At 43.6% G+C, this 281,327-nt stretch overlaps 23 protein-coding genes and 1 long non-coding RNA gene across 33 annotated transcripts in view; 12 read left to right on the top strand and 12 right to left on the bottom strand.

Moving 5' to 3' along the window:
* LOC128885270 (troponin T, skeletal muscle) overlaps positions 1-23,156 on the bottom strand; it is a 78,630-nt gene extending 55,474 nt beyond the window's left edge. The window contains exon 1 of the mRNA XM_054139243.1: positions 23,153-23,156. The gene's annotated coding sequence lies outside the window, so the exon portion shown is untranslated. The remainder of the gene's footprint in view (positions 1-23,152) is intronic.
* On the top strand, positions 1,289-4,929 carry LOC128885276 (NADH-cytochrome b5 reductase 3). 2 transcript variants are annotated; one of them, XM_054139249.1, is made up of 4 exons: positions 1,289-1,582; positions 3,318-3,650; positions 3,727-3,915; positions 4,025-4,929. In XM_054139249.1, exons 1-4 carry the CDS (start codon positions 1,538-1,540, stop codon positions 4,406-4,408), a joined length of 951 nt encoding a protein of 316 aa, XP_053995224.1. In that variant the 5' UTR covers positions 1,289-1,537; the 3' UTR covers positions 4,409-4,929. The 2 variants fall into 2 exon arrangements, with proteins under 2 accessions (XP_053995224.1, XP_053995226.1); XM_054139251.1 differs by lacking the exon at positions 1,289-1,582 and adding an exon at positions 2,405-2,862.
* On the bottom strand, positions 4,865-7,732 carry LOC128885268 (T-complex protein 1 subunit beta). Its single transcript, XM_054139233.1, has 7 exons — positions 7,606-7,732; positions 6,868-7,177; positions 6,300-6,733; positions 6,145-6,222; positions 5,839-6,063; positions 5,398-5,779; positions 4,865-5,320 (listed from the first exon to the last, which is right to left on the bottom strand). Exons 1-7 carry the CDS (start codon positions 7,606-7,608, stop codon positions 5,148-5,150), a joined length of 1,605 nt encoding a protein of 534 aa, XP_053995208.1. The 5' UTR covers positions 7,609-7,732; the 3' UTR covers positions 4,865-5,147.
* Positions 11,166-17,639, top strand: LOC128885260 (protein inscuteable homolog). Its single transcript, XM_054139220.1, has 5 exons — positions 11,166-12,272; positions 12,665-13,027; positions 15,455-15,883; positions 15,991-16,198; positions 16,310-17,639. Exons 1-5 carry the CDS (start codon positions 11,983-11,985, stop codon positions 17,279-17,281), a joined length of 2,262 nt encoding a protein of 753 aa, XP_053995195.1. The 5' UTR covers positions 11,166-11,982; the 3' UTR covers positions 17,282-17,639.
* LOC128885279 (MIT domain-containing protein 1-like) lies at positions 18,033-20,593 on the bottom strand. Of its 2 annotated transcripts, none has more exons than XM_054139256.1 (6): positions 20,453-20,593; positions 19,946-19,978; positions 19,311-19,441; positions 18,729-18,967; positions 18,456-18,655; positions 18,033-18,374 (listed from the first exon to the last, which is right to left on the bottom strand). In XM_054139256.1, exons 3-6 carry the CDS (start codon positions 19,429-19,431, stop codon positions 18,212-18,214), a joined length of 723 nt encoding a protein of 240 aa, XP_053995231.1. In that variant the 5' UTR covers positions 19,432-19,441; positions 19,946-19,978; positions 20,453-20,593; the 3' UTR covers positions 18,033-18,211. The 2 variants fall into 2 exon arrangements, with proteins under 2 accessions (XP_053995231.1, XP_053995230.1); XM_054139255.1 differs by having other exon boundaries at positions 20,391-20,532.
* Positions 20,638-22,700, top strand: LOC128885273 (STAGA complex 65 subunit gamma-like). 2 transcript variants are annotated; one of them, XM_054139246.1, is made up of 9 exons: positions 20,638-20,777; positions 20,874-20,979; positions 21,196-21,382; positions 21,453-21,516; positions 21,579-21,685; positions 21,755-21,971; positions 22,043-22,176; positions 22,286-22,450; positions 22,511-22,700. In XM_054139246.1, the coding sequence occupies exons 3-9, from the start codon at positions 21,204-21,206 to the stop codon at positions 22,608-22,610; spliced, it is 966 nt and encodes a 321-aa protein (XP_053995221.1). In that variant the 5' UTR covers positions 20,638-20,777; positions 20,874-20,979; positions 21,196-21,203; the 3' UTR covers positions 22,611-22,700. The 2 variants fall into 2 exon arrangements, with proteins under 2 accessions (XP_053995221.1, XP_053995220.1); XM_054139245.1 differs by having other exon boundaries at positions 22,043-22,206.
* On the top strand, positions 22,907-26,408 carry LOC128885267 (ADP-ribosylation factor GTPase-activating protein 2). 3 transcript variants are annotated; one of them, XM_054139231.1, is made up of 9 exons: positions 22,907-23,047; positions 23,379-23,570; positions 23,706-23,837; positions 23,927-23,959; positions 24,369-24,674; positions 24,856-25,130; positions 25,344-25,710; positions 25,783-26,048; positions 26,164-26,408. In XM_054139231.1, exons 1-8 carry the CDS (start codon positions 22,940-22,942, stop codon positions 26,038-26,040), a joined length of 1,671 nt encoding a protein of 556 aa, XP_053995206.1. In that variant the 5' UTR covers positions 22,907-22,939; the 3' UTR covers positions 26,041-26,048; positions 26,164-26,408. The 3 variants fall into 3 exon arrangements, with proteins under 3 accessions (XP_053995206.1, XP_053995205.1, XP_053995207.1); XM_054139230.1 differs by lacking the exon at positions 26,164-26,408 and having other exon boundaries at positions 25,783-26,138; XM_054139232.1 differs by lacking the exons at positions 23,927-23,959; positions 26,164-26,408 and having other exon boundaries at positions 25,783-26,138.
* Positions 26,205-28,447, bottom strand: LOC128885275 (probable protein phosphatase 2C T23F11.1). 2 transcript variants are annotated; one of them, XM_054139248.1, is made up of 5 exons: positions 28,215-28,447; positions 27,549-27,751; positions 27,106-27,311; positions 26,820-27,045; positions 26,205-26,733 (listed from the first exon to the last, which is right to left on the bottom strand). In XM_054139248.1, exons 2-5 carry the CDS (start codon positions 27,733-27,735, stop codon positions 26,408-26,410), a joined length of 945 nt encoding a protein of 314 aa, XP_053995223.1. In that variant the 5' UTR covers positions 27,736-27,751; positions 28,215-28,447; the 3' UTR covers positions 26,205-26,407. The 2 variants fall into 2 exon arrangements, with proteins under 2 accessions (XP_053995223.1, XP_053995222.1); XM_054139247.1 differs by lacking the exon at positions 28,215-28,447 and adding an exon at positions 28,067-28,186.
* Positions 28,448-28,479: 32 nt separating this feature from the next.
* On the top strand, positions 28,480-30,229 carry LOC128885272 (zinc finger protein 320-like). Its single transcript, XM_054139244.1, has 5 exons — positions 28,480-28,691; positions 28,802-29,035; positions 29,104-29,207; positions 29,278-29,612; positions 29,702-30,229. The coding sequence occupies exons 2-5, from the start codon at positions 28,823-28,825 to the stop codon at positions 30,154-30,156; spliced, it is 1,107 nt and encodes a 368-aa protein (XP_053995219.1). The 5' UTR covers positions 28,480-28,691; positions 28,802-28,822; the 3' UTR covers positions 30,157-30,229.
* A 148-nt stretch (positions 30,230-30,377) lies between these two features.
* On the bottom strand, positions 30,378-35,562 carry LOC128885258 (dosage compensation regulator). 2 transcript variants are annotated; one of them, XM_054139216.1, is made up of 8 exons: positions 35,351-35,562; positions 34,675-35,170; positions 34,172-34,218; positions 33,715-33,947; positions 31,986-33,627; positions 31,266-31,903; positions 30,948-31,193; positions 30,378-30,775 (listed from the first exon to the last, which is right to left on the bottom strand). In XM_054139216.1, the coding sequence occupies exons 1-8, from the start codon at positions 35,427-35,429 to the stop codon at positions 30,425-30,427; spliced, it is 3,732 nt and encodes a 1,243-aa protein (XP_053995191.1). In that variant the 5' UTR covers positions 35,430-35,562; the 3' UTR covers positions 30,378-30,424. The 2 variants fall into 2 exon arrangements, with proteins under 2 accessions (XP_053995191.1, XP_053995192.1); XM_054139217.1 differs by lacking the exon at positions 35,351-35,562 and having other exon boundaries at positions 34,320-34,818.
* On the top strand, positions 32,292-34,162 carry LOC128885288 (uncharacterized). Its single transcript, XR_008459574.1, has 4 exons — positions 32,292-32,426; positions 32,526-32,614; positions 33,476-33,620; positions 33,835-34,162. It is a non-coding gene; the product is annotated as an uncharacterized LOC128885288 (long non-coding RNA).
* A 199-nt stretch (positions 35,563-35,761) lies between the features above and the next one.
* On the bottom strand, positions 35,762-38,502 carry LOC128885264 (protein regulator of cytokinesis 1-like). Its single transcript, XM_054139226.1, has one exon. The coding sequence runs from the start codon at positions 38,321-38,323 to the stop codon at positions 36,383-36,385; it is 1,941 nt and encodes a 646-aa protein (XP_053995201.1). The 5' UTR covers positions 38,324-38,502; the 3' UTR covers positions 35,762-36,382.
* Positions 38,503-39,045: 543 nt separating this feature from the next.
* LOC128885259 (nonsense-mediated mRNA decay factor SMG5) lies at positions 39,046-43,532 on the top strand. The gene is made up of 6 exons (XM_054139218.1): positions 39,046-39,260; positions 39,978-40,200; positions 40,287-40,451; positions 40,571-42,677; positions 42,761-43,096; positions 43,162-43,532. Exons 1-6 carry the CDS (start codon positions 39,187-39,189, stop codon positions 43,227-43,229), a joined length of 2,973 nt encoding a protein of 990 aa, XP_053995193.1. The 5' UTR covers positions 39,046-39,186; the 3' UTR covers positions 43,230-43,532.
* A 647-nt stretch (positions 43,533-44,179) lies between these two features.
* LOC128885269 (ubiquilin-1) lies at positions 44,180-48,129 on the top strand. Its single transcript, XM_054139234.1, has 7 exons — positions 44,180-44,743; positions 44,858-45,056; positions 45,143-45,431; positions 45,521-46,168; positions 46,241-46,373; positions 46,445-46,577; positions 46,773-48,129. The coding sequence occupies exons 1-7, from the start codon at positions 44,642-44,644 to the stop codon at positions 46,847-46,849; spliced, it is 1,581 nt and encodes a 526-aa protein (XP_053995209.1). The 5' UTR covers positions 44,180-44,641; the 3' UTR covers positions 46,850-48,129.
* A 145-nt stretch (positions 48,130-48,274) lies between these two features.
* Positions 48,275-76,478, top strand: LOC128885266 (uncharacterized). The gene is made up of 5 exons (XM_054139229.1): positions 48,275-49,070; positions 64,043-66,098; positions 74,205-74,290; positions 74,398-74,522; positions 74,955-76,478. The coding sequence occupies exons 2-5, from the start codon at positions 65,143-65,145 to the stop codon at positions 75,489-75,491; spliced, it is 1,704 nt and encodes a 567-aa protein (XP_053995204.1). The 5' UTR covers positions 48,275-49,070; positions 64,043-65,142; the 3' UTR covers positions 75,492-76,478.
* Positions 49,076-51,652, bottom strand: LOC128885571 (uncharacterized). The gene is given in 5 exon segments (XM_054139670.1): positions 49,076-49,099; positions 49,101-49,141; positions 49,553-49,605; positions 51,530-51,624; positions 51,626-51,652. Coding segments are annotated over 5 exon segments (240 nt in total).
* Positions 76,479-77,496: 1,018 nt separating the features above from the next.
* Positions 77,497-79,308, bottom strand: LOC128885284 (adrenodoxin-like protein 2, mitochondrial). 2 transcript variants are annotated; one of them, XM_054139264.1, is made up of 5 exons: positions 79,096-79,308; positions 78,836-78,988; positions 78,539-78,651; positions 78,332-78,464; positions 77,497-78,016 (listed from the first exon to the last, which is right to left on the bottom strand). In XM_054139264.1, the coding sequence occupies exons 2-5, from the start codon at positions 78,982-78,984 to the stop codon at positions 77,926-77,928; spliced, it is 486 nt and encodes a 161-aa protein (XP_053995239.1). In that variant the 5' UTR covers positions 78,985-78,988; positions 79,096-79,308; the 3' UTR covers positions 77,497-77,925. The 2 variants fall into 2 exon arrangements, with proteins under 2 accessions (XP_053995239.1, XP_053995238.1); XM_054139263.1 differs by having other exon boundaries at positions 78,836-79,307.
* A 349-nt stretch (positions 79,309-79,657) lies between these two features.
* LOC128885278 (survival motor neuron protein) lies at positions 79,658-81,146 on the top strand. 2 transcript variants are annotated; one of them, XM_054139253.1, is made up of 5 exons: positions 79,658-79,814; positions 80,002-80,184; positions 80,277-80,391; positions 80,500-80,800; positions 80,876-81,146. In XM_054139253.1, exons 1-5 carry the CDS (start codon positions 79,773-79,775, stop codon positions 81,003-81,005), a joined length of 771 nt encoding a protein of 256 aa, XP_053995228.1. In that variant the 5' UTR covers positions 79,658-79,772; the 3' UTR covers positions 81,006-81,146. The 2 variants fall into 2 exon arrangements, with proteins under 2 accessions (XP_053995228.1, XP_053995229.1); XM_054139254.1 differs by having other exon boundaries at positions 79,680-79,819.
* Positions 81,014-84,741, bottom strand: LOC128885277 (katanin p60 ATPase-containing subunit A-like 2). The gene is made up of 8 exons (XM_054139252.1): positions 84,519-84,741; positions 84,341-84,411; positions 84,021-84,200; positions 83,651-83,921; positions 83,364-83,532; positions 83,181-83,293; positions 82,772-82,968; positions 81,014-81,557 (listed from the first exon to the last, which is right to left on the bottom strand). Exons 1-8 carry the CDS (start codon positions 84,576-84,578, stop codon positions 81,155-81,157), a joined length of 1,464 nt encoding a protein of 487 aa, XP_053995227.1. The 5' UTR covers positions 84,579-84,741; the 3' UTR covers positions 81,014-81,154.
* Positions 84,742-88,948: 4,207 nt separating this feature from the next.
* On the top strand, positions 88,949-103,026 carry LOC128885285 (uncharacterized). Its single transcript, XM_054139265.1, has 4 exons — positions 88,949-89,267; positions 96,349-96,553; positions 96,883-97,031; positions 102,225-103,026. Exons 2-4 carry the CDS (start codon positions 96,469-96,471, stop codon positions 102,390-102,392), a joined length of 402 nt encoding a protein of 133 aa, XP_053995240.1. The 5' UTR covers positions 88,949-89,267; positions 96,349-96,468; the 3' UTR covers positions 102,393-103,026.
* A 7,349-nt stretch (positions 103,027-110,375) lies between these two features.
* Positions 110,376-113,354, bottom strand: LOC128885773 (omega-amidase NIT2). The gene is made up of 6 exons (XM_054140028.1): positions 113,170-113,354; positions 112,912-113,058; positions 111,780-111,964; positions 111,451-111,619; positions 110,750-110,983; positions 110,376-110,565 (listed from the first exon to the last, which is right to left on the bottom strand). Exons 1-6 carry the CDS (start codon positions 113,213-113,215, stop codon positions 110,474-110,476), a joined length of 873 nt encoding a protein of 290 aa, XP_053996003.1. The 5' UTR covers positions 113,216-113,354; the 3' UTR covers positions 110,376-110,473.
* A 24-nt stretch (positions 113,355-113,378) lies between these two features.
* Positions 113,379-115,653, bottom strand: LOC128885772 (G-patch domain and KOW motifs-containing protein). The gene is made up of 5 exons (XM_054140027.1): positions 115,321-115,653; positions 114,779-115,139; positions 114,602-114,705; positions 114,186-114,493; positions 113,379-113,980 (listed from the first exon to the last, which is right to left on the bottom strand). Exons 1-5 carry the CDS (start codon positions 115,461-115,463, stop codon positions 113,475-113,477), a joined length of 1,422 nt encoding a protein of 473 aa, XP_053996002.1. The 5' UTR covers positions 115,464-115,653; the 3' UTR covers positions 113,379-113,474.
* Positions 115,654-115,680: 27 nt separating this feature from the next.
* Positions 115,681-120,880, top strand: LOC128885771 (uncharacterized). Its single transcript, XM_054140025.1, has 2 exons — positions 115,681-116,999; positions 118,776-120,880. The coding sequence occupies exon 2, from the start codon at positions 118,786-118,788 to the stop codon at positions 120,229-120,231; it is 1,446 nt and encodes a 481-aa protein (XP_053996000.1). The 5' UTR covers positions 115,681-116,999; positions 118,776-118,785; the 3' UTR covers positions 120,232-120,880.
* A 54-nt stretch (positions 120,881-120,934) lies between these two features.
* Positions 120,935-264,383, bottom strand: LOC128885570 (uncharacterized). Its single transcript, XM_054139669.1, has 15 exons — positions 264,295-264,383; positions 250,829-251,692; positions 183,068-183,298; positions 158,818-158,872; positions 126,053-126,128; positions 123,785-123,993; positions 123,587-123,636; positions 122,755-122,859; positions 122,454-122,649; positions 122,014-122,363; positions 121,780-121,948; positions 121,644-121,718; positions 121,448-121,576; positions 121,217-121,381; positions 120,935-121,138 (listed from the first exon to the last, which is right to left on the bottom strand). The coding sequence occupies exons 1-15, from the start codon at positions 264,381-264,383 to the stop codon at positions 121,031-121,033; spliced, it is 2,871 nt and encodes a 956-aa protein (XP_053995644.1). The 3' UTR covers positions 120,935-121,030.
* Positions 264,384-281,327: the final 16,944 nt, after the last annotated feature.

The following is a 281,327-nucleotide window of genomic DNA, read 5'->3' as shown; positions in this document are numbered from 1 at the left end:
GAAAGTGTAATATTATACTTTCAGTTGATTATGTCAAGAAAATAACATGCAACAAATTAAGGCATACAATTTATTAAAAAGTTTATTCATTGTCAATTTTATTCGTAAATTAATTAACAGGAAAATCAACATTTTATACAGTTAAGAGTAAAAAGATTAAACAACAAATTAATTCATAATGAAACGAAGGTATTTGTATCAAGAAATAAATTCAACATTTTTTTTTTATTTTATTATTCGCATATAACTTACTTCCCGATGTAAAAGATTAATGCGTCCGCTTTTATAGTGAGAAATCATATTGAAAACTATGTAAATGAGAAGAATATGGTCGTACAACCACATTGGAATGAGAACAATGAACCAATTCCATTGTATCCTCTGATCGAGTCTCAAGTCGAGTAGAATCAGTAAAATTAACAAATTGAACCATGTAAATAATGCACGATGCACAACAGCCATTGAAACATGAAATTAAGTGCGTAAAAAATCACGAGACAAAACGTGATCGCAAAACTATACGATCATGTTGCACATTTGCCGATCTGTTTACATCAACACTTGATATACCTAACCTCTACTACCGACTAACCTGGACTAACCTATAAGATATAACACATTGAAGATGTCGCTACTTGCTGATGAAATAGAAGTTTAGGGTTAGGTTGTAAAACAGTTGTCGATAAATGCCATAAAAATTTTATTTATTTTTCTTCTGTACTCTGTGAGTATAGATGTTAAATAAAAAAAAAAAATATTACGCAAGCGTCATGCATGATGCATTTAAACACAACATAACTGGATGATCAAATATATAGGAGAAACGAGAATATTAGATTGCTGAATTTAATGGGAATTAAATGTGCTATATAATTAGATAAATAACACTTCTTTATTTACGTTATGTTATTATTAATAAAAGGACAATCCATGCTCGTTTTTCTGAATGTATTGGCTGAATTTTTTCTTTGTTTTATACTGAAAGTCAGACTAATTGTCATGAGGGTCCTGTTTACATTCAGCAAATAATACGTTTGCTTCTTTTATACAGAGATTAGCATCACTCCTATCATTCTGATTGAAAACGCATTTACATAGTTATTGTTTTATTTACAATATTTGCATAAAGCTATAATATTCGAATGCTTTGTATTTATCATAATCTTTACATAAGATCTTATATAAGATAATTATCAATCTTACGTAAGACCACTAGTAAAAGTACAACAAAGTACGCTAGCTGTAATCTGTAATCGACCTTCTTGTGGTGTAATTATTTCATCACCCGATAGAAAAAACGCAAAGTCAAACTCATATGTGTTGATAAGTATCAACTCTTACGATCGTCCAGTCAAGCAACAGTTCCAGAGACGGCTGTTTGTTACGATTTTTCTGTGATAGAATTTACATAAAAAGTTTATCTAGTTAATGATTAAGAAATTATGAAAATATTCAAATCCTTGAATAAAAAACTATAACGTAGTGCAACGTTCTTGATATTCGTAAAAATAATAGTGTAAACATTATAATAAATATTATGTCTAAGTCGATGAACAATTCGATGTCGTCGGAAGAATCGCACGTGCGTATACTTATAAAACTACTCATAAAATTTAATAACTGTTACGTATCGAGCTCCATGTACGTATACATAGAATATCTGAAGCCGTATTTCAGTTCTAAATAACTTAAAACTATTCATGAGATATCTGCTTTTTTTATCGTTTAGTCAATGACAAATGCATACCGGGTGCCCTGGAAATTCGTATTATTTTGAAACTTAGAATACGTTTTAATTAAACTGTTTTATGAACGTTTATATAAAAATAGTAATTTTGCAAACATTTACATCAATTTAAAAATCTTTCTTAATGAAAGCATAAAGTCTGTAGTTTATTCAGATCAAAATTAAAGGAACATTAATATACGATAATGGGAAGCAAATTTAATCCTTTCTTTTGGTGAATGATCTCATGACTATTTAAAAGAGGTATGTGATTCAACGAGTATACACTAATCGTTGTAGTCAACGGAAGTGGCATTTTTATTGCTACAATGGAAGTGTTAATTTCGTGCAGTGATAATTATTAATCACTATTGATTAAAATTATTATATATAAATAGTGTATACACAAATATTAAATAAAAATGTACAAAGAAGAGGGGGAATTCACTTCTTTAGATTCAATATCAGTGTTAACAAACGAACGATGTTAAAAAATGTTTGGAGAAATACATTTGCAGCATAAATGTTCGTTTTTGAAAGTTTAATTTTTAGAAATTCATTATTTTGTAAATCTTGTAAAAAATTATCGTGTAAATAGAGGATTAGATTAGAGGATTAGATGTATGCTTATCTACATATAAGTAATACGACTATGCAGTGTACAAATGATTAAGCGAGTGGTAATATGTTTTATAGGTGTACAATGATCCCGGATAAATGTGCAAAGTTCTTTGTGCGATTTCATTGTATTATTTGTGCGTAGGACTCATTTATCCCGTGTATGTAATACCTCCGGTAATATAGCTATAAATACGTCCGAATAGTAGACTGTTCTTAGACCGAGGGAAGCAAGATCTATTTTAAAGGGTAGCGCCCCGTATCTGACCCCATGTAGAAGCCGGTGATATCTCGAGGCGTGAACATAAAAATTTTCTCTACATCAATAACAAGTCGAAGGGATTTCAATAAGTGCGCAGTCTTGGGATTGGTACCCGTTCTTCCTGCAAAATATTTCTTTTTCATTTACCCCCACTGTTTCGCCGTACGGTTACGACCTTAGCCTCGTTCTATCCATTCTTTCGCGAAGGTCCTAACCACGTGCGATTTAAGTTACGATGCCAACCTTACGTTCACTGGTAAGTCCGTTTAAATGGTAAAGAAAATTTTCCAACGACGCTAGATTTCTTAAATTAACCCTTTCGATCTCGAGGGATTGTCGTCTGCTAGGGGTTGATGAATAACCTCCTCGAGAATTCTCATACGCTATGAATTATTATTTTACATCGTATAGAAATTTTATTAAATCTTGCAGGAGTAGTTGTAACAGAGATCGTAGTATTATTTCATAAGCCGACATGTATGCCTCATTTAATTTTACGATTCATGAACCTTTTCTGAATGCTAAATTTGTCAGAAAACTGTCAAGTTTTGGTCCCTTTGTTATCGTTTATTCAACTTTTATTAATAGTCACATTCGATATCATAGGTCAACAGATCAAAAAGATAGTCATAAGACATAAATATTACACATCATTTTATACCAGATTAATTTTGAATGTAAATTAATCAAATTATTAATTTTTTTTCTCAGGTTTTACCAGTGCTGGCTGCTGTGGGAACTGTTGTTGTAATAGGATTAACAATAAAAATTTATAAATCTTGGTGTTGCGATAAGAAAAAGAAATCTCCAGTTTTACTGGCTGACCCAGTTGTTAAATATAGTTTGCCCTTAATTGAAAAAGAAGTAATAAGCCATGATACAAGAAAGTTCACATTTGGTTTACCAACACCAGAACATGTCCTGGGATTACCAGTTGGTCAACATGTACATTTAACAGCTAAGATTGATGGAGAAGTTGTTATACGATCTTACACACCTGTTTCAAGCGACGATGATCACGGTCATGTAGATTTGGTTATTAAAGTAAGTAGACAAAGTAGCATAAAGTAATAAATCTATATCATTGCATGGAAATTAAAATTAAAAATTTGTGTTTAAGGTATATTTCAAAAATGTACATCCAAAGTTCCCTGAGGGAGGAAAATTATCTCAATATTTAGAAAATTTGAATATTGGAGATACCGTTGATTTTAGAGGGCCATCTGGTCGACTAATTTATAAAGGTCAAGGAAAGTTTTCTATAAAAATTTTAAGGAAAGACCCACCTGCAGAATATAATGTTAAAAAGGTATTTATAGCGTTAATCTATGTTTGTAATTGTATTTTACAAACAGTTAATAATCTTCAATTATTTCATTAAAATGCAAAATATAGGTATATTTTTTATGTTAACATAGGTTGTAATGATAGCTGGTGGTACAGGAATTACGCCAATGCTACAATTAATTCGCGCTATGGTAAAGGATGCCAAGGATGAAACTCAATGTTCTTTACTTTTCGCTAACCAAACGGAAAAAGACATACTACTTCGCGACGAAATAGATAATATTGCCAAGACTCATCCTAACAAATTGAAAGTTTGGTATACAATAGACACCAGTGGTGAAAATTGGCCTTACAGTACAGGTCACATAAATGCAGAAATGATAGAGAAGCATATGTTTCCTCCATCACCTGATACAATCGTTCTTATGTGCGGTCCACCGCCGATGATTAATTTCGCTTGTAATCCTAACCTCGATAAACTTGGATACGATCAAAAATTACGATTTGCATATTAAAATAACAATTTCTTGTTGCGCTGAAATTGTAGGATGGATTCATTTTGATAGTATAATCTCTCATTAAATAACAACACGTGAACCTCTTCGTAAAGACAGCATTTTATAATTTTATTTGTATAAATTATGTACTAGACATGCAGCAGCAGTTTGAAACTTCTATATGTGCAGTACCAGTTACATACTAAGTGTAGCACTTATGAAAACATTAGTATTCATTTCGGTTACTAAAATTTGTTAAAAAAATGTTTAACTTGTAATTAACATTCAAGTTAATATAAAAAAAAAGGTAATATTTAGTTGTTCATATGAAAATAATTATTCATTACAGAGTAGAAACAGTAATATTTTATAATTATGTATTTCTTATAAATGCGGTTGTTAATTGTTTTTAATTAAATTTTTTAATTTTTTATAAAATACATCGCCAGTGCAGAGCTTTAGTGAGAAACAGTATACAGGTTAAAAGCATTTATTGATGTTAAACCTATTGTATTGTTATAAAAAAATGATCACAAGTTGTTCCGATTGTTTTACAAATTCCTTCCATACTTCCCTTTCAGTTGATGTAAGATTTGTAGTACAAAATGACAGTATGTATTGATACCAATTAATATTTATATTTATTAACAAAACCGTTGATTCTCGAAGCAAAGTTGTTGATAATCTAATTAATTTGTATTACAAAGAAAGCGGTGCAAACAAAAGTAAAGCAATGAAAGAGCCGTAATGGTCGTAATTAACAACGTCCACGATCCTTCACGCGCTTCCTGGGAGCCGCTCGCAGGATATTATCCACGCGTAAAATCATTTCTGCTGCTTCTGCCGCGCTAACTAAAACTTGCCTCTTTACAACCCAAGACTCTGTTATACGCAATTCTTTCATGCATCCCACTTTTCCTTCCTCCATATCTATTAAAATAACAATCGAAATATTATTTACGATTTAATATTAAAGTACTAATTATATTTATAATTTACGAACGTACCAAGACCCATTGTATTCGCGCCCGAATTGTGCGCAGCTCGTAGTTCACTGATGAGCTGAGCTGAATCGTAACCAGCATTATCAGCAATAACGGTAGGTAATTGCTGCAGAGCTCGAGCAAAAGATTCCATCGCTACTGCTTCTTTCCCAGGAGTAGCTGCCGCTGCACGCATGACAGCACAAGCCATTATCATCTCACTGCAGCCACCACCATAAACAATTTTGGATTCGCGTACTGTAGCTGCCAATACGCAAAGAGCATCATGCAAAGATCTTTCTGCTTCGTCAAGGATTTGTTGCGTGGCTCCTCTGATTACTATTGTGCAAGCTTCTCCTAAAGGAACTCCACAGAATTTCAACAGCTTGTCTTCGCCTATCATTACCTGTAGAAACATTGTTTTGTGAAAACGATACATAATTTTAGTTAAATTTAAAAACATACCGATTTGATGAGATCACATTTGCCAAGTTTTACAGAGCTAGGGTCGTCGAAAGTGCTAACTATGTCTCCACCAGTGACAAGAGCAAGTCTTTCGATACCATCGAAATCGGCATGCTCGATGGCCATAATATTAGCATCAGCAAACAATTGTTCTGGATAATTATAAATTAACTGTCTGTTAATAAAAACGTTACAGCCGTGTTTTATGATCTTTTCAACTTTATCCTGAATAGAATATAATTATTAGATATATGTAGGAAATCAAACATAGAGTTTATAATTCATAATAACAATTTACATAATTACCTTCATCTTCTCTTTTTCAGCTGCTTCTAATTCTGCAATTTTCGCCATTGAATCAACTCGAACTCTAGATCCAAATACCTGCAAATCATTGTATATGTGATTATTGTTGAATGTAAGTATTATTATCGTAAATTCGTCCGGTATAATTTCATTACTTTAATTTTATCTGTATCCATAGGAGTGTTAGCTATGAGTATGCGAGCATCGCGCATTACTTCCGGCTGATTTACACCAGGTTTCTTGTCCAGCAAAAATCCATCATCAAGGAAAGAAGAGTTCAAAGTTCCTCCACGTTTTTTTATCACTTGAATAGCTGACAAATTGCCAGATCCTTTAAGACGTAATACAGCATCCACAGCAAGCTTACTAAAGTGTTCTTTATATTGGGACAAAATTTTTGAGCTCAAAGTTGTACATGCGATATTTAATAGATCCTCCTGGAACTGCTGCTGATCTGCAGAGTTATCGATTGCAGCATTTCTTAAGGCCTCTCGTGCCACTTCAGTTGCTTTCCTCCAACCAGCAATTATAGTTTGCGGATGAATCTTTTGCTCAATTAATTTCTCTGCTTCTCTTAATAATTCAGCAGCTAGAACAGAAAATAATATTTTTAAATGCTTCATTTGATATTAGATGTCAATAATTGGCTATATTGTAGTTGATAAAAATGTGAAATTTATATTAAAAGTATCATAGATATTTGTTGAATTAAAATATACAAACCAAGGACAGTTACAGATGTAGTGCCATCTCCAACTTCATCATCTTGCACGCGAGACATATCTACCAAAATTTTAGCAGCAGGATTGTCCACACCAACACTTTTCAGAATAGTTGCTCCATCATTGGTCACTTGAACCTGTCCCGCGGACCGACCATGAGCCACCAATAACTTATCCATGCCTTTTGGTCCAAGAGTGGACTTGACTAAATCACCAATGGCTATTGCTCCTACAAATAAACTTAGCCTGGCAATTTCTGCCTTTTCTTCTTCCGCTTCATTCTTGAAGATCCTAACAGGATTCAAGGAAACCTACAAATTCATATTTAAATTCCTGTAATTTGGGCTCCTAGCAATCATGGTAAGAATTTGTCGTATATACTAATCGCATTAAAATATTTCATTGATTGCATTTCCTTCTTTGTATTGTTTAATAGCGCAACGTAATGCTGGAAATGCTCGTTCGATGCAGTGATTAATATACAAGAAATTTATACGCTAGCAAATTTATTTAGGTTGCAGAAACATGATTTGATGATATGATTTTGAATGAGTACATTGATATTAAGTTATTAATATAAAAACCATTTAATTGACACACGTGCGCCATTTGTCACACCTTCGTATACGAAACCGGGCAGTGAAATATATACCAATTTCGCATGCTATACTAATTTCTGATGGTACCGCGGCAATATCATTTTACTATAAACACGAGAATATTAAAATCGATTAATTACCATTTTGAATCACTGTTGAAACGATTGATCAATTTATAATGGAATAACTTTACTTCAACTCCACAGGAAAGCACAATTACAAGGAATTATCGTTCTCAAGATGGCGCTTCTACTTGAAACTTCAAGCGTATTCTGTTCTATGTGTTTTCCGTTGTAAACATTTCTGATTGGCTGTTGAGAACGATGCCAACTATACGAGACGAATCAGGGAGATACTGGGGAAAAGAAAGTGCCCACTCATAATCGAGGTACAATGGAAACCACCGAGAATATTCTTTTACGTTGAGTAACTGTAGATGGCGCATGACTTCGACGCACGATTCCGAATTTAATACCTTTTAAGGTTCGTGAAAGATATAACGAGATGAATTGAAATATAAATGTTTCTTTTTAGCAAAATTAGAAGACATATTTTTAAAAACATTGTATAGAATTAGAATGGTATATTAGAAATTTGTTTGATAATACATTCGTCAGTTTTGTCTGATTTTTTGCAAAACATATATGTTAATTTGATTTAACAATTCATTTTTTCTTTAGTCTACAATCCAAACAGTAATTTTTATTCGAAAATTGATATTCATTAGAAATATTTAAAAAATATTCAGATCGTAGTTTCCATAATGTGGCGCATATGTTATATGTATTCAAAGTTGAAAGCAATTTTTTTTAAATTGTACTAGATACAATATTTGTGATTGAGAGTACTACGCGTTAAAATTACATAATACTTCCTCCTGTCTATCTGTACACGGATATCAAGTTACTTGGGCGTTAAATTCACTCGAGAGCGCGTTGCATTATAAAAGTTTGTCAATATCGTTATCGCGACTGGGTGTACAGCGTGTTGCCAGCTGTCTAGCTCGATTATACACACTTTCCATTCGTGATGACATTTTACGAGGCCCACAATTTCATACAACTTGTTATAAAAAATTATCCTTTTGTAATTGCAGAAAAGAAAAAATAACAGGCTAACATTTGGGGAATTACAGTACGAACAATAAATGTTATTCAAACAGTCCATTAAAATGTTAGATCGCTCAACAGCTTTACTTTAAAATTAACAATCGGTTGCTTCTAATTGGAAACGCTAAACGGTACGCTGTGACACGTGACGAAAACTTCCGTCGTAAAGTCTCTTCGGAAATTTAAATTTCACCGAGCAATCTGACCAGACGCGTGCTTGGTCGCACACTTTTAAATAACGGTCTGCACCCAGCTGTCCCCCATTTCGTTTGGATCTGTGCGTACAATAGGGGTCGTACCGACCCCTTGACGCTTTTGTGCGATGTCTAACTGCAGACGTTCTCGCGCGTATGCGTTTCGAGACAATAACACGAGGCACCGGTCGATCCGGAATACCAAGAGTTAGGATTATTGATAATGAGCCAGTGTGCCCACGCGTATCGATTTTATCGATTCATCTGGGTCTCTGAGGGCATCTGCAATCCCTTTGCTTCAACGAGACCACGCTTTGGTTGGTTTGTTGGTTTTCGCAAAGGAAAAAGTTGTTTCAAATCACCTCCCGAACCACCCATTTCAAGGAACTCCAACATTTTTGGGACACCCTGTATATAGGGATAGGGAAAAGTTACAAAGGTCCAAACACTTTATTAAAATAAATTATACAAGCTTACAATTAATTTGTGATTAAGAACTACTGAACTTTGTACGAAGATTGAAATAGTAAAACATGGAAGTATAGGAACACGATCATACGAACTTTTTTCGTTGTTTTCATGTCCCCAATCCACCACCGAAGTGGGTCACATATGATACACTCTGTCTATCACAATTGAAATTGTACAATAGATAACAGCGCAGCTATGGTAGGGCTAGAAATGCCTTACCGCTGAGTCGAATTCTTCTAATCTTTTTTTTCCTTCCTTGGCACCAAAGGTTCATGCATAATAATTTATTTAAATGTAGCGACGAATAAATCAATTACTATGTATGAATCTTTTGTACCAAAGAGCGATATGAGGAAATTGAAAACGTTTCTCGTCCTGGATCTGCTGGTAGACTCATCGGTAAGGCCTTTTATTAGACACATTTAATTGTGAGTGAAATTACTCGAATTCCAGTTTCAACGAAGCTTTGGTTTCAAGACTTTCTATAAAACAATATTATATTATAAAAGTGGGTGCAACTCGAAAACAAAGTTACATAGGGAACATGTTCACATGAACCTTCTTCGTTGCTTTAGTATCCCCCATCCGCCACTAAAGTGGGTTCCACATGTTAGGATCCATCCTTGAATGTACGAACCGTTGATCGAAAGCTTGTGGAAAACAACAACCGATCTGGAATTCTCTTCATCTGCTAGGTCTTTTTGATAGATTGACAACGGAGGTCGTTATAATATTCAGCATGCGAGTGTCATTATACGGGTGCTGCATATGCAAATAGACGATTACAAAAGCGTTTTCTTGCATTCGATAGAGATATATTTGGTGCCAATATTCCTCAAGAAATTAATTAACGAATTAGCATGCTCCTCCTTCCTGTAACTACAAAGATATAGTTACACGTATAATAGGTATGACCTCGGTCGATTTACTGTTAAAGAATCCTAAATTGTATTATGTTTCCAAAGTGACGCAACCTTTTAAAGACTCGTCGTTTTGGTCACAATGGCCGATCGAATTGTATCCACGATAATGGCTGTGAAAGAACGCGGATGAAGTGAATCACTCGCGAGCACACATGCTCGAGACAGTCATCACCGCGAGGAAGCATTTCACGCAGATGTCCAGTGCGGCGCGTGCCCCTGGATCCGGTGGTGGTGGAAATGCCTCTGTAGGCCCCCTTTTCACAAGGGGAGCTCGACCCCCACGCGTGTACATACGCACACACGAGATAGGGAACCGGGAGTCACACCTGGCCCTTAAAAATAGCATTGGCGTGATTTCGTGACGTCTCTCGTCGTGCACGCACTGGATCCCCAACGACCATGTAACGTGATAAATAATTGCATATAATTTACTGGTCACGTGGCACCGAGTAGAGTATTTTAGAGTATTTTGCTTGTTAGTTATTTTAAGTAAAACATTGCATTTATTCGTATCCATTGATGTTATAAACGATTATGTATATCAATAGCTATCATCTCAATAGTATTCTGATGTGATGAATATTAAGTAATTGTTTACAGAGGACATATATTTGTTTTTAATAAAGTATGAATAAACAGAATTGTAAGGGATTCGAAGGAACATCTTTATCTATTAATATTTCAAAAATATTTCTAGGCAGCCGATAATACTCTGTAGAATTTGAAAATTCTCATTTTTGTACTGTTAACGATATGCTTGGTCCAACGATATCAATCCAACTTCCTGCTGACGCCACTGCAAACTGCATCCCTTCTGTGGAGAATGCACCTAGTTACGCTTTGGCGGTTATGGATCACACATGCTGGGGTTGCTTTCTGGAGGTATGCACCCCGTGCGACAAAAGAGAAGGGGAGGAGCTCCTGTTTTCATACGAGTTGGCTTACGAGCACATGGGCGGGGAGGGAGCGCAACTTATGAGAGGAAGTCGGAAACGACCCGATCCGAGTCAGTCGTTCGCGAAGCGCCGATACGTTTGGATCGATCGATCCGAACAACGCATCTCAGTCTATCTATCGCAAACAGATCATCTGCAATCTCGGTGCAACGCAATCGTACACAAAGAATATGCTTTCATAATCGAAGTGACGAAGTGGGGAATCCTTAAGACCGTTGGATCCTTCGAGAATTTAAATTTGAAGATAAAATGGCTCCAGTGTGGATACTTATAAATTTTAATAATGTCGCAACGTTGAAGTGCACTTTAATGAAAATTTAAACTGATAAGGAAGCAACGAACTTGGAAATTCTATTTCAAAGGATTTAAAATTAAAAATTGGAGATAAAGCACCTCGAGCGTGGACATTTATAAATTTTAATAATTAGACTAACAGATCCTTCGAGTGCTTAAACTAAAATAAAATTACCGCAGTGTGTCAAAGTGTATTTCGAGACGAAATCAATCAAGAGAAACAATTAAATTTATATTCTGATATTTCTGTTGGTGTCGATCAAGTAAAAAAGATCCTGAACTTAATTCCATCGAAAGTGTTTTGGGCATCGAGGTGAAAAGCGATTGGATCTCCGTGGGGGTTGCGATGGACACCATAAGGTCCTCCATGCACGCGACCTGCGGGAGGGTCGTTTCGCTCTGCTGAATAGCGAAACCACCCTGGTGTGTCCTCACATTATTCCACGGCTCATCCTCGTCGTTACCGTTCGAAGAGCTCCGAAGGGGACTTTTAAAAACTCGTCCAACGGTGTCTTCGCCTTTAACGACCTCTCGTAAGTCCTAATCGTGACTGTGAAAGTGATCGTAAAAATGAGTGCGTTCAAGAGACACCAGAGCAAAGTGTTCTGGGACCACATGGCTTCCGAGGATTTGGGTACTGTGGATCCTTTCGCTGCTAGGAACGAACTAGCGAAGGACAAGAATTTTCGAAGGGAGTTCGCGATCCTCGAGGAGGAAGCTGAGGAAATATCGTCCAGTATCGATGAGAGTGACACGATCGACGGTGAAAATATCACTGCGATACACATTTGTCATGCGGAGGACGAGAATCGACAGTTTTCCGTGGCGTCGATCTGCGAGGGAAACGTAATGACTCAGACGTAAGTCATTGAAATCGTGACATTCAAATCGAGATGACGAACAGCGTTTGCGACGCGGTGATTTCGCCGAAAGCGTTCAGTCGTCTAGTTATCGAGCTTTTTTGTATCTCAGTGTGATATGTAATGCAGTTCGTCCATCATTTTCGGGAGACATCAATGCTTTCACTTTTACGCAGATTCAGACGGTGGGTTAGGTCTGTCATCAAATTAACAAGGATTATAGTTTATCTTTATTTTTGTTTTCAAACTATCAGACGATATGGTTTCTTGGCACTGATAGAGGCCCTCTCACGTTTCATTGCATACTTCACAAGCTCTCTTATTAACTTTAACGAATAATTATTTCACCTTTGACAAGACAATTTTCTAACAATTTTTGAAAATGCTTGTAGAGCCACGATGGACATAAAAGAAGACGAGGATAAGGAGGAAGACGACAATAACATCGGTTCGGAGAACAACATGGTGAACAGATCTTGCAGCCCAATGAGCCACGACCTCAGGAGTCTCGATTCTGGTTTCTCTGATTCCGAGCGATCGAATTGCTCGGAATTTTACGAGAACGAAACGCCAAGGCGTCATAGAAGACGGAGAAGGTTCAAGGATCGACGTCACGGTGTTCATTCGAGACTTGGTTCTGTCTGGTTGGAAGACGAAACTCTTCCAAATCCCACATTTACGTCGACGCCAAAGGGTTCCAGAATTTTGCCTAAAAATGCCTGTGGTACACAGAGGAGTACAGCAAGAATGCAAAGGTAATTTGAATTACAAAGACTTAATTGAAAGATAACACGATGAAAGAGGGTACGAATGATTCAGATCGTATGTAGTACTGTGGACTGATCTGATGCATGATAATATGTGAATATATTGATCACGTAATTAGATCATGAAATATAATATTAAACCATGTATTCTTGTGGAGCATTTTGGATATAGGAATTTAACTATTTAACGATATTATGACTGCTGTTGAAAAAAAAAAAATATTATTTCTTGACATATATAGTCTAACTCGGGGGATTAAGGTGTCCCGCGCCAAGCGGAAACGCAGTTATTATCTCTGAAACTAAGCCACACCTTGAAACAGTCGATAAGGTGCGACGAATGTATGTTTTAAGAACATGAATCGTCATGATTATGTCCCCCGTGGTGAGCCAAGCGATAGGAATGCAACGCGTAAATGTTTTTCTCCTGACGTTTCGTTAAGTCTGCCCCTATATGACAGTCGAACTTTGCGAGGGTGCATGCGCGCGCGAGTGGTCGTCATTCATCAGGCGCAGTGGAAGTAGCCGCAATTCGTCGTTAGGAATATTAAATTATTAAACGTTCGCGGACACACGTGTCGCGAGGAAGACAGCTCGAATCATAATTAATTTTATTTGACTTCGGTTCCGTATTTTACTTACTGCGCGTTTGCAGTTTGAGAACTGTGCCAGAGGCATGATGTACGATTGATTACGATGATACGTAATCGTTATGTGCATACTGTCAGTTATTAATTATTCAATGTCCACTATCCAAGTTGTTTGATGAATCTTTATTGAAAAATTTTTATTGAAAAGTTTTAATTTAAATTTGTAAAGTATTGATCGTGAGTTTTCGGAGAAAATTTTGCGTAGATAAATAGAATTCAAACAGAGCTCGACTAAACTTTTCAATTATAGAGAAACAGATGGACAAATATCTTTTTTATAGTAAATATAGATGGATACTTAAAAACATAAATCGATCATTTTTGTTAGATTTAAATTTGCAATGACTTGCACAATAGATCTCACAGTAAATATTCAAGGAAGCTGATCCTTGAAGGTTATACAACTCATGAACCTAACGAACGAAGCGCAAAGGAAAATTCCGTAGCATGTCGTCAATTAACATCGATTAATACACGTTCAAGAATCTATGACGCAAATTAAGCTTGATCTATACTAGCAGAGCAGCTGGTGATTTTACAATGATCTTACGAGGCGCTTTAAAAAGAAAAACAAACAATTTACATACCAGAGACATTTGCATATAGTTGGTGCTACAATGACAATTTGTTTGTGTGAAAAAAAATCAGGAGAAATACTTAGTATTTAATCGTTTAGTATTTCCCTCTTTAAGAGGGGTTAGGGATATTTAGAAATTTCAAATAGCATTCAATTTTGGTATTTTCTTGAACTACAACATCCCATGAGTATCTTCAGAAAATTTCAAGTTGATCCGCGAAAAAATGACGGGAGTTGCGACCCTCGAAATGTAAACATGTGTGAAACGCGAAAAACGCTTCCGTCCATCGATACGGATCCGCGATCGATGGCGCGCGATAGATCCTCCCGTCGTGGACATGAAGTGCGTTTTTTTTCCAACGCCCTGTAGAACTCACGCGCGCCAGGTACGTGATTCAATGCAACGTGCCACACGTGGAATACGTAAATGAAAGACAGACGACGAGAGGTTTGAGTCAACCGGCTTGAGGTCCCAAGCAACAGCGAACCTACCAACAATCCAAGCAGCCCGCGTATCGTGTGCAGGTGATCGCGTACAATCGGGCTTAGTCAAAGAAATAAGATGGGATTAGTCATCGTAGCCGTGAGAAAACGATTCCAGTTCCGGAGCTGACCGATTAGTCAGCGTTTGTCGTGTACCGTTCCGCGTCGATTTTCATTGTTACGGAAGGTACTCGTGTGCACCTGGTTATGCGGAGTGAAATTGGACAGTGGTCAGGCCTTAACTATGTCGCGGAGACGGTAGTCGGGACTCCTGTCTCGTTATGGCACGCCTCAGGTACCGTAAATTCCTAAATAGATAGTGGTCCTATCGGAGCTCCTAAGCTAGAGGTATTTTCGTCGAAAGAAAAAGTAGGGAATAACTTTGTAGGATGAAACCAAAACATTTAATATTATTCTATTAGATATTTCCTTATTCAGGAACTTTTTTCATTTTCTATTTACGAAGTATAGGGAGGGAATAAGAATGAGAATGAGAAATGAAATTTTATTTTTTGCTGAAAGGAGCACATCGAAATATAGAGCACCGATGTCGCAAGAAAATTGCTTAATAGAGTGGAGCAATTCGACCGATATTACCGATTTGTCGAACGCATATTTTTGGTGTTCACCAAATATTCGACCTTTGAAAAGAAAAGAAAATAAACTGCGCTTTAAATTAATTATTAAAAAACATTTGTTTCGCAGAACCGAAGACGACCAGGTAGATGCAACAGTAATTTCACCACCTGTTTCGATAGAGGATGAATGCTTGGGCGATTTCTTATACGCTGCTGAACCGCCCGAGGATGAGGCAGAGCCAAGAACCGCGAACTCCTCGATAACGACCAACGTCTCCGAGACAGAGCTGTTCTCCAAGTCTCTGCAGCACTCCAGAACGTACAGACAATCGTCTTCGGTTAGGGCATGGCTCGGTGATCTAGCAATAGACGCTGAGAACGAGTGCACGAATACTCTTCAGAGCAAACCTCTGCCACGAAGGAAGATCCGCGATTTCTTCTCTGAAAAGGACGAAATGAAGGATTTGAAGACACTGTCCTCCTTGGCCACCGCTGCAGCGAATAAACTGCTCATACGAGCGGATCAGTTTGATCGGAATTATCAATACATATTCGAGTAAGTGCTCTCGAATCGTTATTACAGAAATTATTACTTATTAATTATTATAAAATTATTATTTAGACTATTATATTTTTAACTATGTATATTCATTTATATTTTAGTAAAGTGGCGCATCTAGAGGGCGGCAGATCCGAGAAGGACCTTTTACGTGCCATCGAGGATGATGCTTTCTCTGTCCTTTCAGAGCTAGGTGCTCCGCCTCCGCGTAGAATTCAGCAAAGCAGCTTGAAAGGAATTTTGGCGCAGCTCGAAAGCATGAAAAACTACGTCGACGGCGCCGTGAATACTCGTCTGGACTTTTATATTGAAGTATGTGAAACTTCTTTACATTTCAATCTTCAGTTTGCAGCCTGAATCCTACAAATTTTCATTTAATGATAATTTTGAGTTAAATAAATTGACATCAATTTTCCTTTGCAGAAAGTGGTCAGAGGACTGGAAGAATCACCAAAGGATGACACGACGGTAGCCAGAGGTGCTCTGGCAGCTTTGACCGCTCTAGGGTTAGCAGGACCACGAGCAGGAAGCAGTGTCACCAGATGTTCTGGTATCAGAGCGCTCCTTACGTCTCTGATAACCGCAGGAAGAACGTCGAAAGACTTCGTCGCAGCTTCGTTGCGTGCCTTGGCGAGCGTGTGTTGTTCGTCCATAGCGATAGATCAATTCGTCAAAGACGGTGGTCCAGAGATATTAACGGACTTACTGGTCGCGGAAAATTCAACAGAGAAGGAGAAAATGGAAGCAACAGCGTTGGTTGTTCAGATAACAGCGCCGTGGGTCAACGCTTTGGGGCTACCATACTTGGAACCTTTCGTAAAGGATCTAATACCGCCCTTAAATCGTCTAGTCGAGAGTACCACTTGCGGACAGACTTTGTTATTGGTTGCAGCTGCATTCAACCACTTGTCCAAATCCAAAGTATGCGCGTCCGTGATATTGGAGCACGACACCGTGAAGAAGTTGTTGAAAAGCGTGAAGAAGTCGGCTGGCAGGAATGTTTGGCTGATGGAGCAGGTGGCTGCCCTCGTCAGCGAATTGGCACGCATCCCTGAAGCTAGAAAGCACTTGGCAGAGGCTCGTGCCTCCGTTGCGCTGGTCTCTTTCCTCAGAATGAGACCTCCTGGTCTAGAGGAAGCTTATAAACGTTTAGAAATTACAGCCGCGGCAGCGCTCACCAGGCTCTGCGTAGATCCAGAAATTGCAAGGCAGGTTGTCGCAATTGGTGGGGCTGATTGTCTTCCATCGTGTAAAGTCGATGATCTTCTGACGGAAGACGAAGAGCAGATCGAGGCTGGGTTGTTGAGGTATACCAAGTCCTTGAGAAGAGCGTGTAAAAGAGCGGCGAAAGAAATTGACATTGCTAAAGCCAGCGACTATAGCACCTTGAGCTAAGGCCAAAGTGTTTTGAAGTTGTATATATGTGACACATAATATCTTGCACTAGACTTCTTTTTTAAACTATTACAGTTTCTCTTGTGGATTCCCCCAGTACTTTCGCTTAAATGAATAGCCATCTAGCGGTGAACATACCGAACTACCGTCCGGAGTTTGGTCAGCGCCTCTATCGGGAAAACGCTCAAGTTTGTCGTCAAATAGTTCCTATTTGTACAGCTAGATGGTGCTATTAATATCTTTTTACCGACATAAGGTATACATTCATAATATTTACGAATTCAATTTTATTACTTTTATAATAATAAACTTGTAGTTATATCACAGACATTGCAACAATAAAAATTACCTAGGAAAATGTTTTTTTTTTTTTTTTTTTTTTATACAACTGTCGGTAAATACATTACAGTGGCACCATCTAACGTTGAAACCGTAAATTATTCCAAAACAAACGGACGTTTTCGAAAATAGTTCGGCATATTCATCGCTAGACGGCGACACTAATTCCTGCGGGAAATTTGAATGTATTTTTAATTAAATTAAAATTCATTAGCAACATTTGTAGATATTTATCGAAAGCACACGAGTTAATTAGTGCTTAACAACATTTTTAATAATATATAATAATAATGAACAATTCACTTGTACATAAAATATGACGTAATGATAACATGTAAATACATACTGCATACGTAAAAATATTGTATGAACATTTTTAAATCAGGTACGATTACGAAAGAAACAAACAATATTTGGAAAAATATTATATTTTATTGTATGATAGTTTTGTATTTATACGCACAGTGTATAATAAAAGTGTAAATAAAAACTAAATTACTTCATCGTTCAATTCTATACAAATCGTATAATGTCAATGATAAAAACACGTAAAAATATTTTGTTCACTTTTAATATAATATATTTATTTTGCTATATAATATTCTTGTCTAAGTCATTTCTGTGAAATATGTCTACAGTTGTTTCTAAACAAGGTCTCAGTTCAAGGTCACACACACCCAGTACAAATTTTCCATTAGGAGGTTTAAAATAATCTAAACCACGTCCTATTTTAATCATCCAACCATTACTGAGTCTAAAACAAAATTAAAACAGATAAAATGCATTGAAGTTCAATAAATATTATTCAATGTAAAAAAAGTATAGATTCTCTTACGATATTTGTCTATCATGTAGAGTATCAGAAAATGTAAATTCAAATCTAACTAGATGAGACATTAAGCTCTGCTTCAATTCTTCTAATCTTGCTACTTGATGCTGTTTATCATCTTCATCGAGAGTTGTGACTAAGGATATTGTGGATAATGCACGACACTTTTTAACAGCTAATTCGCATAATCTGACAAAGTTTTGACACTAAAAATTAATATTTGTTAGGAATAACAAAGTCAATTTTTTAATACATTATACTGTATGAATAAATTAGTACCTGATGAAATGCTCTTATGTATGGATCTTCAATCTGAATGTAAGTAACTGTTGCATCCAAAAATCTACCAAATACAGAAGCATAACTATTTCCTGTACTACCATTTTCAATCTTAATTATTTCCCTGTATGTTCCAGCTGCTTTTCTTTGATCAATTAAATCCTTCAACTTTTCTGCTCTACTTAAATACTCTGATGTCCGGTTAGCAAAGTGTTTCTGCTTAGTCGGGTTCTTTGTTTCTGCATTGTTTTATTACTAATTCTTCAACTAATTCATAAAATCGTAAAAATGATGTATGTAAAGTAATAGAATAAAGCACAAAAGGATTTAGTATATGTACGCAGTGTTTTAAAATGGGAAGAAACAATTGATATAATGTATGACAATTTAGATGTTAATATGTAAAATTGGTAGTATATCAGCTGAGCTGAATACCACATTGTGGTAAACAACAACAAAAATATGGGAATCTTTGTGATAAATGCATCAAATCTGGAATCTAAGTATAATGTTATGATAAGAAAGGTAATTCACTGATACAACACAGAAAAATATTAGATATGAGGAAAATAAAACATATACCTTTCATGGTATCAATAAGTATTTGAACACCTTCTTGATATAATACCAAGGCCATTGTATACTGTTCTTTCTTGTCCATTTCTACTGCACGTTGTAAAACTGTAGCAGCTGCACTTTCCATTATGTTTTTTCTATACAATGATTTTATATGTTTATCTAACACTGTCCTTACATTTAAGGAATATTTATATTTAAATGTGTCTCATATAAAGTTTTTAGTAAAATGTCTGTATTTTCAGAGTGTTTACAAATTCTATGCTCAGCTGTGATTTTTGTGTTACATAGATGGTGCTACTATTGACCTATTGGGTTACCCCTACAAGATATAGCATGACGCCATTCTTCTAATTTTTGTAAGCATTGGATGATTTAAATAGAAATGAAATTTATTTAAAAAATTTGTTTGTGTTTCACATAGAGAAAATATTATGAAATATATTCCTTAAAAAAAGAACTTCTAAAAAAATCATCATGATACAAAAATATTTTCGAACACATGTGAGACACCTTATATATTTAATTTTCGATTTTGAAGTTTAAATTTTACGTAATATGTACATACTTTATCTAATGTTCAAATGTTAGTTAAAGCTTCGTATCAATCATAATTTACTATTAAGTTTGACAACTTACTTGATATGCTTGATATTCATCGATAATCGTCGTAACTGTCAGAAACAAAATCTGATTTATAATTGTCAAGTGATCGTAGTATCATTGTATAGATACTTGGAATGTTATCAACTATCGAGATGGGAGAAAATGTGTCAATATGACATCACAAAAAGTAAAACGCGGTATCATACGCGCATGCGTTTTGTTTAAATTAAACGATTATACGATTCGCTGACCACGAGAACATTTGGACATGTTATGGTATGATTTTTATTCTTTGCATTTTAAGCGAGTTCGCAATAAAACAATAAAAATTCATTATCAGGGCCGTTATTGTACATGCGTATAAGTACATGAGTCATGTAATGGCGTGATGTGGGAACGTGGGAAAGCGACGAAATATGAACAGGGTAGCATTTGAATTCATTAGTTCAACCAGAATTCTTGATAATTAGGCATAATTACTTTACGAGATATCCATTTTGAGTCAAGAAGAAGTCATAATATTACAGTTTTAGATACTTAACTGAAGCTAGTGTCAGAATATATCACTTTGAACATGCAAGTTCAAGTTTAAGTTCAAGTTTGAGTTCTTTTTTTTAAAGCGTAGTCTGTAGTTCCCAGGTATTACACATATTTATTTGGATATGGATACTAAGTCTTTACTCTGCTTTGTGCGCCATGTTGGTTTCAATTTAGTAGCACTGGAGTGATCTGTCTACAAAACCGTGGACGTAAAACAGTATAATTATGGCGACCAAGATAATATGATTCTAACCTAAAAAATACTTATGTCAAGTCAAAGTGAATCGAACGAGATGTAATATTGACGAAAATTTTTATTCCGTTCACGTAAGATTCATCTACAGAGAACATTATTTTTTTAAATAATCCGTAAATAAGACAAATGTGAGAGCCAATTTAAAACGTACAATTTTCTGATTACAGGTTTTTAACCAAAATGCTTTGACGTTACACGACTGTTGTGCACATGAGATTTGTGTTGGTGTGCGGGCGCGGGATTTTTAATTGCAGAACAATATCTATTTTACTTGTACTGTCATATATGTTGTTCACTTTTAGTATTAATCATTACAATTACTAATTACTTTAATCTTTATTTCTAATTTGTTATAAATTCATGTAATGAAGTATCAAACATAAATGCTTGTTAAAAATCATGTGAAAAAAAAGCGATTGAAAATAAGATTAAATAAATAAAATAATCTAAGTTCATTTTTATATGTACTACACAATTGTGCATTTATAGTTCTTGCCATGAAATCTACTAAAAACATTGGAAGTGGTACCTTGTGGGGAGAATTACCAGCAAGAGAAACTCTCAAGCCGGAAGTTATAACTCCAGATATTATAGAAAATGTCTGGAGGCAAGTTATGGAAGAATTGAATAATGTAGATTGTGATTTTCAAATTGATAGGCAACCTGAATATATACAGTAAGATTATTTATTATTTTAATGTGAAAATAAGTTTTATGTAATCTTGTACAGTATTATTTATTTATAGGCTACCTGTGGGAAATCTTCATGTCTTGAACACTATAAACTTTCATCAACAACTGAGGATGATGGTAGTATTATATAAAATAATTATCAGAATTTTATATTTCCTTGATACTGCATATATTTTTAGGAGGAAGGAATGGTGTTGGGAAATATGACTACAATTGAGGCACAAGACTTACAAGATGTGAAAGAGTCAGAAAACTCATTTCATTTTTTACCTGTACAGAAAGAAAGGTATCAAAACTTATAAATGTACATAACATTTTCTATTTACACAATTATAAATACATTGTATTTCTTTAGAACTGCATTCAAAGATTCTTCTACAGTGCATTATCTCACACCAGAAACAGCACGTTCCATATTGAGACATGCAGTCATTATTCTTTTGGCTCACATTGGATTTGAAAAATCATCGGATATAGCTATAGAAACGCTTGCAGATATCGCGGATCATTTTCTGAGAAGAATGACGCTTTTAATGAAAGTAGCATACGAACAAAGAGATCATGGCTTTCCCGTAAGCTAAAGTCCATTAAAAACTATTTTTTATTACTAACGACTTTATTATTTAATATTTAATTTTCATAGGATATAGTGGAGAGGGTTTTATTGGAAACAGGCGTTGGCGGGGTGGCTGCGCTTCATGACTACTACCAGGAATATGTCTTGAAGTTTGAAGGAAACATGAAAAAGAAGGTTGAAGCCATGATGGAAAAACAGAGGCAACTTAAATTTAATGCTTGTAGTTCTAAGTATTTAATCACACTGAAACAGCTGTGATATTTAAAACAAAGAACATTCCATTTCTGTCAATGCTCCCTCAATTTTTAGAATGGTCTTAGACGAAGCTGCCAATAAACTGCAATTCGAAGAACTTGATGAATTCGGTAATGTCTATCGAGAGGTACCGACTCTTCAATTGCTGGATCCTGAAATGGGTTTCCCTCCTAGTCTTGACGCTGGTTTTCAAATGTTATACAGTCTTGAACAAGACGAGTAAGTTATTTGTGAAAATACTATTTTTAATAAACAGCATTGTAACGTAAGTGGTTGCAGGTTAAACAGCTTGGAGGTAGAAGAAGAAGAAGTGAATGTTAGTGATTCTCCGAGTACTGGACAACGATCAGACACGTCAATAGATAAAAAAAAATGTTGAGATAATCGTACAATTATAATTTTGCTTTCGTGTCTTGTACGGGGAGAAATTATAATAAATTCTTAATATAATTGATGTTTCTTAAGATCATTGCGCGTTATTTTATTGTACCATAATAATTGTGAAATTTGATTTTCTATTATTCTAAAGATTCAATGGTCTACAAATATTGTAAAGTCTCTTTCCATGTTATGAAATTAATCATTAATAATTCAAAGTTGTAAATAATACTAATGTTTATTAGATCACAAGGTAAATTAAACTTTAAATCATAAGCAAGCGACCTCTATGTATGGTTTAAGTTAGTGACCATCGCCACGCGTCCCAGAATGCTTCGCGAGGCCGTTGACAACACGTCAAAAATGGCAGATCCAGTACCGAGTAAAAGTGATATCGAGGAAATTTTCAAAAGATTGCGAGCCATTCCAACAAACAAGGTTTGCTTCTTTATTTAAAACCATGTTCCACGATGTAGAATACCGAAATAATGTCAAAATGTATAAGCTGATAACTGACAGCTATTTCAAAGGCTACGTCATAATTTCGTTTCCAACCTGTAATTTCTTTAAAAACTTTCCTTTCGTCGTTGCACATATCGCGGAAATATTTGTGTCAACTTTCATTTCTGAAATATTCGAGAAAATGATCGAATCTTACGTGAGAGGCAAATTCATAGTTGTTAATTAAATGTCTGAATTGTAATTGAATATGAACTCCGTTTTATTACACACATATTGGACTCACATTTCAACATTTTTTTTTTCTTAGACATGTTTCGATTGCAACGCAAAAAATCCAGCATGGGCCAGCGTGACCTATGGTGTCTTCCTATGTATCGACTGTTCTGCAGTGCATCGAGGACTAGGAGTTCATTTGACATTTGTGCGGTCGACTCAACTTGATACAAACTGGACTTGGTTGCAATTGAGAAACATGCAACTGGGTGGAAATGCAAATGCTGTTAGTTTCTTTGTTTATGTGCAAGAAGTTATTATGAACAATTTAAATATCTGAAAATGCCTGTATAAGGTTGAATTAATATTTTAGTATTTGTTTAATCTAATAGTAATGCAATCTTTCAATGCTGCATTTTAGAGGAAATACTTTGCACGACACAACTGTACGACAACTGATGCGCAACAAAAATATAATTCACGTACTGCCATGCAGTATAAAGAGAAGATGGCACAAGCATCAGCACAAGCAATGCGACGTTATGGAACAAAGGTACAACTTACAATTTCAATATAGATGGGTACCTTAAAGAACACTTTAGTTGATAAAAAGTTTTGTAACTATAAATATGGTAATTATAGGTTATTCTTCCTTCGACAAAAAATAAGAAAATGGTGAGCTGTTAAACTGCTTTCGCAAGGCAATGTTTTGAGATTACTAACGTTTGCTTCATACTTCATTTTTTTATAAAATAGCTTTTTAAAATAATAAGTGGTTACTTTCACACTGTATTTGCTCCTAAAAGTTGTAAAAGATTTGCACAATTTTCTGTACAGAATTGTCGACATATTACCATATATTTTATTTCACACATTATTCAATAATTATGTAAGACTACTTTTATTGTGTAACTAACTCATTTAATATGCGTCTATATCAACCCCTTTGTGTAATTAGATTATATATGGATTATAATTCATAAAAAGAAAACACCCTTGCGCGTGTCGAAAATTATACGCTAAGAGCACAGAGGGGACCAAAATCGCTTTTAAATGGTTTTTTTTAAATGGTGTCTCTTTATAGTTACATTTAGATGAGAATTCAACATCAACATCCGAAGAACAAACCGAAATCGACTTCTTTAAGGAACACGAAAACTTTGAATTACATCATAACGAATCACCGACGCTAAGTGATGGAAATTTAGTTTCGGCTGCTAATCTCGTACCAAACAATGACAATTTAGAAAAAAACAATCAAAAAGTTATATCAGAAGTTGCTTCCAATTCTTTGGGACCTACCGTTAAATTGTCCGATACTACCACGAATTCATTTTCTGAAAGAAAATCCACCATAGGAGTCAGGAAAATTCAGACCAAACGACCTGGTGTAAGTATAAAGATGATTATTTATTAATCATTTATATTCAATACAGTTTAGTTTAGTACAATATTGTGCAAACCATTTTTAAGTTAAGTTGAACTTCGTAATATATACTATAACATAATTTTAAATTACTTGTACAATTTAAACCAAAAGGTTATTATAGATGTGTGTATTTTAATATTAGTTGGGGAAAAAAACTGGAGGTTTGGGTGCACAAAGAGTTACAACAAATTTTGATGAATTGGAAAAAAATGTTGCTGAAGCCAGTAAAGAGTCACAAGAGAAAGTTAACCAGGAAAACGCAAAAGAGGAACAAGAAGAAATCGCTACCCGTCTTGCCTATAGATATGAGCAAAATTTAAGCGAACAAGCCAAAAAAGTAGAAGAGAGAGCAAAAAATTTCGATCCATCCAAAGCAACACAAGCAGAACGCCTTGGTATGGGATTTAATACACGAAGGTAATATATATACTTTTTATATAAATTCATTTATTAAATATATCATTCTTGTTTTTTTTTTTTTTTTTTAATATATATATATATAGTTTTATGTATGCATTTTTAGAGACTGTATTATATTTTCAAGTATTAATATTTTCCCAAAAGAGAATTAATACTGTAGTAAGAACTCAATACAATATATTAAAAGCATGCATAATAAATATTTTACAGTGGTGCAAGCCATTCTGCAGTCGGTGATATGCGGACAATAACGCAGGAAACATCATCAAAGACTATAACTGCATCTGAACCGAGAATTGTTGATGGTGAAAGAGGTCTTTTCATTAGCTTAGACGAATTTTACGAGGCCTTATCAACCCCATATAGTAACAATAGTAATAATAAGTCTCGCAACGAAGAAGTTGTTGTTATAGCAGAGCCAGAACCACCGAAACGAGTAGCCCCGTCAAGCCGTCCAAACAGCACTAAGAACGACAGCAAAACAATAACGGCGGAAGGTGAAGCACAAAAGAAGTTCGGTAGTGCCAAGGCTATTAGTTCAGATCAGTATTTTCAAGACAGCAAAGATGATGATTCTGTGAGTACACATTATTTATAATTTTGTTTGGTTTTTAATTCAAGATAAAATTTCATATTATTTTAATTACAGTGGGAACGTAAAAGCAATTTGCGTCGTTTCGAAGGCTCATCCAGCATTTCGTCAGCTGACTACTTTGGCACAGGAAGTTCTACGCCAACATCTCCCACGTCTTCGTTGTCAATGCGGCTTAGCGGTGGAAGAGCTGGAGTTGTGGATTTAGATGATGTAAAAGAAAGTGTACGTCAAGGTGTGAATAAGGTCGCAGGAAGATTAAGTTCCCTTGCCAATGCGGCTGTTACGTCTCTACAGGACCGTTACGGACTTTGAATGAAAACGTACTGCATTTTATTAAGATTGTTATTAAACTTATATCTGGACACTTCTTGTCCATTGTTCGAAATTGTAAATAAAAGCTTATAATTCGGCTTACTTGTAATTTTCTCTTTACAGTAACGAACAAGCCACATCGACAATATTGACAAATAGAAATGTTTTCGTAGAAATGAATGCTGTTCTTCAGAAACTTACGTTCATAAAGTTTAAAAATGTAAGAGTCCATGATGAAGCTTAAAGATTTTATAACTATTGCACAATGGTGATAGTAATGAACCACGCTAGTTTCAATGTGATGCAAAATGTTACATAAAGAATTTAAAAGATGATCAAGATAAAATAATAATAATAACTTAAATAACTAGGGATTTGTACTACTTGTTTCCTTGCAACGTAGAATTAAATGGGAATACGGTTTTCCATGAAGGAAACAAACAAGGACGACCGTCATATTATCGCAACCTGTACCCATTAGAGTATCTGGTGCAAGGCAATGATTCATAAGCTCTTCACAAATGTCCTCGGGATACATCGTGTCGTGTTCTTGACCTGGGCTACATGTCGATATCCGTGTTCGTACAAAGTTAACTACCTCTGCGCTGGTCATTACGTCCCAAATACCATCACAAGCCAAAATAACAAATTCCCAATCTTCCGTTATTTGATATTGTCGAACTTCGGGGAAAGCTGTAGATATGAAATAATTATTTAAATAAATGTTTCTCATTACTATCCATTTTTGTTCTAAACAGATTATTATGAGGTTAAGTTACCAGTCACGATTTGTTCTTGTGCCGATTTACGATCATTTCGTTTGAACATAAAATCTCCAAGAGCGCGAGATAACGCAAGCGTACCATTAACTCTGTTAAATTCAACCCAACCACCAGCAGCTTTAATTCGTTCACGTTCATCTTTCAATGTCGGTTTATGATCTCGACTGAGGGATACTGCGTTACCATTAATACTTGCCACTGCTCTGCTATCGCCAGCATTTGCCTATGAAATGTTAGATAAAGTATAAAAGTAAAAAGTTATTGTAAGTTACAGAAAACTTACACTATATATAACATTGTCCTTAATAAGGAGTGCTGTTACAGTGGTTCCTGCTTGTTCATCTCTAAGTACTTCATCATTTTGCATTGCTTCATCTAATTCCAAGAAGCCATGTTGTATAGCTTCAACAATATTACCTGCTCTATACTCGCTTCTCTTAGTTATGTATTCATGAAGATGTTTTCCAGCATGTTGTGACATTGCTGCACCTATCAATATTATCTATCACTTCTTTGAACGTGAAGCAATTACAGTTATACTTATTTACTATAACTTCCTATTTATAGTGGCCACAATAAAACCTGAAATTTCCTCTTGAAGTATACATTTTTTGGTTCGTTTCATGTTAATTGGTTTTTATATTAAGTGGTGATTTTTTAATGTATACTTTTAGAAAATTGTATTTCTACTGATAATCAAAAACATTTTTATTGCTACATTCTTACCTCCGTGGCCATCATATACTGCAAAGAATGCAGTACCTGGATCATCGGGTAATGAAAGTATGTGTACATGACAATCTTCCATTTTAGTACGCCAACCCTGCATACACGAACTGCCGACTCTGTAGTTTGAGTCCCTGCAGCATGCCGACTTCTTGGCTGTCACAGGCTCGCTGAGTGTTTGACCCATTATTTTTTTACAGATTCTAACACCATTCATAAAACACTTGTTACTCCCATTAAAATAATATATATTACACTGGTTCTTTATATTGAAAGCGAATCTTAAAGCCTACACAAAATTAAATATTTTCGAAAATAATACGACTAGAGTTAGATCACAGCTGTTAATATGTCAGTGACACACTTAAGTCACGTTTGCTTGATATTTCTTTTTCACTGTATCAGTCGACAGATTCTTAAATTCTACGCTCGTGTACTCGTTCTATACAAATTCTACGCTTATATTAATAAAACGTAAAGAACAAAAATCTAACGTCAAACACCGAAGATGATCTAACCTCTTATAGAATTTCATACGCATCGTATCTTCCACAATTCAAGAAATATCCTTCGAAAATAATATTTCACTCTTATATACATGTACATTATAATCTATCATTAGCTCTTGAACTATTTATGTGATTATAATCTGGCATCCGATCTCACCTTTGTGTGCTGTCAAATGAACGTAGGCAAACCTAACCTTCCTATACACTATTGCTTGTCTAGAATCTGTTGCTGAACGTATGATATGTAATTTTAACGACACTGTAATTTTATTTCATGCCTTTCGTATCTAGCCATAAAGAAACTTGCTGGATATAATATCGGAAAAATTATTCAAAAAAAAGTATAACTTCGTCTGAAACGTATCAACAGCTGATTACACCATGACGCTTCGTCGATCGATTGGGTCCAAAAAAAGTTAGTCGAGTTAGTTTAGTCTCACAACTGATTTTCGACACGTGTTCCGTGAATCAGTAATATACGTAAACTAAATGCTAGTAGTTTCCTAAAAAATACTGTATTTGTATAAATAGAATAGTACAGGATGTTATTTATGTTTAACGATAAAAATATTCATAAAATTAAGTTAAAATAGCCTACATAAATAATCTTCGAAAGTTGTCGTGAAAGGTTAAGGTAAGAGAAATTATAATGACTCCTATTTTACAATTTCTATACAAATCAGGTATTTTAATGAATAGAAAACAAAAATACTTTTTTATATTTCTGTTTTCAAACATGTTTAGGAAAAAATTATTTGAAACATCATGGGGAGAGAGGAAGCATCAGAGTTCAATGAAGTGTTTCATAAATATGGAACACATAGTATGAATAAAAAATCTGATCCTGCATTTGCTCAGGTCGTGAAAGATGAAGGTTCTGGTGAAGAGAAAAGATACAAATGTACTTTCCCTGAATGCAATGCTGCTTTTTCTAAGCCATCCCGATTAGATAGACACATTAGACTTCATACTGGAGAGGTATTACTTATTTTACACATCTTTTTAAACTTGATATCATTCTAATTCTATCTCCTTTCTAATTTCAGAGAAATCACAAATGCAATCATATAGGATGCGATAAAGCCTATACTAATTCTTCTCATTTAAAACGACATATGGAGACTCATGTTATGATAAAGAAATTGTATAAGTGAGTAAAATTTATTTTATAGGGTCTGTATCCATTGTTTAAACTTATATTCTGTTTCCTATGATTTGAGGTGTCCTGAGTGTCCATTAAACATTAGAGGTCATATACATAACTTGAAACGCCATTATAACTCTGTGCATAAGAATGGTAAATTGACATGCAAAGAATGTAACGCAGTTTTTACTAAAAAATATCATCTTGCAACACATATGACAACACACACTGGGGTATTACACAAATGTGATGAATGTAATAAAAGTTTTACAGACTTTAGAAAATTTAAACGACATAAAGAAAATCATAAATCAGAACAGAAATTGTATCCTTGCACTGTATCAGGATGTTCTGAAGTTTTTGGGAAATGGGCACTCCTTTGTGCTCATAGGAGAACACAGCATGTGAATAGTATGTATTTTTTAATGTAATTTCCTCATGATTCATTGTATGTATGATTTTCTTCAATCTTTTAAATAATAATATACTTATTAATTTAGATTATCGGTGCAAGGATTGCGATAAAGTATTCTTACATAAACGTCACTTAAGATATCATTCTCAAGTGCATATGAAAATAAGACTATTAATACCTTGTCCTTATGACAAATGTCCTCGAGCCTATTATTCTAAAGGAGGTTTAGATGCTCATATAAAAATTAAACATTTAGAACAAAAACATGAATGCAATATATGCAAAATAAAGCTGTCAACCAAACAAAAATTATTGGAACACATTCAGAAATTACATGTGTTAAAGAATAAAATAGTAGAAACCAAAAAATTACAACGTAGAAGAAGAAAAGATGCTGGATTACTTAAAAAGAGCGCGGTATCTACATTAGTCGGAGTTAAGTTACCACCAGAACTAGAAAAGCGGGTGTTAACAAGAGGAGCAAAAAAAGTATTATTAGACGAATTTGAAAAAGTGTCAAATTGTAATTTAAATTCGTAATGTATTGTTCTTTTATAATACTACAATTATAAATAAAGTAAATGTGTGTACATACATACATTTTTCAAATATATATATATATATATTACTTCTGGAAACAATTATCAACATTTAGAAAACGATTGCATTATTAACGGAACGCGTGAAAGAAACAAAAAGATATACTGCATTTAAATTTTTGCTTAGAAGATAAGACATCTCATGTAACACATTGATTTCACATTGTAGTTAATTTTCACTATTCCCACCTCGAGGATCAAACACATACTTAAAAACGGCCACGGAAACCTCCCCCTCGACCGCCCCAATATCCCCCGCCTCTTCCGCGTGAATTATGCATTCCATAACCTCTATTCGCACCACCTCTGTATCCGCCGAAATCACTATTTCTTGAGAAACCAGCTCCACCTCTACCATTATCATAGCCTCCACCACGAGGAGCGCCGCGAAAACCACCGCTACCTCGCATCAGTTTCGGAGGACTACCTCCTTCCGAAAGTAAACCACCAACTGTATGTCCTCTTGGTGGCCTTCGAGAATGAAAACCACCACCTGTGATCTGTTCCATTTCGTAACGGCAGGCATTCATTCCGCATAGTGCTTTGATTAAACTTAATACCTACAAGACAGAAAGACATATTTATCGAAGTTTGATGTTATAACGCTCAATATACAGAAGTCATCATACAATGGCTTTCTGCACTTTCGGGCTCAGGAAATCTTAAAAGATCGAGAAGTGCGCAAAACCGAGGAAAGGTATGAAAATTTGATCGACAGTCATAAAATAGTACTTTTTCATCAATAGGGCTTAGTTCTAAAATAGTTTCTGGGTCTTTTGCAGCCTTCACAACAAGACTTTCCAAGGCAGGTCGTAAAGCCACTACTGCTGCTGCGTGATGCGGATTCATCTCTAAATTAATCCAATTGTCTAACCTCACTACATCGTCAATGTATTCGACTTTTCGAGAACCAAATAATAATAGATGTATTGGGGATACCATGGTCATTTGCTTACAAGATATCGCTCTTGTACGAATCTGAGAGGAAGTATAAATATTAGTATTAACGCGTAATTATCAAGAATAACCAACGTATGTAACATATCGTACCTTTTCTCCAAATACGAAAAATGGAAACGGAAAGTTTTGTTCAAAATTACTACAGTTCACTGATGTTTTATGAATTAGAGCTGCTTTCGATTCAGTAGTAAGAACTTTTCTTTTTTCTTTATGATAACAAACATTTGGATAAAGCCCCATACATAACAAAGCAGTAATTGTGTCAAGCCGAACATCCGCGCCTGCTTGATAATTTAACGGTGTAGGACAAAGAGTTTCTTCCGGAAACCCAGCACTTTGTAGAAGCGATGACAATTGATTCTTAGCTTCCCATGTAACCCTTAATGTAGGCAAGCTTAAATTTTTCGAATCACAAAATGCTTGTTCTGCATATTCTCCGCCATCTCTAGCTTCTTCCCATGCTTGGAATGCGTGTAGCATCGCCACGTGATCGCTGTACCTTGCACCAGCAAACCATTTTTGTTGAGCAGTCAACCGTCTAGAGTCGGGTCCCATATTATATACTTCTGGAAATGTGGTACTGTTTGCAGCCATTGTTGAAAGTGCATCACCGACACGAAACATGCAACCGAGAATCATCATTTTGCCTAAACGTGGCTCGATAGGTAAACGAGCCAATATTTTACCAAGTGGCGTTAATTCATCGTTTTCATCTAAACACTTCATTTCTGTAATTAAAGAACATTTGTTAAGATACAAAGTATTTTTAGATATTAAAACAATAGTGGACAATTTAGAAACAAAACGTACCGCGTAATATAACTTCAGCTTCAATTACAGCGTCTATAGGTGGCGATTCAATTGCTTTCGACAAAAACTTTCCAATGCTACCTAATCTTAGTAATTTAATACTCAACGCTAATTCATGCAAAGGTGTCCTAAACATTTCTGGAGTCATATGTTCGTCCATTTTAACATAACGTGCCCTGGAGCACAAATGGAAACAAAATCCTGGCCTGACGCGACCTGCTCGACCTTTTCTTTGCTCCAAATTCGTTTTACTCGCCCAAACAGTGGCGTAATTTGTCATATTATTGTGTGAAGTAAAGAGTTTCATTTTAGCTTTGCAAGAATCTATTACGTAGACTACATCGTTAATCGTAATAGATGTTTCAGCGATATTTGTGGATAAAATGATTTTCGTGATTCCTGGTGGCACAGGATCGAAAACTTTACGCTGATCTTCCCTAGGTAATTGCGAATGCAATGGTATAATTATGTAACTCGATCCTCCATAAACGGGGTGCATTTGTAGATGTCTCATTAATGCAAATATTAAATTCCAACCAGGTAAAAAGATCAGTACGGCACCTGGTATACCTTGATCCTTGATATATTTCAGAAGAGCCTCTATAAGTTCAAAACTGATCTCTTTTTCCGTAAGTTGCGACATTGCATTTTTTGTTTGTATAGAATATTCTCCGCTAACGACCTTATTCAAATTTTCGTCCGCTTCTCCTTCAGTTGGCAGATCATCTGAATCGCGACTTTTGCGTTTTCTAGAATCCATAGGTGGTACAAAATTCGTTAATTGTATACAGTCTTCTAAGAAATATTGCTGCACAGGATATGCCCGACCTGGTATTTCTATTACGGGACAATTGTTGAAATAATTACTGAACAATGATGTATCGATCGTAGCCGACATTAAAATAATTCGCAAATCTGGATACATATGAATCATATCGCGAAGAACTACCATAATGAAATCAGAATTTACATCTCGTTCATGAATTTCATCAACTATAACGTGTGATACACCTCTTAAGCCACCTTCCAATTTCTTCAGAAGCACACCAACGGTGCAGAACATTATACTACCATAGGGTCTCGGCAAATAAGATTCAAATCTTACAGAATAACCAACAGATTGTCCCAAACATTCGCATCTTTCGACAGCAACTCGATCAGCTACAGACACAGCAGATATTCTTCTAGGTTGCGTAATTGCAATACTGCAAAATCCACCTTGACCTGATGCGATATAATCATCCAAAATAAACTGACATACTTGAGTTGTTTTACCACAGCCTGTGTTTCCTCGAATAATTATCACTGGATTTTCGTTTATAGCGTTCATTATTTCGCCTTTCTTTAAGAAGACTGGCAAAGTGGATCTTTCTTTAATACTCTTTTGCAGATTGTCATCTTGCTGCAATCTCTCTCGTTGTTCATGTTGCAAATCATCTGACATTTGCTCTAAAGTTATAGTAGCTAATGGTCCTTCATCTATATTGCAGCCAGTCCATGGATTCCAATTTTGTTGCGGCGGAGACCAACTCACTACACCAGCAGGTTGTGGAACGGATGAAATAAAATCATCCAATACTTGATTTGTTATTAAAGAGACACCAGTGCTAGATTGATCATCTTCTGATTTTATAGGTAATTTCTACAACATAAATATGCTTCGTGAATATAACTATACTAGTTACTGCAATTTCATTACATCATAATATTTAAAAAGTGTCTAATTTACATTTACTGCAACAGGTTTTATGTCTAAACTTGATAAAACATCATGAATCTGAGCTTCCAACTCTGGTGAAATCTTTACTGGATAAGGCTTGATTTGTTCTCCTTCTTTATTTTTCTTTAGAGTACCACTGAATGCCTCGATGACGCCAAGATGATATAATTGCCGAACGAGAGACAAAGCGCAACTTTTTGATGCGGTCTGCTTGTTTGAACCAGTTTCACGACCAGTGACATCTAAAATTTGTTGAAATTAAAATGTTGTGCTTTCAAAACTTTTATATTAGGTTTTCTTATAAGTAATGATGCATATATGAAGTGAATATAATTTATAATATTGTGTAATTGTATGTATCTGAATAACATTCAATGTCCTATTTCCAAATCATCCTGCATATCATTCAAATACATCATTACTTACAGGAAATTTGAATAAATATTTAAATAATTCGACAACATACTTCTCCCAAGTTGTTTCACATAAATTGATAGTTCAGCCATAAAGCTCCTAAGAAAATAAAATTTCTTTTTATTATTAATATATTTTGTATATTTATAATAACTATAACGTATCTAACAAATAATTGTTATAACATAAATTTAACTTACCACTTGAAAATATCCAAGACCACATTGGAGCACATTTTATTAAGTTTATATGATTGACTGCACCAAAACCGTTATTGAATCATTTCAATAAAAGTTGTGGTTAAACATCATCCCCATCTGTGCACAAGAGAAAATAATCTCCCTAATTTTCTCTTGTACCAGCATTGAGCACAATAGTGTACTCCAGAATGGTCTTGTCGAGTTTCAAGTGGTACAAAAATCACTCATGCTATTCCTTCATATTATCTTGACTAAAATTTGTATGACAATCTGGGACTTCAAGTAGTGTCAGGATATTGCAGTGATAAGTCCAATCCAATGCAAAAATAAACAGGTACATCGAAACAATCCATACCTCGTATGATCAGGACCCATTGGGGTATACTTGTAATCAGCATTAATTTTGTTAGATTGCATAAATTGATGAAGCTTTGATTTAGCATTTTCAATAGTCCAATTCCCATGAATTCCAGAATTTACATCAACATCTTCTGCATCTTCAACCTTTTTCTGATCTGCTATTCTGTCCATATATGTATAATTGCCATGACCATGTTCACTGTAAGGTCTATATGCTGGACCTATATCATTTGGACCCATTCCATCTTGGAACACAGATCTTAGTGGTGTAAAACATTCTGAATTGCTAGGTCCTGTATCTCGTGGCTGAACTGTGCCTGCATCTTTTGGAACATCATCAGCATTTACATGTCCTGTACGGACTAAATAATTAATAAAATCTCTTGCTGCATTTCCCTGTGCATCTTTTTTGTTGGTTGAGTTTCCTGCACCGACATAATCGAAGCCAGATACACGAAGTTCACAAAGAAAACGCTGTCTATGTTTTGGACCTATTAAAATTATAACATTTATGAAAACAACTTCAAATACATACCTTATACATACATTTATACGAGTACGTATCAATAAAATATTTGATTTACATAAAAAGTTTTAGAACAAATTAACCACATAAATGGAGGATTTTCACTGTATTATTTTGTGTAGCATAGAAAACAATAATACGATACCTGTGGGTCTCACATCAAATTGTGGTTCTTTTGAAGTTTTTGCGCACCATTGATGAAGAAAAGATTTTATATCACCCATTTTAAAATTCTAATGATACACTTAAAGTATAGCGAATATCATTCGCGTATTTATTGAATAAAACCAGTATAACCTACTAAGAAACCGAATACACAACAACTTTACTGCCTCTATGGCGTCAACTGCGTCAACCGGAAAACGGAGATAACTTTATTCGAATAATATATGAATGGAGACAATAAAGTGATCGATTTGTAACTTCAATTACAATGAACAGTTTTTATGATAATTTCTATCTGTATAACATAAAATAATATCTGAATTTATAATTCAAATTGTACTTTTTATGAAATGTTCACAGATCTAAATATATTTTTATCTAGATAATAATATAGCGTATCTTTGATGAAAATATAATTTGATGGTCATGTTTAATAAATTTTTGGTATGGCTTATACAATAATTACTACAGATTTATGTTGCTTTTAAACATTTTTTTAAAAAAATATGTAAAATATATTACAAAGTGTAAATGAATATATTATGAAAAATATTATCACTTACGAAACTGCATTTAAACGTACGTTTCTAATAATAATATTTTATAGAAAATCTACACTTATGGTATTACAAATTTTGCAAAATTGAAATTTTATTTAAAATTCGATTTTGTAAATGCTATTTCATGTGCGCAATAATTTGTATTATAATTCTTACTTAATACACGCGTATACGATAGATTGTAGTTAAATAATATAGCACGAAAGACGCATTAACAAACTCGCCTTACATATTCAAAGACGTAATAAAAATAAATTAATCTTCCAATTAGATATCTAAAGCATCTTCTATAAATATCTTCTATCACTATCCTAATTAAACAACCGTCAATTTTTTAAAAATTATCGAATTTATACATGTTAAAGTTATTATTTGGTTATGAATTTAATATATTTAAAAACTACCTTTCGCGAATTAAGATATGAATTACTTCCTAGGATTCTTATTATAAATCAAGAGATTGTAGGTAAAGGTGTTGATGTAGTAGCAAGCTTTGACGATTGTACAAGTCTAGGACTACGAGATGATTTAAGTAATTGTGATTCCATTAACGTAGAAGTTGTAGGTGTTGTCTTGGACGATAACTTTTTCCGCATTGATTTCGCGGGGGTTCGTACCGGCGTCTTCATTCTGGATATAGTTTCATTTATTAAAATTTGTTCTGATAATACGGAACTTTGGAGATCTCTTTTATCTTCTAAATATTTTTTGAATAGATTATATGTTGTATCCATATCAACTGAACTTTGCGACATAGAGTTTTCTTTATCTTCCTCACGTTTAGTTATTTCTTTTTTAGATTGTAAGATCTTTCTTGCAGCTCTTCCATTCCTCCTTAATTTAGATCCACTGCCAGGATTTCTATGTTTTGCTGATGTATTTGGAGATTGAGTGTACAATAACTTTCTATTTGATGTACCCAGTGGTTTCCAGCGACAAGTACTCGTCACACCTAGTGCTTTCTTTGATGCATTGGGTGTAAGTCTCTTAGAAGCACTTAAAGTTACTTTTTTCAATGATTTGTCTTTTGCTTCTTTCCTAGTCTTTTTTATTGTTTCTTTTTTTTTGTTCAAATGATTATATGATTCCTTTAATGCTTCCTCTATTGACATTCCATTTATAGTAAATTCTTCCCCATTTATTTCTTCATACTCTTTTATTAAATTCTTAAGTTGCTCTTCCATTTTTGGTAACTGTTTTTGGATTCTCTTACGTTCTTTCTCTTCCCTTAATAACTGACCACCACGATTGTAGAAACGGTCTGGATCATTTGCACGTTGCAACAGTTCTTTCATTTTTGTCCACAAGTTGTCACGTTGTTCTAAGAGTGAAAATATGTGCTTATAGCTCTCATAAAACTTCTGTACTCTTTTTACTTCGAGCTCGTGTAATGTCAATAAATCTTCTGTGTATGTCTGACAATGAAAATATTGGAACTGTTTTCTTTGCTCTTCACTGAATTTACATAAATCCCATAAATTCACCAATTGATCTCTCACTTGTGACACATATTTTACAATATTTTGCTTTCTTTTTTCTTTACATCGTGCTAATTCTTCTTGTAAAGCATTTCTAGTTGCAACACTGTATCCACTGTAACTACTAAGAAATGATTGACAAATATGATCTGGCTCATCAAGGTTTTTCCATATTGCATGTAACTCTTGTGTAAGATCCTCCACATGTTTTTTTACCTTGTCTACCTGATGTTTAAGATCATCTCTAAGTTCCTTCAATTTGATCATATTATTGCTATTGAGAACAAAGTTTTCACCATCTGTGTATATAAAATGTTCAAAATTAGTGGATGGAGATATGCCCAGGTCATTTATCATTTTGATGATTGTTCTGCGCATTTCTTTAAAAACTGATTCTAAACGATTCTTCTCGCCTTCTTGCTTTTCCAGATATAGTTTAAAACTCTCTAGTTCCTCCTCAGATGGTAAATTGTTCTCTAAATTGATCGGTTGAGTACCAAGTACTCTGCAAAGGGATTGTTCCTTTTCACGCAATTCCTTTAAAAGTGCCATGCGCTGATCTTTGCAATATTGCAACTTTTGTAAATCTGAAGATAGCACTTGCTCTAGGTCTTTCAATGAATAATTTTCATATCCAGTAGTTTGAACCACTCTTCCTAATTCCTTACTTATAGCAGAAGTTTGGTCCATTAATTGTGTAACATTGCTTAGTATTGTTTTTTTTCTCAGTTGTGCTTCTGAAACCATTTCTTGCAAGAGGTCATTTATATGAGAAAATACCTGTTCACAATACATGGAACAGGCTTCTTTTGTAAATCCTATCTCTTCCCATATTTGGTATAACAGGAGTAATGTACTTCGTAGATTTATCATAGTTTTTTGCAGTGTTGGTTCCCATATAGACAACTCGTCCATTCTTGTATTTTGTTTGTACGCGTGTTAAAAGAAACTCTCAGAGATTAATAGAATAACTTGAATGAAATTATGATAGACTATTCTTGTGTTTATTACTTATATAAACTTTTACGAATTACAAAATAAATAAATTTGATTCGTGTGACAGGATTAACCTTTCTGAACCATGGGATATGGGAATATGGAATTAACTGCTATTCTTTTGAATTATCATACAGCTGTTAGTGCGCATGTGTACGCATGTGTCGTCTATTATTGTTAGAGTAGTTACGATACCTTAGCCTTGATCGGAAACCTCGATAACAAAACTGGTCGGAACTACTTTCACTACAAACTTGGACATTTTGCTACCGATGGCGCCACCAAACCTCGCTCACAGAGCAGCTTAGTGAGCGGCGAGCTTTCTGGATGCCTCAAAACATTTGACGCCTGTTGCTTAGCAACTAACCCATAACCTACGCAGAGGTTGTATGATAACGATAAGCCTTCCAAAATCAACATCAGCGCCACAAGTAAAACAGCTCGTGAAACGAGGACCCTGCTTCTCACGTATGGATATTTTTTACAATTCTAGTTTTTTAATTTATTAATAGTTTGCTTCGCAGTGGAAAAATGTTATGTTTGGCAAGACTGCTACGATGATTTCCAGATAATTTTATTCGCAGTGCCGTTGAACAAACTGCGTCTATGTGAACGCACCTACTTGTAATTGTGTAAGGTTTGCAGTTCGTGGGAGGTTTTTGGAGTTAGGCAAGGGCGAATGTCGAATTTTCTTACTGTGGGACGGAGGTGCGCGTGTCAGGAGACCGCGGGAAAATGAATAATGACGAAGTGGCCAGGAAGTGAAAAATGATCGAAGCAAAATGAGGAGGACCTATAATACTGCAGCAGACGTCCGAACGTCTGATTGTCTCGAACAAACGAGACGTTTGCACAAGTAATATCGTAACTTCTACAAGCCAGTAATTCTCCTTATTTACGTCATGCGTTATTTTGGGGAACTCCTTTTTTAATGCTACTCGAGTATCACGAAATTCACCTTGCATTAACATAACCTAAATTCGCGCACGATCTCCAATTGGCGCGCTTTTACGTACATCTCTTTTCTTTTGTTTCTTAGGAAATTCTCACAATGAAAAGGTTATGATATCAGTTTGCCACTTGTAAATAGTTTATGCTGGTCCTGTCTAATATCCAAGACAAATTAACTATGGGCATGCAAAAAATTAGTATGCATAAAAATTGAGCTCTTGTATTGCGATAAAAACTCGATAACTTTGTCTACATATATTTAGATTCTTTTTTTATCTTAAGTATTGTTTTTTTTCAACCTGTTTGTAATGTGATAAACATTGATAGATGTTTTATCAATGTCATCGATAAATGAATGCGAATACATATATGTATATTATGGAATTTATGTTATTTCTCTTGTTAAGATATATTCTTTATCTTTGTTTTACACCAAATTATATAATATGCATTATATGAATCATATCGTGATATTTTTTATTATATTAAAAAATATACCTATTCCTAAATATACCTAAATTATATGGTTACCAACATCTAATATTGAAACAATTTTAATAAAGTATAGTAATAGGTTATGCGAGGTCACAGAAGACAATAAAAAATATATTTGATTTCATAGGGGTATAACAGATATTGCCAAACGATTAGATGAACAAAAGAGCCGTGCAATAACAATAACAGATTTGTTTACCCCGTCAGGGGAAACACTGCGTGTGAAGCTTAAAGATTATTGCATAAGGTTAATAATTAAAGATCCTATTGGATATGCACGTAAAACTGAGGAGTTGTTATGGAGGAAAGCGTTTTATGATAATGTTTATGCTGCTAAAAAATTGCGAAAGGTATTAATTTTTTTTATATGCATATTATAACATTTACATTGCTAATCTTTTGGTAAAAATATTAAAATATGCAAATCTTATTGTAGGGTAATACATGGACAGAAACAGAAAAAGCAGTGTTATCTGTTCATTTGGCTGTAGGGGTAGGTTTTTATCATCACCTGATACTGAAATTGCAATTAGAATATGGTTTAGATTTGGTTGGTGCTATTGATTTTGTTCATACACAAAATGACACTGAATTGTTAAGCGTAAGTTTTTCTTAATATTGTTGTTATGCAAATTAGAATATAATCATGCAAATAGTTAATTATAACAAGTACCATGAAACTAATCTAATTCTTAACTTTTTTTTTGTATATTTCAAAAGGTGAAGAATAAGCCAAGTCAATCTAAAGTTTATACAGAAGAAACAAAACTGTGTGTTGTGCGATTTATACATAGAAGCTTGGTATGCCTTGGGGATTTAGCTAGATATAAACTAGAATTAGATCCATTTTGGGATCCGATGATAGCAAAAAGATATTACAAAATGGCTATAGCGATTGATCCGAATATTGGATTACCCCACAATCAATTGGGCACTGTAGTGGGCAATAAAAATTATGGTCTCGATGCAGTGTATCACTACATGAGATGTGTCCTCTGTACTGAACCATTTGAAGGAGCGGAAGGAAATTTAAAGAGAGCAATTGTCACTCATTCTATTTGCATAGATGAAAAGTGTTCCATCCGCATGTGCATATCAAGATTGTTTTCCTTATTACAATTATGGGATTATGATGTACCAAATTCTGATAGAATAAATCAGGAATGTCAGGATCTCTTGAACAGCATTGAAACTTGTCTGAGTGTAGAACAACCCGAACTAAGTGATGCAAATTACAATGAAAGAGAAAGCAGTATCGAAGTGTATCTTCAAAACTGCAAAAACGGAGAAGTAAATTATCTAACGGACGATATGATATTCAAGATTGTTGCTATATGTCTGATGTCTATTTCACAATTAAAAAACAAAGAATCGAGTGAAGTACAAGGTGTCGTCGCTATAACTTTGGCGATATTATCTCAATTAATACAATTTGCAATAACAAGATTGCAAGAGTCTTTTATAGACGAATGCAGTAATAAACCTATGGAAGAGAAGAACGTCGTAATAAAACAATTAAAATCAGATTCAAGTGAAGTTGATAAATCTACGGATAAAAACAATGACAAAGTATCCTCCGAAAAAGGAAATGCGGAAAATAATGGGGATGTTCATAATGGTACGCGGAAAATTCGAGACAAAACTAAAAGTTTGCTTACGAAACTTCGTCGACGAAAACGAAGGAATAGCAGTGATTCAGACGCTACTGACGTCGAATCTTCCAGCGATGATGTAAATTCGGACGTTTCTGAGACAGAGGACGATGTATTAAGCGAAGGTAATGTTTTATCGGATGATGCATTATCGGAAGACGTTACAGATGACGAAGGCACAGGTACTCGAATAAAGAAAGAAGTTACAACTGATACAGAAATCAAGAAAACCAATGGACACGTGAAAACAGAAATAAAAGTCGAAACAATCGATGAAATTAATCAAGAACAAAACGGTGAACAGGTGTTCGTCGATGAAGTGGACAAAAAACTCGACGATAAAGATTCTATGACTAATCCTGGAAGCGCAGTAACAACGAATTTTAACAGTACGTTCGAAGAAAGTAATGACTCATCGGGCAGAGTAACGTACATTGCTCAATTGAAAAAACAAGATTTAAAACCAGACGAGGTACTGAATATCATGGTTGGGAAAGAAATACTGGCGTCTATTAAAATATGTTGCGACTGGTTAAGGAGTAACCCGGATATTATAAGAATATGTAGCAAAAGTTCACGGATTTTATTGAAACGCGTTACAATTTTGTTGAATCTAATTAACATCGATACGGAGACGTTATTGAAAAGCTGTAAGAACGATAGCATAATTTTATCAAGCGTAGATAAATTGAAGGAGTGCGTTAAAATCATTCCGCTGCCGGAAGATATTGACTTGAGGGGCTTGAATCTATTGGTGGATGCCCAAAGGTCACTCGACTGGAAGATACTATATAAACATAAAATGAATAAACGGGAGGAAACTTTGCTAAGAGCATTGAAATTGATCGAATTTGGGCACTTCCTTAATTCCGTTGAAGACGCTGGAGTGAAATATGAACAAACGAAACAAATGTTTGTAACGATCGATGCGAACACCGCTAACGTAACGAAGAGTAATGGTAAGGATTTGGAAATGGATCATTCGCGGGGAAAGTTGATGAGGCACATGGGCAAGTTATGGTTGAAGGCAGAAGTTTGCGCTTTAGAGACTCGTTTAAGATCTAGGCTTATGTCTCCCTACTTAGTGCCAGACCATGAAGCTTTAGCAAAGCATACACCAGCTCTTAAACGTTTAGTTTATGCTAAGAAATTCATTGTTGTAATTCCCAGCGTTGGTAAGTAAAATGATAATATTAAAATTAATGAAATTTTAGTTTACATTTTCTGATTAAAAGTAAAAATAACACATCATTTTTAGTCGTTTCTGCTTTGGACGAAGTGAAACGTATAAGTGGCCGAGCAAGAGAAGCGACACGCTGGCTTGAAGGTCAATTAAAACGAGGTTCACGATTCCTACGAGCGCAAAGACCTCACGAGCGGTTAGCGTTACCATATATAAAAGGACCAAGACCGAAAGATAAAGAAGCATGGTTATTTTTCCAAATTATAGAATGTTGCCACTACCTTACTCAACAGACAAAAGTTGGTATAACGAATGATGCAGAGACACCAGTTGTCACATTATTAACTGGTTGCAGTCCAGATGAAAGGAGAGTCCTTACTTTTAGTCCTGATGGATTGGCAAAGAGTGCAGGTAAATTTAAAAGAAGGGATTTAAAAGATGATAACTTTATTGTATAACGTGGTGTTCAATTACAGGCGTCAATATTGAATATATAGAGTCATTTCATACAAAATGGAAGGCATCGAGTAAAAGTCATGGTTGAGCATAGTGAGCTAATGGAGATGATCATCCGCTGCTTCCTCATACTGAAGTGAAAGTGAAAGACTTGACCCTTCTTGAGAGCTGCAAATACGGTCAGCTGAGCGGGCGAGTCTGAGAGGGCTGGAAACCCAGAAAGGAAAATCGATGGTTCTCCTACAACAAAGCCAAAATGGAATTTAATATCTTTTTCCATGAAAGAATTTTAAATAATAAACTGGTTTCCTTTTAATCACTGATTATTGGCTTTTATGTTTAAACAAAGATTGTATTTTTCACTATTTCTCAATAAAAATGAACACGTCATCGCAATGTTTTCCAATATGGAAAAGTTCCAATGTACGAGAAAGAAAAAGATAGGTAACGATTAAACGAGTTTATATAGTGACATACGTCACTGTTCTTTTCAAATTGCAATTAATTTTATTTAAAAATGCATTACAATAAATCTTATAATGAATCGTGATGTACTGATTATCACTATCAGAATACACGTAGTATGTTTATGTGTAGTATTAGTTAGATTTTTATCGCTTTGAACTAGAGCCCATGACACGTGTACACGTGTTTTAGTAACTAAGATTCGTCACATTTCTTCACGTGTATTGAACACGTAAATACACGTGTATTACAAATTAAATTTTAATATACATACTACAGGTTTCGTACAGTTATTTCTATATACTATTTATTTTCTACTGTTACATTTACATCGATGTTTCAATAATTTGAAGAATTGAATTTGTTGATAAAAATACTGCTGATGAATGTGTCGAAGCAATTGTAAATTCATTTATTTATTTTTGCAGGATGTTCAAGATTTTCAATTCTCCTTTAAAACATATCTGATAACTCCTTATAACATATTCTTTGATTTCATAATTTTTTTACAAAATACATCATTCCTTCTATACCTACATTCCATTTACATGCCTGGTTAGTGTTTTAACGTTACAGTAGTGGCAACGCGACATAACCTATTAACCTAAAACAATTCCTGGTATATCGTAAATAATATCAAGTATTTCTCGCAAGAGATTGTCGTTTTACAGTTCACACGTTCAGTGAAGTATCTTCTAGCGGAACGAAGGGATCGTTTCTTGAGGGAACGTATTTATTGTCGGCCATTGGAGGAACTATACACGAGCGCGTTGACATATCGTGTACTTTCGTCGTATCGTGCATTATGGCTTAGCATAGAATAGCCGCTCAAGTTGACCCTTCTATGTGATCTTTATGGTTCTTCGGAATAACTCATTAACAAAATTCAGCGTATTTTCTTTGGGAACGGGAGTAGCGAACGAAATTTCTGTGGTGCGAAAAGAATCGTAGCATTCGTGGAAAGTGGTGCGCAATTGGCCCTCGACGAGGGAGAATCGAAAGCGTCGAAAGTAACGAGTCATCTACCGATTCAAGATGGCAGAAGGCCAGGATACACGGAAGAAAATCACGGTTAACGTCAAAACGCCAAAGGAGAAACAGACCGTCGAGATCGAGGAGGATGCTAATATTAAAGACGTAAGTATTCTTGTCGCGTATTCGTAAATTTCATCGAAGACGGGATTCACTGTTGATCATCACGCTTGTCATTGTTGGGTTAACTTTAATAACCATTTCTCCCGAAATTTACAGTTTAAAGAGACGGTTGCGAAGAAGTTCAATGCTCAATCGGATCAGTTGTGTCTGATCTTCGCGGGGAAAATCATGAAAGATCACGAAACGTTGAGTACGCATAATGTCAAGGATGGCTTGACGGTTCATCTGGTTATTAAGGCACCTCGTTCTGCTTCCAACCAAAGCCAAGACTCTACACCGACTCAGAGACCGCAAGGTATGAATATAACAAACATTATGTTATGAATTAAATGGAATGTTACTATCACAATATATATTTTTGTTTTATTTTGTTTCATTCAGCTGACATAAGTGCTAGTCCCTTCGGGTTAGGTAGTTTAGGAGGACTCGCAGGCCTGGAATCCCTTGGCTTGGGTTCTGCTAATTTTATTGATTTGCAACAACGTATGCAACGTGAACTATTGTCAAATCCAGAAACAATGCGTCAAGTACTCGACAATCCGTTGGTACAAAGTTTGATGAACGATCCAGAGAATATGCGTAACTTGGTTACGGCTAACCCTCAAATGCAGGAGTTGATGCAACGCAATCCAGAAATTAGTCATATGCTGAATAACCCAGAATTGTTGAGGTGAGTATCTTTTTTATCTCTTTCACTTATTCTACATGTACATTTATCTGCTTCTACTCTTTGCTTAATAAGTATTTAAATTTATTTAGACAAACAATGGAGTTGGCACGCAATCCATCGATGCTTCAAGAATTAATGCGTTCCCATGACAGAGCTCTGTCTAATCTAGAAAGTATTCCTGGTGGCTACAGTGCGCTTCGTCGCATGTATCGTGACATTCAAGAGCCTATGCTTGCAGCCGCGGACAGCGAACGTAATCCTTTCGCAGCATTAGTCGAAAACAATGGTAGTCAGGATAGCCAGAATCCACAGCAGGGTCAAGAGAACAGGGACCCTTTGCCAAATCCTTGGAATCAGGGTCAAAGCAACGATTCTCCTAATCAACAACAAGGAAGAGGTTTATTGGATTCGCCAGCAATGCAAAGTCTTGCAGCTCAAATGATGGAAAATCCGCAGCTTATGCGAAACATGTTAAACGCTCCGTATACGAGGTCTATGCTGGAAGCTATGGCAGCGGATCCCTCTATGGCCAGTAGTATAATCGCTGCCAATCCGTTTCTTCGAGGAAATCCACAGATGCAGGAACAAATACGAGCTATGCTGCCTGCATTTATTCAGCAAATGCAGAATCCTCAAATTCAGAATGTCGTTACGAATCCTGACGCGTTAGCGGCCATTATGCAAATTCAACAGGGTATGGAGCAGTTACGTACCGTTGCTCCGGAACTTGTTGAAAAGTAAGTTGTTGTTAGCGTTTTGTGTTACAGCTTTATTGTGAAACATAAATGCATTAATGTGTAATTTTTTAGTATGGGCATGACTGTACCACCTGCAGCAGCAACAACACCAAACGCTGGAGCAACAAATCCAACTGTACCAACTACACAACCGGCGGCGGATACAAATCAACAAGATACATTCTCTCAATTTATGGCACGCATGGTAAGAATTTTGTTTGCGTTAATTGGTGAATAATTCATAAAGGAGCTAATTGGTAATTTTACGTTCGCCAGGTATCAGCAATGGCATTAAATCAAGGTGCAGAGGTAGATGGTCAACCTGTACCTCCACCAGAAGAGCGTTACAGAGCACAGTTAGAACAGCTTACGGCTATGGGTTTTGTTAATAGAGACGCTAATTTACAAGGTAACAATACGTATAATCTTGAAACCTGTTTTATTATCTTGACTTATAAACATTTCTAATAATTATAACAAACTTGATTTAAAAATTGATGATTATGCTTTCTACTCTTAATTAGCCTGTGTTAATGGAAGTAGAAAATTCAGATTAACAATGGTATATTAATATATTTATACAATATTTTGGTGTCGTTTTCAGCATTAATAGCCACATTCGGAGATATAAACGCTGCTGTTGAACGGCTACTGTCTAATGGACAAGTGTCCATGAGCTAACCACCAATATGCAATGCTGTTATTCCATTACTATTTTTAATTTTTTCCTTATTTACCTCTTACAACAGGCGTGGTGAGAGATATTTGAGGTAACTGGCTGTCAGAAAATTATAAACTTCTACCCCAACTCTTGACAGAATACACGCTACTGACTCGTTCAACATGCATTTTTATTTTGGATTGGTACTTGATCGTACTCGATAAAACAAGTACTGCTATCTAAATGTTTAACTTGTTCACATGTTTCACTTTCGAAATTTCTAGTTTAATTCTTTATTCTGTACGTTTTCTCGATGTGCTGAAAGTACGAAGTAGCTCTGTTAATGTATTTCGTCGGTGTAAATTTATTCGTCATACATTCAAGATTATATTACTAGATCGTAATACGAGGGACGTGTCCTTCTTCTTTGTTATTATACGTTTACGGTGTTTCTTAGAAACAATGGAACCTGCATGGAAAATAGATTGCCGTTAAAATAAGTATGATGCTTCTGGCTTGATCAGTCGATTACAAATTTTTATAAAGAATAATTTTGTTTTGCTTAAGTGTAATATAATCACACTAGTAAATGTATTGCATGAAACGTTGATATGTTTGCAACAGAAACGGGGGTATAGGTAATTATCAATTAACTACATAACATTTGATGTATAGGAATAAAGAACTTGTCGAGACTATGAACTAAAGACTTTGAGGTGACGTGAATTATAATTCAATTATTCGTTCTGCTTAACGAGAAACATACTCGGTGATCCCGTTAATGTTTTCCATGTGAGTTTTGTACGTGTGACTGGTGAGAAGCGAAATTTTTTTTGTTTCATCTTTATGCCGACGCACATTGTTTTACCTTTTTGTTTCCTTAGTTTCTATTGTATGCGTAAAAAAAGTAACTATGCACTACTACATGTCTTAAGATACAAATTTAGAGATTTGTAGCGTGACGATTGAGGATTCTATGGTGTAGGTTGTTTATATAGAGAAACGCGCGGAAAGATCGATTTAACGAGATGTCACATGTAAATGTGTTTAAATTGGAAAAAATGTAATCGTTGGATAGCTCTTAAGGTATATTGAAAGAAAAAATGGTAAATGTTGTAAATTATCTTTATTGAGGAAGAAAAAAAAAACAGTTATAATTTTACTATTTTTGATTGATGTACGATTACAGAAATATCCATGCGCATTATAATAAACTTTTATGTGTATTCAGTATACTTCACTAAACAAGGTATTCTGTACAATCGATTATATGACAAAATAAAATCATGGTTGATTCATATTAACGAATTTTAACTATCAAGTACATTTTAAGGTATTATTCAGTTACCTTAGCGATAAATATTGCGAGTGGATGATATGCGAATATAAAACGTATGTTTAGAAATAACATAGACTGAAACCTATGTAAAATATACATTTCGAATTGAATCGATATGTCTTTAGTAACCCCATTCATTATACAATTATAACGTATTCTCTAGTAAAAATTCCTTACCAGTTCACCATTAAAATAATATTCCTATAAGAATATATGTAGATCGATGTACGAATTGGTTATTACAAAGTGATCGATGCGATTATCTCTCAAGTTTTAGAAAATATTTAGAGAGAACAGTTCATAAGAGCTCAGTTTGAAAAAAAAGTATGTTCATTCTTTTTACATGACAAAGTTGGGCTTCTGCAGTATCAGCAAAACAGATAAAAGCGACTCTCGCAACATTGCAGTAATGTTATACTCAATGACACCGAATTCAAATTTTCACTTGCGCCGGCAACGCAAATCCTATGATCTGCGCATTCCCTCCACGCGTCGCCAATGAACTGCGCCGGTGCCGCGGTCACTCGGTTGGCGCGGCGGTTCAGTCTGTGATGATCGCTCGCGCGGTTCGGTATCAATGTGCGTCTGCTTGTAGATCGTGACGCCGGTTTCGTAGACATAATATTGTTTTATCGTGGAAGCACACAACGACGGCCAATTGACGTTTGCTTTGGTGAATTACGAGAAAACCTTCTGGAGTCTGCGCGAACAGAAGCGACGGACGAATCGCGTCGCAGGCATGCAAGCCCGCCCTAGCTCTCACGTGCGCGTTTGAATTTTCGAAAAGGGCAAGTGCCGCGCCGGGGTGCAGGTGTATTGTTCGGTGCAAAAGGTGGTGCTCCTGAGCTTGGACGCGGTGCATTCTCGAAAACGTTGGCAGAGCCAGCGGAATGTGGCACGAGGTGAGTTAGCAGCCCGCCCGGTTTCGCTTACCGAGGCCAGGGACGGATCTCCACGGGCCCTTTTCCTTTCCCTTATGTTTTGCTGCTTATTTCTAAAGCTTCCTCTTCGATACTATAACACATTCCATAGTAGAGCTAACAAATTTGCGAACAAAGGGAGGGAAGGGAAATTTGTACGATTATGCTCCGCGAATGGTTTACATGTTGTATAGAAAGAAATGTAGTATAAGGATCAAGCAAAGCTAGAAAACATTGTTATGCAATGTGTTGCAAGTTAATTAGAAAATTAGCGCAAAGCGATTTCAGAATATTTGCCATGTTCCGCATGCAGGTGGTTCGTTGCCTCAGCCTGGCTGAAACTTTGAAAGCGTTACCTTTTACTTTTACGTTGAATGTTGCTGTTTATAATTATTTAAAAAATGAGGCAAGCCATACAATACAAATATATGTATATGTATACACGTGTAGCTATATGTATGTACAGCTGTGCGATAGTGTAATCAACTCTTTGGAATTAGGCGAGTTGAAATCTGTCCTATTTGATATTACATGTAAAGTTTATCTAATGAAAACTCTCTTAAATAAGTGCAGTTTTATTATTTTTTTAAATGGCGAGCCTTGCAACGTGTCGAGGACAACATTCTGCTCGTCTCGTACAATTTCACGCGATTCTAAGCTGTCGATACGTTTAACTGTTTTACTTTCTCGCCTGTTATTGAACATAAGAGAGTAAAAGCGTTGCTATCGGTCAAAGTTTGACCTACGTGGTTACTATTCTTGTATTTCTCGATATGTGAAAGTTGGAGAGTCCTAATCGAATTTCGTTAGAAACTTGTCACTCTTGTAACGTAAGGGTAGGTAACGTTTTTGCTCGTGGAGATACGATCGATAAATACGTTAGGGCCCCAACCGTTTCCTGAAAGAGCTTTTGGGAATTACCAACGTTTGGAAAATACATTGTCGCTTTTGGAGACTGGATTAAAAGATCCTAACTCCAAAGGAAGTTGCAGGATTGAACAGATCATGTGAATTGTATTGCATAAATTGGAGTCTAAAATTCTATTCAAGTCATTAATGTTACGAAACGAAACTGTTGCCACAGAAATGTATTTGTATTGCCCGTTTACATTACGATTAACGTTACTCTGTACATACAACTGTATTTAACGCCTTGAATAAATTATCGACACGTGTTCGTAGAGTTGATCAATTGTGTTAAACAGTTTCAAGTTGAAAAAAAGGAAGAATTCCTGCTATGCCTTGGGCAGATGTTGTTCCAGGCAAATGGTTCACAGTTGGCATAAATAATGGGGTCACGTACGAGATTAGCCCGTTTCTTACGTCATTGCCATAACTTCACTCTCTTTGTCGCGTTTCGTATCTATCTCAAACTCCGCTCCGAAAGGTCTGCTCTTTTACCTGTCCGAGATTGGCGAAATTTTTATCTGTACACAAATTTCAAGCAACAGGTGAAAGATCAGCTATGATAAACACTTGTATTCGTCATTTAATATCGTACATATGCGCTCGTTTAATGAGCACTAGAATGCAAATTACAGAATTTGCGCCATTTCAGATAGATTTAATTGCACCACTATGCAATGGTATTATTCGATGTTTATCGTTTGAGTAAAGTTTATCCCATTTCTGGATTACGCGTACCTCGGTACTACTCTGTGTTGATAAGTGCGTTGATAACCCAGTTTCTGGCACAGAACGCCTTGAAACACATCCAGTTATTGAGATCGTATCGTAGGTGTTACGCATCGAATTGTTTTACAGATAGCAACAATCGATACGCGTGCAAGCAATTGTCTTATCGCATATTTGTTTTCGGTCTGATTTTCTTCTAGCCGTGTAGCTTTTAACTCAGGTGCTCTCGAGCCCTATTTGCAATTAGATTTAACAACACGAGTGCACAGTTATAATCCAATTAACTCTTTCCATCTGGCTGATCAAGAGGCTAATTAACGTACACGCGAAAGGAAAAAAATTGTTCTTAAGAATTTTTGATGTCAATGTTTTTATACATAAAAATGATTAAAAATGAATAACGTAACTTTTGTTTAGCAATTTAACGATCATTTGTCATGCGAAATAAACATTCTTGAAATAACCACCCTTAACATCATTTCTATAAAATGAAATCCATTGGATTTTTTACATCCAAAGAAATATCGATAAGTACGAAGGTTATAGTAGAATTCATAATTCACACCCTCTTTCTGTAAATTTCGGCAAATTTTCTGAACAATTCTTTCGTTTAACCACCAGCTCTGATGGTAAGTTGAACTTTGAAGTTGGCAGTTCTCTATCAATTAGAACTATTGGATCATTTTTGAAACTCTGAATTATTTATGAGCTTCCACAAAGGGAGTTGGGAGGTTCCCACAGACGTTTGGTAGAATAATGGGAATCTCTGCCCGTGGTTTTCGACGGCTTATGGTCGTCCCTGGAACGGTGAGGAGAGGTGGCCTCGCGATTCGTGTATGCAGGATATTTTGTACCCGTTACTCCCTCGAACGCATTCCATCTCGCGCTGCTGAATCGCAGAGAGCGAAGATTAATTTGTCTTCGGACATGTTCAAGCATTAGAGAGTATATACACGGCTCTTGTTCCGTTTCCGTTCGTTTCGCGGCTCTTTCGTCGTCGGTCCACTTTCGATTCGTCGCATTTTATCGATCGAGGAATCTGTATCGCGATTTCAGGGCATATTTACGTATCGTATATGAAGAAATTAAATCTCGTATTTCCTGTTTGGAATGATCGCGTCGATTTGACGAGTATCACGCAGTTGTCGACCTCGTCGGGCAATTACGGTAATCCACTTTGAGGATCGATGATTCTCGCAATTATATTAACACTCTTTGAGAGGATCGGTCGCGTAATCTGCCAAGCTGTTGAGAACTTTTATGTGTTTACTAAATAAGACTTGTTTATTCTCTCTTGTCCCTCGAGTTTACAGCTTGTTACAAGTCATCGTTGAAAGTAGCTTGGTTAATTAAATTGATCGTTTGTTAAGTAGAAAGGCAGGTTGCCTAGCTTAGCCATGGCTGCCTTGGCGCCATTCGTATAGATATTCACCGAGGCACTCTTCTCTACGCCCTTATATATAATTTACCTTTCGTTTTCATATTTATCTGTTCTCCTGCACTGTCGCCTGAACAATTGCTTTGTTTTTTCTTTATCATTTATTATACCGTTCCTGTATGTAGTAAATGGTTTTTTAATATGTTTCTTGTATGGAATGACGAATTTCGTGGATAGGAAAATTTGTAGTCCGTACGATACGTAGCAATCGTCCGTGAAGAGAGATTTCGAAACGGGACAAGGAGAATTCCTCAATTTAATTAGCGTCGGAGCGAAGGAAACAAAAATACGCTGTCAGTCGTAGGTTGAGCCCTGCTGATGAAGGTATACGAAGGTTACGCTGTAGCAAAGGCACTCCTTAGTTCTGGCTCAAGGTCGGACTATTAAGAGGCCAAAGCACACCGACGGGTTTACGTCGTCGTTTACGAGGAACGACGTGTCGCGACTTCTCGAGTTAGGAAATAGTGAAAACGGCGAAAAACGAAGAAGAAACGCATATATGCGCGCCCTAACTTGAGGTACCATCTTTGTTTGGATCATGAGAATCGCTATTGAAACTTTTCCGAACCCACTTCTGTTAAAAATGGAAAAGTTTCCAGGCTCCAGATTGATAGAAAAACAAAAGTTGAAAAACATGGGCTTTAATTGACTCGAAATGAAAAAAAACATGTTTAAAATAGTAAGGGACGAGAATTTTAGAAATAGCGTACTAAAAGTATACCATAAGCATGATCCTTTGTTACTTTGTAGTGGAAGTTACTTGTGAATCACTCCGATTGCTTCTACATTTCGTTACTACATTTTTTGCTCCAAATTTCGATAAGAAGATATTAATTGAGAAACGAAAGAGAATTTTGGAAACAGTAGACTTTAATCGGAAGTTAATGAAGAAATCATTGTGGTATTTTATCGACCCATCGTGCGTCGAAGCAGTTACTCCGCAAGGATTCAAGGTCGAGTAAGTGTTTCGACCCAAGGCCAGATCCCAGTTTCCTCCATTTTTCGACGTTTTATTGGAAATACGAGACGCGCGCGTAACCGACGCGTACCTCATAAATCCGAAACCATTACACCGGATGATCCTGATATCCTTCCTCCACGCTCAACTATTATTTGCAATACTTATCCTTAAGTATGCATACAGGAAGTAGGGAATGCTAACGATCGTTGCTCGATGCCAATAACGTCAAGTCAAGGAACCTATCAACGGTCATCGTTGGATAACTACAAAAATATTCACGTCCTGTTATATTTTTTTATTGACATGTGTATAAAAGTGTTGTAAAATTACAAGGGGTAATAAATAATCATTCTTTCGGGGAACCCACCAGCAGGTAACAATGTTTACTAATACTGCAATACTATAATAAAAATAATTTCTATAATACTAATATGATTTTCTATATCAGTACATATTAATCTAGGCTAATATTAATTCCTACAATGCTCCATGTTCGATATAACAAAAGGTTCATTGTTTCCTCCAATGGACCACTGTGAGTACCTAACCAAAAGCACCTGGATCCTGGGATTAAAAAGGCTACGAATAGGCTGCATAAAACGTTAACCGACGTCGAAACGCTTGGCTTCTTCGGCAAGAATCGCGAATGGTATTGGAGAGGCCACTCGCTGGCAAAAGAAGTAACGCGAATGCTCGTCAACGAGAGTGACTCTCTCTGTAAATGATCAGAAGCACGCCGGTCGAACAGTTCTTGCCCTTTTGAAGCGGTGACGCGAGTCACGAAACCGGCGTTCACCAGTTCCACCAGTTCGATCGTTGTTCTTCGTGATTTTTCGCTTCCCAGCTGTCTAAGACCTCCTCGAGACGAGAGGGACCGCTCGAGGTGCTGCCTTGACTGCAGTTGAAATCTCGTGTCGCAAACAAGTTTCGTTACGGTGTTAGGTCAACAAATAGTTTTCGGACTTGCTCGATAACAGAATTACACCATACGACGCGCGTCGCGGACCTATTAACATACCACGATTTCGAACGTCGCGCAAGGCCAGCTCAAGGTCAACGGATCGTGAAACGTATCGATATACTATTAGCACTTCAGATATCTCCGAAACTCTAAGTTTTATAGAAATATTTGGTGTTATCCTAATCTAAATCTAAAGATCTTATTACAAGTTGGCAGCAATTAGCTCGCTATTACTCGCGACGAAGGATCGTTCGAAGAATCTTTCGTCGCGAGTAATACCGATTACCGGGCATATCACCACGTGGAGGTTGCTACGAGTGGAGACCCGCGAGGAAGATAGAAGAAAACAAAGTTCCTTCGATTTCCTACTCTGACTATGCCAAGCAATTATTGAAAATTTCCCCTTTTTAAAGGGGACAGGACCATGCAGACAGACTTACTGGGTCAGTCCCGACTCACGACATCTGACGCGAACTGCACCGCGTCGGGAGCCTATGACTCCGCCAACAAGATGTCTTATAGAAGAGAGTCTGATCCGGAGACTACCGCAGGCGGATACAGTCTATTCATCTGTAAAGAAATAATGCACCGTGGAAAGTCACGAAGTGCTCCTTTATGATACAAATGAAGAATGAAGATACCAACGGTTAGTTGTAATCGCAATTAGAGTATTTACCCAGAAGTCGATCCACCGTGCCGCAAGAGTAGACCGAGGAGGATTGCTTTACCTCGTAAGAAAAGTGTTCCAGCGAGTGGAGCTGGAGAAGGTAGCGAATGGTCGACGAGAAGCCGCGCTACGAAAGGCTACGAGTGGACCAGCGGTTGGGAAACCCTGGCATAGACAGGTGAGATAGAGAAGGAGGAGGATCGTCGATAGAAGGAAGAGGAAGGAAAGTTGGAGAGAGCAGAAACGAAGAACCGGAGCCCAATGTCCATTCAGCAGGCACCTGCCACGTTAAATTCAACCGGGCCAGGGCTGGATATGGACGCTTCCTTCGAACGGGCCAGCGTGAAACGGAAAGAAAGAAGCAACGGGGCCCATCGACAGGACGAAGAGAGACCCACGACCCAGGAGGGTTGAGGCGGAGAACGAAGACGCCGGGGACAGCGAAGGAAGACGAGGAGGAAGAAGGAAGAAGAGGCGCCCTGTAGGTACATCTCTCTTACATCACTCTGGGCCTGGTCGTCCTTCCCGAGCATGGGGGCCAGACCAAAGAGAACAAGGAGAGATATCGCGCCGATAATGTAACCTTCTTTCCTCCTCTCTCTGATTTTCCTCTATCCCATTCCACCGTTGGCTGATTGAAATTTTGGATCCCTTCTCTGCCCGCCGCGTCGGTTCAACGCCGTCCAGATCGAGTTTTTCGGATTTTGCGCCAGGAAGAATGATCGAGGTAACGTGGAAAGATGTAGAATCATTCGAGAAATTGAGATATTACCGTAAGGATACGGACAGGACCTTGGTCTTCGTTCCTTAGACGGAAGGGATAACAGACTGTTGAAGCTGATGGAGTCGGATTATTTATAACACTAATTTAAGTAGGAATATTTGATATAATAGGTCCAGAAATTAATTCTGCGCTTCTGTATTTAATTACTGATAACTCTAGCTTACCCAAATATACTTGCTCGGCATTTTGGTACACCAAAGTACCAGTCTTCCAAGTCCTCAAGCTTGTCTCTATTATCATCGATCTGTTTATTGCACAAGTTTTAACCTGATGCCATTAGGACCTAGAAGTTCAGTACTTTAATGTACCAAAATGTCGAGTAAGTGTATCTGTTTGAGTAGAAGTTATTAATAATTAACAATTTCTGCTACGCGAGCAAATTTTTCCCTAGATACGCGAAGCGGAGTGTTTATCGAGTGACACCGTAATGGAGAACGCGTCCCTCAGGATTGATATCGTCGTGGAAATACTCCAGCGTCGATGCGTTATGCTCGCAATCAGTGTTGGCTTGCACGCGTCAGACGAATCAAATAAATGCGCAATTTGCGGATGGGACGATCGCTGCGTTTCCTCGATGGAATCAACAGTATAGATTGCGTTTCCTTCCCGCAAGGTTAACACATTATTGCGCCGTGGTATGCACTAACCGATATGATCGATGTTGGCGTTATCACGGGATGGCATTCGGAAGACAAACACGAGGAAGAGGAAACTCGTGGGAGACCGAGAGGACATTTATTATTCGCGGGATAAGTGCCTTCGCTGGAGTATAATGAGTGTAAACGTTGGCAAAAACACATGAAGATGGGGTGAGGGGCGTATATTGATGCAGGTAACTACATTGTTGGAATGACTGGGCGAATTCGACGAAGGGAACACGCTCGAAGCGGTTCCGAGGCGCTTTTGACGCCGCTGTATGAGCCAGCAGGTAGCGAGTAGCCTCGCATGTGTGTTGCCCGAATGCAATTTTGCGATTGCGTGGCATTGAAATATGCATTTATGTAAGATCCTGCGATTACTCTCCGTTATAACAGTATACTGTCGCGTCTCAAGTCTCAACCCCTTTCGCAACTGCTGGGACACGTACGTGTGCCCCAGTAATCGTTCAAGTATCTCTGAATATTACGTTTAATTCTTTTAGCGTCCAACAACAACTTGTCGTCGTTGACTATGTTTGTATTTGCGTTTATATTTGAAAATTACAACGAATGTCGTTTTGGGATTCAATTATCAGCGATGATGAAAAGCAGGTGTTACACGGGAACATCGAAATCCGCAGACAATGAGTAAGTCACGGTGAAATCGTCCTGCCAGAACCGAAATCGGTGTTACACCCACGGAAAGTTCTATTGTCTGTTTGGTGGGACATGGAAGATCCATCCATTGTAAACCGTTGCGTCACGATCAAACAATAGCCGCGGAGTTATATCGCGAACCTGGCCAAAGATAATTAAACCATTAGATGAAAACTAACGAGGTTCGGTCACGCGACCGCAGGCTTTTGTTCCATTTGGATAACTAGAAATTACGGGTGTCGCGGAGGTTACTTTCGCAAGAGTTGCGAGACCTTCGATTGGGAAATCGTCCAAACGTGTAAGATTTTGGTCAGGCTCATTGTATTCGAGTTTTCGAAATTTGGGAAGGAAGGAAGTGGAAGTGGAAGTGGAAGGAATAGATTAAAGTACCGTGGAGGTACGAAAATGCTTCTTAAGGGGGTACTACATTAGGAGGCTAAATATTACATGTTCTCCTAGTGATTTCTTTTGTTTACAGAGAAAAAAAGTTCTTTTCCGAAGCATTTCTGTGCGAAATGAATGGAAAAAATTACCAAATGTACTTTAAAACATACATGAAACATTCTCAAGTTACAAAAAAATTACAGAAATGCTTCTCTGTAAACAAATATCCCAAACACTTAGTACTTGGAGTCTCGATGCGATTTCCATCCTTAAGGAAGCACGTCAAGCAGTACAAATTCAACCCAGATCGTTAGATTACGTTTGCTCCACCGTGAACCAACAAGCTCACTGGAAGTATGTTTGAAGATCCCGTAGAATGCCAAGAAATCGCGAACAACCGAAAGGCCAAAAAATAATTTATGTCGCGCGGGAACTCTGCGTTCTCTGGAGCCCTTTCCCTCCTGCTATAATCGTCTGGTCGTATGGTTCCAGGCATGCAAGCCAACTGTACCTCGCAACTGTTATCTAGGCAACGACCTTGCCTCCTCTCTTTCTCTCCCTCACTGACGGTGGCTCTTCGTGGATGCACTCCGGTGCATATAGGTGCGCGAAGCGCAAGTTCATCGGTCCGCTCGGAAAATCATTGACCTTGCGGTTGATCTAAGCGTGGTTGCTGGATTCCTCCAGTTCCTATTACGTCGTTCACCCTCCGTTACGAAGAAGTGGAAACGGCCTGTCGCGAGGAGGGAAACGCGTCTTCCTTTTCCGCGGTCGAGGGACACGGCTTCCATCCGAGAACAATTTCACTGTCGAGGGAGACCTCGCATGTTCGCATTTCCTGCAGTACCGTTCGAGGCTTCCAAGCCCCTTTTAGGAAGCGTTTAACGTTTTAGCGACATCCCAGCCAGCTGACGTCTTCGTAGATTCCTGACGGAGTTTCCTTTATATTTTCATTGGGACTCGTGTCCTTTGAGCCAGTGGCTCTCGTAGTTAGACGGTCGAGGCTTGGGAGTCTAGAAGCATTGGCACTCGATATCATTGACAAAGTTCTTCTTGACAAAGTTGTGTTCATCAGTCTTACAATTTCAGGAATGGTGGCAATCTTAATATCGAGTTTCCTGCAAGTAGGTAAACACAGTGTGAATAAATTATATCGTACTATATTATCTCGTTCCACGCAACGATGGGGTTAACTGTTATGCATCGACGTGGACACAACAGGTGAATGGTGGCACTCGTAATGACGGCTCGGAATGACTCGATTGTGTACGCGCTATAAAACGTCGGTGATATCGTTCCTTAATCGCGGTGGCAGCAACTGCTGCTGATCGAGTGATAAATGATCGCTGGTATGGCGATCCAAACAAATATCGCGTAAAACCCAGACGTGGGGAATAAAGTAGTTCTTCTTTCGTTCATTTTCGATGTTTCTTTTGATGAATTGAAGAGGAAGACTTTCTATGAAAAATTTAGTTCGAAATTTGGTACATATATTGATGTGATTTTGGAGTAGTTGTGTTAATTGAAATGACTTGAAAAATGTACAAATTAAAGTTAACAAATTGCACGTGAAATTTTTCATCAAATGACATAGCTTCGAGAGGAGAATCTGAGACAGAGAATGGCATCGGAGAAAATAATAAATACGGAATTCAATTAAGCATCGTGCATTAAAACAATCAGGTTTTAATCGAATAACGAGCGTCAAATTCTAAGTTTCCAGCGTTGCGAAGATTTTTCAGCTTCACCCGGCTCTGCGGGATGCCATAAACGCGCGACCTTGAAACGAAACGTGTTATTACCGCCTTTGAAACGTGTACTTCCCCGGGGCGAAATGATTCGAACAGTGTAAGCTATTCAAGGCATTCGAGATAAAAAATTTCAGTATCGCGTCGTTTCGTAACGACTTATTTCAATTACACTTCCGTGTGTTTCCCCGTGAAGAATCATTGTTTATTTAATTATTTATAACACGAGTGCCAAGTTCTTCGTCGAGAACACCTACAATTGATATTTCAATGAAATGAATTTTGTGAATTAAATTAAATGATACAAGTACCTACGAGATAAGCAGATTTGCAAACGATCGATTCAATTTGTATTATTTTCTCTGAAATATTATTCCTCGCGTTAGATTTCGAACAATGCATGTCTAGAGGTCTTGTTCCGTGACCACGAACAGCAGAAACGAGTTTCTCGGACTGGCGGAGCGCGTTAAAGGAAATGGAGAAAAAGCAGCTCGAGTTACGTGGGAGCGGCTTTTCTAGATACACGGACGCGTTGCTAGAATTATTACGAGCTTATTTGCCACGAGGGGTTTCTTCGATGACGGGTGAAGTCCTATCCGAGCCAGTTTCACAAATCCAATTTCACAAATTCGTCGGCTAGCACTGTGGTTTCCGTCGCGTTCGGCTCTCCTTTCAACCCTTTTGCGTGGGTATCGACGGAAGGGCCAGAAAACGACGCTCAAAGTGCCTAGATCTGTTTGTTTGGGCGGTAGAAATTAATGCTGTACGCTTGCATTCGATACTTGGACCACCAAGGGTTAACTGATTTTAATCATTTCCAGAGATGGAATTTTCTCCACTCTTCTCACGATGTTTTGTCAGCCCTTCTCGCTTTTCTTCCCCTCTCAATAATCTCTTGTGGTTCCTGAACCGGCTACCTAACATTGCAAAAAAGAAACCTGTTCTTCGACGCTCACATGAATCACTCGAAAAGATTTTGACGAAAATATTGATCGTCAAAAAGAACTGGTATAATGCGAGAAGAACGACGAGCTCGCGACACATTCGTTCTGGCAGCAACCGGATTGAGTTGATTCATCGGTCTTCGTATTGCTCTTTAGGTTACTTAGCGAGCGTTAAATTGACGTGTAAATAGAGGTTTCGCAAGAATGTAACACGCCGTTTCTCTCTTTCTCTAAAACGACGAGGAGAGCACGAAGACCTCAGGAACGAATCGAGAAGATGAAGATCGGAGATTGCGTACTTTCGATTCACTTCTCCAAAGGTACACGTTGAGTGTACTGTAGCGAGCAAAACTGGACGAAATGGCGCCAATTTTGAGGGTTTTGAAAATTTCAATACGAAATCGGGATTTTTTGCGTATTTTTATTTTTCACAATATGGATCTTCAATATAGGAGAAATCGGGCAAAAACTATCTTACTAGTGGAGATAGGGGTTTGAAACTTGGCACATGTTCTTCCTTTTTCCCGTGTTATCGAATGACCCCATCGCAAGTTAAATTAGGCTCACATTTGACCCCTTATCCGACTATTCTGGTCATCTTCGAGACGAACCACGACGAAGAGTGTTCTCTGTCGCGATTACACGGCTGTGCCTCGCGAGGAACCTTTGAAATTAATCGATCATTAACGCTGTGCTCGGATTGCTTCTTTCAAGCGCGTCCTGGCACGGTACATTGTCTGGCCCTCGGTTCGCTGAAAAGTTCACCCGCGAACAATGAGTTCTATTCAAGCAGCGCGTGTGTGTATACAGGCCCGCGTGTGATTTATGTCGGTTCCTGGCCGTGCATCCACCGGCTGGAATTAAATTACTTTCACAGGGCATTGCCTTTGTGAAATCGATGCGATCTTTTTTGAGAGGCGTAATCTTATTATTAACAATATGCTCCGGACGTCCGTGTTTCATTACGTCGGACAATACGCGCACGAGGAGGACCTATGGATCGTAAGGGCAGCAATTACGCCTAATTAATGGTAGGGATAATTGGAGGAGAGCGCTTAGGATGAAGCTTGTTCCCAAAATCAGGATACTTACTTCCTTAACGCTTTACTTTACAAACACCTTTTTCTTCCCACGAGTCGAATGGCATTTCCATCGAATAGAGCTTTCGTTTGCGACGGGGTTTATGGCAGAGACGTGACTTCTTCCTTATTTAGGAGATTTCGAGCTTTCACGCTCCTTGACCTTGGCAGTTTTCTGCTCGGTTGAAAGCTGCGAATTGTAATTAGGGTTGGAGGAGCGTTGTTCGCTACTCGGCAATGGCGATCGACGTATCGTAAATTAAGCGAGGAGCATCCTACGTCGCTGTATTCCCTGCCCGCATGCGGCAGGCCGGCATGGCAAAATTCAGGAAACCGTTAAAAAAATTCTCACTGGCGTTTCTCACGCCTTTCCAACCGCAACACTCGCAGGATAAATTAATACTTGGGAGCAGGGAAACGCCAGCTTCCAGGATCCGATGCGTTTTCCACTGCGGGTGAACGAACTTGCGAACGATTTGCTCGAATTATGCGTAGATCCTAGTGGTGGAGTTCCATGGAAATGACACACACAGAATACGATCAGAATTTTAGATATCAAATAGTTTGAGAAATTCTGAAATGAATAGGTAATCATGTCTTGCACCGCAATAATATTAAAGATTATCATCGTTGGAGGTATAAAGGAATGACTGAGAACATCGTCTGTGCAAAGGGTTAAAATGGTCCCGTTGGGTGGAACCATTTCGTAAATCGAATGAAGATCGCGTCGCGGACTCAACGGGTGTTCCCCGGGGGGTATCGAATAAAAAGGCTAGAAAAGCCCATCGCGTTTGAGCTCCAGTTGGAGCGTGTGCACACGTTGTTGCATAGGTGTGCGTGCGTATGTATAGATATGCGTGGTGAGCTTGGACGAAGCCCAGCGTGACCACGGCAGGCTGGACGTCCGGAATGCGAGCGGAACCCGTTTCTATGAGTCAAGTCTGGCTATTGACAACGGCCTCTCCTCGTGTAGATTCTCTCCGTGCCGGCTTCGGTCTCTCCTTTTCGCTCTCCTTCGCTGCGCAGATCCTTGCGGTTCAGGATCGTGCCACGTGATCTGGAACATCGTGCCACGACCAAGGGGAACCAGGAGGGGGCAAGGGATCCGCGGGAACCGAGTCATGTTACCTGGTGAAAATTCAAAACCGTGAGCCAGAACTTGGGGCGACGAGACGTCTTGCATACGACGACGCAGTGGAACTTTGGGAGCTAAAGAAAAGGAAATATACTAGGGATTAAGGTTTAGGGTTTTAGAGCGAGAAGAAAGAAGGAGTGATATCAGTGATGGCGAAAGCCTAGGATATGTTTGTCTTGGAAACTGTTCTTCTTTGGACAATCTTCAAGATTTGCCTCAGGAACATTTAATGTTAATTTAGTCGGAAAAATGGGAGTGTTGACTATCTGAAAACGCATCAGTATGCAGAGGCGGAAGAACAGTTTCCTTGACTGCAACAGAAAGCACGGTACAGTTGCGAAGACTGACTGCGTTGCGTTCTGTCGCAATGGCTCGGGAGCACATCAATATTTCATTGGGATTTGCATGTCTTCCGTGCACCGTTCCCATTCATCGATTTTAGACGAGAGAATAGCGTCGATCTTCCGGCTCGTACGACCGAAACGCCGCTCAACTCGAGCGTTGCGAGTCTCTAAGTGGACGAGGGTAACGGTATTGAAACGAGGCCTTCGAAGAAGCGAAAGACTGGCCCTCGATAGAGTGGTTAGTTTTCAGAATAGAATAATCGAAGCGTAGCGGGATAATTGGAGAACAATTTAATGGAAGAATACAGTCAAACATCCTTAGTAGTCTTCTTTTTGTCATTTGGGAACATGATTTCTTTGGGAAGTTTCAAAATACCATGAATCAAGGGAATTAACGCAAAATTGCTTAAGAAGAAGGCACCGTTGAACTTTGTCCTTTGTCCTTGTGGAAGTCCTTCGATCCTTGTACTCCCTCGATCTTCTACAAATCAGTTCCTCATTCTGCTAATGACTCAACCCAAAACAAAGTGGAAAATAGTAAATAAATGCAAGAAAAATCGATAAAACAACACCAGCGAGCATAGAAAAGCCACTCATCGCGTAATCGATACTGGCCAGTGCTGTGACCCATATTCGTAAAGAAGTACAGCCGCGAAAAGGGTTCGATTCTCTCGGTATTTTTCGCGACTCGCGTTACCTCGCCACGACTAACGTCCTCTCGATCTCGATCACCCGGATCGCTCGAAGGACGACAGCAGGTCCTATTGTGAACGCAGCACGGAAGCATGATCTCTCTGTAGTATACGAAGGCGCGTCACAATCGAGTTCATCGATCCATAATGACTATTCGCCCGCAGCTACGCTCTGTAATAACGGAATTGCCAATAAAGCATATCCTGGCGAGATTTAATCGCCGCGCAGATCCGATCGATGGTTTTTACGCGAAGAGAGAAGAAAAGAGGGCTCCATAATTTACGCACGAATTCGTCTTGTATAGAAACCGTCTAGATTACTTATGAATAACTTAAACGTCACGTATCGGTCAGCATTTGGGAACGCGATGGAAAGTAACGAGCGTGGATCGATAAATAACTGGCAAATTACGAGATGGGTTCTCATGGCGGTCGCATAAAGTTAGGCATCCGAATTACAGTATCGCAGGGACTCGATGGCAGGTTACTTCCTCGAGTAGCCGAGCGGTATATTTTCCGGTCGTTAACTTCCCCGTAATGGGATATTAAAGAGCCTGGACGTTTAAATCTGCCGCGGCGACTCTGCAATTTTTCAATCGTTTATTATCAAATTACCAGGACGCGTATCATTTCCTCGGCCAAACAGTAACGACGAGTCGTGCCCTAGTGTGTCTCGTGTTCAATGAATCAAACGACCGTGCCTTATTTTTCGTTTAGACTCTTACAATATGTATTTTAAAGACTCCTCAGAATCTTTACTTTCGAACGTTGTCCCAACGGATGATGTTAGAGCTCGTCCATAAACTTTTGCCATCCACTGTATCCTTTTCACGAGCCGATCGACCTAGGCGAGCGGTCCATTAATTATTCCCTTCTGCCTGTTCCAGAGGGACCATCTCGGAAGCCATGCCGGCTGACGAGTTCGCTGGAAATCGACACAGAGGCAGACCCAGGCTGCAGCCGCCCTAACGAACCGCTATTCTCATCGACAAGGTCATCCAGCGAATCAAATCATGCCGACGACTCTTGCCGTGTTTTCGTTTCGCCGCGAGTCGAGCGTCCAGCAACGGGAATCGTGAATAGAGCATCGTGTCTATGTTATCCGGCACCTGGGACGAGCGCGTCCGCGAATCGTTGGAAGGCGAAACCGGAAGTGACCGTTAAACGACGCTCGGAAAAACTGGATTCGATCCTCGATGCTATTTCCCGTTGCGACAGCATCGTTCGTTCGCAGAAGTCGTAAAATCGACTCTGAAAGATAGGGGCGAGTCCAGTCGGCCCGGTTTGAGGTTGAGCTGCTCAACCCTGGGACGCAATTATCCGCGTACCGATGTCGCTGCCTGTGAGTTCCATCTGATGTGCGTCGGACGTAGAAGAAACGTTGGACGGAAATCGCGGACGTGTTAATAAGACAGTTGGAATGCCGAGGAAGTGAGTCGAGAGGATGAGAATGCCACGTCACAGGATTAGGACGATAGATCGTACCAGGACAATCAAGGATACTCGTATTTAGCAGAACTAGAAACACCGATGATACTTCCTGCTCTCTCAGTCCCGTGCAGAGGGTCGCTTTCGAGTAATACTCTCAGGTTTCGAGGAAGCGCGGCCAAGAACGATCAGACTGTAATTATTCTAGAGCCTGTAATCATGTCCCCACCGAAGGTGCTTCCTGTTCCCGCGGCGCATCGCGAAGACTCTTGCTCGAGGAGTTTCCACGAGGCCTGAGCGGAAGGGTGGCTATGTAGCCCGGTGAATGCCGTCGCCATGGTGGAGCTGGTGTGCAGCAACTCCTTGAGCCCAGGAACGTAGTCCTCCGCGAGGCTGGACGGGGCGAGATAAGCCTCGAGCGAGATAAACCGCGAGAAGGGAATTTTTTCGAAAGTAGCAGCCGTTCGAAAGTCCTAAGAGAAGGATCCTGACGCGGGGCGGCATGTAGGGGAGCAGGAAGAGGCGCAGTCTTCCTCCCGGCGACCCAGCGTGTCGAGTAATGCTGAAGCACATCCTGACGGGGCAACCGTCGTCAGCGGGCTCCAGGCATCATCACAATGACTACCAGCCGAGCTCGGGCTCGTTGCACGGCGGTCACCATCATCACCACCATCATTCCAGCCATCATCAGGACCAGCAGCACCAGCACTACAACCAAGGGACGGTTCGCGCGTCCGGGAACGGCGGACGCGGCGTCGACGTCTACGACTCTGTGGTACATCCGTCGCAGCAGAGACCCGTGAACACACATCAGGCTGCGACCACGCCGTCCTCGACGCATCGACATCCCCTGAACCACTCTCAGCTGAGCGTGAACAATCTCTCGCAGCGGCTGAACCACTCCCACGCCCTCAACCTCTCCACTCTGTCCACGTCCAAGCACTCGGTGAACAGTGTCAGTCCCGTAGCTGGCGGGAACAATAACAACAACAACGTGTCGACCACGTTGGGACAGACGGCCGTGTCCCAGGTGCCTTTGCATCAGGACAACAGGCCCAAGGTGAACGGAGGTTTCGACATCTCCAGGTTGTCCAGGTTACCCAGTCAAACGACACCATCGCCAGCACCTGTCCTCCAAGCTGTCGCCACTGGTGGACACTTACCTGGAGGCGTTGGTTCCACTGCGTTCCCGTTGAACGCTTCCTGGTCGTCGTCCCTGTCGAGGAATCACAAAGACTACGAGGCTGGAGCTAGAGAGACTCTCACCAGCCTCGGTCTGCTGTGTCTGGTGTCCCTGCTACTGGCTCTACTCTCGTTGATCTTCCTACTGAAGATCTCGCCGTTAACTGTAACGCCGAGTAGCCTCATCAGCCCGGAGGAATACACGATAGTGTACGAGGTGACCTTGGCGCTGTGCGCTCTCGCCCTATCGCTGAACCTGTGCTGCCTCCTGGTCTGCGCCATACAGTTCCTCTTCACCGTCAAGCTCGTCAAGACTTCTTATCAGGGACACTGGTGAGTGTACTTGTACCGAAGTAGAGTAATCTACTTCTTTCCTTATCCCTTTGCTAGGTGGTTTTTCAAGATTCGACAGATTTTCTGATTTCAGTACAATTCGAGTCTCGCTCGACACGGGACAGCAAAGAGTTCAGGCAGACTTAACTTTATCGCGTGAAATTTCTTGTTTTGTTCTCGACAATACCAAAGCGAGTTTCAAGCGCAAAAGTGATGGTTCCATAGAAATTGTATAGAAGACATTCTCGGATGAAATGCGAAGAATAGAAACGAAATGTTTGAGGGATTGACCTAATCCTCGTCGAGAAGGTAGCAAAGACGAGTTTCTGGCGAGCTGGACTTAACGAGCGTCTTATTGATTATGTCATATCGGTATTCAGCGGGCGTCGCTGGCCGCTCGTTGGCCATCGGACGAACCAAAATGGAGGCAGTCACATATGGCGGGGCCCCGAGGACCGGTACCCCTGGTCCCCGAGACGCGACTTTGACACGCTGGAATCCAGTTCAATTATTTTTCAGTTCTAATGGGACCGCCGGCAACTAAGATCCGTAATTAATTAACCGCAATAAGAAGGGGCATAATACGCCGAGCACGGAACGACCGTCCGCGCGATAATGTTCCTCGCGACCTCTCGGCCATGGCGCGTCGTTACGAAATCCTTTAACGCGGGCCGTTAACTTTTTTATCGCGGCCAACCTTACCAGGATGCACTTGCGCGAGTCGCAAGGTGCAGGTGGATGCACTTGGTGCACACTGAACGCTCGCGAGTCGCGTTCGAAAGGAGACGCTCGAGAACTCTGAGCAGCGTGTGCGTGTTTGGCGCTCGTGTATTGGTGCGTGCACGTACGCGCGTGTCTGGGATTCTGTACGGTGGTTGTCCCTGGGCTTTTTGTTTTATTCGAGGTATAATTTACGTGGCTTTTGCCGCATCTCGAGAGTTGGCGAATCCCCGCGATGTCGTTGCGTGAGCGTGCGAAATTGCGACACAGATGCAAACACGCGTGACGATTTCTGCAAATGAACGATGGGGAGGTTCTAGCCAGACCGATAGTCGTGTTATTAGGTTGAAACTGGAGGACTGGCGGATGTTTACTTGGATTCAACGGTTTGCAATTCACCGGAGAAGGTGTACTTTGACTGGTTGGGTGTTAAGGAATACTAGTTTGAGATATTTGAGGACTTGGCGATGATACTAACTCAGTCCATGCGTTGGTTACGTAAAAACGGGTCACACGCACGGGAGGAAGGGTTGGTGTGGAACACACAGGACGTGAATTTTTGCGTTTCTTCTTCTCGCGGCGTGAGAAGAAACACTAGACAGCTACGTTCCGCTGATATATCGCGCTGGGATACGAGACACCCGCCGTTTCAGCGCGGATAGGGCACGCATGGATGACTGGGAACTCTCATTCCGGGGCGCAAGGATAATCTTGATTGAGGACGTCGGCAACGATGCGAGATTATATAAATTAATGGTAATCGGTCTTCGAGCGCGTGAATCTCCCCCTTATTTTCTGGCTACCTGGAAAAGCGGTCCCTGAGTATTGCCAAGTGATAATTGACTGGAAGAAGGGCTTGTGTTACGAGTCTTAAATTGCACAGAAATAACGAAACACTACTAATCTCATTAATTAGCGATGTCCTAAGCACCTGGCGCAGCGATGGCCTTAGACTATGCGAGAGGTATCAGAAAAACACACACCGAGACGTTTTACGTGTTATTTATCGATCGAACAGAGGATAGAATTTGTGAAGTTATTTATTTTCCAAAACTCAAACATCCGAATAAAAATATAATTCATCTCTGGTTACACGTGGAAAGCGTTCATGTTCGCTGGAAAAGGCTAACAAAGAGTTGAAACTTTCGTTCGTTTTGCTCGAATAATAGGCCGACTTGACTGATAAGCCTTGGGTTATCGATCGTCCCGCGACACCTATTTTTAACCCGTGTTATCACAACGCCTACGAGCACCTACAAAATGCTCTCGCGCATACCTGGCAGGAGGTGATACGCCGCGCGATGAAAAATTGCAGCCTCGCGTTCGTTGTCACGATTCACCGTACCTCGTCTCGCTTCAGGCACTCTAGACAATCGCAAGATTCCGCTGGATCCTTCAATGGGAAACGCTTTTGTCGATCGCGTGAAAGAAGTAGTAATTTGGCCGACGATGAATCTCCCTTTTATTCTTGTTTTCGTCAAATAGGAAGCACTTCATCTCTTTAGATTCAGCTGAACACGTAACTGTGAAATAGAAATTGTTACGGAATAAACTAAGCGTGCTAAGGAGGAAACCAAGCTAGGGAAACCTTTGCATCGAAAAGGAATTCGCTTCGTAAGAGTACTCGCCGGCTTCCTTCGAGAATTCTGTTCGACTAGTTCGCGCCAAGAGCGAGGAGAGATCTCTTATCACGGACCATTTAAGTAATGAGCCGGCACTTAGCTGTGCCGCTTGTCTTTCGTTCTCCAGGCGCTCTGGAATCGTCGTCGTCTCGTGGATCGCTTTTCTCTCTATTTCGGTGGAAAACGGACGAACGAACGTCGAAGCAGAGGCTTCGAGTGACAATGAGCCAACGGGGAGAGGACACGGAGGCTGGGGCCTACCATTAAAAGCTCCATGCTGTTCGGAGAGCACGTCTACGCTCCGGAGGGCTCCTTTTCTCCTAACAATGCCACTTTACAGACTGACGGTTACCTTTGGCCGGACAAACTCGACTCAGGAAACTGTTGTCTTTGAGACAGGTGAAAGCTGCATGATGTACAGGGTGATTCGCAAATGCGTGTCGATATTTCCGCCGGGGTAAATCTACGCGGATGGAACCAGCCAAAAAGATGGGTCACGAGTAGTCCTATCAGAAGGGATAAGAAAGATACAAAAGATAGAAAAAAAGATAAGCTTTGGAACTTTTGTGCAACGCTAGTTCAGAAAACTAACGAAGCCCCCAATCAACTCCGATCTTATGTTTTGGAGTCTACTCTTGAATTTCTTGTACTGTTGTGTGACTGGAATTCGCTCGGATAACAACATTCTGTGTCTCAGAGGCGGAAGTTCCTTCCATTTCCTAGATCCTAACACGTCCGAGCGCGTTCACGAGCCAAATTTATTCCGTTTCCCCGCGTTCGGAGGAAAAAAAGGCTTCCAGACTTCAGATTCGAAGGCGTGGAATGCCAAGTGGTACACTCGAGTACCCAAGTGAGAAAGAGAGGGATGAATTCGAAGGATCACGCGTGTGCTGGTCCAACTCTGACGCACGAAACCGCCCGAGAACAGAAACCAGACACGCGTGTAACGTGAAACCCCGGGCCATCGATGAAAAACGAACGACTGGCCTGGTTGCGATGGACTTTTTTAATGACAGATAAAATCTCCGAGTTAGGGATCATTCGGATCCCGTCGCGTCATGTTCCTTCGATCATCGAGGACAACCCTGCACGCGTAAATTTTCTAACCGTCTTGTAATAATGACTCAATTCCTCTCCATCCTCAGCTCTCTATCTTCCGCTTTGCAGGCGTGTATTGTTTGAGGTTTGTAAAAGGCTCTGTCACCCACGTATGGGTGACGTGGCGACCAACGCGGTATGACGGGTTTATGGGATAGTTTATGACAATTATTTCGCGTTTTATGTTATATTCATGGCTGGAAGTGAAAGAAAGGTTTAAGTAAAAAAAAAAAAAGACAAGAATAGAGAGTAAGGTAATACGTAAGTTTGGAAGAAGAGGGCCTTTGCACTAGACGCTCAGGGCCATCTCTAATCAACGACATAGTTCTCCTTCATTTTTGTAAAATTTTTAGTTTGTAACGTAGGCCTTCCTTCTCGACACCCATTCAATTGTCACTGGCTCACTCTGTATTCAGTTTGGTAGAAGGTAAACGGTCACGGTGTCGAAGACTCGTAAAACGCACAATGGCTCGGATGCACCGGCCTAGCCGAGGAACAGGTGCGACTCGGCGACTCGTAACGGTCGTCCCTTAGGAAGGTTCCGTGGCCACCCCTAATTTCGGAGTCATTAAACCTCCCCTTTCCCTGCTACACCTGGTTTCGATGCGGAGACGAAGGAAATTCTTGAGGTGCCTAGGTTCCACGACCTCACTTCTTTTTTGGAGACGAAAACGTGTCTTAGGAAACGACTCGAGACTACTCACATTTTATAAGCACTCGAAGGGTTTAACATTTAAATAGTCGTAATCAATGAACGAGTAATTTAATTCGAAATATTTCAGACTTATTCTATGTATGAACAAGGGCAAGGTGAAACCTTGAAGTTACAATGGCTTGCTCTCGCAAAACTCCAACTATTATTATATGAAAATTAAGAGTGAATCGCTGTAGAAAGTTCTGTTCCAAGGTGTACTCTACTGTAGATGTGTCTTCTCAAGTAGGCCAATAGCGAATACAGTGTGTACTATTCCCAGTCATAAACTGTTGTATTAGCAGCTAATATAGCTGCTACGTGTTCAACTTTGCACCCTGCGTGGCGACTGCTATTGTTCCGAGGTACGGACATAATCTTCAGGACTTTGTTGGTTTCTTTTACCTCGACACGATTACAGCACCTGTCGGAAGATATCGGCGGAGTTTCACTGCTGCACGCGAATGATCCATCATCCACGGTAGTCCGTACGATCCACGTGTATGATCCATCATCCTGGTAACCGTTTACGATCCTCACCGTGGAAATGCCGATCCGCGATGCTATTCTCGTACCATCCTATGTCGTTTCGCGATGAATCGTTTAGAAACGTACACATTACCATGGCGAAGACAAAGAATTTAAATAAATATTTCAATATTTTCCCCGCAATTCTCATAATTTTCCAATCGAGACATTTTTCTCGAGCGAAAATTCATCGAGACACAGAATTAATCGACCTTGTCGAGCCAGTTCGCTGTTATTTATGTATAATTAAATAAGTCACCGGTTTCACTTCTGAGTCACTTCTAAATAATAAATGGTATCGACCAAGTCACTTTCGACGAGCGATACTTCGTGTCGTGTAATTTATAGTATTCGCAGAAACCAGTTGGAACAAATTATTCACGATTTCGTAATCATTCATGCGAATAATAATGTAACACGTCGACGCTAATTCGTACGATTTACATGATGCGGTCTGAGCATATAATTCATACAGAGAACCAGTAATTTATGCGAAGGGAAATGAAATTTTAATTAAATCGCTATCATAGCGATTGTGTATACTATATTTTCTCCAAAAAAAGAATTATCGCATATAGCTATGATTGCATTCAAATCGAATGCAATTTTCATCTGATACGCTCGATTCCATTACAATGACTACTTTTACCAATCACCGTGGAACTTGTACCCCGCAAACGAGTGGGGGAGTCCCCGAATCGACTCCTCCGAGTTTATTCCTTCGTCAGGTCGACCGTTTCCCCTATCATCAGATTTCTCGACAGCGGATCGTCCGAGGAAATCTGGTCGGACGTCTCCCGGCAGATTTACGATTGCGATGGAAACACGACTCGATGGATGTTTCCTAGCCGCGACTAATCTCTGCTCTTAGAACCTTACCAGAACCGACGGACGACGAACCGTTTCCTCGAATAATCCCACTCTGTTCGTCGTAAATATCTCCACAATGCCCTTAAGTACGAGGGTGATTCTCCTTTCCCAACTTAAAGAGTGTGACTCTCTGGGCGAGGTTTCCCCGAATCGTTTGCTGCGTCTCAAGTGGACCCAATTAAAACGTGTTCTCAATTTGATGTTCAGTCGGATGTTATTCGATGCAATTATAAACAATTAAAAGGGTTATTTGAGGAGACTACTATCATCCCTATTAGGAATGTCAAAGAATTATGAAGAGAGATATGTAAGCAAAATAATCTAAACAAAATGAATTAAATGAATGTAAAGGGTGAACAAATGTACCAAGTGCATTAGATGTTGTAGTTAAATTATATGACTTGTAACACCCTCACGAATAAAACTCATAAGAACTTTGCCTATCTCTGGTTCCGAGCAGCTGTATTTGAGGCTGGAACTCATCGTTAAAATGTGGCACGTTCAAATGGAATCAGTGAAAGTGCTTCCGATGTAAAAGTACAGTGATGAAAGTTAACGAGGATCGCTCGGTAAAGATTAGGAGTCAGAAGTCAATTCTGACTGACTTTGGGCCCAAGTTTCTCTTCGAACGGTCTGGAATCGTGTTCTTGTTCCACTAGAATATTAAATGGAAAACAATCTCCATAAAAAACAAACGAAATCGTGTATGACGAAAGGAAGGGAGTATCGATACGGAAAAGGAAAAATTTAAGGAAGAAATATTAAGGAACCTTAATATATAAAGAACGATGGTTGTTTTTAATTTTTCCGAGTTTAAAGATCGTTTCTCTGAGGATTTCTTTTCGGCAGGAGTCGACGCTGGGTTCGAGGGTCTATCGGGAGTCGAGTCGTTGGTTCTCGGGCAAAAACGGACGAATCCTCGGCTACGTGCTGATTTTAAACAAGCCTCATCCGAACGGGCACAATGAGAAATTCCCACGAAGCCGTTGCTACCACCGTTTTCGAGGTCGGCGACCTCTTTGGATACGTTTCAAGTGCACCGTACCAATGAAACCTAGGCTAATTCCTCCAACACGGAGTTCCACGAGTCCACGGCCTAAATTTAACCTTCCGCGTTTAGGTATTGCATCTGCGATTCTATTTTCCGCTTTCGTCGTCTTCCCGCGAAATCCTCTGATGTAAAACCATCGGCGTCGCGTTAAACTGACGCAACATCTACGAAGGACGAGGAACGCATTGAACTTCTCTGGGAACCACAATGTCTCCGTAGAAACGCACCATTAATCTAACGATAAGCTATTTTAAACTTTCTTAAATTGGAGTTACTGTATTAGAAGTAAACCAAACTCAAGTTAATTATCTATGGCCTTAAGAGGCGAAAAATATACATGTACCTAATTCAATTCTTTCTAAATCAGATATTCCTCTAAATCAAATTTTTAAATAGAATCACGTTGTTCGAGACACGTGTTAACATCGTGTAAAAGGAAAAGTCTGAACTTGCATTCGTTTCCATGAAATACCTTCCCAATGGAGCATTCTACCATTTGACTCGCGGTCACCTTAAACGTTGACGATCAAGGATCAGTGACACGAATACCTATACCTTAAATAGATGAGAGTATCGGTATGTCCTCGGGCGCTCACAAACGATTTGTCACCCCCCCAAAGTGTGAGTAGCACCAGCGGAGGCTACCGCCATTCAAGCAGATCTCGTTGATCTCGGCCAAGCAGGAAGAGTCCCTTGCCCTTTGATTTGGTGCGAGGCTCCATTCATGATTACAAGACGGGGTGCGCGCGACGACACAGGGCCCGACAAAACCGTCTGAGCCTATTCAACGCCCCGTCAAATAGTTTCGCTCGAGGAGATGAATGGAGATAAGGATCGGCGGAGCGGCTCTGCCCTCGCGACACAATGATATTTGGTAAATCCTCTCACGTCTTTACCACCTGAACCAGGAAGCTGGTTGATTTTTTTCAAACCCTTTCCTTCTTTAATTATTGTTATTTTTACCGATAACTCTTATCGTTTCTCGCTATTCCGAAAGAAGAGTGCTCTTTTCCTAAACAGTAGACGTAGAAATTAATTCTGTGCCTAATCGAATCAGTTCTTTGCTCGACCCTGCACTAGTCAAATTTGTGAAAATAAAGTCGTCTCGAGCGCAAAGTAACGGCAAGAATTGCGCGTGTGAGAACAGTACCAATTGCGGCGAAAGCGTTTGTGGTCGAGGGTTAAATTAGTAGTATCACTTGCGGTCGAGCAGACCGATGGCAAATTGTACGGAGTAGTTCCGTTAGCAGTAGTAGATTTACTACTGCTTGTTGGCAAAGTGTAAATACTAACTAACTAACGATGTTTCGAAGATTGCAAATGAAACTTTTCTTTTTACAGCGAAGTCTATGGCTTGAAATGGTGTAAAATGTTTGCCAAAAGTATGTCTGAGATTCCACGTTCTCTGAATAATAGTCTTTGAGATATGACGTACTATATTCGACGGGAAACTTGTTCTTTTGCAACTCGTTCAATTATCGTGGAACTGCGAGACTCACTTTTCCGTCGATTTTTCTTTGTTCCAGGAGTAACAAGTACCTGCAAAAATCGTCCATCAGCCGTGTATGCGCTGTCGGAGGCTTTTTCATTAGCATTCCTGTCTTTTTGACTGGTAAAAACGACTAAATTTTCTTTCGAATGTATTTCATAGCAAGTAATATACTTTTATTCCCAATATAAGAAGGTAATATAAATTTTATATTTTCACGATACTTTCAGGCATGATATTATACACGTTCATCCAGTTTCATTCGACCCCGGCTATCGTCACGTCGGTTTTTATAGGATTGGGCATCGTATTTTGTGGATGCGCCATGGTCCATAACGTCTTCGTGTGGCAGAGGGTAAGAACCTGTTAGACTATTAATATAATTAATAATAATATAATTAACACTTCATGACTGGTGGCAAAGTATTGCTTACCATGCAAAACGTCGATTAGTAGGATACCAGTCGGTAAAGTGTTAATGGTCAGCGCCATCCACGGCAGAACGCTCAAGTTTGTAGGGAAATAGTTCTTATCCTTGACATTAGATAGCGTCACTCAAATTCTATTTACCAACACTGCAAATTTCTATTATTATTCGCAATCTGTATTTACCATGTCATTATAAATCTTACTATTTCGTTATACTCTTTTTTTTCTGAAATATCGCAGTTCACGATATAATACACATGATACTAATAATATACATTCATAATAGAATTACATAATTTTTCTGAAGGGAGTATGGGACTTATTTGGGACTTATTAGTGTATCTTGCTCGTTTTTCAGGAGAAGACGAACGCCGTGAAGGCGTTGGCGCGCGAACAGTGCGAGGCTGCGGTACAATTACAGAGACAGCAGCAGCTCCAACAACACCAGACTGGCCAACCCCATCTGCAACATCAACAACAGCAGCATCGTGGTCCATTGACGCACTACGCCGGCTGTGCGACGAAGGTCGGTCCTCTGGTTGGCCAGCCAACAGCTAACCATCCGACACATGGTCGAGCAGCGCAGTATCAGCATTATCATCACCATCATCATCATCGACACGTATCGATGTCACCACCCCTGTTGCTCTCATCGCCAGCTCCAATGGCAGCGACGCACAACCACGTGAACGCTACCAGTCACAGGAACATCGTTACGCCGCCTGACACTCCTGGGGACAGATCGCCACCGAGTCCAGGGAACAAGCTGAACAGGTCTCAGCATCTACCACGAGAAGCCAGTGGTAGTGTAAGTCCTGGGCTCCCAGCAGCCACTCTGGACCTCAGCAGTGCTGCGACCACCAACAGTCCACATGAGCTGTCCACTTTGGTCTAGGCCTTAATCAGACCTCGCGACCTTGTACAGTAGTGCTTGAATCCTGAGATAAATCCACTGTCAACCCTGAGTAATAGATAATCTACGATTCTGAGCTTTTTCATTTAATCGGGCACTATTGTATTTTGGTCAACCTCCTTATTTAAGCGGAAGTCAGACCTTGGCAGTATTGCTGCAACCAATGATCCTCGAACGTTGTCCATGTTTATGTATGAATCAAGAGTTAAAATATTGTAAGAATCTGTTATGAGATGATATTGTTAACGAATTATCGAGGTTTCAGGAATGAAACTGAGTCTAAACGCGTCCTTATTCGTAAACGTATATTTGCAAAATTTTTACATGTTTCGTTTTATTCGACAAAGCAGCAATGATGATTTCTCAAGTTTATATCAGACGTGAAATAAAGTAAAACCTGCGTTTCAATGTGTCCCCAACTTTAAGAATTATTGTAAAATTACATTTATAGGTGAGTTTGGTGACTTGATTTAGCATGGCAACAGGTGTGGAAGATTGAAAAATGACCGTTTCCAAAGAATGAATTAAAGTAATTAAGCATTCGCAAGAAACGTAATAAATGTTTTACGTACGATGAGCTTAAATTATAAAATTGTGTAAGAGATCATTTTTGACTAAACTGAATATTCACATTTGTTATGAAGAAAAAGTGTTAAATATGTTGAAGTTGTTCGTTGACTATCGTGGACTAGAAATGATACGATTAATTCTTCGATAATAGGAGGATGTCTGCACATCCATAAATAACGACTAATTTATACCCGCATGGATCTTGCCATTTCTTTATTATTATTATTAATCATGCGAAACCTCTAGTCCTAGGTTACTTTCGTCTCCACGAAAGAATAAGATTTTCCGATTTTGACTATCGCGCGATCATGCGATTACAAGTTCTTCGTAGCGTATGTGTAAGAAGTTTATATTATTAATATAGAGTGTAAATCGTTTTGGTTCTACTATTTAATCGTTTATACTTATGTGTTTGTTCCTTTCTATGCAAGCTATAGCTTAATCGCTTCCAATAATTAAAGGTATTAATTTGGAGACCGATATAAGTTTAGGCTTAAACACTTAGGATTATTCGAACGGTAGTAAAAATACATTTTTCCGTATGTGCCCACGTAAAATACAACCAATTTTTTATAGTTTACAAGATATTCATCGTTTTTAACAATTGTCAAAACTATAGACGAGGACAAATTTTGTATGATAGGCTGATAAAAAGTGTCGAAAGTACTTTAACTATAATCGCTTGATTGTCATTAAATCACCCGACTCGTTCAACGAAATGTTTAAAACGTAAACTAATGATTTTTTACGTAATAAAAATTCGACAATATCGTATTAGTTTTTTTTACGAACTATTGCTAAGTTGATGATTATAGAGGTCGGATCGATGTATATGTACATAGTATATAAAAAGGTATAGAATATACAGATATATCACGTACGTTCTGAATTATATTTGAATTGGGCAGGGTAAGCGAATGAAAATATGTACATTTCATTACAACGTAATGTATACTTTATACCGGATCTGTAAGTAGTGTAGCAATAGAACATTTTACACGTAAACACGCGACAATACATGAGTTAAATTATTTGTTGGGTCCATGTATAACATGCATAGTACAAAAGTGTTTTAGCTTTATGTACTGGTACTTACAAAATACCAATTTTAGTAGATGTATTCAGTATGTATCTAGTTAAGAAAAAAATAAATTATTCTGAACACGTAATGGAGATTCAAGTTCAAACAAATATTTCATAGATTTTGGAAAACAGAATCCCCATTAAAAGAGTAAGTATCGCATTCTTTGGTTACAAATTTTGTGCGATGAAAAGAGATTAAAATTTCAATTAAATGATGTTAACAGAATATGTAAACAGTTTTAATAAACAAGAATTTACCTTTAATTTTTCCATTTAACAAATCATTCAATTGTGGCACTGTTATTAATCGTTATTCTAAATGATCTTTTACAAGCTTGTTTTAAGAGTAACTTTATTTACAACGTTGAAAATTTAAAATGTAAATAACTATATAAAAATTTTATCGCATAAGTATGTTAAAGAACATATTATAATAAATAAGATACACATGTTATGTGTACGACAAACGTATTACTTACATTTTGATTTTAATTTCTAAGATAATAATATCAATATTAAAACAAAGATTCTAGTCTCTTTGTATTTATGCTAGTTTTATACAATGGCAATATACAAGTAATCTCTAACTAATAACTTTGCAAATTTGTTACTATTATATACAAAATATTGCAGATATACTAAAGTGCGTACATCAGCCTTATGTTAAAAAATAAATTTTTTTATTTTATTTTTAATCCTAAAATTTCAGTGACTATCGTCAGAATCATTGTATAAGTTTTTAGAGAGTTGAGACAGAGTCTTGCTACGCTCTCGCGTCGTTAAGTGTCGATGGCACTCTTACTTCAATTCCATCTAGTTCTTTAGTCATTATTATCTGGCATCCTAAACGCGATCTGAAATTAATTTTATGATAATAACATCTACTTTAATTAATATATTGGAACATTATGTAAAACTTGAAATTTTTTAGTAATCTTAAATACCAAAATTATTGTTAAATACATTTTTCTTGAAAAGATGTTTTTGTCTATAAGCCTCCTTTCTTGAGAGTAGAAGAATAGAATTTCAACAAATGTAGCCTTGTGAATAGAAAACTATTAAAATTTATTCACCTTATCAATCTTACTTTCATGAGATCTGACCAAGGAAAAATTTAGATTCTGCATGGAAGCACATAGTTGGAAATTGATTTGCTATTTTTGACTTACGTGTCTGTTAATTCATATGCTAGGTCCAGCATATCTAACTCTTCATCTGTTGGTTTGTCAGGCAGCTTATCGTATACTTCTTTCGAAAGTATTAAATGACAGGTACTACAGGTCAATGTACCTTCACATGCACCTACATAAATTGCACAATATAAAAAAGCTGTGTATCTTGATGACAAAAAAATTGTTAAAACTATATGAACTTACCAAACCCATCTAAATCTATCTCGTTATTTACTACAATGTCTAAAATAGAATCTCCAACTTTTCCTTTCGCTTTAATTCTCTCTCCGCTTGCTTTAACAAATGTTATGTTCACTCTGAAAATAAAAATATATTAAGGAAGTCCAAACTGTGTTTACTTTTTTCAGAAGTAGATATATTTCCTCCACTACACAAATTCTAATTTTTATTGAAAGTGTAACAGAAAAAAGTAGTTTATCTTTGGCCATTTCTGACAATGAGTATGAATGCACAAAACAAAAGATAAATGGTATTACTTACTCCTGCTTTTCTGAGAGTGGTTGCGTAGTCGAGGTTCTTGTTGTTGTCAGGAAAGGAGGCAATGCGGTATCGCTCTTATATTTTGAATAATTCGAAGCAATGCTGAGAATCGATCTCGATAACTTTTGAAATTTGTTTACTAACGCCATTCCACTGTCAAAAGGAGAAGTGTGTCAAAATACCATAAACGCTAGATAAACGTAACCAAAAACCGTGAAATAATCACGAAAAGTATTGGTCAATCGAATAGGATTTCGTACAGAACTTTCACAACATTCTTCTAATACGACACTGTTGCGCTTCCCTCAACGGTGGATTATGAAATACTTCCTAACACGTGTGACGTGTACCGAGCACGTGCCAAAGGCACATGATTTTATGTTTGCTGTTAGAGGGCTACGTACAACATCAAAGATTTCAAAAAGAGCAAAGTATTTTTGTAGTGTTATAAAGCAAAGGATCGTATTAATTAATCATTTAAGAAAAATAAGGAACAATTTAATAAATGTATTTGTAGCGCCATCTTGTAGAAACTGTGGGAACTATTTTCACGACAAACTTGGGGGTTTTCCCACCGATGGCGCTAGTCATCATTTTTTATTAGTTCCATGTAGACCGTTAGATGGCGGTCTATAAACAAAAACTTTTGTTTACTAGTAGATTATTAATACAAAAATTTGTATGATGCTATTTAATGAATTATATTTTAAGGAGCAACCCTTCTGGCTTATGCTATTCTGTATGGAATTTATAACATTTTCTATATTTATGTCTAGTAACTCGTAAAAATTTTCACGTATGTTTTTGCCCTTCTAGTTGTCATCGATTTTGTTGTAACCACTGTTTATAGTTGTCACCAGTTGTCACTCTTGAAGAGATGTAACACAATCATTTTTTGAAAATAAATTTAATATTCGGATGAAATTCTTTCGATAAAATGGCAGAAGATAATGTACTTTTTGTCCGCGGAAACCGAAATGTATGGTACTTGTTTTTAATACTGGATAGAGGTTATAGTTTCTTTGAAACTCGTGTAAAATTAACGTTGGAGTTATTGTTTACATATATGATACGAAAAGCATTGCAATTATTTATAAAAATAAATGCTTCCTTGAAAAGTAGAATAAGTTTGAATGCATTGCACAATACCTGTTTGTCTTTCTAAGGTTACGAGTACAGATAATGAAGATATTTGGGACGACAGTGCGTTAATAAAAGCATACGACAAAGCAGTGAATTTGGCGAAGGACGAAGTTGCAAAGCAAATGGGCATGGAAATTCAAAATTCTCAATCCAAACAAAAGTCACAGAATTTTAAACAATCTAGAGATACAAATAAACCATACAAGGTTACGATTTTATAATACCAGAAGAACTTAAAACTATTCTGATTACTTTACCAGTTTTAATAGTAATTTGCACGTGTATTTTGTATGCATAGAAGTGGATTGTTGGGGCACCCTGTCGTGCAGTATATTTTGAGGATGGAAAACTTTATGAAGCTATAATATCAAAAGTCTTTGAAAATGCTGGGACTTGTATCGTGAAATTTATAGGTAATGTTTCAAAAGTGATTAATTTTAACGAAATTGGCATAAAGAATTTAGTGGCAAAATTACCAAACAAACCTTTACCGAAACAATCTAAATTATTTCTACTTTCAGGATATGGTAATACAGAAAAGGTAGAATTAAACTCTCTTTTAGAGTCTAAAGGTTTGCAAAGTCAGATAGCTCAGCAAAAAGATGCTTTGAGGGAAGAAGAATTTAATGGAGAAAACACAGAAACAGATGAGACAAATTTTTCTGCACATGCAAACTCAAAGAAATGTAATAGAGAAAAGATGGATTATGAATCAGAAGAAATAAAACTAAATAAGCATTATACCATGCCTGAAACATCTTTTAATTCAATAACAGATATGATGCCACCTGCCCCTCCCTTACCACCTCAATTGATGGCTAAGTAAGCACAAAATTGATGTGATAAGAAATTCCAAGTAGATAATTACATGTAATTTTAATAAAAAAAATTTGTCAGGCTTCCAGATAATGATGCAGATGCACTTTCGAGTATGTTAATGTCATGGTACATCAGTGGTTTTCACACAGGCTATTATCATGGTTTGAAACAAGCAAGAAGTAATCAGGAGAAAAGGAAAACTTCTTAATTGTATAAACGTTTTTTACTCAAATATAATTTTTTATAAAAAATTACATTATTAGAATTAGAAACGATCGTTGTGTTCATTTATTTGTTAATTGTAAGTCCTTGAATAAATTTGAACAATTTTCAAAAAATATTTTCGTTTATTTGTTTTTACTTAATTCTTATATGATAAGCGGAATTATGATTGCATTTATTGGTTGCAGATTTTCGCCAATTAATGTATAGAGAGATTAAATCGTTATTAACTGTCGGTTTAACGTATTTTAAAGCTTCAATCAAATAATCGCAGTTTAATATTTGGTAGTTCACATCCAACACAGTTATTTCTTTCTTTTCAAGACGTTCCCAAGTCGGAATTGATTGCCATATCCACGCTTGTTTGCAGAGCATTTTTATATCAGCACCAGAATAACCTTTGGTCAGATTAACTATTTCTTGCATATCTGTCTTGCTAGAAACATAATACCGGAACATATTTAATCGAGTGTCCATATCAGGTAACGATACGTAAATGACTTTTTCCAGGCGTCTCAATAAAGCAGCATCTATGTTCCTGGTAATATAAAATTGTGACAGTAAGTGGTGCTTTCAAGATGATTATAGGTAAATAAATATAGACGTAAACTCGAGGATCAGAATATAAAATATTTTCTGGTTAAGGTCACGAATCGGTTATTTTTATTATATATTTTTAATTAAAGTTATTAGATACAGACTTTAGCGCCAGTGGCGCGTAGATAGTAAAAGGTGGGAAATAAGACTAGTACCAGTGGCGTCATCGCCGGGAAAACGTCCAAGTTTGTAATGAAAATAGTTCATTCTGGTGTTTTTAGATGCCACTACTAACTAAATTGTCGATAATTATTCCTGCATTAAATAACTATTTATAACAATGATAAATTTGATATTAAAATAATATATTGTAGAGCTATAAAGCAAAGAATCGTATTAATTAATCATTTAAGAAAAATAAAGATTAATTTAATAGAATGTATTTGTGGTGCCATCTTATAGAAACTGTGGGAACTGTTTTCACGACAAACTTGAGCGTTTTCCCACCGATGCCGCCACTAGTAATGAAATAGAGGTGTATACATATATGTATACACACACATATATATATATATATATATACAGGATGTCCCAAAAGTCGGGGAGGAGCCGGAAATGGGGGGTAGCTGACACGATTCTGAACAACAATTTCCTTTGCAAAAATGTCGGATGGGGCTTCGTTAAAGAGATATTAAGCGAAAACCCTGACCAATTAGAGCGTGCGTAGACCGTTGGAGCGGCCGCGGTAGCGAAGGTTACGCGCTGACGGCCGCGCTTGTACGCGAACAAGTGACTCGACGTGCATCGAAGGACATTGACGATGCCGCCTAGCGCGTAACCTTCGCTACCGCGGCCGCTCCAACGGTCTACGCGCGCTCTGATTGGTCGGGGTTTTCGCTTAATATCTCCTTAACGAAGCCCCATCCGACATTTTTGCAAAGGAAATTGTTGTTCAGAATCGTCTCAGCTACCCCCCATTTCCGGCTCCTCCCCGACTTTTGGAACACCCTGTATATGGTCTAAACCTGCTCATTGAGCGGTTTAGTGAGCGGTGCTGTATGCAACAATTGATAATAAGTTTTAATCTTTTTTATGTAATCAATTATTATATAACAAAGTTTTATGTTATATTCCCGATTTATTTTTCTGGCTAAATTAGTTGGCAGATTAAAATGTTTTAAAATACTTTTAAATACTCTAAATACTTTTACTCACCAAGGAACATTAGTAGCAGCCATTAGCACGATATTTGAATTTTCAATGGACATTACTCCATCGAGTCTCGCGAGAAGTTCAGCTCTAAATCTTCTTGCTGGTTCAGATAATGAGTTATCCGTCGTTGATGCTATCCAGTCTATTTCATCGATGAAAATAATCGTTGGAGATTGTTTGTAGGCAAGGTCAAAAAGAACCTGTTAAATTCTAACGCTATGCATTGGTCGACAAGTGATATAACTTGTAGTTATTGAAATAATTATTTATGAAGTCAAAGGCAAATGTCCTGGATTACAAACGAGCAACATTTTGCTTAGCAGAAATATTTAAGAACTACATTTCATTGCAGAGCTAGCTAATATTACAATAAATATATCAACACGCAGTAGAATAATAGAAGTGAACTCACTCGAATGTATTTTTCTGAATCGCCTCGCCATTTACTAACCAACGAGCTAGCTGTTATGTTGAAGAAAGTGCAATTGCACTCTGTCGCCACCGCCTTCGCCAACATAGTTTTACCTATTTACAAGTTTCCTATAGGTTTTTCATTTATCATCTTAGTAATAATGACAAACTGACCACAGTTTACCTGTTCCAGGCGGTCCATAGAGTAGAACACCGTTCCAAGGGGTAAATTTACCTTTGAAGAAAACAGGATATTTCAAAGGATACACGACAGCTTCTTGTATGGCAGCTTTACAATTCTCGAGACCTTTCACGTCGTCCCAATGAACATTCAAATCTGTCATCACGATTTCCTGTATAAAAACAATTCAAAGTTCAATTTCGAAATTAACTCTGTACGAGTACGATAAGCATGTTCGCGTATCCACCTTAATCCTAATTCTGTCCTTGATTGAGTTACTTTAGACTTACTTTGGATATCATTTCGGCTATCTTAGACATTTCTGAATCTGCTGGATAGAGATCATCGATGGATTTGGATATCTTAGAGTACGAAGATCGCTCGAAAGACTCCATCAATGGAGCCTGATCGCCACACTCGTTGAAAAGTGACTTCACACTCACCACTAAATTGATATCGTCGGTAGATGAATTCACCTGTTGGCTGATCTTTTCACACTCGGTTTTTTTCACGTTCTTTTCTTTCGATTTACTCTTTTTTTTAGCGTGTCTGACGTTTTCCCTGCGGAGTACAAATAATTTGCCATTACGTTCTTCTACGTAATATACAACGTTCGATTTTTTACCGTATCGTACATAGATTAAATGAATATTTGCTTACGATGTATTTGCGTTACCGAGCGATTCGCTTTTTTTACACAGAATGGGGTATTTGTTGAATTGCAGGTGGTAATAACTTTCGTACTGCATTAGGATCATTTCCAGATCTATATTGTCACAGACACGAGTGTCCATGGATAGGCGGGCTTCTTGTTCAAGCGTCTCTGCAGACTTTACGAATCTGCGTCGAGTTTATATTTTGTTTAAGTTTAGTACTTCCCGTTAGAGAAAGTAAATTTGTATTTTATATTATGGTAAATTGTAGTTTTGTGTCGAGCTGAAATCGGTAATATTATAATGTTGTAATATAAGTATACTCACCCCTCGTTATTCAAATAGTCCTTTATAAGGTAAATAATGTTTCGACGACGTTCTTGAACACGTTTCCGGTCCTGGTTCACAATTAGATTATTAAATTTTTTACACAATTTCCGAACGATTTCTTCTCCGAATGCTATCTTTGTACGTATTGCAGGTGTTCCGCGATAGTTTTTCTTACCTTTTCCCGTAGATTGTGAACAACGCATTCCGAGCTTCCGTTCAACGTCAGGTTATTCATGATGCTCAAAGAAGTTCAGTATGTTCTGTAGTTTAACAATTCTGCGAAACGTCGTTAATCAGTCTCTAACAGTCTCTAAGTCGTCTAGAGTATGGAGAAAGATTTTCATACGACTCGATGCACGAAGGCTTGTTGGAAACAAACACGAACGATTCGTTGCTTGGCGACGTCGATCCCCGTCTAGTGTGCATCGTGGAAGCGAGGAAAAGACGCGCCATTAAACTTGCCACTGTAGGCATGTTTTCAAAATAAACGTTTTTAGTTAATTGAATATCAAATTGCCTCCCGTTATATGATTTTAATATTCTATTATAATTTTCTGTTTTAGTTAGTTTACATTTGCAAACGTTAAATCGTTAAACGCTTTATTTTCCATGTTAAGCACTGATTGTCAGCGTTGTCGAAGAGGTCCTTATTCAAACAGAGGAAGGAAAAAGGAGCAAGAGCGAGGAAGATGTTCGTCACACGTCCATTATGTATGCAGAATACGAATAAGGCGAATCGGGTTGGAATAACAGTTTCGGAAGGATTTTGGCTGCATTGGAAATGAATGCGGAAAAACGGTGTGAAAGATCGCGGAAAAGGAGTCGAAGAGCGGCGTTCAGGCGTGTTGATTGACTTTGAATGTGACCATTCTAGCGGCTCGTTTCGCGTCGATTGTTCCTATAATTGAACAATAATATCGGCGACAATCACAGATGGCAAAACTCCAATTTGCCCGGTTGAGACAATTTCGCAGTGATCAGTCTACGTTTTCTCGCATCGATCGAATTTTATTTGAGTAAATGCATGGCGAATAAAAGCTCTATGCAGCTCTATGCACACTTTTAGTACCTAAATATCAAAGCTTCTTAGTGTTAAGTATTTAGATCACGATACTCCCTAACGTTGAATTATCAGAGTTTCATCTAGAATCTGCTGAAGAAGGCTTTAAAATCATATTGCAGCAGCAGCAGTTCTATCAGAGGTTTCCATTTCCTTGTGTTCCATCTGTCTATACCGTTCCCTTCGAGATTATTATCAAAGGAAACGGGAACGCTTCTGGTTTCCCCATTGTTCACGGTCAGCAGACTTTTCCCAAATGTTTTATCATCGTAGTTTCCGTTCCTCTTTGTCCTCGCGTGAGACTTAACGCATTCCTTCTGTTCCACGCTCGCTCTGTTCTTCGCGGATTCGTCGTCCTTGGATATTTTAAACTGTTCGTCGCTGCAACTAGCCTCCGGATACTCTTCTCCGTGGGACGTTACGAGAGTCTTCGGTTCCCTCGGGCTTTTCTGGACACCTGGAAACGATATTACGGAAGACGAACGCGAAGATAGATGATCTCCATACGAGAACCTCGGTCAAAGACGACGTAAGAAACAATGGTCCCATCAGAGTTCCTGTTCCGCTCTCGATGGCGCCCCAAAAAGGTGAAATAAAATGGTATTCATTATTTGAGATATTGTTCGTGGTATTTAATGAAAATACAGTCAGTCCCATAAGTACCATGTTCGTTAGTAAACCCTCACGATGGATTCCTTAAACTGCGTTTAAGCCGATAAGTGGCAAGATGAACGTTTTATTATGAAATTCGAAAGGCTCCTCGAATCGTCGAGCCTCGGCGACGAAAACAAATATCTCGTCGTGACGATATTAGAAACCGATAAGAGGAAGATCGCGTTTCAAGAACCATTCGCGGAACCTCTTCATCTCAGAATCTTAAAATTCTGAAACCTTTGCGGTGCCTTTCTGGCGGATTGGCTAGCTTCCATCTAACCTTGACATTCTGCGGTATTTGTCATCTGTGTATCCAAGACAGTAGCTGTAGCAATTTTCACAATTTACTGTAGCTCGCGAGCATTACTTTGTCCAGTCACAGAACATTATCGAACGTTGTTTTTCCGTCGTGATTTACAATCATTGTAGTTCTTTTTTTCAGAATCTCTTGGATGAAAGTTCTCTTGGCTTCCAAGGTAGAATAAATTTAAACAGAATGTTGGAAGTGAACATGTAGGTATATAAACGCGAGAAATTCGTAGACACGTATTTTTTATCAATCGCGAAGGGTTTATCAGCAGGAAAGCGCAACTTGAACAATTTATATATTCCATCAACTGTTCTTGCAGTTTCTATTTCTAAACGATGGATCGAGTATGATTTGATATCGAATTTCGATACGTTTCTGGCAAACGACGCTAATATTTCATACGATCCGTATACCTAAACTAATACTCAATTATTACCTGGGCGGATATTGAATTATTACTGTCGCCGCCAATTAGCCGCAACCGATTGAAACCGATTACGCTATATCCGTCCACGTTTCCGAATATCACGTTGTCAATTGTCATTGAACCTATTATTGTTTGCCTTTCTTTAAATACCTACCGATACGCCAAAGTCACAAAGTGACCTGAGATTAAGTTCACCGTGGGTAGAGAAGTTTCGCTCCTATTTCGGGTGGAACTGGCTGAATTATTCATATTTCGTTGAAAAATAGACGAGCAACGGTGCCGTATAAAAATTACGCATTGCCGCAAAAACATCCGCAGCAAGATCCGTCGTAAATTGTAAATTTTTAATTCGTCCGACTACTCGCGATAGTAATTCCAGTTAATTAAATAAACCGCGAGCGTTTGTTCTGTAGGAGCAGGTTAGAAACGTGAAATCGTGCAAGTTGGAGTCTTCGCGAGGCAGCTTTACGTGTTACGCGGGTCGAATGTAATGTTACGAAACAATGGAGAATAATAGAGATCTTAAATAGCTAGCAGTGATAAACGAGTTGAAAACATATACATGTACTTTGAGAAATAATAACAAAATTCTTCTTTGTGTTCTACTGTATAACATTCGTTAATTGTTAAATTAATAATACAACTGTATTATGTGCAACGATGCTTTGTACTTTTCTACCGAAAAATTGAGCTTCTACTTTTATTTAGAAGCCTTTCGATGAACGGAACTCAATTCGAAATCCATTAATAGCAATCAACGGTGAAATTTTTCAAACTTCCATCGACTTTGACCCGTTTCCCAAAAGCGCTTACGTCAATTTTAGATATAATAGGAGCTGAGTTTAAAATAAATGTAATCGAGGAAACCGAAGCGAGAACAGTGCGACTCCATTTCCCAATCAGTTTTGATTTATATTCCTTCGAGCCGTAGTTTGACAAAATTGCTTCCCTTCGCTCGCAGACCGTCCAAGAACGGAATCGTCGAAGGTAATTCAACATCGGTATCGAACTTTTTTTTTGTGTCGTCATAAAACGTACGTAGCAATCGAAGCGGCAGAAAATTTCACCTGTAAAGAGTTCGATCGCAATTAAAAACTTTAACGCTCGTAACGCATTTATTGTTCGTATTTTCTTCCTTAGCAAGGAATTAAATTATATTGCCACGGTGTCCTACGTGACTTCTTCGTTTTATTGTTTTTCGTGCCATTGAAAGAACGAAGCAAATTGCATGGCGAATTGTTCTATTTCCTGTCTCAATTCGTTTACTTCGAAGTGAATGATTATTATTTGCTAATTGGAATCTGCACTTATTTATTTACTTTTTACTTTCTTAACTAGATGTTTAATTTTCTAGGCGTTCACTTCGTTTTTATTTTAGGTTTTTTCTTTTATAAATTACGCTTAGGAACGATAAAACAATATATCTTCCTTTCGTTGATTCTGCTGCGTTTCTGACTGAAGGCACTCGAAAAAATCGAAGAATATTAAAAACCCGTGTGGTTGTCAAATATTGACCGATAGTATGCCTCTCCTCTATTATACATACATCTTCCATGACAGGTAGGAAAGCGAAACAAAAGCTGAAAGCAGTTTATTCGTAACGTAAAAAGATCTCGCTTAAAGGTGTTTATGTTGCGAGACTGTTATCCACTACAACTAACGAAGATGCTCACCTCTAAGATACATTAATCCTCTTATGCAAGAGTCAGAGCTTCAATGAAGTCTTCATCGAGGTCGTTGAAGAACTCTGCAGAACACCGCACACAAACAAAATCTACGAAATCAATTAGTCTCGAGTGTCTCTTTCTGCCTAGCGTTACTTAACCCAAAGCATTTCGATATTTTCGGAGCTTCTCTACGCCGAACATTAGAGACCCGTGACTTTCTATGGAGAAGTGGTCAGCTTGGACTTTCTGGTCAAAATTAGGACTATTCTAGCGTTATCGAATCCAAAGAATTTCGAAATTTTCGGAGGCTTCCTACACCGAGCATTGGAGTTTCTTTGCCGTGACTTTCGACGGGGAAGTGGTCAGTAGCTCAGTAGTTGCAAGTGCATCGGCTGCACCGGTGCGTTGGGGCCGTCAGGGTGACGCCGGTGCCGAGGAGAGGCGCAGAACGTGTTCGATCGACCCACGAACGCGGCCCGTGGCCTCACACTGCGACAGAGTTCACTTCAGTCGCTGTTTGGCCATCGAGCGCGCCGAGTCGAGTCGGGACGATTCGCGCTCTGTCGCTTATCGTTCCTCGCGAACCCTCTTGTGACAGCCGATCCACGATCGTCGTTTATCGCAACGATTGCGTCGTCGGAGCTTGTGCCTAACATCCTTGTGTCTCTGTTCATCGAAAACGAGACGCGAGATTGTTTCGTTTCGCGATTTTCCGCGCGCGAAAGGTCTGTCTCTCTCTCAGTTGCTCCAGGACACATGGGCTCCCAACACGAGGGATGGAGGAGTTAGCGTGATGCACCTTACAGGTAACTTTAGCATCCTCTCTCTACGAGATCTCTTTTGAATTAAACACACGATTTGTAGTTCATTTACTATGGTACAGATATCGAAATTATCAATTTTCTTTTATTTGTTGATTATTTAAAAGAGAAACAAGTCATTCGTCTACCATTCGGTGGACAAATACTTTTAGCGACATGTTGAAATTAATTTGTGTGATTTTTGGTTGTTTTTTTGACACTTTTATGTAAGTTCTTGGTTTCTGTTACACCCGTTAACTTAACATTCAGGCTCTTGTTTATTGTTTGAGCATGAATTATTCAATTTATATTTAATGTCTGAAGTAAGGACGAAAGTAGAATTCATAATTATCAATGAAATGTTATATTTATAAAAAGAATTTTTATTGATGTAAAAGCAAAGACAATATTAAAAATAATATAGTTAGAAATAATATTAAAAGGAAGATTAATCGATAGATTAAAGAAACACACAAAAACACTAATTGCCATACTTGAAGAGAAAAAGAAATAATAATTAATTTTTGTTATGTCCCTATGGTTTTTTTTTTAAATTTATTTGTTTAGTTGCGGGATTGGGGGTGGGGTGTGCGATATAGTTTTGTTGCTGTCGACAGCGCGTATGTTCGCGAGCGTCGAGTGGAAAGGAATGGGATCAACGAGACGTGCACAGCAACAAAAAGTATTGAAAATTCAATCTGCTAACGAGGAAATTTATTTTAGGAAAGCAATTGGCAGATCGCTGGGAGAGATAATTTTTCAATCATTTTTGGGATAAACGTTACGTTCGATCATCCCTATTTTGGATTTTAATCTACAAAGAAGTATCAAGTTCTTGTGTAAATACTATTAATTAACATGTTACACGAATAAAGTTGAAACTTGTGTTTGTTTATATACTTCATTTATTACTAAGTATGCAATATGTTATCCAAGTAGTTATTTTTGTAAACAAATCAATCGCAATTGATTTCATTTTGCTGGAATATGGTCTCGATTATGAGAAAAGTAAGATTCTAGACAAACTTTGTTGCATCGTTAAGCTCTTTCCATTACTAACTTTTTTCTAATTTTAATTAGATCTTCTATTGGAGTCTATTCGATCGATACTTATTTAAAATTAGACAAAACTTAGTTATACATTATTTATTAGTTTATGTTGAACTAGTTTCATGGATGGTTAAAATGCAATTGCTGTTTCAATAAGATGTTTTATTTGTCCCTTGTCGCCAGACTGGATTAACGTCGTTGAATGATTGACCTTGATCACTAGGTGGCAGCCGAGATTCAGGGATACAGTGTAGTATATGTCAGACGTGGCAACTGCTTGTAAAAGTGTCTCATTTAATTTGAGCTAACTGAACGATATTTTTAGTTTTTCTGTCCGTTTCTAATATAATGCAATTGATTTTTCTTTTTCTTTTAATTCACTTCAAAGGTTTTGCAATGTTGAAGATTTGTTTGGGTAGCATATGCTTGCTCTACTTTTTCATCGTCCTTATTGCGAAATCTTGCTATGCACGTACGATCACGTTTATAAGCCGAGCTATAAATCTACAAAGTTTACCATGTCAAGATATACTTATTGACTTTCTGCTCAAACTACACTCTACTAGAGGGGTATAACGCGCAGCGTATCAAAATTTCATCGTCGCAAAAGTTTGTAAATGACATTTTATGTGACGCACTTATTTTCACGATCTTCATTTCGAAGCGGCCGAAATGCCTAAAATATTTGACAATTTGATCGAGAGATATTTATACGGTTCAAGAGTTCCTCGTTAAATCGTGCAATCATTACTGGGGCGTATTTTCAACTTTGCTCTTCGAATCCAGCAATTACCGTAACGGTTCGACTTGTTAATTAAATAATAATAGCCAGAAGTAATTAATGGCTGTGGTGTGGCTTGTTTCCGCAGGCGTCACGCATTCAATGTTTCGGCGTACGATATCGAACGAGACTCAACCTTGGTACTTGACAAATCAGGAATAATGAAATCCTACTTATTACATTTGCAACAGTATGTGCCACGTGCGTGTAAAAAGTTGAAATTTAGAAAAGTAGGAACTTAGCTTTATTAACGAAAAATTTCCATCCACTGTTACAATTTAAGGTCGAATTGGATCAGCTTTGACGTCAATATCAAATGAACGGGACGTTTCAGTACTAAAAATCTTTTTGGTATTCAAGCATAGCTCTTCGGTTGAAAGACGCGACCTTTTCATATTTTAATTGAATTTCATCGATTTGAAGCCTTAATGAAACATTAATTCTCGCAATATGAATTAAAAAAATGAAAGCAATCATCATTGAATCCAGATGCAAAGAGGGTGACGTTGCTCAAATTGCAAAACATTGTTTTGACTAATATAGATACATAATTACGTCGGTTCTCCGAACGATACACTCCGCGTATTAAGTTTCTCACTATCGAAAGCACGTGAAACAATGTTGATCGACTGTAGCCGCGTTCTGGCGAATGTGTGACGCGTAAATAATAGAGGAGGCGGTGGCAATCACGCGACCCAACGTGCAGTTCGCCATGGTATTAGGCTGGTGTAGAAACAGCAAACATCCTTGCAAGTTCAAAGGCCTGCTCGCGCGAGCCTCTGTATGTAGATACACGCGCGTGTTTGGGTTTACGCTTTGCATTTGTGTGGGCGTGTAATTCCATTTTTTAATCAGACGATGGATCAGCGATCGATGGCAATTTCGAGCGAGTTCTCATTCCGCGGGGAATTTTAAAGTGTGCCCGATGGCAGTTCATCAACTTCGCGGAGTTTGCTCTCTTCGCAAAGTAGGATGACGGTTCGTGCAACGTTCCGTGGACAAAATTATTTAGTAGACACGAAAATACATTCCTGTTGTGGTTTTTCAGTTGCTGCACAAGCTATTTCTACGGCGAATCGATCACGTTTGAACTTCTATGCGGGGGATTTTTGTGACATTGGATTATCCTGTAGTCTACTTGAAATTAAGGGTGGTTCGCGTCATGGTTGTTTTAGTATGGTGAATATTTTAAAGATGCAAGTCCTCGAAGTTTTGGGCGAATAAGGCAATATTCCAAGTACTCCATCGCCAATAATATTTAATTATCTTTCCTACAAAGTAAACTTTGCTCAGCATACTACACACAGTGTATAAATAAATCGAGGTTGCTGATCGACCATTGTTCAGGAAAGTGGATATGCGAGGACTTAAAATAACGTGTCGATGTTAGAATAGACTTTTTTCTTATTGACGCAAAAATAGGCTGTATAGTAAGTATTCTTGTCATCGATTAATCGAGAAGATGTTAGCGTAGCTTCGATTGGTTTTACAGGAAATTGAGTCTGGGATGTGGAGTTTAGATAATTTTGTTGGACTTTTGTTGATTTTTTTGGTCTTTCGTTGAACGTTTTGACGCTTTTAAGTCGATGTAAATCTGTACAATTGCACATTGTGCGGTTAATGTAAAAAATATGAGGAATTTATCATGACCAGAAGTATTTGCGGATATAGGAGACTTGGCAAACAATAATCCCGAGGTTCGCGTGCAATATCGCGTTAACATCCGTGCCAAAGTATTACAGTTGTTCAATGGTATCAACGACGGTTTTACAAGTATTTTCGCGAAACCAAACGGTTCACTGGGTTACGTAAATGTCGACGCAGCAAATACGACTTGGACAAGTTGTACATACAAGTGCTACAAACGGAGTTCAGAATCCAGAATGTGTTCAGCATTGATTGCAACTGTATAAAAAAGTAACACAAACTCTTCTTGGTAAATTAGAAAATTTTGTTAATCTTGCAACGTGCAACGATAAGGAAATTTCAGGTTTAAATTCCAATTAGAGTTGTCGGCTTTAACAGCTTAGCAATGGAACAACTTTCATAGCAAGAATAGAGGAATTTCAGGTTTAAATTCCAATTATCGTTGTCGATTTTAAGATTTCATTCGCAACGTTTTCTTCCCCGACGTCTTTGCGAGATTCTGACCGTTTGTAGAAAATTTAATTGGTCTCTTGGAATGTATCTTACATTGTGGGAATAAATGTCAGTATTCGAGAACTCATTACCACGTTCGCTGCAGTAGGAAAACATATGTATGTCGTGTATTCGTATCGTGCCTTCGTTTCGTGCGAGCCATATTTCATTCAACCTTCCTAATGTGCTAAAACGATATCTGCATCTGAAATGTAATTTCGTTGGAAAATAATCTAAGAGCCTACTTTTCCGATATTACAACGTATACTTATCGAGTAAGAAGCGTACAAGAACGAGCAAAGAGGTGGAGAGAAAATTCTCTTTGGTCAAGCAACGAGTCTTCTGGATAAAAAAACAATTGTTTAAGAGTATTTAACAATAATTATAACGATCTATTAGAAAGTAGAAATTACGCTCTTCAATTTGCATTTTGTTAGAATCAAATCGGACGATTCCTCGCTGAGTTATGCCACCTCAAAGTTTCTTGTTTTCGACAATTATAAATGACTGACAGACGCAGCGGCCTACAGCGTCCTTGCAAGGTCTATGTAATTCCGAGAATAGTAGTAAACACTGGAGTATTTCCTGGAAGGAACACCTCTCTAAATTCCGAGAAATAATAGTAAACATTGTAGTATTTCCTGACAGGAAAACCTTTCCAAGTTCTTTACGAGATATACGAAAGTATCTATTTTTCCTTTCGACCGATTCGGATAAAACTTGGTACACAACGGTTTTTGGGATCGCTGATTCCAAATCCGAATTAAAAATTTACAAATTCAAAATGGCGGATCCGATATGGCGGACCAAAGTATGGAAAAGTGATTCGATTTGGATGAAACTTGGTATAAAGGGGTTTTTGAGGTCGTTGATTCCAAATCCGAACTAAAAATTTAGAAATCCAAAATGGCGAATCCGATATAGCGGATCAAAATGTGAAAAGTGACTGGATTTGGATGAAACTGGGTGTACAGCAGTTTTTGGTATCCCTACTATGTCGGTGTCGTCATGAAAAGTTTCACTTTAAAAATGGGGGAGAGGGAAAATGATAAGAAAAATGTGGAGGCTTTTCTAACGAGTTTGATTCTCTGAAACGCGTCACCGCGTTACAGAATTGCCAGCACGCCTATTTCCGTGCTCTCGTTGTCGCGGTAACGGTTTTGCTCAACACAGAAAAAAAGAGACGAGTTTTAAAGAGGTGGCAGTACGCAGGTTTGCGCACGACGCCGACGTTCGCGGTTGCACAAAAACCTTATGGGAAAAACAAATGAAACCGAAACTACACTCAAAGTGGTACCATTCTTACTACAAAAAGTATAATTACATCTGTAATATTATATTACAAGAATTTTAAAACTTCTACCAATTATTGACATTTGTTTTTAGTTCAAATTAATGTGTGATACCGTAATATGTGTCAAAGAATACGTTTGACGATTTGCAAATACATCCGGTATTTCGCAAAGCGAAAGCCACCCTCGTGGTATTGCTTTACGTACCACTTGAGTATGCCACGAGTACTCCTCTGCATTCCTTCCACCAAGTATGCGAGCGCATATACTCGCAACTAGCATTTGCCCACTCTGGTTTTACAAGCAAGCTTTATTTTTGTTGGATATTTCTTCGAATCCTCACTGCCACGAAAATTTGTCATTTCAAAATGGAATACTTCTCCAACAGATTTCAACCCTCTTGTTCGATGTGGAAAATTGAAATTACAAATAAAAATAACGCGCCCGTAGCTGCCAGTGTCCCTGAAAAGTCATTCAAACAAAATGTTGCCATTTGTTTTCATAGCGTCGCGTGCGCGCATCAGTTATGACGCGTTTGGGAATGGCGTGCACCGGGCAAAATAATTGAACAAGCAGTCATTGCTACAGTCCACCGTCGGCCGACTAGCAAGTAGACAACAACTAATTTAATGGAATATTTAAATGCGAACTGAACGTCCAATATTAGCTGTTTGCATTATTTTTAGAACGAGATGGCCTCGTTACCGAGAATGGCGTACGCTAGCAGCATTTCAGTGAAACGATGATTAAAGTGACATTCTTCTTTTAATTACTCTATTCGCTGTAGTAAAAAACAAAGCGGGGTGCATGCACGAGGAACACGAGCCATTTCAAACATTTTATTTGCCACGTTTCCAATGTTGAGGCGTTGAATCTTTTGTAGTAAATGCAAGATCTGAAACTACTATAGATGTGCTCAATGCAATCACAGCTCATCTTTAAAATTACGAATAATGTTGAGTTTTAAACGACTAGTAATTAAAGTCACAAAATACGCTTTCAAGCGTGGTGGGAACACTGGGATGGTTCGGAGGCAGCTTGCACTTTCACAGATTAATTGCCAGAGAAAATGGAAACGAAAATGAGATGTTTATGATGGTCGTCTCGGCACGATTCTCGTGGACACGTTAAACGAGCTCCCGCCCTCGCGTAAAAGATGCAGAATGATATTAGGGAAGCACAGCGAACCCCCGGCGCTAGTAAACGATTCAAGAAAGCAGACGCGAGGTAACGGAACGCTGGTACTTGAAAGATAAACGCACAATTTTTCTGCTACTTTGTTCGCCAGTTATCAAGTAAAAGACTTCCGAGGAAGTCGCCCTAGGGAACTTGTTTCCATCCCCTCGAAGCGATCTCGTCGAGGGTTGCGACATGGATTCTACGGATCGCATGGGTTTATTACGCGAGTGTCTTTTTATCGCTGGTTTCCACACTTATTGTTTGCACGCATTTCTTACTATTTTTTTCAATTCAGGTGAACATTTTTTTGGCGAACTCTTTCACAACGATTTTTACAAACTTTTCCAAAAGTATCAAGTCACGTTCGAGCTTCTAGAAATAAAAATTAATTAACACGAATTATCGAATAATACACAAATTTCCAGTCATTTAGCCACGTGTCAAAAAATGTTCCAAAAACTGTTGCATTCTCAAAGTGTTTGAGCTTATCCAGAAACCCCCAGCGATGATTGGAGGCATTTTGGGGCAATCGAGTCGGTTAAGGTCGCGCGCGACCATTATCCCGCGTTAGGATCAATCACGAGAATCCCACGCGAAATTGATCCAACGATGAGGAGAACGTGTTATTCTGATTTCTGTCGGACAGATAACATGCTCCTGGCTGCAGTGCGTGGACGGAGCTTGGTGGAATAGTCGGTGCTCGTCGATTCACAGCGGCTGGGAATCACTCGGCAGCTTCGTCCTTTCCCGACGACAATCGAGGACCATGAAGATATCTTCGAGCCTCCACTCGAGGATCCTCGCCTGGATTTTCTGCCTGTTCGCTGTTCTCCTGCTTCCTTCCAGAACAAGTGAGTAGAACCGATCGATGGGGAAACGAAATTAGAGGGTGCAAGATTACGCGAGTGTTGCAGTATACTTGTACGCATTTGCACGATAGTTGTAGTTCAATAATTGTTACTGAATTACTTTCGCTAACCTAGACTTAGACTTTTCTGATATAGACTTAAACTCTTCGCGAACAGAGAACAATTTTTAAAGGATGTCATGCTTGGTGCACTTAGCACGGCTGTGCAGCTGCAATGCAGAGAACGCGAATAAAAGTTTGACATACTGTGGCCTTTGCAATTACATCACGGACGATCGTTTAAGACTGGTATTCAGGGGAGACTCGTTTCAGGCGCCTTGTGGGAAAACTGCACTGACTTCCTGGGTGAAACGGTTAAACACGGTCTCCTCTATGTGCCAGGACCTGCGGTTTGCAGTCTCTGTGTTTGCTATCATTCGGAGCCAATGTGGTGTAAAGCTATCTACTGCACGCCACCCTACGTAAGTACGCCCATTGTAGCAAGCGTTACACCTCCACCCTCTTCCACTTCTCTTTCCAAATGTTTTTATCTGCTGAAAGCGAGGTACCAAAGTATTTTCATGTCCCACGTTTCTAGCTCAAGTTTCGGACTCCTCTTGAATCGAGCGTTTCTGAAAGAGTATCTTGTTCTCTTGATGTACATTGAACCGTGGACTGAATAACGAATAACGTGCAGGATGTTCCTAGGAGCAATCCAACAAATTTTCCAAAAGGTCCCGAAAGGTTCCAAAGGTCTTTTATTAAATCGTATGAAATAGATTCAATGGAGAACTACGTCTATTTAAGAAAAGGGTGTTTTTTAACTTTACTCACAGGTTCATTAAAAGTTACGAAGCATCGTCTCATGCTATTCCAATTGATTTACATCGGAGTTTATTTACAGAGTTCTCGAAGTGAATCTAGTTTCACGAATCACTCTCTACAAAGAAATCTTCGTTTCCTTGAAGATCCGTTTGCGAGAATATTTCCTAATAATTGGAGTGCCGAAGTTATTAAGAAGATCGATATACACCTGTAACTAGAACTGGGTTACCCATTTATTATTTACATCTACCTTCCTTTTATATTCCATTCACTCGCTATTATCTCACGTGTCAACCGAGTTTTTTAAACTGTAAACTTCGCGATCCATTTAGTAAAATACACCCTACCGCTTTCGCCACCAATTTACACGACACCTTGCGTATTATGGCTGAGAGAAATAATTCAACCGACGATGATCGAGGTTCGATGCTGGAGCGAGAAATGTTCGAGCCTGAACTTTTCCATTTTCCGTATTCCCTCTCGCCTCTATTCACTTATTATTCGTCGAAATACGCTCGGGAACTAATGAACGGGGCTGCATATGGGTCGTTGGGAAAAAGAGAAATGTTATTTCAAGCGTGACGAAATTGAGCCGCATCGAGGCGCACGGAATCGATTACGCGACACGGATGCGACCGGTGTAAATGATTTTAATGAGCTCGCTTTCCGCGGATGAGAATTACGGATTCTCGACTGCCCGGGTCGTCGTTGAATCGTCGGGAAAATATCACCGAATTAACGGGTCAATTACTCGTCACTCGTACGAACCAAAGGGGGCGAGAACGTCTTGTCCTCGAACCCACGACGTCTCCAACCCCGCGGCCCGTGAAATTGCCGGATAATTTTAATTAAATCCCGAATTAAAGAGTCCACTCGACCCAACGTGTTTTCCCTGGTGACCGTGGCGAAGCTTCTTTCAATTTTTACACCACCGAAACCTTGCGAGAACCTTCCCTTTGTCAAAAGTGGCCTAATCTTCTAACGCGTTACAATATTTTTCGGGGTAATACGTAAGGATTCGCTGAAACAGCACGCGTATCGATGGAATTCCGTAGTATACGATTGAATGGAATTGCCAGAAACGGAAACGGTCGAGAATAATCGTTATAATTCGAAAACGTTCGAGCGATAATATAATTTCCTGTGAGAGGTAATTGATTCCTGGAGGAAACTTAAATCACTGCGTCATGGAAAACGGAAGAAGACGTTAGTCAACGCCAATTTTGCCTGAGGCGGTTAAGACAAATTCAGTTGACATTGCTTCCTGAAACTGTTTCGACTCGTGGAGTCTATAATGTCAACCCTCGCACTACAAAGGGGGCGTACTTTATGCCCTAGATATTACTACCCACGTAACGTCTTTTTTTTCGAAAGATAAGTTTATCACGATGTAAGTAAAAAGCTTGATAGATGAAGTGGGATTTTAAAGATAAGTAGAGTCGATGTTTTCATGTCATGCTAGGTGGTTTGTAAATCGGTCGTAGATCAAGAAGCTTTACCAAAGACGGCCCGCATAAAGTCTCGAAGTGTCGAGGAAAAACCAAGCTACGAATCTCCAAGCTGAATTACACGAAAGTCAAAATTCAATCGCAACATAGAATACTGGTTACTTAGGGGAATATGTATATTTCAATTCGCATTCCTTCCGCACGAACCGATTCGTTCGATCGATTCGCGTGAAATACGGACGGGAAAATTGAAATGCAAAATCCACGCGTGCGGGCGACACTTTAGATGGAAAATTTGATAGCAAGATTACCGTATATCGATTTCCAAGAAAACTTTAACCTAACTACGAATCGAGTTATTTTTATCAAAGAGGCCGTTTTCCTTTTCGTCCGAGTACAATTTAAAATGCACAAGCGTTTCACGAAAACTTGGATTCTTAATAAGAGCATTTTATTTTCATCTTGTGCTTTTTTCGACGCCTACTGATGTAGGTAAATGTACAAATTTCTTTTTACAGTATTATTTGACTACAGATAATCAAATACTCGAAGCTTATTTATACTATTCAGACTACAAAAATGGAAAGTGTGCAAAGTACAAGCCGTTCGGATTTCCCCTGTGTGACTTTAAATCCCAGCAATCTCGCGAACGTCACGCAATGAATATCCAGGGTACAACGCGCATTTTCATCCGATCCCGTAATTTTTTTTTTTTTAACAGCGTTTGGTCGATTTCCGTTTTAATCGTGTGGTAAACGTAAATTTGCCCTTGCAACTGTCTGACATGAAAGGCTTTCAGAGAACAAGCCCTAGACTGAAAACGGGTAAATGAAGTTTAGAGTTTGTGACGTTGGAAAGGGTGTGAAAGTCGAGCGTTTTAATTTGGTAGCAAACGTTAATTGGAAACGCAAAACTACGGTTCGGACTGTGAAGTATTCGATTTCGAAATTTGATTAGAATTATTATGGTAGAATTCAACGATGGAAGCTTGTTTGTGTGAATTAACGCAGCAATTCAACAATGATTCAATTACAGGTATCGTGGCGTTTTCTAAACTCTATAAAGATAATAATAACGCGTAGTTTATTTGTGTACTCGAAACAAGTGTAACTTTAACTTTCGTCGATGCTTTGTTAGTTACGGTCAGGAATTCGCCTGGTTGAAACGTAAACAGCCGCCTAAGGTTAAAGATTATTTTCCTTGAGGGGCCAATTAAAGACGCTTCCGTGGCTAAGTAGGTGTAGCGTTTTCACGAATGTTTCTGTAAGCAGGAAACTAACTTATTTACGAATCGACGTAACGCGATTGCCGTCGCTGGTAATATGGTTAGTAATCGCTTTATTGAATTTTCACTTACCATGACATCGTCAAGTCACTTAACGAGATTTTTTTACCCGCGGGACTTTGTGCTGTCATAACCTGGCGTGCTTTCTGAGCTTCCGTCCAGGCGCCAAGCTTTCCAACATCTGCATGAAATTGATCCTTCCTTCCGGTAGAAAATCATAGAGTTAATTTGTACCTATTCGAGCGTCGCTGTATCGAAAACAATCAACTTGGTTCAGGGGATATCACGTAGAAAGCAAACCACTTTAACGCGAGTTACGACGTGGCTGTTAGTATGTTAAATATGAGAAGGATTTTTAATTTATTTTACTCTAAAAAAAAGTCGTAGAAACACTACGTTCCCTTTTACTTTACAATGTTTGAAAAGAGAAAATGACACAGATTTCTCTGCAAGTACAAGGTAGGGTTTGATCGTAATCTTGGTTGGGAGCAATCGTTTAACTTCCGCTTAAACGCCTCCGAATCACGTAGTACGCGTGTTGTTCCCGTTGCACGATATCCAGGCCAATAGCCCTGCATGCGACGAGTTTTATGCTAATCTTGGGCAATTACAATATCTTTCTACCGTTTACAAGAAACGATGGAACTGGCAGTTGTGTGCCCGTCGACTCAAGGATGCTCGAATCTTACAATAGTTTCAAACGAATATTTTCACTAAAAATACTCTCTTTATTAAATACAAGTAAGACACGCTCGTTTTTAATTTGGAAAAAGCTCATAAATCCTAGCCACTGTGGCTTTGTGCCTAATGGACAATGCGAATGTATTTCAAACTTTTTGGCAGCGAGGCACGTTTCATCGTAGCCTATTCACATTTTTTTTTCTGTAGCTCTATACGTATTCTATCGTTTCTCCCGCGAACAGGAATGAACTTTTAAATAATTTCGCATAGTTGCCCACGATTAAATGCTCAATAAGATACGAGGCCACTGCGGATGAATTGTGCGGACTGCAGCAATAGCAGACGCAGCATCGAGTCGTTTTTGGGACGGGCTACACTCTTGGTTTGTGTATTTGTTAATGAAATTAAATATTTAAATATTAAATATTTGTATGTTCCATATATTTTTATTTCGTCTTGCACGTACGGACAATCCTGCCAGCCGCAATCGAGAGATCTGTCTCAGTACAGAGTTGGCATAAGGCGAAGTGCAGGCTTCGAGCCAAGGATTCATAGGTGTCAACATGTGTATGTGTGTGCATGGATGTGTTGCTACTCGAGTTTTCTTCTAAGGACCCGACGCGACGGTCTGAAAATATTCTCCTGAATGCGCAGCTCGACATCGATATTTCGCCTCCTTGATAATACATCGAGTACAGATGAATGACGCGCGCACTGATACGATTGATTATATAAGATGCTTGTACAGTGGCTTTGGAATGTTGGGATACGCCCCGAGGCTTAAAATTAACGAAGGTGACTTGATGAATATTGGGAGCCGAAACTTCCTTCTTTTCGAAAAGTGGTTACTTCAGATTGTGACATGAATAAAACATTCTGTTATACCCATTCTGTCTTTAAAAGCAGTTATATAATAGTGAGTGAATGTTAGAAAAGATGAACTGCGATGGTAACTCTGTAATCGTTACGAGTATCAGCCCTGAACTTTCTGGTTGTATCTTCTTGCATTTTGGTTTACATCGCTGTGGCAGATAGTATTTATAATCAATCAAACACACGATGCACTCGAAAACTAAATACCTCTGAAACCAATTTTATTCCAAGGCTGCCAAAAAGAATCGTCTACTCATCTCATGTTTAACCGCCTTTGGATGCAACGCGTCAAGCCCAGGAACACCCTTGACGACTTTAAGCCCCTTAATTACTTCTATAAAAGCGACGCGAATTCGTTAGGAATCGTTAAAACCAATTTCTTGGAAATTATCCTCCAGAGAATGGAACTCTCAAAGTGAAAAAGAATCGGTTGTCTCGAACGTCTGGTTCGTTTGCTACTCTATCCCGACCTTCTATCATCTTTCCGTTCCGCGTGGCCTGGATTCCCAAACGCTGGAGCGTCGTTCCATGGTAATTGACCGACAATCGATCTTCTGTCACAGAAATGCAAGAGGTTTCGAGTTGGCGAACGTTGCTGCGAGTTCGAGTGCCTGGACGGCTCAGACGAGGAGTGGACCGAGTCGGACAGGATCATCGCTGCATCCTCGGGGATCCAGAAGCAGAGTGCAGTTTGGATGATGGGTTTGATCGCCTTGCTGAAGGCGCTCTAGTTCTCAGAATTGAAAACCACCCGGACGCGTCAATCAGAATGTCAACGACGGTGAAGACGAGCACCAGGGATAGGAGAAGGTACAGTGTAGTCAGGGCTGGATTAAGGCATGGACTTTAGGGGCTACAGCCCGTGAACCTTCACCAAGAGTCACCTTCGGGCTACGGACTGTTTATGTATAATATTCACGCGGATGCTGGACGTCGGGTCAGTTTGACCCATAATGATATTATTTCTGTACGCATTCAGGATGGAAGTTTTAGATCAGATTTTTACATTATTACATTTTTAAATCACTTTGATTTTATGTGTAGGGGCAAATTCTATTCAGTTGGCATGAATTATTTTCCTGAATATAATGTTTATTTTTCTTACTTCGTATCCTCTTCAGGAATAAATAAAATACATTCACTCCCAACGCACGAGTGTAGAACGGAGCTAACTAACTTGGATTTGCCCCTGCAACTAAAAACACACTCGAAAGTGAACTGAATTCGAATTACTTCTTTGTGTTTGAAGAAAGAAATTCCTTTCAGTTTTAGTGATAATAAGAAATGTTTGAAGGTGAGAAAACTATATTTGCCAAGTGTTATATAAATGAATAGTCTTGTAAAAATAAATTTAATTTTCCTTTACCATTTTTGTTTTCTTTTGATATTATTATCGGGGGCCTCACAGTATCTGTAGCCCAGGGGTCTACGAGATCTTAATCCAACGCTGGGTGTAACAAGCTGACGATGAAACGACGCGTTTAGTCGGATGATTATGATCCCTTGAGGAGGAATGCGTCGCGATCATGGAACTGGGCTCAGGCACGAGACCGTTTCATGTTTCGAAGGCTGCAGGTAATTGCTCTTTCGTTTTTTGTTGTCGAATACTTTGCGATTCGTATCGTAGTTGGACGCTGATTAATCCTTTGCAGTTGAGATGGGATTGTAGGGGATCGGGTGGTACGCTTATTTTAGTTTAAACAACTCAGGATGAAATTATTATGGGGTTTCGTAAGGATAAGACTGGCAAGAAACTGTAATTGTTCGTAGCTCTTCTGTTGACTTGGTTTCTTGGTCAGTTCACGGATTAAAGAGACTAAACGGTGTCGAGTAATTTTTGCGTAATCGCAGACGTCATTGAAAATGTCTCAAGTAATACGATGCCTTCCACAGATCAATGTCTCAGCTTTGCACAGTACATTCATCGCAAAAGAACTCGTCCAAACTATAAGTAATAGTTGTATCATAGTCCAAACTATAATTAATAATGCAATGGAATTTTATCGGGATGAGAATTGTCGTAACGATACGAATTAGACCAACCAGCAACACATTTACAACGAATTTTATTCGCGGCAAATTGTCCGAACGAAAATGTCGTCTTCCTTCCTCGACGAAGGTCCCTGATAGCGACGTTATCCTCTTTACCGAGGCGTTTCATGGCTGATGGACGATGGCGTGCGCTGTCGCCGTCGAAACTGCATAATCAGCCCTTCGGGGGCGACTATGGGCGAAGGTTGCGCTACAGAAAGGTTTATTTTTTCATTCACGTGATAACAAAGATGTGATAACGACGTCTGGTCGGGAGAAACAATTGTTCGTCGACGACGTACGCGAACGTAGCGATCCTTCCCATCGTTAGAGCTTCGTCGATTGCCCTTTCGTCGAAAGGTTCGCTCGAGGCGGTTTCGATCGAATCTCGATCGGGATCATCGGATGGAAAGGCTTGGGTTCGTCGAGCATAGTGTTTGACGCTTTAGCAGTAAGCTACTTTTAAAGTTCAGTACCGACATCCACGGCTGAATGAACTTCAACCCTTTTGGAATCCCTTTTTGGACACTTTCGTTGGACGGACTGACGAGCAGCTTTATCCAAGAACCTTGAAATTAAATTAATTATGTTTAGACATAATATTTTCAGGGAAAGGTAATTAGCTTTCACGTTGATATCTTAACGGTGAGAATGAAGACAAACACGCCATGTTATACAGTAACGAAGCGTTCCTGGCTTGTTGTGATTAGTTGAACTTTGTATTTTTATTTCTTTTAAGTCAATAGCGATGCGTAAATCGACAATGTCGCGGGCCTAATTCCGTGATAACGATCACTCTCATTTAAATTATTTTAATTGAGTTACATAATTCTTAGAAATTTCAGTCGATTTCAATGTTTGATTCGCGAGCCACGTAAGCAAATTGAACGATGCTTTTTTTTGGCTAACGTTATGTCGCAGGTACGCGGTATAGTTAGTCTGGTAAGGTTTCATTTGGCCTATCATGAAATTATCCGTGTCACGCAATTAAGCGAGCTCCACTCGATGTAGTGGTTCTCGATCCCCAAGCTTCGACAATTATCGATCACTGAACAATTTTCTTTGAGCGAAACCAGCCTTGGGAGATCTGATAACTGTAAATAATTACTTGAAGTTGGGTTAGGTTACGAGAACCACTGCTTCGGGATAAAGTTTCTAAATAAATTCATTTTCAACCGTCCTTCGTTGGCAATCCAATATCCAACGTGATTTTTAAAGTGGTTAGCGGAAAATTTGTTTGGATTTGTCGACTCACTGAGAAATACTTCTACGAGATAAAGTTTCCGAACAAATTTGTTTTCGCTTGGTCGCCTTTTGCTCTTTTCAAAGCGTCTGAGATATCGCAAGAGTCGGACTAAGACTGATTTCCTTCAAAAACATTCTGAAAAACATCTAACGTAAAACCACGTACGTTCCTGCGCTATTTATTCGAAGCATCGTTTCTCAAATTAAACAAGCATCTTTCAATTTAAATTCCATCCAAGTATTTACTTTCAAGTTCCCTTGAATTTCAACAATTTTTCAAATATCACGCAATATTTGGAGAAGTAGAGCTCCAGTACTTTCCAAGTGAAAATCACGCGAAGTGAATCTATTAAGGGAGTCCCACACCGCACATGGGAACGTGGTTTAACGAGATGGTGCAGCTTTTGAAATGCCTCAGCGCGTTCTTGATTCTCGTTTTCCAAAGTTGGATCGTAAGTATGCGAGATTTATCGAAGTTGGTGCGAATTGGACGCATACTCGAAAGGAAAGCCTGTTCGGCAGGCCAAGGCGATGGGATCGAGATCGTTTAATTAATTTCGATCAATCCATCTATTTGTTGGACGGCCTACGCGTTTCCAATGGCCGAACATATTATTCCTGAAGTGAGAAAACGCGACGGAAGGGAAATGGATCGCGGTACCAGGGCTACTTTTAAACGATAACAATAAACTTGTAGGACCCAAACAGACGACACAAAAGATACGCATCGATATTTAATCGAGTGCAATTCGGCGTACGCCTAATCAGGACACTGTACCTTTGAGTATTATAAGCACGAGTATGGAGTGCCGATTGTAACTTCCGTGTTATCGATGTTCGTATCAGCAACGGCTACCGGTTGACTCTGTCAGAGCCAGATATGTATTATAGATTTTTTGGGATATTAGCCACGTCTTTGAACCATCGGATGAAATGAACTAAATATAGCTGCATTGCACGTGGAATAGAAATAAGAAACGTCTTTGCTCAATACGAATTCAATATTTGATTCAAAATATACCTTAAATGTATCGTTAGCTAATACATCTAGATCTGTTGAGAGATAAACGTTCTTATTCCTATTACCAGCTACATTTACTTTACTTCATCCATGAGGAACCACTATAAACGAATTATACGTATTTTCTACGTGTACGGAGGTGTATATTACGCGATGCATACACCGTGTGTACATATTCTTGGTACTCGGAATACGGAATCATAAACGTAATACTTTGGAGCGGATGGACATTTAGCAATGCAAAAGGAAAGTTTAGAGGTCGCCATTCACGCTCCGTATTTATGTACTCTAGGAATTTAATTGATAGTCGTGCTCGAGGATTCTTATCGAGCAAAGATTGAGTATAGGCACATGCTCAACTAAGTCTAGTAATAATTCATTGAATATGTAACATAGAATTTTAAGAACAGAGAGGGTTGCAGCGGACTCAATTTTAATAATATTATTACGTACACGTTAAGTACCGCGTTAACGAATCTTTCCTTTCCGTGTTAGCGGTGTCATTATCGATAATGATCACGTGGGGGCGATTTCTCGATGACGCTAGAAGATTTTCCGCGAACGCAGAACGGAGCTTCTTTTCAGAAATTATTCGACTTCATTTACGTTAATGGTGGCTAGGGCAATCATGGTCAATCGTGGACGACGAGTCGGTTCGAGACTAGGATGTTGAATAATATTTAACTAGTGGACTGCTAATACAGGTCAGATTACGCGTGATGGACTCGATTCATCTTTAAGATCCATTTTAAAGTTTCACGATTGATCTATATACAATTTTCACGCAGAACTGCAGTGTTTTACTTTCCTTTAATGCGTGGTGTACATTGATTTACATCGTTTACCGCGAAGAACGTTGGATAATATTTATTATAGTACCGTGACTGGACTCGTAATAAAAGTCAAACTACAGAGCTCGAGTCTATATATCCTGGAGATTCAAGCACGATACGCAAAACTTTATTCAACACTCTGGACCGTGAATACTGATCCACGCTGACCCACTTCAAGACATGAAGATTTGTGGTAGTCAATGTTTGAACGAATCTAATTTCAAACAAGTCTTGCTTGAATATGTTTTCTATATTAATAATATTACGATTCTAAGGGTATTACGACAATTGTTACAATACGTATATTCCTGTTTAATTCTTGTCACAATGCTATGAGAGCACAGAAAAGTCCAGTGCCGATCATGGAACGATTACAATTCGATTGTTACCGATAACGAGATCGTAATACGAGCGAACGATTGATCGAATTATTTTAATTATACGGTAATCCACACCGTTAACGTAAATGAGGTTTCGTTGTTCCGCAACATGACTATACGTAAGAATATGTTGGTACTGTGGTAACAGTAACTACGTCGCGTTATTCATACGTCTTTTTCTTTCGCTCCAGGTGCAGTCTTAATGAGGCTAACAGGTCTGGAACAGTCGTTAAAAATCCGAGTCTCGTCGACAAAATTAAAATATTAAATTGTATATGAAACCGTGGAAAAAAGAATTCGCGCAGTCTCTGTTTTATTCATGCGCGCATGGATAATTCGAATTCAGCCGGTTCGCGGGAGCTGAATTTTCAGCCGTCGCGTCGTAGCAAAAGAACATCGCCTCTGACTCTATTGAACGGACAACGAATTTCCTTTGCGAGGCCTGGCGAACGGTGAACCGTCGAGGTTGCTCTAACGCGCGAATAACTGGTTTCCTTGAATCGTTAAATTTTCATTTCAGCCGCGATGCATGTACCTGGCAATTTAAATTGCAGAGGAGACAGCGAAAGGAAGCGTGCTTTCGGGCGTATACTAATTTTTCCTTTGTGAAACGCAACAGCGTTGAATCATTCGCTCTTCCGAAATTATGAGCTTAACCCTGGGCTTAACCCTGGAAGGACTTTTGAAGTCTCCATTCTTTCAAATTCACTTTGTCGTTGTGTATAAATCATTGCATATCGTTGACAAAAATTATTTAGATAGTTGTACTTTTAATATTGTTCTTTCTATGTTTTGTAAATTCAAGGAAGCAATAACTGTTTTTTTTTTTTTTTTACTGCTGCCACAAATTGCAGTGAGGTCAACAGAGAACAATGACTAAAATGTGACACCCTATGCGCTATTCCTCACGCATACAACTTCCAGGGTATTTTTCTGGTTTCCCACTTAATTCTGTTTTTTTTTTCTCAGGAAAGATTTTGTCGTTTTAACGCCCACGTTCGTCGAGCACCCTTCTTTGCTCAGCGTGCAGCGATTTTAATTCGTGCATGCTTCGCGGGAAAATAAAACGGCAAGGCCTTGGGCAGGTGTCGCGAGGCTCAATGTTTCGACACTCACGACTCTGGATTTATTCCATCTTCATGTATACGATTTCTTGTAAACCGATAAAGTTTTAAAAAGAATTACATCTCAAAGTGTATTAGAGTTTCTTTTAGAAATGATAAGATTTTAACGATATAACTTTACCAGTGACATTTTAATACGATGAATAGCACCGAAACTTTCTCATTCTAAGGGTTATTAAGTCAAACTCTCGAGGTCTTCATAAACGACGAGTACTTGGTCTAATTTATGGGACGTGAAATGCTATTTTAATTCTTGGTAATTCTTTCTTTTTCGATCTTAACAATCTTGACCAATTTGTTTCTTTGATTTCGGAAATATGTTTGGCATATTTTATACAAATTTTGTTTCGTCCATACGATGGTATCGCTATGTTCTTCGAAAGATCGGAGGAGTTGTCAATTCAGGATCCTCTACTCGTCGTACAGGGTATTAATTAATTGTCCACTGTGTCCAAATCCAGTCCGAGCTTAACGTCCAGTATCTATGATGCCGCGACAATAGATCATCTCTATTTTATCGCGAGATAATGTCTTCGAGGGCACTACGATCGACGCATACGTCGCTCTGGATAATAACTCTGTACCGTCTACCTGCGTTTTTAATTGCATTAATTTTTGCAATTAGAAAGAGACAGCGACTTTTTTAGCACTATGAGCGCATCTTTTTTAATCTCGTTAATCCTCTCTTAAATTTTCCTTCCTTTAAACACGGGATGCCTCGATGGAATCGACGATCACGTGTACCAAATTGACGGCGCGAACGTCAGAGCCCCGCGGCAGATAGGCACGTTCCGCATTCATTACGTATTTATAAAGGGCTGTCGATTCAACGGATGGTCGGGGTAAATTTAAATTGTAAATAGACGCATTGCAGATTTAAAGTAAAACCTGCGATAAGGGAGTATAGGGTATGCGCGAGATGGTTGGCTTTAAAAGAAAAATAAACGAAGACTTCGCGCGAGCGCGGAGTCTCCCAAAGTATTTATTTTTTATTTAAAAGTAAAGTAAACCGAGCCATTCGCGCTCGATACTTAAGCCCGTTTCCGATTAAGATATTACCATAATTCCTAAAAAATCACAAAAGTCACGCGGTTCAAGTGAACGTATACATAAAACAGTTAGATTTTAAAAGAGAATATTTATCAGCAATGAATAACCAAAGGTATACAAAAATTCGACTTTAAAATGTATTTCTTCATTGGTCTGAACATTCTAAATTCTTGATACAGAATAATCAACAATGTCACAATTTTTATTAATACAGGATCATTTTGATCACGATATGGATTTTGCCCATTTCTCATGCGAGTAAGTGAGTTGAAAAGTTGTCCTCGTAACAAGGGATTCGATTCCGGACCGCTTGACTTTTGGGGCACGCTGTGTCGTTCGAGAACGTTCGTTACTCGAATCGATTGCTTCTTTTTTCGTCGAGGAGTTTCTGGCAAAGATATGTAACGCGTCCAACGAGAACTGTACACAGAGATACGAGGATAGTGTAACCTCTGTGAGTCTGATTGGAAAGCACAGCGTCCCGGGTCATTTCTGACCCAATTCGTCGATGCAAGGCGCACAGGGAATCGTTCGTGTCTCCCTTTACCTTCGTCAAGGTACAGAGCACGAACCATTTCTAGCTGACGACCAGAAGTGGCGTTTCTGGGTTTCAACGGCATCGCACTTTTGCTCTTTGACCTTTCCGTCGAGAAAACTGTATATTAATCGTGATTAATCGACCAATTTCTCTAAGCTTGTACTTTAAATTAACGTTTACATGTAAAGAGAATTATTAATCTATTTCAGTTTAAATATTTAGACGATAGATTTAATATTGCTATGATACGTAACTACCTTTGATTGTGATTACATCGTTTTAACATCGAGGGGCCTTTTATGTATGAGTAATCATTCCGAACCTATTACAAATTATAATAATTCATTCGATCTATATTAAATATATTGAAAGCAATCTAAGGGCCACTGTTTTTTTTATCCCATCTACCTCCTTAACCCTTTTATTCTTGAATTATTAAACAAGTCTTTAAACAAATGTGAGAATGAAGGAATTAAATCATTCACAGGTAAGTAAGTTTCAATTTTAATTAATTATATGTTTCATATTTTATTTAGTACAAAAAATATCGTTGCAAAGATTGTTCTTTAGCACGTTTAAAATTATCCGCTTCAATCCTTTTTCCAAACGGTGTCGTATAAATCCGTACGCCTCTGAGAGAACGTGGGTATTTGAGCTCTCACTTCATCAACGATCTTCAGATCTGAAAGAAAATATTATTAAGCCATTTTTATCAGGCAACCATACGAACATATTATAATAAATAGTATTGTAGTAATTGGGCGCAATGACGTCGTCGAAATAGACGAGAAGGAGTCGATAAATTAACGAGAGTGAAAATACGTTAGCCAACGGGTCCCATGTATCGGTGTAAAGTGGCAATTTACCTATATCGGCGACAACCATGTCCTCGACGGCATCTAGCTCGTGAAGAATTTCTCCCCAAGGGTTGGTTAACTGGGTATGCCCCCACGCGACGTAACCAGGCGGAGAACCACGAGCTGGTGATACGCAAGCGACGTATAATTGATTGTCATTTGCTCTGGAACGCTGCAGCAACGACCAGTGCAGTGGTCCCGTGGTCATATTGAACGCTGCTGGATATATCAGCATTTGGCAACCTGACCCACAGAAATAGGAAATATGTACACTCCGAATACCCTGGCTATTACAGTAATTTCTCAGTCCGCGTTCCGCGACTTACTTTAACCCCCGATGGTCCTCTATGGAAGCAATTCACATATTTGCCTACCTTAGCTTTATTTCAAGCATGACATTGAATTGCTATTATACTTGTATTTTTAATAAGGGTGAGCCATATAAGGCCACGCGGATAACTCGTTTATTTTTAAAGATAGGCAATCCCTTTGCACTATGCTAAACTATGCTTCTGCCTTCTCCACAAAATAACTATAAATTCTGCCTTAAACATTCTTTTCCATCTATAAAAATAAACGATTTATTCGGGTGACCTGTCGTAAATGCCCCACCCTGTATAGAACATAAGCGGATCATCCTTTAACACCCGTGTATCTGGCTTACACCAATAATACGGTTATTTTACGTTAACTTTTTACGTTCACTATACCTCTGTTTCGGTAAAGGCGTGCCATTTCTTCGAACCTGATGTCATAGCAAATGCCAACACCTATTTTGCACCCCTTCGCCTCGAACATCGTTAACGAATCGCCGGGACTCAACGAATCGCTCTCACGGAAAGTCATTTTCCCTTTGATGTCGATGTCGAATAAATGCATCTTATAACAGAGTTGTTATTCTATTTTATTAAATCGATACTATCTCTGTTACTTTATCGAGGATTTATTTACACAGTGGAAGAAAATGATACCCCCTCCCCCCCCTCCCCCCCTCCCCACTGTGTCTAAGTTCGTTGGAACAAAAGCAAGATTTGCTTACCTTCCTGTGCTTCGCTATCAGAGTACCATCAGGCGCCCAAATGGTGCACGTATTGTACAGTTTATCGGCTTCTCTTTCAGGTATCGTACCACCGATCACATACAGTTTATTCTTTTTGGCCGCTTCTGAAAGTGCGATACTTGTTTCGCCGTTGGGAATGCTCTCAGCGTATTTTGCAAAGTGTGCTACGTCGAGAAACATGAATAAAAAAGAAATATATATCAAACCTCTTTGACAAAAAGCTTTCAACTCTTTTCGTTGCAATTATAGGGACATAAAAATATATAAATGCAAGTTTTTCCATTTGAGAACAGTAAACAATATATATTTTTATTATTTTCAATTATGAATTATCTTTAGATCGATAATTTTAAGTTTGAATATTTTAAGCTTAGCGCCAGAAATTGCAAGTACATCAAATTCAAAACAAAACTTCAAGATGAATATTAAATTCATGAATTCAACAAAATTGCGTTCTTATTCTATTCGATTAAACCTTTCTTAATTTTGATTAATTAAGAAAACGTTTTGTTATAAGAAAGTATAATCTTTTTCTGGATAGATTATCAATCTAACCAGAAACATTTGAATACAATGTTCTAACACGACTATGTCTATACTCGATTATTTAAATTCAGAATTAATTTCTCAAACTTCAGACACTTAATTTATAATTCATATCACATTATTTAAATACTATGAATATTCAGTTAATTAATAATCGAACAGTATTAAAATAGTATTTAAATTATATTCAATTCAGTTTACCGCCATATTCGAGTCACTCAACGACTTCGTCGGTACATTTCAAAGTGCGAAGAGGATTTTGTGCAGCGTCGTTCTCTCGACAAAAATTATCACAAATACCTAATAATATTCATCAAAATTACCAAAATGAACCTTCTTTGCTATCCTAAAGTGCTTAACGTTATCAAAAGTGAGTATTTGACAAGAAACGTGATAATTAGAAGCAGAAATGAAGAAAGAAGCATCATGGCCTTACTCTCTCGTTCAACGAATCATCTCCAGTTCACGCGAGCAAACTCAAGCGATGTGGTAAGTGCATTTTTGTAAGTAAAAATCAATTTAAAAAAAAATATATTAAGTATAAAGAATGATAAAAGAATATTACATGTTCCGTATGGTGAATTGAAGCATTCAGGTAGAGCTACAATGTCAGCCTCTTGTTGCTTCGCGCGTTCGATGTACGAAATTGCTCGTTGTACATTCGTAGTTTTATTTTCGCCAACGGCGAGCTGTACTAGTGCCAAACGAAGTGCTGAAAAGAATATTAGAAAAATCAAACACTTTTCGTACCATATTATACCTTCTACATACGAAATTCATGTATTTCGTGTGCAATATTCTAGAAAGAAATAAGTGTACGTACTCGACATTGTCCGCAGTCCTTGTTTCACGATGTTCGTTCGTAGCATGATACTCTTTAAGGTTATGTACGCTCATTATCAAGTATTACGTAAGCATATTTCCATATTTCCAAATAATTGCAATCTAGTAATATAACTAGTTAAAAATAACGATTTCAATACATCAACTTATACTTACTGTAGGATCTTTTAATGAACTGGGGGAAGAACATACATTTGTAAAAATAAGTTTTTATTATAAAATGCGTATAAACAAAATTGTACAATTTTTCACGAAAGTAAAACACCAGAGCTTCTCTGTAAAGTGTTATCGTCTACTGGAAGATCGAGATTTTGATCTTCTTCGTTTTTTATGTTTTCGTTTGTCCATAGAATCTCTTGATTTTCTGTCCCTCGTTTTCTCCCTTTCTTTATCCTTTTTCTTATGCTTCTTACTAGTCCTTTCCGAGGAATTGTCACGTTTCTTGTGCTTCTTCAATTTTTTTGATTTTTTCGCCTTTTTTAATTCGTAGGAGTCGCTGCTACCAGATCTGCTCCTCTCTTTCCTCCTTTTTTTCCCATGATCACTAGTGCTATCGTCATTGCTCTCAGAGTCTGAGTGTCTTTTCCTACTTTTCGATTTTTTTTCATCTATTTTGCTATGTTTCTCCCTTTTATGCCTAGTATCTTTCTTTTTTTTTTCATCAGCAGTACTTTTGTTGTCATCTTCGCTACTTTCAGATTGTTCAGGAGAAGTTGATGCTCTTTTCTTAACTGTTTTATGCTTGATATCCTTGGTTTCTTTGTCTTTGTACTCTTCATACTTCTTCGCATCTGAAATCAACCCCATAACATACTAAAGGCTAAAATCTCTATATTTATCGTATGTTTTATGAAAAATAGAGACTTTTAAAACAAATCCTGTAGAAGTTTCTAACTTCAAAAATTCATTTACATTTTTAAATAATTTTCTATAAATATCAGCCTGGTCTTGTTTGTTTTAAAAGTCTCTTAATGGAAAGTAACTGGTCGTACTAACTTAGAACTTTTGCATTTTTCGAATACTCGGACTTAGTTACTGGTTGCACCATGAATTCATTGACGGATATAATATTTCCCCCAAGAGCTAGTTTTATTATAAGTCTTCCTGCATCATCGTCGAATCCCTCTATCTGACCATAATTGTTGCTTTGTTTTCCAGCTATAATTTTCACAAAGGTTCCTTTTTCAATTTTAAGTTCTTCCCCTTGTTTTTTAGAATCTGTACTTTTTTTCTGTAATGTTAGTTTGTCTGCTCCGAGACCCATGCCTTTTGGACGTAATTCTGGTATAACAGCTGACACAATCCTGCAATGATAATAAACCGAACTTATAGAGTGAACAAAGTTCTCCAAGAATCTTCTAATATATATATTAAACATACAGCGACAATTTCATTTAAAATAAAGCGCGTACTTCTCATTTTTACCGATGCCTTTTCCGGGTTGCCACCCCATTCCTCGCAGCATTGCTACTCCAAAAGCATCAACAGGAATTTTTTCATAATCTTCTAATGAAGACTGAAAAAAGTAAAATGATTCTTGTTGTATTATAAATAGAAAGAAAAATACAGAAGATGTAACAACGATATACCTGTTCTGTGCCTCTCAGTGATTGATCCTCTACCACTGGTAAAGTTAACGAGTTTGTTTCAGTTTGTTGTTTTTCATTAGACTTAAGATCTTCAATAATTTCTTTAGCTGCTTGTTCTTCTAAAGTAGCAGTTTTACTTTCGCTATCTTCTCCTGGTTCTTGCTTTATTATCAAATTATCTTTTGGCAATGTGTTTCCATTTGTCAACTCTGGTTTTCCTTCCTGTTTAACATCTTCTATTTCCTCCTTTATTACCTTGGGTTCGAAAATATCAGCATCGATTTTATTAACAATCCTATCATGCCAGGTCTTTGAACCCAACAGAGGAATAACAAGAGGTTCTTCCTTTTTCTCTTCTTCGCTGGAATGAGAAACATTTCTCTTGTAAATTAATGATTCATTAATAGTAAGACCTTCCTTAATGGAGTATATTATAAACGACTGTTACAAAGATGTAAACAAAAAACATGTTCATTGTGTGGTTATTTGTATAGGTTAAGTTTAGGTTACATATTCATGTAAATTACCACTGTTTAACCTACCCTATAACTTTAATATTCTTCTCATCGAGACACTCGATATAATCGATCTTCTTTGGTTGCTGTGACACCAAAGTAGTCTTTAAAATAGGTTTCTTAAGTGATTTTGCGAAACCAAACGATATCTTCTTTCCCTCCTCTGCCATTTTTTCCGTAATCACAACACTCAGACTATAATTAATACATCTAAACTATAAATAAATATCCGCTTAAACTATTTACATCGACCAAAGACTACGTTTCATTAATCGATTTAGAGAAAATTGCGAATTATTTAAACATCTTTGAAGTACTACGTCCACGAACGTTCACGAAAACGTAACGTTGAAAAGTCACTAGCAGATTGTACGCATTTACATGAAACGATCGTTTCCCTTGGAGCCGTGGCTTGATTGGCTGAATTTCTTAAAGGGACGTTCGCAATGCGCTGCGAAATAATTGATCAATTGAAAGGGAATCGAGAGACGTGGATCTGCATAAAATAATACAAAATTAGGGTACACCTGTGATTTTACAAAACTTCTTCTTCGAGGTGTCAAATTATAATGAATTTTCTTTTCTCAACATTTACCAAACTCTGAAACATAATTAAATAGTCACTGGGGCAATTAAATGATTTTACTTCTAGAATTTGTTACATAATAAATTGTTGGTACATGGAGAACTTTTATTTGTCGTTATCCTTGTACTACAGGCTTTTGATTCTACCCTAATTTATGCACCGCAGCGCATGACAGCGCTATTATCTATTATGTTGCTCGCAATTCATTCAGCTCCATTCTATTTTCTGCCCACGCACTCTCCATTCCGCTTTTTCTTTATACTCGATAAATTAGTCTATAAAAAGGCAAAGTGAAAACGATTGCTTGTACACACATTGATGATTCCTGCGATAACAATTTTAGCGACAATGTTTTTCGTTCGTTATGATTGTACGTTGCCAAAGAACTTGTTTGGGGTGTGGCACTCCACCCCTTCAGATTTTCACTTATACAGATCTTGAAAAAATTCACTCGATGAAAAAACATTCATGCCCGGCTCAGATAACTCTTTGAACATATTGAAACACATTCAAACGTTTTACACCGAAAAATCTGAGAAGTTTTGGAAAATGTTCACGTTGCGTAAAAGATGTAGGAAGGTTGTGAAACAGAACGACACCTCTACAATTCACTTAATGTACATCGAAATGTAACTCTGCTGCCTTCGAATGTTCCTCAAAAATCGTCGCGAACATTCCAGTCGTCCCAAAATTTGCCCATCGTGATCTATCGATGTATCTTTGCACGTGCAATCGAAAAAGATGCGAGGTTCTCGTCGCACGTTCCTTGGAAACGGGTTTTCTATAATTCCAGCGTAAAAGGTGTCGGGGTAACCCGTTATTCTACCCGTTTCGATAAACTTGGTTAAACGATGTTCTTCGATCCTTTTGGCGCGTCGCCGAGGAAGCCATTTACTTGTCTATCTTTCGGTGAAAGAACTACAGTTAAAAACGGCGACCAATTGAGAACGGTAGTTAAGGTGTCCCGAGGTAGAGGGGTGAGCGTGTTTCAACGACAACAGCACGGTATGCAGATACGAAGCCAGGGTAAACCGGGAAGCCGTAGTTCGCGGAGCGTAGTAATCGTAGTAGCTTCGGACAGTCAACGACATCCCGAAGCCGCTGACATTCTGGGATTCAGGTAAACTTTGTCTCTCATTTTTAACAATTGACTTTTCTTTCGTGCATCGTTTTCACATCCTATCTCGTCCCTGTTTCGTGCACTACCGATTAAAAATATGTGGACACTTGGCGTTTTTAATAAATCGGTGGTATACAATGGAAGTTATTCTTATACGATTTTAATAAAATAGGATTCCAACGATGTAGTGAAATTCATGAATCAATTTAATACCTTTTCAGACAGTTATTGCGACGAAGTGTTCTCATATTTTTGAGTTTTAATTTCGACAATATCTTTGCGATACGATTCGTTCGTGTACAATTCATGTAATCCGATGCAATAGTATGGATTACATTAAAATAGTGCTTGAAATGGACTCTAAACGAATTAATGGACCTGAAATCTTGTTTATATTTTATAAACGTAAATGCAAATTATTCCCATCTAGAATATTGTTCAAAGACTCGTGAATTCATTTAGGCGATACTTCGATTCGAAACGCGTATTATCAACGAAAAATGGCGTGATTAATTGTCCCCATAAGATCGTTTAATTACGATTGTCATCGTTCTATTGATAAGTCGTTAGACCGATTCACAACTCCCACGACCTTACGGTACTTCTCAGCTGTTGCTCGCCAATTATCGTTCCCCATCGCCGAAATCTCATTCCCAGACCTAGCAATTAAAAGACAGACCGAAATGTAATTGCAAAACAAAACGGTCCGCGTGCGACTGCTAACTGTAAAACAGAGAGCACAACCGTGCGATGCCTATGCTAACGGAGAAGATCCTCCTGAAGATTTGTTCCGCTATGCTAACGTACCTAAGAAGTCCTATTCTTTACTTCCTCGTTCGTCTTTTTTTCGAGGCTGCAACGTAGCTTCGGTTCCTCATACCATGTAAGAAGCACACGCGTGAACCCAACGAGCATGCATGCGCATACTTGCTTTCAGACCTCCCTGGTTCCCGTCGTATCCAAATCGACACGGTTCATCGACTTCTAAATGAATCAGAGATAATGAAGATGAGATAACCTGAGTGCACCTTTTTTTCAAATCGAGGACTTTCCAAGTAGATTCATTACTGCTTTAAGAGGTGTATATTATTACATATACGTAGATTACATTATTTTAATATACATTTCTGAAAGCAGTGTTTCTTTATGATTCTTAAGAGCCAATAAAGTAAATGAAATTAGATTACTTTCCGTTTCAACATTGTCTTGTTACAAGAGTCAGTGTTTTTTAGAAGAATTTTTGTCGATTATAAACAGACACGATTTCAACGCATAGACTGACAATTCTCATAGAAAATTTCGTAACCGGAATGAGCATCCGATGGTGCATTGAACTCTCCCTGTTTCGTCGTTGCCCGAGCCCAAATGGTCGCCTAGTCTATTAGCAACTCGAATTCTAGTTCGATTTCACGTGGAAGAATGCCACCGTAAATGTAGTCGAGTGAACAATCAAGCGACCGGATCTACGTGTTGCCCGGAACTGGGTATAATACCGCGGAAACGGCTGGGAAATTATATTTGTTATGGAGAATCGGGCACTGGCGGTTCCACAGCCGAGGACGATCTCATCTGACTGCGTGGTTACCGGACGGAACGGTCATTAAACGTCTGTCGTCGTGTTTTTAGAATCCTACCGTTTCGGTGAAAGCTTCGACTGTCATTTAAACACACGACCATGTTTACACCGCTACTAACAAAGAATTCCCTCCATAGATAGACTATGTGGTATTTATAATTCTGTTAACCGAATGCTGACATTGTCCCCGTTTCTTCTAGATAAACAAACATGCGTCTGCTCTTCAAAATCTTCCCGTTGCTATCGCTACTAACGGAAATCAACGCAACAGGGATAGGCAAAGCATGGCAGGTTCTTCCTCAGGCTAACGATCATTGGAGTCACTCGTCGTGGCCACGCTCCGACGCTTCCGCGTTTGAAGTTCGCAGCGTGAGCGGCGTGGGACGTCTAGACCCTCTGGAAACCGCCCAGAGGGTCTCAAAATTCGATAAAATCGAACCAAAAAATCTTGCTCTATCCGAGCATTTCTCAAAGGACGCCTCAGTTTCGCGCAAGCTACACGAAAATCGGGACGAAGCTGGCGATGTATTCGAGGACAAAGTCTTCAAGGCGGGAATCGTGATGACGGTTCTACGGCCAGAGAACAGCGGAGATTCGCTGAAAGATGTAAAAGAAGTGAAAGGCATGTCCAGAGTTCGTCGTGACGCGGAAAACGAGACAAAAATGGAGCAGATCGCCAGTTCGAAGAACGTTAGAGAGGTTCGATTGAGCTCACCGGAGACTTGGTCTCAGGTCTCGACTCAGCCGCTATCCGTAGAGTTCTCCCGTCGCGGTGGGTTGGACCAGATGATCCAACAGACAATGGACGACGAGGACACTTCAAATGCTAGAAGCTACCACGCTCCACGCGCTGACTTCGTGACCAGTCATCACAGGAGGAGCTACGATCATCGAGAAGCACGAGATATGCCCGTGACCAGAGGGTACGACGAGTACGACTTCCCCTGGTACAGAAACGCCGTGAGAGAACGGGACTACGACCCTCTGGCCTACCGTCGTGGATACAGCTACTACTATCCCGACCGTTATAGGATGGAGAGAGACTTCTACATGCGTCTGCCTCAGGATTACTCCTATTACTACGATCGATACAGGGACGAGGATATGGACCTCTACGGAAGAAGCAGACCCACCCCCAAACCCAAGAGGATCATCTACTATGCGACGCTCCCAGAGATCGTCAGGAAGCCAGTGGATCTCAGAAACTATCCCAGGCCCTACGACGCGACCAGAACGCCAGTTTCGAGGGATGGCTCCTATAAACGCATTCCAGGGAACGTGGACCCTAGCAGATACAGATACAGACACCTGTACGACGGTTACGATAACTATGCAAAGAGATCCAGCTTCGCAGATCGAACTTACTCTTATCCCGATGACGAGAGTCGACGCAAAACGACGCTGGAGAGTCTTCGAAACAACGACCCGTTCGATCAGAGCACCGATAGGAAGTTGGCTAATCAGATCTCGGTTAGGAACGATGGGAAACTGCCTTGGCCAGTGCAGATCGGGACTGAGGTCAGCGTAAAAGACGATGAAAGGATCCCTGGAAGGAAGATCTTCGGGGAGAATAACGGATACGAGAGATTCCAGAGCGCACAGCTGCAGAAAGCGCCGGATGCTACTGGCTCCAGCGAACTTCAGAGCGACAATTGAATCCTGAACGAATTCTTTTCACAATTTACAGTTGAATCGATGGAAGAATTGACTCGAGTGATCTGTCATTCCTCCTGACAGAAAGAATTTGTTTTGTTATATTAGAACGAACCAAAAGTTTCATCCTTCTTTCTACGTTTACCTCTTCCGAGCCAACTTTCATTACATTTTTCAGGAAGATTAAAAAATCGTACAATGCTTGTAAACGTTGGCATCAGACGATTATTTTGTGTAACTCTTTCCACTACCTGAGTCGATTCTTTCATGGACCCGATTGGAATAGGTAATTTTGAGAAGAAATTTTTGATCACTGTTTTACTTTGATACGAAACTTTTTTTCTACGTAATTTTGGTTGAGAGTATCGAGTATGTTCGTATATCATTCAGGACGCTAGGAAATCGTACTTGCTTTACAAGTGCAAAGTATAATTAAACGTATTGTGATTTACGGAATCTCCGTTCATTTTCCTACTTATTTATCGCTATTTATGAACTATAAACATATTACTCGTGGCGTTTCACGCACTTTATTTAAAGAGGAACGTCGATCGCATTAATATTTTCTACTATGTTATCATAGCGACTCTATAAGTATACTCTTCATTGTACCAAATACATTGTCTAAAGAAACTTACCCAATTTGAATTCCTTTAGAAATATTTAACGAGTTAATATAAAAAACTAAAGCAAATATTCACAGGAATGATTAGAATCGTGTATTTAATTCTTTGAAACAACCAATATACAGCTGAACGATTTTGAAAAATATTTATGGAACTGTTCTCCTTTCGATTACGCGTTACGTTTTCATTTTCTTCAGCGTTTTTCTGAACAAGAACTTTGACAGACTTTCATAGAAATTATTTTTTCCTAGAATTCGGTTCAACTCGATTATCCAAGAGTTAATCTGTTAGAAGTTTTCATCGCGGTATTAGAGAATAATAATATTGTATTATCAAAGTGTGAATTTTTAAAAGAGAATTACCGAATTGAATGTTTTTCCATTGATGAAGCCGGACAGTTCTTCCGGTGACATGTTTAAAATATTACAGGCGGTTTCGTGGGCCTGTTTTTCGCTAGCCTCGTCTTCTTTCAAGCTCCTCTGTGTATCAGGGCCTCCGCGATAGTCGTAAATTTTCTTCAAGAAATCCTAATTGAAAATAATACAGGTTAATGGATTTTATTAATATAAAATTTTCACTTAATTCGAATGTACCCTTATAGCTTTCGAGTATTCCATGTTCCGATCCTCTGCGGTCATCATTTTCATTTTTATAGATTTGATCGTTTCTTCGTACCTGGCTTTCATGAGATTAGTTTCCTGCTGCATCGTTTCTTCGCATTTCTTAATAGGATGTACAATTAACATTCCAAATTTGTAGAAATAGCGGTATAAAATTATATATCCTTACCTTTTCCGCCACGTCTGTCTTCGACTTCTCGTTGTCAGATAGCAACTTATCCTTCTCATTGTTCAGAACTGAAATCTGTTAAACATGGTTAATCGACAGGGATGAACTAAACAAGATTTTTGCTTGGAATATGTACTTTCGCTTTTAATTGCGAGCTACTGGTTTTCGCGGCGGTGATCTCGTTCTCCAAGGTACTTATCTTCGACAGGAGTTGATTCTTTTCCTTGTTCAGATCTGAAAGCTGACTTTTGTAACTGTTCAGTAGGAATCCCTTGTTGGCGTTCGCTGACTCTGATCGCAATAGTCTGAAGTATTTACGAATACATTTATTTACATTCTTTTTCTAACACCAGCTTCGTTTATGTCTCACTTGTTACGAAGTTGAGCGATAGTGTTAAAGTCTTCCTCGCTCTTCTTCTTCAGGTTCGTCAGCTCCCTGCTCCTCTGCATGTCTCGAAAATGAGCAGCGTTGGTTTTCTCGTGGTGCTCCTTTCCCATATTACGCTCCATCCATTCCCGCGTGTCCTCCATGCTCTTTCTTAGCGCTAGGTTTTCCGATATGAGTTTATTCAAGTTGCCCTCTGCAACATCCATGTCTTCTTTCAGCTTGTCGAAGCACTTGCTGATGGTTTCGCACTTCTTCGTTTTGTTTTCCAACGCTCGCCTCACCTTCGTCAATTCCCATTTCAATTTGCTCGATCTCGCCACTGCCTTCCGCAGCTGACAAAATCGAAACGAACCTTGTCTATCACGGTTAACATGTTTCTGCGCTTAAACGTTCGATTTCGAGGTTCGTATCAGATCATTTACCTTCTTATGCAGCTTGCTCGAAATCTTTTTGTGGCTCTTCAGGCGTGTGCGACACTTGAATTGATAACTGTTGCCTCTTTTCTCGGACAACGTACGAGGACCGAAATTTTCCAAAACAGACGTGCAGATGCGTATGATTCTGTCTTGTAAACTTTCGTTCTCTCTGCGAGCTTCTGCTTTTACACTTGCCAAGGACCTGTGGAGAAATCAGGACTAGAACTTACATCGATTATGATATTTAATTATCCAAGTGTCTTCTATAAGAGCGGCATTTTAATAGGACCAAATTGAATGTTTCCACCTTTTATATTTCTCTTTTGTGACCGATTTCATCCTTAGAGCTTCGCTGAGCTCCTCTTTCGTACGTGTGAGTTGTGCCTCGAGGTCTGCTATGGTTGCTTTGTACCTAATGTTACACCAATCGGTTACTAATTGTAAATTGTTCGTTTAAAAAAGCGCGATTAGTATGGTCATTGTCAGCATGTGCCCTCTGACAGCGGCGCAAGGAAGCCGCTTTTTATTTTAGGTTTGTCGAAGGTCTACAAGTTACACGAATTAGACGCTAGATGGCCTCAAGGTTTATTTATCAGCTCAAATTGTATTGAACTCTTGAAAAATAAATTATTGCACCCTAATTAAATATGAATATGTATCCAATATTGTCCGTTTTTTAAATTATAAATCAATCGAAATAGTGCTGATGCAGTTTACAGGCAAACTATTCGATCGATTTGATTGTATAAATTACTCTACAGTCATTTTTATATGTACAAATTTGTTTTCTGGTATACCACACAATTTTTTAAGCGATAAACTTGCTTCAGTTACATCTGACACGCGTTTCGCTGTCTTATTATTTAAAGAATCCAAAAAACGAAGGATTGAAAATGCCAGACACGCTTGGGGCAGTATGGCGTGATTACCTAGCGGAATTTTATCGGATAGTTTTACAAATTCCATTTTATCATTGAGCATACTTTCCAGCGTACAATGTACACTTCTCGCTATGAAATTCCATTAATCCAGTAACAATCGTATCGGCATTTTTTCCGCGAATTTCTGACGGATGAAAAATTACCACACTTTTTTCAATTAAAAAACGCTCGACCGGCTTTTACTCCCTGCGGACTCACTCGGTCTCCTTGCTCGACAATGCTTCCCTCTTCGTCCATCGCTCGCTGCGCTGAGTCGATTCGACGTCGATTTTGCGCGGCGAGCAAAAATGAAAAATTAACGTTAACCATGTTAAAGCTGAGTTTGCTAATTCCTTTTCTATTGAGATATTAATTTCTCGAGATATTATTCTTGTGGTACAATGTTGTTATACATACCTCGGTCATTCCGTTAAGAGCTTCCTCGATCAACCATTGGGGTGCAGGATCCTCTTCGATACTCCGAAATGTCGATGATTTTTTTCGTTCAAAATAAGCGTTTATATTCGTTGGTTGGTCGTCGACTGGCAAGAATTTCTTGCTCGGTGGGAGAACAGTTGAGGATGTTTGTGTGAAAGTAGTCTTCCTTTCGGTGTCGACCTTTTGAACTGTAAAAATGTTATTCCTTAACACGATTATTATAAGAATGTTGTTTCTATTTTACGTAGAATTTATTGCAATTCAACAGTTAACGCAACGCGTTCGATATTTTTTCAGATGTCTTATCGGAGGAGTACTTCATGCACTGGTGATCCGTGCGCTACTGCCACCTGGTGCAGATCTTCCTTTCTCCTGCAGCCGCTTCATTCATCGTGTTGGTAAGTTGATATTAAAATAAAAAATTAACCGCTGAAAACGCTGAATCGGTTAGAAAATTACCTGATAAGAATTATTCGCAACCGAAAGTGAAAGTATTAATACTAAAAATAATATTAAATGCACCAATCCGAGGTTCTAAACTGAAGTGTGTGCCAATGTAGCGTGGATATCCATATTTTTATCAATAGGAACACTAGAATTATCGATTCTCTGTAAGAGGAAATGAAACACGATGTTAATAAAAATGGGTACAGGCTCTGCATCCATCCAAGCTCTTACTCCCCTTGGATACAAGTAATTGAAAATTAGAACCGAGAAGAGCAGCTTTCATACAATTTCTGGAGGAGCATTATTTAAACAAAGGATGTTCTCTCTCAAATTACAGTCATCGAAGCTATCCACCGTCCTCAGACAAAGCGAAACGGGGGAATCGACAGTGTAACAGATACAGACGCAACATTTTTACAAAAGAGAGGGCAGGGACGAACTATCGACGGTACTATCGACGAGACAGGACGAACATCGTTTCTCCAATCTCCTGCGCGGTCGTATTATCGGGTATTATCGAGCCATATGGAATTTGGGCCCGAAAATAGTCCCGTGCAGGAAATTGCTAACGACTTAAACGTTGGGGCGGTGCGCAGAGACCGTGAGTCCTATGGGCCAGGTTGTGATGGATGGAGCTCGACCACACTGTAATTTGAAGGCGTTACATGTGTACCCTAACGCGTAGTTCTTCGACGACCCTCCATATGTCCCCGATTGTCGTCATCCTTAACCCCCCAAGATACTACAGTCAGCGAGAGACGTCGATTCGACAAATTCTTCTTCGATTAATTATTTTTCAAGCGTTCCTCAAACATTATAATCAACATAATATCAAGACCTCACAATCATTCGCGTACGTGGTCTTCTTCAATCGAACGGGAGACCATTGAAATTTGTTTGTCAATTAAATGGCGATGTCGGTAAATTTTCTCTACATTTTAACCCGTGGCATACTAATTAATTTCCACGGTCTAGTACGCTTTATTTACGCGCGACAGGCTTCAAAATTGCAGCGGGCTGCCTTGTATATTTACGCGGGCAGGTAACGCAGACCGTAGCCTGAAAAAATAACCTGGCGCAAGCCGGGACCGACGTTTCGCTGATCGAAACCGTAACGCGCACTCTGTAAATTGATCCCAGACTGAATTGATAGGCGAAATGTTCGAGGCTTTCTTCATTTGGAAAAAAAAAAGAGGAAACAAAATCTCCCGTTTTGGTGAACTAGCTCAGTTTGCGCGATGGTCTGGTCTAGACATTTTTGACACGTTTTAGGACAGGATTGCCGAGGGTTAGGGGGTTAGAAGGGTGAAACACGTTACTGATAAATAGAATTTTTTTAAGCTTGATATCAATAGTATGTGGCACCTAATTTTAATTTTGTTTCGTCATTTTTTGCACTTCGATATTTCTGACTTTCAAACTGTTGCTGAAGAATCGTCTCGATTCAGCCTCATTTCGATAGACGATGGCCACCGAGGAGAGCCTCCTATCTCGCCAAGGCACTATAGGATTATTGTAGATAATATGTGGATAGTTAGTCCGCGATTAGTCTGTCCAACGGATTATATTCCTTCCCTTTTCGTTCCCTGGTGCCCCGGGGGCAGCAGCGCCGTGATAAATGACCGAATCCTTTAGCGTTTTTTAGCCACGGACCGCTTAGCTGATTCGTTCCTCCTCCCCTCTCTCCTGGCAGCCCTCCCGGAACCGTAGACCCGCTGGACCGAAGGTCGTCGGTACAATTTCGCCGTAAATCACTGGAAATCGTTGACGTAAACGGCAAGGGTAATTAGATACACTTACCCGCGGTGAGGCGCGCTTCTTGCGCATTTATGGACCCTCCATCCTGATCCTGGGCCACCGCAGTCCTCTCGGTTCTCTGCAACAACAACAACGACTTGGTCACGGCTGGACGACGCGTTGAATCTCTTTTACGCGAACAGCCTGGATAATTCCGTAGGAAAATTCTCTTATATTATCCAGGCGTTTCTACACAGATCATAAGTAAAGAACGGTGTCGCTAGCCCTATAAAGGCACAGTGCATTCTTTTTTACGATTAATAAAGAAATTTTGCTCGCGCGTTAATGACATTGGAATGAAAATATGAGTTCACGGGAGGGATAAAAGGCGTTGGACCCAGTGCCACTGATTTAAGGGGAGTCCACGCATTAAAACGATAACGATCCAGGCGAAGCACGACGCGCGTCGTTAGGGTGGTCTCGGTCGCGTTAATGACGAAATCTTTCCATCCCCTTTTTTCCTTCCGGCTCCTTTTCCGATGGAACTTCTTACAGCCAAACACCCTCCCCGTTTATCCCTGGCTAAAAGGATTCGACAATAAACAACGACGAGTCTCGAAATTAGGCGTGGGTCGCAATCTACATAAAAAACTCTCGTACTCCGCTATACCCTCGCCTCCGTTTCACCCCCATCCAGGACGGTCAATGCATTAACGATGTTGCGACGAGAAAGTTTGGTCGAAGAAGGGGGGCGATGCGTTTTACGAACTGTGTTTTAATTTTGATAGCGCGGGGTACACCCACTTCGTCCATAAATCCGTGGTTACTTTCACGTCGGGAAAGTTGTAAGTCATCTTGAAAATTAGTCATAGATTGGATGGCGAGTAGACTGGATACGTTTCACGGGATTGTAGACCGTCATCTGGAGGGAATTGGAAAAGTATCCAGCAAGTTGCGGGTTAGGGAAACGGATAGCACGTGCATTAAGAGGAACGAGCTGCAACGCGTACTCCTGTTTATTACTTTCATGTGAAAGTGGTCAGTGGTAATAAGTGGTCATTTCTAATCGTTCATGGTCGTTTCTTGGCTATCTTTTTTTCTTTACGGAGCGAGCGCCGTGCGACGATTTCTTAGAGAAAAATAAAGGACAGTCGACGATCGATTTCCGCATGCGGATAGGTACTAAAGAATAATTAGTATTTTTTATACAGGGAAAGCATCTTTTAACGAAGGCATAGTTTTTTCCAACTCAACTATGTACCAGCATCGACGATATTAATTTCTCGTTCAAAAATTAAAACGTTTAATAGTTTAAATACGCTAGTAAATATTGTCCATCGACGATAATTACACTCGGGATCCCTCGACCGCTTTCACAAATATTTCATTTCAACTCGGACGAGCTGAAACTCCGATTGGCCGACCGAGCCACTTTCAAACGGCCAAGCAAACGGAGTTTTAGAATTCCGTTTCCAAGTGGACCTCTCCCCGCGTATGAAATTTACATGGCGTACGGCGTGATGTTTTAGCAATCCAGCTTCACTGTATTCGTATAAGATTACGTTATAATAATTTTCATCGTTGTAGACATTGGAAAATTGAATTCTTTGCGAAGGTCTTCTTAACTCGAGTTAGCAAAGCGTTAGTCCTGAAATCGTCTTCTGCGTGGCTGAAAGCGAAACGGAAACGCAATTGAATTAGACGTCTTGCGATCAGTCAGGGACGCAATGAAATCACTTATCGTTAGAGTCGACGTAAATGTCGCTGTTAAATTACAATTTAATGCCGTTCGTGAGTCACGAGCGCGAGGACCTCAAGCGACCAATGGATCGGATCGCGCGCAGGATTCCGCGGAAAACCGACAAATGCGATTTTAATGTCAAGCGGACCGTATTTTCCACGGGCGTGTCTCTAACGACCCAGCGCGATCGCCCGCGGCTACTCGTGCCATTTTGTAACGTTATATTCGTCCCAGGCTTCGGTATTCACCGCTACTTCGCGACTCATCTATTATAAATATGACCTAACGCAGGCAGACGTCGCGCGTGGTGGCGAGTGACATTCTTCGTAACACAGTCGAAGAACCTTGGAACCGAGATATAGAGGAAGAGTTGGAGGGATTTTCTAAATTGGAAAATCAGTGGAAACGCATTCAGATATTCCAAATAAGACACCCAAGAGGTAGAGCCGAGGCGTCACCAGGTGTACAAGGTCCAAACATACTCCGTCTCGGTCCAACTTGTCTCATCGTTCCGAACCATTCATTACCTTTACTCTCGCTTCGGTCGAACACGCTACCTCGCGAAAAAGCCCAGCAACATTTCGTTCTACTTTCATCAACGCGATTAATCATCCGTCCCGAGACATGGCAAGTCGGAGGCCACGGGGTCGAGCGTTAATTTCGAACAAAATCTGGCCGTCGGGTGGTTTTTGCCGCGCGTCCACCGCCAATAACACGATCCTCGGAAGCGTCGTTCGACTCGCAGGGGGAGGAAAACGCCAAGTGCATATCGGTTCCCTCGTTTCATCGGGCTCTCCAACGAGAGTACACCTATAATTTGTAACGTGGCTCGGGTACCGGCCTAATGGAAATTGCGTTTCGGCCAATTTTACGCGCAGCCGTCAGGCCAGGTTGTTGGCCGGTGCAAGATGAACGGGATGAGAGCAAGACGAGAGGAGAACGGAAGAGAAGGAGACCGCGAAGGAGACGCACGACTCCGCGAAAGCTGGCCACCGAGATGGGGCTCTTTAACCCTCGAACGCGTTAGAGCTGACCAAGTGCACGTTTTCGCGACACCAAAGAGACAATAACACAGGTGTTTGAAAAATTTCTGTGTTCTCTCTCACCTCACGACCAGACTTTAACACTAACGTGACGATGAATAACTAACGGACGATAATGGCGGCCAAACGTCACGTAAAATGCAAAACGTTGTTCAGAGGGTGGCAGTTTGCTGGGCGGCAGGGAACGACAGACGAGTGTGTAATATTTTTCATTTGCACCAGCGCGTCTCTGACAAATTTACAGGGGGAAATTTTCTCTCATCCGTGCACGTCGTGTATGCGCGCGTATACGACGGGAATTATTATGGGATCGCGTGCAACGATGGCACTGGATAGAGGGATGATTAACGGTTACGCGGTTCGTTCAGTTTTCCAAAGACAATTGTTTAACTCGTCAATATTGAACAACGTTCAATTAGGGGCGTATTGAAATGAACACCGCGAAACGGTTCTTGGCCCGACGCTGATACAGCGATACCGCGTCGGATTTAATTCGCTCACACAACGCTCTCTGGAATCCGTAAATGAAAATCTGTCGGCGGGGCCGCGGAATAGATACACACGCGCGGAATATCGAATAACATTTATTTGTCGAAGGGACGCCGAGCAAAACGCGAACGGGAGATGCGTTCTTTTTCCATATCAGCGCTCTGGTTCGTCGCAATTTCAGCGCGCACTGGATCCATGGGCCGACGAATACGAAGTCGTCGGAACAGGAAATCCTTCATCGCAATGCTTTTTTCATGCAATCTTTGGCGACAATTAGTCCCAAATGACAGAGTGATGTCAGTGTCTACTTCGAAACTAGGAGACTTTAAGAAATCTCGGAAGACTTCGGCGACTCATCGACGCTTCCGATCTTCTAGGATTCCCAATCGTTTTTTCTCGATCTCTCGGTGGTTCTAGATGCTTTCTACATTGAAATTGCCGTAGACCTCGCGAAAGAAAGAGAGGGGCGATCGAACGGGTACCACGTATTCGAGGACGCGGACGTCGAACGAGGAGGAAAAGGACGGCACCGCCGGACGTATCTTAGCCTCCTCGGCATCGTAAGCGAGTAACAAGCCAAGCATTCTCGGACGTAAAGATGTCTCGGCAGTCGGCTCACGGTTATATCTTCATTATAAGGCAGGCAAAGTTACGTACTGCCGCGGCGGCCTCGTGGTGCTCAAAATTATGCGCCGCCCGCAGTTATCATTGCCTTCAGGGTCAGCCGCACGAATAATTGGCTTCCACCCATATAATACTCTCTCCATACGTACGTACGTTACGTTCTGCCAACGTCCCACGATTATCGTCCATTCTAAGCGAACCAGCGCGCCCCGTTATCGAATTAAAAAGCTCTGGCTCCGGGACTGGCTAACGGGACGCTGATTCGTCGGATTAAATTGGAATTCGCGTTGTTTCCGCGCGATCCATCTCACGGGGAGGATGAACGTTTCGTCGAAGATTGAGCCGAGGTAATCGCGGGCACCAGCTCTCGTTGCTCCTCTTAAAACTCGAATCGCTGATTTATGGATATCGCGATGAAAATTCAATTCGCGGCGGTTTACGAGCCTAGAAAAAGTGGGAGATCGACGAAGCGTGAGCTTTGACCAATCTTCGCTTGGGCTCGATCGAGTTCTATGGCGAAACGGGACTCCTTACGGCTTAGAATCCTTTTTATTAAACGCTGTTAATCCCACGATGGATCTTACAGAAAATTCAAGAAAATATCGGTCTAACAAAATGTGCAAAGCCGTAGATTATTCTTTTTCTGCATGTTTGGCGTTGCTATTTCACCTGTTTCTTTGCGAGGAACAGGTGAGTTTATCGAACTTTCGGGTGCAGTGTCTCGGGCGATCCGTAGCGCTCGCGTTTTCTTAGGAAACGAACGGAATGCATAAGTATTTCCGGCGGTGTTCCACGGAGCCGCGGAGGGAGGATTCTCTCGCGGCGACTTCCGGTTGGGAGGCGAGCTAGTGTCCCTAATTACCGTGTCGGTTCATGAATACGATTGCCGCCGCGCGACCGTGCCTTCGCCGCGGCACGGAAGCTAGCGTGGCGTCACCGGTTGTTACTCCGCTCATGAATTTATGTATCTGCATTCTCCAACGCAGTTCGAGGCACCCTGATGAAGAAGAAGAATCGTCCTCTGCCGCGGTCTGCCCGCTTCCTTACCCTTTGGTACGCCTCGGTACCCTCGAACGATGTCGCGGATTCGTGGCGGCCGGATGAGTCCCCCGGTTCCCCGCTGCTTTATGCCCTGCTTCGCCTACCTGGAACCGTCTGTCATTTTTTCACTTTGCGATAAAAACACGCCGATACTCCTTTGTTGATCTCTGGGTAGGTCTGGTTTAAGTGTCTTGTTTCTGGTGCGACACTTTTCATACGAAACTACTTGCGAAGTTTGTAGAAAAGTAATTAGTTGTAACATTTATTTAAATGATACACGATTGCTTACACAAAAGTGTTCCTACGTAGCTGCGACAAAAACGAGTCTTTTTTTGCGTGTAAACACAATGCGCCACTGTCGTATACACTACCAATTCCATACTTCTAAATGTTTGGAAAATTCTCCCGTCACCTTCCGACAACAATTTCGCGCGTCACCCTCGCGATTACCTCCTCAACAGTAATTACAACTGTCTTTTATCGAACGATCTAACCATAGACGTCGATGTCTCATAAGGATAGCCTAGTTACCAGCAGGAATCACGTCTACTCACGCTCAGCGTTTACCAGGCGATATCCGAACGTCCTCGCCGACTCGCAGCATGGCGGTGAACAAAAGAAGCTAGCGCGACTTAACATATTAGCGTTAATTAAGGCAATTATGTCTCCGCGTAGCGAGCATGAGACTGTGTCCGCTCCTGTGCCTCGGCTCATCCATATTCAAAAGTCGCTTCCGACTGGTGGTGCGCGCGTCGTCTACGCAACCGACGACGACGTCTTGCAGGCCGCGTCGCGTCGTTGACAGTCATCGTGGGACCGTCCCGTTCACCTCCGCCATTAAGGATCGAGGTCAACCGTCACGTAATCCTCGCGTTTTCATATTTCTTCGCTCGTCTAATCGACGAGGACTGCACTTCGTGTTTCGTAATCCGATCATCGTATCAATGATTGCGAGCAGGCACAGTCGATGCTCTTGCAGTAATGGCACGGCAGCGCGGAGACGCGTTGCGCAAAAAAATGAGGAAACGACGTAGGAAAAGCTGGAAGGAGGAAAGGGAACAGAGACATCGTCGGGAGAGGAGGAGGAAGCGAGAGAGATCGGAGTCTAGCCCAGTCTGCGAGGAGGATAAAGTAGACTGGAGTTAAAAGGGGTTAGGTTGAGCGAGGCTAGGTCGACTGGATATAGATAGAGTCCAAGGGGTGGCTGGTCGGAAGAGGGTGAAGAGGACAAGAGAGAGGAAAGGAGAAAACCGGGCACGTCTAGGTTTTGCTATGACCAATGGCGGACGGGGACACAGCGCGCGCCGTTCGTATCGATCCAAGAGACTACGCTGGACTCCGTCGAGTACCTCTCTCCCGGGTCACCTCATCCGTCCTCCGCGAATCTTCATCGTCCACCTTTTTCACTCCAGGTCGATGCTACTTTATGCTCTTGTTCCCTGGGAATTTATCTTCAGCTCTCTACTCCCGCCCATCCCTATGTCTTTGGTCTCTTGGGTGATCTTTGTGTTTGGTCGAGTGGTTACTATTAACACTTGGTCTCTGATTAGGCTCTAATCATCATCGTCCATTTATTCCACCTCAACTTAACATAGTCACATCTTTTACTATCCGTATCCGCGGAAATTCGTCAAGTTTCGGTTTCTACGTGCCCTCATCTTCGAAGCCTTGGTCACCATCTGACAATCTTCACAGACTTACTGACGATAATACCGTACCATAAACTGCAGATAACGTGTTCCCTGTTGCGATCCATCCTCCAAAAGAATTCTTTACTTTTTACACCCTGACCAAAACAGCAGTTGTTCGCGATCGTTTTATTTCTCGAGACGTTCTCCAAGTCCTGCGAGGGAGGGTGCACCTTGAAGGCGGAAGAATGGAGGGCACCTCTTAACCTCCTGGCAGGAAAGGCGCCTGCGCGAAAACCTCGACAGAATTCCAGGCTAGGTCCTCCCTGCACGGGGACACGATGAATCGAGGGAAAGAGCGAGCGAGGAGGGTGTAGTACGAGGGAGGGAAAGAGGAATAGTGTGTCACCAGCGCGTGTCGCCACGGCGGTGACACTCCACTGGACATGCGTACTCTTCCGACCTATCGTTGCTCGGGTTATTAAAATTTTCGAGCCAATGAACAGTCGCGGATCGACTGTCAGGGGTTGCGCCCTCGGAGGACTTGGTCTGGGGAGGATGCAGGATGCTTGAAACTTTTTTTTCATTGGGGTCGTTGTGATGATCTTTTTGCACAAATCTTGTTAGAAATTTTAGAGATTTTAGAGATTAGAGGCTTATCGATGCAAGTTTAATTAGAAAGTTGTAGCGTCGAAACTATTCGATCTTCTTTCAATCGATCTTGACAACAAGTCCTCTATATCACATACTTCCAACCAAGGCGAATCCTCACTGCTAACGAATCGGTAGCTTCGCAACATTCTCCTAGACCCACCATCGGAGCACTATCCGGTTAATTTCCCCCCGAAGAATTGCGGGCCTTTAAAGCAGCCGTGGCAGAGGGGCGATTATCAGATGCAAAGATAACACGAGCCGAAAGAGTAGAAATCGGAGAAACAGAGAGAGAGAGAGAGCAGAGTGAAAGAAGAGGAGGAGTCCTCTCGGGCTTGTCATCGCGAGGGATCAGGAGGCAAGGTTCTGCACGCGATCGTCGAGTCGTTCGTTACGTTTGCGGGAAGAAACGTCGGGAGAGCAAAGGGGCAACAAAGAGGAAGAGAGATAGAGAGCCGGGGTGGCGGAGAACTAGGATGATTTTATGGTCGTGCAAGTCGGGGCAGGGTCGTTGAGTGGCGGTTTTTGTTGCGAGCCTCGGTGGACTGGGCCCCGAACCGTCCAGCATCTCTGCTCCGTGTACCGCCCACTCCATTATCTCGGTGATGATGAGTGCGCGGGCGGGTGGACCTCGTAACACACATCAGCGGAAGGATTATCCTTCCTTCCAGCGTCTCCTGCCACCTTGGTCTCCTCCTTGCTCCTCGGGCTGCCCCGCGCCGCCTCGATACATCGTCCTGCGTGGGCTAATGGGCAGAATGATTTGCGAGCAAAAAATAAATTACTCGAGAATTCTTCGATGACAGAACCAGGAATTTCTTCCCTGAACCCGACCCAGTAGACTTGGCTGAGGTCTTTGTAACAGATCCACGCTGATTAATATACTTTAGTTCGGTAGGCATTGATTTGAACAGCAGGGAGATGATGTTGATGGTTTAATCTTTGATTAAGTATCACTTTCGTTTGCGAACTCGTCAAGCCCCACATCTTCAGAACGAATACCTCCTGGACGTAACTACAATCGGCGCGGTCGAGGAGCGTTTACGATTACCAGATGCAGCTTTTTGCAAGGTTGTCACGTAGTAGCATGAACGATGTCAGGCTAAGGATCGACTTCTAGGAGAAACGTCGTCCAGCGGGCGGCGCGCGTCGTCCCAGCGACCCAGGACAATCTTATCTCTCGCGAAAAAAAATTGAGACGTCGGTTCGCGTCTTTGTGAACTTCTGGACGGGATATACATAACTGCCGTGGCCGTATCAGGTTTTCTGGCGGCCGATGCGGGGGGAGATAGGGCTGGGGCGAGCTTATGCGTAATCAGACCCGTATCCCCACATATTAACGAGCAGCGCGTGGATACACGCCCCGCGCGGCTGTGTGCTCGCATGCGTCCGCAGATTCGCATCGCGTACACAACGAGCGACAAATCGGTTAGCGGAACGCCCCACGGATGAAACCGAGGTATTCTTCATCGAGGACACCGCCGTGTCCTGCCAGAGAAACGCTGGGGAGGCGGTGTGAGACCACAACGTCCACTGGTCGCACGGCTTGGGCGGATTCCAGGTGGTTCGAGGGGTGTGTGAAAAAATTAGCGACTACTTTGAGCTGTTTGTTCGACTTGTGATGTTGCGATTCGGTTAGGGAGTGCCAGAGGAACGCTACCTAGCAGGCTACCTTGGACACAGAGATGTTTGGAGGTTGGTCGAGGGTGATTACATAGAAGCACTTGTAAGAAATGCGTGTTACCCTAGTGATAAGAACAGGAGATGTCACCACAGATTCTTTTAACCACTCCGTTCCTCCAAAATTTCGTTATCTAACCCGTCCTGCTCTTCGTGGCTCAGAAAATTACGATAAACCAACACGAACCCCCAAGAAAGTTCTTCGCCCAGAGTTAGTCCCGAACAAACTCTTGATTCCCAGTTGTTCCCAGCCCTGAAACCGCGTTAAAACAATCCTCCGCGCGGCCACCATTTGCGAGAGGAATCGTTGGATGAGTTTTCTATGGATCTCCATACTTTAATTCCGAGTCGGTATTCGGACTCGGCGGTTTCTATTAAAGCGTCGAGTGAGCACGTCGGAGGAAAAAAGCGCGGCGAAAACGTCGGACGGCTGTATTATTTCGTGAATATTACATTTGTGACTTGGCTGCCGCCAAGGGGGTCGGGTACGGTTGTTGCGTTTGCTCCGCGTTTCCTAATTTCCTTCGGGAAACGGCGCGAATAATGTCGCTGGTGGCTGCAGCGTGCGCTCCCTGTACATTATTCACGGAAAACGGAATTGTCTTCTCGGTTTTTTCCTTGTTTTCCTGCTCGAGGTCGTAGGGGAAAACGGAAATGTTCTTGAGTGGCGGGGGTTGTCGTTCGTTGCAGTTTTGATGCTGTTAATTGGGCAGATTCGCGTGTGCAAAGATTTCATTGTTGAAGTTGTGGTTTGGTTTCAGCAATAGCATTGCAGGTGCACAGGTCCTTCTCATTTATATGCTGGTTGTTTTATATTCGGTTATTTCAGGAAAATAGAAAAAAATATAGTGATCGCTTTGGATACTTTGCGAGACTTGTTATTAGATCAATACTCATGCCCTCGTATTAAGATGTACTTTTATACATTACTCAATGTGTGATAGCGACACGATAGGTACAAGATGCCACACCTTCCACGATATCGCGAGGGTCGATGTTCCAATTCAGAACCGGGATGTGAAGCTAAAAAAATAAGCCCGTGAGTATCAGAAGCCCACGGAAAAGTATTCATTAACGACAAGCTACGAACAGATATACAGGAACGGTGTTTCGTAGCGCGCCAGGTATTCCCCGTCGCGTAAATATGCGTTAAGGTATAAAAACAGTTTACGGGCGCGTATCTTTGGGAGGATCTCATATTTCCAGGGGACTGTTCGTCTTGAGGGAGTGTTGTTCGGAGGCTGGAACACCGAACTCTTGCCTTCATTTTGTCCTAAAGCGACAAGCTTTAATATCCTGGGCCAGGTCGTTTTGCTCGTTGGCTGTGTTGCTTCCATCCCTCTCCGGCTTCGCCTCCCTCTTCTCGCCCTCCCTGCACCTCTTCCAGCCTCTCGTCCCACGTGCCGCGAGGTGAAACTTTAATACAATTTCATTTGGCTCTTGCTGACAAACTCTCCCACCGCCCTTTCTCTCTCTCCTGCGAGATTCTCTTCCCAGCAACTTCCCTTCTCGTCGCTTCTTTACTGCCTCCCGAAGGCGGACTATTTATAACCTTAACCCTCGGGCGCGCGCCTTACAGCTCGCTCCGTGGAAAATGGTTTGTTCCCAACTGACGGGACACCAACCACCCGGAGCAATCGCACGTCCAGGGTGGATGTTGATAACTTCGCTGGCTGTTAGGAGAAACGGGCATCAGTTTGATAATCAACGCGCTGTTCCTAGGTCTGGAGAAGTTGCAGGACACTGCGAAGGACTTGGAAGGTATATCTTGTAGCGTAATTGATTTTTCATCAAATATTTCATTTATCCATAGGATCAGCAATATTTGGTTAAAGATATTCGATATCAGGAACGTTCGAAAACATTTACTAAAATGAAATCGAATCTGGTCCGTCACCCTCAGGGGCTGTAGCACACGAGGCTACAGTACGGGTTTAGCGATCCCGAGGTATCCGAGCTATAGTGGGCCCTACGGACATGTAAAGGAATTCGTCTTGCAATCTCAGTCACCGACTGGTCTCGAAAATCTTCTTAAACGGATTCAGCCGCGTTGCAGGACCGCGATGAAGCGTAAACGTCAGAAATATGCGGTAGATTCGGAGGGGTAGAGCAATTTCTCTCGGCAATCTGTTGTGTTGGGCGAAACGGAAAAGAAAGTAAATTTTCGCGGGGATTTCCGGGCGCGAGGCCGAATAACTCGTCGGAAAGTTAAATTTTAAAAGCGTTTAACGTTCGCCCCTCGCTGCCTCTGTTTTCCAGCGAGGGTATAAAACCGTGGCGACCGATGTGCCTTCCAGGGTGAGAAGAACATAACCTACTTTCCAGCGACCCATCAAATTTTAATATCCTCCGGGCATCGATTCTCCATCTTGACGCAGCGATTTCTCCGCGAAGTAGAGAATTGCTTTCCAAATTGTTATGCGACAGCTCAGCAACTTCGACGACCATAACCCTCGAAGGGGTGTACAGTTGAAAATATCGAGTTATTCAAGTTACGCCGAGGGTTAAAATTTGTGTTTCATCTTTCGTCTGTGTTCCATAGAAACACTTTCATCTTAAATTCTAAATAACTTGGGTTGAAAATATCTTTTGTTCCTGGTGTCTTCGACCTCGAATAATAGAATCGATCGATAACCTTCAATCGATCATCCCTTAATGGCAACACGCGAGAGTATAGAGTCAGGGAAGCAGAGCCACGGAATCGGATCTCTTCGAGAAAAGGATACGTTTTTCCACGTGTATCGTGTGTCGATGGGAAAATCGATTCAACGGCGAAAAGTACTCTCGATACTGAAAGTTACGAAACCCTTGCCTACCCTGACGAGGAGGAAAAGGGAGAAGAAGGCAGGAGAACAGGTTCGCTAACGGACACCTCGGCTGCCAATTTACCAGGCGCACGCAACTAGCTGGTCATATTTTATTTACGATATAATTGAGATATATTGAAACGCGAGATACAGACGTCCAGCTGGGTTCTCGAGGAAGAACGAAACGCGGTTGCGTCCACAGACGAGCTGTAGTTTAACGGAAGTTTAAGGAAAGAGGTCTGAGGTTAAAATAATGATTCTCGGATCTAAAAGTGCTAGATTTTTGCCGATTAAGAAAGATTGAGGCACGTTACAAACGCCTGTGCCATGAACTGCACTATGGAGCCTAGGATAACTAGTCAAAATTTTGAGTAAATCGGCGCCAGAAGATTTCCTTGATGATCTTTCGCTTACCGTAAGATAATGCACACCATAAACAAGCGACTTTCGGTAAACGACTGCAAGAAAAAGAGCATCCTACGGAGAAACGGTAGTACGAACGTTTCGATAAAAAATCCGAACTCATTATTCGAGCTAGTAATTAACTACTAATTACGCAATTAGCGTGAAGCGAGTCAGGTCGCGCACGGTTCCCAGTCACCGTTCGTTCAATCAACGAACTTGGCGTTCGCAGGATCATATTGTCGGTTAATAGAGGCGGACGGGGAAAAATCGAAGGCGCAACGGAAAATTGTAGGAAACCTCTACGAGCGGCGTAACAACTCACTCAACGGCGGCGATTAGGCAACGATTTTTGCGAGGAAATTGCATCGGCGTCGTTTATTACCTGAAATTTATGCAGCTATTACGGATCGCGGTGCCAGGTGTCCGTAAACGCGCGTGGCCCTCGGAGCCTTCTCTGACCCTCACGTCCTTCTTTCTCGTTTTTATTGGACCTTTCTCCACGGTCCACTCTATCTTCCGCTCCCTACGAATATTACGACGTCCTTGTCGTTTCGCCGGAAGAACGTGTCGCAACTAAAAGTCTGTCTTGTCTTTAACCAAGAATATTATAGCCTTTAGCAACACGCTCGTCGATTAAATTTATGGCGGATATATCGCGCAAGTGCCATTGGTACACTTCAAAATTACGTTTTTTCAAGTTGCACTTGCTATCATCTTTCACTAGAAAACATTTTGCCAAAATTTCTTCTAGTCTTTGGCCTCTCAGAAGTTTCCAATCCTTGTTCTCCCGACCCGTAAAATCGCCTAGACACCCGCACAAAGGCAAGGACTCGGAAGTATTTTTTAATTTCAGGTTCCGAAAGGGTCAAAAGTATGATCGATGCGGTCCGTTCGTGAAACCGAGAGACGGGACTTCATTAAAAATGTATGAAAGGGACGGAACTGGAGGGGTGGCGCACTCCTAGGTATCCGTGGCTCGGGCTAGAAGAGATTCTAGATCGGGAGCGTGGCTCGACTACCGCGGCGAGATTTATCCGTAAGTAATCACAGGGTTTGCCGGTTAAGGATTGTTATTGGTGCATTTTAATGCGGCCGTTTCAACGGGGGTGTTATTATTCTTGCGGTTTTGCGGTTGTCCGAGAAAATTAGCGGTTCGCCGTTTGGAAGAACGCTCGCGGAAGGGGCGGATGCGGGTCCGTGTAACCCTGAGATCCATCTGTCACAGCGAGGGCGTTCGCAATTCGTCAGCTCGCTGGAGGTCTGAGGGATTGAAAAGTTCAGCCCGGGCGAATTTACATGCACGGTTCACGCGAACAGATTTCTGCTCGACGGAAATGACATCGCGTTAGCGACCGTCTCTCTTGGAAAACAGTGGAAATCGCTGTAAATTAAAAACGGAGCACTATTAATCGGAGCAATACAAACATCTACCGTTTCATTTCAAGTGTCTGATACACGTGTTAATGTATATAATAATGCTTCGACTTCATTTTTAATTCGACGAACAAATACGCGGGAAGACAAAGATAACGTCATAGGAACATATGTCGCGGTGAAAACGAGTTCACGTTATTACTCGCGCATTATTAGATGACCCCTAATTTACAATGCGCTTCGGCCACATTTTAATTCGCGCACCTGCCGCTTCGCCAGGGGTTGTTCCACTCGAGCCCCGCTCGAAGAGTTCTCCTCTTCACCTGCCGCGTGTTTTTAAATTATCATAGGATTATAATTCAATTCCGCGCAATTCGATTACGGTGCGCGACGATAATGATTTTTGAAATTAGAAATTTATGGATAGGGACCCTTTTAGATATGGAATTAGGAAAATAACGGAGCCACAATCGCGTTGCTTGACATTTTTTGATTAAATATTTACAAAGATCCATGGCACTCGAACTCAGAAAATCTTGACTGCGAAGAGTTGATACAGAGGAAGTTTAAGTACCCGTTGCCTGGATCGAGGATTCTCGAGGACCCTCTATGCTCCGCGTCGTCCAGGATCCAGAGGACGTAAATCTAGGCGCGGGTCCCGGTTAAGAGTGCATAAGAGTGCATTAGAGTCGGCGCTCTCGGGATCCGCGTAAACGATACGATCTCTTCGTGGCTCGCCAGATACGGCTATCCAGCCGCGGTTTTTGCGTCCGCGGCGCACACGCGCATCTGTTAAACCCTATGACAGGTATATGCCCGGTGATTTATAAACAGTTTATGATGTCTGGCCGTGCCACGAGGCGCGCCGTCTCCTCTTTCCGGCTACCAGAGCGCTCCTCTTTTAATAGGGCCGACCGTTTTCTGATGAAACGCCGGACGGTCTAGGCCTCGCAGGCACGACCCATTTCCCGGACATATATCAACACTGGCACCGTCGTTTACAGCGTTTTCGAAGGTGGCCATTACATGGGACCTCCTGATCTGTAATTAACCCTGGATACAGTTGGCTTGATCATCTTTCGATGAGGAGCCAGAATTCAATTCTATTTTAATTGGGAAGGAGCGATCGGGATAGATACTTGGTCGACGTGGATGCTCCGAGCGTGACTGGGACTAGACTTCGATGATTTTTCAGTAGAATTTAGATTGGTGAACATAGGACGTACGTCACGTCTCAATGGTACGTGGCAGCTGCACTCGTTCTCTTGAACCATTCGAGGCACACGATTTGAAATAAAAATCAAACGTGCACGGAATTCCGATGCTTCTTACTTATTCGGTTTCTAAATAAGTAAAAAGCATGAAATGAATTTTTAATTGGGACAGTTTTTGAGGCAGTCAAGCCCAGAAAATTAATCGAGAAAAAAATTACACGAGCTCAGGTGGACGGGCAGCGAGATGTGACGAATTAAATCGGTGCGTCGCGCATACGTAACCCGCTGGTACGGTTTTCACCGCGCGAAACGACAAATTAATTCAGTTCGTGCAAGTCACCCAGTAGATTAGCGCGTCTCCGCGTAGAAACGTTGCCCATGCGCGTCGTAAATTTTCGTTTTCTCGTCGCATTATGTATTATGCATTTTCTGTCCACCCGTTTCCAGGCCGTATTTAGAGCTCTTGACAATTATCTTTCCGGTGGGTAAGAAGGCATGTAATATTCATGGCGCGGATCGTAAGTGGACGAGCGAGGCGGCCGCCGGCACACAATACCGTAGATTCCGAGATTGCGCGCTCACCGTGACACTAATACCGGAAAGGAAACGGAGAAAATCAGTCTTAATTGGGACACACGCTGGAAATGACGACGCTTTTATTTAACCGCTTCGGTTACACCTGACTCCTGATCGACCATCCCACTACTAACGTCCACCGTTTCGATTCCTTTAAAATTGTATACCATAAGGTAGTTTATCGGACAATTGGTTGACTCCAAAAGCGAATAGTATATTTAGGAAATACATACGATAGTACACAAGTGGTATCTTTGCTTTTAAGGGGCAAAACCTATCGTGAAATTTCAAAGAATCGATTTTTATTTTTCGATTAAAAAGTATCCCCGCGCAATTTATCTTACATTCCAGCTCTCTTCTCTCGAGCTGTGTTCGATAATTACGCACCGATCGACCGGTTGGCATTAAACAGAAAATTCCTGCGCGTCGCGAGCGTAAATCCAGGAACTAATTTCCCTGGATATGAAACGGTTAACTCGAGGCCCCCGTCACCCGGGGAGTAGGTAACGCGAGGTGTCGTGATCAGGCATGCCAGAGGTCGGGCATACTTTCACGCCTATCAACGGTTCTCGTTTCGCAATTTTCGCGTCGGGTGTTTCGTGATTCGGTTAGGACAAGTCGCTGTTAGAAAACGCTAATTCGGTGTCATTCATTCGCGTTAACCTAACGCTGCAGAGCGACGGGGTGCCATCCCGCGGGAAAGTCGTCGTGACAGGGATCGAGATCGTTGATAGGTAAGGGTGGGGAAAATTCTGATCCAAGTCGGTATATCTTAAAACTTTCTTCACTCGTGATCCTTTTTCGCGTTAGTTGGAGGATAGATGTTCCAAAAATAAACGTGGCATTTCGTTCAACTCGGTGTGACCCAACAAACCTGGCCTCTGGAGGCGTTTAGAAAACTGAAACGTATGCAACAGTTTCTCTGCACGGGTTAAAGGTTTAATAAATCAATAATAACGACTGTCGTCCTCGCGCACGGCGTTCCAGCCGGTGCCATAATTCCAGTGTCCCTCGAATCCACGGTGCTCGCAACGAATCCATCCATTTCCACTGAAACCGCAACGTTCACCGGCTTTTCCAGCGTGGTCTTCGCGATTCCTCATTCCATATATCGCTCGGGCATCGGTCGAAGCATTAATATTTGTCAATTACCCCGAGACCCTCTGCTGGGTCGATTCATCGAGGACACGCGAGAATCCGCTTCCATAACGCGACAGAAGAGAAAGCAATTATAATTCCCTCTCCGTATCGACTGGCGTTATAATTGGAGCACGGGGCTCCGATAATGGAGGACCAAAGAAGATTAAGAATAGAATGTTTGCGTGGCGTTGGAGGAAGAGGGTCGCGGGGAGAGCTTTCGGCCGTCGAGGGAAAAAGAATGAAGAAAAAGGGAGACGGAAGAGCAGACTGGGAGGAGACTGAGAGAGAAGGTGAGACCCCTAGGTATAGTCTCGATGACTTATGTGGCTCTGACGCTATCAGCGAAGCGTCTCTAGAGTCCAGCCTGAGCCCCGGAACGGCGGTCCTCGTAAATCATTGCGATCCACCCACGCCCGTACCGTCCTGCTTCGCCACGGACCCGGAGAGCTTCAGGTTCGAGATGCGATATGACAATTAACGAGGTCAAAGGGAGGACGAAGTTTGCTCACGGAACCGCTCGCGAGCCGTGACTATGCCTTCCCAACGAACGCCGCTCTCTCTTATCAATCCTTTCCACGGGGCTCGTGGAATTTATTAGCGACCGGAAACCGGGCTCTGCAGTGGGAACGACGATTCTATCTTATGTCGTTCGTTCGGTTTCTAATCGTTAGTTCGATCTGTGAAGCGTTTTCTGGCACCTTGAGTCAGACAACCTTCGACCCAACTCGATCGAGAATCGTGAATTAAATATTAATTATTTAAAATTAATATAGTTCGATGCCTCTTCCGTTCCAATTTAGCGAGAAACGTTGTTCACTTTACTAGTCACTCGATCGTCGTTTGAGCAGGCGAACAAAAGCGTGATGTTGCGGCGACGCAAAAGGTTGGGCAAACGGAGCAGGCTTCTAAGAAAACGTTTTGAAATGTATCTCCGTCCCAGAAAGGGGACATCGTACCGCTGGTACGAGAGGAGCGTGGTCCTTTGATTGTCATCCGGTGCCAGGGTGCACCCGTGGAGATACAAATGACAAAGATACGGCCACGGGTCGGCTACCGCGTTCGCGGTTATCTGCGAGTATGATCGTCGGGCTACTAGGGGTTCCTTTTTTTTCGGCTGGCAGTTGGCCGACTCCCACGCGAAAAAAAGCGGAGGCGGCGTAACATTTTTATTAGGGCAATTCACGGAGACCCACAAGTGGTTGCCGCTGCAACGATGATCCCTCCACTGGTATATTCCTTCAAATTTTTGCCCGTTCCCCGCGCGACTGTGCGTCTTTCGGCTCGTTAAATCTTTCTGTTCATTCTGTTCTCGGGACAGAGAACTCTGTTTATCCTGGAACTCTGCTTTCAACAGAGTACAGATCTCTCCTGTCCTCCTCTTCCCTGGGATTTGGTACCTTGGTATCCGTATTTAACTCAAGCAGGAAGGCAAATCCAAGAGAAAGTGTCTTTGACTAAGTGTCCTGTCGTTGAGGCTTCGTGTAAGAGAAAATCTTGTAAACTACCGTACAGTAATTTGTTGTAAAAATTGGCGAATCATAGAGGCAAGGAGGGTGGTTAACTCGTTATCGGTGCAGGAAATAATTCGAGTAGACATTACGCGATAGGTTCGCTACCATTGCTGCGCGTTCGATGCAACTGCACTTAGAGGACGCGTAAGTGCAACTCGTGGCTCTGGGAAGCGCTGCGGCGTTGCGTACACATCGAGATGTCCTCAGGATAAACAGGCAGGCTTTGTTCTACGCTTATGAATAAAACATTCGATAGTGCATCTCGGAGCCATACAGTACGTACACACGTTGCTGCAATCCATTACTCGCCCGCGAGCCCTGGCCCTTTTCCATCATCTTGTGACATTCCTCGCTTCCCTCTTGCATCCGCTTTTATTACCCTTATTCCGCCCCTTTCCTTTTGCACTCGTTAGTAGTACCTTCAACTAAACAACACTCGGAATAGCCTCACAAGTGTCTCGGACTATTCTTAGGGTTCTAACATTTTTTTTAAATCTTCTCTCATTCTCTCAATCGAATTGAAATAAAATATCGATGAACAGTGCAGTTTAAGATGAAACTTACAGTGGTAAATTCCAACTAATTCTCTACACGTAACAAATAAATATATTCGAGTCGAGCAACGTTAGGACGAAAGGTCACAGAAATGACCCACCACCCTCGAACGCCTAGCAATCGGATCTCGAGCAGCTACCCGGCATCCACTTCCCCGAAGCGAAAAGAACAAACAACGTCGACTTAAGACGGCTTCCCGCCGACTATAAGAATTTACAACGAGGCGAGACGAAGCTTACGCAGCGAAGCTTTTACGCTGCACGATTCCACGGTGCCAGGGGGTGGAGTGGAACGATGGAAAAAAGGTAGACGACGAGGTAAGCGAAGGGAGGAGATAGCGGGCGTAAGTCGAGAACATCGGCGAAGACGAGGCAACAGGGAGAGAGAGAGTCGAAGCGTGTCTCAATGTCTCCCAGAAGGCGCGGCCCGGCAATTTGTGCCTTCATTCGCACAAAGCCCGAGCGCCGTGGAAAATGCCGGCATAAAAGAGAAGTTAAAACTATGCCGTCGTTCTTATTACCGCCCGGAGCCACCCTGACCTAGCCCTCCCTTGTTTTCTCTTCCTCAAGCGGAGCGTTATCCGCCCCTTTCAGCCTCGTTTCTTCTCTCGCTCCGCCTAATGGGTCAAATATTTTCTTTCCGCTTACTTCGGAGCTTGATTAAATAATTTATAATCCGCCGCGGCGGAATGTCCTATTGGGAGGGGTTGCCCCTCTGTGTATCCACCCCAGAATCACGGTGTTGCTTAATCTTCCGTCGAATGTCTCGGAGCGAGGAGCGGATCGGGGCTCGATGCGGTGACAAGGTGATTTTGGAGCCACGATGGAAACACGAGAGTGAGTAGGTAAACTCGGCAGGCTTTGTTCGTAATTACAGTGGGCGTTGTTTGTTTTCCAAAATGAAAAATAATACGAATTCGAGCAGATTATTGAAAAATCGGTTACCCCGACCGGTGCCATCGATTTATAACCTTCAGCGGGTGAACAATTCGAGTTTTTTTACTGGAAATTATTTCTACAATTAACGAGTCGTACCGTTCGGTAGTGGACCGGTAAACTCGTGCAAAAAGGACTGTAACGAACAGCAATGGTTTACCATTGTTTACCTAACGATTATTTAGGTTATTGTATCCACGATTTTCTGCGTTGTAGCCGCTTATCGCGGGGTCGTGTTTCGAGGAACCGGCTATTGTTCGAAACGTTGCGCTCCGGTCGAATAATTTTCAAGGTGTAATCCACTGCTCGCTGGAATACTTGATTCGCTGTAGCAACGCTAAACCCTGCAAAGTAAATTTTGCCAAATTACAACGTTTCTGTTTGCCGAATTTTCACCGTTTTCGCCGCTCTTGATTAGATGGTAATTGTAGTTTCTATTTATAATCGTCGGAGAACGCAATAGTAAAATTTAATTATAGTATTACAGGAGCTAGGTAGTAAAATTGCACCAATGTAAAGTGCTCTCGAAACAAGGTCTTTCAGTAGTGGCCAGTTTTCCACGAGCGTGCGATTCTTTCGCGAATGGAACTTTGACCGATCGTCGACGTGCTTGGCGTGTCTCCGGCTCATCGCACCGAGCCAGTGCATTTTCGAAATTGCGGGAAACGAAACGAAATTCCCGGCAGAGAGTCGGAACGGAACCGCGGCTCAAAGCGACCGCGAAAACCCAAGTTATTCGAAGGGAGCATTCTTACGGACCGCGATTCAAATATGTCAAATATCTCGCGGCGACGGAAGGAAAAATTAAGGGTGGATTCTCCCTCTTGCTCCTTTTCCGAGCCACTTTGATTAAAGTATGTCGCGCGGTTTTACGCTTTCCTCTGTAATCAGGCTTTTCTACTTGTGGTCCCGTACTTTCTTCCTTGTTGGATGCGAGGGTGAGGCTAGAAGCGAGGGAAGCTTTTCACCCTTGAATTACAGAATTAAAGATGAAAGACCAAGTCTCGGCGCGTAAATCGATACAATATCCATTCGTAAAGTGAAAAATATTTGAACCGGAGCCTGAAACTTATATCATTTCAACTATCAACACGTAATTTAATTAAATTTTCCATGCAATTTAAAATTGAACCTCGACTGATTCAGCCGCCACTCCCCTTTTCTATTGTCTGCTGCTTTGGAATAAACTGCCCGCACATTCCCATGAATTTTTTGTGACACCATTACGAGGAAAGCGCGTTTCGCTAGGACTCGCGTACGCGCGCGTGTCGTCATAAAGAGTGACGTTGCGCAAGCGAGGTTTCACCGAGTTTTCACGAGACATGCTCCGTATTCGCGACGGAAAATAATGAGGAAACTGTAATTATTCGTCGTTGCGTTAGCCTTTGTCGCGAGCGGCTTTCGAAAGGATTCCCACGTGTCTCGTGATGTCACCGTTGATTTAATAGCCGACCACATTTTCCTACGCGGTGCTATCGAGGCGTGAAACGCTTGAACACGAGAGGACCTCTGTCATCCGTTATTAAAAGCGTGGGAAGGATATTTCAAGGCGAGAAGTTGCTTCGAGGATTCCCTCGCCGCGTATAAGAATGATGTTTCGATTGCTAAATACTGTATTGCCTCTGATAATGAACTTAAGACTGAACAAAAATCGTACAAGTACTCAGGTTCACCAGACCCGATCGTTTCTCACGTCGTATTCAATATCAACCGTACGTGTACGCACGTAACGGATTGTTTTCATTATCTGTGTTCCCTAGGTTCGCCCAAAGGCTGAATCGCATCGATCAAACACTGTTCACGGTGTGACTGCGACACGTCGTACTGACAAAGAATGATCGCGACGAGGAGCACGTGTTCTATTGGTACGATTGCTCGTTACTCCTCAGACTTTCCCTCTCGAACGTCCTCGTCTTGGTCCACCGTTCTTTATTTGTATTTGCGCGAGGACACGGCGCAAATGTATCGAGTTTACTATTAAAATAACGGGGCACATTCAGCCACCAGCTGACAGAAATCAAAGCAGAAGGAATTAGACTATCAGGTCCTTGACGAGACATCGCCCAAGTAGTGGTCATCCATTTTGAAATCGATCAAGTTTCGTGGGTCGTATCCCACGCCGAGAAAGGGTGCAAACCCGCGCGAAACGCGGTTTGTGTGCTGTTTGCTGTTCGCACTGCATTTCTCTCGCGGATAGAGAACGCTTTATATAATTGCGAGCTTTCATATTTGATGTTGCCAAGCCGGCGCGTAGCTTCAGCCAGTCTGCACGGGCTTACACACGTCCCATTTCTAGCATTTTCAAGCAAGCCCGGCAGAGGTGCACGCTAGGTATGCGGCGACCTGCAAACACCGCTAACTGTGCCTTGTTTGAAGCCAGGATTTACCGTGCGTTATTCTCGAATTTGCGGGAACTGGGTTGTTAGACCCTCCCCCCAGCTCTCTCGTCGTCTTTAGTCATCAACGAAATTTTTCGGCCTCCAAATCCGAGTTCTCTGCTCTCTGCTCGGGATCTCTCCGACTTCGTTTTAGAAAATCATTTTTGTGTTATTAGAATCCATGGGAGTGGATTTCCAGTTCTTGAATCAGTTAGTCGAGGGCTACTTTGTTTTTCGAATATAGAAATATTATAGAGGTAGGTAATTTGACGCTTTGACAAGTTGACAGTAATTATTCGCAACTTGTTCGATCATTGTTGCACGATATTTAGCAGTAGTTGGTGTCTCGAGAGACGTTACTTCGCAGATTCGTGATCGAGCGCGTCCTGGGAACTGGATTAAAAAGCACGAAGCCACGATGTCGTCGTCCGTGGAAGAAAAAGAGCGGAGGCAACACGACCGTGTCCCCGGTGCGTTTTAAGCGGCCACGCTGGCGAATATTCGAGCGTAGATATGTATCCGTTGTGCTTTATGCCCGGCCACCGGTGTGTATGAGTGCGAGGCCGTTGTTATATTCAAATTCAGTCACTTGGCTAGTCCATGATTGTGCGTCGGCGAATATTCCTATATACCCACGATGCTCGGCCATATTGCAATTCTATTACCGCGGAATTCCACGACTGGCATAAGCAGTGGCCTGAGAAATCTCAGGTAGCCCAGCTCCCCTCCGTGCTCACCTGCGCCATATGGATATCGACAAATTGTTTAGGATTATTGCGTTATGATTTTATGGACGTTCAGAGAACAACTCGCGGTGGTGGTATCTCGCTGGCATCGTGAACTCTTCGCGCTTCCTGAATGGCGATTCGCTTGTTCTGCGTGCGCTGACAAACTTAACGTTCGTTCAAATCGCCTTATTGTTGGCTTTGCTTCTCTATTAAAACATGCACCTTCCATGTTTCCAGTAGTACTATGACTTATGCTCTATTTCTTCCAGTTTTCTTCAGTAAAATCTGTATTTCCATAGTTACTTACTGTCCAATTCTAAGTGTAAAGCCAGGGTCGATTCGAATAAGATTTCTGCACGAGAATGGTAATCCTCTCTTCGGTTTCGTCTTGATCAATAAAGATACCACGAGTATCGCTCCGCGCGCCAATAATATCCACAGGGGGGGAAGTACCGTGGAGCACTCATCGGTCATCTTGAAAATCAGGTTCCTCGATAGCTTGTTATTCTTGGCCGAAGAACAATGCAAATTGGCACAGCAATTCGGATCGCGCTCCGTTCGTCGCCCTTCATCGAGCCCGTTATTAATACAGCTAATATTTATCGAGAGGCTCAAAAGATCTTCGATATCGTAGACGCTGTTCCTCTCTTTCTTCCTCCTCCGCGTGTTCGTTCGAAGGAGGAGGTTCCGGGCCCTCCGGGCGCAATATGACATTTAATTAAGAAACTTGGGCGAGCCCGCCGAGTGATATTTGAGGTAATTAAAAATGTATCCGTCGCGGTTCTTTGAGACAAGCCATTTTCATTGCTGCACAAAGGAGCCTCCCGGGGCTAATCTCTGCGATCCTCCCTCTCGCGTTCTCGTTTTCGCCGTCTCTCTCTCTCTTCTCTTTTCTCGTCCTCCCACGCTTCGTTTCTCGTGCCTCGCACGAAATTGCCTGCGAGGTGACCGACGAGGTACTTTTTAATAAAGCATTTTTGAATCTACGTTGCAATAACAATATATAAAGTGTATATTCTCTCGAATAAATATAACGAAACGTTTCGAGGCGATCCAGGATCGAATCCTGTGCTCGAAAGGACGCCTACCGATCCTCCGATGAAGTTACTTGGCGCGCAGGTGTGCGCGAAGGCATCCAACAGTCGGGGATCGCTTAATTTTGCAGGAGCTGGAATCTGGCTGATGCCTCACTGGCAAAGGGCGTTCGTCCGTCCCCCTTCGTCCTGGCGGCCTTCTTTCTTTCGCGGCCTGTTCGTAATCCCGCGCAAACAAAGCGAGTGTGCCAGCCGGAGAAGCGCAGACACGAGTCTGCCGAGATGACAGCTTCGCAACGAGATTATCAAACGATTAAAAGAATTTCCACGACGCCCTCCGTTTCATCCCTTCTCTACTTCCATTTCTGTGAACTTCATTCTCTCTTTAAAACGCTACAGTTTTTTCGTTGTTTAGAGCCTGCAAACTGTTGACGTCCCATTATGTTGTTCAACTACACGTACAATTATCCAAAATACTGCTTCCACTTGCACAATCGTTTATCGAATATAAGAAGCACATAAAATAAGTCTCGAACCATTGAACGGAATTGTCGTTGCGTTTGCAAATAGTTTGCTTCGTGTGAGTCGCGAAGAGCGTCGGTTCCAAAGAATTTATACAATCGAATCCTTAATTAATACCAGCGCGATAAATTATTTCCTCGAAGACAGAGCGTGGAACGACTGCGAGACACGAGGCTGTTGCTCTTCACGGCTAGCCTCTCCGCGGGACTATCCAGGGCAGGGACAGAGTCTTTGCGCGTGTGTCGCGATGTTCGATGGTAGATAGAAAGATGAGTCCGGCTTCCGTGGAAGCGAGGACGACCCGGGCCGTTGGGGACCATAATACGTGCGATGCACACGCTCATCTGCATAACACCGGCGGACGCAGCCTCGACATGAATATTTACCGGTCATTTATAAGTCCTGGTACGGCGTTTATCGCGATTCGTCGTCGTCGTCGTCGTCGTCGTCGTCGTCTCGTCGCAATCGTATTGGAAGCGGCGCGATCGCTCCGAGGATCTCGCGCGTCCCGACGTGTGTACCGGAAGCGCAGCGGTGCTGGTGGCGTCGGGAACCGTTCAGGGAACGTAACTCTCCCTCGCTGATTGCGGGGCCAGCCGAGTTTACGATATACGGGCCTTTAGTTTATTGCTCCGGTGTGTCGTTACTTCCGACCGTTACCGGGAAATTTCTCAGATTTCTCGTACCGATTCTCGATCGATCCCAAGACGCACTTCTCGCGATTCTGGCTCCGCTAGCCCAACACGAAAGCGGAGAAGCTTCTGTCTTGCGTTCCTTTTACGCCACAGAGTGTTTATCCTTGTAACGCGTTTCGTATTTTCAGCTTTCAAGCATTCGAGCCGTTTGGAACTTTTTATTTTTAAAAGAATTTACGTATCGACGAATGACACGGATGACAGAGAATATCGCAGCGAGAGGTGCAGACCTCGCGGAGGCGGTTAATTTAATAAAAACCGCGGTTAGCAGAGGGGTCGCGGCGAAAATCACAGCGAAAAAGCAACACGGATAGGAGGAGAGACCTCGACAGAGGCGAAAGAGGGGGAGGCGCGGCGAGGGAGAATTTTTCATATGCTTACTTGCACAGAAATAATGAGCTTGTCCATAAATAAAGAATAGAGGCCGCTCGCGGCGAATGGGTAATGAAGTCTCTCGTGGATAATTGTTATCGCTGGAAAACGTTGCGGGGCTTGCGTTTTCCGCGATAAAACGACGTAGACGCGAGCAAACGAAACAACCACCCCTCGCTTTCACCCCCACGCTATTCTCTCTTGTTTTTCGGAAGCTTTGCGGGACCAAGTTGGGAGTGAATCGAAGCGACGAGCCGCGAGGATGCCTCGAGCTCGCGAGACGATCTCTGATCGTGCGTTTAATTTAAAATTTCCGCGAAAGAACTTTCAACGCCACGCCACAGCTGGCAATTTCCGTCGTTCGTTCCGTAAACTATTTTCATTTGGCGAGCGGTATTCGATTGGGGTTGCCTTCAGTCGTTTTTCAACCGTTGCGTTCACTGAGGTGCGCGGTTTTGTCTTCTCGGATTGTCACGGAGATATTGAGCAGACGACGCAACGTCAAATTAAGGGAAGGACCCGCACTAGTTATTTTTTTCCTAATAAATAACCACCCGAACTTCCTCCAGTACCTGGATGTAAGTCCAGATGTAACGACGCCGGAGAGGGTAAAACGATCTCCGAAAGCACAGAGCGGTTTCACAGCCGTGAGAGGAGGAATCGCAGGAACAAGAAGCGGCAGAAAAGGGAATCGTGTTCGGTGCTCGTAACCATTATCACCGGTGCCCTTCTTCGATAGGGTCGGCACGAGGTCGCTGAAATAGCGACACGAAAGGGGCCCCTAGGTTGGATTTATGTGGCGGCGAGGGCCAGGATCTACCCGTTGCTCTCTCCAGGACTTCCGAAGCGTCGATACGTACGCGCATCGATGCTCGTCCTGACGAAGAGGACGGACGAACCAGAACCGAGGCAGGAGAGCCTAGAGGTGCCCGAACAGAGGGAAGGAGATAGCCAGAGGAGGAGAGGGAACTCTCGCCGGCAGATTCACGTAGTTAGATCGTATCGGGGTGGCTGTCTCTGCTTACCGTGCTTACTCTGTGCTTACTGCGCGCAGAGCCACTCCGTCTAGCTCCGAGGTATTTGATATTGACTTGCCCAGCCTCGACTTTGAACTCCCAGAGCATCAGGGGAGCCGAGAGGCGGGGGGCGAGAGAAAGAGCCGGACCGGGTCGAGCCACGTTTAATTAAAAAGCTTTCTACACCCCCGCGCCGCTTCTTGTACCCTTATGCCCCATCCGCGATATGTGCCGGCCCGATAGTCGACACATCGGTGATACCGGAAGCACCGCCCCCGCTGCACTAAGTACACACCGGCGTGCCCTCACAAAGGAAATGGAATCCTTTACTTTCCGGGATGGAATTAACTCGGAACTCGACGAACGCGAGCTCCGCTTGATTATTTTAAGCCAATCCGCGAGAATTCGAGAGATTTCTGACGCGAGGCGACCCCACCTCCCTCCATGGAAGTCTTCCTCGTCTGCGACTGCTGCTACAGACAGAAAATTGTTGGCTAGTTGACTTTGTGTCTGCACGTCTGTGCAGTTTTAAATATGATTTTTCTCTGAAATAATCAATGATAACTAAATTTTACGCACGACGAGTATACTCTGAGCTGACTGGTTAAGTTCCTATTGACTTTTGTCTCCATATCTCCTTCTACCTTGCTTCCACCAGATCAAATCGAGTTTGACGTGTTCGTGATGGAGTATGATGTCTGAATCTGCTAGAAACACTTCACATTTCCTGGACAGCATTTCTCCGCGCGTGCTGAGATTATTTTCCAAGGAGGACACGAGGAAATCGTTAAGACGCGATTCGCGTGCAACTGGTAAGGCGACGTTACACGGGTGCGCGCTAGTGTTGGTGAATCATGTTTATCAAGGGACACGGTGGCTCTCACGGGCATCCTTGATCGCGTCATACACAGCGGCGAGGAGAAAAAGCAATTTCCGCGGTGCCGTTAAGCGTGATCGTGTGCACCGACGATACTCCTCGTCCCGCGTACAAAGGGCGATGAATACGAACGCGTGATCCACGGATGCATATATCGTCCCGCAATTAACCCGATGTAGAAAGAAATAACGCGCAGCCATTTCCGCGTTTCGCGTGATAAACCTTTCCCCGAGATCGCCCTTGGCTGGATCTCTTTCTCTGGAGACTTGTCACGGAGACCGGAAGTGATTTAACCCAGGGATTCTCTAGGAAAGCACTTGGTCGACTCGTGACTATTTATACTCGAAATAAATTATCGCAAAGACCACCGAGCGACCGTGTCTGTTTGTCAGGAAAGTTTGAAAAAGAATCGTCTCCCACTAGAGGGACGACCCTTTTAAGTCCGCGTGTGAGGTATCCGTGAAAATAATTGGCTTGGTGGGTACCACTGGGACAGTACTCGTGCACACAAAGAAGAAGATCCATGGTGTTTTCAGACAGCGAATGTCAGAGCATTAGCCGCGCCGTGGGTACTTTCTTGCGACCGCAAAAACCGCCATGGACGAAGTCGCGTGCGTCCGTCGTATTTCGCATTAACACGTCTCTTAGCGTGTCCGTCCGTGCCGGTAAATGATACACGATGGCGAAATGACGTGAAATAACAGCGAAGCTTTCCATCTGTTGCCTCCGTTCCGCGCGTTTTCTAACTGCCGCCCGTTTCGAGGCGAGCGCGACGAACTCTGCTGTAACTGATGAAATTTACAAATGAATTATTCATTTAATCGCTTCACGGACAATTTATTTGCGAACACTCGCGTTCGAGCGGGAACCGGCTGAAAAAGAACTTCCTTGGAAGTCGGGTTTCTCCGTTTAAGTCCTGAAACTGTGTTCTGCAACGAATGCCCGTTAACTTTTCCACTGTTTCGAGGAGAGATTTTCGCTGTTCGCGTTTGGTGATTAGCGGAGTTCGTTCAACGTGTTTGCAATGCGCATACCTGGTTTCCCTTACATTTCGACGAATATTCTCCTGAGAAGTATGTATCACATTTGGAAAACAAAAGTCCAGTAAGCCATGCTAATCGATAATTCGAACACTTTTAATTAGTCCAAATTAGCGAAGCCATGGGGAAAAGTACTATAGTAATAATGGTCTGAAATACACATGGCGGTCTGAAGCCATTTTCACGAAATTGTTTTTTGCACAAAATTTTATTTTCGATTCAATCAAATAATTAACAGGGCTAGTTGAAATTGAGAAATAATTTTCAATGCATATACAGCTTCGTAAAAATATTTCTAAAATCAAATTTAAGGTGACTGGACTGTACAACGAGACGTCGGCCTCGTAAAAACAAGCTTGTACCTAACGCGTGCATGTGCAACGAGCATCGCGAACGGCCAGAGGAGCCGGGTCACGCGATGAGAGAAACGTTTTTCCCGTAAATGGGAACGAAACCGTCGTTACTGCCACCTAAGGTTTACGTTGTAATCAGACCGTGGTTCTATTGCGTCCTTATGGCTTTCCGTTTACATTGTCGAGGACTTCGAACTTCACGAGCCGCGATTAGACCAACAGTGAATGCTCGCGATTCTCGCAATCTTTTCTTTCGTTCTGAATTGTAGAAGTTCTAGGAGATGGAGTCACGGTGATACAGATCTTTTCTTTGCGCGAAGTAGCGAATCCGTTTGCGAAATTAGATTCAGGATATCAGGATGAAGGGAATTATGTTCGTTTAACTGGCCACGCTCGTTTAATACGGTAGCTGGTATTAATATGGGTAAAAGTGTTACTTTGTAGATAATAGTTTTCTTAGATATAGGCTGAAATACTATGCGAAACAAAATAGGAAAAATCGTTTTTTGATAGCTATTTATGTTTTGAACCAAGTAGCCACGATTTTCAGTCGCATTTTTTCAATTTCAGATCATTGTGCAACGCCCCAGAGGAGTAACTTGCGTCCGTAACGGGGGACCATCGATATGGGAAAAGGAAATTCGCAGTAGCCAGAGGCAGGAGAGTCCAGGTAAGAAAATAAATCGCAATGATCTCCCGCGCGGCGGCCTGTATCCTTGTAATTGGCTCCGTGAGAGAGCTCGCATTCGCGGCGATGATTGTCGCCAACCGCTCGATATACATCACCCGAAAGACACGGATGCGCGTCCACCGCGAGGAGGATGTTGTTTGCCACGGTGGTAAAAGGACCCCAAAGGAGAGAGGACTTGGAAACGTGCGCGCGAGGCGAAGCGAAGATAGCGCTGACAAGCGGCCACCAGGAGCCCTCGCGTGCAGAAGCTGCGCTTCCTCTCCCTCTGCAGGCCGCCACTCTCTTTCCATCTTTAAAAGGACCATCGAGAACCGATATACCGTCTTTCCCGACACTGGCACGAATCGAAGTCGTCACTAATTTGGTGTCGAGCCGGCTCGACGGTCCGCGCCACACGATGTTAGCTAACGCGCTCGCCAGGTGTTGAAGCCTAACTCCAGTCGAAGAGATAGTTATGTCCGTTCAACGCTTGCCGCCGCTTTCTCAGGTGCTGGCGACACTCGGGTTGGTTTATTTCTAGGTGCAGACTCGTGGAATTCTAAGGCGTGGGATCTAATTTGGGGAATGAGAAATATGTGGCTTGGCTTATTTTGATTATCAGTATATAACCAATTTTGATACTTGGATAATTCTTAATCTCATAGCCAGCTAACGCAGGTATTTTTAAGTGCATTCAATATTCGGTCAAGGCATCAAACTTGATACCTAAGCAGTCCACCTCCTTCCTGTTCGGCACGTTACAAAACTGTCATCCATTCTAAACGACTTGTTAGCTTTTCTTGGACTGCGGAGTCGCTCCCATGATCTACCAGGCGCGAGAAAAGACGACAGAGAAAAAACGCGTGGCGCTGGCTTCCGCGTGAAATTTCAATCGAACCTACCCGTTACGTGACGCCGTGGCGGGCATGAGGAGACACCTTTTTTCCTCGTCAGCATCGGTTCCATGTACGTAGCCGATGTCGGCGTCGGCCGCGACATGCCTTCGCGAACACGGTCTGGCGTGCAGTGTCGCCAAGACGCATTGCGCGTCGTGCTATCGGCAAAAAGGCCGGCTTTCCAATTGAATTTATTCGCCTAACGAGTGTAGATTCCCTCGCGCCGGGTATGGCCAGGACAAATGGCGCGCATCTCGCCGCCATGTAGTTGGAACGAGAGGAGTCCGTTACAAAGTGGAAAGCGTCGAGAATTACCGGTGACAGCGTTACAGGGTTAGGCAACCGCGGTGGAGGTTCGCGGAATCGTCTCAGGCTAGCTCTAGGCTGGGAATTTCTGATCGTCGAGGTACTGAGTTGAAAAGGACCTCGGCGATGTACACTAAAGTTAAATTGCAAAGTCAGGGTGCAATTCATAGGAAGACTCTCGTAAATTCGATGGATTCACGCCTCAAGTTACAGAAAGAAACTTTTTGGTCACGGTTAAAGTCACCGTGTCATACTTAAAAATCGAAAATTCAAAGAATGAGGACTCGCGTTTCCAATTCTTCCAAGGATTGTATTCCAGTTCTCGGAGCCACCCATGCGTACAGGGCACAGAATGGGAGATCCTTGAACGGGTAGCCCCATAGATCCATCAGAGGTTGACCCGAGCGCGGTGTCCGGGTTGTGCACTCGATCCCCGGTGTATCGCGCGCAGTCACAGAGAGCTGCATTACGTATGGCGATTGCGTCAGGGTGATATCGTCATCGGACAGGGCGAACACGACTTTAGCCTTCTCGGCGTAGGACACGAGAGAGGAGAGCAGAGGTGCGTGTCCCGACACGGCTTGCCCATTAGGTGGACCGCCGCGCCATCAGATTAGATTCCGTTTCGTTCTCAGTTCGTCCGCAACAATGCGGTTGAACCCGCGATGCATCGCCGGAACGACGACGTTCTGGCTAACACGCTTCCTGGATTCGTGAATCTCCGCCCCGACTGGTCCTCGTGACTGCTGGAAGAATCCCTTCGAAGGGACACGCATCTCGCCGAGATCCTCGGACATGGGGGTCGAGGCATTTCAGGGATTCCATAGACCAATCGTAGGTTCTCCGTCGAGACTTTCTGGCGAATCACAGAATCTTGACACTTGGTGGTATTTTAGATACCGAGAAGACTGTCTGGTGGTTTCAGATCGTCACTGGCTTTTAACCCACTCAGGTTTTTATTAGAGCTCGCGTAGTCCATGGTGACGACTCCTACACGCGACATCGGAGGTGTTTGCGCGGTAGCAGGTACCGTAGGCGCTGAACTACGTAGAAATACGTTTATGTGTATGCATAATCTATCCAGCAACGAATGTTCCCGTGTTTAACGATAAGGTGAGAACTTCTAGGTACTAACACGCTACCATTCTACTAGTATACCAGAGTCCAACTAGAGTTCTCTACAGTCCAAGTGTAATCCTCATTTGCCCCTAACAGATCTGTAAGATTCGCGAGCCCCAACGACTTTTCCTCGGTTTAATTCGTCGAGGCACGCGATTCAAAAGAAAAATTCTAGTAATTCTCGATATAATCGTAACACGACACTCACCCCGACAGAGACCTTCCTAAGTCTTCCACTTGGAATCTACCTAGAAAAATCTTAGAGTTCAAGGGTTGGCGTTGTTTCAGCGTGATCGGTAAAAATTCGCGGCTCTCCGAAAGCGGTCCCGACGAAAGGCGTCGCAGATCGATCGTCCCGATTACGTAATCGGGGCTTTCGAAGCGGAGCTGCAAGTCCTCCGCGCTGAAAGATGCTCCTTTGCCCCGGAGGGCACTTAATCTTATCTGCGCCGTGGCTTTTGTCGGCCGGTTGATGCTTTCACGAAGCTTTCTTATCGGTTCGAGCGGCGCGCACGACTCCGGTGCTCGGCTCGCTTCCGCTTCGGCTCGTATCGTCCCGTATCGGCTCGTTTCCACTTTTGTCGTAGTCCCGCGAGAGAACCGGTAGAGAAAATGCGCGCGCTTTTACGCCGCCGATACGCGATATCCGGCACAATATTCCTCTCGCTATCTTCGTCTCCTATTAACGACGTGTTTTTGTCGCCAGGAGATAATTATGTTGGGAACCAACGGATCCCTGCGTTTCGAGACCCTGGAAGCTCATACTAGATGGTGTCTCACTGAAAGTGGACACTGTACTCTAAGGCGCGGTGCAAAAGCACTTTAAAGAGACTAGGTTGAATCGTGTCGAAACGATGAAACAATTTGATAAACGTGTCGAATTCAAATCCAAATCGTTTTTGAATGAATTTCCACGCACAATTTTCCTTTCGTCGAGTGATTCTCAGAAAATCCAGTAAATTATCGTAGAACGAGGAGGCGTGTCCCGATGGGAAGTTTATTCGAGGACTTATAAACGTACACGGGTCGGGGCCCGCATTAATGTATCTGCAGTGAAATCGGTGTCCTCGGAATCGCCGCGGCACGCACTCGATGTTGTCGCGGCTTTTTTCGATTCCCGCATACCGGTTCGGGACACGCTTGCATTTACTCGCGGGTTATCGGCATCGAAACGATCTTTGACGAGCGGACGCGACTCCGCCCTGAGAAAAACTAGTAATTAGCATCGCATCTGCTCGATGACACAAGCGTCACGTTACTCCTGTGATCTGAAAAGGATTAACATCCGACGTGTCGAAAGAAAAAGGGCGGCGCAACGTGTAATTACGAGAAAGTTTGACGACAATGAAGGAAATGGAGTTTTAGGATGGAAGATAAGATCGATCGAGATCGAGGATCGTGGACTTACCTTGGCGTCGTTGTTGATCTCGTACCTCCCTCTCTCTCCTCGTGTCTGGATCGCCCTGCAACACAGAAACGTTTGCATAAGTAATTTACTCTTGCTTTCATCTCATTCATCTCGTACGCGCTAGCTAAATTACTATATAATTACTATTCGAGTGCAGTTGTTTCCAGTTAAAAAAAATCTTTTCTCTTTGTCCTCTTCCCTCGCGCCCACGCCAGGTCTGCCCCTGCGTCGTCCTTTCAGGCGGATACAGTGGTCGTTTTCTCCGCGTCAGACACATGGAAGAGGCCGTACGAGAGGAACTCGGTAATAAAGTCGCGTCTCGTTATAGGATGATACGGCTACCTGGCGGGCAAGGCGCCGTGCAATTACCAAGTTGCATAATTGCGCCATGGCAACAGAGTAAGGAGAAAAAGATGGAAGAGTAAATCAGTCCGCGTGCGCGTACGTCTCTTCCCCGTAATATTACTTTATTAGCGAAATGGGATAATGCCACGGTGTGTGACAAATTGGGAGCAACGCACGCTCGCGTACCAGACGACGGCCGGAAAAGCGATGAATATTCATGGAGACTGAGCGTTAAGGAGAGCTGGGTGTCGGTGGGACCGCTAGAAGCGCGCGCTACACCACCCAGCGAACAAGGCCCTGTTCACACGTTCTCAGCGTCGCGATCATCCTAAAAAATCTGCAGCGACACGATGACGACTGCGTTCACGCCCTTCCCTCGTTCCTACAGATTAACAGATATTGCTTCGAACGTACCACCTATGAGCTCAAAACAGAATGCGAAAAATAAAAGGTAACCGTTTCTTTCGATCGCTGATTGTAACAGTGTGTGAGCGATCAGATAATTACTCTCGACGAAAATTGTATACTCATAACAGGACTTTATTGCGTAACTAGGGAGAATCTCAGTCGAAAGTGTTTCTAATTATCTCGTTCAGTTGTGACGGTGCGAAAAATTGTTCTATACGTAATTGGAATAGTAGCGAAGGGTGCATATGTTGCACGAGAAATCTTCTTTCGAGTGTCATACAAGTAGGAGTTTGATTTATTTTTAGAAGACTCTTTCTTTCTTGTCGTTATTGTGCTCCTCGTTACGAACAAAGAGACGTGTAAGGTGGCACGAACGTAGACAGCGATGCAACGGATACCATGCTACCAGCCAATTTATTAACTTTAATAATAAACGTGATTAAAGTTTCATTCCGTGTCTGTCACGCGTCTCAGTCGCACTCGTTCGATCGTTCCAGCGTTGCTAATTAAAGTAATAAGCTAGGTCAAAGAATTTACCGTGAATCATTACGCGAGCACTATGATTATTTTTTCCTTTCCTCCGTGCGTTGGGCGTCGTTAAAACCGCGTGAAAAAAAGAATGCGTTCAATGTCTTGCTTCGGTAATTATTTATTACAGGCCGTCGTTCGCAAATCCTCGAGAGTTTCATTAATTGCGCGCAGTCCTCGTGCAATTACGTTCGTCGTTTGCAAATGAAAACTCGTCGGTTTCTTCAGGTGTTACGTGCAGTGTGATACGAAAAGATCGTATCAGTTTTTGTTATAGTTATACAATTATTATTGCAATCCGCGTTGTCTTCGTAAAACTGGAAATATCACGCGAAGATTCGACACTGGCTAGAATTAATTAGAATAGCGCGCAAATAGGTTGATTCGAGCACGCTGTGGCAATATGTAATTAGTTAAACCAGTCGTAACGAACATGAATTTCTGAATGGGCAATGTTCGACTATCGATCATTCGATCGGTGGACACGCGAACTGAAATGTCCTAATTGATCAGGAAACGAGGCGCGAACGCGTCAGAGTTTATAAATACGATTAAGCAATTACTTAACGCTTAATTACCCCATCCGAGTAGTTATTATCTCTCGGAACGAATCGATGGCTAGGCGTGTTTCTTTCGTCGCTTACGCAGTTTGCACTCAACGTTCAAGCTAAAACGCTATACGAACGATTGCTCGATACAGCTCGGTAGACAATTAATAGGAAGACATTTAATAAACGATCTCGCCAGCGCCCGAGCCGTGTTGAATTTTCATCGAACGTCCAAACTAATTCACCGTCCAGCCGTACTATATTACAACATTACTTTGTACCGTAATACAAGTCGATGTTGCCCGATTAACATCCGAGATTACAGGCAGGCTCCTTACGCCAATGAATGTACTTAGGCGGTGAGAAACGATCGAGGCTCGCGTAGATAACGGCGACAACGCTGGCGACGAGCAAGACTACGATTACGGAGTCCTTTGTCCCCGTGTACGACGCTGGCGGTATCTCCCAGGTGTGTTTACTCGCTTCTTTAATAACAGTTGGCATTTCGAACGGTTATTTAGCTTGTTCGAGGCTTGGCAATTATACTTTTTCGATGGAATAACTGTTTAATAAAAAAAGGTGTTCGTATACTTTTGGTGATAATAAAATAACGAGGCTAAAATAAGATGGAAATCAAGAACGATGAAAGTACATTCAAGGCTCCCACTTTTGAGATATTAATCACCGAAGATGCGCTTGGCAGTTGTCTGGCGCGAGGGTCTCATACTACTGCCGCAGTGCAGGCATCAGGCAGCGGTAGTAGTACGAGTCCCTCGTGTCAGACACCTACCAAACGTATCTTTGTCAATTACCTCGAAACTGAAGTTTCAAACGTATCTTCATCGTCGTTAACTTACGTCTTATTTTGTCATTTTATTTATCGAACTGTTACTTTGTCGTTTAACGTTTACTTGGAGTATTCTCGAGTCGAGACTCGTACCCATCGCTAGTACTCTCTCAGGAGAGCCTCTTTCTTTACGACTGGAGGCGACCGTCGCGCTAGAAAGGTCGCGCGCGACCAGGCTGTCCTCTCGCTTCTATCGGTCGTTGGTGTAATTAAAAGAATGCTCTGTGTGTCACACCGTCGCGAATATCCGCGAGTTTACGACGCGGCCGCACGCAAGGGGGCGCGATAACTCCGCGCGAAAATGCCTACGTGCTAATATTACGATGGCGAACGGTGCTTGGGCAAATGCGGATCACCCACGCCTCGCGATTCCTTGGACACTTTTGCCCGTTAGATTAGTCTGTGACTTGACGCGACTCTGTAATCTCTAAACGTTGCGTGTGGTATACCAACGAACGGGAAACAATTGTCACACAATTGTCTAGCTTATCGCAATCGCTGTGTTATTCACATTATTGTAGAATTTAGTCGCGCAGTTTGACTTTTTTACACCGATATTTCTTTTTCGCGCTCTGGATACAAATCGAACTCTTGCACTCTTCCAATCACATCTCCCTTTTACTCTATATTGGAACGAGTATTCGACGTTTACTCCCAAGATCTGATTCGCTGCGAAAGGCGGTGCGATTCATCACGAGCGCGCATCGAGCGTCAAATCGACAGCCTCGGTTCACGCGTACGGTCGCGGTTCCGCGCTGTCTCGGCCGTTAGACGTCGGTCGGGAATCGTTTAATTATTTGAGCCGGCGACGCGGAACCGGCGAGCGGCAAATATTTCTCGTCGTTGCCTTTCCAGGAGGACGAAACGGCCAGGCGTGGGAGACGTGGCTTTGCGAGCAGATATCGTAGATTAGACGAGGGGGCAACGGACGCAGGCCAGCGACGCCGATGGTCCATTGATAAGATTGTCAGCGAAGGGAAGTCGATGGCCGATCAATTAAGGAAATCCTCGCCTGCATGCAGAAACGCAGCGCGGCCCCCGTTGCTCGGCTGGCTCCGTATTTATGGTATCTGTCCGAGGCTGCGGCTATAACCGTCAGTTTGTTTGTTATAAAACAAGCCGCTGGCTTTCGCACATTGTCCGCCGCGAGATAATCGACCGCCCCGTCTCTCCGCCGCCCTGTTATTAATGCGTAATTGAATGTTGCGATTCATTACCCGGACGTTATATTTCAAGTCCCTGTCTCACGAACGACGTTCAGCCTCGTGCTTTCGCGCTCTCGCGTCCCTAGCCTTCGTTAACAAACTCTTTGCTCCTTTCCTCCCGAGCGATCCGCTTCTTCGTGTTCCTTTTGGCAAATTATTGCGTTTAAATTGTCGGCGTTCGTGGTATTTGCCTCGGCGTCTGCCAACCTCGCGTAGAATTCGTTGCAACGATTCTTCATTTAACCAATGTAATTCATTCGGACTAATAAGAGGAGTTGCGAATGTTCAAAGTTCAAATTTAATAGGTTAAACTTTAATACAAAGAACGGTGTTCATGGACACTGTTCACCCTTTGGCAGTCTTTTCCTTGATTTTTCTTTACTTTTTTTAACATGGATATCTTTTATACCAGCTTCGAAAGCTCTACTGGCTGAAATTTTAATAGTGAAGATTTTTTCCATCATCGAGAAACGTGTTTGCCCTTAATCATCGTCCAGCATTTTTATTTTTCGTTTTGGTAGATTTTGCTCTTTAAAATATAAACCCCCGAACTAATTTCAAAGTAAGCCTTCGAGCCATACGTAGCCCGTCGATTTTCCCGCTTTCGTTAATCTTTCATTATTCAAGGGTCGAGCGAGTCAAGATAATGAGTAGTAACGTTATTATAGAATGTAGACGAGCGTGTAATGAAATCTTTTTTATTCGTAGATCAATTTTTTTTTTGCCGTAGAATATTATAGGAAGAAGCGAGGAAAAGGAAATTTCAAGGTGGGCGTTGAAGATTCATTATATATTCTAGTGAAATTGAAAACGGGTTCCAAAAGTAGAAGAAGCCACCTGTGAGAAGGTGCTGAGAGCTATAACTGACATAAAACTCGAGACATAGTGACATCTGTAGCAGAATGCTGCGTTCGAACGTCCTTTTTTGCTGTTATCAAATTCACGTCGACCAGCAAGAACTGCAATCTAAACACTCCCAAGGCACCTGCCATCCTTCCAGAAGACTGATTCCTCTGGATTCCTTGGGACTTTCGCGCATCGAAGAATGATGCTGACGACTGAGCGACGTCCCCCGTCGTTCGGACGCGTTCCTCTTCCGTCGTTCGCGTAATCTCTCGCCGAGCAAATTGCGTCGCGAGTCGCCTCGCGTAAGTAGCTTTTTTCCCAGCCGGTTCCGAAGCACACGATGCCTCGACAAGCTCGTGGATCTCCGCGTTACAGTTATGTTTAACGCCGGCCAGCGAAACATAGTGCCGCGAGTCACGCAGCATCTCGCCGCTGTCAGCCGCGGGAGACTTACTCTGGTAATTAACCGGTAATGAGCTATGGCCGCTGGAGAGTGGATAAATAAAGTCTTGCGGACGATACTAGAAAACCGTCGAGGAGAAACGGAGAAAGAGCTCTAATGGAATATAAATCTTTAAGGGATGCGGGGGTGGAGCGCATTCGTTGCGCTATATTATCTGTTTTGACCTGAATAAGTGTACTGCTAGGATGCATTGCGGAAGTTACGGATTGTTGTTTGCTTTAAGACTTGCGAAGATATTTGGTTCCTCAAAAGCAGACCGAATCTGTGATTAACCAAATATTTGACGGACATCGTACGAAAAGAAGGTTTGCGTCGACGATTCTGGGCAAACCTGTCCGTTCCGCGTGCATTATGTAGCCAGATAGGCATGCATAACCCTACCCTGTAATCCATGGATTATAGCCCTGCAGAGCGTATCATCTTCTAATGCCTCTGCACTCGATACTCGCTCGACACTTTCCCAAACAGTATTTTCGCACGGCTTGGCGAACACCAACCCTACCCTCTATTACATTTGAATAATTTCTCGATATCGATGTGCACAGCAACGGAACACAGGACCCTCTGGTGGTGTTTAGACGTTCTAAACGTTGAACCTCACGGCACTTAAACTCGAGTGCTCGTCGAGTGTGAAAATTCTACGAGAGCATTCGACGAGTAGCTTCGAGCGTTCGTCACGAATAGTTTATGGGTTTTTTTGTTGGTTAGAAATATACTGTGGGATGATTCTCACTGTTTTCTTTCGAGATTCCTCGCAGTTTGTCACAACGAGGCGAGTTGAACTGTTCGTGGCCGTTTCCTAGCGCGGCGAGCCATCAACGACGCCCTTTTCCAGGGGAATGATACGGCAGAGACAGTACTTCGAGCGCAGAGAATCGTTTCCGTGTTTGTTGGGACCACCGGCGAGAGGATTATCTCGGAATGGCACTAGTCGTCCTGTACAGCCGCGGTATTGGCTCGCGTAGTCGGCTTTGACAACGGTAAATGGCTAGTCGAGGCTGATAACGCGAACCTATATACCCGCTATCTAGCGAAATGCTTATCGGACCAGGATACCGTTCCGACGAGGAAGATCTGGTTAGCTACTTCGTGTTGCGGCGTACACGGTTCTTGGATAACCGTAAAATTGGGCGATTAACGCGTTACCGGTGGTGCCGGGGGCGCCTTTGGTGCAGTTCAAGCCATAAAGAAACGTCATTCGTTTACCCGATCGCGATGGAATTTGTACAGGGAGTACTGCGCGATTCGAACAAATCCTTCCTCGTCGGAGGAACATTGTAATTAGGACGTTTATGCAAATTCATATTTTTACACCTGGGGAAATTAGATTTAAATGAAAGTATATATTTATTCATTTATAAGGGGGATCGAAATGTAATCAACATGTCTTCGACTTGGAAAAGTATTTCATTGAAAAAATCGTCTTCTAAACAAACGCGCAATATTTTCATATCATCCTCCTAGATTTTCAGTTGCGATACATTCATAAATGCCCGTAGTTCAGTAATAATATATTCATCCTCAGCATTTAGATCCCTAAAGTAATATCGCAGTAAGCATCGACTCCTGGATCTGTTCCGTGTAAATTACTCAGGGAATCCGAACGAGTACCCACCGCACAGCCACCGAGACTGACAGGGTCTTTTGCCGCGAGATAGAGGATATCAGCGCTGAGGGCAGACCGCGTAAAAGAAGTTGCCATTCTCGTTCGCCAGTTTAGTCTCGGTTCATTCGATACTGTAATGTCGTCATCGGTGGGTAATGACTGGGATCGTGGACCGAGCCGGATGGTTAAGGCGAGCGCGTGGATTGATAGTTTGCAGTTGGAAAACGAGTGTTCTCCTCCTGCTCTGCCCTGCGGGACGGAATCGTCGAACCGCCGTTCTCTCACGGCCCCGAGAACGACGCGACACTTGAACGTCTAGCGTAATAGATCCAGTGCCCGGCAATCTCCTGCTAATAACCATTCGGTCTTTGCCCTTTCGTGGACCACCAGCCGCAAAATCATCGACGCGCGAGTCGCGTGGAAAGGCCTCGCGACGAAGCATCTGCCTCAGGTGGAAGGTCTCCCCTCTTGGGATCAGGAATTGTCAACCTCTCGCGACTAGGAATTTATGTCTCTCGCTTGACTTTAAAGGTGACTGACTCTCTCGTTGAAGAGACAGAGAGATCGGCTTGGGTCTCGCTGCACGTGCGATTTCCTCGATTAAAACTGCGTTTCGTGGGTGAGAAAAGGTCGAGCGTCGGCTGGGATTTCTTCAGGGGTATCTTTCTTTCGAAATCCTAAAAATTAACCGGAGATTTATGCGTGAGAAAATTATTGGACATTGCAGTTTAACACTTTGTGCGTTTGCATATTTATTTATCTCTTGCAATTCATTTTGTCGAAGTAGGCACTCTTTCAAATGAGATCGTAAACCTTTCGATAGACTGCTCTCAAGATTGGAAGTTCGAAGAATACGCAAAAAAAGAGAAGCAATTTACTGGTATCTCTAAACTAGACAAGCCACTTGACCAACTTGATTCGGTTGTTCGCGCGAATATAAAGGGAATCGGTATATTTGCTTTATATGTTCGTGTTGAATTATCAGTAAACCACGGCACAAAACAGACAACGGTGAACAGCGCGAGGTGCACGAGAGGATTTCCCGAATCATTGAAAAGCGAAGAAGCACGCTAAACAAATTAAGCCGCGCGGCAAACTGGCTAAACGAATCAGGGCCAATTATCGGGGAATGGGAAACGAGAATTGGCACTCATTTCCCAGGTACAAAGTGGCCGATTATAGGAGCGTTTCCGCGCATAGTCTATCACCGTACAGGATCGTGGAAATTTCTGCTCGAAGCAGGCTCGATAATTCTCACCGCGACGGGGAAAGAGCAGCGTCCAGGTCGTTTCGCGATTCATGGGGAGCAAACGCGGGTTTCGCGCGCATACATCTTCCCCCGGGGGATATTACGGGGACGTCCGAAGGAAATCGTCGAGGAGGAATCCCGTGCACTGACATTCCGCTCCGTGCGTGCAGCCACGCTTGGTATTTCGCGCATACCGCGCGATAGAGGCCTCTGGCTGCTCGATCGGGCGGTAGCCCTCCCTCGTTTTTTCCCTGTGAATGCAAATTGCCACCTGTTCGGGGCGCAGCGAGCTCGTGAGGTGAGCTCGAGGCGTGTCCTTCCTGGCTAGGCGATTACGAAGGAACTGACAAAGTAGCGGATGATAGGAATAGGCGAATCTGGTATTGGCTACCTGGTCAGAGGCACCGCGAGGGTGAACGGACTTGGAGAACGATGACTATGAATTATAATAGCCACGCGATGAGTGTGAACGATAAGTCGCGGACTGTTAATTGCGTTCGTGGTAGAGTCTACTGGATCCAACGTAGACCAAGCGTTCTGCTCGAGAGTTTGGTTGGGAGAGTTAAGACGAAACGCCATCGGTACCGCTACTCGCTGAAATAGAGCGAAGTCGACTACCAATAGCGTCATATTTCACCTTCGACTCCGTTAACTCTCTTATCGATCTGAATTTTCTACAGAAGACGTGCGCGTACTCAGGGACACACCTCGAGTGTCGGCAACCGTTTGAAACGTCAGGTCTGGAAACGGTGGACTCCAGCAGAGCCTCCGCTCGCGAATCCTGACCTCCAAAAGAAAACAAACGTCAGCGCAGAAACGGAGCCGTTCTCTTAATCGCTGCGTCCACGATGGCAAGCCGACCGCGACGTCAGCTTTTCAAAGAAACAGATGTCTGGACGAAAGCGCGCGAGTGGCTAATTGACTAACGAGGCATTCGCGGCTCGTACACGTCGTTCATCAGCCGTCACCGAAGGAACCGAGGAAATATCGAGAGGTTAGCGGGAGACGAGCTGGAAAAAAAGGAGCTATACGTCGTTGGACGAAGCGAGAGGAAAGATGGCCGCGATCGGAGAAAAGAGGACCGCCGATCCTGTTCCCCGCGCGTTAGTCCTTGCCGCGAAGAGTAGCGCACCGCTGGGCACGCTCGTTATATTGGTTTTAATGCCGGTCCGCCGGTAATCGAGCCGGGCATCCTTTATCATCGGCGAAAAAAATGGCCATTTAATCACGGCGTTTCCCGACGTGGGGTCCAGGACCCCCCTCCGCTTCGCCGCCCCGTGAACCTTCCCGATATTAATGGCGAACGGTTTGACCGCGTAATATGAGGAATCGTTGGCGCGCGCGTATAATATCACTCGGCCGTGCCAAGCCACCAGAGAGGTACACGCATGTAACACGGCCGAGCATGACAAATTAATCGTCTACTTGACCGGCCACTCGACGGTGCACCGACTCCTACAGTCCTCCTCAGGGATGGTAGCCCTAGAAAACCGCTGGTAGCAGCTCGGGGAATTTTCTGAGACAACCGTTTACGCGTGCGACCGAATAGCTACACGGTTGGCCGTCTGTCTCATGGTAACTCGGACCGCAAAAGGCGAAGACAGGCTCTGCCGAGCAGCTTCACCGACTAGCCTACTAACTCGTCGAAGATGGCACGAACTTCTGGCATGTTTCCCCCGCTTTCCGAGGATTTTTTCGCGCCATTCCTTGCTGACGGTAAAAGGTAAAACAGGAATTGCTACCAGTGGCACTGTTACAGTAACGCGAAGAAAACTAGCGAGGCGATACCAACGATGCCAACAACTTAATCTAAAGGAGATTGAGTCATTCGTACCAATAGTCGAATTTATCAAAATTTCGAAAAGCATGGAGTGAGCGTCCAAGGTGTCCCTGTTAGCAGCGATCAGCTGCGAAGAGGACACAGTGGTCGAGCAGCGCTGTAGCGATCGCGGTCGTGCAAGCCCGTTACGAAGTCGGCAATTATCGAGGAGGAGTGGCCCTGGCCGACCTCTTTGAAAACCGCGCGTTATTCGATGTCCTCTCGCGTCACGATGGATGCACCCGCGGTATGCGAGTGCCGGTTGGGATGAGGGGGGGATGTCACGGGGACTGACTTGCTCGGGTCCCGCGGGAGGTTAATTTCCCTCGATAAGATCGTACGAGCGGATTACGCCAAGGAACACGGCCGAACACCTGTAACGAACGTGATTTTCTTGCGCGTTCCGTCGAACGGTCCATTCGGCCGTGTCCGGGTTTTCCCCTCTGGCGGTGCCGCCATCCGTCTCTTTCTCGCGTTGCTCTCTCGTTATCTGGACGACTGTCGGTAAGCCTCGTTACGGGATCCGGGCGACGGGATTCTTTTTTGGGAAGCTAGATTCCAGGTCGGGTGAACGGGGTTAACGACAGGGGCGTAGTCCAGGAATACGCGATGGGTATTCATCTATTACGACTCGATCGTACACGTTCGAACCAGCGAGGACTGCCGCCGCCGATTAATAAAGGTCTCGATGCATCCGCTATAGAGGCAGTTGCGCGTCGAGGAATTTCCTGAGAGCAGCGAACAGGTGAACTTTCGTCACCTTCGCTCCTCTGGCAATGTATAACAGTTTCTTCTGGGTTGTCACCGTTTCTTTCTGTGTAGTTAGTCGCATTACCCTAGAAATATAGAAAAACGATTGCAAGGCTCTAATGTTACCCACCTGTCAGAAACAAAAACTAAATTTTAAAACATCGAATGTTCCGTCAAGTGGAGATTCGATGTGCCAAATAATCCGTGAAGTCAACGCAGTGCATTTAGTCCACATACCAACGATGGTAAATGGGAAACGTGTGTACATTCAAATTGATACACTCTCCACACCCATATAAGTACGTATCCAATTGGATGCACACGCGTGAAACGAATAAAAATTCCCGATTTGTTTGCAATCGTGTTCGTGATACAGTCGCATGCAAATGAAGGAGGAATTCTACCTTCACCTCAGGCTTCGGAACATCTCCTTCTACACCTAGTCGGGTGACCACAGTTGTCGCAGACGCTTTCGCAAGCGAGCATGCAATCTTGCATGACTTCTATTAATTGCACGGATTCCTCTGGTTCTATCGTTTCAAGTTCCCACGAGGACTTTGCCGATACGAAGCTCTTGATTGGCTCATCAACGCCGTAGCATCCTTCCTGCATCATAGAGGAACTTCTTTCCGAGTCATTAGCTGAATCTTCAAACCGCGATAAATGCTGCTACACCAGAAGATGTTGCTTCCTCGTTTCGATATATGCAAATTGCAAACAAAACCGTTCACTGTGCGTAGTAGCATTCTGCTCGATGCTTTCGTTCAGCAATTCTTACGTAACTCGAAGGTATTGTTAACTTTGTACTTGCATCATCAGGGATTGATGATTTTGTACATTATAGTTCAGGCGTGGACTAAATTGTTGATTAATGCCTCTGCTCCGAGTTTCGTCATTTTCGCCATCTCCTGTGCTATCCAAGGGAAGGTTGGCGAAGGGAAACTCTTTTCAGGAGAATGTTTGCACATTAGTCGCGTCAGCCCCGGGTGGTTGCCTAACGACTCCGCATAACAGTCAGTTCCTCGATCCTACAACCTGATCTTTGGTCTAATGTTTTCTTAGCTATCCAATCTAATAGGCAGCAAGATGTATTCCCCTATTATTACAGAATCAGAACATTTGCAAATCCCTAACGAAGTCAGTTACAACGTTGCTGGACTATCAGGACTCGAAGTGTTAACCCATAATGCCTCGAGTACGTCTTCCACATCCAAAGTTTGGCGTTGTACTCCTTTCAGATACGCGATCCGTAACTGCAGGTTCCATGAAACCGCAGGAAGGTCACGGCAGCCATGCGTCAAACATGCCAAATGCGATCTAACATACTCGCAGCTCCTGGCGTCGCGTTTTTTTGGCGGTTAATAACACGGCGGTGTGGTGTCGAAGTCACGCGATCAGCAGATACGCGGAAAAGGAGGTATTCGTTGGAAAATCCGACCACCCGTAGCGATTTCGAGTAGGCGTTGCAACGGTGTTCGGCCAACCGAGAATAAAATAGTGTGGGAGAGCCAGTGCCTCGCGAGAGTCGTCGCCCCGCTCGAAAGAAACACTTTCTCCGCTCGCTGGCCAATCCCGAGGACACCGCGCGACCCAGTTCACCAGCCAGGTATCTTCGACGCTCCAGTTCCGTGGTTTTTCATCCTCCTTGATGCGCGGATTGCGTATCCCGTTCGTTAACGACGCCTTCAGGCATCTATTATGCCAACTCGATGGTAGAAACAGAGCCACAGCTTCGGGGTTCTATGCAGAGTGAGGGAAATGCCGAGGACAGTGTTTGGGTGATGATCTAGACAATCGCTATCCTAGTCGAAAGAGAGTTCAGCCCGTTAAGAAATCCGCCTCGAAATCACTTGAAAGCCGCATAAATAATCAGCGACCCAGAAAATTGAAACGAGACCGCAGAAGAGCAGATCTTAATTAAATTGAAAATAAGAGAGGAAGAAGCGGTGCGTCACGGCAAGGATTTCGCCTCGCTGTTCCTTTTGTCTGAACGGATCGCTGCTCGAAGCGGTCGAGCTGAGAGTGCCAACGATTAATAACTCGATACACACGTACACGCGCATACGTAGAAGGAAGATCACTCGTGCTCGCCATTAGTCTCGGTCGCGTTCTTATCTGGCTGTGGTCTTTACTAGGCGGTCACGATTTGGGAGACACTAGTGTGCAATCGACCGTGTAATTTACTAGGAATCAGCGTCAATTTAGCGATATCCAGGATCGTCGTCGCGTCGTCTTATCTAATTTCTACTCTCGACAAAATTAGTCTCCGTTAGAGTCCTGATGAGAGGCAAATAGAGTACTGGGGAACGGTGAGATTATTCTGGCGAAGATGATACGTGGGATTAAAATATCGTTATAAGGAAGAAGCTTTGATATTATGTTTGCGACTTTGTTATTATCATCATCGATACTCTTCTGTTTGCCTAAATTAATCATCATTTTACCTGTTAGTTATTTAGATGCATCTCAGTCAATAGCCTAGAATCAGTGCAATTTGTAGGTTATTTTGGAGTCAGATGGCGAAAATAATTGAATACTTTCAGATTATTAACCGTAATTGCAACTTCCATGAAGTTGAGCGTCACGCGTTATCAGGGTGTACCAATTATTTCACTCCCCTCGGTAGATACACGGCGCAATACGAATTACTGGATAGTTATAAGCAGCGATACTATCATTAAATCCTTCTACCACTATCGCATACGGATTAAAACTCAGTTATCGGAAGTTTAGTATGGGAAAGCCAAGCGGATTCATGAATCGCGAGCCGCCATCGTAATCGGCTGGAACCCGATGAGCGTTGTCTCGTCGTAATGGCCGTTGCGCAATTATCCGACTAACATGTTTTGAAATGCACGCGAACGCTGTACCGCTCGTTTGATGGATGCTTGGACGATAGTTGTCCTCGTCGAAGGGAAATTAATCAGAAATTTATCGAAACGTCTAATAAAGGTAGATGGAACACTTGGAATGTCATTGCTGGTAGATACAAGATAAAATTGCATTTACCTTATAACTGTTCGACGAAAGAAAATGTTGAGAGTAAATCGCCACACCGTTTCCACTTGTCTATTATTAGGATAAAATTTTGCCCATCGTCGAAGCGATTTTCTCCCGCGAGAGTCTGCTCTATTAATAAGTTACTAATGGAATCCCGACTTACGTGGGCGAACCGATAAATTACCTCGGTAAAAGCGTACCGACAGGTTGCAGCGCAGTGCTGCAACACCTACAAGAGATTTAGATGCAATTAACGCGCGCGGTGAGCGACAGTTTCTGGGCCGAGTGCGTGGACGTGCACCAACTAATTACGACATTCGATTCTCCAGAAGAATCGTCCCGCGGTTTTCGCATACTTTTGCGAGAAGATCACCTTTTCGGAGTAACGTTAATTACGTTCTGGTCGAGGGATTTCTGGTGAAGCGAGATGACAGAAATAATTAATCGTGAAAATAATTGGAAGCTTATTTGGTAACTACCATTACAACGAAATGTGGGATATTGGGACATCATTTCACTTTTCGTTACTTCACTCTAGTGAAAGTAATTCAGACATTTCAGACAATCATTTCCAACGCGCATGAAAATCAGGCAATTTAAAAACAACTCGGAAGGGTCCTTCTTTGTTGCGAACAAAGGGACCACTTACGGCTGATGAATCCAATTACGGCTGCGAATTCATTCGCTACTTGTAATTGTCATAATAAGGACGATATTGTTGCCGCGCGTCAATTACGCTCGAACACGCGTGACGCGCGTGCGAATACGCTGAGGTGTAATCGGCGGCTGTCATGCAACGTCGACGGCTCACGTAACCCATCAGCCATCCTCTTCAAATCGGACGTATCGCGATTTCTGGATTTGCATTGGAGACTAGGCGAGTCAGCCAATGTTCTCCGCTAATGGAATTATCGTTTGGCTATGGTTTCAACCCTTAATGGTACCTTCTTAAGGGTACATACAAAAAAGATATCTGGAATCGTAAAATCTTAAAATATAATTTTCAAGAAGTTTTATGATAACCGCATTTGCTGTTAGAGTAACAGTGAGCTGGATATGGTAGATTTGGTATGTCAAAGATATTCAACGCTTGCCAGCTACACCTGAATCGATCATCCGTGGTTGGCGGTCTAAATTCTCGATCTGACGCAACGATGCATCGCGGAAAGCCGTGGAAATAGCGGACTAAACGGCAGCCAGTTCGCATAGGGAAATAGATTACGTGCTCGCGGTAAGATCATGGCGGCGACGAAGCCGGAAGACTCGCGCGGTTCGGAGGGCAAATTACGCGTTTACGCCGCGCCTTATACGATACCCAGGGCCCCCTGGTCCGATGGCCTGTCTACTCGGATTGTAAAATTCCCTCGACTTCAGTCAGCGTCGCGGTTTAATCCGACGCAACGCGCCCCATGCGCGTCTCGCATCGCTATCTTAATAAACCGCAGATATACGGTAATCTTTCGACTTATACGCCAGTACGAAACAAACATTAAACCTCGCATGGTAGCCTGCGAGAGTCCTGGTCGATTTACGATCGCTGCCGTCTCATCGAATCCGACGTTAATAAGTTGCGCACGGATAACGGCGTTCCGAGGATTCCAATGAGAGATTAAGACCGGCCTTCGTTGATCCGCGATAAACTTTGCCTCCGTTAACCTTCCCTCGAACGATTTAGATAAGTATCGTGCGATTTTTGAGTTTTTCGATGGCGAATGCTCGTGGTATTCAGTGGACAGTTTTAACTTTGATGCTTGCGACAATTTTTTATACGATGTACTATCCCGCCACTGTGGTTGGCCATCGTTCGAACCCCTTGTAAAGAGCCACAGAGGCGGTAACGAGCCAGCGGTGAGCCGAAAGGATAACGAAGACGAGTCGCAGTTGACCCGAGCGGAAGGTATCGGCGATCACTCATCGCCCAAGCGAGCCTTGGCGTATCGTGCTGCCGTATCGCGTATACGAGATTAATAGGGAATAAGCGAAGATTCACCGGCACCCGAGTTTGTAATCACGGAATCATCTCCGCCGCTCGGTTGGCCCGAGCGATCGGTTCGACCACCCTCGAGATTTCCGCACGCAAGCGGGCGAAACCACGGCCTCGAGGCCGCCGCGTAAATCCGTGGCAGGTAAACCGAGATACAATTAGGATTTGCCAGCGAAAAAACGTCCGAGTCGGGGGCTCGTTCGATTCCAACGTCCGTGCCCGTCGCGTTTATATCTGATCCCACGGGACTGGAGGGGGACACTTTACGACTCGGCTTTAAATCGAGCGGACCGCTCGCAAAAATCCCAATCACGCGCGCCCACTTACGGGTGTTCCTCGGATGTACTGAATTGATTTTCGTGCATTACCGATCAATCGCCTGAGAGATTCCTGCCTGGGATTCCGAGGGTTTAATTAGACCTGGATTTTATACGACGGGATGTGCTAATTGTTTTCGATGGAATGCAGTGATCCCACCTCCACCCCTCTACAAATCAATTTTTAGAGCTAAACTATCTTTCCTTCTGCGTATCGAATCATCGAAATCTACAGTTTCTTCCCGCGGTTATCACATTTAATTATTTACTGTCGAAAAACCGCGAATGGAATTAATTTCACCGACCACTCAACAACGACGTATTTCGAAACTGGGATATGGTGCCATGACAAGCAGGTAATTACGGTGATTCGAGTATCGGACGGCGTAGCGTCCTGAGCACGATGCTGCGTGTGATTCACGTGGTACGCGAACGCAACGATGAATTCGTGGAATCGCCGACAGCAGGACGAACGCCTGTCCCTTCGGGGAGATCCAGGGTGGAATGCCAACGCGCTCGCGAAATCCTGATCTCTCGAGGCACGTGTGTCATAAATATGCGCTTCGGGATCGAATTAATTGTTCTACCGGGTGAATATCGAGGCTGTGATGCTGACACGCGAAAAATATTTTCAGATCCTTCTAGAGGTCGTCGACTAACATAAACGGCGAGAGTGTAAATTTCAGGAGCTCCTCTCTATTGCTCGGTAGATCGAGTAGCAGATGTGGACAGCCCTAAGGAGGTATTTTCACGATGAAAACAGGCTACTATCGGAACGACGAGAGAAGATAGTATGGAAGAGAGAGGCGATTACGTGAATTCCACCGCGTTCGTGCTAGCTGCTCGTTACTCTCTCCCCGTTAGCTGGCCCCTGTAACCGCGCCTAAATCCTGTAAATACGAGTGTTACAGCCGCCAACCGATATTACGGATTACCAGCATCCGCTTGCACTGCCGGTTCCGATCCGCATCGTCGGTTTTATCGGGAAATTTTGTTTCCCAAAATCGAGCACACTGGCTCACCTTTGCCACCTATCTTCCTCGCACCAATTCTCTTTTTTCTACTAGACTCAGATATTTTTACTTTACGATCGAAACCTTCCTTTGCAATCATTTTTGCCGCTCCGTTCTCTGCCTTCAATTTCAACTGCTTATTCTCAGCTTGTTTCTATCTGTCCATCTTCTATGCACCTGCAGTTGAACACGCTGCGATTACGCGATAGTGCCGCCTCCTGGACTTCGTATAATAGGGCTACGAAGAACCGCGTATTTTCGTAAGTCTTGCAAGACTTTTCAAGTAGAATCTTTCCACTTTCGAATTTCTCGCGTTTGAGGCAGGTTTCGCTGGACGAGCTTTCTCGAAGAGAGTTCAACTAGTTCGTAAATTCATATCGTTAAGCGTGAAATAATCCACAAACATCCATTAGAGGTACAGGTATAAGCCACTCGGAGGAAGTGAAACTGTCGGGCAAATAGTCAACCGAGTGTAGAAGTTGTACTTAGATTACCAATGCAAATGAGTTTTGAATTGCTACAATGTCGACACGGCAGAGATCGCATAACCGTGTAGTCTCTCTAAGGAGGACACTACCAACAATCCACTATTGTATTCATCCTTTACATTCATTGGTCATACGAAATTAAGTTAGCGCGTAACATCTGGGTTACCGCATTCTACGTTGGTAACAATTGGATGCTTCCATAGCATTCTCTGGAGCACTCCTGCCTCGCTCCCATGGCACCCATATACAGCCACTGAGAAAGATACAACTCCTTATGACATATTCAAGTGTCATGTTGATTCCTTCTATGGTTCACCGACGAAAGTGTTCCTGTGAATGGGAAGTTACTAACAAGTAACTTCTTCATTCGAGGCTTCGGTGTTCTCGGGTCTGGACCCGTCTCCATACTTCGACCTCTACGTCTTCCAAGTATGAAATCCTTTTCTGTTTCGACTTCTCTCAAAACTTTACTCGAGGAACTAGACACTTGAGCATCTAGACTCGGCCCTATCTCTACACTTTCAATTTAAGAGTTAGCCAGCTACTTTCACACTTTCCTCCCCCAAGACAACACTCTTCTCAGTTCTAGACTTGCATCCCCATCTCCAAACGTTCTTCTATCTCAGCACCTTCAATTTACGAGATAGCCAGACACTTCCACGCTTCCCTCTCCTAAGACCACCCTCTCCTCAGCTCTGGACCTGTATATATCCCTATCGTCGAACATGCTTCTATATCTACACCTTCAACTTACGAGTTCATTATATCTCCCAGAAACTATGCAACCAACCCTTTCCCGTTTCCGACTTCTCTCAGACCACCACCCGAGTAGTCAGACACTTCTGCGCTCCTCTCTGCTCGGACACTCTCCCTTTCCCTCTCTCAGAGCACTCTTCCCATCCTCTGGTCCTCTTTCCACTGATCTGCCGCATCTTCCTAGTCACTCTCTCCTCGTTTCTCCTCCTCTTGGTCAGCTCCGATGCCAAGGGGCTACGCGCAGCTTCGCCGAGCGTGTGTACGCGCGTAGGTCGTCCCTCGGCGCTCTTCTCAAACAATGACGTGTTCAACGTGTTTCACGGAATGCCACGAGCAGCTCTCATTGTAACGGAGTTAGGCCCGCGGGCTACTCTCGTCAGAATCCGCCGCGTTCAGCTCGGTGTGTGCATACGTTCGCTGGACGAGGGCGAGCGTGTGCGCGTACCGGCGAGTCTGAACACCCGCCGCGTGGGCGTATGGCTCGGGCAGGTGGATGCTTGCCCCACGGCGCTAACACCGTGATCGCACACGCACGACTCGACGCACACCAGCAGCGCCCAGGCGAATACCAGCTACGGAATCGTGCGAGCTTCTTTTTGATCGTGCACAGAACGCGTCTACCGGGTCTACTTTTGGAATTTTCATTCGAATTTCGTTTTATTTCTGATGATCGATCCTAGAGGCGGTTGGTTAGATTCTTGGGGTTCTCTTTTGCGTTGACATTGAAGAGGAAGTTCCAAAACCTCTTCGACTTTCTTTTTCGAGTGGAGCATGTTTAGACAAAGTGGGTCGTCGCTATGGCCACGAGTCAAATATATATCCTCCTCGAAATTAATCGACAAAATGAGATACCGTAGATTGGAATCTGCAACAGCAAGGCGTTGAATGCGCATCGGAATCTATTTCGTTCGACCAGAAGCATGCGAATGCGAGAGGTTTCTGGAGCCTGGGTAACGAAGATTATTGGATCGATTTCAAGTTTGATTTAACTCTTCCTCGTCGACATCCTGCTGCAATGCGATCCTTGAATGACTAACGTATCTCTTCTATTTTCTCGCGTAACGATAAAGTTAGGAACGAGCACGGTGTGGTTGATATTGAGCCATAGGTGAGCATAAAGTGCGATAGTGTTGCAGGATGAGAGTGAATGACGAACAGGTACGAGGCAACTCACAGGTAGCAGGATTGATTAGACTCGCATAAGAGGAAATCAAAGCGGAAAACAAAGCGTTCCGTTTAGCAGTTGTATTTTAGAATGAAATAATGCTGCACGCAGCGGTCGAGTATGCTGCGTCTAATCTTTAACCGTTATCGACTTGGAATAGTCAGTCGATCGCTTTCTTCTACCTAACTAGGATTCGAAGTAGTTAACGATCTTGCAATGATACCTGATCGTTAGCTTGGGATAGCAACAGTTGCGCGCAACACGTTCTTTAGTGTCCCGTTGTCTGCGAATTGAACGCAAATGGGATTTATCGCTCATTCTTAGGCGCTTGCGAACATGCGTACGTCGAGTGGTATACCGTGCAACCGCTGAAGCTTAATATCCATGCTTCTGGAGCAGTCTTACACCACTCGAAAAGTACCCGAAATCATCCATCAAAGCATCCAGAAGAACGAAACGATCGAGAAGACAAGTCAGCCCATTACTCGGAGACAATTAACGATCGCTCGTCGCTGAATCGGCAGAGACACAGAGCCGTAGGAGGTTTTCTTTGGCGGATACAATAAATGGACAGCAGTCGAACGCAAGGTTTCGTTTGTGTTCTTCGTGGTCAGGAGCTTGGGAGCATGTGCGGTGATTGCCGTAACCATCGGGCACGCCTGCCTGACTGGCTGACTGCTCGCCTCTCTTGGCCTTCTCCTCGCCGCACTGTGTCGCTCTCGCCTCGTTGCCTCTGCTATCTTTTGCACGGCAATGCACCGAATGCACTTTGCTGCACGCTGCTGCACCGCACCGCCGTGCTGCTGCCAATGTATCACCTATCTACCTGCGACCGTACGCAACAGCCCTCGACTCGCGCACTCTCCCTCTTCTTCGTTCTCTTCTTACGGTGAACAGCTTCACCCTGCTCCTTCTCGCACTTTGTTTGTCCCTCGGTGCGTCGTAGGTGTTGGACGTGAAACGTTACTCAGCATTTGGAAATCAAAGGATCGTTGGATCTGGCAGATTTCGAAGACCTGGTCGATCCGATATTATACTCAGCTACCCAACGTCCTAGCCTAGAGCCTGAGGTCTGCATCACGTTCCGCTGTACAAAGTTCTGTCTTGATCCTCGCGCTTCCTCTTTCCTTCTCTCTCGTCTTGTTTCCCGTCTCCACCCTGCCACCAGCTCTCTGTTTACTCCCCCCCCCCACCCCTCCCCCTCTGGCATCATTCTATCCTCTTTCCCGGCTTCGCCTCGTCGTTTCGCGTTTGCACGCAATCATCCAGCGCGTTATTTAATTCAGATTAACGCGAGCCGATGCGCGGGCAATTTGAATCTCATTGTAACCCGCTCGCTATTGTTTATGCGCTCCCGGGATCCTGGGATCTCGGCCCTCGGGGTAGATTAATCGCGCGCCTTCTCGTTTCTACTTCTACAGCTCTCTTTGCTCTTTGCTGCTCGTGTTTTTCTTCTTCTGAGTCTACCTTCTCGTTTATTCTCTTATACCCCTGCTTATTTTACTTCGGTTCACTTCGGTACACTTCGGTACGGTAACTACTTCCCCCTTCTCCGCAATTTTCCTCTCCTTTGCTGTTCGATCCAAGCGTGGTTCCTCCTTGTTTATCTAGGTCGCCACGCAATAATATTGGCCCGACCGTCACGCACGGATGGCGTTGTAGGCGATGCCTATTCGCAACTGTCGATGCGTTGAAAGGTGCGAGGGATCATCGAGATTAACGCACAGGGATAAATAGATAAATACGATCTTCGATGACGGAAGTTCGATGCTCCGCAGACGGTGAGCTCTTAAAACAGCGTGGAAAAGAAAGGGGCCCCCGGACGAGTCCAGATGCGCTAGACGAAAGACTGTCTCTTTCTCGCTAGTCCTAGGATCTTCCGTGCATTCTCTTTCTGCCTCTTGGTCGTTCGTGCTGCCCCTTCCTCAACTTCTGGGCCTGACCGCCTTCCTCAAGCTCGCTTATCTATAAGCACGGCGAAGTGACTCACTCGGTGAGTGGTACGAGCACTTGTCGCGAGTAGCCGGCGACGCGGATGCCGATTCTCTGTGCCCGATTCAGCCAGGACTTGCACGTAATGCAGCTACGCTGGACTGGAAAGGTTCTCTCGGGCATGTCGCCGTTGCGTAAGATGATTTTATGTCCAGAGTGTCGGGCCCCGTTCTGTATGGGACTGCGCGCAGGTGGACGTGGACACGATCAAACCTTTCGGCGTGAGAAATCTTTGGCCCCGGTCGCGATTTTCGTCCTCTCGGAAACTGTGTTCGAGCCATTTCCTCCATTGCTGAAGAATATCGACGAGAAAATAGACTTTCTTCGACGAATTGCAAATGTTTCGTATTAAAAAGATTGCCGTGTATCACATTGGCTGCCAGACTAGTTCCCTTGAATACAATTCATTTTCTTTGATAATTAACTTTCAGATTTAATTTGTTTAATTCTTCAGTGAAAAGCACTGTCACCTACTTGTGGCTGACGTGGCGTTCAGCGTCGTATTTATATATAGTAGAAGAGTCTGAAATGTTTCCTGTTTGAAAAGAGAAGTAATTGCAGGAGGAATGGGAAGAGGAAAGGTGCACTTAAAACGGTCTATCGACGTGGTTCCGCGAGATAATCGGTTCGATCCCTTTCGGATTTACGTTATCCTGCGCCGATAGATCGCTCCCTCTATTGTGAAACGGGTAATGCACTCAGATATTTACGAGCGACATTTTTCGCCGGTTCCTGTGATAACCGTGGCGGCTCGAGCCACGGAGATTATATTCTTCGCTTGCTGATATTTCCGCGGCGCGTATCCCGCGTGGGAGTGCGAGATCGGATCTCGTTCAATTTCGTCGAGAGTTAATAGCCACGACTTCGCTTCACGTAACGGCACGGTGTCCGCGTTTTTTTTTCGCCGCGCAGCGCGCGCACAATGGCGCATTCAAAGCGCGCGGACTCTCGATTACTCGATTACGGGCCGCGATAACGCGCGTCGATTGAAATAATCCACGGCTTCAGGAACCAAATGCCTCGAAAACAGTGATGCGCAATCTTTTTCCTTGCTGGAGTACGATGATATTAAAGAGCTAATCGTTTAAATTTTTTTTGTAGTAACTTTTCTTTTCATTTTGAGAAACTTTCATTTTTTTAAGAGATTGCAAGTACGAGGATACTCGTTGAAGTATCAAAGTTTCGAAGTATAATTGATAAATTATTTGTACTTCTTGCACAATTTTTTTTATAAATCCTCCTTATTTTATTCCACGGCACTTTGTGCACCACTGGTAAATAATCAACCATCGATTTTTACGCGAGATCGTGTCCGATACGATGGACACGCCCGACGAAGGATCGCGAAAATTCATTCGGTTCGCTCGAAATACCATGATCGCCGCGATTCGAAGAGCGAACGATTAAAACGAACGCAAACGTGGGAGTAAACGTGAGAACTTTATTTAGAATTAAACGGAACCGATTGTATCGAGTTATTTCGTAAGTACACTGCGCGAACTTTTGACACAGCGCGAACAGGCATAAACGAAACTGTTGCATTCGATCAACGTGATATCTACAAATTTGGACTTTTATTTCTTTTAATACGTTGGCTGTCGAGCTAAAACTCGTGAACATTTCTACAACGTTAAACAGGGGTGGTCGATCTTGTTAACTGAAATTTTATTTCGATAAATAGAGACGAAGCAACCGATGTTGAAGCGTAAGTGGAAAAGGGAGAAAGAAAAGTGCGAGGGGATCAACGATCGATCCCAGCAGTCCGCGTGCTCCGCGACCATCAGCGGAGACGTTCGATACGGTTCATCGAGATGCAAATCGGTCGAACGTCGGGGATTAGGGCTCGTGGAATTCGTGTTTATCGATCGGGACGAGGTCAAAATGATCCGCGATCGAGCAGGCGGGAACGGAATCGAAACGGAGAGAACGCGGCGAGTACGATCGACGTCTCCGCGCCGGCACACGTGGCCGATCCACCGAGCGTGTCGATCACGTTCGGTGGAATCATTATCATTGATCATCCTCTCCGCCTTCTCGTCGAGCGTCCCGAGCTATCGGCTAATTGCCATCGTGGCAGCGATCTCTCGCGGGCGTAAAATCGTGAACGCTCGGTCGCGTACGATCGTTCCGCCTTGCATCGTGAGAGCTCCGCGTGGATTTTCTTATTTTCGTTGCCCGGAACGAGCGTCGATCGCCGAGCGAGATTCCGAGATGTCGGAATCGCTCGTTTCAAGGAAATCGAGAGACTAAATGGAAATATATCCAACGATTCTGCGTGCCCGAGCGTATTCGATGATTATTTTATTCCGTTCCAACGGGACTGCGGGACTTCGTTACATTTCTTAATTAATGGAATTATTTCTATCGAGCTAGAGCAGAATACCGATAGTTGCAGTTGATCTTTAAACATGGAAATTATGAATTTTCATAGAGATGTTTTATCTCCATACTTATCGGTGTTTTCAATTAAGTAATTGCGTATTTTAGCTTTCGGTATCCTTTCTTTCACGACAGATTAATTTTGTGAAAACTGTTACAAGGCGAAGAAGATTTTAATTCCTATCGTGCCTCCAGAGTCACGATAAATTGTCATTTTTTAAGACGATACGACTCGTTCCTAATAAGCCGTGGAAATTCCGGGAAGTGGATTCGTTTGACGCTCGGTGATTAACATCGCGACAACAACATTCATTTTTCATTCTTGATCCAGCTATGTACGTGCTTCGCAGAACCATTTGCATTTACGAGAGACGTAGTGGAATAGTTGCACGGAATTTTCACTCGCGCGACGCATAGAATGCTAATTAGAAAACGTTCGCCAACGGCGAACGACGCGACGCCGACGTTTGCGTTTAATGACAAAAATAGTAAATGCATTCACGTATACAACGTGCTGTGTCATAGCTGATATTAACGCTTACCGATAAAGGCCTCGAATCGCCAATAATTCCCCAGCTCGGAAGAATCCTCTCGGTTGATCCAAGATTTCCCTGAGTCTAGGGATTGTCGAGCCAGGAATCCACGAACCGAAGACGCCACGAGGTGTCTTTATTCTCGCGGCAATCCACGGATAAGTCAGCTGGAACGACTCTTGTAGGCGCGACGCAAGCCGCTCACGGCCGTATCTAATAATCGGTGTCACCTCGCCGGTTTAACGCCGACTGAAATATTGTTGTTGCGAGTGCGTTACAACCCGCTTAGAGATTACCAGGCGTGAGTCATTCCGCGGGAACGAGGCTCGAGCGGCTCGCGCGGCGACGCCATATTATGAAATAAACCGATTACGAATTATTTATCGGGTGATCGTTTATCGGAGACATCAGGAGCAACGATAACCCGAGGATACGGTTTATGAAACAATAAAGACCCACAGTGTCCGATAGTAAAACCCTTTATAGTTGCTTTCTCGTCTTCTTGGAGACTGGCGAGGATTACGAGATGATTATGGTGTACCTGTGATACTATCACACGTTAGGATCGATTTTATTTCGCCGCAGTGCATCTCTCGACATCTGGTGGGTGGCACGTGTCCGTTGCGACATGTCCCCGGAAGAATTGGAATTTCAGCTTTCACCGCGGCGTCAGTGACATTTCCAGGGGACGGCTCATTAAGAGGCCGCGCGAGCGTTCTCCGACGATTAGGCTCGATCTCGATCGGATCATTCCGTGTCCCCATCGAAGCAAATCGTTTCAACGGCCGGATAGATCCGCGACCGCGGGGCCCTGCCACGATCGACTGCCCCGATAAACGTTGAAAGTCGATCGCTACGAATCGATTACCCGGCTCCTGTCTGCCACGGTGTGCACGCCGCGCACTTGTTCCGAGACGCTGCTTAGAAACTGTCGCCATGTCAAACTCGCTATATTTCGACCGTTCAAACATTTTTTCTTACGAAAATGAACTCCGCTGTGGCAGAATGGCTCCATAGAAATTTCTTGGACTCGAACGTTTCCAATTGGAGCAGTCGTGGCAATGTTTAACGCGTTGGGAATGAGGAAGCGAACGACGGGAGAGGGATTTCTGCACGTTTCATTCAGAGTATGCCAGCGGACTCTTCGATTAGGCTCTACATGGCAACCTCTGCGAAATTAGATGCTGCATTGGGTTTGCTATAGGTCATATGCGCATACATCATGTTACTTAGCATTACCTCAACCTGTATATGGAGTCCATAGCACTTTATGGACTAACTTGTTCTCTATTATTAATTAAAGCTTTCACATACAATTCTAGCTCCTATTACGATTAATGAATCACTCGAACGCTAACTTTTCAAAGTTGGGCGTACTCGGGGAAGGAAAATTCCAAATATCAGCACATCTTTCAACTCGAAAGGTGACTCGAATGGAAAATTAAAACTCGGACTAATTACTGGAGCGATGATCGATTGCGAAAGCAAGCAGGTATCGCGAACGCGACACAGAAAGAGGCTGGCATCCGGGATCTAGAAGTCGTGATCACGGATGGATCGTCTTACATAAACGCCATCCCGGAGGATGTCGTCCACGGCCGCTCGAGATCTGCATTTAACCGACGGGGTTAAATCGAATAACCCCACGGCGGCGTTTCATTCAAGGGCACCGTGAAACGATCCCACACGATCTCCACCTCTCTCTTGCGTGTTACCTGCCGCATCGTACTTTTTGCAAGCGAGCGCGCTCTCTCGCCTCATGACATATAGGCGAAGCGAATCGGCCATTTGGAAGCTCGATTAGTCGTCTATCTTGACCGGAGAGCTTCGAAAAAGTCTTTTGTTCCTTTTTCCACTCTGCTTTACTGCGCACTTTTTCACTCGCGACGCAGTTTACGTGGTTCCTCCGGCGATAAAACTTGGCCTAATTTGTGTTCCTGTCTGGGAACACGTTTCGCGATTGCACAGAAATCGATGCGATTGGACTATCGTGTGCGAACCTTGATTGTATTCTGCCAAAGTTGTATAGCCTTCTTTATTTTTCCACGGTAGTATCGTTGATATTAAACACAGTTATGATCACATTTTTAACTTCGCGTCGGAAATTTATAACTTTCTAATTAATATCACGGTTCTCTACACTTTATCCATTATATACTATTACATACTGGGTGTTGCAGGATAAGTGGCGGTTGTAACAACGCCTAACACGCAATCTTCTTAAGGTGGCACATTATAATCAGCGCTCTCATTATAACACATCGTTGAATCTGCTTTCAGCTAACAAAGTATCGAAAAGAAATGGAGCATTCCGCATAAATTTTAAAAAAGGTACGATGCTCTGCCATCTTATACTACGAAGTAGGTAAGAAACAATCCTCAGAATTTTCTCTCATCATTCAAACGGACGTCTACCAAAAAATGCATCGATATCTGAGACATGCACATTGATTTCTCGAATAACGAGTGTATCTCGAAATCAAGGATCGATATACCCGCGAAGAGTCAACGATGATTTGTCACTGTCGTTATTCGCGCTTCACCTCGAGCGAAACTCGGCCAGGAAAGAGGACGAAGCAACGAAGCGAGTGTCCACGAGCGACAAATCAAGGGGACCAGCTGGTCGCGCGATAAATTACGCCCAGGTAAGATCGATCGGATCGGGCCCGATGATTTACGTAAATCTCCCGGGCGTCGATCCAATCTAATCGATCCTGCCACTCGGGAGGGTTAATGCCAGCCGTGAGATTAAATCGGCTCCGAAGGCGCGCGATTGAATACAGCGAGGAGAGCCTTGCTGGTGTGTTTACGATCACGGCCACCTGGCAAACACTAAAATTCGTAACAGCTAAATTTGCAAGTCGTCACGGACAAATTTGCAAATGACCTGGCCCCAGAGGGGATCATTAGAGAGAGCCTGCGAGGGAAGCCTCGCCATCTCTACCAGTCTGGTTTCCTTTCTTTTGCTTTTAACCAAAGGATTGTTTTCTACTACAAATTTCGTCGTTCGATTAATTGTTGTGTAACTCTGAGACCACGAGAGCGTGAGTAATTTCACGGCAACCAAAATTCAGGACGGAAGAGGCGCCGAATGTAAAAAGTAGAGCGACGTTCAAGGAGACGATAAACCGAGAAAAGAGACGAAAAGGAAGAAGGCGAAAGAAGTGAAGATGAAGCGCACGGGAAGGAGGAGAGGATGTCCTAATAGATTATTAATTTACACGTCGACTCTGTAGAACGACGAAGGATGATGGCAGCGTCTGGTGGGACGCCTGCACACCTGTCCCGAACCCGTCCCACTTGATTATCTTGCATTATGCAAAATGCGTCTTTTATCGCGGCGCAACCCCGTAATAAACGGTTGTCCAGGGAACGGTTGACATAATGCGTCGGCTATTAGGAGCGAGAATTAAGCCTTTTCACTCCAAGACCGTTTACTTTGCTTCTTGTTATTCGCTGTCCTCGAGATCGATTCATGGTGTCTTTATATGCAAACGAAGTTCATCTACCGAGTCATTAGCGACGCAACAATTTCAAATCGAGCATTTAAAGAATTCATATTCGAGAATCTTCTTCGCTAATTGCGAGCGCCCCGGAAGAAAGGTGCATACGGATCTAGATCCGTCGGAGACACTGGCTTTTTTACGACCGAGCCCTGCAGATGCGTTGGGACTTAAAAGGAAACGGTACTTTTACGAGTGTCCGCCTGCGGAACTCTCTTTTTCACCCGAGCGAGGAACGCGGCCCGAAGTATGGAATACGTATCTGCAAAGCGACACAGTTTGCAAAGGAAACACGACTTTTTAGGTATAACCGCAGAGGAGTTCGGTAACTTTAACTATTGGCACTGCTTCTGAACGAATATGAACAACTTCCTGCTGCAAGAAAGGTTTATGTCTCGAGGCATCTGGTTACCAGAGGCAGACACTTTCTCTCGTGGACAATAATTTGTGTTTTGAAGCATTGTACACCAGGTTTATAGCCCTAGCGATTCTCGTTAGGCTCCCGAGGTTAGCAATTTGATACCCCCTTTTTGCGATCATGCCGGTCAACGTTCCCGAGAAAGGTGACTCAAACCAGGTGATTGGAAATAAACTGCCTATCGAGCCCACTCAACTGTCTTCCGTGCAAATTAATTACGTTACAGTTCGAGATGATTAATCTTCCAAAGGAGGATTGAAAATAAATAAGAAATTACTAGAGAGACTCTCCCGTCTGCGAATGTACAAATGAATATTAAACTAGGCGCAACGAGACCAAGAGAGAGCCTCGGCACACAGCGGAGAAGCAAACAAGACTCCAAGTGGGTGCGACGCGTATCGAAGGAAACTCACGCAAAGTTAATTGGGTATTGGTTAATGATCTGGGTGTCTATCGGGCGGCTGCGAATAAAGGAGGAGCAGCGGTGAAACGCGTTGCGGCGCGGCGCATAGCTCTGTCTACCTGTTCCTACGCGGCTCGCACGCCCACCTGGGTAAGCGTTGAATTTATCGCGTTATTAATCTACGGGCGAGCATCGAGTCTGGCCACGGCTGCACGATGGATGACGACGAATTTACGCGGTGCGCGAGGAACTTGGCGCTATGCGAGTCCGCGGGGCAGCCCCGTCCTTTGGCCAGCCGCCGCGATGAAGTCGTCGAGAAAAATCGTGTGCCGGTTTCACGGCTCGATGGCTTCGCGTGGGTACCTCGACGGGAACTCGGGTTCGGAATGAATCGAGGGTACGCAAGTTATTAGGTTAAGTGATAAATCACGATATAGCTTTGTTCGGCGGGAATTGAAAATAAAATTTTATAGGGTACTGGGAACACGAAAGGGGAGTCGTTAATAAGACTTTGGTCGGGAGAGTTTGCGCTTTAGAGTTTCGTTTTGTTAGCATTTCACTGCTCTGATACTCTCCGAAGAAGAAATCGTTATCTTCGGTACCATTACCTTTCTCAAATAGACCTAGGTCCAATGTTGTGGATTCGAAACTGGTTGCATCGGTGGAAAAAAGACATAATAGCATTGATATATGCGTTCACGTTAGACGTTCATGCGGGATATGGACACGCTTTAATGACAAGCGTTTACCTCGCAAACGCGAGTACCGGTGTTCTTAAAACAATCGTGAGAGTTTATCGTAATGCTCGCGTTCAGCGTCAGATCCCAACAACAATAGGTACCACAGTCATCAATTTTCTTCAAACATGTAGCGTTTATTGACAGCCTCGAGAGACTGATTCTCATGCTAAGCTTCAATCTGCCAGCTGCGCTAACTTCCAAGATGTTAAATGTTAAAGTGTTGCAGAACTGTTTGATATTTACGCTCTACTTTACGGCAACCCCCTATTTCACTGTTTCTCGAGTTAAGAGGATTCATACTCCAGCAATGCGTGACCAATGTTAACTATACTTAATGTATACAACGCGGCACGAAGAAGGTACAGCCGATCATTTAGACCTGGATTTTAATAGAGATCTTCTGTTCGCTCGAGTGGATTGTTCCAGCCAATTGAATTCACGTGTTGAGTTCTTGATATCTGTGATTAACATGTTTAGGACTGGTGTATATTCCAATACTGGATATCTAAATTAATTTTTGGTAACGTATAAATGGGCTTACATTTCACTATGCGCTATCTCCGAGATATACGTAATCAGTCTCAGCCAAATCGTTGCGAAATCCCCAATAAGTGGATGCTCGGCGTTCCAAGTCCACGAAAGGAGCCTCAAAGGCGATCCAAATCGACGCGGGACTTCAATTTCCCGCGGTGCTCTTTGTAAAATCACATTTTCCGACGCTTCCTCCTTCCCCACCGAGACTACGGAGGTAATCTCGAGGACGGTCACGAGAATGGAGCGAAACAAGGCGAGCTTAGTCGAGCACGCTTGATTGGACTCACAGCCAGGCGAATGGATGCACGAGCATAAATTTCAAACTCTCCAATAAAGTATCAGGTATTAAGTCTTAAGACCGAAGGGACTTTCCATCAAGGTCATTCGAAGGTCAACGTATCGAGCTCCTACAATTAAAGAATCGTAGATGTAAAAATCTCAAGAGTGACTCGTCGAAAAAATGATAAAATCGTGTGTGGTGGATTGTCGATGCCGTCTGGTATCGTATCAATATTTGGACAACATTGCTACTTCCTCTCTGAATTTCCCCTTCGGATTTGGAGTTGGTGAAACGCACGCAATGGCGGGGCCAGCAAGGTAGATGCAAGGCTGGCGGAGTCGAGCAGACTCGAGTGGAAGGCAGGCGAGGCGAATGGATGTATGCGCGGTGTGCACTCGCGGCCAGAGGCGATTAAAGAAAGCGACACGCCGCATATGTCACAGCGTTCACACGCCCCGGCATTGCACCGACACCGACACCCACCGCGCCTATGCCGCCGATAGCAGGCGGCGTGTACGCGCGACTGGAAGCGGCCGGCGCGGTGAGCAGCTACATTTTCAAGTTGCCGTTCGACGATCGTCGTTCCTGGCTCGTGACTACACCGACTGGAGGATGCAGGTAGCTCTCTCGCGTACCTGACCCCGTGAACGCGACCGCGGACGCGCGAGCGATACGCTCAGGCTCCGACTACGTCCACACGTACCCGGGGACCACGGTTCCTTATTGACCGCGTAGCTGTCGAAGACCATGTGTGATTGTTACCTGCACGAGGGGATGGGATGCAGTTCGATATACGGGGTGTCTTGTAATATGCGAGAATCGTCTCAGGAACTGATGGAAGAAACTATTGGCACGTGTAATTGTGATAGAGATTTTGAAAATTATAGGTACACATCCTATTTTACCTTCCATTCAAAGTTGATATAGTTCAGAACTCTTCAAGAATGTCAGAGACACCGATTCCTCTCTTCCTCCGTACTCTGTTCCTCCTATTCTCCTATGCCTACCAACTCAAAACAATGTTCCAGTGGTACCTCGAGCACAGTTGCGAGCGGAACTCGATTTGCAAGCTCGAGCGGGTCGCGTACCGTCTACGTGGCTACGTACGCGCATGTAGAATGCCGCGAAGATGAGAAACCGACCGATACCTGATCGCGTGGAAGGTTGCTCGGAAGAGAGAAGGGAGGCAGCAGGGGAGGCGCAGTCGCGGGTCATCGAGAGCACGGCAAAAGGACCATCGTCGTCCGACTGCGTTCCGGTGGGTGCCTACGCGAAAGGAACGAGGAAGACGGGGAGCATGATCGCGAGGAACGAAGACAGAACGTCGGAGAAGGTGCGCGTGCAGGCTCCGTCTTGGTCCGCGAGACGAGAGGAGAAAGACAGATCGAAGGCACAGGCGTACCAACCGTAAAATAAACAACCTGGTAATAAACCGGCAGCGATGTCCAGCGTTGTAAATTACCGCGGCGCGGAGCCCTAACGCGTTTTATGGACCGCCCTGCACAATTCCTAGATCCTCGATGATGGCTCAATACACGTGGATCGTCATGGCGTCTGCTACCAAGGATGGATGCGCGAAATACCAGTTTTACGTCCACATCTTCTCGCAACCTTTACTGGAAATGGAGGCGCCAAAATGTCGGTACAATATCGCATCACTTAATAAAAATACTGATTGCTGGATCTGCGCACGAGATGGGTTTTGTATCTCCTTGTTTCTTCTACAAGCTCTCCATCGGACAGTTCTTGCATCAGTCCTACTCAATCGCCACTTCTCGATTAGAACGACTAGCCACTATCATTTGAAACACAAAGTACTACAGAGCCTCTGACACGTACTCTTATCGAAAGAACAACAGAAACGACTCATAGAACGCTATGAGATAGTGTTTACAGAATAGTTAACAAGGCCGTACGTTAGATATCGAGCGTTGTTTGTAAACAGTAGAGCGGAGTCACCCGTACCAGCACGGTTTGACGAAAGAGTTGCAACACACAACGCTCGCTATAACTCGGAAGCAAGGTCGATTGGAACATTCCTGTATGTATGGTTGGAAGGAAAATCTTTACTGCAATTAGGTCCAGAATTGTTTAAAAAAAAATTAATTAGGAATATTTGGCCCAAATCCAAGGTATGTAAGGGTTAAAGTAACCAATGCTCAAAGGATCAAGATGAATCTAACTTCTGCCTTCGCACGCAGTTCTCGGAGTGGGATTTTTGGATACCGCTGATCGTCGAGACGCGAAAGGAAAGGACGTTAACGGGAACGTTCGAGCCTAGGTCAATGCCGATCGACCTCTCGCTCGGGCGCAGTTTCTTTGCCAAATACGAAGGTCGATCGAGGATGTAAGGAATGACGTGGATCATCCTCGATCTTCAACGTTGCGAAAGGTCAACGCGTGTATTTCACCGTTCGACGCGTGAGAGGAGAACGGAAATTACCGCTCGCGAGTTTCGGAAAACGTACCTTCGATATTTTTCCGTGTCGATCACTGTGATCAATCTCGCTCCCATTTTTCCCGATCGAATAAACGTTCGTTTACTTTGTGATCGAGACTCGTAAATTATGCTAGAGTTGTAATTTACTCGGTTTCTTTCTTTTTCCTAATGAAAGATTCTGCGAGGCAGGGACGTTGTCAAGTTTCGATACAAGTTCTTTTGAATTATCTTGCTCTCAGAAATCAACTCGCGAGCCAGTCAGAATGTGGTTTTAATGCGTCCCGACGATCGAGCTCTTTTCAAGTATTTTAAACGATTTAATCGCGTAATGTGCACCTATTCTATGTAAATAATTCGCAGAAAGTCTGTTATCGTCGACCAATTATACGCGGGCTCTCTCATTTGCCGAGAATCTGGTCCAGTGACTTTTACCTGTTTTTCTCGTCGCAACAGCGGTCAATGGAACACTCCGGATCGCCTTGAAAATACGCCTAAACGTTGAATCGTGACGTTGAAAAGTGCACGACAAATCATATGCATAATAAACATTTCATGGATCGCTATGATAATATTCACGTGCTCCATAAATACATAAAAAGCGCAGGCTGGTAGTAATCGCAAGGACAGTATTTGTGTCAATCTTCGGCAATTATTGCGGTATTAAAATCCTAGGAAAGTTCTAGCGCCATAAAATGCTCCGATAATTTATGAAGTGCTGTTACTCGACCATAATTAATTCAACTGCACTCCAAGTTAACAGCTCGAATTTTTGCGATAACTATAATCTCTCACGATCCAAGTAGTTTATTATCAGAACATAAAGCGATCAGGTGCATTTTTGAAATAGTTGCGATCTTCGCGATAGGAAGTTGATTTTTCAGTTTAGGATCGCCATAGGCGTTTCGCAAGGTCCAATTACTACCTTTCAAGGATCGATTCCTTCGAATACATTTTCTACCTTTTCTACATGGGTGTGTACGCAATCTCGAAGGGTACCAAGAGCTCGACAAGTCCGTGACACTGAGCATTAATCTCCAGCAAGTATTACCCAATCGCAGCGACACAATACGTATCCAGCCGAATCGATTGATATTCCTTGCGCGCTTATACTGAAACCCGATTCAGTCCGCGGAGAAGGTGCTCCGAACGAGCCAGCGTCGATGTACCGTGTGCACCTTGTCCATTCCTTCCTGTCGCGAAAGGCGAAGGAAAGCGAGGCAACGCGCCGCTACGTTCCGACGTTCCCGCGGTCCCAGAAAGCGTAAAGCAACCCGGCGATCGTCCGCGGGGCCGTTTCGCAATCAAACGGAGACGGCGATGCACTGGTTACGGGTTCTACGCTCGTGCACGTACCACCGTTCCCGTGGTACGTACATACGCGAGCGTACGAGTCGCGTCTCGCGTGTGCCGTGCCGTGCCGACACGCACCGCTGATAGTATCTTTAATTACCGCCACCTCGAGAGGAGGGGCCCCCAACTTCGCCACCGATCAACGACAGCGCCTCAATCATCCAACTTCGACGCGTACCGATCTAATCGATCCCGATCGTCGATCGATTTCGAACCAATATTTGTTGATGGGACGCTCTGGAAAATTGAGGGTAATCGAGATTAGGAACTGCGTTGGAGAGCCCTCGAGGATTTCACTATTTATCATAAAAGAAGAAAAAACAGAGAAGTGTAGAGAAAGTGAACAAAAATATACAAGTACCCATATTTGGACCACTTCCAGAAAAACAGTCATTTTCACATTAATTTTAAATCATGTAATTTGGAAAACTGTATAACGTATAATTTACGTTGTTTTTAACGTCGCAAGTCGACAATGGATTACAACGGTCATCGAGATTCGATTGTTCCCGAGTAATTCCGATATTCCACGCGCTGGGGAACGAAGTCCTTGAAAAGTTGGAATAGCTTCGAGCAGGAAATGCCCGGTAATCGTTTCCTCCGCGTACCGTACACAAGGCAGCGCGATCCTCCACTCGTTCAACGTCCCAAAGACACGCCCGGTATTGCTTTCAATTAGCAGCACCTGGAGATCGGTATCCGGTACCATCTTGGCCAATGACAGAGGCAACCTCCGCCGGCAAAAGTCCCGCCGATAAAGCGCGCCGCGGGCCGCGCGCGCGCGGGAACTTAATAATGGTAATTACAACGCAGCCGCGGAAATTTATGATGTTACTTGGGCGAACGCGCGCGCGCGCAATGGAAATACGCGGGGCCGAGGCAAAAATGCCGACGCCGATTTTTCCGACTCCCCTAAGCGTCGCATACCATTCGAGTGATACCCGCGCGACCGTTCGTTCGCGATTATTCGGAATTCGCGAGAGGGGACACGCCTTGGCGTTCGCGAATGCTTTCGTATGCGTTTGCGTGTCCGATCCTGGGGACTTTAATGCCTCGCGTGTTCCACTGGCTTTCTCAACCCTCCGTTGCGTGCATTTTACTTTCCATTCGATTCTATTGTAACGAACTTTTCGTCCATTCTATCCTGGAATCTTATTATATTTTATTCTATTGAAATGAGTTCATTAGTACCTATTTATAGAACTACGCGCTCGTTAATCAGATTCTAAAAAAGAGGACATTTGCGAATTCCTTTTCCTTCCATTTTACGGTAATGTTCAATCCCCGTGTTTACAGAGATAAGGCAATCTTGACAAAGTAGATGAGATCAACGAGAGCAACATTTTCCAGATTACCGTTTATCTTGTCCCAGGTTCTTTTTTCGTCTCATTATCGCGATATTATTCATCGTTGAGCTAATAACAAGTGACTCACGATAGAATGCTGAAAAAGCGAGTCTGTTTTTTGCCCAACGATTACGGAGACCTTGCGTGGTATAGTTATCTTGCCACGAGTTCCGCTTTAATCTCGTTACCTTGTCGCGCGATTTCTGATTCGAAGCTAATCGACGCGTAAACACAAATGAAACGTTTTTGCCGGGCTGAAACGGTTCCGGGTATCTTTCGGGCTCCCTGGAAATGACAAATCGAATGAAGTCATAGTTATTATTGAAAGCGTGCCCGAGTAAAAAGTTTAATCGTTGATCGCGTGACATCATTCGATGAATTATCGTGGATATTAATTCTGCCCTGAGGTCCTACGGAGATGATAGAAGAGGCTTCGATGACGCGAGTCTCATCCAGGCGAGGTAGTTGGTCTTGTTGCGCCAATGTTGACAGAATGTAGAGGATACCGAGTAGGCAAGCTGTCACTGGTTAACGCTTTACTCTACAACAACGTGTGAGACACGTGATAAGGGTGTCGATCATGAAAAGCACTAGCTTGTTACACTCTCAGTCCCAGAGTAAATCGTAGGGCAAGGGATTAAGCTGATCTAGCGAACCTTGTCTTCATAAGACACGTCGTCCACACCACCTCCGCTTCACCTGTTCGTCTTAGCTCCGAATGTCATGGAATGCTGTTACTCAATGGCTAAGATCAGAGGAATCGATGACACCTGTATAAATCTACGAATGCTCAAGCATAGCTGTGAGTCTCCACAGGGTGATATCACCGAATTTTAATTTTAATTCTTTCACGACGTAATCGCGACCCCGAAATTTGTACAACGAAGGGGTCAAGGAACGTCGATCTAATTTTTCGCTGACACGAAGAGCCTCGTCGGAGTTTCGTCTCGAGGCAGGGGCAGCGATTCGCGCCGTTACCGATGTTAAATGGGTGCCACGGCACGCCAGGACGCAAACTAATGCCCGCGTCCACCTCGTATATAGCATCGCGACTGCTACCGCGATGCAAATGCCGGATTCCGCGGGCCACCGCATAATGAATCCACTTTGCGCCGAGCGGCGTTTCTTCGAGCCTTTTTTTCGCCCGGTTCTCCCCGTGTCCCGTCTCCTCTTTCTCCTTGTACCTCTCGCGGGTCCCCGCTAGTCGCCGCGGCCGTGCGACCGCCACTTAATGAAATGTCACAGGTGTCCTACCGATTGCAGAGCTAAATGTCGCCGGCTTCCCATACCCCGCCTCATCGAGCGGAGCCGAGACACGCGATTTCGACTTTACGCGGAATGCCGCGAAGATGACGCCGCAGATACCGCAGTCAACCGGCTCTTCCGATGCGCCGCGATTCTGGAATCTTATCTACCGCAACACGGGGACTACGATCGACCAGCAGCGGCTGTTGAATGGCGAGGAGCAGACTGCTCGGTGGGTTTGACTGTTGATGCGATCTTTGCTTAGAAGACGGAAGACGCCGAGAGTCCGTGGTTCGAATCTACAGTGAGATAACCACCTTGTGAAGTGTGTCCAAGGATCTTTTGTTTCGAAATTCTTGCTGTAGAAGGTGTTACAGTCTTCTTGCAAAAAGTATCCCCTAGAATTAGCGCGAACATGATATTTTCTACGAAAGTACCCCTCAAAACGTCAACGTTCTCCCTCGTTACGCATCTATCCACTAAAAGTCGGTGGCATCGATCGTAGAAAGCGATCTGATCCGCGAAAACGGTTAGGCAACACGTGCAAGGGAGCACGCGGCGATCATATTAACCGCGTCGAGCAGAAGCGTAAAGAGCACCCGTGTTCCCGCGTTGAGTTTCACCTGGAGGACGCTGGAAAGCGACGGAGAGCGTCGATCCAATTCCTATTCTCGAGGCATGGAGCCTGAGGGCACATCGTGGATGAATTATGATATGTATACGTGCTCTCCGAGCCAGGATACCTCGAGATCTCCTTGTTCGCAATTCCGTCGACGCTACCTAGCGGTGGATCGATCCTACGATCGGTCGATGGATCGAACCACCTCTGCTAGGGGCGACTCTCCTTTTTCTTCTTCGCCGCGCGGCCGCTGAAACGTCGGTCATCCGTCACCGATCATTACTGCGCCGTTCGGGCGACCAGGATTTCAATGTCCTTGTTAAAACCGATGGGGGCTCGCGGTGACCTACGACACGCGGCGAGCCGACGAGAAGATCGATGGCTCTACGATTCCGCTGACCTTTTCGCTGCACGGCTCTCGTTACCATTTGTTGCCATTCCAGCCGGCGTCGTTGCGCGTGGAAACCGCGGTGGCAGGAAACGAGACGTCTTTATTCGGCTTCCATCGCCTCTTCTCTTTCGTCTTGCGACGGACAGGCCTTAGTTCCTCCTGACAGACCAATGTACGCGAAGAATGCAGATTTCGTGGGGAAAAGGAAGTTGCCGCGAAGAAAGGTCTTGAGAGGTCTTTGACGTCATTAGCTTTCCAATATTTAACTCTTTACTGATCTATATCGAGTGAGACTCGACAGGACCGTAGTGAAATCAGAAAATCTAGACTGCAAACGGTTAATAAACGATTTCAATTCGTGACAATATGCCAATTTAATGGTTACCTTCTACAAACATAACTCTAATGTTTTTGTTTGTGGCTTTCGCGAACGGAATTGCGACAACTGTTCGTTTCTCCAACAGTCCGACGTGGATTATTTAATTAAGTATTATTTAGCGATTAGCGTGGCTGCGCGGCGAGACGCGAACGCCTTTTACGACTGTGTCGCAACTGGCAGAGTTTGCATAATGCGGCCTCGCTGGACTTTGGCGTGGAAAACGATACTCTGCGTCGGGGAAAAAATATGAATTTAATTTTCAGGTGAACGTGAGAATGATGTCACTCGAACTGGTAAAGAAATCGGTTATTTACAGCGTAACTGTTCCGAGATAGTTCCTCGAGATCCCAGATAATATCGCGCATTTCAAATCCTGAATTCATTAAGCGATCGGCCAAACGTAATTATAAACATGACAGTCTATGGTCTTCATCGTTCCGAAAGCATCACTATTTCTCCTGTTGGATTATTGAGTGCAAAAAACTTTGCAGGATTGACGTCATTGATATCGTTGAATCACCTCTTGCTTAAAAATTGTGCCATTGCTCGAAAGAGGTGGCACTTTACAGAGAAAGGATTGGACCGTATGCTATTTGTAGTCTTAATAATATTATCGACTGGATATAACGAAATAAAGTCGAAATAACAAGAATGAAAACGATTGGTACTCGAATCCTGTTCATTGTCACGTGATTGTCCGCTGCGTTTCCGTGAGAACGATTTACGCCACTAGCGTGGTCGTCGTCCGAAGCTGGGATAAGCGTCGTTTTATGGGGCCCCGTGTGCTCCGTGGCGGAAGGGACACACTTTGTTCCGCGGCTGCAAACGTATCCCCAGGCTCTGATCCACCCACGAGGAAGAACCGACTGAGAGAAACCGGAGAGGGAAAGATAGCCTGGCGCGGGAGGAAGCCACCTCCAGGCAGATCGCGAGGAACGACATAAGGCCTGCTCTACAGGGTGTCGTGGTGGCTCAAACAAGCGTTTTATGGCTAAATCCAGCAATTAGTGGTAGCTCCAGAAGGACAGGACGCGTCTAGTCAATCTGTGCTAGGCTTGTGATTCAGCGTGGTGTTCACATTCCTCTTGTTTTCAGCTAATCATTTTTCTTCCACGTAGCTTTGTTACAAAGGTCTTTGATACATGAGACTCCACATTTGATCCAGTCCTTATTGAACCAACTCCCAAATAGTCGAACGATCTCTGTAGCAAAATAGAAACCTAAGATCAAGACAACGAACTGACCACATTCCTCTAACTCAGGGGTCTCAGGATTACTCATTCTTCCTTCCATTCTTAACGCCAGTTGTTCTGTTACACCCTGTATGGAAGGGCGAGGGGTGCAGAGGAGAAAGGCAGAGGAGTCTCGGCAGGTGAGGTGTCACGAGGCGTGCGAGTAATATATCGTTGCTCGGCCCATCGTAGGTGGGTGTGCTCGTCCTGTGCTCGTCCGTATCCTCGCTGGATGGCCAGGCCTGGGTATCTCATCCGAGCCCCTGGCGCTAAGAGAAAGAAGGGTAATGCCGGTATAAACGCGCCCGATGACTTTTTCCTCCGAGGCTTTGCTCTCCTCTGCCACACACACACACTCTCTATCTTCTCTTTCCGCGAGATTGCCATTAGCAAATGCCAACGTGAAACGCGCACGCCCGCGCTCACCTGCCTGCCACCACACCTCGTGGACGTTCCTCTCTGCCTCGTGGTGTCTCCTTTCTTCCTCGTTTTTCCCCTGGTTTTGTTTCGTTGGCACAGCGCATCCTCGCGTAGCTCTAGCGTCTTTGACATTGGTCTCTTAAGAGTTTGGTTTGGATTTGACTATGAGTGTGACGTGTTACGAATCTCTAATTCAGAAGGTTCCTTAACTTGGAAACAGGGTGGTCGAGAAACGCAACAGCAGAAAGTATTGTGTCATTTTTAAATTAAATCTAATACAAGTCTTTGTTACTTTCTAACGTAAAAACGCTTGTTTTTTTTTTTTTTACCGCGTACATTATCTAAAGGTCGGCGAATTATGAGAGTCTCAAACGCAGACGCAAAGTGGTACATAAATTACGTTATATCGAGCCGAGATTGCTATCCGCGACCCATACTCTGTATAAATATCGACCAAGACAAACGACGCGACTGGCTGCAGACGTTAACCAACTAAATACTGTCTGGATAGGTCAATTTCGAGGTTGATATGCGTTTAAACGTGCAATCCACGCGAACAACGTAGGCGTATTTTTAGTATCATCTGGCCTGAGATCGATCGTCGAGAATTCCTCGAAAGGCGGAGCTGGTTTCTAATTCTGCACGGTGTAATTTGTGCGTTCGGCTAATTGGCGGCCGTTTCGCAATTTATGCTGTGACACGGCCCCGTAACATCTGCCCCTGCTGCACCGTATCCCTCGATGCCCCGGAGGAGTCGGCGTGATCCTGGCCAATCATACATATTAATGGAACTTATGAGGTATACCGAACCTTGAAATCTCTCACGGAATCGATTCGACGCGTTCGTGTATCGTGTTGCACGATGCACGTTACACGCTGAACTTTAATCCTCGTAATCGTTCAATTTTCTTGCACTTTGTGCTTTGCGGGCCTGCACTTGACTCCTCACGAAGCAAATTTACTCGAATTTACTCGAGTTGAAAGAATTTGGGTCCTTTGTTGATATTTCCAATTGATTGAATTTTTCAACAATTGCCCGATAATTACTAGAATTCTATTCTTCGTGGTGTTCGCGAAAACTTGACTCTCGACTTCTCGAATTCCAGCCATAGTGTAAATCAGTGTGAAGCGCGCGCGAGGTGTTACGCGTCCTTCGTACAGGACTCTAGATCCCATAAAAGGATAGCGTGGCCGGTGCCGTGGCGACTTCGCGAGATAAGGATATTCTAACGACGCGTCGGCCGCGTACGAACATGGGAGCATGACTTCCCCAACGGGGAAACGTTGCTTCTCTTCCACAGGCGTGGCCTTTAACACGCTCGCGAAAGTACCCTGGACTCTCACTTTTGAGAGATACGTAAATCACCCGTTCCAATGGATCCTCTCAACGTCAGGTGCGAGTAAAAGTTAACTCGCCAACGACTTCGACTCGCTGCTAGTGTTAATCGCGCGGGATAACCGATTTGGAGAAATCGTTCTCTACGATAAATTAATTTCAACGTTCAAAAGTTTCGTCTACCACTGAAAACGTACTGGTCAATTACGCGAATTTTGAGCTAATTAACACTTGCGTCGGATGGGTCTGCCTTTTCGGTCGCGATAAAGAAAAAAAGGAAGGTGAAAGCCGCGTCCGTGTCGTCGTTTTCCCGATCTTTCCATAAATTCTATCGAGTCGCTCGTAGAACTCTCTCTGCGAGGCGTAACGCGACGGATCACGGAGGACAATTAAGCGTGCAGGTGATTATTATCGATCTGAATGGTCAGATCTGGAGAAAGTCGATCCTGTGACCCCCAAGAGGCCTCCACGCAGAAGCCGATGCAAAAGCGCGACGCGTGCGGAACGGATTCAACGTTCAAGGAAGCGGAACCGAAACGTTTGATGCTAGACGGGCATGCACGGTGTGTCCGACTTCGAGGCCTAGCCTCAATGCTCGGTTCTTCGTTTTTCATTTGGAAAATGCACTCGGTCGACTCATGGAAATCCGAGACGGGGTCAGTGGAGAGCAAAAAGATTGGAGGAAACTTTAGAAAGTTGCCATTTCTATTAGTTTTGTAAAAACCTTGTGACGCATTTATTAATATCCAAGAAGCCCTATATTTGACAGCATCAAAGTAGCAAGTGTCATATTTGACGACATAGTCCCTGTGAATACTTTTCCACTTTCACGCATATATTGTAGGGAGAGAGAAAGATCAGACTTGAAGTAGATACGGACCGTGCTGGGTCAGACGCGTTAGTCAACCACACACTGTAGGTCTCACTGCAGGGTTCGCCACCGTCGATGCGATCGATCGACGAAATTTTCTTACGAATCGACTCTTTGAACGCGTGACTAACTCGCGTTAATAACGAAAATACCTTTGCATCTCCTTCTGCCGAACGTAGGAAGGCGGCAGATTTTCGCTGGGTGTGGCCAGATGGATCTGCGTGAATTTATCGCGAGACCGGTGATTTCTACTCGCGAATACGAAGTCGTTTCATGGCATGATTTAACGTCAGTTAGCTGTCGAGCAATTGAAAAATCATAATTTCATCCAAAAGGATCAGAGGAACACGGAAACCTCTTTCTGTCATCGATCCTTCAAACATTTAATCGCCACGTTCCGCAGCTATAATAAATATGTAGAAACCGCGTTGAAATTCAACCATTCGTTAAACAAGATCGCAAAAAAGGCAGTTAACCGTAGAGGAAGATCAATCTCGCCTTGTGCGTGCAATTAACGCGAACTCCTTAACGGTGAAGCGTTGGAAGCTCCAAAGAGAAAGAAGATGAAGAAGAAGAAAAAGTATACCAAAGCAAACTCGAGGCACAGGTCACGTTACGAGATGAAACCCCGAAGACGACCTGGGTAATTGAAGGAAGTACGCTGAACATGTTGCAACGTATCCAAACATAACCCTCGGTATGTCCAAACATGCAACAGACCCTACCGTCGGCAGGGTAGTAAAACCTATTATCCACAGTGTTCAAGAAAAAAAGTCCCTCAAAGAAGGCCTCTCCTCGGCGTTGTAGACTGAAAGAGCCCTTAGCATAATCGAGATTCCATCGTGATTAATTCAATCCGGAAGAGGCGCGCGTTCCATTGAGCATCGAGCAAGAAGAACCGTTGTCGGAGCTCTCCAAGCAACGTCTTCATCGCGAGCTTACACAGGCGATGCTCACGGTGACCCGTGAGAGGTGTGCGGAGGAGCGGACGACAGAGAAAGGTAGACGACGAGGAGAGCTAAATAGAGACGGAGAGGGAGACCGAGAGCGACACAGCGGAATTAGAAGTCCCTACGCGCGTCCACGGTTCTTGTTAACATATTTTTCGTCCCCGCCGCGCACGGGAGAGGAACAACTCACTCGCAGGGAGATGGTGCACGCGAGTCCCGGTCACGCACGGTCACGCACGGTCACGCACTCGCCCGATATGTAGCCCATGCATCACCTACAGCCCCAGCCGCGCAAATGTGTACGCCGAGGAACCGGGACCACGGAAACTAATTTCCGCCTGGCGAACCGAGACGTCATGTCGCGTTTCAACTATACACCCATGGGAACGTGGGGTCGACGACTCCATCGAGTGATTTTCACGATGATTAGGGATGTTTTGGGACTTTGGTAAAGACGATGGTCTAGAGAGTAGTAGAACACTATCTTCGATAGGCGCCAAAAATGGGTAATTTTATTGCCGATGATACTGGACCAAATTACAAGCAAATTGAACCGAATTGCAGTGCTTTATTTCGCAGTATTCGAGGCACTTTCGTTCCGAGGTTAACAATTTCCTGCCTCGATCATCTAAATCGCTTTTTGCTACGCGCAACCACAGAGATCATTCCATTCCGTTGGATCGCAAACACGAACACATCGAGCGCGATGCAATGATTTGCTGATTCGAAAGGACATAACGTAGATAATCGATAGTACAATCCATGGCAGACAGTCATAATTGCGATCACGAGTACTTGCAAGTTTTTTTGAAGCGTTATTATCATTTTTGGTTCCCTCAGAAGTCGTGGCTCCCTGTTTTTCATTTATTTTAAACAATAACGATCGCAGCATGATTTACCTGCGATTCCGTTGAGAATCCCTGTTCCAGATAATCCCGCAAATGAATTGCAAAGCGTTACGATGCGCCCGTTTCGCTTACGCAACGAAAAAGGACGACGATAAAAAGAAAACGATCGGCCGGACTTATCGTCCGTATCGAGAGCCTGGATCGGAGTTCTCGATCGGCGTGCCACGGTGACTCAGAGGAACGGGAACGGGTGCGCGAGCAGGTTACAGCCCGATCCTCTCGGTGCAATTAGACACTCGTAACATGCAACAATTTATATTAATCGCTCGGGCGTTAGTCACAACAGATCGAGCGGAATTTCACGGTTCTCTGCGGACGCGGTTTTCGCAAGCGATCTCGAAATACTTTCACGAGTCGCCATGCAATTGATAAAAGACAGCTACGTTGACGCCCAAGTGGGAGGCGATACGCAAACAGAAAAATTAGCTGGTAAAGTCGTTGCGGTTGAACTTTTGCGTTTTAGCTTGAAATTGTCAACCAAGTAGAAGAAAGCTGACAGCACAATCCTCAGGATATAAAACAAACCGATGCAAATCAAGTTACATTATTTCTTTTTCAATTCGAGATACCTCGCCGTATGTAGAAATATAAAAAATTGAAGGACGAAGAGTTTTTGACCAATGGTGACGTATTCTCTGAACTCGAGAACAACTGGACAAGAAAAAATACAAATTTCTTCACGGTTAATTAATCGGACGTGGTCGACTAATTTTTCCTTCGAATTGCGCAAACGACGCGCACGCACCAGTATTATGGCTGCGTCCCACCTCAGCGGCTAGAATATTCTCGTTAATTAATAGCAAATTGTCGTTGGCGCGACTTGCACGCGAGATTCGAGGCGAGCTCGTGCGCGTCACGTACCGAGCGCTGTCGAACGCTCGACGATATATCACCCCGCAAATTAGACGGCTTACAGACGCTTTATGAATCGTAAATATTTGCACGACCGAGTGAAACTCGCCTGCTGTCCATGCGGTCGAATGTTAATCGTCGGTTTTCAGCTGGAATGGCCGCGAGTAAGGAGCGCTGCTAGATGAAAACGAACTGTTCGATGCGGCGCGGCGTTTGCTTAGGCTAGGTTCACATCGCATGCGTCTGGTCTCAGGCAAATTAGCGGTTCGCGAGGTACACAGGCTCTTGCACAAGTCTTATCGAAGTTTTACTAATTCGTACGATCAATAACAAGTGTTGTGCAATTGGTGAGGTGTCTTGGAAATTAGTCAACGAAAGTCATCGTAGTTGGTACAAGTATGCCTTTACTTTCACTTTCAAAGCTTTCGACGTCGATTACTAATCCATAAACATTTCATTTGCAACAGTAGGAGACGTTGTTGGATAAGGGAACCTTTAGATAGAGTAATCGTTATCGCGCGAACTGCAAAATATTCAAAGTGCCTATTTCCCTAGGTCTCTCGAAAACACTAAACAGACAGGGCCAGCTTCTTTTCCGTGTTCTAACCGTTCGTTTCTGTGCTCAAGCTGGCTGTTTGTCGAGACGTTTTCCACGCGGATCTCGCCGGTGGTACGTCACCCTGGACACTTTACGGGTTTTGCCCGCCGCGTGTACGCGAAATAAGAAGATAACGCGGCGCAGAATGTAACTGGTGTCCGCGCATAAGAAATCGCGCGACGGCTCCGTGACTTTCTCGGTTTGCTTCGAGCGTGAGAAAGGTAACGATGACCATTGGTACACGGCTGGACGATTAATAGCGAGATTTTTCCCTATCGACCTCTCTTAACTGCGAGCGCCAGACCTCGACGCGGATGTTCTCGACGATACTTCTGCGAGTCGTCTATTCGTGAATCTCCAGATCTCGGTAGAACCTTTTTAAACAGTCTACGACGAGTGTTAAGCTTATCTATTTCACGTCCAGCAGCTTTCCATTTGATTTTGTTACAGCTAGTTGCTGGAAACTAAGAGTTTCGTTTTTGCATGTTTAATGGAACGTATCTTAATGCCTCTTATCTTCCCTCGCGAGGTTAGCTTTGTATAATACAAATACCTTTTTAAATCCAGTTATCCCAGAACGATTTCCATATAGTGTGTTGAGAAATTAAGCGTGTCTAAAAAAGGCTATCCGGCGTTGACCTCAGCGACTAAGTCGTCAAGGTCCATTGGGATTCGAAGCTCAACCGGTACCTGAATACGTTCGAGGATCATTGAATGCCAACCTGCAATCGTACCGTGACCGAACCGTCCTGTAAATTAAGTCCTAACGAATTAAATCCAGTTAAACGCTTCGGTTACTGCACTTAATCATATGGAACTAATTCGTTACGCGTCCTTCGAACGACGAAACGATCAAAACACCACCTTGTTCCCAGTTGGAATGACGAAGAGGAAAGTTTTTAGCCAAGTAAGCATACGAGATGCAGTCGACATCGATCAACCCAATCCCATTCTACCATCACCTTTCTTTGGAAAAGTTTCCACGATCGCATCTCCTGTCACAGGCTCGCAGTACCGCCTACGCGTTAAATTTAAATCTTTCCAATCGCCATACCGAAACTAATTTATTCGATAATCGTCGGACGGACAAGAGACGGGAATACCAGTGACAAGTTGGCGTTTCCAAGCAGGCGGTCGATCAGCGATCACGTCGAAAAGCTCGGGTGTCGATTACTCCTGACATCAGGCACGGCGATGAAAATAGCCGACCCGTTAGAAGGGGACGATAAAATAGCCGGTAAAATCGTTTCCGCGGCGTGGTGGCGGGTACAAATGCCCGTGGAACATGATATCTATTTCATAACACCCACAAAGCGTCCCCTTGCGTTGAACGCAATCGCGCCGTTACGTAATCCGGCCTTAAAGAGACAGTCGCCGCGAGTTCGACTCCATTCGCTCGCGAGAGAGGAAAGATCGTCGCGTAACAGCGCCACGTTCTAATTTCCCATCGATATATCACCTGGGGTGGGTGGATGGAGGTGGTGAAGACTCAGGATAAAAGCAAGATCAAGATTTCGTATTTTATACGATATCTATGATAACAGACTCTTAACTAATTTTTCACGAAGCAAGTAATTCTAATTACCCGATTACCACAGTTATCCTTCCCTGCATTAATCAAATTGTCTCAAATTAATTTTCAAAAGACGTCCAGAAGCCATTGAACCCGTAGCCTTTCAAAATCCGCGTCTTAATCCGTCCCTGGGAAGGACGATCGAAGCCAGAGGACTCTCTTTCTACGCTCCCGGGTACAGAAGACAATGCCGCGTGATGTATGCGACCGCTTCTTCGCCGCGATCTTGAAAAATGGTGCTCAACGGCGGACTGGTTTCTCCTGACGAGCCATTCAAGAGCATAATGGAGTAGACGATGGCTAGGAAACGCGTGCACACGGATGAGTTTCGAAACTTGGGACGTCTAGAGTCGCACATGGGGAAACGGTGACGCGACAGATGCGTGCTGCCAACGCAGTCTGCTTCTGATAACATTTTCTTGATGTATTAGGCCTAGGAAAGACTTCTCGAACAAATTCAATCTACACTTTAACCCTTTGCACTCCAAATTTTCTGATTGCGGTACATTTTTGTCGAGTCTTGCTCGATATAGGATCGCAAAGGGTTAAAGAAAGGTTAACATATCTTGCATTGGTTTTCTATCTCGATTAGACTCTATTTAGCTACGATTAGACCCAGCTTCCAAAATGACCATGTAAGTCTAAAAGGTGCCGAAAATGAGAAAGCAGCTCGACGAACTTGGGCGCGAGCTCACGCAGAACGCTCGCGATAAATCGTCGCAGCTGCGCGTAGATCCGACTCCCCTAAATGGGATAACGATCGAAAACCGAGGGAGATCGCGGCGTTAGCCCCTGTGGGCAACCCCTTAAAAACTCATCGGGCCCGGATCCTTTTGTCGCCGTGGTTAGCTGCTGCTGCTACCATTTGCGGCCTCTCCGATCGGATCTCGGCTCCGTCCTTACGGCACCGCGCTCCATCCTCGCGCAAACTATTGGAATTGGATGCAGCGTTGGCCACTGTTCTGTCAGACGGCGACCAGTACAGGGATTTCGCGCCGGGGACAGAGACGGAGGGAAGGAAGGACGGTTATTTGTACTCGTGTTGACATCGCAGGAAGAAGGAAGGAGGAAGGAGGAAGGAGGAAAAAGGATGATCGAGGAATACGGAAAGGAAGTAACGTGAACGGAGCTAATGGGGAGGAAGGACGAGTATCTGTATTCGTTAGCGTGGAAGATGACCTAGATAACGTCTTGATTAATTGATTTTGCGCTAGGAAGAAGTTAAAGCATTGAAATCGTGTTAAAGTGTGCTGAGAGAGTTGCCTGCCTTAGGATTTTAAGATACAAGCATGCGATGAGTTCGATATTGTCAAAAAATGAAAAGAATTATTCGAAAGGATAAATACTAGAATGAAGTTCTTATCGTTAACCAAACGATAAGCAACTACACTTGAAAAGCCATAGGACGTCTTCGTAAAAGGACACATCTAGCCCTGGTAGGGTGGCTGCATAGGAAAGAACTGCGACGTTCCTAGAAGGACAGCGAGACCTAAATCCAGAACCACGCTTGTTTACATTCGCCAACAGGAGACAACGAAGGAGGCGACCAGCGAAAGAGGATTGCGCGAGAAGACTCCAAGGAGCGAAGAAAAGGCGACGCAAGAAAGGAGGCTACTTTGCAAACATAAATTCGCCGGTTCGTTTGAGAGCGCCGCCGCGGTAACTCAATATTGGAACGCCTTAACTAGCGGGGTCCCGACGCGGAGCGCACTTTTCTGCGGCGTAATTCCGCGCGCTGTATAAAGCAGCCCCGAGCGGAGCGGCGGCCACGCCGGTGTTTCTGGCCGAAGCCACGCGTTCTTCTGTGTCGGGCTACCTTTAATGAGGCCGGCTCCCGGCGTGGGTGAACGTCTGTGCACCGAGAGGGCCGACGATTAATAGTACGCCGTGGACGATATAGAGGAGAGCAGCGACGATACCCTAGAGAAATAACGCTGCCCGATACCGATCGCTCGCAGAGATCGCCGATATCCGATCTGCGCTGGTCCGCGCGCCTCGCTACGTCTAGAGGAGTCCAACTTTTCCCGTTCCGTCGCACGCTCCGCGAGCAAGCACAATGACCATCGCTGTTTTTCGATCACCAACACAAAAGCCTGGAGGTCTGACCAGCTACCGTCTGATTCTACTTGTCACCGTACAGGAATCACAGCGATCAGAAGAATAACCTAGCTATAGGAATTTTTTGATCGAAAACTGAGGAACGAATTTCAACATCCCTGCGTGCCAAATATTTGCTTCGCAAGCTCATATTTTTCAAATTTCAAACCACTATTTTAAATGCGTAATTTTGTGCCGCAACGTTGTAGCCTCGGGTTCAGCATAATTAACATACGAGAACAATTTACTAAAATTATGATACGAAAAGATGCAATCGCCACTTTCCATGATATTCTAACGATTCAGAATTCACCTTCGTTCTACTTACGCGTGTCTGACTGACAGCCGTCTGATACTACTTGTTCTCGTTAAGTGGATTCAGTAATCGGTTCTCGAAGGCGTAGGTAGTCAGACATTCTCCCCACTAGACTTCTCACGGTGATCTTGCAGTTTCAATAAATGCGACGAAGAATACTCGTCGATTACTGTAACGAATGCTTGCACGAGTTCCACATTTCGATGATCGACCACCGCCCCATACTAATCGTCGTGTAACGGAGAGCAATAGAAATAATTTTCAACGATATCCAACGCTTCTACGTTATCGGCAATTAACGACATTCAAAAATTCGTTGGTCTACGTGTTTTGTTCACGTGTAATATATTACTGTAGGAGTGGGAATGTGTGCGTGTGCGTGAGAGAGGAAGAGAGAGAGAGAGAAAGAGCGTTAGCTATAGGATAGGTATAAGGATATTGTAACGTAGCTTTAGTTTAGTTTAATTTATGACCTGGCCACTTGGGCTGATGTTGCCCAGGCGCGCCTCGGCGAGGCCGCCTAGAACAACGTTCCTCTGCCTGGGAAAAACCCTGGGTAGAGTTTAACTTTAAGGGGAGGTAGAAAAAGAAGCGTTGAGGCAGATTGAGTTGAGCAGTCGAAGGGTAATGACGGCGCGAATAGACGTAGAGCGGATCGTCGAGCGGACTCTGTTCATTTTAGTTTCATTAATAGTTAAGTTAGTATTTTATAAATAAAATAACATATAATAAATCCTACATTACTATAATACGTTATGCTGGTAACTGTGTACGGCTATACATCCATGCATCGTGGTGCATATTTATCTCCATTTCCACGTATGTCCCCGTTCGACTCTCAACTGAGATCCTCCGATCGTTAAATCCCTCTCGAATGCAGCATGCTTTTACGAGAATCTAATGTTTAAACAGATCACCGTGGGATGTAATCCTAGTTTCACTGTCGCAAATTCTTCTGCATAAAATTCGTGTTTACGTTATCGACTATGTATAGAGAGTCCTTGTGCTTGGAGCATTAGTGCGTTCTTGGAAGGTTCCCGATACTCTCGATGCGTTCGTTGTCCTTTCGTAGTATTTCCTGTCCAAGTGAATTCTACGAGTGGATTTCTGCATCACGTTACCGCTGATGTCATTCTGATAAGATATTTTTACGCGGCTGAGGAGTTTTGTAAATGATTGGTGGTCGTGTTTCTCGAGCCCCTGTAGGTGTGTCGATTTATGCGTCGATGAGGGAAGAAAGTGAAAATTTCCGCTTTCCCTTCCAAGTATTGTTCTGGGATTCCTGGGACGTAAGTCTGCGAGTAACGGTTGGAATGACCCATTGATCAGGCTCAGCGCACACGTGTTCTTCGGTTGTCCGAGAATCCCAGGGTATCATGGTTGCAAGGCAATAAATACCGGCGCTAAAGTTCTTCGCAGATATCGCCTACCTAATTGCGCTGTGTAAGTATATGCGCGTCGTTCAATAAAGTCGGTACTCGCAAGATTCTGAGACGTTGAGTCGTTGGTTAGCTCAACAATGTATTACGTTGTATACTTTGGACTTTGCGAGGGAATGGGGGCTTAAACATAGCGAAATCGAGTACACAATGCGTAAATATCCACAATTTATTAATGAATTATCTTAGTTTAGGCTACACCTCCGTCTTCTTCGTTGCTCGTCCAAACGCTCGCTCCTGTTAGTCCACAAAGATGCGACGAATAGCGAAGTAGGAAGCCGAGGTGCAAGAGCGAGATCCGCTGTCGTAGGTCGTAAACAAAATCCAAGCGCGTCGGAAAAGCAACGGGAAGGTTGTTCGAGCAACTTGTCCCGGAGGTATAAAGCGCGCGGTGCACGTGTCTCGCTGGCAAAGAGGATATCAACGCGGAAGCGGCGGGCGCTCGTGTCGCCGCGACGAGAATCACGGCTCGTCCCCGCAGTTTCTCTTCGGGTCCAGCGTCCCTGGTGCACGCAGCGTTCGCTTCTGCGACCTGTTACGTGCCGTGATGGTTTTGTTTCGTGCCTGGGACACGCTTGCCACCGCTCTTGCCGAGACATTGATTCATCCTGGTCTTCCATGTCTCCACCGTTACCCGCCGCAATTGTGCCCGTTGCATGCGTACCGCGCGACTACAGGCTGATGCAAATCTTACTGCTCGAATTAAGACACTAGGTGTAATTGTTTCTCCGGAATGAAGGTTACGATGAATTTTTTGGAGGGATGTTTACGTTTGTGTGATGAAACTAAGTAGAGATAAGAGAAAGTGGAAATGGTAGACATTGGATTTTAATGAACGTGTGGTATATACTTGACCAGTAGTGTATGCGTCGATATATATAGTACACCAGACGATGGAAGTAAACAGAAGCAGAAAAGGAAAGTACTCGATCGAACGCACCGTACACCGTGCTGTACAGGGTGGTCCAATTAATGCCCGAGATAATAGACCCTTGGGTCTGAGAAATCGGTTATACGGCTTGTTTTTCTGATTCCGCGCGGTAATCTCCGAAATTTCAGCTTCCTGCGGATACCACTCGGAGCTGTGTTGTCTTTTAATGAGACACCGGTGCCCGCTATTATCGAGCAGATCGGTTGGGCGTGACTGGACGCACCGAAAAGTAATTGCCGGTTTACCGAGCCCTTAGAACAACTGGAACGAGCAGTCGCGATATCGATCTCTGCCATGCTGGACGGTGAATCGTCGTTTCCCTTCCTGCGTGAGTTTTCAATTCTGCGCAATCATCGCCGTTGCGTAAATCACAATTTCTACTTCAAGATGTTCAATTTTATGTAGGATCATTTATAATTAGGAAAGCAGTCCAAAATATAAATAAATCAACTCTACTTTAGGTGGTCTATTAAGAAGCTTCTTTCTACCTGTATTGCTTTCCCGTATCCTCTTTTCGATGGTAACATGTTCAACCAGCAGAGAACTGCGGACACCATCGTCCAATCAGGTAAATAAAGGTTTCTAGATCCTAAGGCGCATTGCAAAGCTACTTTAGCCTCGAAATTGTCGGACTGCTCACGAGTCCCGTGTGGCAACGGTTCTGGAACAGCCTGTACGCGTACCTGTCGAGCTGGCATAGGTGTAGATAGTTAGCCGTTGTACGTATCGTCTGTGCTCCAGGCACGACCGATGATTATCTCCACGCTCGGTTCGAACCACAAAGCACGGCAGTCCCACGCACGCCTTGTCGAGTTATTAATCGCCACATAATTCTACAATTACAAAGGTTAATCCGGCGTTTTCACGCTCCGAGCGTCGTGGGTGCTGCGACAGGCCACGGGTTATGGCGAGAAGAGAGGCGAGCGGAGGGAAAGAGAGTGGTCCCGTTGTCAGGCCGATCCGTGTCACTTTACTTTCGATCCTCCCGCTTCCCGAGCTCCATTTTCCGCTTGAACCTGGAATTTAGCCTCTCGCGAGACTCTCGCGTGACAACATCCCTAGTAAATCATCCGCACCGAACTGCAAGCCTATCTACGCTCGGAAGTTAGTTACCGTGTTAGCGGTAGGTATTCCTGTGTCGTTGGCGAACATAATTGCACGTGAGATCTTGAGGGTTAGGTCGTTGAGTAGTAGTTCTTGAGCAATGTCTGGCTACTTTTTATCTTTTGCTTCTGCTACGGTATGCGTTTAGAATGCGTTATATAAATAAGTGAAATAAGTGATCTTGAAAGACCACCGAACATACATCCCCATATGTATATGTCTCTGAGAAATATTTTCCACGACACATATCACTCCCTTGCGAGAATGTCGAATCCCCAGCTCGTGAACGTAAAGTAAAAGGCTTCCCACGCGTTTACTCTGAATATTCGAGTTCCTCAGACGTCCCGAAACCTCCAAGAATCCTCAGAGTGCGAAGCACCAGAGATCTCGCGAGCGTAGAGACTCGAGCATACGTCGTAGAGAACACGCCATCTCGCTATCCGCCTATCACCGTTGAAAAGTCACCAGGAATGATTAATTGAGCTCGCTCCAGGTATCCTTATTTCATCTCGAATTTCCCTGGTAACCATTTGCCATTTGAGCCGCGCCGGCGGCCAATAACGAGAAGCGGTAAAAGGGTAGGATAGTTCCGCGCATTGTTCCTCAGTAATAAGCGTTAGGAATTCCAGCGTTTGCGTTTGTCCCGATCGCTCCTTTCCCGATCCCGTATAAGCGCATTCCATGGAAAAGTCAGCGCGAGCTGCGTGAGAATGCGCGCGATTTTTGTCGCGACCGTGCTGGCTACTCGCGAATAAATCATTAAGCGCCTGGGCGAAAAGCTGCGCTGGGAATTTGTGGTCGCTGCGATTGTTGCACGGTGTGTTGGAAACCTGTGAACTTCTTTAACCTTTTCACGAGCTCTTTCGGCGTTAATAAATAATCCGCCTGGCTCGTTTTAGCAAGGAGCCGCGTCCTTTTCCTTGGCGTTGACTTTCGTCTTCGCGAGTCTTCCCTATTTGTGGAAACATTAAGTAGGTTCCCCGTTTGGGACATCGTTGGATGTTCGCGTGAAGAGACGTGTGGATTGAATTAACGATAAAGTAAGGTTGAAGCGTTACTATAGATTCTTAGTAAACCGGGAAGATTCTCTCCTGTTATCCCAACACATCTCAGAAACCCTCAGCTGTACGTGGATACAGTACGGGCTTAGCGATCCCGAGGTACCCGAGCTATAGGGAGCCAGTGAGCTCTATGGACATTGATGTCAAACAATGTAAATGTGATATGGAAAAAACATATATTTAACATTCCAAGCTACGCCGTTACAACTTTATAAGAAGGATGCCTTTATTTTCGAGTGTTCCTGTAGCTCGCAATGTTTCATCAAAGGCACCATTGGATACCTTGGGAACGTCGGTTGCGAGTCCCTGGTCCCGTCGCGACACCCAGCTGTATCAAAACGCGATAAGCGTCTTGGTCCCATTGAAAGGGGGCAAAAAATGGCAAATACAGAAGATTACGTCCGGCACGTAGGGCTTAAATCGTCTCACCGTAGGCGACTCCCGCTGGATCGCTGGTCTTTTTCCCTTGGCCGGGGTCCCTTTGTGTCCTCGCTGCCACGGGAGCAGCCACGTAACAAATGAGCCCGCTTTCAGCCGCGCATTACGCATTGGTCGCGCTGAATTACGCACGGAAGCAGCGAGTTACGATGTCACCGGGCCTGAATGGCCATGCGACTCGAGAGAGCTGAACGCTTCTTGGGAGGCGAGTCGCCGCGATAATTGATTGGACCCGCTTCTTATCGGGGCTGGCTAATATCCTCGATGGCCTAGTAACTACTTCTCGTTCCATCGAGATTGTCGCTGGATCCCATTTAACGCGTGAAACTCTGCCCACTGCTGGATTCGACCTGCGAAGCTGGTTCATTTGCACTTCCTCGATAAGACTTGGGCTTACATTATGCAATAAAGTGCATGAGAAACTGGGTACCGCTTTAACTCTTTGAGGCTCGGTTGAGTTGTGCAGCTAAAGTTTTATTTTATTTTCAAAATAAAAAGAAAACGTTAAGGTGAACGTATTTATACAACAAAGACAGCAATCGTTATAACGAAGGATCCTACATCTAATATCCATTGTTTACTCAAAGGACGAAGAGTTATCGATGGCACTCGCAATGGAAAGGAGCATGGATCTATTGTTCACAGTTTCATTAAACATGGAAGGGTCAGAGCACTTACAATCAGCCAATACGCCCGAAGGTTAGGTCTTCGCGACTTAACCTCTAAACAAAGCTCTATCTCGCCATTTTACAAACGTGCTAGCCTGCCAAGTAGCGTACCCTTTTTAATGCTTTCGTCGGACCAGAGGCCCATTAAGCAAATTGTCGATTTCAATCAACAATCGAGCATCGATCTCGCAAATTGCAGCTATTAAAGGCGGAATTATTGGAGCGCGGGAAACGCGCTCAAAGACCGTCTCGCAGGTGCAGGAGAGGCGCGGGTCGAGTGTAACGAGTTTTCGCTTCGTATTTACCAGCGATTAAGTTAACGACTCCGTGGCCGCTACGACACAAAGTAGCAACAGCGTCAGCGCTGCGGGAATATCCAACCTTCCAGCGATATTCTACCAATGAACGACCAACGTCCGCATCGTTGGTAGTTTCATGATCGCAGGGCAGACCCCGCAGGGAACGGGTCGTAACTAAACGTTGGAATCGTATTAGAAAATTAATACCCGGTTTCCATATTGAACGAGTGGAACAACGAGGAATGAAAATTTATAGTGACTCGATCGAGAAAGGACGACCGAGGTCACCTGCTTTTATCAACCAAACGTTTACGTTGCACGATGGTTCTAATAATTTTAACCACTACTGTATGAAATACTTCATTGCGTATAATGCTACAGGAAGCACTTTGTATACCTTAGCATTTTTCCGAGAGTACCTGATCTGTTTCTGATGAGGTCATGTTAGACTAAACTAGTACGACCATAGTAGTCTGAGATATGATAAATCAATAATATTTATGGATATTGCAATTTAATTGGGCAGCAGCTTGCGTTTATGAGTGAAGCCCCGAATCGAGAGCGAGTAGAAACGAAGCGTTGGAGTCGTATTGGAAAATTAATACCCAGCCAGGTTTCTGCGTGGAAGGAGTGGTCCACGAGGAATGAAAATTTATCGTGACTCGATCGAGAAGGGACTCGACTTCCCCTTCGCTGTTGAAGTTGCATAACGTTCGCGGAATTCAGGTGTCTGGACGACGACCAGGACGATGGCGACGACCTTAACCTTTTCTGCTCGAGGACATTTGTCCCTCGCGGCTCCTCGGTTGATTGATGTGGCCACTCGGAACTTGATTTTGTCGCATTGCATTTTTCTCTGTGAAATGCGAAACGCCATTTTCGAAAGATCGCGTCAATGATATTCTTAAATTTCTACGTAGATCACGGATGAACGTGGCTCCCCTATTCCTCGGCAACTGAACGTTTCTTTTTGTATTTTCATCTTACACCATTTAATGACCGTTTATCGACTACCTGCCTTTCACGATTCTCTTTACGTAAACGTACAAATTAAGACCGTAAACGAGAAGGACGATAATATGTCCTGCGACTGCAGTTTATTGGCTCGAGAGAAGAAAAGAAGGCTCCCATTACGGTATACGCTTGTGCGAGCATAATTAACTCGAGAGACTCCCATCCTACGGTAATTATGGACTCTGCCATTATCGTAAATTATCCGCGCGTCCGGCTTCTTACATAATCTCGCGGTTAGCCCGATAAACTCGATAATTGCTAGACAAAGAATCAGTTTTTGCCCGTTTTAATCCATTGGCCACGGTGATTCTCGTTTCGATTTCCACGATTTCTACGGAACTATCCAAGACCTGGAGGTCTTTGGACTCGGCTTGGACGTTCAACTTGTTCGTCAATCCAGATATAAAAAAACTTGATTAGGGGAAATATTTTCGTTAACATGTTTCTGGCTGTTGTTCTCGTAACCAAAAAAATTCCTCCATTTCCATTCTCAGTCTCGAGAAAACGATCATTTTTGAAATGATCTAATAACGCCAAAGAGTATTCCACTATCCACGATTTCAATCCAGCGGGGTTTTTCTGAAGCAAACGGCAAGCAGGCGGGTAGGCGAGCAGACGTCCGACAGACTTCCAAGCGTAACTTTCGACCGATCGCGGGTACCCATTAATCACCGTTCCGCGTCGACACGTAGCGTTTATTAAGTACCACAACTGCGCCGCGAAGTGTTAATCAGTGAGAACTGCCAGTTTAATTTCCTTCACGACATGCGTGCCCGTAATAAGCTTCGACTTTGTTCTATTATAACGGTACCCCTTTACCCGGTAGACACCTGCCATTTTCATTAGACGTAAATATCCCGAAAGAAAGTTTCAGCATTTTTCACCGATATCGCACGCTCCGGCAAACGTGAAAGCATAATTAACTAGCCGCGAACGCGCACCAGTGATTGGCGTTTGGGAGGATTTGCGGAGGAGCAGATCTCGACGATTAAGAGAATGCGTGCATTTTAAAGAGGAAAGAAGGTTCCTATTACGACTTCTAATGATGTTCAGTGCTCCGATGCTAGCATTGTACGGAATTCATCTGAAACTAACAAGCATCGACAGAGTACGAAGCGTGAGTTGCTGGAGGAAACGAGTATGGAAAAACTAGGAACGCTGTTTTTGAGCGTTACAACTATTATTTGGTTGCATCCTCTGTGACTCTGTCCACGAAATAAGAATCAATCTGGAATCTGTATCGCACTGAGCCACTCTGCTGGCAGAACAGAGCTTCTCTTCGGCGCAAACCAAAGAATTACACGCACGATAACAAAAAACAAAGGTAGAGGAGGTGAAATAAAAGGAACCACCGACTGGCGGAACAGCTCTCGACTCTACCTACGTCTCGTTTTCTTCGATGCTCGGGCTTATCGCGATGGAATATGGAAATGTCCCGACGTGGATAAGGTGGGAGGAGAATTAACATCGAAGATAGTTTTCCTGCGTCGTGCTGACTAGTTACACGAAACGCGGACGATATCAACCGCTGGTCGTTAACGTTTCCGTCAACCGCTCGAATAATTATTCCAATGTGTAATTCCCTCAGTCGAGGAGGCAAATCGAGGCGTAGCCAGGCCGGAAGACGTCTGCTCGTTCGGCAGATAAATATGAAATACATCCTCGACCAGTGGTCTCCGCCGAGTGATTTAGTAGGCCGAGATAAGGCCGTGGCCCCGAGTATGCACAATTCATTTATCGGTGCAACCTGCTGTTTCTCGAGGAAGGGAGACGGAGAGCGGCTGTTAACGATTCCGCGATTAAGTGTCGGCTGATCGGTTTGCATTTAGCGTGCTCATGCATGCGTAAGTCTGAGGGCAAGGTACGGTTATTCCGACCAGGTGTGTCATCGATGCAACATGGACTCGATGCTTCAACGATCAGGGATTTATAAGGTACTCAAGTGCATTCCATCCTTGAGTTTCTAGCTTTTTCTTGTATATTAACACAGTACTCAACGAAAAGAGAATTTTTCTAGTCAAATGTCTCGATGATCTCGATGTTTCATACCAACCATCCACAAATGCCACGTCTATTTGATTCTGTGGAACTGTAGTGCTCGCTGCCAGTCAACCCCGTAGAGTTTCCCGTCCGTTTCTGTTAATGCGAATCACCCTTTTAAACTTGGATCTTGAAACCGTGCATGGTCGAGCGTTTCTAGCTTCCTTGTTCAACGGGTTAATTAATTCGCGTATCGGGAGAATCGATAAAATCGCAATGCTCGGAGAGACTTCTCATTTGAATATCAAACCCATACAAATTCCTTCCGTGAACCATGCCTCGAAGTGGTACGCTGGCGAGAGGTGAGCGCAGTGTGACACTGTTCGATCGTCGTCGGTGTTCACGGCTACTGGTCCAATTATCACTGGACAATTAAGCGGAGAGGACAGCGAACACGTACGCCAGTGTCCCTGATTTCATACCTAGGCTGCGCTCAATTATACAAAAATTGAACACGCTTATTTGCGCGATAAATATCAATTCCAGCTGAACGCAAAACAGTTAAAATATACAGGAAAAGCGTGCAGCATACCGGGCATCGCTAATTACCTCTTCACGTTCCAGCTAACGAGTGCAGAACCGCGAACGCAACCGTCGCGAGTTCGAGATAAGGCCGCTTTCGACTCCGACGCAGAAAAATGCTACCCAGAGTCCGTTTATCATCTTAGATCCGCATCGATCTCAATTACCGCGGTGTATCGACGCGCGCGATCGATAGACGGTGAATTAGCCAGGCCAGGGAGCGGCATCGCGTGACATACGAAATTTTATGCCCGCCTAGAAAGCGGTGACCGAGCGAGCACGAGCCTGGATGAAAAGAAAATCAGCCACGGTGGAAAGTGAACCGATCGTGATCGGGCATCGTCGAGGCTTGCTCGTTAGGGGCCCCGTCTGCATCAAATCCAGCAATTAAAAGCGCAGAGACGCACCGACGATCACGTTTGCGTCGAGATAAGTAGCGGTCATTTCTGCGGGACAGAACACGAGAGACTTATGGTTAGGAGGAACGCGGCGACAGTGCCGCCAGATAGCCAAGGTCCGCGAAGACGAGAAGCAGGCCGCTCCCTCGGGTTCTACGCGCTATCGGACGAGCATCTTCCGCTACGCTGCCTTGGTCGACGACCTCTTTATCTCGCTTCGTCCTATTCCCCTTGAAAATCGCGAGGATGCCACGGAACTCCGCGGGACAATCGAACAGAGACTTCTTCTGCGACGACGTTAAGCCTCTGACGCGCTAAAGTAAAACTTTCGTAACCCTACTCTTTTGTACGATACCTGAATTCAGTGTCGAACTGGTCGAGGAGTGGTTTTTTAAAGGAACCAGACAGCACCCTCCTCTGCATGCAATGCACCCTGCATGGGTGATAAGAGGAAACAGGGTGACGCCGAAACGACGACACGTCCGTCCACTTTTGAATTACCATACCGACCGGATTACCTCTCGAGCGCGAAACATCTTCATCGGCGGCCCTCGCGAATAATCCGATAAGCGAATTAAGATTATCGGCTTCTGATGAGCCGCTAAGTGACTATCGACGTTTACGTATCGATCATCCCCGGTGACATGGAGCCGGGAACGTCCGCCGGAATCGATCGTCTTCCACAAATCCTTTGAGAGGTCGACGTTATAATCGGGATTGCTTCCAGTGTTGGGCAATTTACGCGACGATATTCGATACTTTCCTCGCATCGGTGGTCATTCACGCGACCATTTGCCTCGTAAATACATAGCTTGTCGCTGAACGCTTCTCAGATTACGGACAGTTATTAGTTTGGGTATGAAGGATGCATCGATCGGATGCATATCGTATATTTATTGCCAAGCTCTGATGGAATGCATCACGTTATCGATGCAATTCTCTATGATATCAAATCATACACCATTCCAACAGATTGCTTAAAACTTTCCAAGCACTTTCATCTGTACTCTGCGAAAATCCATCAAAAAGATCGGTCCCAAGTTCGCAAACGATCCTATCCAAGTGTCAGGTTCCCACGAACCACGATCATTCGGGAAAGTCGAGAGTATCGTGTCACCGTTCGTTATCAGACACGATGGTTCTTAAGTACGTCGTACCTTTACGACGTCGCCGGAAAAGTGGTCATAAACCGTGAACGTCGTCGATCGCGGGCGTCGTAAAGACTCACCGCGGCTCTCACGTTCTAGACCATTGGGATCTGTTTCGTGGACGGGTCGTGCACCAGGAAAGAAAAGGAGTCGCAAGCCTCCGAACAGCTGAATACTTTCTCCGTCGCTCCTCGACGTTTCGTCGATCGCTGGCCAAGGCTTTATCTATCGCGATAGATCGGCTCTGGACGGTGATAAAACGAGCTCGCTGCAGCCGAGGACGACAGCTCTGAAACCGTCCGCGATCGATAGCTGCGCGCAGTCGAGATCATCTCGCCCTTCGGACGGAGTCATTTGTTCGCGGAATTTTCTTTCAAGTTGCGCAAGACAGGAACCCTCTGTTTTCATGGGACAGGCGGGATGGGCGTTTTATCTGACGCGTTGATGTCCGTGGAATGTCGTTTTTCTGAGCTTTGAATCCTGCCAGAGGATAACACAGTCAGTGTTCGATTGGTAATCGTAGTCGAGTCAAAGTGCCAAAGAGGATAAGTGCCTGACGCTCCAAGTAGCTCGACTCTCCTAACAAATTTCTCAAGCTAAACCAAACGACTCGATCGGGAAAGCGAGGGGTAAAGGGTATCGCGTTGAAGGAAGACGTTTCAGGAAACGAAAAAATCGCTTTAGAATTATTAAATTGTACTCGCGCGGCGGTTGAATGGAAGTGGTCACGAAGCGGTTGGAGATCGACGACGACCGCGAGTCACGAGACAGGACGCCTCGCTCGAACGATTTCGACGCTAGGCACCATTGAGCAGCGAAGAAAGTAATAGATTTATCTTTTATTTATCGTCGCTGGGTTCCATCGTCCGGGGCGCGGAACCGGGGCTGGCTCTTGGGAAAATAACGATAACGAGGAAATGTGCCGTGGCAATCGCAGAAACCTAGACAGCGTTGCACGCGGAGCGGTGGCAATTACTGTCCAAGAGTTTGTAATGACAGCGCTACCTGCGATCGCAGATGAAATTGGCGTGACTGGCGGTCGTACAACTTTTCTTCAGCCAAACTTAGGACTAACGGGGCATTTCTAAGTGCTTTGGCACGTTTTCGAGGAGCTGCACGACGGTAGCGGAGAAGGAGATAAGTTCACGTTTCAAAGTTACGATACAATGGTCGTCCTTGTAACGTAAAACTTTCGAACGACTAGTTCCTCCTCGAGACAAATGAAGTAGACTTTCGAAGTAGCCACCTAAAAGTGATTACTCGAAAGAACCAAAATTCATTGGTAGAAACATGAAATTCTAGCATTTGCTCGGTCGAGGAGAGAGCAGGTCCTGAATGTCACGAAATCACGTGAACGGAAGTGCTGGCGGTTGTTCGACGGTGACACGGAGACGAAGCAGAGGGAGAGTGTTTCGTGACAGAATGACATAGTGGCTTTCTACGGAGTGGCAGGGTCATCTCGGTACACGGACACTGTAGCTGCCAATCGTGAGCGGTCACCGCACGATTCTATTGTTCCGCTCCGTTGAGGATACTGCTGGAAGCTGATAGTTGAAGAGCTTATTAGACATTCCAGAGAAATTTATAGGGATTTCCATGGACCAGCGAAGACTTTGGTTCGGTGACACGCTATTGCTGGTCCTTATTTTCAACATTCGAGATGTCTGAGTGGAACTCGCTCAACGCGACACGAAAACCAAAGCTGATGTCCCCCAGGCAAGAATCGTCAAGAGTGGACATCGGTACCGTGCCCGATCGGTTAATATTGAAATCGTAGACCACGTCTGGGGACACGGGACTCTCCTCCAGTTTACCGTTCCGTCATTACCGTGAATCGCAACGGGACGGGGCCCGAGCATGCCCGTCTCGCGGTCGATTCAAACGTCCAGGTACAAGGCCCGCGCCTCTTTCTCTCTCCCAGCCGTCTGGAAAATAGATTCGACCCTGAATTATTCGCCACGGCGATTCTCCCTTGTCTCCTTCTCGCGTGGCTTTATCGCCTGGAGAAATCGACTGCGGGCTCGCCACTAAATTACCGGGTGGCAGCGTGTACGCGACCGTGATAGACGCGGCAACACCTAACGCCAGTCACGCGGCGGAATGGCTGCACCACGCGCGGAACCGCCATTTTGGCCAGCTAGTCGGCCTACAAAGTGCATGGACGTTTCGGATCACGGACAATTCCGAGGGCAATGCCGCTAACGGATTGATCCGTCGACGTGTCCGATCGTGGACCGTACCCTGACCTGTCCTACTATTTAGGCCCCCTAGCGCGTCGACTTTATAGTACATTGTTCCGTGGAACCGATCGCGATAACGGGAAGCTTGGACGTTGCGTGGTATTAGCCTAGGTCTTCCTTTTGTTTCAAGCTGTAGGTACACGTGCAGAATGGACTCCGTGAAATTTAATCGAGTGTACAGGGATAGGGAAGATTGAAGTGTTGCGAGAGGTCGTAACTCGAAGGGCGTGGACGCGAGCAACGGAACCGACTCTTTCGAATTCGTTGCAGGTTGCTTGGTAGGGATAAGGTTGCAGCGCTATGTAAACAGGTCTGAGATCATACTTGAGAAGCATTTTTATAATTACGTAGCGAATTTGGTTTTGGAGCACATTCGACACTCTCATCCGACTGTATCTCTTTTTTTAAAATACGTCTTTTAAAGATTGTTGCTTTGTTGCATGAGAATGGAAGTTTCTTAAACGACGTTTCGCTAAACTGAACTGATTGCAACTGCTTCAGAGGCCACCAGGCCGCATCGCCATCCCTTTTCATCCTGGCAGTAGAATACATAAGCGCAAATAGGATGCTGGAGGACTCTTTGTTGCGACTTGGAAGTAGAGAAAACTCCGCGTCATACTTCCATTCATATTTATGTTGCTCTAGAACGAAGTATCAACAATACGAATCTAGTAACGTAACGGTAATTACCTTTACAAAGCTAAAGATTTATGAATCTCGAGTACTTCAAGTGTTCCCTGCAACATTCGCCACCGGAAAGATTTATTTATTTATCGCTGTGTTATTACAAACCATATTTCTTGTATTCCACGTTCAAAGAGTAAATGAATTTTACGTTGTTTGCAAACTTCGTAGAAAATCGCATCAGTTTATCGAACCGCAATGCACTCGCAGAAAAATGCATTTTCAGCTTTTCCATTGTTCCATATTTTTTTAGCTTTTGTACAATCTTCTGTTTTTTTTCCAGGATTTTATTCAAGTTTTCTAGGTTTTTCTTTTTGGTGGTTTCTTTCCAAAGGTTGTTTAATAATTCACGCGACACAAAGGAGTGTTATCAAAGGCGAACGCCTGGTCACCCAGTATCTTAATTCCCGTTTATAGCTTGGCGATCGACGAGCATCCCTCAGAGGTAGCTCGGGCCTTAGGTCAAGGCGAGCCAGGCCCCGTGCACGCGTGTGTGCACGCAATGGCGCGAGAACACAGGTGGATGTTAACGAGCGCAAGGAAATTTTTCACCTTCCGTCTCATCCTCATCCTTCTTCTTCTTGTAAGAACTAGTTTCGCTAAAGTACTCGTCTTGCTTCACTTTTTAATCGTTCGCTACGCAAACCACGAGACACACGTTTCCTATAATACTTGTAAAGTTAATCTGTCGACATAGACATCAGGACACACCTTAAATATTCTCGGAGAATATATATACTTCTGTTAAGCTAGCAGCATCTCTAATTCGCATCTCGCGCGTCAACTCTACTTTACAACTACGTTCGATCAGTTTTTGTGACAGAGTTCCAGCGCGCGGCATTAGGTTTCTTTGCCACCAGTCGCATCATCCATCTTCGACCAACGTTTACGACCTCGATTCATCGTAAGTGGACAATTGGCAACACACGCGTTTCCTCTGTGACTCTTATTACGTAACACTCGACTTGTGTAGTCTTCTGCTCTTCTTGAATTGCTGGCGCTGGTGCTACTATACCATTAAGACGCTTGCTCGAAGAGCTTTAGCGTCCTTACGACTATTGAAAACTCTTCACTAACCCCTGATTCGTGATTCATCGTGCAAGATACCACCACTGTACGATTCTCAGTCGCTCGTCAACAGGTCGAAGGTTTCTAGAATCGAAAGGTATGACGAAATCAAGTGTCTACGCCAGTGCAAACGCGTTGCGTGTGTGCACGCATGTACACAGACAGCATCAGAGGAACGATTTCACGTGGAGCCGCGTACCTCCTACACGGGGCACCGCGTATACCAGTCACTTGACTGCTGTCACCTTCGTCGAGGGGCGACAAGACACGGCGTGGCGAGGCGACTCGCGGTGATTCATACGCCGCAGGGGGCCACGAAGATGCTGCGACCTCCTGTCAAGGATTCCTTCTTCGCATACCGCGTACGGCTGAAGGTGACATCGCGGCCGACTGATTTAATCGCGGACACTGGTGTACCAGAGTTGCAAGGCTTTCGAGACCGGATAATGCGCCGTCGTGGAATTCGAATCGCCGATTTCGAAGCGAGCGTCTCTCTCGCGCTCCCTGTCCCTTTCGTTGTTCCGCGTGTCACGTGTCACGGGCAACACGACCGAATCGAAGTGACCTTTTCGCGACGAGGTTTTTCTGCGAGGATTCGTGACGAATCACGCTGATGCGAGGAAGTGGAGAATTCTGTTGGTAATAGCGAGACAAGAAACCTGGAGATAATTTTTTGTACAAGTACGATTTCATTCATGAATCATACCAAAAGTAGCAAAAGAACGTAGTCGAACATACCGGAACATATGGAGCCTCGAAAAGCCATAAAATGTACTCTTAATCCTTCTCGTAAACGTTGAGTAAAGAGTGAAAGATTTTCAGACCCAATTCCTAAGCGTTCCAAGCGAACCCCATTTTACTTCACCGTATTTCGATCAAGATCCTCTTCCTAGAGCGAATCCAGTGCGCGGCGTGACTCGGCGGGCCACGGTTCCCCGACAGCGCATTAAAATCGCCAATACGATTGACTCGGCGTCGAAGGGAACGGGAGAGCAATGTAGGATGATGGCAGCTCCGACGAACGGCAGAAGGTGAGAACGTGACCCCGAGGTACAATGTAACCGGTGTTCGGGGTCGACTTCGCCGCGCAGGCGTTTTTCGTTCCCGCTCGGCGCGTTCGTTAGCTAATGGAATTACTTTAACGCAATGACACAGCGATTACATAATTGCAGGGCTCTCGTTGACTTCGCGCAGCGACAGCCCCCATTACTCTCCCCCCTTCCTTGTTCTCCACCGTGAGGATTCACCGCGGCGTTCAACTCGCTCGAGGAGACTCGTCGATTATTCTCAGGAGACAAATGACGCGCCCGCCAGAGAGTAATGAGCGGCAAAGACTCGTCGAACGCTACGCCTGCGTGTCCCTGGATACATGGTCGTTTGCTTCTTGGAATATTTCGGAGGGATGTACGTAGAAGCCTTGGACCCTGGCGAAATCGGAAACCAGGGAGTTTGGTTAACGTTTCGACGGTGACTCGCCTCGTGGAGAAGGATGATGACTATTTGCCGTAGGCTTCTTGGTTGTTTGTAGGTTGAACTTCAGTTGAATGGAATACTGGATGTTGTATCATCGATCACAGCTTTGCAGATGCTTCTAGAAGTCAGGGTAAAGATGATACGCGTTTTTGGAGTAGGTAGACAATTTTATTGTGTCCACATTGCTATCGTACATTGGCATTTGTAAAAGTACCCTCACTGCCTAAACTGCTGCAATTCTACACCTCAATTATCTCACAGCATCGAAAAATATCATCCCAGCCCAATAAACAACTAGTTATCCACTCGAAGAGCGCGTCAGTCTCTACCCGGCGCAAGTTCGTTCACCTCAGCAATACCGAGGAGAGCAGAGAGCCGAGGATTCGTCCTTTCTGGCCAAGAGCCTCGAGATCCGCTGTCCCTAAGTTACAGCCTGGTTGGTTCGTTGGTGGTTCGCGACGTAATAAGGTCGATAAGCCGAAGACGGGGCACGAGCGTCGCGAGAAAGAAGCCGACGTCGAGGGACGATCGTCCAGCAAGTGGACAAGGTCCGAGCGTATCGTTACACGGCGACACCAGAATGCCCTGAGACGTTATTGTCGAGTTATCCTCGCCTTCGCGGGTTCCTTCGACTCGGACGAGCAGAGCATACAGTCGCCGAGCGGACAGCGCGGCGTTAATCACGCCACGTGGACGGCCGTCGAACCGTCCCCGAATCGTCGATACATCAATGTCCATTAAATCCCCTTGGACGAGGAGCGTGCGATTTATATAGGTCGCCGCTCGCCGTGGCGAAAGTTTGCCGCGTGGACTTTTGCTCGACGCTGGTCGATTAGTCGACTCGGTGATACGCCGGGCCTTGGCAACCTGACACGTCGATTCGTGATGCGGTATTTTTTTAGCGGGACGAATCGTGAGAAGTGGAACGCCGTGTACAAGTTAGGCAATAGGGTGGTTCGTTTGGGTTTAGAAAGAGAATCGAATACCATTTGAACTCATCTTTGTCGTAATACGTTTCCTTGAACCTCTTTGAAGAAATAAGTGGTTTCATTTTATTCTTAGTCTACGTTTAGGAGTGAACAAATATTCTACGAGTCCACTGGGGCCTCCGCCCTGGAGTTTCAGACCCCAAAATTAATTCGACGCTTTTAAGCAGCGATCGCGAAGCCTTCATTAAACACACAAATACCCGTTTTGGTTAAATCTGGTTGGAAACAATTGGTATCGCCCAGTCCCTCGTCATCTTCCTTAAAAAAAAATGAGAAGCGAATCTTCTCACCCCTCGTAAAATTCCTGCTCCGTCGTAAGTATCGCAGTTACCGTTTCACCCTTTCCACGGGACAGAGGAATGAAAAAAAGCAGAGAGAAAAATGTAGGCGGTACAGTTACAGAGTAGGCGCGACCCTCGATCGTTTTCCCCAGGGTGCCGCGAGCGTAAAGCTTTATGCACGCGTTTCCATCATAGCGCTTGGCGATTAGGACGTATCGCCGTTAAAAATGCATGCAATTAGCTCGGGGCTACGCCGAGGCGCCCTTAAAAGCGCATTTCTTCTTAGGAGCTGCGCGCCTCCAACCCCTTTCTTCCTTCGTCGGGTGACAAAGTTACGATCTACCGGGTGTCGTTAATATCAGCGTCCTGAAACTGGTGGGACGGGAAAGAGGAGAAGAACGAGAGAAAGGGGGCCAGAGATGGAGATGGTCCGCGATCCGAAAGAGACCGCGAGGGCACGTTTACAATATCGCATATACAAATGCAAACATGGAATTCTGGAAGTGTAAACATAAGTTTGTCAAAATGCGTATAATTAATGCATATTTTACGATTTAAGATTTTTAGGTTCAAGTGAAAGTGAATTAAGGAAGAATTTAAAAAAGAGCAAGGATATTACAATTTCCATCAGGCTTAAAGCCGTCGCTACTCACGCTGGCTGTTGTAGCAGTGTAAACGCGCCCTCAGGGTACGTCCGCGATTTGGTCTGAGTTACGATAAGGGGTTCCGCGGGTGTTTTAAATCGATATGTGCCGACCAGGCTGAGCTACGCCCGATCGCAGTTTCTAACCTTGGTGTCTGGCCGTTCCACGTTCCGCGATAACCATCCAACGGTCGCCAGAAATAGAAGGAACAAGCTGGAACAGCGTTAAACACAGGATTCGTGGTCGCGATCACGGAGACCGGAAGGAACGAGCCGATCCGACCAACTTTCTTGCCATTCTCGAGGCCACTTAATAAAGCCGCTTATTCGCCTGCTACTGGAAGATAATAGGGGCAACTAGAAGGGAACTATACTGAATCAAATCAGCCAAGTGCTACAAACAAGAACACTAGCCCACCTCGCTAACGCGGCATCATAAGATTGCTGTATTGAATTTAATTCCCAGCTTTTCATCTAGACCATCGAAGATTCCAGCTAATTAACAATTATATTAGCATTATTTTTTTTCAAAAAATTCACCCCAAGACACCGCAAAAGATGCTCGGAAGACAAAAAATAAACCAGCACCCCGAATGCTTTTCTATTTCTGGGCCTCGACGCAAACTTTCTTGGCGTTCTTGAATCACGAACGCGGTTAACGAAGCCTCTTCCTTGTTCCGGCGCGGAAATGGGAAGCAGCCTCGGTAATAGTCCTCGAGATGCCCGCATTTCCGCGGAATTAGCACGACGACGACGGCGCGAGTTCCTCGCTGCGGGGAATCGATCACTCGCGCGATGCAATAAATAGAAGTTCCGCCGTTCGCGAGCGCTTTCTTGAAGTTCCCTGCGTGTTGCTTGATTGGACTCCAGCGAACAAGAGAGAAGTCAGCTTGATGGGATTTAGTTTCCTCTATTTGCAATCGTTGCGCTTCAGTGTCCGTTGCCGAGAAATCGGTTTATCGCATGCGACACCGCTGCGGCGATTTCTGGACAGCTTCATGCCTCGTACGTATGATGGTTCATTCGCAATCCAACCTTTCGGAGTTATGCTCGTCAAGAACATTTCCTCCAAGTTTCCGAAGCTTCTTTAAAGTTTCTAGCTCGCTCGAGAGTCTGATACATCTTTTGGTCGCAGACAGAGTTAGCCTAAACGAAGGTATCGCGTGTTAGCGCGAGATGAGCGATAGGGTCGAGTCAGAGTCGTCGAGAGCGCATCGCCCATTGCAAAAAAGGAGCTCTAGTCGATTCCCGTCGATTTCACAGCCTTGCACGACATTTACGAACGGTATAAAAGGTCTTAATCGGAATTCGAATCGAGTTCGGCGGGTGCCTTCCTCTCCACCGGTCGATAGCGATCTGACCTCACTTTGCTCGATCGCGGTGCTCACGCGCGACAAGATCGAAACGGATGACGAGTGACTTCACAATAGCCCCGAGTGGAAAGATTAACGATAACGTCGATCGTTCCTCGCGAGTCCTTCATTCATCATGGCAGGACACTGGGACTGTCAAAATCGTCGGGGCGACGCCGCGAGACGTTTCAGTGTCGCTGCGATCCTGAATCCTTGGATCTTGTCCTCTTATCCGGGGCTCGTGATCCATCTCGATCGACCTCACCGCAAGCATCCTTTCTCGTTGACTTTTGGAAGACAGGACTCGGATGCTTTGAAAAGAAGCACTCGTATATTATCGAGTAATCGCTAAATTGCCAAGAATAATGTATATTTATATTTAATATAGATTTTATGACATCGAGGTGTTTGTAATATTTTTGTCTCGTGAAAAAAAGGATGAAGGAGGTTTAGGGATCCCCGTGGTCGATCGTAACGGAGAGCAAAGTGTTAATAGCAGCGACGGATCGATGGAAAGGAATCTAGGAAAGCCCCTTTGCAGCATTTATCGTTATTTGTCATCGTCGCAACGCCGATCGGCCGCGAAAGGAGCTCGCCACTAATTTACCGCGGGGAAGCTTAACAAGTCCGTGTAACGGTGGACGGAGCCTGGTTTTTGCGCTCGTAGCAGCTTTTGATCTTGATTAGGGGATAACAGGGAGTAGAACAAACAAGGAGGACTAGAGTCGGTCGCCTTCGCCGACGAACCAGCGGCGCGTCGAGTAATTTATCGAGAAACCCATCCGGGACGTCGCGTTCCTCGTAATTCAGTTTGATAAATAAATGGTCTGTGTTCGCGCGCGATCCGCTCGCTATTGCGAGCTGGAGAAACCGCGAGCATGCGAGTCATAAACGTCTTTCTGACAACGATACGCAGGTGCTCGTCAAATGGCCGCGTGTAATCCTAATTAATTGTGGTTGGACGTTGAGTTCATACTTGGAGGAATATTGAATTGTTTCGATGGAACTCTCGGACCCTTCTTCTTAACACGACAATCGATAGAATTGCAATAGGACATTCAACTATAGAATAATGCAAGAATGAAGGACTATCGCACGGTGATTAAGATCCTTCGATGGTGTTCGTGAGACAAGAAACCGCGGGCGACGCCCGGCTGATTTTCTTTTTGCTCCTTTTTCCCTGGTAAAGATCTTGGCGACCGGCTGTGACAAGAGAGAGGATGAAACGGGACACTGAAAAAACATAGGAAGGACGACGGTAATCGCCTCTGATTATCGAACCCAGCGGACAGATTACGAAGAGGACGGACAACATCTGTTACTCCTTTAGCGGCTCGGACCGCACTCTCTACCTCTCTTTCCACGAGGAACATTCCTCGCGTACATACATGCTTGTCGCTGGCGCGGAAAGTATCTTGAATTCGCTGTCCCGCGATTAATTCGTTCTAGGATCTGCTCCTGAGAAACGCAACGCGACGGCTGTGAAGATTTGTGGATCTGCAAGGTAGCTCGGATGTTTAGATGCCGTGTGCTTTATTTAGGATCTCGGCATTTTACTCTTTTAAGAAGATATATACAATATTTATCATTCATACTCTTTCATTAATCCACCACAGTCAACATCGCGGTTCCCCGAGCCTACAATTGCTCGAACTTTTTGGAGCACATCGAAGCGCATTAACCGCGCAATGTTTAATCGAATCACACGACTAACAACTGCAAATCCGAGCGACTTATCAATGCCGCGTCGACGCCTCGAACCCGATGAACTCGATTCCCCCGTTTACACGTCGCACACGCGCATACCGTTATACAAACGTGCTTTCATTATTAGTTTCGAGTAATTTGTTTTCTTGCGCAGCGACTAATGCGACAATCCGTCCTTCTGGGATTATCAACATTGTACCGTTACGGAAACGTGCTTCTGTCATCTAATTTCTGCCTGTAACGCGTGACCGTTCGAAGCGCTGACACGCAGATCAGGATTTCTAGACGTTTTTGCCAGAGTCCTCGTACACGTCGAGAAACACAGATCACCAGCGAACGGCCAGCAAAAAGCTCACGATCTCTTACCGTGTAATGAACTTTCCTGAAGCGTTTGAAAAAGCTGTCACGGAGACGACGCGTCGATTACCTTTGTTTGAAGTACGTTACTTCCGAAATGTGAACAGTTAGATGACCTAAAGGATGAAGACTCGGAGGATTCTTTTTTAACAAATTTCAAGTTATAAGTCTCGAGACGAGGCAGATGAAGCGTGGACAATCGCGTTCAGGAATCGAGAGGTCGAAGATAAAGCAGCGGACAGCGTGTTAAGAAAGCCTGGTAGAGGAGCGAATGCATCTTAATGCATGCATGGAAGCTGATACATGCAGGCAGCATTGACAGTTTTTGTCCCGTGTCATTACGACCATGACGGCGCAAAAGATCGTTCGTTGACCGCCCAGCCATCCATATCGAACGTCAACGAACGCTGAGTTATTTATGTCTTATTCCTCGGAACTGTTTCATCTAGGACAATAAGGAGGCGCCGCGTGGCGCGCGAGAGACATGCGCACCGATTGCCTATTTGCCAGGCAGGAAACCTGTTAATCCTTAAAGCTCGAACGGTAGTTTCCATTTAAGGAAAATTCTTTATCCCTAATATACTACCCACGTATTTGGACGAAGAAAATGTGCACGTATATACGCGATGGTTGCACGCGATGTCCACGTGTATTTCGAAATCTTTATCTCGATGACAGCAACGACGTGCTCGAAGCGACGTCGATGAAGCGTGGGCAGCGGCGTCGTGAAATCAAGGAGGCGAAGATGAGGCGGCGGACAGTGTCCTAAGAAAGCCCGGTAGAGGAACGCTCCTAATGCATGCATGGAAGCCGATACGCGCGGCAACATTGACAGTTTTTGCCCGGTGTCATTATGACCGGCGACGGCACAAAAGACCATCGTCGACCGCTCAGCCATCCGTAACGAACGGCGACGAACGCCTCCCGAAAGAAAGGAGAGTCCCGTCCGATCGAGAGGCCGCCCTGGAAAAAGACCACGAAAAGGACGATGATGGAGAGGAACAGGCGGAAGAAGGATCACCGAGAGAGTTGCCGATGCCCGAGCGAAAGAAAGGAGCGACCGTGGGACGTCGGGGACTCTTATCATCGGCGGGCAATCGGTAAGAGGCGACACAGCCGCGCTTTTGCTCGCTTTGTCTTATGCACGCTCGAGCAAATTAATACGGGGAATACCTAGAGACGATCGACCGTGCCAGAAGCGACCGTGCGTGTCCGCTCCGATGCGCGGACGCTGCTGGATCCCTTGTCACGTGGGAGCCGAGAAAAACGGGAGGAAACGGGAGCCAATCGCAATGTGTTTTATCATCGCCGATTACGTGTATGTACATTGTAGCAGATCAGCCCAACGTTAATTCGCATGAAATTGCTTCGAATACTTGGGTGGACAAGTCTCGAATCTGACGAGGCAACGTCGAGACTTGCACTCATCGGAATTGCAACGGACATTGCGGTAGGTTGTGAAAATACCTCGAAGAATAGAGGGAAAACTAATAATCTGGTTGAAAGTTAATCCTCCACGAGAATCGATTCCCTCCATCCTGCCATTTGAAAGATCAGAGAACATTTAACCAACCTTCTCCTCTAACAGCGTCGATCGTTTGAAACGACTGCCATTTGAAACACCTCGTACCGTGGTTGAATATCGGTATCCGCTTACGACAAATCGATGTACTTTGACAGACGGGTGAACACCTTCGAAGCGGGAAAGAACGGGCGAAAAGGCGAAGAAGGATACGATTCATTGGCGAGAGGAAGAGATTGGAAACCGCTAAAGAGGTGCACGTGCACGGCTCGTACACGTTCGTTCACGTTGTCGCTCGATTGCCTGAAATCGGTCAATTCTCGTTCCGCCGCGGAATCGGTTTCGTCGGATGCCAACAGCTTTTTCATCGAACCAGTGAATCCACCAGCAGGGAGGAACTCGATCGGGCTCGGTCGATTTCATCTGCAATCCCGCGGCTGAGGAAAAACGTCGACGATCGTATCTGTGGTTGCAAAGTAGGCTTCGGGTATTACTTATTCGTTCGCGACTCTTGGCTAGAAATTCTTTGCAGCACCGCATCCAGAGACGTTTACGTAACCCTCCACCATTTTTAGATTCTGGTTAACGAGCCCCGATGACACGGAAAGTTTCTCCTTAGCTGAGGAAAGTGCAATCTCACATTGGAATCTAGCTTTTCTGTTGGTACCTTCTAGGTTTCTTCTAACCGAGTTTTTCAATTATGCTATTCTGAAATCTCTGTTCAACGAGGAGGACTCTATCGAAACATATAAAGTGACTCGTTTCGACGTAATCCATAGTGGTGAACCAACCATATGCAAAAACGTTTCCCACCCCTGAAGCAGTAGCCTCACGAGACAACAAGGGCAATCTTCGAATCGCTGTAACTTCATAGCATTATTCCAGAAAAAGTGACTCTCTTCTCGACAAGCGAACAGTTAATCAGAGGCAACGAGTGGCTCGTGGTCCACGCGGAACGGGGCAAAAACGTTGATATTTGCAGAGGATTCTGGTCGTCTGGAAGACAAGCGCGAGCCAGGGTCCTCGATGGTGCGGTGCAATCAATTTGCAGAAGCACGGGTACGCCGATGCGATATCGCGGCCCGAGCGGATTTGCGGCATGACCGACGATGCGTGACGCCGCGGAAGACCGCAACAGAGAGGGGCCGCCAATTGCGTACGCTCCACTTTGCCGCCGCATAGTACGCAAAGGCGAAAAGCTTGCGTTCCATCGCATCGACGTCCTCTCGATCCGCGCCGTCTCGCGTCACGTGACGTCATTACGCGCTCATCTTTTTAGCAGGATCATAGGGTTCGCGTCCTCAACCGCGATTCACCCGACGGTGTTGGTCGATCCTGATCGCTCATGCGTTTCAGTTGAAGTCTGCGGGCAGTGTTTTGGAATGGCAAACTGTGTCGTTTCGATGAGATCCAAAATGTGTATATTTTGATACACATTGGCTTCAGAGTCTTTCTTAAAGACTAGTTGAAGCAATGACTCCTGTCCAGCATAGGGTTTGTCAGGTAGAGCTTCAACCAGGCGGATCCACCCTCCACCCTCTGATTCTCTCCCGTGCCTCTTTGTTCTCTTCTCAGCCAATTGCAGCTGGATAACTAGAAAAGACACTCAGGCTGGGAGCAATTTGATCAATTAACTCGGCACCTCATCGTCAGCCGTGACTTCGGCCGTTTTCACGACGTCGTCGAGAGTCCGGGCTCCTGGTCGCTGGTTGATGTCGTGAGAAAGCAATGAAGCAACCGGTCGTTAAGGTGCCCCTCTGCTAGTCCGTTAAGGTATAATCGTTTATCGGAGTCATGCGACCGTCGAACTACCAGTTTCCAAGTTTTGCTTAACTGCCGTCTGAGCGGTGGCGGCGGCTGGGCGCGGCGAGGGAAAATCAGACCGGGCGGAACACACACAGACGGGTCAAGGAGGAGCTCGGGTCGGTAGGGTTCGATCGTGGCTTTGCAACCAAGTAACACCTTCGGCGTCGCGTGATACCGGTAATTACTCAAAAATACCCGCTGTTCTCGCTTTAGCTCAGCCAACAAAACGCCTTGCCAATTGCTCGTTACGTGCTATCGTGCGCGTAAATGCCCCCCTCCTTCCAGCCCCAGCAAGTCGGCCGCTTATTCCCCCGAACAGGACTCTACGCGGTCTTGATACGCGTCCCCATGAGAACCTGGCTCCAAGAAGGTTAACTATGCGAGGAGAGTTAATCGTCTTCCGAGGAATAGACTTCTCGAAGGATTAACACTGTCCAATAATGTTGAAATCTTTCTCTTAGCTTTTCGAGGCATCAAAATCGACTTAACCCACTAGGCAGGGGAATTGTTTACCTTCCAATCTTGATAGATACGTAGTCCTTCGGCCTGGGAGGAGGACTTTATCTTCGTAAATAACGTCGCAAGTGCTCGTATTGTGGACGATGATAATGTTAATTGAGATGTGAATGCAACGTTCGACGTTCGTATATTTATTCGGTACCAGTTTAACAAGATGTTAACAAGTGCAATAAGATGTGTGAGATTGGTTGTATGATAGGGCGTTGCGGAACTATGATGACGCGTACGAAGTGCGTTTCATGTTCGCCGTGTCGTGTCTAAACTTGTTTCTTCCAAGTGTGTCGATGCCATCTTGACGTTAACATTAGCTCGCGTTAACATTTTCTTATTAGGCCTTCTAGGCGGTGGAGGTGGACGGGTTTGCGAGTGATTGACAAGTAAGTAGGTTGCGTCTTCGCGGGTGTATCTTGTAGCCTTGTTTGACTTGCATAGAAGGTTTGCGTTTGTCTTGTGTACATTGTCGTGGAATTCCTGGAAAACAAACCTCGAGCAATTAACAGAAACGAGAAAGAGGAAATGGAAGGGATCCTTCGTTTGGAGTTATCGCCAAGCGGAAGAAAGAGATGCGTTCGATCGCCGTATAACTCGAGGAATACAGGGTCTGTAAAAAGAAAAGGGTGATCGCGTGTAACGATTCCGGGGCGATCGAGAGCTCGGCCAAAGGAGACCGTCGCTCGGATAATAACGACGCACGATTAATTTGCATCGTACAGCGGACGCAATCGGAATCGCTGTTACACGATTCGAGACCATAAACGACTCCGCGGCGCTCGAGATCGGATCGTGTACCGCACGGCAGATCGGTATCTCTGCAAAGTACTTCTCGGACCCGGCGTATCGATATCGCCGCGGCCGTGTCGTAACGACTTTATAACAGATATATCGGTGGCAGGATCGAGTCCACTGACGTCAATTTTCCTCCCCGTTCGACTTCGCGACGACCTTTTGTAATGTTTGTATAATGTCGACGGCCGGACACGGTGAACGTTGTTGCATGTAATCGCTGGTGAATTACGCTCGATTCGACATGCGCTTTAATCGTTCCGGGACCCAAGAATGGAATTTCAGCGACGGAATCCTGCGGTACAAAACGGGTCCAAGGTATTCGGAGTCACCTTTGCTAGAATGTTTCTTGGATCGAAGTAGTAGATGCTTCAAAATCGAGTCTTTCAGAATTTAGCTCAAATAGAGAAACTCACCGGACGTGTATCGATTCAGCTTTCTAGAAAACCACGTATTTCCCTTCCTATTTTTATACCTCACCGCAACTATAATAAGATGTATCGTAATCCACAATGTTTAATCCGCTGGACAAACACGCGAAGAAATAAATACTCGGTCCAGTCTCATCTTCGACGCACCGTTATATCATTTCCCACAGCACGCGTTCCCGCAATATCAATTCCAGGCTGAGCAGGACGGGTTTCACCGTTTACGCTCCAGACCGCGATTTTTCATATTCGATTAATCGACGCGGCCCGAACGTCAGCCGAAACGCTTAATCGGCTGGCCTCGGCAAGAAGCCGCTGTAACTTTATTAACCCGCGGGACCTCGATCGCCTCTGGTTCGCCGACGCGGTTATCTCCCGTTTCCTTCGGGATTGATATGCCAATTAAGCGGTACCCCGAGGCCGAGACCGCGAACGGCCACGCGTGCTCGACCAGCCTGCATACGCAGCCCCCTCGGTGCCGCCCAGGAGGATGAACGTCGGTCAGAAACTCGAAAGGAGCAGTCAATGTCGGTGCTTCAATTTTTATTTCATCGCTCATCTCGATTCTGATGTCCCGAAGTAGCCAGGTGTGGTGTTTAGAGTCGATGAATATGGGACACAGGGTTCTATTTTTCAAACGCGCGACTTGTTCATCGCGGAACAGGAAGGGATCGGTTACGATATCGTTCGAATCACGCGGCTCGAGTATTTAACTTTCGAGAAAGCTTCTCAAATGCGATCCAAGAGTTTCTTGGTCACGGAACGGGCAGGAACCAGTTACAGTTTTATCGGAATCGTGTCGCTCCGGCACCCTAATCTTCGAAACAATTCTTAAGACGTTAGTCAACGACTTTTCAGTCACGGAACGGAGGTGAACCGGTTCCGCTTGTATTAGAATCGTGTCATTCGAGTACACTTAATTTCCCAGACTACTTTTCGAGCGCGATTTAACCATTCCTCGGTCACGGAATGGAAAACCACGGGCTGGAATTCTGTTGAAATATCAAGAGACTGTTGAAATCGCTCGAAAGGTGTCCGTTTATACAATTGTACTAGTGAAAGTGATACGATAAAATAGCCCACTAATCTTGTATGGAATATACTAGATAGAACGACTTTCGAAGTAAGTAAAACTTAAAGTGAGATTGTTTGATTCTTGCTTTGGTTATCAAAGGTTTCTTCAGCTCCGAAACAGTGGTTAACGAAGAGGAAGGATTACGCCACTGGGCTGGACAAAGACGATCCGATCGCTAGTCCCTTGTAACTCGTGATTGAACCAGCTTTATTGGTACACGCTCGCGTCCTCCCTTTGTCACGATGTGTATATTCGTACAAACTCAATCGCTATTATTTCCTGCCGGCTGGACCAGTGTAAACCGGTTATCTTGATTTAATAACCGTCGATGTCATCCGAGTCAATCATCGGCGGCGATCGTAGCTACAACGCGGCGATCGGTTTGAAAGAGGACGACATGGCTCCGGTTTTCGTGTAACGACGTTTCCCGTGCTTGTCTATGTTGCAAGGCGATGCTTGGGCGGAGATGATAAATCTGTCGGAGAGGTCGAGTTGTGAAATTTTTTTTCGAGAAACTCGCTTGGTGTTCGACTACAGGATGATCGTTCTTCGATGGTTCGATAGGATTCGAGAAACACGAATGCACGAATTAAATTTATTCTGGCTTCTTCATTTAGTGGTGACTTTATTCGAGTATTATAATATTTTAATTGCATCACCAGAAATGGCTGACAGGATTTTTGGCTGAGACTATAATGAAAATAAATCTGTATAGAATTCGTGTATTTTGGTGAATTAAAAAATTAAATTCTACAAAGAATGTCGAATTGTTAATAGTCTCGAGACAAAATTTTAACTTTGTAGAAATTTCCACGAGTTTTAGGCTGCCAGCCAACGTGTTATACCCGAATAAGACCTTATTCATTTGGAAAGGACACGTTGAACGAGTCACAGGCACACACGCAGGATCTGCGAACCACCGATATCCTTTCTCTGTGGAGATAACGGAAGCGACTGAGATCAGACGAGGTCCCAGAGTCTGTTCGAGCACAAAAAGCGACAATTTTTCAACGTACCGGAAACATGCACGAAAATTGCGCACGGCGGCGCATGAAATCGGGAGAGACGGGATCGTGTAGCGTGTTTATCGACACGAACGTTATCCCGGTCGGATCTTCCGCGAAGAGCAGCAGTCGTTCGGGTGGTACCAATTTGTCGTTCCTTTATCAACCGTCATCTGATGGCGACCCGACACCGTGCACGGCCGAATGCAGCGTTACCTTGAAGTGACACCGGCCACAATGGGAACAAAGCGCCGTGGCGTCTTCGCCGGGGTTTTGTTTCATTCCGCGGTGGACAAGCCGCGTTATTTGTCATACATTTTGACCCTCGCCGATTTCATCTTGGATATTTTTCTCTGCCGAGCGCGCGAATTCTAAAGACCCCTGGCCCTCGCCTGCCACTTCAACGTCCGCCAGCGGAATACCGATTGTCCGGGTGTACGCGAACTGAGCTGATCACCGAAGCAACGGAGTGTCCTGTCGTGATTTTGCAACAATGTTTCGATACTCGAGAGGAAGACCGTCCGAGTCGATGTTTCGACGATGGAGTAGTTCTCTAGATGAATCTCTGGATATTTAAAACGCGGTGCCTTGATCTTAGAGTGCATAATTCGGGATGTAATAGCGTTCTCCAAGCTCGCGTATCCGCTGCGACCGCATAATGTCCGGTCCGCGTGACGGGATGGCCATAAAAATGCAATTTGTACCGGCGATTACGACACTCGACGATTTCAGGACGATATACAATGTGTTTTCGTTCCGCTAAACGATCACCTTGGAATAATTGAAGACGCTACATTGGACGAACGGTGACGCGAACGGAATAACCGGTTCCAGGCAACTTCCGTTTAAGAGTGACTTATCGACGCCTCCTCGCCGCCTCTTCCTGTACGCTGCGTTACTCGCGATCCCGAGAAACGATTCCCGTCATTTGCATTCCGTTTCTCTGCTCCTCTTTTCGGTTCGACTTTTATCACATTCTTGAAACGAGCTTCCGGCAGTGCGAAGTGAAATTTAGATTTATTTTATCGTTCGTCGTTTGCGAATAGCGACCAGATTAATGGTAACGCGTTCCTATTTCAAACTTAAACGTTTCGATTACTACCTTCTCGCTTGTCGCCAGGAGATAAAATGGTGGTCATGTATTTATCAACTGCAGATCGGATACATTTCAATCGAAATTCCCTTAATTCACATAATCCTCACGAGTTTTCGAAGATCCTTGGAACCTACGAATGAATAAATTCGTCTCGAACCGCAAAGAGTGTACGATACCTCGTGGAGCCGAAAAACGTTGGATACGTGTGTCTCGAGAGCTGACAAGCGTGACGGATGAGCAGCAACGCGGGTCAAGGAGCGACGCGCCTTTTAAGAACCTCGACGACCGTCTCAGAACGAATTTTCTGTCAGAAGTTGTCGCGTTTCGCGCCCGCTTAAGTAATCCCGACGGTTTTCGGACCCACCTCGACGTGGCTTACAACGGTCAACTTTCTGACGAAGTCGCAGGGATTTTGATCGATCGAGCTCCGAGCCCACCTTTCTTTATCATTAGAGAACCTCGTTTTTCTCCTGCCCTGCCTTCATATCTCACAATCGGTTGCGTAAAATCTCTTAGAGTTAGAAGTCACCCTGTATATACACCTGAAATATTTTTCCGCTCAATCACACCGATGATGGAGTCGGTTTTACTCGAGTAATTAATGTCGTTTACCGTATCTCGCTGCGAGTAAAAGAAAATAGCGAGATTATTACTTTCAACAGACACTGGTACAGCAACAGGAAATGGATATAAATCAACTTTACTACGACGAAATACGCTGTGGTTGTTTGTCTGTCAAATACAGGTGATGTAATCACTGTTTTTCAGTGCATTAAAGTACAAGTAATTCTCGAGAATAGCCTTTTTCTTCGATTCGGAGAAGGAAGTTCCGCGCAAGCTTGTCTTGTCGAAAATATCAGCAAAAATGCTGGGGAGTAACAATGTTAAAATCTGATTTATCACCGATAATGTTTCCTGCGGTAGATGAAATGCAACTGACACTTTCGAGCAATCGTAAAAAGGTAGCTCGACCACGGTACGCGGAAACCGCGCAATTTATTCCCTTCAAATCGTTTCCGATAAGCGCTGCTGTGATCTCCGGCACGATGCTCCGGTCATTCGATTTGACCTGGATTTATGCGATCGCGATCGAGGCTTCCTTCCACGTCAGATAAGTCCCTTCCGATCGTCAACGGTCTTGATTTGTTTCTGGTGCATAGCGTGCAAACTTTGTAATGCACGAGTCATCTCTCGTTCCTGGCTGCCTCGCTGGCTGCTTGATAAATCGCCTCGTGTGCACCGATGTCTCGCAACGCGCTTCCGCGAAAGGAATCGATACTCTTCGATTCACCGTCACCTTGAATTCAAAAATCGACAGGCGATCCCTTTCAATGTCACGTACATAATTCAATTGTACCCTGACGAATTACTTGGTCATATCAATATTTACTATAGAAACGCGGCACACTCGATGTTTTTGTTACATTTTAATACCATTTACTGCATTAAAGTGTCGTTTATTTATACCAGAGTATTTTATTTTCTAATCGATGGAAAAGAACCAGTTAAATTTCAATCAATTACAAAATATAATCAGTAAAAGCTATCTCTCGATGTTGTCAATTTCTAACTTTCATACGATCGGACTTTATAGCGATAGCATCGATACCTCGGCCTACACGGTATTGGTATCGATACGTATTCGTTATGAAAGTATCGGTGTCGAAAATTGATACCGAGTACGTATCATATGCAATTGCTACGTATCGTTACTTTCGCATAGGTGGCAAAACGGTTCAATACAGAATGATACTTTATTATCCGGAATCGATAGTATCGTTGCGATATTAGACCCATCGCTAACTGTAACTTTCTCGCGCGTCGTCCAAAGCGGACGATCACCTTTCATACGCGTTTCGAGGCGGACAGTTTCCATTTCGAATCTGCTAATCTGCAGAATCTTGCTATTCGAGCTTCTCGGGTTCGTTCGCCACTTTGTACACATTTTCCATATTTTGACTAACTCTGAACACAGCAGCTGAGTTCTGGTCTAGGATTACGTCATAATTCTTGTACACTCAGTCGAGTTGACACCTCATTTAATCAATTTTAACGATGCCTGGTTGTTGGAGAAAGTGAAAGTATAAAGTGTGAAGTAGAAGGATAAAGTTATCATTGCAGTGACTCTGGGTAGTCGAGATATACAAATGAGGCTTTTTATTGGATTGTTTACCCATGATACCAGGAAGTCGAAGGATGCCTTACAAGATACTAGGATACGAAGTTGCAAACTCTTAATTCCAGTTATTTTAATGTACTCTCTCGTACGTTTGTCTGAAATTACATGCCATGCATGAGAAAGTCAAACGACATCTCTAAACATCGTTGTTGATGGATCGACCATTCACGCACACGGTGTCCCATTTATCTGTCCATTTTCCTTCCTCCCACGTCGTTCAATTTCGACACGGTGACGTCCACTGACTGGACGAAGAAGCGGAGCCATTAGACTCACGGGGCAGAAAATTCCGCGTACCTGGCCGCTCTCGAGCTGCAGCCTACACGGAAACGATCCTCGCCGAGCTATGATTTATAGACGGTGGCTCGTTATCGTGAAAGCAGAGGAGTCACTCCTCCTGAGAGGATCGCTCCTCGGGACGTTCGGCATTCCGAGCTAGATTACTTTGTACTTTTGCAACCTCTCTCGCCGCGAGGCTCGTTCACCTGCTTCTACGGACCGTGCCGCGGGAAATCAATTTCTGCCATCACGAGGACAGTTTTAATTTTCCCGCATTGTCTCGTGCTCGGTGCCGCGTGACCGTAGCGTTCCCTGTTCATCGATCACCAACGCTCCTCGGATCCTGGCTTCAAACCTCGGCCGCGCCAAGTTTTGCTGCTTCTTGTTCTCGCTCCTCTGCGAATTCTGCTTCTCGCGAAGAGAGGCGCGATACAGTCACTCTAGACTCTGCATTCTAGAGCCTAAAGTTTGGAATTTGAAGTCTAGAGTCTGTAGTTTGAAGCCTAGATACTAAATCGATTTGAACGCAATGATGCAAGCCATACATTCGAATTCATTAACAGAAAATGACTTACACCATTATGGTTTTCATCCCTTCATATATTATACGTACAAATGGCCACTTATTTTCGAGATAAATGAGATTAAATACAGAAGTTTCTGTTCATACCAGTCAAATCTAATCCTTACGAACATCGTATATCACACTGCTAATGCCCATCTCATTTGTTCGCACTTGTCTGTATCTATTCCTCGTCTTCGTACGAGTAAATCCCACACCTCCTTTTCCTGCAAACGCTCTCACTATTACCATTCCCTTCGCTGTCGGATCTTTTGACAGTCTGCACTTTGTCTAACTTTTCCTAGTTCCTGTATTTTGTTTTGTTTTATTCTACATACTTCTTTCGCGTAATTACTATCAGGTTAGGCTTACAAGCAGTCTGTATACATTCATACATTAATGGAATAACTTTCTCTCTATCTGAATCTGAATAAAATACAGCATTTAAAATTGTAATATTTTTATCGCAAAACAACGATTCGTACGAAGCATGACTTTGTATCGTAAATCGTATTCACTCTTTATGCAAAATTTGATCTACGAGGATCTTGGACCTTCGATCTCTTAATTATGAATTTTTTTACAAGTACACCGATAAATAAAAGCTCAGACATTGGAGAATTTTTGCCACGTCGTTAGAATTTACTTTCCTGCGAAGGTCAACGCGTCGCCAATCAATTAAGAGCGTTGTTGTTAATTAGCGAGAGAACCGGGTAATTGATACCATTCCAAACTGAATCGCGATCGAATTAATTCCTCGGCATATCGCTAGCTTAATTGGCCGACGACGAATTAATCGCACGCCTCGAGTAAACGGGATTTAGTTTTTCTAGATTTTAATTGGTTCCCGTGACACCGTAGAGAATCGGATGGATCTAGGGAAGGTGGAGCTCTGGCCAGATGCTCGTAAATTACGCGCTATCGTTGGGACAAAATTACACCTAGCGCGCGATCTTTCGAATTAACGCGTTAATTACGTCTTCGTTACTTTGCAACAATGCAATCTAGTTTCAGCAGCTTCGATCGAAAGCACAGTTAAGGGTACAATGAAATTCCTTTCAGCGAGAGTAACACAGTTGCATCCTGGAGTTTAACGACGTTGTACTCGTCTGTTTTCAGGAAAGTACGGACAGAGTTTGAGTAAATGGATCGAGTGCAAGAAAAACGGGGATGGATTTTTGGACCGACTACAAACATGAGGGAACTACACCGGCTACATTGTAAAACGGTAAGCATTCCATCCTTTCCGTTTGACCTAGATCAAACAGATCTCACCCCGTAACTTACCCAACAAGACCTCGTTACTCACCTTATCTCTAAATATGATCTACCCAATTCCTATTAGTCAAAGGATTCGGATGATTGCATCGTAACGTCCAACAAGCAATTTAAGTATGAAAAGTGAGTTTTCGATTCGTCAGCATTTCTCAAAATATCACCGACATCGACGCGCAGGTGTTTTTCGCGACAGCGGTGTCCCGAATGTTCAAATTTCCGTCAGTCTTCGTACCCTGGCTCGACAGAGTGATTTATCAAGGAAACTCGCTCAAAAATGAGCAGAGTCGGAGAGGTAAAGAAGAGAGACAAAGAAAAGGAGGCGCAAGAAAGTCGTACTCGGCCTCGCCGCTGCGACGGTCGATTTGTTAAGCGTACACACCTGCCCTGGCGTCATTCCAGGACAATAAGCTCTATCTCGATCTCCGGAAAGGTCCTTTTACCAGCAGCCAGGGCTCACAGGGGCGATATATCGCTCGAAATAATCGTGTATAGCGTTTCACTGCGAAGGTAGCACGGCCATTGTCCTTGGACGGTTAAGTAGGTATCCGAGTACAGTGGATAGAACTATGTAGTTCTTCCGCGGTCAATTTCAGCTGCACTACATCCTCCTGCACCCAGGACACAGATCCTCGCCAAATCTCGATCCTGATACTTTGTTTAGCAAAACAAAATTAGATTCTGGCCACAATCACCGTGCTTCGAATAAGAAACGAATAGGAACCTGTGGTGGGGCGATTCTGGATTTAGGAACAATTTCTTTTTACCTTATTTCCGAGGTAGCGTTCAACAGATTTGCGTCGCTACACGCAGCTCGAGACAGGTACAGGCAAGCAAGATTCTTCCAGGGTTATAGACCCTCTAATGCATCGTTGGTAAACTCCGATAACTGCAGCAGCCGCTACGGATACGTTACACACAGAGTATGGCCGCTTAAAATTACAATGTCCTCCTGTACTATTTTTGCATTCGCACCAGTCCGTGCGAAACGAGTTCGAGATTTATGAGCCCGATAATCTCGCTGGGATTCAGCGCAAACAGACCAGTTCTGTTGACTATACGGTTAGGTGAGCAGTTGGCGACGGGGTAAACCGGTGTTTTAAGTAGAAAGTATTTGAAATAATTAGTAGAATGTCTGGAATTCGCAGTTCTTTTCAATGCTTTAGAGGATGTGTGAAGAAAATCGACCAAGGTCTGGTAATTATTAGTCTTGCTGTTCAAATAACATTCCTGGTGGAGTATGCGAGGTGTTCGCGGCACGAATTCAAGTTTATGTCATGCATGCTCGATTCGTTAGATTTTACATCCAGATGTTAGCATCGCTCAAAGATAGCCTTTGAGACATGGTAGCAAAGTGCAAACTGGTTATCACGCTAGAATGTGTATGACATGCTGAATTTAAAGATTCCTTCTGTCAGTTACATTTCCAAGACTTGCGCATTTATTTTATTTAATTATTCACGTTTGCGTGTAAGCACCGCAAACAACGTCGAGTCTGGGAATCACTCAGCCACTCCACGGTAGGAAACTCCTTGGAATAGCGCATCATTTCCCTGGGATTTCGATGCAAGTGGACTAGTTTGGCCGACTGTGCTGTCGGAACACGGTATCCTGGCACAGTGGAGCGGGTACACCCGTAACGCGAACGTGCACGTGAAGAGCAGGTCCTTGGTGTTCGTACAGGGTATATTAGATTAGTTCGAGATCGTGGCCGTGCTGGTACATATTACCCTGGGTCCTCGTGATGAACTAAGAACGTCAGGCACCGGTGTGATTAGTTCCTCGGCTAGTTGTCGTCTCCGCGGGACGTCTTCGTCTTCTGTTCTCCCTGCGTCTAGGGTTACCCATTCGATCCTCCTTCCTTACCGCGTTCCTCCAGGTGTTGCACCCGCTGGCTTTTCCGTTGGACGACTCGTTATTACCTCAATTTCATAAGTCAATATATGGATCGTCTACGATTCATTATTCAAACGATTAATGCAGTATATTAGTAACCAATATTGCTTCTCGATGACGAGTTGAATGGTTTAAGGACGTAACCTTGTGTAAAATGCATCTGTGTCCATTGGCCTCTTAATTTGAATTTCTCCAGGATACGACGTCAACTTCTTGCTCCTCCAGGTTGAGTTTCTGTCGCGATCCCGAGGCAAAGCGTGGAATTAGAGAACAGTCGGTAGATTGCCTCGAGTAGGAAACACCGTTCGAGGATGATGGATCATTTGGAAGGAAAAAAGGGTATGTTTAGAGAGACCGCGAGAGTTACAGATCTTGCTTGCATCCTTTTTCAAGTTCAATAGCCTTTCGCGAAAGGATGAGAAAGTGGCGGATCATAATCGTCTATCATTTCCTTTCCTCGGATAGCCGAGCACTCGGCGCGTATCGACAACAGGTTTTCCTGGACACACCGCGAGAGACGCCTAATGTTGTAGGACTATTCAGCCGATCTTCTTGTATTTTCTCATGCGTCGCTGCCTCCTGTTCGCCGTCCAGCTTTCAATTATTGGAAATCTAAGTACAATGCAACGAACGTTTCCTCTGCTTGTTCGAACTTTCCTTTGTGTTTGATGCCTCATTGTTGGGATGCAGCGGGTACATCGTAAACATGTTGACTCTTTCAAGTCAGCATTTTTTTTTCCTTCGATTGGAATGGTCAAGGAACTAACAATGTTTGGAAAACGTTACTGCCTGCTCGGTATTTTTGTGTGAACGTGTTTACGCGATAAATTATCAACTTCTTTGGGATAGACATGCTGTATTTACACAAAACTACCAGCTCCCTTTCACCTTTCACGAGCACGAACTGGATTGGAGAAGAGACAGGTCGGAAAATTGATTTCCAAGATCAGTTTCCCTTTCGACGTTCATTTTAATTGCGATCGAAAGCGAGAACTGGCGAACGGAGCATCCAGGCATCGAAGGACCAAATTACCATCGACTCTGAGGTGCTCAGCGTCTGGCTCTCGGCGCGTCGATCCAGGAAGCTTCGTCCTTCCCGGGTTTCGTCCTTCGAGCCGATTCCCACCGGTAACGGTCGACCGTTAGCGGACCTTGAACGGCGGATCTCGCTGGAACTCGCGCGTAATTTACTCGGGCGAGCGCCGGCGGCGTCGTTCTCGTTAGTTTACCGATCGGGAATTAAGGGGAGAAAGGAGGAGAGAAAGAGAACGTGAAAGTAAGAGGATCACCGGCTACCGGGTGGCGGAGCACGACAGGAAAAAGGTAGAGAGAGAACGACGGATCGATGAATCACGATCGGGGTCGCGGATAACCTCGAGTTGCGCTTCGGTTTGCATACACGCGGCCAAGACGCGTGTCGATGGGGTGACTTTAGGGATGGGGTTGTGCTCGATATACGTAACCCAGAGGCAAATTACGTCCATATTTTGGAAAATTGGCCCTTTGAGCTTGAAGCTATTTTTTTGCAAAATGTGTAATTATTGGAAAGTGACTTTGGAACCATGTAATTCATGTAGTACTTTAGATATCGAGGGACATATTTATGGCAGGAAACCAAAATTTCAAGCAAGCATAGGTTGCATTGTATCAACAGGAAGCTGATCCTCGGGCAAAGCTTGGAATCTAGTCGATCGGAGGTCGAACCTAAGGTGCTTGATCCCATCGCTGTGTATTACCAGCGTCCTCTTGGACGGTTATGCAAATCTCTGGCTCGGCGATGTCTGGCAAGCCCCTCTGGACGCGATAAAAGCACCGATCGTCGGTCATTTTCGTCCTCCTGGAACGTCCGGGAGATCGCTAATCTACGAGTCAGGTAGATAGCGGCTGTCTTCTCTCGTATCGCAGCTTCTTAGGCCAAGCTCCTTGGCTGGTCGCCGCGCCGAGGGAGAAGAAGTGCCGCTCGTTAATTTCAGAGGCTAATACGAACGATTATCTCGCAATCGACGCGCCTGAATTCTAAGGAATCTCCCGTTTCAATTTTCGTTTTGCCTGAATCAACCAGGTTTACGATGCAAAGATTGCTTGCTACGATAGATGCCCATCTGTGAATTCACGACCAAAGTGGGTGACTGTAAAATTGTGCATCGTTTGTAAAGACAAAGCGTTGATTATCAAACTTAATCACTCGATTCTTTATATTCACTCGAATTTCTATAACAATATGGCGAATGAAATAATTAATGAAAACGAATTCCCAGTGCGCTATCCTTGAGGTTAGGATTACGATCAACCTGTGGCTGCGCCTTTGCACAGTATTGTTCCCTTCGATACGTGCACCCGCTTTATTTGAAACGCCTCCGTCGTTTCCAAGTTCTCGTCGACCCATAGCGGCTCTTGATCTCGCGTTATCTGTTTGCTCGAATCTCGGGATCGAGGTGTACGCGATGGACAAGCGAGTGGCTGCCAGCTCGGTCGCGGCAGCCAGCTTTAATTGGAGGTTCGGCAGCTCGGGTGAAAGAAACGCGGGACGTGCGCGGAGTGAAGATGCCACTCGTCGCGATTCCTCCTGATCAACGCTACCGGACACACGTCGCACGGACGCCCCGTTAGCTTTGTCACCGGCTGTCTATCCGCTGGCCCTCTTTTAATGTCCGCCACGGCGTCACCGAGATTCTGCTAATTGGACGGTATAAATTCGCTGCTGAGCGAGAAACGCTGCCGCCGATCGCGATGGACGCCGAGGTAACGAGAAGGCGAGCTGAAACCAGGAGCTTGGGACGTCGCAGACGTGAGGATTTTATAGCAGGTCCCGAGGAATCTATCGATAGATGGACAGGATTCCATCCTGAATTTTCTTGACGATTCCTTAACCGTTGAAAGTAGTGCTATCTTTTCGATAAGAAATAACGATAGCGCTTTGCACTTGGAATGCGAGCCAAATATTATCAGCCTTCTCAGCTTACTCCAAAAATTAGGAAAGTTACCAAAGCTAAGACAAAATTCGATGCATCGCAACTCGACGTCACCTAGATCGCACGCACCGATGTGTCCAGGCTTCAACTCTGCCATGAAAAGATCCAGTGGGTACCAAGTGTGAAAGAAAAAATGGTCCGCGGGAGAGTCGCAGAAGAAATCAATCCCTCTCTGAGAAGGAAGGGAAGAGGAGATCTCGTTGCGGCGATCGAGTTAACAGCGACCATCCACGTGGACGTCCGAGTCAATGGTCGTTAAATTTAATGGGCCCCCTCGTTAATCCCATATACCGACGGCTTCGCGTATGCAATAACAAATTACGCAAACGACTCGTCCGCTTCGGTAGGCTCTGTCCGAGCTGACACGCTTGTATTTTCATAATATTCGCCCCGAAACGTCGTCAATTAATGTCCTGTGTGCGGTCGCCTGGCCCGAAACTTGAGTGAGCCGACGAATTTTGACCGAAGGGGATTAATTTTGACGTTGGGTGAAGATAACGCTCGTAACCAATATATAGAGGGTGACTTGTTTATAATGAGCACCCTATACGCCTCCACTGTTATTAAAATTATGAAAGAACAAGCGAGGGAAGCGTGCACCAGTGGGCGTATGCGATGATAGGGAAGAGAATTACTTCTCCAAGGTCGTTTCAAGGTCGCCAATTATTCGGTGCTGCATACTATGGGGGCACCGTGCGGGATGAACGCGACGTCATCTTAGAATGTGTATTCCTTTTTTTTTTATTTTCGTTATTCTTGAAGCAAAACACGAATAACGTTAAACAAAGTTATGTAAAAGCAACCCAAAAACACGGTTACACCGCGAATGGTTAACGTACCCATCCTACACGGTTCACCCTGTAGAATTAAGAGGTGATCGTTTCGAATTACCAGCGCGCTATAAAGATGAATCGCGGCGATCGTCGCGCTGGACGTCGCGTATACCCGAGGTGATAATGTAAATAAGACGACCATGGCTTCTCGTGACCAATTTGCGACTCGGGCACGCGCATAATTTAATTGTTGCATTATGCGTCCTATAAAGATATTACTTACGAGCGATCGGCTCTTGACGAGACGCTGCTCGACGGAACACGACCGGCGCACCGCGATTAACCCAATTTTTTTTCTTCCCTTTCGCGTTTCGGCGCGTTCGACTCGGTTGCTCGATGCGATCTACGAACACGCGAGGCTCATAAAGACGCGAATAATATTCCTTTTTTTCGTGTTTCTTAATTGTTGCGCGTTAAACCACGCGGAACGTGTAATTAGCTCGGACGTATCGCATACGTGGCGGGGTATTAACCGTTGCCCCTTTAATTATCGTACGTTTGAAACTATGGGTGTCCGAGAGAAATCGATGGACGGTGATACACTCTACTTCCTTAAGTGGTAGCGGTTAGCAAGTATCGGTATCGGTACCACAATTAGTCTTTTTATGGATCCTAATGTACTTTCGACAGACTCCACTGGGTCCGTTCGCGGCGTTCCTCTATTTAGCACTTGTCAATCTAGGAATAAAACTGTAACACGTATTCCGCTCCTGAGATTTTTAATGTGCTCGGTGGCTCGTGTAATTGATCCACTGTTTTCCCTGGTTCGACCAACTTATTCAAACGTTCTGCTCCGGTGGCTGGCTTTACGTTTACGGTCTATGGTTTCCTGTTCGGATTTCTTTCTGTCATCGATCGTTTGGGTATGTAAAAACTGTTACTGGATGTCTCGTTTATGCAATAAAATGACGAACAGGTTGTTTCATGGCGGATGAGGCGTGTTGGGTCACCTTGTACATCCTGTTTACTTTAGATGACAGACAAATGCATTGGATCGACCTGCTCTGATTTTAAAGGTGACCGAGGTTAATTCTACAAAGATAATTGAAATTCTTCTCGAAAACAGCAAAGTTCCAAGTGTTCGTGTTTCAGGCACAACTCTCGAGAAGTTCTAGCAATCGTTTAGGAACAGTTACCGATTTCTTTTGTCGATAAAGAGTAGGTCCTTCCCCGAAGCAACGCCGTCGTCATAGTCGTCTCTGACAATTACTTAACCTCTGGCCCGCGAACGCGATTCCTAGACCGATTTCGCAGGAATCGGGCTGTCGATCGGCAATACGAGCGCTCAAGGTTAAAGGTCATCTAGTCGCTGGCTGTCACGAGGCGTCCGAAACACCTCGATTTCGTCACCGTCGATAATTTCGCCGCGGTGGATCGCAATGGCTGTCAGCTCGGTATCGAACATCGGATCGCGAGCGGTTCTACGATTTAAGGAGCGTCTTTCTCGAGTCGTGACGACTCGATCGGTTCGATTTCTCGACCTCTCTCCTTGCGACACAAGCTGAGAAAGCAAAAATATGACCGATCGCGTCACTTCCTTCTTACAATTAACATTGCCAACCGCACTTTTAAAATTTCATTTTTTATTTTTGGATACTATCCTCAACAATCGCGTCCCCATTAAAACCACGAAGAATTTTAGTAAATCTCCATCGTAAAAGTTTACTGCCCATTGTTCCGTAAGAGATTATTGTCTTAAAAGCGAAAATGCATATATAAAACAAACATTGCAGGAGAAATTAATATGTTAATATAATTAGAGGCTCTTCCTTGGTCGATTCTCAATGCATTATCATAGATCTACGAACATTTGAGCAAGAAAGACTTCTGGGAATATTGTTTAGGCGGCTTCACGCAAAACAATAACGAAAGGTTGAACACGCTCTCGTTTGCAACTTCGCTCCAAAATCAATGCCAACCTTTCCCATTGTGGAAATTACGATTTACCACGGTACTTGCATATTTGGATAATTAACGGGGCCAGATCTACACTATTTATTAAATTATTACGAGAACGTGTATTGTCAGAAGTGGACCGATAGGTCGTAGAACGCCGTGAGAATTAAAAAATAGAAAAAATCTAGATATCAAATTTAAAGTAACAAATACCTGTTTGGACTGTTTGCGAAAGCATCTTTCCATCCATAGAGCGCTGCGACTATAAAGGGCAAAGAGTACCTACGTTTCCCCGCGCTGAAGAAAGTTGCTCTCTTTTCTCCTCCGCGGTTCTTCCCCGTTCCATAGAGCAACCCTCGTTACGGGGCCAAGACTAGCCGTAATCAATTTCACAAATTGATTAATACGAGGTAAATGAATACCTGGGAATCGTTGCGGGCTTCTCGATGGCGCGAGCTGAGCAGAGCGGAGTGGATGAAGCGAGAGTGAGAGATGATTTATCCGGCGTGGGTCGAGGGCTGCTCGCCACGCGTAATTATCATACGACAGCCGATTAAAATTGCGGCCACGCTCGCGTTCAACATCAATTTCAGCTAATTACATGCATTTTCATGTCTATGGGCCGGGATCGACCAACGAGCGGGAAAAATCGACGCGTACGTGCCGGCTCGGGCCAGATCCATCCTACGAGCGTTAGTCGGTGCCTTACCGAATCGATCAGCGTTTCCCAACCCTGTCAGGAGAAGATCGATTCGACGCTGAACTCCTAGCTTCGTATTACCGCCCCCATAATTGAACAAGTGATCGTGGAAGCGACAGCCGACGACTTTTCTCGCGAAAACGTATCACAACTATCGACGTATTTTTTGAAAACCTTTACTTTGACAACGCAAAATTATAGGCAGTTTTGTTGTCTACATTATAGTATGGTATAAGCTGGATTCCATCAGGAACATATATTTGCAAACTGACCATAAATCTTACTCACCCAAACGCCGCAAACGTCAGATGTCCATCTCCAACGGGTAGCTGCTCCAGTTGTCTCCCAGTCTTCGACTCGAAACCGCGAAGCTTCTTCCGCAAGCTGTGTTTCGCCCTTATCCAGGGAACGCTGGAAGATATTCTCGGTGGGTTCGACCTTTGCTGCTTGACGCGCGAAACAGAGCAATCGTTTCCTTCGAAAGTCTCTATAAGACCAGAAGCAGGTTTCTCGGTGATTTTGCATTCGTGATCTATTTTCTTCTTGATCGCCTGTTCGCTTTTCATCTCGTTCTCCCTCAGGGGAATTGGTACAGTGTTTGTAATCTGCTGATTATTTGCTGTTGTGAGCCTCGTCTCACTTTTGGAAAACGCGTTCTTCAGAACTTTGTTATTCTGCTTGCCATCCTCTGCCCAATTTTCATCCCGATTGGTAACGCAGTTGCGATGCTTTTTCTTATCAGGAACCAAATCCAAGGCAGGTGTAGAAAAGATGTCTTTCTCCGAGTTTGAAACGGAAGACCTGGACAGCTCCAAGTGAGGCACTTGGAGTACATGCACCGATGAACTATGAAAGTCTTTGAAAGTTTTCCTTTCCAGGCTCTCCCACGACGTGTCGACGAGACTGGAGTCATGGTCGATGCTCTTCTCATCGGTGTCACCGTCCGTCTTTAATGATTTTTCGCTTCGAGTGGTAATTTTGTTCTTGTCCGACATAGACGTTCTGAAAGAGTTCCTTAGACTGATTTCGTGTAGACAGGCGGTGGTGTCCTCCAGCTCCGCGACTCGCTTCTGCAGGAAAGCTATTTGACGATCTCGCGATTTCAGCAGGAAGAGAGCTTTCTGCGCTCGTCCCTCTTCGTCCAAAGCGTTCCTGAAACGATAAAGATATGTGTTATGAATTTTCATTTCGATGTATATTTCGAAAAACTTGAATTCTTCAGGGTTGGCTACAACCAGTGCTAGCTTCACCACGAGTTACGAATACAGACTCGAATCCAACCCCTATACACTACCCTTTACCCTATCATGTTATCCTTTGAAGGAGAAACGCGACAGTCGCGATCTTGACGGCAGGTCCCCGAGGAAGTGTGGCGCGGTCAGGATTAAGCGTGAGCTTTTTACGGGAACAGCGTCAATTAATATCCTACGGGGCCATTATTAACGTCCGTGGAAAGCGTCTGCGATGCCGTGGCGGCGAGTTCTCGACGACTTAAAGCGCTTAAGGAAACCGAAATAAATTACGCCACGGAGAGAGGTGCATATTTAATTCGAGCAATTAATGCCGTCTTGTAAAACACGCCGTTGGGGTGGCTGTTGCTGTAGTCCTCCCTCTTTCCTGGCAGTAATGAGCTCGATAAATCAGCCGGCTCTGCACTCGAAAGTTCGCGGATAACTTCGGGCTCCTGCAGTTTCTTCCCGACTACCAAAAGTAGCGTTTCCAAGTTGCCTCCCCGATTGATAAATGCGAACGAAAAGTGTCCCGGACTCGAGCAACTGTTTCCTTTCCCGCTGCTCGATTGCCATCCCTTGAAACGCGCAACGATTCGTCAAATTCAGAATTTCGAGTTTGTCAGTGCTTGTAGTAGTTACTTGAACGACTAATATCCTTTTCAAGTTTTACACATCGACTTTGCAATACTCGGGGTAGCCTCGGCGATTTATCGCAGGCGTTTCTATAAAATCTAATTAAGAGGGGTGTAATTTCCTAATCGCGGACACAAATCATCGCATCGCCCCAGTTGAAAGACGGATATCGCGCGAATTTCGCCGTAATCCTTGTTGCCCGCCCTCGGATATCTGGCGATTAATTAGGCATAAAAATCTGGTCGTTTGCGGGAAAAAAATGCCGCAGATTGCCCCACTTAATCCCTCGAACAACCGCCTTCTGCGCTGGGGATGACGCCTCCTGACGTTCCGCTGGAAATTCATTAAAGCGATATCCCATTTATACCAAACGACCTCCCGCTCCAAAACGAATGAAAGAACAAATGCGTAATACGCTAATCTGCTCGGCGACGACCCTCCAAATTCTTTTTCTCTATTGTCTTCTCGAATCCACGCTTTAATGAGAGTCGTTAGGGTTGTCAAAACAGCAATGATAAAACATTTCCACATTTATTTCATCTTTGACAACTGTCTCAATTCTCTGCAGTCCAGATTTCATGATTTCTATATTGTCCTGTCAAGTCTGAATGGACATAGAAAGAGAAAAGGTTAATACTTACGACTCGTAACACCTGGGTTGATCGAGGATATATACTCTCTAGCATAAACGTAAGAATTCTTCGTCTCCTTGAAACTCGAATCGATCGCAACAAGTTTCCAAAACAGTCCCCCGCTACAAACTTCACTCGTATCAGGTCGAAATTACCCAAACAATGAGCCTCGCCTCACTGTGAGGCCTCATGTTTAAGCACGTATTATCCCTAGGACGACGAGAACGCGTTTGCCCTGACAAAAGGAAGCTGTTTCCGTCGGTACGAGCTCGTAATATGGCTTATTAAAATTACAGAGATGGTGGAAAGGGAATTTAGGTACGGGTCTCGACCGCATCCAGTCTAGGGACAAACCGCGACAGAGTCGAGACAGCTCGTGACCAAAGCAGAAGGGAGAGTTTGCGAGTCCATTCCACGGGGCTGCTTTATACCTGGATATCTCGACCACTGGGGATTGCTCACCGTGGACCTAACGTCGACCACGAGAAGACGACCTCACCGGCCACCGCGCCGTCCTGGATTAATGTTATTGCTCGAACCTCTCCGCCACCGAGGAGGACCGAACGACTGCCGTCAGTTTCGCCGTGACCTCTAACTGCGACCCCGAGGGTGTGATTTAATTGGCCCCGATTTTGACGCGCTCGCGAAACTGCGCCCGAATTTCAGCTTCTGACGTCTGCTAGGCGCGTGGTAATTGCGGAGGGGCTGACAACGGGCGGCCCAACTGCCGGGAATTGATAAAGGTAATGAAAATGGCAAAAGTAATCGCTTTGGCTCCTTATTATACGGTGGAAATTTAGAAGGGTTGCTACAAGAAATTTAGAATTTCGAAACCACCATCTGTCGCAATCTTAAACCCAGTACATTCGAAGAAAATTTAGCGACCTAACGCATTTCAAGTTTCCATTTGAATTGAAAGGCATCGTACGACATAACCCTGGAAACGTAATAACTTCCGCGTGAAACATTTCTCTCTATCCATAAGAACGGAGGAATTATTCAGACGGCCTTGCTTTAAGTGGTCGATCCCTGCGTAACAGCAATAAATTTTCCTATTTTACGGGAGACCTGCCCGGAACGAATAAATCACGCCGCCCGCCTAATCTATTTGTCCGTCGGACGAAGACGCTTTAACGAAACCGGTTCGTCGATTTTTCTAGCCGTTTAATTCGTTTCCTGGTTACGGTCCATAAAATGCGACGCAGACGTAAACGATTCCGTTTCGACGAAAGAAGTTGGAGAGGTTGGATCGCTGCAGCAATTCGAAGAAGAAAAATCGACGCCGCGACATCCGCGAGTACGATTGCCACGCTGGCGATATTAATTACGATAATTTCTTCCAGGATGATAAATGATCGACCGTGCTGGCGTCTATCAAACCGACCGCCATCCTCTTCTCGCGACAACGATCTTGGTCGCCCTGTAATTAAAGTCGGCTAATGAAGCCTCCGCGAGGCTGCATCAGTGGATGGACCATCGAAGCGTCTCTTCGACGTTAATGGGTGCTAGAGACCTTCTGGTTGGCAAACTTTTCAACGATTAGCTGTTCTTACTATGTGGTATTTGTAAATCAAGGCTTGTGTTTGCGACAACACATTTTTTTTTTTATGGATTCCTCCTGTTTGCAAAAGAGAGTTTAGAAGTTCGAAATTTCAGAGGTTGTTCCGTCAGGTCTCGTAGTTTCGGCTCGAGTATCGAGTTATTAACCAGGTTACCGTGGAAATAAATGAACTCATGCGCTGGACAGGGGTAGATTCGATTAAAATGTTGTTTCGTCGAAGGTTGTCGATGTTGGGGAGTCAAGCTTGCCATAGTTTAAATTGTGTACGTGTGCATAATCGTGTGCATTGAGAATGAGAGTTTAGCTGTTTATGCACCAGATGCTTAGAATATTAGTGCGCTGAGATAAGAAGTGTTAAGAGACTCTTTCAAATAATATTTTGCAAGAAACGCGTGCTTTCCTGTAAGTGGTTTCCACGTGTTTCCCCGTGGATTATGGGAAATTACGATGGGTTGTCCCATTTAATAATTGTTCTGGCACGCATAAAGATTTCAATTTATACTCGATTGGCATGAGTTTGACTCGACACGAGGAAGCAATCGTAAACGATCCCAATGTACTCCGACTTAAAAGGTAACTTTCTAATCGTTGAACGAGATAATCCAATTCACCATGGTTGTATGGTGGATAAGCGTGTTATTTATATTTGAATTATCTCAATTCCAGCATTAGGGTAACCACGCGCCAATACCAATGCGGCCGGTGCAATTACAATCGGTAAACAAACAACTCTCTCTGCGCTTAGCCTAAACCATCGGGACAACGCTAATTTACCGAAAAGCGTTTCGTTCCGCTAACTGAATCTACGATCGACGTGCTGCGCGATTAGCCATATACATAGTGACCTAGTAAAAGTAGCCTATTAAATCGTCCGTTTTATTTTCCTCGGATACAATACTTTGGATTCAGGTGAAGCCCAGAGAACCAATGGCGGAGATTAGACACATTTTGTCATTGACCAAGCCCCAAAAAACTCGAAGTGTATCACCTTGTACACAATTCTGGACATCTATTCGTTCCAAGCACATCTCATCTATCGGCTAGAGCTCGTCTTTGGTGAACAGTCTTCCTGCTGTCGGCGGCGCTGTGCAACGACTCGGTGTCGAAAGAAAAGCGTGTCGAAAAACGGGTCGTCCCATTATATGGTCGCCGTGACCGTCGGGCCCCGAGTCACCGATACAAGAACCACGGTCGTCGTGAATCGGCTAATCTCCCGATTCACACGAGGCAAGGACGTGGAACGGCCTCTTGAAAGGTGCAATGCTCACAGCGACAGCGACTATCCTTCTTGCCACCGCATTTACAATCGTTAGGCCAGTCGGTGCCGGGCCTCCTCGGAAATCGTTTAGCGTAATTACGCCTCTTGTCACGCCACACCTCCCTACCCTCGCCCGAGCCACAACGCCGCTCGACAAATGTAACCAGTTTATTCTCCGAGCAATTTTTTTCTTATTCATTTTGATACTCAGCCACTGGAACCGAGAGGTCCGGGTATATCAGAGTTGATGGATACCCGATGGATGACTCCCTGGCATTCCTGCGCGACGACGACATCAAGCGGCTCGACCGGATTGGGAGGATGAATCCTGTGCTCTCGGAACATCGTGAGCGCCTTTCATTCGGCACGGTATAACGCACCGGGCATAATCGCGCGTTAATTCCTCGACCCGTGGACAAAGAACGCGTCCGAGAGTAATACAAAGTCGCCGTTCCGCTACAACGATCCCGAGCAAGAAGCGTTTTCGCGTCGGTTATGCTTCGAGGGAGTTTTCTTTTTGCGAACAGCTCGAGCTGACATCCCGACCTCTCGCAGGGAGGCCACTGAATCGAGCGTAACGTTTCCGACAGCGGGAGATGCCAGGGTGGAGTTGTGGGACCATTTTGTTTATATATTATAAACAATTTGACACTTTTTTTATCATTTTAGACGTCTAGTGGACTAATTAATTACAGTTCAGTTTAGAAGGGATACGAACCCAGTGAACGGTCTGGGAAAAGGCTAGAGTGTCCTTCGAGGGGTTGTTAAGCGTTTTAAGATAGGATCGAAGGTAACAGAACAGGGCGAGACTTAGGATATCGCGCGACAGAATATAAGTCAGGATTTGGTGACGCTGAGGCTATATATAGAATGATATAGAATCCACGAAAAAGAGGTTGAGTTTGAAAGAAGGTATTTAATTTGAATTTAGTCGCTTTAAACGAGGGTACCGATTTTGATCTCCAAAGACAACGAAGAGACTCGAAGGACGCTATCAGCGTCCTCAGAGATTAAACTGACAGATCAGGCGATGAGACATAGAGTTCTCGGTGCTGGTAGGTATCATCGATCGACGCGTACTTCATCGGGCGGTAATTACATAACGTCACCGAGATAGAAAGCGAGCAAAGCTCTCGGGGAGGAGAGCGTAACCGACGTCGGCGCGTTCCTTTTACAGGCTGCTCCTTAACGATCTCTCGCGCGATACCGCCTAATGACTAGCGCGCTGGCATCATCGTGTCCCGATACGGCATTCGAAGAAAAGCACCAGACCGGGCATCCGTCAGCTCTCTGTGCCAGAAATCGAGCTGCAAGTCACGCCGGCCCCCGAGAAGGGTGAGACGAGCTTCCGAGATCCCAGAGACCAGCGGTATATCCACTCTCTTCTCTCCTCGCCTCTCCTAGCCGCCAAGGATCGAGACTCCCTTCGTCAGGACGATGATCGGCTCTCGTTTTCTCTTCCTCTAGCGGCGTTGTGCAAGCGGCACTTCTTTTAGGCCATCACTACCGAAGAAGCAGCTCGGAATCCACCTTATTGACAGGTTCACGGCTCCCGAAGATATTCTTCTGCTGCGGTATACGCGGCACGTATACGCTCCCTCTCTCGCTCTTTCTCTCTGCTCCTCGATGACTACCCTCCTCGTCGGCTCGCCGAAGTGAACTTGTCGTCATCCTCGAAATAGGTGGACGAAAGGGGTTCCTCGAGTGACTGTCTATTTTTATGATCGCTGGCGCGCGATAGCCTCTCGCGGAGATTAATGGATTTTTCTGGAGGAGAACGCTTTGGGCGAGACGGAGGCAAATTGGAGGAGCGCGCGGCGCTTTGAGGAACAAGACTTGGATCCTTCGATAGTAGTGATTGCATACGCGTTGAATCTTGATCAAGACCGTCTACTAGAAGACAAAAGAAGGGGTCCCCGGACGAAATGGTCATCTCTGAAGAAGCAACTGGCAACGAGGCGCGAGGAATCGGTCAAACAACGCGCGATGGTCGCGTTGGTACGTGACTCGAAGGGAAAGAAGCGAAGAGGAAAAGGCAGGACGACGTACCAGAGTCGTCGGCAACCGGCTGCGGAGGGTATACGGTCGGCCATTAACACCTCCCGGACAAATCACTCGATTTTCTCGGACGATTTTCCCGCAGCACGTCCGGCAAATAAGAAAACACGATGTATCACCCGTGGGACGTGGACAAGGCGCAACGAGCGAGGGGTGGGAGGTGGTTTACTGCCCGCCGGTAATGACGAAACAGATGGCCTCCTGCGGGACGAAGACGCGCTAGGTGTACGTGTGTCCCGCAGGAAGAGGGGTTAGAGCCGAGGAGCCTTGATGAAGTGCCGCCATTATCGGTACAGGACAAAACCCACTTCTGCTTGGACGTCCGGCGACTTTATTACCCGCGAACACACGCTTCCATTGGTCCCACACCGGGACACGACTGTCATTCTCCTCTTCGGTGTACGAGCCACGAGCTTAACGAGCTTACCGCTATCGGGGCCTTCTACTCGACGAACCAACACTCGCTACCGGTGTAATCTCTCCGCTCGGACACTCGTCCGTCCGAGCATGCTCGAATCGTTCTTGCAGAGACGTACATTTGATGGGAAAAGTAACTGGGAAAGATGAGCTGATCATCGGTAATCGATGGATCTTCCGCTTTTTCCCTGCGATCGCCTTCTCCTTTTACAGTTACGATTTGCAAAAGGAAAAGTTATGATTACGATTCTTCTTATGATCGCGAGATTGGAAGGAATGCCGGTACTGGACAGAGTTTTTGCTAGAAGCGAGATCTGAGAGCAAACGAGATTTATGAACAGTGGCAACCGATGGTCGATGCATTAGTTTAGCTCGCGATGGATGAAATAGCGTAAACATCTGGAACATTGTTTCTTTCAACCATCGTGCATTCAGCGAAGCTTCTATTCTTCTTGGAACGGATTCATTGATATTCTTTAAGTTGCGTAACATATTATTTGACAATTTTGGATCACTTTCATCCAAGAGATCACCTTGTGTAGTAGCGCTACGTTACTCTGCACATGTCTCGAGACACCTGATTTCGCTACTATTTGAACAATTCTGACATCTACAATACCAGGGTTAATACGCTGCGTAGTGTTCTACCGCATTCTGGAACTGACGTCTCTAGATCTGGATTTCCTGGTCCGAAACATTCGACCGCCTGCAGAAATCCAGCGGATTCGTTTCGACCATTGAGATCCGCCAATCACTGTTGCCGCAGCGAAGATGACTCGCAACGCGAAACTGTTCTTGTATATGCTCGATAAACTGGTACTATTAATTGTTTAAAACGGAGGAAAAGAGTGAACTCGGGACTAAACTAAATAGTAATAAGTTCAAGTACAAACAAGTACATCTTCCATTGTTATTACCGACTCTTTCTTTATACTTCTGCGTACGTACAAATGCCATAACTGTTGCCAAACGTTTCTATGTCAAGGCCCGTTAGTCGTTCCCTGACCAATACGGCTCGACTAACACGTCCAGCACATTAATCGGATAATTATTCGCGAAACCAGTTTTGCATAATTGGCAGGATAATTGCCGCGTAATCGCGAACGGACGCTGGCGGAATACAAAGTATTAATTTCAGCGAAAATGTCAATAATCCCTGACGCAGCCATGGTCGTAACTTATCGTATCTGGAGTCGTATAAATAATTTATCGTGCAAAATTGCAGGATGTCCTAGACAGAGAACGTTTCGGAGTCGATGCATCGAGCGCCGCGGGCATCGATGCGCTTCGAGTGTATAAATGTCGCATGCATGTTTTCGTTGATGTAGCGTTTCTCGTGATACGAGTCCCGATAGCAGTCTGGACGTCCCCCTTTTAGCATTAAAAACCCGATGACGCAACGGTCGGGTTTTTTGCACCCTGACAAGGTTCCTTCAATCACTACTTGAGCGAGGAAAAATGTGTTGTCGCTTCAACAAGTAACGCTGAGCGAGATAGACGAGTTATCCCATTTGTTGCTCTGCTTTTAGTTGCTTTAGTTCGTAGCTGCTTTGGAACTGCCAATCTGATTCACAGTTAAAATAAATAAAAAAACAATTGCGTTCAGGGCGGAAGAAAGCCACGACGATCAGCTGTGAAACGCGTTAAAGAGGGAAAAGGGAAACGGAGAGTCCGTTGAACCCCGTCGAAATTTATTGCTCCGTTCCGCGCACTTCCGCGCGTGTACCAACCGCAGCGCGCAAGACAACAAGGTCCCTGGGATAATTACGTAATCAGAATTGTATTCGCGTCGTTATTGCCCCGGTAAAGCAGACTTTAATTTATACACCGCGGTGCATTTTATAATATTCCTGGCCGGGCTGACGGGGCCTCATTACGACTTTCTCTGTTCGTTTACGGTGCGCCCGTGTGTTCCCGCGCAACCGATTTATCGCATCGCATCGAGGCGAAGATCCATTACAACGCGCGGATTACACGCGGAAATAAATAAACGGGGATCCCCTCGTTCCGTAGCGGAATAGGATTTCGTCTTTGAACGTCACGGGTATGTAGCTACGTTGCTTTAGATTTGATCCTGAAAATATTTTTATTAGGTAGATTTTTGTACATGTAATAAATGCGATAATATCACCGTAGTGACATGTAGTGTGATAAGATAAATTTCCATCGATCCAGGAGTAACAAAAAGTGTGCATAGAGAAGGACCATTTCTACACGTATTTCTAAAGCTGATCGAGAACGATTTCAACGACCAACAAGTCTTTCTCGACTCAGGGATGCGTGTTGCAGGCCTCGATCCAGGTTCGCGAGCAACAACAAACGTCGTCGTCGGACGGAGCTCGCCGAAAAACTTTATGAACGGTTTATGAGCGCAATAATCCGCTCGCGAGTAACACAATACAGGCTAATTATAGAGGACGAGGTCCAGGTTGGTCGACAGGCATTAACGTATGCGCTAAAGACACGGGACACGACAGCCTGGGTGGCTTTCCTATTTTCGTCTTTTTTTTTCAGTATTTCTCCGTCGCTCTCTCTTGTTCTCTCTCGCGCCGTGTCGCTCCGTCGGTGTTCCCCGCACTTTGATCCTCGCGACGCTAATGCGTCTCTGTTATTTCAGTCCTTATCCCTGACAGCTAGACACCGGCGAAACGCGAGGCGACTTTTTCGATTCGTGTAAACCGATCTCGAACGTCGTACAGGTCGACGCTGGCGATCTACACGACACGGGACGCCTCGGCACTCGTCTTTTCATATGGAGATTTGACAGACAGTGATCGGAAGTAGCGATCCTTAATTGGAAATCGAGTTGAATCTAATCAATTGTTTGTTACAAAATATTTCGAGTTTTTCAGGTTCGAAAGGGCTCAGCTTTCGAGGCAGGAGAAAGATCGATTCGAAGATAACGCGGGTTGCCCCGGCGGGAAAAATGAAAACGATTTGCGGTCGGCGTTGCGTCTGAAATCGAGTTTGAAGCGAGCTTTTCTCGGAATCTCCTTCGGTACGACCGCAAATCGCCCCAATTTTTCCGCGTCGCGATGCGTTCACGAAATGAACATTGATATTCGAAACTCGTGAGGAGGGAGAACGTAATCCGATACTGTAATTGCGTTTACCGCTATGCGAAGCGGCTCTATCCTGCTTCGACGATGGTCTCTCGATTAGGACTGAGACTATTGGAATATTATTGTTTTAATATTTAGTGGGTATTCGAATAATACCATTAGGCTTTGAATATTCGAGTAATGGAATATTACTTAACCGTTGAAAGTTTTTACGATTACCGATTTATCTGAGAATTCAGAATGACCATAGCAAGAGCAATCGTTTCTAGACTCTGTTCTCTTGCATCGGTGGTAACCTAGAGAGACGCGATATTTTCCATTTTTATCGGATGCCGCCTCGTTGCGTCCACCCTCCAGCCAAGGACGACCTAACGAGTGTAGTTACGGTCGCGGCTAATTTCGAACGGAAAATGAACGCTCCGAAGGATTTTAATTATTAGCCAGTTGGCTCGCGGAGTTGGGAACAAGGTCGAGTTCTTCCAGTGACCTTTTGCCCCGCGCGCGGAGCCCCGGTGATTCAATTTGTTCTCGAGCTTTTTTTCTGCGCTCGAAGATATTAACATTCGTCTCGCGAGGGGGTTACCAATTACAGTGACTGATCGAGGGACGTTTGCAAAACGAAAGTCAGCTCCTTCCGCGGTGCTGGTTGCTCGATCGCTCTTTAGAACGCTGCGGAATCGGTTTTCGGATCGACGGGATCGAATGCGGCGAACTAGTAGTTCAGGTTTGAGTGACAGACATTTGGCAACAGTCTTAACACATTTATACGTGGACGTTCATCGAAGCTTGTAAGATTCAGAATGTAAGAACCAGTAGGACAAGATAACTAGGATTAATCTCTCCATACGGAGGACATTGAAGCATATAGCGTTTTCTTTAAAGCATCGACAAAATAATTTCTCTGCGTGTCGGAACGCGTACAGATTACAGCGCGACGATGTCAGGAGTCGTAACGTGACGGTCGTGTTTCTCGTCGGCGACATGTAATCCGGAATCAATTACTAGCTCGCAGCTCTAAGGAACTCCTCGTTCCCGCGCGATGAAAAGAGACAGCCCGTGGGACGCGACGACCTTTTTAGAGACCAACGATCATTAATCACCCGCTTTTTAGCTCGAAATTCCCTCGCGCCTAGTTTACAAAACGAGGGTCGTCGAAATCGCCTCGTCACCCACGACAAGGGTGCTGCTTTTTGTACTCTCGTCGGCGGACAGACGATCTGCCTTCCGCGGGATCGTTGCTCGTTTCCGTACAATTACTTCGAGCTATTACTTACCCGACACTGATCGTCGCGTCTCGGACTCCAGCACCTCAATGAAGCCAGAAGAACTCGCGTGAAGCCGCGAGGGGAAACGACTTTAACACGCAAACCAATTTTCGAAGAAATTAACCCCTTCGTGTCCACTGCGTCGTTTTCGATACACGACAGCCTCGCGAGACTGTCAATAGAAGCTTTGCCCTTAAGCATGGCGATTTAGCGATAGACTTACCGTAACGATGAACTCCCTTTTTAGCTCCCTTCATTCGCACCATGTGTAACGCGCCAGCGCCAGAAATCGTCGCAATTGTACAATTTCAGATATGTTAGCTAATCAAAAGTTTGATGTAGCTTGTACGCCTATGAGTAGTTTCAAATTTACGAGGCGATGAACAGCCGAGACAGTTTTTAACCCATCCAACTTCAGAGCATGATCTCGACAGATATTTCTAAATGAACGAAGTCGACGCTCAATCTTCCTCGACTTGATCTTCCCGATTTCTCTCTCCATCGCGACAATAAGACACTTTCGCCACCAACTCATTACGGATCGAATTCCTCGCGAATGAACGGGGAGAGGAAAAAAAGTGTCCATGGTCGTCGGTATTTCAAGCTCGTAGCCGTCGTTGTCGCTCTCGCCAGTCCGCGCGTCACACGCTTGACAAATGAGACGTTGTCGTACGTTTGTTCAAATTACTCCCGGCATTCCGCGCCGCGCGGTCCTCTCTGGCTCTCAACGAGCTTTGAAATATTACCCTCGTCACCTCCGCCGTTTCCTGGGCCGACCTGACGACGAAGAACGCCTCGACGATCGCCTAACGGTCGATCCTCTTGCAACTGCGGTCGTTTTTATCGCGATACCGAGTGGCTACCGCGAATCGCACGCCTCTAGTCTCCTCGGTTGTCGGATTTCTTGCATTACGCCAATCTTTCTTGCGATATGCAATTCTACGTTACACGTTTCCTATCATTTCTTTCCTTTGACGGGGTCATATGTGTTGGGAACTTCGAGAGTAGCTTGATTATCTTACATAAGTGTCGAACCCATCTATTCGCGCGCACCATTCTTCGTTTACGAATATTTAATAGCTCTGCGAACTCCAAAAACCTGTAGAACCGAGAACAAAAAAAAAATACTCCACGTTTATCATCCATCGCTGGATAATAATTTTTTGGCGCGCATATCTCGCAAATCGCGCCAAATCCGAGAACAAATCTCGCGTCGACCAGCGATGCCAAAGAGTCAAAGACTCTAGAATTTTTACTTTAAAATCCGCCTGGTAGCACGTACACGAGCGCTTACACGATGGAAGCCAGATTGGCCAGTGTTTGCGAAGAGCAAACGCCGCTAATTAAAATCCCGCGGCTCTCCTCGGTCGGTAATCAACGAATGCCTTTAGGCTGCGAGGATGGTCAACGATCCTCGACCCTTCAACCCCTTTTTCGACCCGAAGAACCGACCGAACACGTTCGATTCGATCGGTTTCGACGTTCGCCCTATGACGTTCGTTTCCCTCTAGACTCGATCTTAGAAAGGACCGAAAAAAGAATTTAATTCTAGAGGTAGTCGAGGATTATGACTCTAGAAAATCTAACTCGTTCCTAGACCGAACTGTATAGAATCTATTCATCCCAAAAAACTTACCTGACTATGCAGCCCTCGATTTTCTTCGCTAAACTCCCGAGCGAGCATTCCGCAGCGTCGCTTCCCCGTTGCTGCGAGTCGTACGGCATCGTCTGCGAACAAAAGTGTCCAAATCTCTTAGCAACCACGACGAAAAGCGTTCGAGTTAAGTGCGCGAGACCCAATTCCCTGGCGTTGTCCTCTACCGAGCACGAGACAACGCGTCGCTTTTTAGCTCGTAAATCAGTCTCGTGGAACGAGGGTGAAAACGAGGTACACGGTTTCCGCTTTATTTTAGAGCAACGACAGCACATGCTTTCGGAAAGTCGAACACTCGTCAACCACTTCCGCGTGATGTACGAGCGAAACTCAGTGTTCGTGGCGACATACTTACGGCTAACCACGCGGAGCACCAGCTTCTGAGGCCACAGACGGAGCGAGACTTTTGCTCACCCCAAACTATGAGAGTTCCAGAATCTCAAATACTGTTACAAAATTTCATATTTGGCCTCAGGGATGACCTTAGGGATCCAGAGGGTGCTAGAGGGTGAACGAATCCAAAGATTCCTTCGCAACTGGCTAGGTGTATCCAAACGAAAAACTCACCGAGCACGCTACCGAACAGGACCAGCGTCAGATCGAGAGATCCTCGGCGTCGTCGTCTTCCATCACCCGAATTCCGATCAGACATCCCAGTAGCCTCTGGGTTGAAACCAAGCACCCCGAAAATTTTTCCCTCTGCGTTGGGTTAGGTCTGGCAGCCCTGGAGATCGATATCTCTCGTCTAAGGCCGCCTCGATCCATCCCTGAGGCCCGAGGAAAGAGTTAGCCGGGGCAAGGGCTATTAATAATCGTTGGTTGAAAGGCGCGTGCTGGCGGGACGGTCGTGTGTCGCCTAACGGGTGGCACGGAATGTTTGTTTGCTCGCGGCGGCCACCGGGTTGACCAACAGGGAGGAATTCTGGCGGCCACGGGACAAGGGAGAGACAAGGGGCGAGAGATGTTTTCACACCGGGATGAAAATAGTGCGTAACGATCCGCTGGGACCCCGAGAGAGATTTATCAGGGCTTAATGGTCTAACGGGCTCGTAAAAAGAAAGGCTGCCATCGAGAGACTTTGTCAACGACTTTGTTCAAGTTATGTCAACAGAGGCACGCTGCCAACAGCTGGCGATGGCTGCCGTGTTATTTCGACGTTAACGACGACTTGTTTATAGGCACGACACCCGGCACGTGGGGGAAGCAAAGATGATTTTACATGGCAGAAAACGACCGTTCGGGGAACAATTTGTTTATCGGAGCGGCTTCTGGATAAAAGAAGCTCTCGTTGTTCGAAGACGTCACCGACCGTTCGAGTTCAGAAGGAACGTTTATTCGTTGGAAGAAACGGCAAATGTTAAAAAGTGGGGGTTTTAGGTATTATAAATCCACTATTACTTACTGGCAATGTTGAAGTAGATAGCGCACGTGTCGAAGATTCGTTTGTTACCAGGACGAAATGATCAGCGAAGGGTGAACGACGATTGTGCCACAATGTTTCCGTGGCATTCGTAGAAATTGTTTCCTCGTTAACGCGCAGGAGAACGCAATAACTTCTCCGATCTCCGCGCAGCCGGCGACTCGCGAGTATTAATTGTACTCGTGACGAACGCTTGATCGTAATCGAATTCTCGATGATCGAGCGTTTCGACTTTGATTAAACTCCCTTTGATGAAAGTGATTATCTGATCCTTATGTTCTTCGAGTGGAAGGACTTTTTCTTGGGAGTCGCAAGGTAAACAAGATAGCTTAAAGAGTATCTATCCCATCTTTAAGTTAGACAGTATAAATCTAGGTGTAGGTTATAAAAACCCTGTTTACTTTTATCTCACTTCTCGTGCAATGCCATCTTTCTCCATGCACCGTATGTTAACGTTACGGTGAATATGGTCGTTACAGAAAATATCGATCCACATTGGTTCTTAACTCGGTTAACATCGTGAATTTAACGCTTCTTTAAAAAAAAGTAACACCACGAAACGAGAGCGATCAGTTCAGAGAAGCCGTTTCCATCGATAAACGGCACGCGAGATGATTCGCGAGATAACCAAATTGTAGAGACCACGGTAAAGCCGAGTCTCTACAAACAGGCAGCCTGTTTTCAAACAGGAACTCTGCGAGTTTCGCGACAATGTGTCGCAAGCTCCTGGAGGTCCGTGCACGTGTTTAAATCGGTATTAAGTGCATCGTCGGAGGAACAGTGCCAAGAGGCGAAGTCAAACAGACGTTTATCTAATGTGTAATGGCATAATTTGCGAAGGGGCTTAATCGCATCAGTGTTACTTGGCCGTCCAGCAGAGTGGAATAAGCCGATCGTGTCTCAGACATCCCTCTCTGGCTTGGTGCTTATCGTTCGTCCGTGGAACCAAATTGCATTACACCCATGGAATATTATTACGGGCCCGCGAACCGTGATTAATCACTCGACGCAGATTTTACGTCAAACGACAGGAGTCGTCGTAAATAATTATACACCAATAATACAAACAAAGAAAATTAACATAGCTCCACCATTAACGATTCGATCCAATATATCACGTATCACAGACGTTGTTTGTCGAACGAGCATCCATAACGATTCTTTTTGCACAAATTGGCGGATCTTGGGTCGAGTCGCGTGGTGAAAACCTCTCGTTGCTTCTCGAAAGCGACACGCGTCCCTCCATAAATCGTTTTCCACTACCCTCGACGAATCATGGGAAACGACACCGGCTCGCTGTCACTCGCAAGGGAAACGCCTGTTGTTCTCGTGCTTCTCCCGAATTAGGGTATTTAGTCGGCTCTGTTGGATCTGCTCACGCGTTTTCACGGTACACGCGCGTGTTTACGTGAACTTGCACGAACCGAGAATAGAACGCGATCCTCGAACCGGTCAATTTGGGCGAGTTTCGTCGGCGGCTCTCTTTGCCTCCTGCGTGGCCGATCGTTACGCTCGAATATAGTTGTCAGCTGAAATGATGAGGAGCTTGAATCCCTGATAAATCACTTTCGAACCACGGATACCCACGTATTTCCACGATCACTGAGTTTATTGCGGCAAATTGCGCAGCTGAGGAAGGCAGGATGCGAATAATGAACGAGAAGAAGACTTTCTGATCCTGAAAGCTCAAAACAAGAGCGAAGTAGGAGAAGTCGATGTTTCAAAGTGTGTTTTTCCTGCGAAGACTGTGTGTTTTCGAGTGTAGTGTAACTACAGCAAAGTGGCAATCGATACTCTCACAGGCTGAACTCTGGGATAGTTATTTGTTGAAATTTATTTAATACCGTATAGAGTACCTATTATAGAGCGAAATTTGATGTGCTTGTAGATTGGTAGATTAGGAAGTGTATGAAATTATAACGTTAATTTGTTGTACATGCACCACATCGGAATTTCAATTTGCCGGTTGAACGCTTTTTCGACTCTCCCTTTTCACGGTGACACGCGTGATTTCATGCTCGGTCGTCCGAGCTTTGCTATTGAAACGAATTAAATAAACTGCTCGTTTGTGATACATAACGCCTCCGACAATATTTGCATATGCTCCGGTTTGTGCATTCCATACGTAGAAAATTAAAACTTGTATTTTTCGTGGAAAAACAAACCGTTGACTAGGTTCACAAAATTAGACAAACATATTTGACAAAAATAGATTCGGTAAAAATTAGACTAGGATAGGGGAAACACGGTGTACTCGATTCCTACTATAGTTCATCGTCGGACTACTTTCGTTGCTTTCTAAACATTGTATTGGTCCACCACAGGTGCAAATCACACTATATCTAAACTAGAACGCATAAGCTTATGGAAACTCGAAACCTGTAAAATACCAAAGAAGTCGCCATCGTAAATCATGTTCGCGCCCTTGCAGCTAACGCGTTCAAAATTGCTCGACGTCCAAGTTTCCTCGACCTTATCGATCAGCAAACCCACCCTCTGCGAAGTTCTTGGAACAACAAGGACAAAGGAAACACCGAGTACCTCGCAGTACACTCCACGGTTAGATTTCCAAGGGGGTAGCCTTGGTCGCGAGCTGGCGGGGCTGGCGTAAATCCACAGAATCGACGTGTCAACGAATTCGACGATTCTCCCCGCGGAGGTTACACGCCGTGGTCTGCGGTTGACGTCGATTAATCACGCGGCGGCTAGTGTGCGTGGCTGCGGGCAACGACGTGTCGGTGACTTGCAACTACGCCCGCCGCCTATCATATTAACGGGTAATTGAAAGATATCCGGCCTGGAAAGCGGCACCGTGATTTTTTGTGATGTCACTACGAGCGCCGCGACGGCGAACGCTGCGCCCAACGATCGCGGGGTGACTTGCATCGAAGACCCTGGCGACGCGCTCGAGTCTGGGCTGCTCGAGGTCCACTGACTTGGGGGTTGGATCGATGTATTTTGGTAGTCCACCGAGGTGTCGAGACTCCGTTCTAACATTCGACGACCAGTTCGTGGCCATCCAACTTGAGCAAGCGTTCATCACCTCGTGGTTGTCATCATTATGACATTAGAAGGTTCCGTTAGAGAAATAACCTCTACCAATGATCGCTATATCGTTGACAATGGATTCAAAATTGGAGGTTTGCTTGTCGAAGGTCGTTCGAGCCACGGAAACGTTTAACGCGAGCGGGTCTGCCCGTGGCAGCCGATAATCCGTGGCGGTGCGATTATTCCCGGCACGACACCGAAATAGATGGTTTACAGCCTCCCTTAAATACGTCAACGTTTATGCGTGGATTCCCGAAAGTAAATCGACGAAGAATGTTTTCGTACGACGCCGGCCCGTCACGAGCACAAGCCAACTTAAACGCTGAAAGCGTGCCCGCAGCTCTGCCGAAATCTCTCCCCGGTTATTATTAATAACGCGTGGAAGCTGCTTTGTTTACGGTGTCGCGGGCCTTTACGCGTTTCGCGAGGTCTCGATGAAACCTTCGAGACGTCGACCAGCCGACACTACGATCTCTCGGTTTCTGCGCGACATACGCTTGCAAACGGCAAAGTGATTAGTCGTGTACATTCTTGGGGATTTTTACTTTTTCTTTTATTCTCAATGTCTTTCTTCTAAACGCCACCGAAGCGTCTCAGAATCCTCCAAGAGTCCAGCTAGAATTTGGTTTTCGACGAAAGGCGCGTCAAGGGAGGAAAACTTTATCTAATCGAGATATTCGTCCTCGCGTTACAGGGCTGCCGGGTATATCGGCATTGCTATCGCAACGAAGAGGAGGCCTCGTCGTCGGTCGGTTTCGCTGGTTGAACGACGGTACGACAAGGAGTTATGATATCGGCACCGATCGCCGCGCCAAGTGAAAACACGGTGGCGTGAGTAATATACAACCATAGGGCGATCTTTTATAGTGCAGAGACTCCGGAGGGGAATGATCCGCGGCCACGTCGGGAGATAGGATCGTTCTAACCCCCGCGAGAACCAGAGGAGAGGGTCAAGGAGGAGCGAACCCGGAGCAGTCAGCGATTCTAGTCGTAAATAAACCGCGTCCGCTACCAATGCCAATCTTGGACCGAGACTGGTACCTGTCCGACGGGAGTGCGCTTTTATGGACGCGAAAATTTATATCGTAGCCTTTGGAATAGAATTAATTATCTCGGATGAAGCCTAGCGACACTTTCTTCGAATCCAATAACGCAGCATACAGCCAGGATAGTTAAGTTAGTCGAGTCCCGTCGATTTTCAGGACGGACGGGCCGAAATTTGACTGGAAAAATGGCGATGCAGCTGGGCGGTAGGCTACGCGCACGACCAGGAGAGCGATCAGGCGTCGTACCCTCTAATCTAGCATTATTCCTGGCCGCGTTATTGCGTGGAGGTCGAGGTCTGGAGGCAAAGAAGACCGACGAGACGGGGCAGGAGTTGCGTATACCGCGATTAGGATGGTTGCGATTTGAATGATTAGATAGGGTCGACGATTCGGAGATGCTGTTGCCAGCGGTGAAATAACAGCCTCCGGGCAGCGTTCGTGACCGGTAGGCACGCATCTCGCGCGCAGGGTCGATAGTTCGCACGAACAACGCCAACGTTCATCGTCCAGGAGGATGCACGTTGTCTGGCTAAGTACACGTGTCCGCTCCAACGACCTAGCCGATCATTCTCCACCTTATCATCCCCATCCCCCTCCGCTTGTCCCTCACCGTAGACTCGACAGGTGTGCGTCGGGATTAATGCTCGATCTCCTCGCCCGATCCAGCGAATCGAGAGGGCTCTTAAGCCGCGCTAACCGAGCAGCGCGTGGCAATTTCGTCGATGACCAACAGGAATCGCCAGCTAGCCGATTTTAATCGTCAACGAGATGCGGGCCAATTTCAACCGACAGACTCTCTTAATTATCATCCCTGAATGCTTTCTTTCGCAAGGTATTTGCGTGTTAGAAGTTTTGTTATTCGGGAGAGGATAACACGAACTGACGCGACGCAAAGACCTCCCCAATTGTCTCCACCGTCTTAACAACTTCTCACCTGGTTTGGCTGAGAACAGGCTGCAGGTTATGGTCTCGAACCTGCGAAGCAGTTCATCAGAGTATCACTCTTAGTCCTGCGTCGCGACGAATCCGCGTTGCTCGTCCGATGACAAGAATTAGGTTAGTCTTTGTTCGAAGTTTTGGAAAGATGTTTACCGAGGTTAAAGGTGTCCACGCTTCGGCGAGACGCGCCGAGAACTGAATGCTTTTAGCAGACAGTTGAGCGACGACCTAATTTCTCGCTTCTTATTTCATGACATAACGTGGATGTATTAACAAAATGAACGTTGCGTGGGTAGTTAATGATCCAGGATATCGAGGTTAGGTTTCGAGACAAAGTTTAGAGTGCACTCCGTTAGATATGCAATTACAGATATTGTTACTTTATGTATAGCATTTAATTTTACTTGTTAAGTGTATCAGAATTATTCATCGATTCAACATATCCTACATTTCTACATCTATTAGTACCAGGTTTATTATTCACGTTCATTTAAACATAAATATTTTTTATCGACGCGGAAGAAGCTTTTGATTCTTCGCTTGCGGATTCAATTGAACGTTGAAGTGCAAATTTTTCATTTCCTCGGGTCGAAGGTAGGCGTAATTCTTCAGCTCGTAAATTTTCTCGATCTCCTGCTTGCTCACCACTGAAGCGAAGAAACGATTAATAATACATCTCCATAATACATAGTTACTAGAACACGTACATTGTAATTGCTCCTTTCTGGCGTTGTGAATATTTTCCTCCCAGGTCCCTGCCTGGTTCTCGCTCATCACCAAGCTGGCCTCTTTAGGTTTTTCTAATTAAAACAAATTGGTATGTTGTATGGGTAATAATTTTACAAGTTGAACTTACTACTTTTCGAGCGAGGTTTAGAAAAATTGACTCCATGCGTGGAAGGAATCGATTCAACTTCGACATTCTCCTCTTTCTTAGGGTCTGCTTCGTCGAGTTTCCTCACCTCCTCGATTTTACCGGCACTTTCAAGCGCATGCGTTTGTCCAAGTGAATTTGAGTCGTCGTTGTGTGTGGTAGACAGATTCGTCAAATTTTCTCCCGTCTCGTGCTGGGTTTCTGTTTAAAATATTCGACACATATTTTAAATTAATTTTAGAATATCTCTACCATCAGTTGCAATAGTTTGTTGCAGCGCTAACGTAACGCAAGTACCGTAATCTCGATCGAGACCGACTATTAGTAACGATTAGTTGTTCAAATATCATGTCCAACCATTTTAGGTATCGTCGTGCTCCTACCAACGAGGAATCGATCGTTTAATCCATAGGCTCCGCGATTTAAGGTGGCTCACTCTGTATACCGTAATCGCGTCTTCATTAGACGCAGAGCTGCTTCTTCGCGGTGACGAACAGGAAGAAAAGGAGACCAGGGACACGGAGCCACTCACCAGGAAGTCACAATGGCTCGTCACGAGGCGTCCATCGGTGATTCCTCCGCGGCGCGTTGCCCTTGTACAGCCGGTCGTCGATTTGCTCATCGACAAACGTTCTGCTCGGCCACGACAGAGCATTCATTCGCGGCACCAACACGTATTTCTCGGGGTCGTTGCGTCGCAGGCAATCGGGCACCACCCGTCGATCCAGAGACGACACGCAGAACCGGCTCATCCGCCTGGCGCGTCTGCTGTTCCTTAATCTCGAGGCATTCGCGCGTCGTTCGGATCCGCTTCCTAAAGCGACGGAACGGGCCGCGATGGCCAGGATCCGTCGTCGACGAATCGCGAACAAGAGTGTTAAGAATGCGAGAGGACAGCGTCGAGTCTCGCAGGTCATCGTGGATTTAAAACTAGAGAAGTTTCAGGATAAGTAGCGAGACGAAAAGCGTAGAAGAGTACTACTATGCCTAAAAAGTGGGAGGAACGACTCTAGCTGTACAATCTTTCATCCAAATTACAACTTGTAAGACTCGACATTGTTCTCTAAAAACAGGAAACTTTAACGAGTTGCAATAGTTTCTCTATGAAATGTGATTTATTCTCATCTCAGCAACATGGTAAATAATAACACACTTATCGAAAGGTCACGGTTCGAGGAAACACAACTACAGGACTGAATTCCCATGAAATCCAAGGAAAAGGAATTTTTATACGATCTACTCTTCTAGCGTGTTAGACGTTGATTTTGACAAAAAAGGCGGGGATTTCATAGGTTGACGACAGTTACTTATTGGTTTAATCGCGCGCACCTTTGCCCCCCGTCTCTACGCGGGCGTCGTGAGACATCTTTCGAGACGGCGGTTTCACTTCGACCTGTTCGATTATCCTTGAGTCGAACGTTGAGGCATCCCTGACTGCGTCGTCGGGTCCAGTCTCGGTGAATGCGGGGCCTATGTAAATATCTTTGCGGTTCATGTACCACGAGTTGAAGTACTTTCGACTGTAGGGGTAGGCGTCGCCAGGGATTTTTATGTATTCGCCATCAATGATATAGTTTTCGTTTTGGTTCGCGAGATACTCAACGTCGGTTTCGTAATCGTGCTTGGTATCGAATTCTCTTTCGTCCTTGGGTGTGTTTGGGTGAGCCTCTCTGTTCTTCTCGGTCGACGATCTCTCTAAAAAATGGAGGATATTTTTTTAGGAGCTACATCATTGTATAAACAAATTCGATGTTTTGCTGGTTTCTTCAGGGGTTGCGTTATATCGAGTCACACCTGAAGAATCTAGCTGCAAAGGACACAGGAAATATGCGATGATTAGAAACAACTATTCCATCATCTCTATACTTCTCTTATCCTCCTCCAAAAAGCTACGATAGTCTCTTAAAACGATCACATACCCAGAGAAGGTTCCATGGACATGGACTCGTAGCCAGGATAAAAGTCATCCTCGTACTGCGAGAAGCCGTGGTGGTAGTCGTCCGACCGAGAACGCATGTGCTGCTCCTCGGTGTCGATCTTCTTCGAGTCCCGCTGAGAGGACACATTCATCTGTTCGCGACTGTTCTGATCGTCCTGATGCGCGCGACTCAAGGAAATTTCTATCTCCCTCTCGGCGATGGTGTTCAAACTGTCGGCGAATTCAGCGTCGCTTTCCGTGGGATTCGACTCCTGTTTCTTCAGACTAGGCAACTGTTGGTCTCGAGACAGACCTGCCTCGTTCATGACGTTCTTTACCGCCTCGGTATTACTCGGTACATCAGGATTGGTCACTGGATCAGTCAGATGTCCCGCTTTCGGTATCTCAGCTTCCTTCGTCACAGTCTCCTCGACCCTTCTCCAACTACTATCGGAGCCAGTCGAGTATTCCAACGCGAATATGTCTCCGTTCATAGTTTGCAGCACCCTGGATTTTCTTCCTAACGCATAGATGCCAAACCTACTGAAGAAAATGGACGCTCCAGTGTGCAGTTTCTTGCTGTCAATCTTCCTAACGTCAACAGAACTTCCGCTTTTTTGCATGTTCATCGATTTGGGGTTTGGTTTGTAGTCGCCAGGTAGCTCGTGGTCATCCTCTTCATCCCTCATAGCGTCGCCGTTGGCAGTGGGTACTGCCTGAACGTCCAGCTTGGGCTCCGGGGGCTCTGGTCGTATGGAGAGCAAACCTGCAGGTTCATCCGACCTCTCTTTCGCAGGGTCTACGGGGACCTTCGACTTCAAGGCTAGCTCCTTCCACGCGGAGACCTCTGCGTCGATGCCCATCCCTACGGGGATGTTGTAGTCCTCGTCGATGGCTTCGGACTCCTTCTTTACGCTGGACGACGGTTTTAGTATCCTAGTTATCGATTCTAGGTCTTCCACCTCGTCGATTTTGGGTACACTCGGAGAATTGATTTCCAGCTGGCTGGCAACCTCATCCGTCGACCGTTTGGTGTTGACGTTCGTTTTACTTTCAGAATCCGCGGAACACATCGATGGCTGATGGTTGTACGCTAAGCTTGTACCTTCCCGCAAGTCTTTGCTCGAAGTTTCTTTAGTATTCAGCTCCTGATGTTTCTCAGCCACTTCTTCTGGGATTCTACCGTCGAACTGGTAACGAAAGTCCACGTCCAGGTTGTTGTGAAGCGTGTCTCGAGCTCCTATTGCAACACCAGAATCCATCAACACTCTGGGCGACGTTTCCTGTGCATTCCTTATAGGTTCCAAGCTGTGAATGTCTTTGCCGTCTTTGGCTAGGTTCGATAAATCGATCTTGGCGTCTGTTTCGTTCCTCGAATCCGAGGAGTTTGTTGCTAATCGATAATCCGTCACAGTTTGGGGTCTGTCGGAGTCCTGAGACGAAGACACATGGAATTTGGAGTAATTGGAACTGCCAACGAAGGCTGGATTCGAGTGGTGCACCTCTTTGCTCCTAGTCTGGCGCTCGACCACTTCCTCCGGAATCCTGATACCCCACTGGTACCGGAAGTTCGAGTTCTGGTTGTCGAGTAGCGTGCCTTGCATCTGTATCGCGTGAACGTCGTTTTCACTAGGTTCAGCAGAGTCTGTGCGTATCACAGGCTTTTTGTTCTTCTTCTTTTTCTTGTCGTCCTTCCTATCCTGCTTCTCTGGCATGTTAGGCTCTCTGATGGGTGGCGTCGTGTTCCTAGGAGCGCAGCTAACGATCGTTCGAATCGGAGCGTCTGTTTTCTCTGCTAGTATTAGAAGGTTGCTGCTCGGAAGACGCAGCCTTGGCTCGATACGACTAAGGCTGACGTCTCCGGGCATCACCGTGGAGAGTGTATAACTTTGGCTACATTCGGGACAAAATTGAATAGGTGTGGAGTTCTCGTTGGCTGTGCCCTCGAATTTGCAACTATTTGAGGATGTTTCGCTAGCCTCTGGATAATCGAGCACCGTCGTGGTCGTCTCGTTGGCCCTATCGTCTACAAACCGTTACATTAGCGCTGTATGGTTCGACCACGGTTTGTATCGTGTATTTTCGAACGCGACTACATGTTTTATTTGTTTGGTAGTCAGTGACATTTAGAATAAGAGATTCGATTCATAAGAATTGTTTCTTACCAGACTTGAAGATGTCCTTTAGCCAAGAAAACACTCCCTCGGCTTTCTTTTTGCCGTTGTCGTCGGCATATTTTACCGATGCTGTAGAAATATATAAATATCTATTAGAAATGAATATTTATTTGTTTTAGACATACTATGTAAAGTAGTGGAGTTTATCGAACACGTTTAGTAAAAGAATGAACGAATTGAATGAATTTTCGATCTCTGAAACGACTCACCTGCGGAGAGGTTCCTTCGGAAAATGGGGTTAAGGATGCCTCGTGCAAGCTCGATCGAGCTCAAGTGTCCCCGTAACATGTTGCCTATACAAAACGAAGAAATTCTGCGCGATTATGGTAACTGGACGAATTTTGACGACAAACCAGACGGAGTCGATATGTTCGACGAATTTTCCGTCTCGATTGATCTTTTCAGGGTTTATTGATAGATTTTACAGATTGTCTGCTTTTCCCAGCTCGTTTCTCTGCTTTTTCCGTTTTCCTCGTCGCTCGTTTTTACCAGATGAATCGAGCGCGATCCATGTTGCCATGATTCATTTATTCCCACCTGATTTGCAACGACAATTTGACATTTTTGTATTTTTTTGGTATTCTTTATATAGCAAATCAATGCACGTTCCTGTACATTACATAAAATATCGCATTCTTATATTAGGATTATTTTCTTATGTATGTACGTACATAATATAATTCGTTATTTTGGAATCACTTTATTCGATAAAATCGTTGTAAATCGTACAATTAGAATCTGTTGCTCGGCGTACGACCACGGTAACTGGGTTTCCAGACTTTAGGAGCCAACGTTGACCCAGAAGGGACAGCATCATCTTGTAGCTTGATGTTTTTGCTCTCGGTTGGAGAATCAACGGAGTCTACGAAAGCGAAATGTTGTTCTAAAAATTGCGTCGAAAAGCAATACGAAATCAAGCCTAATTTTCTTTTTCGAAGTACTCACTTGTATTGTCGCGTTTCCTTCTGCGAATGATATTCTTTACTTGTTTCCACACACTTTTCTGCGTGTGAGTTTGGTGAAAACATCGATCTACGGAGTAAGTTCGTTATTACTTAAAGCGATACGCATCGTATTCGAAAGAAATCATCGTAACCTTTTGCTATCGATCTGTTGGCATTTTCAAGCAACCGCAAATACTTCGCAGAGAGGCCTTGTCTCAGCATAATTTCACGAGGATTATCGAAATTTGAGTCGCAAGCTGATTGAAGAAACACAAAAATTTTGAAGTCTCGATTTCTAAAATTGTAGCGTTGAAGAGATTAGAGTGGTCACCGTTGGAGCCTGAATATGACTGTAGAACATTATCGCCAAATTATAGAATCAATCTGACAGTTGGTAACGCAACTTTCGCATCAAGAAGTTGGCGTCAGGACACAATTATTCCCAGCAAATCAACCGAAGCGAGTTCCATCGACTCATCGAAGCCGCAGACCGGACTTCGGTTAATCATTGCCAAAACTTTTCTCCCCATGAGACCAGAGACCCTCTCGCGCGCTTAATGCCATAATGGACACTTCTCTTTCTCTGTTGGATTGCCTCCCTATCGATCCGAAACAACCAAACTCGCCTGCGTCGCGTCAGCCACGCCAAGCAGATCGTTCCGCATTCTTGTCCAGACTTCATTCCTCCGAGCAACATTCATTAAGAAACGAACAATCTTTCTCGATTATTCCATCTTAATTGCATTACAATTGATGTCTTTATAAAACGTCACGATTCTTCGTAATTTTCACGACATCGGTGGGAAGGTGAAAGGACTCGATCTTGCTTCAAAAAGGATTACACGAGAAATGAATCGACGGTTCCGTGCGGTTTTACCGAGAAAAATAAATGTCTTACGTGTTATCAGATCTCCCGAAGGAGATATTCGAGGGCAGTTCGTGATGTCGCATGCGAATGGCCATGGCGATTCGGGCCACGTACCGTTGGTAACCGTTAATAAAAGCTTAAAGGACATTATCGTAAGCATTCGTCGGGACATTAAAAAGCACACGTGCCTTTAACGGTGGGCCCTCGATGCAATTTTAAACAGCTATTTCCGGCCGCTGCCACCTATCGTTCTCGGTGACACATGTCCCCCACGCTGTTACACGGATCCAGGGGATCCCCAGGCTGAATACCAATCGCGAGGGGATCATACAGAAGGGGTGAAAGGTCTGATCCGGGGATGTGTCCTCCGTGCAATCAAAACAAACATTGCTTCTGATATCAATCGAGGTTATTTCTCTTTTGCCCCTTTGCTGGTCCACCTTCCTTGCCATCTTCCATTTCATCTCGAGATAAACTCGATTTAAAGTTAAGATTGCGACAGGTTTGTTGTAATTATTTTCTTATTACCTATTACTCGTTTAGCTAATAGCTGCCTTTGAAAATTGCAGAAGCCGAAAGGGGTCACACTTTAATAACGCTGCAGGAAGCGAAGGAGAATTCGGAAACAAGATAGGAAGGCTCGAACACCGGCAGGAAGTCTTCCAGCAGGAACAGGGTATTAGAAGTCGTCGATGGTACAGGTACATAGATATCGTAATTGCTTTCTTGGGCCTTGATGCAATCGCGTAGCCTCGGTTTCACTTACAGCAGTAATGCACCTTTAGCTTATATTCAAAAGTAATTATAATGCCCTCAAAACAGTCATAACTATCAGATTCGACCAATTCACATTTTGCTAAACTTCATTTCAATTTCCTCTCGACTTTTCACACTGTTATCTACTAAATCGCCTATAAAAGGCCTCGAATTCACCTAAAGAATTCACGTCATGCCATAATTAATCACGACACCGACATCCAAATGCGACCACGGTATCCTTTTCGGTCTGAAGCATCGCAAAGGTCACCATTCGAGACGTGCCATCATTCCCCCGCGGAAATGGCGGTTATTTTTTTCACGGTCCAACAGAGAGACGTACTGCGAAGCGAGAGAGGGAGGGACATTAGCCATAAATTCGTGGGTCCCCAGTGGCAAATACCGTAGGAGCCGCCATGCCAATTGTATAAATTGGCTATGACAAACTTATCGTCCCGCTGGCACGCGTGTGCCAGGACGTCGCGCCACGTACGAGTCAGCCACGCTCTTCTTACCCCTTGTGCGTCCAGGGGTCGATACTTTTACACCAGGACGGAGTTCGGTGCAGGTGCGTCACGCCGTGGTTCCCTCGTGGTCGTTTGAGACATCGTTCCCTGGAGATCTTCCGAAGAACGTGACGTTCCACCTTTAGCCGCTCACGTACTGCCACGAGAGCTCCCGGCTCCTGTCCTGCGATTCGTCGTGTACGACCTTTATTCGTTGACCTGTGCGTTCCACTTGCTCGTGGCTGTGTTTCGAAAGAGGTTAGGCACTTGTACGTTTAGAAGAAGATGCCTAGATAAAGAACCCAACATACAAGCTCAGTCTTCAGCTATTGCGACTGATTCTCGACAACTTTTAAAGAGCTTCGATCCGCGGATGGGAATCACGACAATTAATTCCAGGTCTGTCGTCGACAATCGTTTAAGTTGGAAAACGATTTACACCGTGGCGGGTCTACCCGCGGTGAGGTTGAAGCGTGTCAGGGAAGAAGGGTGAGTTTACATTCAGGGGGTAGCGCGTGGGGGCGAAACCGCTCGTTTATCAGTAACCGACTCTAGTGAAAGCGACACCGAGCCTCTACGCTGCACGAATAACAATCCCTCCAACCCCCTGCCAGCACCCGATGCGAAAAGTATTGGCCACGCGACCCTTCCAAGTTCCAGGTCGCGGCTGGGACATTATTTACGCGGCTGGTCCTTTTTTTATTATTTTCAATTCACTTAGATCCCGACGAGAAATTTCCTGGGTTTAAAACGCCCCGTCGGTCCTCGGCTCGCTCGAAATCACCCGCCAGGGAACCGCTGAACTCGAGACGTCGCTTCTGATTTCTGAGCGACTTCTCGTTGCTGCGTTAAACGATAATTGCTCGAAACGCTCGAGTTCTCGGAGTTTCGTTTTCGCGTTTTTCTTTTTCCTTTTTTTTTTTTGCGCTGCTCGGTGGAAGTTTGACACGAAGGTGAAGAGAATTGGAAGGAATCTCGTTTAATAACGGCGCGCGATGATAGTTAATTTTAATAGATGTTAATTGAGGACGAACAGGCGAGGTTTGTTGCCGCGATGGTGTCGATGGATATTGTTTCGTGTTCGCAAAGTGTTATTAGGCGGGGTGTCCGGTAACTACTGGTATAAACGGTACGGTTGCTGTACGTGAAAATATGAATGGAAAATGTGGAATGAATTTTTTTTTCCTTGGTAGCTTCGTTTCGTAGAAAATTGATTTTGATAATTTTCAGGGAATGCTCGGCGCGGCGTCGAGTACTGGATCGAGGTGTCTGTTCGTTGCTCACCGTTTCTACTTAAGACCGCAGCACGCAAAAGGTTAACGAACGCACTATCGAGCAATGAATCACGTCGAATGTAAGAAGTCTGAAATGTGTTTATATACGGAGATGAAAGCAGGAAAACGAGAAATTAATCATCGTTGTTGAATGATTAATACCGCCTCCGCTCATTTCGTGTAAGAGGATTTCCCAGGTGTTATAATACTGCGAGGAACTAGAAATTGTTGAACTCTGAAACACGTCTATTGATCTCTCCGTTACATTCAAATACACAAAAAGTCGATCGTTTTCCAAGTCTTCGATTGCATCATGTTTAGAGGAAGATGAAGTACCATCGAATCGAGAGGTCTAATTCAGAGTGACCGATAACTGGATCGGGGGAACATCGTTGGATATCTCAGGAAATTGACTGCGAGCTGCCACGCGTTTCGAATCTCATCCACATCGGCGTCAAATTCGAACCGAACCGGCCATCTTCTTGTCGACCCATTTTGCAAGTGTCGTCGTGGCGGCGGGCTAATTTGTCAGTTGTCGAGTTAGCGTCCTCCGGGGGATTCCCCTTTCCGTGGGCGCACCCCATCGGGACGGTAATCAACCGGTGAATATCTAAACTGCAGCTTCGAAACTCGTCCCGTCCCAGGCCGTCCACCCCCTTCGTTCTCTCATTTATAAAGAAGAGGCTATCCCGGACGGGAGGTGCGATTGATCCACCCCTGAATCGTGTTTCGTTGCCCTCCGACCCCTCTCCGATCCGGAACGCTCGATGCCGCTCTATTATTCTCTTCTTTCGACGGAAACTTGTCGAACGGGGCCTCGCCATGCTTGGAAAGTGATTTGGGAATCTCAGATTGGGTAGAGATTAAATTATGTTAATTTGTGAGAAAGATCAACGACATCGTGTCGGTGCTTTCGTTGAATTACGCCAACTTGGAGCATCGAAGAATATTATTCTCGATAGCGATGGACTTTGTCGGTAGCGATAGCCGAAGAACCCAAGAACCGCTGACGAAGTTGATGAATACGCTAAATACGGTATTCCACGTTTGAATAAATTCGAAGAAAGGGGGAGTACCAAGAAGAGCGTCGAAAAAGTGGCAGCTAATGTTCCCAGTGGCGTGGCAGGTGGATTCTCTCGGTTGTCACGTGCCTCTTCTCCCTCTGTCCTCTCGTGGCGGATCTCGGGGCTTTCTGGCCATCCATTTTCCAAGAACACCCCTTGCGCATTATTTAAATAAACAAGA

The sequence above is a fragment of the Hylaeus anthracinus genome, unplaced genomic scaffold (assembly GCF_026225885.1).
Source record: "Hylaeus anthracinus isolate JK02 unplaced genomic scaffold, UHH_iyHylAnth1.0_haploid 11981, whole genome shotgun sequence".
Taxonomy (NCBI): domain Eukaryota; kingdom Metazoa; phylum Arthropoda; class Insecta; order Hymenoptera; family Colletidae; genus Hylaeus; species Hylaeus anthracinus.
This window is presented reverse-complemented; position numbering and strand designations above follow the sequence as displayed.

What these genes read in the sequence shown, in the direction of transcription:
- LOC128885279 (XM_054139256.1), bottom strand. Translation starts at nt 19,431, where the DNA reads ATGGAAAGTGCAGCTGCTACAGTTTTACAACGTGCAGTAGAAATGGAC. An exon ending in ACTTATTGATACCATGAAAG is followed by an intron (nt 18,968 to 19,310) that starts GTATATGTTTTA and finishes AAAACAATGCAG; the next exon opens with AAACAAAGAACCCGACTAAG. An exon ending in CTACATGATAGACAAATATC is followed by an intron (nt 18,375 to 18,455) that starts GTAAGAGAATCT and finishes ATTTTGTTTTAG; the next exon opens with ACTCAGTAATGGTTGGATGA.
- LOC128885285 (XM_054139265.1), top strand. Translation starts at nt 96,469, where the DNA reads ATGAAGATATCTTCGAGCCTCCACTCGAGGATCCTCGCCTGGATTTTC. An exon ending in CCTGCTTCCTTCCAGAACAA is followed by an intron (nt 96,554 to 96,882) that starts GTGAGTAGAACC and finishes GACTCGTTTCAG; the next exon opens with GCGCCTTGTGGGAAAACTGC. An exon ending in TCTACTGCACGCCACCCTAC is followed by an intron (nt 97,032 to 102,224) that starts GTAAGTACGCCC and finishes CTTCTGTCACAG; the next exon opens with AAATGCAAGAGGTTTCGAGT.
- LOC128885772 (XM_054140027.1), bottom strand. Translation starts at nt 115,463, where the DNA reads ATGGCAGAGGAGGGAAAGAAGATATCGTTTGGTTTCGCAAAATCACTT. An exon ending in GGCATCGGTAAAAATGAGAA is followed by an intron (nt 114,494 to 114,601) that starts GTACGCGCTTTA and finishes TTATCATTGCAG; the next exon opens with GATTGTGTCAGCTGTTATAC. An exon ending in GAAAAATGCAAAAGTTCTAA is followed by an intron (nt 113,981 to 114,185) that starts GTTAGTACGACC and finishes GGTTGATTTCAG; the next exon opens with ATGCGAAGAAGTATGAAGAG.
- LOC128885773 (XM_054140028.1), bottom strand. Translation starts at nt 113,215, where the DNA reads ATGCTACGAACGAACATCGTGAAACAAGGACTGCGGACAATGTCGA. An exon ending in ACGCCTTTACCGAAACAGAG is followed by an intron (nt 110,984 to 111,450) that starts GTATAGTGAACG and finishes TCTGTGGGTCAG; the next exon opens with GTTGCCAAATGCTGATATAT. An exon ending in CATGGTTGTCGCCGATATAG is followed by an intron (nt 110,566 to 110,749) that starts GTAAATTGCCAC and finishes ATTTTCTTTCAG; the next exon opens with ATCTGAAGATCGTTGATGAA.
- LOC128885268 (XM_054139233.1), bottom strand. An exon ending in AATGTGATCTCATCAAATCG is followed by an intron (nt 5,780 to 5,838) that starts GTATGTTTTTAA and finishes ATGTTTCTACAG; the next exon opens with GTAATGATAGGCGAAGACAA. An exon ending in CGCGAATACAATGGGTCTTG is followed by an intron (nt 5,321 to 5,397) that starts GTACGTTCGTAA and finishes TTATTTTAATAG; the next exon opens with ATATGGAGGAAGGAAAAGTG.
- LOC128885272 (XM_054139244.1), top strand. Translation starts at nt 28,823, where the DNA reads ATGGGGAGAGAGGAAGCATCAGAGTTCAATGAAGTGTTTCATAAATAT. An exon ending in TTAGACTTCATACTGGAGAG is followed by an intron (nt 29,036 to 29,103) that starts GTATTACTTATT and finishes TTCTAATTTCAG; the next exon opens with AGAAATCACAAATGCAATCA. An exon ending in ATGATAAAGAAATTGTATAA is followed by an intron (nt 29,208 to 29,277) that starts GTGAGTAAAATT and finishes CTATGATTTGAG; the next exon opens with GTGTCCTGAGTGTCCATTAA.
- LOC128885259 (XM_054139218.1), top strand. Translation starts at nt 39,187, where the DNA reads ATGAGGAGGACCTATAATACTGCAGCAGACGTCCGAACGTCTGATTGT. An exon ending in CTGCTAAAAAATTGCGAAAG is followed by an intron (nt 40,201 to 40,286) that starts GTATTAATTTTT and finishes ATCTTATTGTAG; the next exon opens with GGTAATACATGGACAGAAAC. An exon ending in ATGACACTGAATTGTTAAGC is followed by an intron (nt 40,452 to 40,570) that starts GTAAGTTTTTCT and finishes ATATTTCAAAAG; the next exon opens with GTGAAGAATAAGCCAAGTCA.
- LOC128885771 (XM_054140025.1), top strand. Translation starts at nt 118,786, where the DNA reads ATGCGTCTGCTCTTCAAAATCTTCCCGTTGCTATCGCTACTAACGGAA.
- LOC128885284 (XM_054139264.1), bottom strand. Translation starts at nt 78,984, where the DNA reads ATGGCGTTAGTAAACAAATTTCAAAAGTTATCGAGATCGATTCTCAGC. An exon ending in CCACTCTCAGAAAAGCAGGA is followed by an intron (nt 78,652 to 78,835) that starts GTAAGTAATACC and finishes TTTTATTTTCAG; the next exon opens with AGTGAACATAACATTTGTTA. An exon ending in GCATATGAATTAACAGACAC is followed by an intron (nt 78,017 to 78,331) that starts GTAAGTCAAAAA and finishes AATTAATTTCAG; the next exon opens with ATCGCGTTTAGGATGCCAGA.
- LOC128885266 (XM_054139229.1), top strand. Translation starts at nt 65,143, where the DNA reads ATGCTGAAGCACATCCTGACGGGGCAACCGTCGTCAGCGGGCTCCAGG. An exon ending in ACTTCTTATCAGGGACACTG is followed by an intron (nt 66,099 to 74,204) that starts GTGAGTGTACTT and finishes TCTTTGTTCCAG; the next exon opens with GAGTAACAAGTACCTGCAAA. An exon ending in ACGTCTTCGTGTGGCAGAGG is followed by an intron (nt 74,523 to 74,954) that starts GTAAGAACCTGT and finishes CTCGTTTTTCAG; the next exon opens with GAGAAGACGAACGCCGTGAA.
- LOC128885264 (XM_054139226.1), bottom strand. Translation starts at nt 38,323, where the DNA reads ATGGACGAGTTGTCTATATGGGAACCAACACTGCAAAAAACTATGATA.
- LOC128885277 (XM_054139252.1), bottom strand. Translation starts at nt 84,578, where the DNA reads ATGAATAACCTGACGTTGAACGGAAGCTCGGAATGCGTTGTTCACAAT. An exon ending in CTCGGTAACGCAAATACATC is followed by an intron (nt 83,922 to 84,020) that starts GTAAGCAAATAT and finishes TGTACTCCGCAG; the next exon opens with GGAAAACGTCAGACACGCTA. An exon ending in CTATGGACCGCCTGGAACAG is followed by an intron (nt 83,294 to 83,363) that starts GTAAACTGTGGT and finishes ACTTGTAAATAG; the next exon opens with GTAAAACTATGTTGGCGAAG.
- LOC128885267 (XM_054139231.1), top strand. Translation starts at nt 22,940, where the DNA reads ATGCTTCGCGAGGCCGTTGACAACACGTCAAAAATGGCAGATCCAGTA. An exon ending in TGCGACGTTATGGAACAAAG is followed by an intron (nt 23,838 to 23,926) that starts GTACAACTTACA and finishes TGGTAATTATAG; the next exon opens with GTTATTCTTCCTTCGACAAA. An exon ending in CGACAAAAAATAAGAAAATG is followed by an intron (nt 23,960 to 24,368) that starts GTGAGCTGTTAA and finishes GTCTCTTTATAG; the next exon opens with TTACATTTAGATGAGAATTC.
- LOC128885273 (XM_054139245.1), top strand. Translation starts at nt 21,204, where the DNA reads ATGAAATCTACTAAAAACATTGGAAGTGGTACCTTGTGGGGAGAATTA. An exon ending in ATCAACAACTGAGGATGATG is followed by an intron (nt 21,517 to 21,578) that starts GTAGTATTATAT and finishes ATATATTTTTAG; the next exon opens with GAGGAAGGAATGGTGTTGGG. An exon ending in TTTAATGCTTGTAGTTCTAA is followed by an intron (nt 22,207 to 22,285) that starts GTATTTAATCAC and finishes CTCAATTTTTAG; the next exon opens with AATGGTCTTAGACGAAGCTG.
- LOC128885278 (XM_054139253.1), top strand. Translation starts at nt 79,773, where the DNA reads ATGGCAGAAGATAATGTACTTTTTGTCCGCGGAAACCGAAAT. An exon ending in ATACAAATAAACCATACAAG is followed by an intron (nt 80,185 to 80,276) that starts GTTACGATTTTA and finishes TTGTATGCATAG; the next exon opens with AAGTGGATTGTTGGGGCACC. An exon ending in CCACCTCAATTGATGGCTAA is followed by an intron (nt 80,801 to 80,875) that starts GTAAGCACAAAA and finishes AAAATTTGTCAG; the next exon opens with GCTTCCAGATAATGATGCAG.
- LOC128885269 (XM_054139234.1), top strand. Translation starts at nt 44,642, where the DNA reads ATGGCAGAAGGCCAGGATACACGGAAGAAAATCACGGTTAACGTCAAA. An exon ending in AATAACCCAGAATTGTTGAG is followed by an intron (nt 45,432 to 45,520) that starts GTGAGTATCTTT and finishes AAATTTATTTAG; the next exon opens with ACAAACAATGGAGTTGGCAC. An exon ending in GCTCCGGAACTTGTTGAAAA is followed by an intron (nt 46,169 to 46,240) that starts GTAAGTTGTTGT and finishes GTAATTTTTTAG; the next exon opens with TATGGGCATGACTGTACCAC.
- LOC128885260 (XM_054139220.1), top strand. Translation starts at nt 11,983, where the DNA reads ATGAGTGCGTTCAAGAGACACCAGAGCAAAGTGTTCTGGGACCACATG. An exon ending in AGTACAGCAAGAATGCAAAG is followed by an intron (nt 13,028 to 15,454) that starts GTAATTTGAATT and finishes TTTGTTTCGCAG; the next exon opens with AACCGAAGACGACCAGGTAG. An exon ending in GTCTGGACTTTTATATTGAA is followed by an intron (nt 16,199 to 16,309) that starts GTATGTGAAACT and finishes TTTCCTTTGCAG; the next exon opens with AAAGTGGTCAGAGGACTGGA.
- LOC128885276 (XM_054139249.1), top strand. Translation starts at nt 1,538, where the DNA reads ATGTCTAAGTCGATGAACAATTCGATGTCGTCGGAAGAATCGCAC. An exon ending in ATGTAGATTTGGTTATTAAA is followed by an intron (nt 3,651 to 3,726) that starts GTAAGTAGACAA and finishes TTTGTGTTTAAG; the next exon opens with GTATATTTCAAAAATGTACA. An exon ending in CAGAATATAATGTTAAAAAG is followed by an intron (nt 3,916 to 4,024) that starts GTATTTATAGCG and finishes ATGTTAACATAG; the next exon opens with GTTGTAATGATAGCTGGTGG.
- LOC128885570 (XM_054139669.1), bottom strand. Translation starts at nt 264,383, where the DNA reads ATGCCGTACGACTCGCAGCAACGGGGAAGCGACGCTGCGGAATGCTCG. An exon ending in CTCTTAACGGAATGACCGAG is followed by an intron (nt 123,637 to 123,784) that starts GTATGTATAACA and finishes GAATCGACTCAG; the next exon opens with CGCAGCGAGCGATGGACGAA. An exon ending in GCTCGCAATTAAAAGCGAAA is followed by an intron (nt 121,719 to 121,779) that starts GTACATATTCCA and finishes CATGTTTAACAG; the next exon opens with ATTTCAGTTCTGAACAATGA.
- LOC128885275 (XM_054139247.1), bottom strand. Translation starts at nt 28,089, where the DNA reads ATGCGTATGAAATTCTATAAGAG. An exon ending in AGTATATGATGGCCACGGAG is followed by an intron (nt 27,312 to 27,548) that starts GTAAGAATGTAG and finishes TAATATTGATAG; the next exon opens with GTGCAGCAATGTCACAACAT. An exon ending in AGGACAATGTTATATATAGT is followed by an intron (nt 27,046 to 27,105) that starts GTAAGTTTTCTG and finishes AACATTTCATAG; the next exon opens with GCAAATGCTGGCGATAGCAG.
- LOC128885258 (XM_054139216.1), bottom strand. Translation starts at nt 35,429, where the DNA reads ATGGGTGATATAAAATCTTTTCTTCATCAATGGTGCGCAAAAACTTCA. An exon ending in ATGGGTCCTGATCATACGAG is followed by an intron (nt 34,219 to 34,674) that starts GTATGGATTGTT and finishes TTATTTTCTTAG; the next exon opens with GAGCTTTATGGCTGAACTAT. An exon ending in TAAGCCCTATTGATGAAAAA is followed by an intron (nt 30,776 to 30,947) that starts GTACTATTTTAT and finishes TCTGTCTTGTAG; the next exon opens with GTATTAAGTTTAATCAAAGC.